Source organism: Pithys albifrons, chromosome 3 (genome assembly GCF_047495875.1).
Source record: "Pithys albifrons albifrons isolate INPA30051 chromosome 3, PitAlb_v1, whole genome shotgun sequence".
Taxonomy (NCBI): Eukaryota; Metazoa; Chordata; class Aves; order Passeriformes; family Thamnophilidae; genus Pithys; species Pithys albifrons.
Window position 1 is genome coordinate 39,352,528 of NC_092460.1, and position 288,358 is coordinate 39,640,885.

General features: G+C 39.9%; 1 protein-coding gene across 4 annotated transcripts; it reads left to right on the forward strand.

Annotated features, from left to right (window-relative positions):
- The first annotated feature begins 5,284 nt into the window (after positions 1-5,284).
- Positions 5,285-139,345, forward strand: CCDC91 (coiled-coil domain containing 91). Of its 4 annotated transcripts, none has more exons than XM_071551454.1 (13): positions 5,285-5,447; positions 35,542-35,584; positions 35,692-35,770; positions 41,624-41,781; positions 45,312-45,500; positions 47,868-47,972; positions 74,642-74,719; positions 84,476-84,583; positions 97,633-97,725; positions 97,908-97,976; positions 99,665-99,841; positions 110,999-111,112; positions 125,122-126,043. In XM_071551454.1, exons 2-13 carry the CDS (start codon positions 35,555-35,557, stop codon positions 125,239-125,241), a joined length of 1,320 nt encoding a protein of 439 aa, XP_071407555.1. In that variant the 5' UTR covers positions 5,285-5,447; positions 35,542-35,554; the 3' UTR covers positions 125,242-126,043. The 4 variants fall into 4 exon arrangements, with proteins under 4 accessions (XP_071407555.1, XP_071407552.1, XP_071407553.1 ...); XM_071551451.1 differs by lacking the exon at positions 125,122-126,043 and adding an exon at positions 135,675-139,345 and having other exon boundaries at positions 5,289-5,447; XM_071551452.1 differs by lacking the exons at positions 5,285-5,447; positions 125,122-126,043 and adding exons at positions 17,801-17,855; positions 135,675-139,345.
- The last annotated feature ends 149,013 nt before the right edge of the window (positions 139,346-288,358 follow it).

The following is a 288,358-nucleotide window of genomic DNA, read 5'->3' on the forward strand; positions in this document are numbered from 1 at the left end:
GCAACAAATATGTATTTTGTTTTATTGCCAATTGTGGGGATATCAGTGAGGACTGAAGTAGGTGGCAATGGGAGTAGTGACCTCAACATGGCAGAAATCAGAGATTTAAGTTGATGAAACAGACTAAATTATTCTAAACATGATGGCTACTTTCAGTGCTGACACAGTATTTTCTTCTGCCCATTCAAACTGTTTCACTGTTTGGGTCTGGCTCTTATTGATCATGTTTGGTAAGAAGCTGAACTTGCTCCATTTTTTCCTTCTGATCACCAAACAACAGATCATAAAGACTTTAGATGCTATAAGCCTTGCCTCTTTCTGGAAAAAATAATGGTAATCTTTCACATAAAGAATCTTACTGTCCTACCTCCCATTGTCTCAATCTGCTTCAGCATAAGAAAAGTGAATACTTCATTTTGTTGTGTTATATCACCAATTTCCCTCAGCAAGGAAGTCAGCTCTTCAGGTTACTCATGGCATTTAATAATGGTAAATAAATCTATATGTACCTAAAAAAATCATGCTTGTTCAGCAGTATTTGTTATTTCTCTACTACGCTCTTAAAAAAGCCTCCAGTCCAACAGCATCAAAGCCATTGTTTCCTTTAGAAGACCCACAAATATGACTGGCCTCATACCACACAAACTGCTTGACTGAAGGGGGGTATTACCCACCTATTTATAACCACCCAACGTTGCCATGTAAGGCTGAATGAATTTTAAAAAAAAATCCAGAACTGACAGGAATCTCTATAAACTTTCCTCTCTAGGAGACATAACAATAACATTCAGCCCAAATTAAGAAGATTTTGGTCTTAGATTCGTTCAAACTATTTTGGGTGCAATTACACTGGCCCTTCTGTTTTTCAGTAATCTAAGTATTATGAAAGGTCTTTTTCATATTTCATAAAGCTCTAGAGGGGAACATACTTTAGAGCTGAGTATAGCTACCAAACATAAACAATCAATCTTTAGCTAATTGCTATATTCAAGCTTAAGTCAAAATACAAGCCTCCCATCCAACTTCTTCTTCCCAATTCCTTTTAAAAGCTGTAATCAGTCTGCAATGTGTTTCCTCCCCTGGCTTTTTCTTTACTTGCTGAATTTATACTTAGTAAATTGTCAAACTCGGGCTTCAAGGAATTAGTTTGAGAGTGAGAGAGACAAATGGATTTTTTTTGTTTATTTCTTCACCTTTCAGTTTTTCAAAATATGGTGGCTGTCAAGAACCAGTTCTGCTTTGGAAAAATGCCAATTCATAGCAATGGTCTGTGCAAACTGGGGAATTCAATGACCTGCAATGTTAGAAAGAAAACTCTCGAGTTAGCAAGAGAATTTTAGCTCTATTTACTTGGGGTGCACTACAGTAGGAAATACTCCCAAAATATAATGGGCATTATTCAGGGAGATTTTCAGAAAGAACTGAAGTGGGTCTTGAGACAGTTCAGCTGAAGTAAAAGTGAAGTAGATTCACCACCAGCAGCTTATTTCAAAGGCTACAGTGTGGCAACTCAGCAGGGAAAATGATTATCAAAACAAAACCACATCAGACCCCAAGGAAACCAAAAATACAGATATTTAGAAAATTATAGACTTAAAAAAAAGCAAAACCAAACCCCCAAAAAAACTCCAAACAAAAAAACCAACCAGAGATGGAGGCCTGTGTTACAAAAATATCAGTTTAGCAGAAGAGATGTTGAAATTGATTTTTGGACAAGCATTTTTCATATATGGAAATCCTTAATATCTGGATTCGTTTTGGAAGTGTTTTAGTATAGTAGGGACACGTTCACCCTATGCTGCTGATACAGGAATCAAGGGTAGAGTGACTCTGCATCATCTTTCACTGATACTTTTTACCTGTCATTAAAACAGCATTGGAAAGTGCTGAGATATAAAACTAATGCAATAGTTTTAGCAGAAAATCAAAACAGAAGAGTTTTCATTTTTTTCTCATTTACCAAATTCTGACACAGAAAAAAGTAAGAGAAGTCTGATAATGGTCATTATGAAACATGAAACCCAGGAAAAAAAATATAATACATAATTAAGGAATGCATTTACTTACTAATTTTCAAAATGGAGAAAATGAGCTAATTAGACAAGTCTGCATTTTGAGGGGGCATTTTCCTTTACATATGAAGAAAAGTGTAAAGTTAGGTGTATTATATACTAATTCTCACAACCCAAAAGACACAGCTGCGCTTGAAAGACACAGTGAAAATGCAATTACCTAATTTAGCTTGGTAAGAGCTACTTTTTCTTGGCTTTTTTCCCAGAAAACATTTATTCCTTCTGCAAAAACAGTATACCAAACTCTAAAATAGAAAAGGAACATGTTACAGAGTTGAAATCTGGAATACACTGATTATCAATGTAACATACTTTAGGATTACTTTCTTCAGTAAGTGAAACTTGCATTAATCTGTACAAAGAGAACAATATCTTGATAGTCAGAACAAGTGAAATCCTCAGTAATTGACAAAACAGCAACAGGCACTCCAGGCTTCAGAATGTGTTTGAAAACCATCCTGGAAAGAATCTCCTGAAGTTCTGAGAATCAGAATGTTCACTTTCAGCATTACAGAAACCAACCAGGTAACTACTGACTAAAACTTTATGGAACTTCTTGAATGTACTGATATTAATATAGAATATTGAAAAGGTTTTCTTAGAGAGATTTTTTTTCCTCTTTTACATCCAAGAAGAAATTTTACCATCTGGCTGACCTATATAATGGTCTCTAGATGGAATAATATTTTGGTAGATTAATTAATGCAAAAGACAAGCTCTTAATTGCTGGTTTTGATCACTGATGATCAATGTTTCAGAAACTTCCATCAAAGTGTCAAATTTTGCAGTGTTCAGGCATAAGGTTTTGTGCTTTCTTTCTTTCTTTTCTTTCTTTCTTTCTTTCTTTCTTTCTTTCTTTCTTTCTTTCTTTCTTTCTTTCTTTCTTTCTTTCTTTCTTTCTTTCTTTCTTTCTTCTTTTCTTTCTTTTCTTTCTTTTCTTTCTCTTTTTTCCCATGGCATAGCTTGGGAAAAGACAGATAAAGGTATATCTTATTTAAAAAAAAAAAAGGAGAATCATGTTCTATAGCAACCTTTGAGAACTCTGCTTTAAAAAGGACTACTTAGATATTTTTCTCCCAGCTTAACCATACTCCCAGAATTGAGCAATTTTTTGTGATTAACTGAGTGATTTCTTTGTGCAATATTGTTTACTCTAAAATTTCTATGAACTCAAATATTTATTAAATTTAAAATGTGATGGGACACTGAGCCTACACTACCGTATTTTTTATTTTTTAATAATATTTTGTTGAGGCCCTGGCTCAGGTTGCCCAGTGAAGCTGTGGGTGCCCCATCCCTGGAATTGTCCAAGGCCAGGTTGGTTGGGGCTCTGAGCAACCTGGGCTAGTGGAAAGTGTCCCTGCCCATGGCAGGGGGTGGAATTGGATGATCTTTAAGGTCCCTTCCAGCCCAAAAGCATTCTTTTGATTCTGTGATCTTAAGTTTCTTCATGAAGTATGGAATATGAAAATTGCTGCAATACCGTAATGCTAAATCTTTTTCATTCTATGCCTTTGAATGTACTATTCATTAAGTAAATATCTATTCTATTAGATACTGACACTGTTTTGTTTACAAAATAGGTTCAGTGGTGAAATTAACCAGTTGTTTCCCCAGTTCATCCCATTCACGACTTGGTTTCTTCCCCTTGTTTTGGCAACTTTATGTCATGACCTCTCAGCACTTTGCAGCAATGGCTCAGAGAAGGCCACAAAGGCTTATTTCCTCCTCCCCAGCCTGAGGCTGGTGTGATCTGCACTGTCTGGCATTTTCCTGATTAATTTCTGTATTTCTCAGTACAAGAAAGATGTGGAGGTACTGGGGATGGTCCAGCAGAGGCCACAAAGATGTTAACAGGTCTGGAGCATCTCTCTGATGAGGAGACACTGTGGGAGCTGGGCCTGAGAAGAGTGAGAGGGGATCTCAGTCTTATACATCTTATATGTCTTCTATATAGTCTCAGATATATGAATATCTCAAAGGCAGGTGCCAGGAGGATGGTGCCAGGCTCTTCTCAGGGGTGCCCAGCGACAGGTTGAGGAGCAATGGCCACAAACGAAAACACCGAAGTTTCACCTCAATGTGAGGTAGAACTTCACACTGAGTGTGGCAGAGCACTGGAACAGCTGCCCAGTGTAAGAAACAAAGTCTCAACCTTGTAGGTTTTCAATTAAAGTTTATTATATGATAAAAGCAATTTCTGCATGCTGGGTGCAATGGATGCAAGCATTGCTCGCCATCGCACACTGAACACAGTGTAATTCTAACATTCATTTAGTCTCACATACATATTCATTAAATCATGCATAAACATTCTAAGTACACTGTTAAGCAGTTTAACATATACTACTATAGCTAAGTTACTTTTACAATCCTAGTAATAACCCCACCATAAATTCTGTTCCTCTTAGAAGTGGGAAAGTTTAACTATTGTGTTACAATTCATGTGGTCTTTGACAAAGTTACAGGAGATAAAGTGATTTCACACTATCCTGTTTATCTCTCCATGTGGGTGTAAGTTGGATTTTTTGTTTAATTGGCTGGCCATTGTTTCTTCTCATGTCACTATAGGAGCTCCAATAACTCATTCATTTTACTGACACGAATCACATTCATACTTCTCACACCAGGGAGGGCGTGGAGTCTCTCTCTCTGGAGACATTCAAACCCACCTGGATGTGTTCCTGTGTCACCTGCTCCAGCAGGCACGGGGGTTGGTCTAGTTAATATCCAGAGATCCCTTCCCACCCGAGGACTCTGTGATCCTGTTTTCCAGGATGACGCGCAGGGGAGGCAGCAGGTGCTGCCCGCCGTGTGCGGGGCACCGAGCCCAGGGCCGGGCCGGGACAGGATCCAGCTCGGAGCCGAAGGGCAGGGGGCGAAGGCTCCATCCCATCCAGGGCCAGCCTGGCATTCCAGCCTGGCATTCCAGCGGCGGCGGCTCCGGGAAGAACAATGGGCGGCCACTCCCGTGCCGGGTGCGGAGCCACCGCCGATTTTAGGAGCTCTCGAAACACAGAGAGTACCTTAGCGAAGAGACATTATTTATTGTGCGCAAATCACGAGCAGAAAACTCGCACAGATTAGGCACACCGAGGGGTAAAAAGCCGCATCTTTTATATAGTGAAAGTCACCCAAGCCCGCCTACCTGGTACATATTCCCCGCCTACCTAATGCATATTTATTTCGGTGATGTAATCTTACGCAACCCTTGAAACACAAGGTTCTTTCCTTCATTAAGCAACTCGTGTTGTAGAAGTTCTCTGACGACATCGCTGACGTGTGCCAGAGGTGGGGACGCTCCGCCGGGCACGGACACTCCCCCGGCGGCACCGACTGACCCGGGCCGGGCCGGCCGCGCCGATGCACATCCGGGTGAGGCCGCGGGGCGGGAGCGGCCCCCGGGGCGGGAGGCGGGGGCGGGCTGGGGCTGTTCCCTGCGGGGTCTGCCCCGGGTGCGGGAGCGGAGCGGGCGGGCACCGGGCGGTACAGCCCGGCCGCAGCCTGGGGAGGACGATGGTCCCGGTCCGGTGCGACTCCACCTGCCCCCATGTGCCTTCTGCCTCCACCTGCCTTCCCTTGTCTTCTGCCCTCACCCGCCTCCACCTGCCACCCCCTGCTTCCACATGCTGCCCCCTGCCTTCTTCTGCCTTCACCTGCCATCATCACCCATCTCCACCTGCTCCCCGCTGCCTTCTACCTCCACCTGCCGCTCCCTGCCTCCACCCGCCTTCACCTGCCGCCTTCTGCCTCCACCTGCTTTCACCTGCAGCCTTCTGCCGCCTTCGCCTACTTCCACCTGCTTTCATCTGCCGCCTTCTGCTTTCACCTACCTCCACCTGCTTTCACCTTCCTTCTGCTGCCTCCACCTGCCATCACCTGCCACCTCCCATCTTTACCTGCTTCCACCCACCTAACTCCTGGAAGCCTTCTCTGCACCACTGCTCACCTGCCTCCACCTGCCATCTCCTGCCTTCTGCTCCTACCCACTTACACCTCCCATCACCTGCCTTCTCCTGCCTTCACCTGCCTGACTCTTCCTCCAAACCCTCCCTGTGCAGCAGCTCACCCCCCTTCACCTGCCTCCACCTGCCTTCCCCTGCTTTCTTCTGCTTTCTCCTGCCTTCCCCTGGTTTCACTTGCCATCACCTCCCATCCCCTGCCTGCACCTGCCTGACTCCTCCTCCAGGCCCTCCCTGTGCCACAGCAGGGATCCCCATGTGCAGTGATGGCTGTTCATAGCGATGTGGTGTAAGGGTTGCTACAAAGGAGCAGCAGGGACCCTCCTTCCTTCCCTGCACCAGAAAACTGATATCCCCGTCATGAGGAAGGAGAACCCTGTGATTAGTTCTCTAGCTCAGAGGTTTGGAAATCCTGGCTTTGAGTTCTCTGCTCCTTCGCTTTCCGAGACCAAACTACGTGGCCAAGTTTTCAAACATCATCCAGAATCATTAATTGTGGTGAAATACCCAGTCTGATTTTTCAGAGGTGCCTGGGTGTCTAATACCTGTTACTGTAAATGGAGTTAGGTGTTGAAGTGTTCCCGAAAACCTCTCTGAATCTTCAGGCATCTTTGTATAAATCTGGTCTTTAAACATTCTAAGTTTTTGAGGCTTCTGCTATGTATGACAGGGTTGACTGTGTCCTGATAGCACCTGGAGAGAGCCTTCTGTGGGATACTCTTGAACTCTCTCTGCAGTTTTGGTTCTTCTCAGGAAACTATATAAGCAATTTTCCTTTCCTATCATAACAATTTCTCTTACCTAAGAACTGCACATTGTGAATACATCTTTTGCCACCTCACTGCAATATTTTAGCAGAACTTAGTGTATTTTTTGTCACAGTGCTTGAACACCTCTTTTCAGTAGACTCACCTAATTATTTGTGTCCCTGGTGATTTCTGGCTGGTTTTCTGTCTGCTCGTTGGATTTTGCTCTTCCATAAATATTTTGTAAATATATGACTTAGTTCTGAGTGCCTTCACATCCATGGCTTGAATGTCTAAAGTAAATGTTGGTGCTAGTGTTGTAAATGCTTCACTGTGAGGGTCTCAGTCCCTAACACTGGAAGCAGAGTGCTGACCATTCTCAAACACAGTTTGCAGGGCAGACAGTGTCTGTTAAGTGCAATAGTGATCTTGTTTGGTAGGATTTGAAAGAAGAAAATCACAGTATTGTTCAAACAGGTGATGCCTGGATGCTCAGTGGATAGTAGATAATCCCAAAGGCTTTTTCAGAACCTCTTAAAGAGATTCTTGAGAGTCTGGTGCTAGTTTGAAAGGGAGACAGTTAAATACAGGAGAGTAGGAGACAATGTACTCTGTGCCTCAACATGTCTTGGTGAATGACTGCATCAATAATTCCTTCTGCTCTTAGCCTGGGACATTTCCTCTGCCTTAAAGCTGAGATGGTGTCTTACTGTAGCTCACCGGAGGAGGTAGATCGATTGTGTGCACACCAGACTGAGACAGGGAGCATTAAAATAGGGTCTGTCACCTTTGGATATGTTTTCATCCAAATCGTATTCTGATCATTGGTATAATTAAGGTTTCCTTCAAGTTTAATTCTACCCAGTATTAGTGAAAACTGAGCATTTCTGGTGACATATTTGCTTCTGTCATGTTCATACATAAAATTCCACAAGGACCTTGAGGGGAATCCGCGTGAGGAGTGGCTGAGGGCACTTGGTCTGTTCAACTGGAGAACAGGAGACTGAGGGGAGTCCTCACTGAAGTCTACAGCTTCCTCTTGAGAGGAAGAGGAAGAGCAGACACTGATTTTTGCTCTGTGGTGACCAGTGACAAGATGTGAGGGAATGGCCTTGAGATGGTGTCAGGGGAGGTTTAGGTTGGATATTAGGAAAAGGTTCTTCCCCCAGTGGGTGGTTGAGCACTGAACAGGCTCCCCAGGGCAGTGGGCACAGCATCAAGGCTGACAGAGATCAGGGAGCATTTGGACAATGTTCTCAGCCACTCCTGGGGATGGTCCTGTGCAGTGCCAGGAGATGGACTCCATGATCCTTGTGGGTCCCTTCCAACTCAGCATATTCTGTGATATGAAGATGTGTTGATCAGTCCATTTTTCAGTAGAACTCTCAATTCAGTTTCATTCCTTTTGTACCTAATTACAGCCTCCTTGGTTGTTTTCTGCATGTCTTTGAACATCAGGGACTGTTAGGCCAACTCCATGTGTCTTTCCAAGTGACACAACTACTGCCAGTTTGGTAAGAATATTGCTGCCTAGACACCGTTGGCTGTGTCTGTGGTGCCAGGATGATGATAGCTACATAGATTTGGAGGTGCCAAAATACAGTTATTCTGGAGAGCATATTTCTGGTCCAGAGGAACAATCGAATTGCAATCTCAAGGGCAATAACTGGCCCTCTCCATATGTTTACAGAACTGCTGAGACATCTAAGTATGGTGTCTATCTGAGCAGTTGGCTGGGTTCCTCCTGGCTTACCGAAAACCCAACTTCCAGGAATGCTTGCAACACCAAATGGAAAAAAGTTTGTGGTGTGATGGAGGCAAGATTTGTGTGAATTTTTCAATGTAAAGTTCACAACACACTCTTGTCCATGTTCTTTTGAGTCTGTTCAGGTGCACAGGGTGGTAGTTTGTGTCTCATATGCTTGTGTGTGTTTTATAATCTGCTGTTGTGCAGTATTTGATGCTTGAATATCCTTACAAGAAAATTCTTTCTGCTTATGTAGAACTAATTTGATCATAATAGTGAGGGAAAAAAATCTTCTTAAACCAATCTTGATACTTTCTCATCTATGTTTTTTCTTCTGTGTTGGGCTTTTCCCCCAGCACTCTTGAGGTTTCAAGCTGCAGATAAATTTTAAGTCATGCAGACTATATCCACATTTCAGTGCAGTGGAAGGGGCAGATTAGCCAAGTGTTGCAGGGTGACTTTCAGACATTGTATTATCCTGTTACCCTTCATTACTTTGCTACTTTGATATTTCTAATCATAAGAATGCACCAAAAATTCAAAATGCAGGCATTGTTTTTCTGTTTCGTCTCTCTTCTAAAGACTTAAGATTTACGTGGAAATGATCCTTTCTTTTGTTAGTAAAAATAAATACCATAAATCTGAGGTTTGGATTTAGCTTTTCTGATAAGGCCTATTGCAACCCCAGTCTTCTCTTATCCCTTTGCATCCCTTGAACAAAGGTACCCTCTCTCCAGACCTCAGTGTCCAAAAGTGGTGTTACTTTTACAATAGGAATTAGATAAATTCTAGGGATTCTGTCCAGTCTTTCAATGAAACCAGTAAACCATTAAAAATGTAAATTCCATTATGGGACATGCTTGGAGAAGGAGAATTACATACCCTTAAATTTCTCTCTAAGAAATCATAGAGGACTTTTCAAATTGAGAAAAAAGTGAATTGAGTTCTTTACTTAACATGTACAAGTGATGATGGATATTCCTGAAGAGTATTTTAGGGATGTAATTTTTAGAGAACTCTTCTACAGTTTTCCAGCATCTCTGTCTTCCTTAGGTTTGTTTGCGTACATGAAGCTAATATTTCCTGTGATCCCATTGTTACAGACACTACTGTCTAATAAACTTTCCAATTCTTTGAATAAGAGCTAGATAAATGGGCATAATATTTATAAAGCCACTCTCTCAGAACGAGAAATATTTATCATATCTATATAATGCCTATAAAAGAAAAGCATGTTTTGCTATTTCTCAGTGAAGTTATAAAAATTCAGGTTTTGTGTCTTTAAGAATCGGAAATGGCTTTAGTTTAAGTTGTTGATTTCAGTCAGTATAAAATGTCTCTTCTGTTATATTTGTGTGAAGTTCTAAGTTTTAGCTTTGAGAAAATTGCTTAGTTGGTTAAAACTTGGTTGTAATAATGCCAAGGTCGTGGGTTCAATCCCCTATGTGGGCCATTGACTTAAGAATTGGACTCGATGATCCTTGTGGGTCCCTTCCAACTCAGAATAGTCTGTGATTCTGTGATTAAATCAAGCATGTCTAAACTGGAGTGCTAACTTAGTACAAAAATATGTTCTAAAGTCTCAGGCAGTTTGTGGAACTCTAGAGGTCTTTACAAACTTCTACTTAGTGAAAAGGATATAGGTCTAAATTCTGAGTTTTAGGGTTCCCACTAGCAACTCTGGTAATAGTTTTAGAATGTAGAGTTTTCACCTATTTAGCACTTTTCTTGGCCAAAAAACCAAATTTCAATGTTATCTAATTTTTTGTAAATGTCCTTATTTGAAAACAATTGGCAACATAATACTCAAATATTAAGTAGTCAGGCAAGTTTTCAGTTGCAGTGAAACGTCAGTCAGGTCTTGACCAATTCTTCCACCTTTAGATAGACTCCAGAAATATTGCCTCTCATTTTAGTGCAGTCCTTCTGGAAAAGACGGCAAATGCATATATATAAACTGATTTTAGGTGACTCTGCAACAGTAATGGTTGGGGCTTTTTGTTTGTTTGTTTTAGGAAAAAAGTAATTATGTTAGGGGTGGTTCCACATTGTGACCTTTTGCTTCTATTCATCTTTCCTTTGGATTATAAGGCAGTATCAGATGTGTACAGAACAAAGCAATATGTAAAGGGTAGATTGCTTATAATCCATAGAATACAGTTGGAATCTGGCACTAAGGGCTGACAATATTTAAAACTATTTCTTTGGAAATGAAGTATATACGGTGTACAAAAAAACCAAACTCAAATTATTCCATTATCAATTTCAAGACTGTAGCCTTGAATCTGTTACTAGAGCTGTTGATTTTACTTCAACAAAGGACTTAAAAAGGGTTTCATGTGCTGTGTTATTTCTAGAAAAGCAGTTCACGGTGGCATTACTATCCATGTTTGAATATACTGACTGGTTGTGCTTCAGCTTTTGTACACACAGAAGAGTTGTACTCTGATTATGAAGTATTGCATTCTTGAGAGCTCTTGTGTGGCAGCACAGCCATACCAGGGCACTGTAGTCTTTTGATCTGAATAGAAGCAGAAAAACACACAATTTGCAGTCATCTCTTTTAAGTAGCAATCTCTTTTAAGTGTGTGAAAATGGAGTGGAAATTTCATATTGATTTCCGTATGAATATTATGAACTGAAAGGCATGTCCCATGAGGGGCAACCAAGGACTTTGAGTTTGTCCAGTTTGGGGAAAGGAAGGCTGAGGGGGGCCCTCTACTTCCTGAAGTAGAAAAATGGGAAAGTGATGCTGGTCTCTTCTCCAAGAAGTGACAGGGTGCGTGGGAATGGCTCAAAGCAGCATCAGGAGAGTTTTAGGTTGAGCATTTTGAAGCATTTCTTTACAGAGAGGGTAGTCAGGCACTGGAACAGGCTCTCAGAGAGGTGGTCAATGCCCCAGGCCTGTCAGTGTTTCAGAGGCATTTGAACAATGCCCTTCATGTGCTCTTAACTTTTGGTGAGCCCTGAAGGGCTGAGGCAGTTGGACCAGGTGATTGTTTTGGGTCCCATCTCACTGGACCTGTTCTGTTCTGTGAACCCTCTGGGAAAGAGATGCAGCTGTGGGTGAGGATACTGAATAAGTATGAGCTGAAAGGGATGACAAATACTTGCTATAAGCTATTTTCAAGAACGTAACTGCTGTAGATGTACTTGCTGTTGCACTTGTTCTTTGGACATGCTGACTGAAGGCAGAAAAAATCTGTAAGAAGGTGGGCAGGTTTAGAGATGCTTCATCTGTTGTTATGTACCCAGAATAGTTACCTGCTTTCTGGGGAAGCCTCATTAATCTCTGCTTAGGTTGGGGATCTCTGTTTCTCTGGTACCATGTGGGGATTTTTGTTATGTACAAGAGGTCTCTCTGTCAGGAACAGCTACTTTTAAAGTTATGGAAATTGCTCAGAGATTGCCTGATGCCTACACTGGGCAAAACATATTCTTCAAGATTATGGCATGTAGGTGTCTCCACATATGACAAATTGGGCTCCTGAATTCTCTATGCACATACTCACATGAGACAGGTCTTCTGCAGTGCTGATGAAAGCTTTGGAAATTTCAGTGGATAACTGAGTTTCTTTTGGCTTTAGGTCAGCACTTGATGGAATGGTAACATGAGATCAACACGATTCTGCAGTATTGGATTATATAAACTAATCCCAGTTTGATTCAGGCTATAGGGTAAACCATTAGGAAAAATGTAAAGGAGGCAAATCCATTGTGAGATAAGCTGACTATTTTAGAAATGGGTTGTGGAGTCCCACAGAGTCAGTAGTTGTTCCCTGAGGCTCTGGTGGAGTTCAGTTTTCAGGTTGTTGTAGAATATGCACTTTCTGTCTGTGTTCTGAGTATGCTTTGCTAATGTGTTTATGTATCATTAATGCTACTAATAATGAAGTAATGAAATGTTAAACAAAAAAAAAGATTTTATTAATTTTTATTAAATATGTTTTTAACTAAACATAAAAGAAAACCTTATAAATGTTTTGATAATTGACTATCCCATTATGGGACCACTCATGTTAAAGAAAAGCAGGATACAGACTGTAATTTGCATTTAACTGCCTGTGGAGATACAAGAAAGCATTAGTAGGATCATGTCATCATTGTGCTGGCACAAATTCTATTCTGAAGAATAATTAAAAGACTCAAGAAGAGGCCCATGGGAATCTCATGGGGTTTTTACAAGACCGAGTGCTGGGCTGCACCTGGGTTTGGACAACTCCTTGTGCCAATCCAGGCTGGGGATGAACAGAGGGAGCAGCCCTGGAGAGAAGGACTTGGGGGTGCTGGTGGGTGAGAGGCTGGACATGACCCATCCCAGAACCCGCCCTGTGCTGGGCTGCATCCAGAGCAGCGTGGGCAGCAGGGGAGGGGGGGATTCTGCCCCTCTGCCCTGCTCTGGGGAGACCCTCCTGCAGAGCTTCCTCCAGCCCTGGGGGCCCAGAACTGCAAGGACATGGAGCTGTGGCAGCGAGGCCAGGGGAGGGACACCAAGATGATCAGAGGGATGGAGCAGCTCTGCCCGGAGGAAAGGCTGGGAGAGTTGGGATTGTTCAGCCTGGAGAAGAGAAACTTTGGGGTGACCTCATTGTGGCCTTGCAGTGCCTGAAGGGAGCCCACAAGGAAGATGGAGAGAGACTATTTCCAAGGGCCTGGAGTGACAGGACAGGGGGAATGGCTTCAAACTGACAGAGAGCAGGTTTAGATTGGATATCAGGAAGAAATTCTCCCCTATGAGGGTCGGGAGGCCCTGGCACACATTGTCCAGAGAAGCTGAGGCTGCCCCATCCCTGGAAGTGTCCAAGGCCAGGTTGGATGGGGCTCTGAGCAACCTGGGATAGGGGAAGGTGTCCCTGCCCTGAATGATCTTTAAGGTCCCTTCCAACCCAATCCATTGTATGGTTCCACGATTTAAGTTGTTCCAAGAGACTGTGGGTTTCAAGGGGTTTTTTTCTATTTTTGATGCTCATCTAAAATATTGTTGTGATGAAAATGTTTACAATATTAAAAACCAGATAAATGTTGCTACAGGAGGAATAAATATCTCTCAATCAAATAGAAATATTTTTTATGGAATAGAATTAATAATTTGGTATTAGTTAAATATAAAGAAATGGTTAAATAGAATTAAATTACTTTAATATAAATAAAAATGATAAATAAATATTTTATGCATACGCTGAATTTCTAACTAGATTCCCAGATTGGGTTGTGTCTGTTGTTGAGATAGTTCTTTATTTTCTTGTAGGGATATACCTTTTGCCGTGTTTGGTTAACAGCACTTGTTTGGAACACTTGGATTTCAGAAAGGCAGTGTTTTTACCTCACATCTTTGAAAGTCAGTTTTCCACATTATGTTTCTAATTACTGTGTGAGCAGTAGTAAGAAAATGGAAAAGGTTTGATCTCTGGTGTGGTAGGAATTTGTGGCCAATGACAGTCCTGTTATAAATACCCCCAGACTTCTGTGTGGCAAGGGAAACTCTCAGTGCTTCATTTCTAGAAGTATTAGAGACTTACATTAGAGAAGTGTTTGCTAAGGTGAATTTAGAGACTATCTTCATAGTGATAACTCTTTTTTAATAATTTGTTCAATAGGATAAAGATCCTGTGTCCTCAAACATGGTTAATTAAGAGGTAAGGAAGAAGAAATTTTCTTTGGTGAAAGAAAACGATGAGGACAATTGGTACCCCTTTGAAATGTGTTTTATGCCCTTCTACTCTCCAAGCAGCAGCTACTCTTAAGTCAACTGCAAAAAGTGAATACAATTCCCTACAGCGGAATAGGCTGCTTAACCTCTCCCTGAAAGTAGTTTCACATTTGAAAAACAAACTGAACAAACCCCATTCATATGAGAAGCAAAAACTAACCATCATTGCAACAACTCATAAAGAATTTGTACTCAATAGACAAGATTATGAAAGGATTCTCTGTGACAATGTTACAAGCCTTCAAATTAGACTTTCGTAAGTAATGTTTTTTGGTCTCCTCCCTTGGGGATTTTATTCAAGTGAAATAATTCTACATAAAATCTGAAGATTCAAAATACAAAACTTTCAAAGGTTCAGAAATGGGTTTGTAATGCCAGGTTGTTTACATAGCTGAGGGACCAAACTCATTTGAACTTCAAATAGGGAACATAAAAATAGTACTTATTCATTGCTAGTCAATTATTTTCTCTTTCAGGCCAGCAAAAAGGTAGCTTTTCATACAACAGAAAATAGCACTGACAGTGCTTTTCTGTTAATATTTGTGAAAATCCTCCAAGATAATTTGCACCCAGAGGTTATTTAGTGGTTATTCATGTGACAGTGAGTCCTTAGCTCAGCTTGCAGTGGAAAACTCAGATTAAGGTACAGAACTGCTAAACCAAAGCTGAAGTGCTTTGAACATTGATTTAGAAGCCCAGAATGACAATATACTTTTGTAATAGCCTTGATGTCTGTGTAAATATCTATAGATGTCCCTGATAAGTGAAAATAAAAGCTAAATTCACTCTTAAGCCACTGCTCTTCTACTTTCTGTTGGAGGTCCTATGGAATTTTTTAATGTTTTAGAGCCAAAGGAGACAGTAAACCATTTGTATGCTGTTCTTGTTCTTGATTGTATTTACTTTTTAATTTGGTGCAGTGTGATGTCTTGCACAGAATTGCCTATTTTGGTAATTAAGAAGGTGCTGTTGAACCATGATTCCAATGTGGGAGCCTTTTATTTACAAGAATTATTTGGCTGTAAATTAGTTTCAAAGACAACAAATTGTGAGAAGAAGAATAATAAAGAACTGTCGTTATTTTAATTACAGTTCAAGTCTTAATATAATGTGGGGAATGCTAATAAACATATGTAAAAAAGTAATTAGAAAAATTTGATACCTATCATTTAATACCATGAAAACATTTTGTTGCTGATAAAGCTTTCTGTACATGCTCTAGATTCTGAATTTCTGTTAGCTTGTAAATAAAGAAAACTAAGTGCCTTCTGTGTCTCCCTAAGGTTTCTAAATAAGGTGAGCAGAGGTAAAAGCTATCCAGTGTTTTGTGTATTGTTGCCAAAACTTGGTCTTGTAGTTCTTTATGGCTGAATTTTTCCTCATTAATATTTTGCCAGAACACACTGCTAGGATTGATTTATTTTGTCTTGAGGTGGGCTTGAGAGAAAGATTGGAATTGCATTACTTTGGATTACTTTAGAATCCATTTATATTAAATACCTACATTTTTCACTGAAATATCTTCTATTTATTGCAGAACACAGGACAGGGATATTTGGGATTTTTTAAAATTTCTGAGGAAAAGCAACCTACAGTCAACTTCTTTGTGCTAGGCTTGCTTTTCTCAAAACTGTAACAACACTTTACTATGTTGCCGTTCTTGAGCTTAGTGTGTGTGTATAGAGAGAAATAAACTGGAAATCCTGTCTCTGAGGATTGGAATTTAGTGTAGTTTTAGATGGAAAACAAAATATTTTAGCATACATTTGCCAGTTAAGCTTTTAAAAGAACTTTCCACTGGGTGCAGCTTCTGAAATAGTAAAGTAATGAGCTTCCAAAGAGGTTTCCATGTAATATACATGCCACAGTGGGCCTGCGTTTAGTTTATATGCTGCCAGAGTGAAAAATCAGTATCTTGGACTGATTAACCATGGATTGAAAAAAAGTCGTACTTAGTTTGAAATCATGGAATTGTTAAGGGTTGGAAAAGACCTCTATGATTGTTGAGTCCAGCTGTTAACCCAGCCCTGCCATGTTCACCACTAAACCATGTCCCTAAGTGCCACACCTACACATCTTTTAACTCCCTCCAGGACTGATCACTCAACCACTGCCCTGGGCAGCTTGTTCTAGTGCTTAACAACTCTTTTGTCAAAGAATTTTTTTCCCCAATATCCAATATAAACCTCTCCTGGGGCAACTTGAGGCCATTTCCTCTTGACCTCTAATTTACTCCCTGGGACAAGAGCCTGACCCCCACCTGGCTACAAGCTTCTTTCAGGGAGTTGTAGAGATTGAGAAGGTCTCCCCTGAGCCTCCTTTTCTCCAGGCTGAGCCCCCCCAGCTCCCTCAGCCACTCTATTCACCCCCACTCTCTGAGCTCAGCCACCCAGGTAGTTGTTTTACCCAGCAAAGAATGCTCCTGTCCAAGCCATGAGCAGCCAGTTTCTCCTGGAGACTGCTGTAGGAAATGGTGGGAATGGTTTTACTGCAATCCAGGTAAACAGCACTCAAAGCCTTTCCTTCATCTGCTAAGCAGGTCACCTTGTCACAGAAGGAGATCAAGTCAGACCCTCCTTCCATCGCTACTTGTGGGTGGGAGGTACATTTGCTCATGTCCAGTCAACAGGATAAAACTTTGTTACTTAATTACCCAGTACTGCTATTAATTGATTAAAAGTAGCTCCATGAGCTCTCTCACCAGCTTCCTAAATACCCTTGTGTGGATCCTGACCAGCCTTGTAGACCTGTGTGTGTGTCAGTGGCATAACAGGTCTCTAATAATTTTCTTCTGGATTGTGGGGCTTTCATCTGCTTCCTCTCCCTGTCCTCCAGGTGAGGGGGTTGGGTATCCTGAGGACAACTGGTCTTGGTGAAGACTGAGGCAGAGAAGGCATTAAGTACCTCAGCCTTTTCCTCCTCCCTTGTCACTATATTTCTTCTTGCATTTGATAAAAGGTGGAGATTTAGCCCTCCTTTTGTTGCTGATGTATTTTTAAAGTAATTTGTGTATTGTCTTTTATGGAAGTAGCCAGATTAAGTTCTAATTGGGCTTTGGCCCTCCTAAATTTCTCTCTGCATAACGTCATAACATCCTTGTAGTCCTCCTCAGTGGCCTCTCCCTTCTTCCAAAGTTGATAAACTCTTTTTTACCCCCTGAGTTCCTTTTAATGAACTCTGTTCAACCAGGCTGCCCTTCCCCATCAGCTAATCTTTTGACATATGGGGCTGGTCTGTCCTTGCACCTTTACGTCTTTGTTCATGAAGAATGCCCAGCTTTCTTGGTCTCCTTGCCCTTCAGGACTGCCTCCCAAGGCACTCTGTCAACCAGGCTCCTCAACAGGCCCGAGCTGACCTCAGGAAGTCCAGGGTGGCGGTTCTGCTGGCACCTTTCCTTGCTTCTCCAAGAATCGAGAACCCTGGCATTTCGTCGTCACTGTGCCTCCAACCATCACATCTTCCACCAGTCCTTCTCTGTTCATGAACAGCAGGTCATGAACAGCAGGTCCAGCAAAGTGTCTTCCCTCACCAGCTGTGTCAGGAAGTTCTCTCCCACATGCTCCAGGAGCCTCCTGGATTGTTTCCCCTCTGCTGCATTGTATTTCCAGCAGACACCTGGTAAGTTGAAGTCCCTTATGAGAACATTGGCCACCCATTGTGAGACTTCTTCTTTAGTCTTTTATAGAACATCTCATCTGCCTCTTCATCCTGGTTGAGGGCTATAACAGACTCTACTCCTACCAGGATATCTGCTTCGTTGGCCTTCCCCCTGGTTCTTGCCCAAAACACTCAACCCTGTCACAGAATCATGGAGCTCCAGACAATCCAAACACCCCCTGACACACAGACTTGCCCCAACACCTCTCCTTCTGTGCCTGTCCCTTCTGAAGGGTTTGCAGCCATCCATTGCACACTTCCACATATGTTCTGCTTGTGGGTTCTCAAGATTTTCTCCTGGGAAACTTTAAACACTTTGGTTTACTTCTCAGAGGTTTTTTTTTTTTTCCATTTTTCTCTGTTTTCTTCCTGGACATTCGATTAGCACTGATGTACATCAGCATTGTAAATCGACTGTGGAAAAGGTCTTAGAAACTGAGTTTAAAACCACTTTTGTTTAATCCACTTAGAAATGATTCATAATGAAATTTAGTATTAATTACAGTGTTATGAATGATAAAATGAGATATTGCTCCTCCAGGATCAGTTTAATTTTATCATTAGAAAATAAAAAATATTTTCTGCTTTAGGATTTTTGGAAATGTATTTTTTCTACTTATTGAGTTTTAAAAAGTGTGTACTACAGCCATGTAACTTTATCAATACTGAAGGTACCTGAGATTTGATGAAAATATCCTTATAATGCATTTGTAAACTGCCTCTAATGTTTATATAAAGGCCTGACTTGCCCTTTGTTGGGGTTGAAAGAGCAATATTGGTTTAAGAATCATATTTTCCTTAAAAGGAGAAGAGACAGAAATTAATGTGCTTGAAAATTTCAAAAATGTAGGCAAATTATATTTATTCTTTTAGAAACTATTAAATTTAAATTGACTGTGTGCCCTGAAGACTTTGCTATGCATAGATCCTTTTTATTTTAATATCTGAAAATATGCGCATGCTCTCTCTCTTTCTTTATATATGTGTGTTGCCCCAGTCATATGTACATAGTTGAGCAAAGTTAAAAGTTGATTTTTTGGATTTTATTTTGTGGTTTGTTTTTTTTTTTTATTTATAACAAGCAGAAATTATGTATTATAAATCCTTAGTATTTTCAGTGCACACTTTTAGAAGTAAACCACTTTTTCATGCATTCGAAAGGGAACAAGGTAATACTGTTAAAAAATGAACTTATCAATAAAAGATTTCAAAGTGTTTTTACAAGGGTAAAGACACTGACCTGGTACATTGCTTTAATGTATTCCAGAGTGTGTTTAGGAAGGATTTAGGAGGTTAATTTATCAAGTTCTTGGGATGTGAACTGGGTTAAAGACATGTTTTTAGTAAATTCATAAATACTGAGAAGCAAGAATGCTCAAGAATAGTTATAAAATACTTAAGTCACTTTTTATTACTGCTGATCTACATGGTATAGGTAAAACACACTCAGAAATGAAGTGATTCTCTTTCTAACATATTGAATTTTTGTTCTTTAAAAAAAGAAAAAAGTTAACAAAGTTGTTGAAAAAGCAGAGCACATTTTGATTTTAAATGGTCATCTTCTGGTAACAGCTGTGCTTAAACTGTTCACATTTCCTCATAGTGTAAAATACACAGTGATCTGATTACAGTGTCCAGCTTAGAAGTCTAGATAATAAATATTTCTGTTTTTAAAAAAGAATTTTTTAATTTTAATTTTTGTGCCAGCATTGAATCCCATGGAAAACTGTATTTAACCTGGTTTAACCACATGAGTATGGAACATGTGGAGTTAGTAACTGATAAGGACAGAACACTGGCAGTGTCTTTATTACAGCAAGGACCACTGATCAGTTTTTGCTTATTAATCCAATCTTGGTTTCTCCATTTGGTGTGGACTGTAGAACCACACAGTAAATAAAGAAGTGAGGGAAGGGTGAAAGAAGACCAGCAGATTAGAGAGTTGATTTTAGTTCTGGTCCTCAGGCACACTACACCTCCCCTTCAGGATCCTGGTGCCACCAGCCAGGCTCTTTCTGAGCAGCTGCTGTCATGAGATAGGCTTGGATTGCTTAAAATTTTCACATTTTGGATTAAAAAAATGGTTTTTCTTTGTTCCTATTTAGTGAAATGCTTTATGATTATAATTTTCTCTATAAATGGTGCAGTCAGCAATGTTTGCCCTGGGGGAAAGTAGTCATTTGATTATGGGAGTGATCTAACATACTAGTCATTGAGAGTTAGGGAAGATAGTTGTGATTTTTTCTGTTAATTTTTTTTGTTTACAATCCTATATTTTAGAAGATGACTGGATCAGCTGAAGTTGTCCATTCACATAGATTTTTTTTTTACTCAAAATCTCTACTGAAAATTATGGGTATCACCTGCAACTTTTCATTGCTAAATGCGTTTTTTTAATTACTATTGTGTGTAAGTGTAGGGCATTAATGGCTATTGTTCAAATATTCAAGTTTTTTCTTGCTGACTTCAGTCAAGAAAAAGCTGTTTTCGTTGGGAATTTTGCTGACTGAAGATTCTGTAATTGAGCAGTAATTAATGTAGTTAAAAGATATCACTCTACATGTAGTTTACACTGTGGAACCTGAATGTTCTGCTGGTTTTCTCAGCGTTGCCAGAAGGGAAACTTTTACATAGTAATTTCTGGATAAATTTCAGTAGTTCTTTTTAAACAGTGCTGATTTCAAAAGCCATTAAGTTCTGTGAATATAAAAGGTCCTTGTTACCTTAAATAATTCCAAGAATTCTCAAGTCTATTATATCCAATTTCACTATATGCATTTATAGTAAGTAAATGTCTGCTCCAGTTTGTTGTTATTTTGTTCTTGTAAAAGTATTCTACATGCACGGCAGTTTTATACTTTAGGATGAATATCTGTTAGACATGCATTTATTTCCAGTTTAACAAAGGAGGATGTACAAAATTGTGATTTAAAATAAATTGCATGGGAGAAGGAACAATTATTTTCTCTTAGACTGGGAAGATGTGGAACATTTTGAATTAGGCTCACTCTGTGATCCCATACAGTGCCCCCCTCCATAAACTTTGTGCATCCAATTTGTTCTGCATCTTAGCTGTGAGGCACTGTATGCTTTATGGATTATTTGAGGATTTCTCTGTGCGTGCATGGTAGTCTAATATAGGGATGGATATCCTTACTCATCTAAAAACCACTTTGCCGTCACTGCCATTGTTGCTGGTCAGAGCAGGTACTCCAGAAGGTGGTGATCAATGTCTGCTTAATGGCATAGCAGAACTTGGGGTTTTTTTCATATTTCTGGATGGATCTGCTTGGTAAGCCTTGATATATGATGATACTGTAACTGATAATAGAATTGAAGTTGTGCAGAGCTTGGAAAAAAAATCTGGCTGTTATTTTGTCTGTTTATTTAAAGGTGGGAGGAATAACTCTTCTTGAATGAGAAATAATTTTTGCCTAATTGTTAACTGATGTGTAATATTCTTGTTATCAATGCCCTCTTCACATATTTGGTACTTGAATTACTGAAATTTCCTGGGAACTTGCTGAGTATGGGACTTCTTAGAAAGTGTCTTCCTCTTTCTAAAAAGGACATGGTAGTGCTTACACATTTTTGTGAAAAGCATTAGGACTAGAGAAGAAGAGTATTCTAGAAATGCACAGTAGGTGTAAAGAATCAACCTGGAGAAAGAAATTGTTTTAAAACATTGTGTTCTGAGTAAAAGAAAAGGATTTAGGTGTTCAGCCCTAATCCCATTACCATTGTGGGCTGATCTGCTCCCAGCTTCCTCAGCACAGGACAAAGGCATTGATGGCAATCAGCCTGTTCTGTGAGACGTAAATGTTTGGGGTTTTTTGATTGCATCAGAGAACACAGAATTATGATAATATCCATTTGGTCAAAGATCATGTGACCAAAGTGTTGTGCTGCATGCCCAAGAGTAGACCAAAAATGAAGAAGGAAAAAGGAAAGGTAATGTGCACAGACATTCTGTCAAATGGAATTTAAAAATTAGTTCTGTCAGAAAATAGTAATGAAATATTAGACCCTGAGATTAGCTCACTTGGTTAAAACTTGGTTGTAATAATGCCAAGGTCATGGGTTCAATCCCCTGTGTGGGAGTTGGACTCGATCCTTGTGGGTCCCTTCCAACTCAGAATAGTCTGTGATTCTGTGATGTTTTCTGTTGCAAAGCATATTAGCGTTTTCATTTTGCTTGTTTATGAGTTGGGAGTTGGACAATGTGAAATCTTTCCAAGTTGCTTCATAAGAGGCATATGAAAATGAATTTCAAATCACACCTTGAGTTGCTTCATCTCATTAGGAGTGTATGAAAAAATCAAATTAATCTACTTAATATGAGAACCAAAAGTCATCAAGTCTTCTCTTTAAGTATTAGTAAAGGGGAAAAAAGGTGTAGTGATGGTGCATTCTTCTGTCTGCATGGGATGGAGTAATGCCTGGTCTTTTGTGCTTCTAACAGTATATCCAGAGCTTGCAAAAGAAAGGATTCAAAGGCTTTTTTAAATGGCCACTCATGTTTTATTTCACTTTTTTGGATTAAATTGTCACAGAATCTGATTTTCTAGTAGGCATTTGGTGGGAAACAAATATTACCACAGTTATTTAAATTGTTCTATTTCAAGATTAGCAACTGAATCATAAAATCACTAAGGCCTGTAAATCTGAGATGTAATTCTTATTCATTTTGATAATATCATCTCATGTCAGAGAAATAGGTTAATGTCTTTTTTCTTACTTCAAAGTAGTACCATATTCCTGTGAGAAGTACTGTACTTCCAGGGTTTGGAGGAAGCTGAAAGGAGGAGTTTTATTATTTGGAAAAGTGATTTTTCCTGTCCATTTGGAGTCATACAGTAATGATAAAGGAATGCTATGTATCTTTACATATCCTGTTTTGCATAGTAGAGGTACCGTGTGCTACTGCTTTTGGGGGGGTTTTTTGGTGTTTTGGGGTTGTTTTCCAAGTATCCATGGTCACCTGTCAGCTTTTCTAACACAAAATTAGAGTAATATGCTGCAAACTGCCATTTTGCAGTTTTTTTACAAACTTTTTATACACAAGTTAGAGGAAAAAAAAGTATTTTTCATAATATTTACCTATCAGATCTACTGAGCATCTTATGTTTGGAACTTTACTATTTTATTTTTAATTAAGGGAAAGATTCTTTTTCTGGTGAAGTGGTGTTGGTTTTTAGAATCAGTGATTCACTCAGCGCCAGATTTTCCTAGGTAGTGCATCGTGCCAAAACTCTGGGATTATCCTGTGTTTTGTTAGTTGGGGTTTTTTGATTTTTCTTTCCCTGTAAAGGATATATTCCTTCTTAATATGAAAGGTCTTCAGCACTCTTTTAATAACATTAATGACATTTATTAGTACAAGTTACCACACATCCATATGAACATGTATTCAAAGACCTAAGTTTTTGTTTGACATGTTGTTATATTAAATTGTGTTGCTATGATGTTCCTACTGTTACTAAGAGTCTGTCAAACCTTGTATTTTCACATACTTGTTCTGTGACAAAGTTCCCTTGAGGCAGAACTTGGTGGCTTTTACTCTTGCAAAGCTTTTACCTTGCACAGACACCTCTTTTTATGTTCTATTAAAACACATTACAGTGATTTGCAGGAAAAAAGAATTGATTGCATTTAGTAACATTTGCTATTAACAGAAAAAAATGGACTAACAAGATTTCAGTTGTTAGTCTGACTTCTTGAAGCTTAGTACTATTTCAAGTGGGAATGCATTTCAAATACCTGTGATCCTCCTGTTTTGCTTTTAAACCCTATATTTCTTAAGTTTATCTAGAAAAAAAAGTCAGCTCTTTGTCCTAGCATTCCCAAATCCTTAACAGTAGGTGTTTCTGTGCCATTTATTTGTTTCAAAGCAAAAAGATTGTGTTCCTGAATAAATACTGTACAAAAATTAAGCATATGGTTAGAGGGCTCACTTGCATGAGCTGCCTGGAACTGATATCCAGCTTTTCTGAGAGGGAAGCACTAAATAGCAAAGTACTGTCAAGGCCAAGAGGAAGACACACCTGAGACTACTGAAACTGGCTCAAAAAGCCATTCATTCATTATGAAATTTTAGTCTTTTTTTTATGAAAAAAAAATTGTTATTTGTAGATGCCTTAGCATATTGACAGTCAAATTGTGAGATTTAGTAATTGTTAGGAAGGGTTTTGAATAAATTAATGAAGTATTTTATTACTTCTGTAGACGAAGCATCCCCATGCAGTTTTTCTTTTTTGTTAAGGTTTTTTATTCATAATGCTGGAAGTTCACCTCAGCGTTCTGTGGAGTACTGATGCTTATGTAAGGCGTTTTCTCTTTCAACACGTGGTGAAAATATGTCATAGACTTACAGAATCACAGAATGGGGAGTTGAGCGGATTGTAAATGACCACCGATACGGTAGAGAGGTTTCTGCTTCCAGGAGCCAGGCTAGGAAAGCGACAAGCAGGGCTCCCTAGGATCAGGCCCCTTAGAAGCGAGGTCGGCTCCTCCCGCCCCCGGCCCGGCGACCGTCCCGAACGGAACAAGCCCGCACTTGCCAGGAGTCCACGAGGAAAAGCCAAGTTTATTGCTGCGCGCTAGCGTTTGAGGAGAGCATGGGAATTCCCCGGATGTAGGCGGGGAAGAGGGGCGGAGACGGGGCGGACTAACACAGTTCATTGGGTACATGCAAACGAAGCGAAGGAGGGAGGGGAGGAGCGGCAAAAGGACCAATGGGAGAATGAGATGGGCGGGGAAAGTCTACCGAAGGGTTTCCGGCACTCCGAGGCAGGGACAGGCCCCGCCCGGGCTCCAGCGGCGCGTCGTGGGTGGCCGCGCCGGCAACCACCCCCATGGCAGGGTCGGGACAGGACAGGGGGCTGCGACCCGGAGAGTTTTGTGGGAAGAAGAAACTTGGATAAGGAACGACCAAGGGAAGAATAACCAGGGTGGCCACATTAAGGGTATAACATTTAGACTGGGGAAACATCAATATCGGGTGTGAGCTTATTAGAGTCCTTATAAATCTCTCGCAGAGCTTCCATATTCGGGGAGCCGGGTTCCTGGACTTCGGCGTCCTCGTCTATCCATCTCTTGTAGTATTTTTGCCACTGTATAAACCCTGGGTCTCCTCCGACAAGTAGTGATGTCAAAGATCATCTCAAGCCCCTGCCATGGGCAGGGACACCTTCCACTACCCAGGTTGCTCAGAGCCCCATCCAACCTGGCCTTGGACACTTCCAGGGATGGGGCAGCCACAGCTTCTCTGGGAAACCTGTGCCAGGGCCTCCCCACCCTCACAGGCAAGAATTTCTCCCTAAAATCCAATCTAACCCTACTCTGTCAGTTTGAAGCCATTCCCCCTTGTCCTGTCACTCCAGGCCCTTGGAAATAATCTCTCTCCATCTTGCTTGTGGGCTCCCTTCAGCTGTATTTCATTAGGCTTTTGCTTCTTTTGTCCCTCCTACAACAGTGAAGATTCTAGAGCTATTCTTTTCCTCTCATGCTTCTCTGTTGAATTTGGTTCCTTTGTCTTTAGCAAACCCAATCATGGATCATCTTGAACAGATTATGGTAGTTCTTAGTACAGCTCAGCCGAAGAACAATCTCAGAGATGGATTTGCTTTTTTTTTAATCATACCATTCTGGATAAAACTTAATTAATTGAAACACAGACCATTTATGGAAGGGACATTTGGAGGGACCTTTGCTTAAGGCAGGTCTATTTAGAGCAGGTTGCTCAGGGCCCTGTCCAGTTGAATTTGTTCTGATTATCTTCAGGAGTGAAGAGTCTTCCCTGTCTCTGGGCAGCCTTTTCCAATATCTGGTCAGAATTTTCACTATTCCAACTTCTGTCCTATGGATTTTGTCCTAATCCCTGTGCAGGTATGAGAACAGCCTAGTTCTGTCTTTTAGAGGAGAGGACTGTGTCCAATTTAGGGGTATTAGTACCATGAGTGTACTTTAAATATGAGAGTTTTCATTCTGCTGTGGTCACTTTGGCTCAGGCCTTTGGTGTCTGATCTCTGTGACCAAGTTTGCAAATGGCAAGTCATGCTTTTCTTACCTCTTTTTTGCAGAGTATAAACTAATTTCTTGGGCTTTTGATTGTAATTAATCTGAATCAGGGTTTTAGGCATTGTTAATCTGGAGTTGATGTTGATTAATTATAGGTATTGCCTGGCTATGCATAACAAAAATGTTTAATTCCATTTAATTCAAGCTACTTTCTGAGGGTTTTTTGCAGGTGGGTGGAGAGAAGGCTTTGTGAGAGGAGGAGGTTTTCCTCCACAGCACGTGTTTGAATTGTATCAGCCTTCATCAGAGTTCCCACAGCAGTTTGTGTACGTTTTGAAAAAAATGTGCAACTTTTGAAGAAAAAGGGTATTTGTGATATAGAAAGTTTATACAGGCCATTAGAGAGTTTTAAAAATGAGTTATTTTTATAATGAAGCAAAAACTAGTCTTTCCTTGTTCTGGCCACAAGAAACCAATTATGGTGAAGACTGAAGACCTAGGAAGTTCTCTATATAAAATTTTGAGTTGCTCAAGTTGTTAGAATTAAGTCTTGAGAAAGTGTCTATAGATTGTTCAGATAACAAAATATGCTTAATAATATCATATTTTAATACTTCTACTGGGGTTGATATTTGAACTCATCTAGAAAAAAAGAAGTTATATTTTCTAAGTAGATGATTATTAAAGTTGGGAAAAGCTGACAAAGAATCATCGGCAAAAGTTTTAAAAAGATCAAGAAGTACATTCGTTACTCTAATTACTTGTGTCAATAGGTAACCCTCTGGAATTAAATCTATATTTTACTTGTTAGAGATTTTATTTTGTTTCTTTCGCCTGGCCATGGATAGATCTCAGTGACCAAGACATTGGGAGCCAAAGTATACAAACCTTTCCTCTATTCAGCCTTTAAATTGAAAATATGTGCTAAAAGTACCACTGTGATACTTGCAAAGTCTTTCCTGTTGAACGGCGCTGATGGTTACACAGGGAAGCCCCATGTGGTCCTTGGGTTGTGGTCTGGTGTAGAGACAAAAATGGTACATGCATGTGGTGGATTTCTACCTCAGGAAATACTCTGAAGTCACCCTCAGCAATTAGTGCTGAATCACAAGCAGAGCAGTATTTGAGACATTGGCCTTGAGTTCACACCTGTGTTTTGATCCAGGAGAAAGTGTCTCTCTCTCAATTTATGTTCATTCTTTCCTATACATAATTGTACACCATGTATGGTATAATTTGACATGCATACAGATTTCACAGAATGTGGTTTTTCTAATTTCTATGTGAGTTTCTTCTAGGATATATCTGAATGCGTTTTCCACACAAGGCTGTGGGGGAGGGTTTTTGGGTTTTTTGTTCTCTCCTGTGCCTGAAGTGAATTTGAAAACAGGTACCTGCCTTCTCTGTAGAAGCTCTAAGAGCCCATTTTCCTCTTGTGGGTAGAAGGGGAACTCTTGCTTTCTTTTTTAAATAGCTGTGTTTGAACTACGGAAGTGAAAAGGACTTGGAATTTGCACTTTATTGTTTTTTCCCTGGTTTAACCACTGTTTAAAAAAGCCAAAAGTGCATGCTGAAGAAGAGTGCCTTCAAATTCTAAACCACAAATTTTTGTGGAATTGGTTTTGCAGATTATTTTACTACCAGTTTCTGTGGAATTTCTGAGATTTTTTGTCATGTTAGTTCAGGACTTTTCAGACAAGAATGTTTTGTGTAAAATTATTTTTTCTGATTTCTTTAGTAAAGGCTACATAGAGCTAAGTAAAAAGGTGTGTTTATTAGGGTTTAATCATATGCTATGGTTCTCTGTCCTTCTAAAAATGCTTTTTCAAGTAACAGTGGAAAGGCAATTATACAAGTCTTATAGATTGAATCAGATGGTCTTGTTGCATGAAATTGATACAAATATTACAGCTTTTGCAGCTACTGTTTTGTTACGTGCAGCACTGGTATGGAAAGTAGAGATATTTCACAATTACTGGTAATGTTAGATCTGGAATATCACCTCACAGGATATAGAATCCTGTGTGCTTCTTCCAGCATCTAGATCTTTTGATCCAAGGGGTGTCTCTTGAGAAAAGGACTAAATGATAAAGACATTTTTCTTACTGGTTTGTTTGTTTTTTGGTTTGGATTTGTTTGGGGTTTTTTTTCTTACATTCACTGTAGGAATTGATAGAAGAGTTTTTAGCTATTGAGATTTATTTTACATACTCTATTTTGTGTAAATCAATCCTTGACTTCTATTGTCATGTTCCTTAATCTGTGGTTCTTATCTCTAAATGTTGAAACCTTCTGGAGATGCTTCAGAATAAATGGAATTATGAACAGATGAGAAAGAAAAACAATTCTCTGGGTGTTTGCTCCAGTGTTTGATTGCTGTTGCTTGTTAGACTGGAATCTAAGACTGTTCAAATATTCTAAACTTGACTGTAAGTGGCTTTAAACAGTGTCTGAGGTGGCCTTGCTTTCAGGTTGGGTTGTGTAAGGGGTCCTGAGGTGCCTTCCAAGTTGAATTTATTCTGTGATTCCTTGAATGTTGTATTGGCTTATTTGGGCTGTGGAATTAGGTACAAAGGGCTGGACTTTCATTGTTCTTAAAAGTACCTTAGGTCCCAGTTGAATCAATTATAATATAAACAAGTACTGCTGTAAATAGTTGGGTTTGCATCTGCTTTCTTTTATTTTATAAGAAAGGTTTTAGTGTTATTAGAATTTAGTAAGTGTTTATTAGGTCAATACTGGCATTGAAATCACAGAATAATTTAGTTTGGAAAAGACCTTTAAGATCACGGAGTCCAACCCTTAACCTCACACTGCCAAGTCCACCTCTGAACCCTGTCCCCAAGTGCCATATCTGCACATCTTTTAAATATCTCCAGGGGTGGTAATTTAACGACCTCCCTGGGCAGCCTGTTTCAAGGCTTGGCAACCCTTTCTGTAAAGAAATTCTTCGTAATATCCAATCTAAACCTCCCCTGGCACACCTTGAGGCTGTTTGTCCTCTTGTCCCTGTCCCTTGTTCCCTGGGAGCAGAGCCTGATCTCCACCTGGCTCCAACCTCCTGTCAGGGAGTTGGAGAGAGTGAGAAGGTACCCCCTGAGCCTCCTTTTCTCCAGGATAAATGAACCAGCCTTGCTTCCGAGGAAAAAATTGCTGTGACACGTTCTGTGTTGTCTTCCTTTTCCCCATAACCTTGAATTACCTTTTAGTATGGGATTGGGAATGCTTCTGTCATGTGTTCAAATAAAGGTGTTACCTGCCATATCATTGTGCCTTTCACTATGAGGGTTGATTTCTTGTAGCCACGTTGATGCTGTGCTGAAGGAAATCTGCAACGGTATGGAACTTCTCCTGGTCCTGGATTATCAGTCCATTAACCTAGGAGAAGTGTGTGCTCTCTTGCTAACCCTGACCATGTGGTCACTGAGAGCCCCCAGAAAGGGCACACAGGGACCACTGGTCAGAACAGGAACAAAGAGGAAGTTTATTCAGGGGAACAGGTTTATGTGGACTTTGGAGGGACACAAACTCACCAACAAGGGACAAGGGGGCAGTCTGGCTTTGGGCCAATAGGAGTAAGGGGATTTATATTCAATGGGAAAGGGTTTCAGGAAACATAAGGTCACAATCTTCCTCCAGCCCCCTGGCCTGGCAGGGTATTCTGGGAAGAAGAAGCAATGACAATGCAGTTTTTACATTTAGTACATTCCACATTAAAACCATCAGTTGTTAAAGCATTCTCAGTAACTGGTGGATTTTCTTCATCAGCCCATTTTTGACACGACATCCTCCATGCCATATATTGAGAATGCATTGCCACATTTCACTATGGGCACTGACTAGTCCTAAATTTATTTTAATTCCTTTATATTTTGCATTCATAGTCTGGTCTTCCTTGGCCTGTGTAACCTTTGGGATATGTGTATTCTGTAATGAAAATTTTCTAATTGATGACTTAGCAGCTATTACGAGTTTTTAAGATGCATAATGCTTACCTTGCAGCTGTAATTGATATAGAACATGAGAAAGGTCTGTCAGCTGGGTAAAAAGAAAAGATTTTGTATCTGTCTTAAAATTTTTAAGAGGTGCTTGAAGTTTTGGTAAGAGGGCCATGAGGAAAGCGCATGTGAGCTGATTGCAACTTTGTGATACAGAAATTTATCATCTGTTCTGCTCTTTATCACATAGGTATTACCACTATATGTGCTTTCTAAATCACTACTATTTTTTAAAATTTACTTTCATTTCTTTAATTTTTGGAGGGTTTTTTTGTCTCGTATTTATCTTGGGTAGACTTTTTGGAGCCTGCAGTTTTGGCCAAAGATTTGTTCTTCAAATGCTGTGGTCTATGTCATGTCCAGTGAAGAAACAGCTAATAAGCCTGTCCTGCATTGAACACTTTGAATGAAGTATTTAATAAGCCTGAACGTGGAAGTAAAACTGCTAAGCTGTCCTAGGTAGGGGTTACCCCCCCATGGGTGTGCCAGAAATACCAATACAGCAGCCCCACCCTGAGCCAGCTCCACACACACTGTTCTGACAGCACGGACAGCAATTTGCTCTGACAGTTATTCCTTTAAAATGTACAAAATTCTGCCTCAAACTTAAAGGCCAGGAAATACTGCATTCAGTTGATTGTACCTGGAAAAATCAGTTCTTTAGCACTGAGACAAATTTAGATTTGATTATCAAGTAATAGATCAGGACTTGATTAATTTGAATTCTCACTAACCAGAGGCAGACATGAATGAGGAATTCTGCTCAGTTCACCATTTGATCTACACCACGTTTACCTTTTGGATATGGAGAATACTGGGATTTTTGGTGGGAGTGCAACATTTCTTCTCCCCCTAACATCTGGATGGGGGAAGAGGGTCTTCTTTTTTCCCAGCTTACATTTTTCTGCCTTATCCCTTGTGAAGGGCTCGTGATCTTCTTGCATATGATCATGGTGTGCCAGTTAGGTCTGATCACCTGTGTTAAGATGCCGGTCAGGCTTTAGTTGACTGCATTTTGCACAGAAAAGCTTGCAGACTCCTCAGGTATGCCCAGCCATCAGAATCCCCATTTATCACACACCCTTACCAGCCATGCAGAGGAAGGTCTTGAGGAACCTCATTTGAATGTGGTGTTGACCCTGCTTTGAGCAGGAGCTTGGGTTGGATGAGCTGCTGCTGTGGCATAAATTATTGTTGCATTGTATGAATACAAACTGGTTGATAAAATCTACTCAAAATGCAGTGGCTTGCCTCTTTGTTATCCATGGAAAATTTCCTCCTTTTCACAGTGTGACAGGAGATCTCAAGTCTTTTTGGACATGACTGTTTGAGAACTGTAATGTTTTGGAAATGACCTGGGCTGGGTGACCTACTGTGCCTTTTCCAACCATAATTTCTGAGCCTGTAATTTTGAGGTTGACTTCTTGTTGCCCAATTTTACAGTTACTTAATTCCAGTATCAGGCATATTTCAAGAGACCACATTTAGTCATGGTAAGACTGTGTGGGTTGTTTTGTCTTTTTCTGTTATTTTTTAAATCCTGAAGATTGTGAGCACTTAATGTATTCTTTCCTATTCCAGTGCCACAAATAATGTTCCTAGTTTGTGAGGAAGGAAAAGTCTGATTACCCATCTTGGAATAGATGATGGATTAAAAGAACTTGCTCCCAAAGTCGTTGCAGTTCTAATGTGTGGTGTTAGGCTAGTTCTGTTATTTATTTATTTCAGAAATGTATCTTCATCATAAGAATAAGGGCTAGAATTGAAAAATTATGTATTTGATCATATTATCAGCATTGTTATCAGTTAAATTTGTAATGAATTATTCAAACATTTTTTAGAGCTAAATGCACATGTACTTTTGAGGGTTTTGAAAGCATCTAATCTAAAAAGAGGCTTGATTAATTTTTTTTTCTAGACAGTTCTTGGTGTGGCCCTTTTCCCTTCTTCTTGCAGAAGGCACCTTTTTTATGCAAGGAAAATATATTTTTGCAGAGTCATCTTCTAGTAAGAACTTTTGTATTAACACTCTATGAAGAGAACACCTCAGCCTTTGAGTTTTTTAAGTGCTTTATATCACGATCCCTCAGGATTTAATCCATGCATTCTATCCTAGTCTGCTACCTGCATATTTGTGATATATCCTAAATTTGCCAGTTTCCGGTATTTTCAGATTTTTTTTTCTTTGCCCAAAAGCATGTAAACAAATCAGGGTTTCATTTTGGTAGACTCGAAACTGTGCTCTGTCTTTGAAAACAGAGGTGTGTGTACATGAATATATATTATAAATATCCAAATCGCAAACAGACCTAACTGGTTGAGAATCCCTTAACCTGGAATTCCAGTGGAATCACTGAAGAACTAGAAATTGGAGGATTAGGTGTGAAAACATCAGCAATGCTACAGAGACTTGCTTGGAGTCTGTTTCTCTTTTATTTCATTTAAGTGATGTGTGGAATAATTCTTAAATTAATCATGTTGTTACAGCCATGAAATGCCTGTGTTTAAAATTTGTGGAGTAAGGTACCCTTAGGTCCAAACAATCTTGGGATTATTACCAGACTTGTAAAAACTGGATAGGAAATGCAATACAAAAGATGGTCGATTCAATAACAGATTGTTTTCCAGTTTTATTTCTGCCCTACACCCTTTTCCTCTATCAAAAGTTCTGTTTTATTTATACATATGTTCTTCTTAATTTTCTTGTAGAGGAAATGGAAATCCTCACTAGTATTTAAGATATGTTATGCTTACAGGGCTTTCTGCCCTTAATTACCCTATGTCAGTGTTGTATTTGAAGTGAAATCACAGCAGTTAATCACTCCTTAGAACATGATGTTTCATTTTTTATATTTTTGTTTGCCTTCAAAAAATTTTTAAAGCCTTTCTATTTTAGCATGCCTTTCCCAAATCGCTTTGATTCCTGTTGTACTCCTCTGAACTTGTTCCAGTTTGTGTTTTTAAAACTCATTGCTGGATGTACTTTCTCTGGTTGAGGCATAAACAGTGCTGAGACAATGGGAATGGTGTGTCTTGCACTTTATGGAGAAAATGTGCTTTGAAGAACCCTTGTGTAGAACCCATAAGACCTGTTGATGTGATACATAGTGTATAGATAAAGTACCTTTTTGCCTTTCTAAAAGCTCACTTTCTCCAGCTGACTGCTCTGATTGCTCTTTGAATACTGTGCTTTGCAGTAATTTCATAAATCACCAGTCTGGTTTGGGTGGTGTTTAGGAATAGGTGGCATGAATGCATTGGCAATCTCCGTTCGTGCATTCCTGTCTGCTGCAGGAGGCATGTTCTGTCTGTGCAACTTTCATTGCTGTCATTTGTGTACCCAAGTGCTATTTTTATGAATTATATATTAGTATGTTCTAAATGTTAATGAAGTGCATGAATGTTTGACAAATTCACCTTAACATTGATGGGAAAAATACCCAACTACCTTCTTTCTCTATTGAAAAATAAACCAGCACAAAACTCAAATAACAAAAAGCCAACAAAATGCCTTGTAGTCCTTAAAAATATTTATTTTTTATACCACATGTGAGTATTAAAAAATACTTTTTCTTTAATTTGATCAAATCTGTCTGCTAACACTGTGATAGTGATGACTTTTCATAGATTCATAGAATAGTTTGTGTTGGAAGGTATCTCAAAGATCTCATTCCAAACCCCTGCCATGGGCAGGGACACCCTCCACCAGCCCAGGTTGCTCAGGGCCCCATCCAGCCTGACCTTGGACACTTCCAGGGATGGGGCAGCCACAGCTTCTCTGGGCAACGTGTGGCAGGGCCTTCCCACCCTCACAGGGAAGAATTTCTTCCTGGTATCCAATCTAAACCTGCTCTCTGTCAGTGTGAAGGCATTCCCCCTTGTCCTGTCACTCCAGGCCCTTGGAAATAGTCTCTCTCCATCTTTCTTGTGGGCTCTCTTCAGGAACTGGAAGGCCACAATTAGGTCACCCCAGAGGCTTCTGAGTTCACCAGTAAGAACTTGGAAATTAATTTGTTAAGCTTTGGAAGATGATTGAATTGAAGTCAGTCTTAGTAATGACTTCCAGCAGTGGGTACAAGCTGAAAGTGTCCCCTTCTGGCATTCTAATATATCCACTTGGAGATTTCTTCCAGATCCTTTGAATTCTTCTGAGCATGTGCTTACTCAGTAATAAAAGTTTATCCAGCCTATAGTCTATTGTAACTGAAGTCAATTAGCTTTATAAACATTTTAACATACTATAAAGACCATAAAGGTTTTTTGGCTCATTCTTCACTCATGTATGTGAATTTAGCAGTATATGTATATGTGTGTATATATATATATATATATATATATATATATATACATTTAAATATATAATACCTTTGAACAGCTTTGTATATCTTGAGTTACTTTGACTAGCTGAGTAACTTAGCCTGCATTTTTGTAAAAGGAAGTGCAATTTAACTATAAATATATCAAAATGCCACAGAATTCAGGGCTACAAGTCAAAAATGCTGATCAGTTTGTAAAATCTAAATCAGACCCTCCATGAAACCTAGGGAAGGACCTCTGTGGTAGCAGAAGAATTTCCAGAAATTCACCACAGTCTTTTTCCAAGTTGCAGTTTGTTCTGATGTTGCCAGACAGCTAAGAAGAGATGGGAAAAGCAGGAAATCTTTTTTGATTTAATCACAGTGCTTATTTGGAAAGGCAACTTAACAATGGAAAGTATTTTTATATTTTAAAATATAAACACAGAACTATACAATGTACATGGTAGATCATATTTGCATTAAATTGGATTGTCTTCATCACGAATGAAGATTACCCTTTTTGGAATGTGGTGATCGAAATCCTACTTCCTGGGCTTTTTAAATTTTTTTAAAAAATATATATATCCAGACTAGATTATTTGCTGGTTGAGGTACTGGGGGCTTGACTGCTGTATTTGAGGTCAGAAGATACAGCTTTTAAAGGACCATCTTTCTACTTTCCTATATGAGAAAGCTATTCTTACATTTTTGGTTTCAAAAGATGTTTGGCGATGTCGGTGGTCAGTGCTTATGTTTTCCCTTGAAGATAGTTCTAAATTTTATCATAAAATACCCATTTTTTGCATGTAACTAGATCAACAAAAAAGAGCTTCTTAAGTGAGATCTTGCAGTTCTAGCTTTTGCATCCGCTGTGTGAAAAAGTTCTTATTTAGGTCACTTGGCATGTTGTAGTACTTGTAAATTATGAAGACTTCAAGGTGTGAAGAGGAGGACTTGGGCAAAGGACTTTCTGAATGAGCAGGGGATGAGTTTATGAAAAGCACAGAGATGACAAAGTGGAGTTGGATCCAGGTGGAGGTCTTTTTTCATCTGTCATTCATATGAAGTTCAAATACATAAGTAATTTTGTTTTTTGACTCCTGGTTGGTCATAAAACCAGCACATTACTCTTACAAGACTGGCCTATGCAATATACCCACTTTCCTACTGGGCTTTTAGGGTTTGAACACAGTGATTTGTTTTTCCCAAATCTGTCCTTCAAAACTAACGCTGTACCTTTGGTTTTTATTGCTCTTTTATAAATAAAGGGAATATAACAACATTCTGGGGGTTTTGTTCTGTTTTTAAATCAAGATTTCTTCTGTATTCTAGTACCAGTTGAAAGATGGATGATGACGACTTTGGAGGATTTGAGGTATGTTATTTGAATTACTTTATTTTGAAGTAAAACTATTTTCAACTGTTTTTGTGGAATTTTGCAGCATTGTGTAAAATTTTGTAACAATTTCTTACTGTTCTTAGGCAGCAGAGAGTTACGAGTTTGGAAATGGTGGAAAGCAGACCACATCTCCTGCTATTGCTTGGGCAGCATTTCCTACAGGTATTGATAAAATCACTATCAAAAAATCTTAATATTGTAGTGCTGTTCTTATGTATTCACTGTAAAAATTAGTGCCCAGGAACAAAATAGTCAGAAGTGAAAGAGCATAAGAATATTCCTGAATAATTGTTTTGGGCAGCTGCAGTACTCAAAGTTAAATTTTCTTGAGGAATGAAAGAGAAGTACAGTTTATCCAGATGAAAAGAAACAGATCTTCATTCAAAGGATATTCCTTGCTTTGGAGTATGGGAGATCTGTTGCAAATCTGGAGAAAAACAAAAAAGTAAACTTGAAAATAGGACTATGATAAAGTCTTTTACTTCCTTCAGAGAAGAGGGGATGGGTGGGAATAGTCTCTTTTGCTTAAGCAGTTTATAAAGCTAGAAAATTTATTGCATATCCTTTATCTCAAGCAGAAGCAGAAACATTACGGAGCTACTTTTATAGTTTATACAAATGTCTGGACCATCTGGTTTTTAATAAATTAATAAAAGTCCATTGATGTACAGTATCAGTAGAGCTAAAAGATTGGGGAGGTGTTCTTGATTGGCAGTTGATTTTGTTGTGCTCTAGATTTTACTGTTTTCACAAAAAGAAACATAACTTTAGCAGCATTAGGGAAAAACCAACACATTTTATTATTTGGTCAGGATTTCTACCTGCTATTGTATTATGCAGAGTAAATGATGCAAAGTAAGGCAAGGAATTTCTCAATATAAACTGTTCATAAATTATGTTCTTGGAATATTTTTATTAATTTATTTCTGGCTCTACTGGCTTTCATCCATTACAGAGTAATTAGCTTTATCTGTTATTGAAATAAAGAAAAACAAATAATAAGGGAACTATATTTTGCCAAATGGCTTTATTATTCATCTTGTCATTTTGACTATTGTTGAAAATTACTGCTTAAGTTCAGTAGCATATTTGAATGTGTTTAATAAATTTAATCCAATATAGCTGTGCAGTGTCTGTCTCATGAAGTCTAATTTAAATCTTACAAGGTGTGTAGACTTTAAATTATTTGTAACACAGAAATTTTATGTATGATTGTGACAGAGAAGTCTCAGGGTAGTTTATATCAAGGTATTTTTAAGTATTTCAAAATTAAAACTCCCATATTCAGAGAATTTTATCACTGTAAAATCTTTTGTGACTTTTTCATGCTGTGAATGAATTAATTTATTGCAACAGGCAAGATTCTAATAGTTTTGGTCAAAATGCTTCTTAGGTATTGGCTTGTAAACTAATATTCTTAGTAACAGTAATAACTGAATTGTCTACCCAATGTTATTTTTATGTAAGATGTTCTTCTCTTAACCTACAAATTTCTCACTAAGGTTTGCTAAAAAATTCAAATGTATTTGGGTGCTGTTGAGATGATTTTGCTAAATTTGAGGTGTGATACCATTCTATTCACCCAAGATTTGGTGAACATTCTGGGAGAGGAGTATGTTACTCATCTCATGAATTTCCTACATGTCTGATGTTTATAAGCTATAAAACAAAGCACTGAAGCCTGTGGCAGTATTTCTAAGTGTGCAGGCAGAAATCACAAATTATTTGTAAGGTCCCAGTGATGATTACAGTGCGCAATTTTGCCCTTTAAATTGATCTTGGGCTTCTTTTTGATAGAATGGGCCATGTAGCCTTAGATTTAAGATGCCGGAATAGTATATGTAATTAATGTCTTCTGAAATACTTTGGCTTTGCTAGAGTGAAATGGAGGAAAAAAAAAAAAAGAAGAGATTTCTGCTGTGAGCTGTCAGAATTCATCTTGGAAGTACATAAGTGTTTTCTGTTCTGGGAGAACTTTTATATTCACTGGAGTCAACAAAGAAATTGCTGTCAGCTTCAGTGCTCTGTAGACATTTACCTGTTGATCTGATTCTAATTCCCCAGCAGGTGTTGGGAGAATGCTCCTCATTCTGGTGAACCTGTGATCTGCAAGTGCAGTGATTACAGGGGAAAATTGGGGGAAAATGGGAAAATTGCCAAGAAAACTACTGAAATGCCTCCAGCTTTGCAAAATGCTGAGTGTGCCATCTGAGACAACATTTATTATGGGCATATTGAATGGAGTGATACATTCATAGCTATCAATTGACACATTTTTTTAACCCTTTCTAGTTATCCATTTACATTGAGCTAAAAGCAGTGTCAGTACAGGAAATACTTTGTTATTTTGAATTACATTTATTCATTGTTGCTTTTTGTTTCATGGGAAAAAGGGTAGTTTTTAATAGATCCTGTTTTTCTTTTCTAAATTAAGGTGTTTTTTTCTTCACTAGCAAGGATAAGTTCATTTCATTGTTTGTTACTTATGTATTTTAGAATGCATTTGACATATTCTGTTGGGTTCTAATTTGCTGTGTATTGGCAAAAATGAACTGGTTGATGTTTGTAAGTACAATAATTTTCAGTTTATTTTTCCCTAGACTGCTTATTCAGCATTATGTTGGAGGCTGTGGATCCCAATGTTTTAGCTCTGAATTTACAGTGCATTCCACAGTTCCTGCCTTGTGGAATGCAGTTTTCTGTCTCTTACAGTTGTACTTGAGCAACCGTATGTGGGGCTGGGATTCAACCAGATCACTGAAATTTGGACCCACAAAACTAGCCTTAAACTTCAACTTTCCAGCTGAATGTTACTTTGAATTGAGAATGTTCAGTGATACAGTTTACAGTTAATAAAGTATAATTTAAAGAGCCACTGAATTGTAATATCAAAGACAAGGGTAATTGAAGATGGGAATTTAGTTTTGTTTCTTGGAGTTTTTATTTTTAACTGCTGAAACCCACATGTAGGGGAGCTGAGCTGCAAGTAGTTTGCAACATGCTACAAAAATATGTCAAGTTATGAACTTTTGCTGAGAGCCCTGCTGACATATTCCTTCTTAATTGCTGGATATAAGTAACATCCAGTTAGTAAATATTCCTCCTGTTTATTTTTTCAGTGGTGTATTTCATACCTAATTTCTTCATATGAATAATAAGACTCAATGGAACATTGATTTAACTATTCATGTTCATCCACTTGGTATTGTTTTCAGCATTTGTAATTACCCAATGATTTTAGAAATTGAACTTAATTACTTGGGTAAAGACATAGACTTTTATTCGCACTAGCAAGATTACAGGCTGTTACTGACCTTTGCTTCTGTTAACAACCTGCATGGTTTTGTCAGTTCTTATATACAAATATATGACAGAAAATTCTTAATATGGGAAAGACAGTACCAGAAATTACCAGACATTTTTTTAAGTACAGCTTTGATCAATGAACAGTACGTTTATTTGGTATTTCATTGGGAATATCAGATTTTGCCTTGCTTACCGAAGAAGTTAGAGACGATACATTACATCAGGGCAGGGTGCTGTGGAGGAATATTTTGTCATTATGATCAGAATGACTGTGTATCATAGCAGGTGGAAAAGCAGTGAAGAGCACAGGATCTTTTAAGTGGTTTGCAAAGGCAATATCCATGTTAGATGTGCTTCAGGAATTTTATTTATTTTATTTAGCCTGGTCCTGTGGACTTGAAATTCCAATCACTGTTGGAGTCAAGTCAGGTAGTTTTACCAGAGGCAAGTTTTTGCTTCAGAGGCTGTGAAACTCTTCCATTGTGGTAACTAAGACATGGTGAGCAGGAATGGTTCAGGAGTCGTCTTTATAAGCAAATTTTAAGCTGTACTAAAATGCTAATGCAATTTCACCAGTGTATACACAAGAGGAATGAATTAAGAGAGCTTGAATTACAGACATAGCATGTGTAATTCTAGGAATGTCTAATTTATGAATATTTAACATTGCTGAAAAATGAAAAGGGTTTGTAAAAAAGATGTTTGATTGATATTATGGAGAGTTGCCACCTTTTCTTGTCTTCTGCAAGTTTAGAAATTTTAAACCACAATGTTCAGAGGTGGTTACCAGTTGTTGCTCCTCATTTCCTAGGCTTCGTGTTGACAGCTTAAGAGGTGGGGATTTTGTTTCTTTTCCCCCTCTAGTTGTTAAACATTTGTTTCTATAACTGGAATCCCTGAAAGCTTGACTTAATTGTAGAAGATTCCATGAAAAACTCTTAACTGAAAAATAGAGTCTTATGTCTTGTATTGGATACACCAAAACACCTGAATAACAAAAGTTTGAATTGCAGTGAGTCCCCATTACTCATATGTACCAGTCTGTTTCTGGTTTTACTTTTGTGATAAAGTATTTATATGTGATCAGTGCCTGAGCTATGGTGTTCCTCACCAAAGGAGGAACACCAACATCACAAGGAACAGTGTCATGCCAGGTTCACCCATGTGACTTGACAGTTTTAGAAAGAGAACCACTTGCCTGCTCAGTCAGAAATTGCCTGGTACATTATTTTAGGCTTTTTTCCATCAGATGGAGATTGATTTAAAACTGTGATTCAGGGAATTAAATGATAGCATAAAAGAGAGACTTTACGGTTTGTTTAGAAACAAAAAGGTCATCTTCTATGTCACTTCATTGCCACTTGAAGTAACAAAGTAGGTAATTGTTATAAGAAACTGCCTTTAAAAGCAGACATTTGGAATGGGAGGAAAGTTTTATGATATAGTACCTAAAGGAAGCTGAAAAAGTCCATTTGCCAGTTGTGAAGAAGATTGTACTGTTAAAGATGCAGTTGTGTCCCAGACCATGATTTTGGTCCTGGTTTCCTAAATTGGTTCTTGTTCTGTTTGCTGTACTGTCCTCTAGGCCTTTCAGCCAAGCTTCCATTTTCTACTGAGCTGTGATCTTTTGTTTGGGTAGTTTGGTTTTTTTTGCCCCACGCCCAATCCATTATCACTGCAGTTAGCATACTGATATTTTTCTGCCTCGTGGTCTATTTTCTTTGGTTTTGTTAGATGAGGTTGAGTGTTCCTCTATGTTATACCTGAACCCTAGAGCTGGGAGGTAAAGAAGACAGGACTGGATTCACAGATGAGTGTGCCCTTTTGAATGCCTTTAGGCCAATTTAAAAACTTAGTTGTGCTTTGTACTTGTGCAGCATTAAACAGTGATATTGAGAGACTTAGCCTTACTCCAGGCTGGTGGCATCTTTTACATTTTACCACCATTGTATGATAATGTGAGCTGCTTTTTCTAAAACAATTGCATGTACTTTTTTGCCTTCTGCAAAGGCACACCTGTAGTTGACCGTGTCAAAATCTGCAGCTCTTTGCTGTTAAATTAAAATGTATGTAAAGCTGTCTCTTCTCCTTTCTATTTATTCTGTTTAGTTTATGTCTTTGGTAAGAACTCAGTTTTCTGTTGTGCTGGTTTGATAATGATGATCCACTGCTCAGGATTTTTATGGCATAATTGGAATTTGTTATGGAAGAGCTCTCAGTCCAGTATTAATTCCACTTAAGTTTTATTAGTAAGAGAGTTATTTACTTTGTTAACTTTTCATCTCCTATTAAATATAAAACTGCTTTATCATGTGTCTCAGTAAGCTGATTGTAGAGGTTTTTTTTAACTTAGAGCACTGTAAGTATGGTTTCACACTTGCCTTAGACGGATTAAAGATTCTGTGAAAGCTTGTATGAATTGAAAGAAACTAAGTTAAAACTGATGCTTTGGATAGCAGTTGTCTTGTAAAACCTCTGTGTAAATTACAAGCCTCAATACAATTTTGAATGTCCTCAAGTTGATAATACTCAAACCCACAGGCACTTTGTGTGGAACTATTCTTCAGTGCAAGTAGATACGAGGCACACATCCTTACATTAGAATGACTACAGTTGTTGCCAGGGCAATGGGTTTTGCCAGGGATAGACTCCAGAACCAGAATTAATTTTTGAGTGCTTCTTCATGTAGTGTGTGTTTTCTGTTTCTAGTACCTGAAGTCCATAGATCTCCTGATGTTCTTCTGGAGCACTCTGTGCCTTCCTCCTGCCTGGCTCCTTCTGACTCTTTCATTTTATCAAGTGACAATGTGGCAACAGCTGTTCAAACAGCCAAAAGTGTGATAAATCCAGCTGTTCTGGAAGAACAGGTAAACTCACAATTTCTGAGCTTTGATGTGGGAACTCAGATGTTGAATATCTTAGTGTTGTGCACACTGTTTTGGTTTGAGGGGAAAAAACCCAAAGTGTTTACCCACAAGCGGGGGAGGGGGCCTTCTCCACAATAATCACGCCGCTCTTTATAAAATTTAAGGAAAAAGGAATTTAATACAAGAAGGATAACTGTTCTTAACTGCTATATATAAACAGACTAGTGCAAACCGCTTCCCCAACACCACAAGAGAAAGAAAAAAAAAACAAAAACAAACAACAACAAAACCCAGCAGGTTTTCCTCCAGGAGGAAAGTTATACTTAAGCAGTGCCAAATGTCACAGTCCGGCTGGCTGCGGAGTGAGTTCCCAGCAGTTCCCAGTCCCTCTCCAGCGAGACAGATGAGTGGTTAGCTCCCAGATGAACTCTGTGTCTCTTGTCCCAGATGAAGGAGAAAGAAAGCTGAAAGTGGGGAACCACCACGTGTCCTGCAAAAGCAGCTGCACACCTTTCTCTCCCGGGTCATGGCCCCAGCCGGTGCAGGCGGTGGTGAGGCTGGAACAGAGGCCCGGAATCCCAGATGCAGGAACTAGGAGAAACAGCCGCAGTGAGGAGAAAGAACAGTGTCTCAGCCAGAAGCCCTAGCTGTAGCCAGCAGAGCAGCTTCCCTCCTCGGCAGCCACCGCTCCCCCAGTTCCGCGGAGCTAAGAAGGGAAAGATGTCCCCCAAAACAAAAGAGACAAACCTGCCCCCATCCAAGTGATCAGCAGTTAACTACTTCTTTTGTTAACTGCTGGCATGGGCAGTTAGTGGCAGGGGAGAGAATTTACATAATAATCCCAAACTACAACACACACTTAGGTTGAAATGCCTTCTAAGGGCAAAAGCCCCTTAGATTTCTGTGATGCAGACTTTGAAGTAAAAGAATTTTAAAACTTTTTGTAAGACCTACAAATGGGAGCACTTCAATAGAGAGAAACGTGTTAGAATTATTAAAATTTAAAGGCATGCTGATGGTGTTAGACAGGCATGTAGGGAACAACAGCAGAAAATTTGTTACTGTTAAAGCGGTAAAGATTGCAGGTCTACATGTATGCCATACTTGCATGTTTTCTCAGAGCTTTAGCATTAGAGAGTTAGCATTTAATCGTCACTTAATTATAATTATTTTTACTTTTATTTTATTATAATCTGTTTCCCCTCCATTACTTTTAAATTTGATTTTTTTACGTGATCTGGCATTGTCCTCCTTGTGTGATCTTAATCTCTCCTTGTGTCTGCAGTACTGCTGGAAACTGAGCTTTGTTTCTTTTTTAAAAGTATTTGTTTTTTTACTAAATTGTTAGATGAGATGAAAGGGGAAAAAATTTGCTTGGAGATTAGCACAGGAATGCTGGATTGCTGCAGATGAGAATTAAACAGATTTATCCTCCCAAGGGAATATTTTATTGCCATTGATTTTAGTGACACCTATTTGAACAAGTTTCTTGATTATAAACTGTCTTGTTTCAGGATTTATAGTAGTAAATGCTTGAATTGGAAAGTGATTTTGCCTCATTGTGAACTAATCGATATTTTAGACTAGTTTGCATAATTTCCTTGGTTTCTTGTTCTTCAAGTAGTCTCACCAAATCTAGGGTTGCTCCTTGTGAAAACTGAATTTCACCATTAAGTCAGATTTCCAATGTCTGGCCATTTATAAGCATTTCTTTAGAACTATATACACAACTTGTACAAAATACTTGTTTTGCTTAAGTGGAGGCTTATTTTTCTTTCCTTGGAGGAGCATCTGTATGTTTACATTTCCACAAAGACCAGCTCCAATTGTCCAGTCTTAAGAAGGAATTAGTTAAATTTTGTGTTTGTTCCCAGCTTTATCTTTGGGGGAAAGCCTGTTGTGCCCAGATGTAAATGATATTGAAGAAATTTTCTCAGAAATCTAAAAGTTGTGAAGTTTTTTCTTGAGAGGAAGGAGTGTTTATTTTATTTTTTGACTCATGCCAGCCAGGGTCATTTTCTGTGTTGAAGGCTGTTCTTCTGCCTCTCTGACAGAGCTTGGATAAGTAAATTTCTGTTACTGGCAGAATGACCAAGATATGCTTTCCTTTAGCCACCATAGATCCTGCCCTTTTTGATTTTGGCTGCCAGTGAGTAACCTGCATCCTCTCTTCTTTGAGCTTGGCCAGCAATTTTAGCTTTTTTATTCTCTGGAAAGATCACTTGGGATATTCCAGAATGCAAAGACTTAGGTGTATTTTTGAAAACTAAAAATTCATGTAATTAGGTAATCTTAGGAAAAATAAAAAATACACTTTGTTACTTTTGACTACTGGTGTTTTAGTTTTCCTCATCTTGTTCTGTTCAACTGCTGACACAGCATGGTTCCATAAACTCCTTTTAATGCAGGAAATAGTGCAAACTAAAAAATATATTAACAAGTTGTACTAAAGGGAGGCAAGGAGTTGAGAGCAAGTCCTTTAACATTATTCTGGAGATCAGACTTTTCACTTTGGATTAAACTAAAGGAAAATGGTGGACATAAAACTTTAATAAAATAATCTTACATCTGTTTGAGGAGAGTGTTAGGGAAATTGTATCCTTTTATAGTTGTATCTCCAGAGCCTCTTGAGATTTAATGTAAAAAAAAATCCTTCACCATTTTAAGTTCCACACTCACAATTTTTGGTGATGCCAAACTCTAATCTTGAGCAATAGTTAGAGATGGAATTAGCATGTCTGACTTCTCTTTGCTGCTTACAGAAGGAGAATTCACAGCACAAATTGCAGTTTCTTATGTATTGATGTACAGTCAAGATCTCAGCTGGTTTTGTTTGTTATTTTCTTTGAAACCTTTGAGAGATGCTTATTTATTAAAAAGTCAATGCATTATCTGAGTGTATGTTTGGGATAAAAGATTTTAAGTGGAGTGGATTAAATCGGATAAGTCAAACCGTGCTTTAACAAACACGTAGGGATGTTCCTCTCACCACCCTTACCCAAATCTCAAGTGTGTTTGACTTTCACATGGTTGAAAAACTGGCAGGTGAATTAATTTACCAGCTCTCTCCTTTAAAGTTCCGTGGCTGCAAAATAATCAGGTTTTGCCTCTTCCTTTTTTTTTAGAGGGGGAAAAAAAACATTGTTTTTTGTTAGTTATGCCACAAAATGTTTTAAACCTCACCTAATTTTTTTTTGTGCTTTCTAAAAATGTGGGCTTATTGTCAGTGTTTCATCTGTTTTATGTCGTGGATTCTAGAAACCTCTGTTTCAGTTCTTGTACAGTTTACTGAAATAGCATTAACTAAATGTAAGCATGTTCCAAATACTCTCATTTTGATAATCTGTCCTCAAGATGGGATATTTATTTTAGCACAAACACTTTGGGTTCCCTTTCTATGACTACTGTTTGCAGTCCACATTGGGTGAACATACGGACTGATTAATCCAAGGAGAGTTTGTTCCCTGTAGACCTAATGTATTGAGATTATTCAGTTTCTCCTATGATTATTCTTTTCTCCTATGAATTAGATTCAAGCAGATATTCCAGTTGCCTCCTCAAATGTAGTTGAAGACAAGACTTTAGTGACATCAACCACTTCTTTGATTGATGCTGAGACAAAGAGGACAAATGAAGCAAAGAGCTGCCTTCAACAAGCTGTTGCAAATCTAGAAACCAAGCTCTGCACTGCTGAGGAAGAAAAGTTAAAAATGAAAAAGGTATGAATAGTTTTTTTTAATTAAAACATTTGACATTTGTGGGAGGGAATTAAATATAGTTGGAGCTGGCAGAGATTTGAAATTCATTTTTTTGTAGAAATTAGCCAAGTTCCAGAGAAATTGGCCAAATTTGGAATCATATAGTCACAGAATTATTAAGGTTGGAAAAGACCTCCAAGATCATTGAGTCCAACCTTTAACCAGACACCACCTGGTCAATTAGACCAGAACATTGACTGCCATGTCCAGTCATTTCTTTACCAACTCCAGGGATGGTGGCTCCACCACCTCCCTGGGCAGCACGTTCCAATGTCTAATCACCCTTTCAGAGGAGAAATTCCTCCTAATGTCCAATCTAATCATCCTCTGGCACAGTTTAATACCATTCCCTCTTGTCCTGTGGCTTGTTCCCTGGAAGCAGAGCTCGACTCACACCTGGCTGCAATCTCCTGTCAGGAAGTTGGAGAGAGTGAAAAGGTCCCTCCTGAGCCTCCTTGTCTCCAGGCTGAGCCCCGCCAGCTCCCTCAGCTGCCCCTCACAGGACTTGTGCTCCAGACCCTTCCCCAGCTCCATTCCCTTCCCTGGGCACACACCAGAGACTGAATAGAACTAGGACTTGATTTAGCCAAAATACTTTTTTTTCATGTCTGGTTTTTATTTTAGGCTAAATTTTTCTGAAGTTGAGGATTTTTTTTCTCTTGAGGGGTAAAAAAAAAAAAAAAAGAAGGCTAGTTTTCCTAGCATGGAGCCATGTGGTTTTGTTTTGTTTTGTTTTTCTGAGACCTCTGGTAGCTAAATTCTTTATATTCCTTCCAATCTCTATATGATAAGAGCACCAAGCAGGGTTCTGCCTGACACATCTGAGTTAGCAAAATGTCACTGAGGCATGGGAGGGTGAGTTTAATTTCTGCCCTCCTTAATACTGTTTCTTGATTGCTCTCAGGGTGTGCTGGGGAAGGAGGAAACAGTTTGTTGGAAATGAAAATGAGGCTGAGTAGCTCAAGCCAAAGATGAGGAGCTGCAATGGGCTGGTTTTGCTAGGAATGAAGTGTCCAGAGGAAAGCTGGAAGGGAAGCATGAGCACAGAGTGTAAGAGGAGATGGGTTGAGATCTAGACTCTGAATTGAAGAGTTGCTTCATGATCTGTTTCTATCTCTGCAGTGGAATCAAAGGCTCATAATCTCATGAACTATTTTTACTGTTTAGCCCAAAAGCAGGGTTTGAACTCAGCAGACCTGCTCCTTTTGTCCTCCTCATGACCCTCTCAGTTGTGCCTTTGTTTGAATAGCTGTGCAGTGATCTGGCAGGTCGTTTGTTTCTATACTGGCTTCCTGCATGGCTTGGAGAAATAATTGTTCTTGAGCACCTGAAAGGATGCCAACAGCTTATAGATAATAGGAATGAGTTTAGTAGGAACAAGGGCTGCATTAAGGAAAAGTGAAAATCTTTAGCTCTTTGTATAGCAAACAAATTTGAAGCTTATTGACAGTAGTGTTATTCTGCTTCCTCTCTATTGGTTCATGTTGGGCAGGCTTCCAGACTGGCTCTCTTCAAGATCCCAGAATATTTTAAGATTTTAACTTTGGAGATGTAGATAGAGAACACTGTATGTATTTATGTCATAGGATTTCTGCCTTTCTAGTAAAAAACGTTTGCTAACAGTACATTTAATATGCTGTTTCTCAAGTGGAGAAAGACAGAGCAAGATATTAAAAATGTGGAAATAATTGGGATAGAATAGAATAGTTGGAAGGGATCTGTAACAACAGGTCCAGCTGCTTGAACCCTTCAGGGCTCACTAAAAGTTAATAGCACATGAAGAGCATTGTCCAAATGCCTCTGAAACACTGACAGGCCTGAGGCATTGACCACCTCTCTGAGAGCCTGTTCCAGTGCTTGGCCACCTTCTTGGTAAAGAAATGCTTTTAAAAATGTTCAGTCTAAAACTCCCCTGGTGCAGCTTTGAGCCATTCCCACGCATCCTGTCACTGGATACCAGGGAGAAGAGACCAGCACCTCCCTTTCCACTTCCTCTCCTCAGGAAGCTTGTGGAGAGGAGGGAGAACACCCCTTAATCCCCTTCGCTCCAAAACAGTCAAACCCTGTGACCTTGTCTGCTTCACATAGGACATTCCTCATACACAGGACATGCCCTGGATTTTAAATACCTTCTACTTCTTTAAAATATTGTCTCAATCTAAAGGCTGCAATCAGAGTTTTCTTGCACTACCCTTTATCTCTGTGTAAATTATGGTAGCAAATGTCAGTGTTTGGAAATTAAATGAATTGGAATGATTATCTGAATCTTTATTTTTACAATCCGTAAATGTTTGTAATTTTATGTATTTTATTTTGTAAACTTTATAGGAATTAGAATATTTGCTGGAAAAACATAATGTTCTAGAAATGGATTTCCTGAAGGAAAAAAAAGAAAAAGTACTTCCACATCAAGATCATTACAAGACACTCCAGGTAATGTGTCATACTTTTTTTTTTCAGGCAGGTTCTGTACAGAGTATGTTTGTGTCCAACAAACAACTCTTTTAAGTGTCTATAGGCCTGCTCCAAAGCCCTTTGAATTTAAAGAATTTCTAAGATTTTTATATCAGATTCTGATATTTGATATTAGTGGGAATACAGGTTTAATACCCCACCTGCCTAAGTACATTATTGTGACTCGGATCACTCATCCGTGTTATGATATATTTCATAAAAACAGAGGAAAAGAAAAACACTTTGCACAGTGAATGTATTTAACAGCATGACTTAGCACGTTCTGAAGTAGCTATGGCCAATTGTTTGTGATGTGTCATCTAACTTGTATATGGACTGGTTTGTGTTGCATAATGAAAACCTGTAAAGTGTAATTAGATGCTAGACAATGTAATTAGAATTGTTTGTGTTGTAAAAATTGTCATTCATTAAATATGTAAATGTAATTCATTTAAATTCATGAAATATGTAAAGCTTCACATGCAAGACAAATTGAAGTTTTCAGTCAATGTTTTAGCAGGGCAAACTAGTGTTTGACATTTCAGAAATTTGTGTTGGTAATTCAGCTTCACTTAATTTTTTTTCTGCTGTAGATGGTTTTTAATAGCTACTAGATTGTTTGCTATTTGTATTAAGGGTTGCTCTAGTGATTTGTATTAAATTCCTGGTGGCAGTACATCTTAGGATTTACAATAGTAAAATCATCTAATACTGTTTTTTCATTTTATATGTGTAGCTTCTTACTCACTGAAATAAATGTTTGCTTAGCTATGATATAAAAGTAAGTTGTGCTTAAAAACCTCCTGATTTATGCGGTATCATACTAAAGTTTTTGATCATCATGAACAATAGAATTAGTGGATTTTACATTCTAATACTTTTACAATGCTCTTCAAGCAGAAGTACTTAAACAGTGGAAATGTTACTGAGGTTTACAAGTATCAGTCTGTCATAACTCTTGAGTTAGGTACTACAGTTTTCAAAAATGGCAATAAAAGAGTCATAAACTTTAACTTACTCTGTAGAAACGCTCATGTGCTTCCTCTTGTAGCCTTCTGGATACAGACAGAATCAAATCAGAGCAGAAGAGCAAGTCGTGCTTCTAAGAGCTGACTGTTAAAATTACCTTCATGAGACTTGAATATTGGATGCCTTCTTTTAGTACAGCTTGAAGTTTCTTTTGTCTTACTCCTTTGGCTCCTGCAACACGAGGGTCAACACCTGTGGCCACACACTGAGCAGAGCTGGCAGCTCCCTAGTACAGATGTCTGTCTCACTGGCTTTTCCTTTTCCAGTAGAAACACCTGGTTATTAGTGCTGTTGACTTGAAAAGCTTAAAAGCAGACTACAGTGGTGACTCTGGCATAGCTTTGGGAACTTTGGATGAGGTTTCCAACAGAACTCATTCAAAAGCTGTAGGTGTGCTTTGACTTAATTCCTTTTAAATGAAATTGCTATGTTAATGTCTGAGTATAATGTATAAAACAAATGCCTCAGGAGATGGTTCTAACTGGCTTTTACATGAACATACATTATTTCATTCACATATTTATTAATTAACTCACTTCTGGCACTTTTGACATGGGGACGTCTCAAAAGCTGCTTTGGAGGTAATAGAGCCAGTCAGTTAATGGGTTTTTTAACAAGGTGATATTTAGAAGAAACTCTTTTCTGTTTTTGAGAAGTTATTGTGCTTAGTTCTAAGGGTTTCCATTAATCTTTGTCAACTAAGCCAGTAATTTCTTTTTTCATCTTTTCTTACTGATTTCTGCCTCAGTCAAGGGTTCCAATTATATTTTCAGAGTTTTCTTGTCACAGAATTGCATCAATAAAGTATACTTTCAGATTTCTTTTGATATAGAATCATAGAATCAGAGAATGGCTTGATTTGGAAGAATTGGAGTGATAATTACTAATCCTAATCATGGGAGACAGAATTACAAGTCTTGGCATTTAACCAATGGATGACAGTGGAGAATTGCCACATTTTTGTAGTTGTGTGAAACTGAAATGCGAAAAGTTCTGTGCTTCATCTAAATAAAATAGCCTTTAAAAATCAAGATTGAACGGACCATGTAGTATTTTCACATTCCTAAGGTTTTTCCCATATGTTACTTCAACAACCACAGACAGTAAAGGGCAGCAGTGGGTTCATAAATAAAATAAACAAATCGCTATTAACCAGTATTATAGAGTTGTTTGGATATTTAATGCAATGGTCTCTTTGAGATCTTGAATTCATAAAAGCTAGTAAAATTGGAGTTATGATTCCCACATTCCTGCTTCGGTGTTTGTAGCATTTATGAGGCAGAATAACATACTGTATTTCTAACTTCATTGCTTACAAATTGAAGCTGAGTTAAAATTGCTGTGGGAAGTGTAATTTTAAGGGGTTTGACTTGTGTGCAGTGTTGCAACCATAAAGCTGCAATGTTAACCTTATAATTCCTTCATTTTTTTAGGCAGGAAAGAAACAGGTGCAAATATATGTCTGGCTTTTATATTTTCTTAATTGATATGTCAGTCCATTTTTTGATTACGTAGTCATGTATGTTCATCCCAGCTTTTAACACATGCTCCTCTCTAGATCTGGGGTGCTGCATATTTCCAAGACATTTAGTGCTAATAGTAAGTACATGGTTTTGACTATAATGCAGAATTAGTGGTCATTTTAATCATGTAAGTCTAAAATTTTGCAGTAGCCACATTACAATACGTTGTGGAAATTAAAAAAAGCTGCATTTTAAAACTACTAAACCCCAATTTGCAATACAGTGAAAACCCATCAATAGTGAATGGAACATTCCTGTTTAGGAGGTGATGTTCTCTTATTTGCCAATCAGTGAGGGAACACTTAATTTGAGAAGGGAAAATAGTGCCTGGGTTCTGATTCTTTGGACAGATTGTTCTGCTGATAAGACTTCTGATGTTTGGTCTATCTGCAGACAACTGGTTTTGATGATTCACTAAGAACTGGATCATACTTTTCCTCTGCTAATTCTCTGATTTACCGCACAGTCCCATTTGAAGAAATACTGTTTTGCTGCTGGAAAATTCTACTTGTGGCTGTACACATTTTTTCCCATCATCATCCCTTTCTGGAACTTAGGCAGGCTGTTTTCCTAAAGAACAATATAGTTGATGTGATGTGATCCTTCTTTTTGAATTTTTTTTTCCTTTGGCAACAGACTTCTTCTAACTTAACAAATATATAGTTGTTTTGAAAACATGAAAAATGTTTTCATTTTGACAACTTTGTTTCTGTTCTGCCTTTCTTTAAGGGAAAAACTTTTAAATTTTTATTGAAAAAGTGACTTTAATGTGCTTATTTTATTTAGCACTATTACTGTTTTTGCAAAGAGTCATGATAGGAAATGAATCAGGATAGTACTGTAATTTTGCTTTAAATAACATTTTTGTGTGTAAAAAGGCAGGTCAGATAGGCTCCTTGTTTAAGTGGTGTTTTAGAAAGGTAAGAGAGGAAGCTTATACTGAAGAAAACATTGACAGATCAGCACATAATGATCCAAAGAAACCTCACTAGGTCATGCAGTAACACCCAGCTGGAATTAAAGGGAATGATAATTTAAGTAAAATCATTGCTGGTGATAGGTGTTTTTACATTTATTTGTTTCTGTATCTGTTGATGTTTGGGGAACTTTTCATTTGAGTCACATTTAAATTACACAGCTTCAAATTATGAGGAAAAAACTTCCAAGAGCAGTTACATAAAGACAAGAAAGGTAAACTTGAGATTTGGGACTTGTTTATTCCCTCTTAATTCTGAAGGATGACTTCATTGCAATTAATATTGCCTGTTACTTTTTGGGGTTTTTCAACATGTTAGACCAATATATCACACAAATTCACATAAAGCAGGATGTACTTGGTTGTGTCTGCCTCCTTGTTTTTGAAGATGGTGCTTCCACATCCTTTTTATGTCAGGGTTTAGTGGGGAGGTTCATTCAGGCCTCCAGCTGCCTTTGTTTGACTTTCTGCTTGTCACAGTGAACATTCATGAATTTGGAGGACTTAATCCTTGGGTAGAAACCAGCTGTTTTGGAGACTTTTTTCTAGGGTTGTGTCCCACATCCCAATCAGTCCCCCAAAGGGAACAAAGCCTTCTTTCCTGAAGTCCAGCATTGTGATCCTGCTTTTTGGCCCTCTCCTGAACTCCACCATCTCATGGTCACTGCAGCCAAAGCAGGTTGCCATCTATCTGCACATTCCCACACAGTCCTTCCATGTTTTAAGGATCAGGTCCAATGGAGTGCCTCAGAGATTGCTCCTCAGTCACCTGTATTAGGAAGTTTTCAGTGTGCCTCAGGAATCTCCTGGATCTCCATGATGTCCCTTCAGCAAATACTGGGGTTAATATTCCTCATGGAGACCAGGACCGGGCTCATTCCTGACTCCTGAGCTTCTCTCTGATCCCTTACCCCAATCCAGAGCTCCAGGCACTCCAATTCCCCACTCATATAAGAGGCTACATCCTGTCTTTGCCTTCCTGGTCTTTCCTTCCAAAGAGTGCATTTATGATCCTGGAAAAGGTGTCCTGCAGGAGATTGGAAACAGGTCTTGGAGGTAGGTGGTTTTTATGGCTGGAGTACTAGAAAATGTATGTTTTCTTGCAAAACTAATATATGACTTACATCCTGTTAAACACCATCTTCTGAGAAAATATTTAGGTTGGTTTTAGGTGCAGACATAGAGGAGACAGAATGCTAATAACAAAAAATAGGTGTGAAAAAAAAGTTTATGTACTGTACCTGCAAACAAATTTATAAACGAGATTCCAGGAAATTTCACAGGTCACAGCAGGGTTTAAAATCATGGAACACAGAAAAAGGGGAATTTCAGAAAAGGCACTTTAACAGATAGCAGTGCATCTTTTTGCTGAACTGTGGAAGGTATTTATGGATATGGCAACAATCCCTTGCCCACCTCTTTTGCAAGTGAGTGCCAGATACCTCACGTTTATTTATTCACCTTTAATTTTTTTTAATATTACTCTATGTACTCTTCTTTCAGACACTCATTTTTATTCAAAGTCTTTATTTATTAAGAATTTCAGAGCTGTTTGTCTTTTGGCCTGTTTCCCCCCCCCCCCAGTTCTGAAGTCTTCTTTCCTCGAAATTATTTTTCCAAATATGAGGAAAAATAACTTTTTATTTCTCTTCGGAAAAGATTCTGTTCTCTCGTTTTTGTTTTCCCCTTAAACTTCAAATCTTCTTTTATTAATTATTTTGTTGATTTGTTTCAGAATTATTAATTAGGAGATTGGTTATAAGACTAAGCATATTGATTTTGTTTTGAAAATATTAAATTTAAAAATTCTAAAAAATGGCATCAAATATATATTTTTATGCTGTTGTTCTGTTACTTAACAGGTTTTACATGCCTGACTTGCCTTATAACTTGATATTTGGTTACAGTTGTGTAGCATTCCTGACATTTTGCTTTTGCACTTGTGGGCCTCCTTTGGTTCCCTGATTTTAAAGATATTCAAGAAATTGTTTTTGAACAACTTTCATTTTGTAGTGTGCAAGTGGGTGTAAGTAAAACATTTTTTTTGGAACCGGATTTTGTGTCCTGGCTGCTTTCTGCCTGTCCTGACCTGCTTTATGCCAGTGTATCCCAGATCTATTTGTAGGCATTTGCTAATTTATGTTCAGTGTGTCACAACTCTGTAACAGCTACTGCCCATCTCCATTTGCACATTCACAGCAAGTGTGTTCAGGATGATTAATCTTTTTCTTTCTTTTTCTGTTGAATATGGAAATTCCAGTTAAGATGGTTTTGATATGATCAGATACACCTAACACTGATCAGTTGAAGTTCTTTACCACCAAGCTCATCTCAGCAAGATTTTCACTGGATTGGCTTTTATAGGATTAATCTTGTTGGATTTTTGAGGGGATAGTGAAAACATGCAAAATGTTCTCAGAATTAAGAGACCTGTATAGAGCAGAGTTTGAATGATGGTACTATGAAGACGATGCTTGTAGGCCAAACACCTGTTACTTGGTAGAAACTTCATTTAAAAATGTAGAGAACAGTTCCAAAGCATCTCCATGTCCCTGGATCCACTCAAGTCCTGTTTGTGTTCAATGTAAGGCATCTCCTGCGACAGTGTAAGTATTGTGCTCATGTACCTCTGCTCATGTAAAACAGTAAATCTTAGCCAATGTTAATCAAAATTAGTCAATACTTTTAACAGCATTTTTGTATACTTGGGAGAAGTAAGATGCACAGCAAATACTAGGTTGATATTCTGGGAAGAGTTTTGAAGAATTGTCCCTTCATTGCCCTTTAACTGTTTAATCATCTAATGTGATCATAGTTCATTAATAAACTATGAATGCCTGCAGAGTGCAGCTAACTAGGTTGGTGAATGTTTTGCTGCCTAATTAATCTGTTACACCTTTGAATTTACCTCTTCAGTTTGTATTAAATTTTATTTCTATTTAGTACACACTTGGTGTTGAAACAGAGATCCATTGAAATGTGTAATTTGCTAAGTATTAAGCAAATTTGTTGGTATAAATGCATTCTAATCTATCTTATTGACACGCTGGACGTTAATACACAACCAAGAAACTCTTGGGACTTACATATCCAAATTAAATTTATTCATGTGCTCTCGGTTACCTTGGAAACTTCCTTATTAATTATGTTGTTAAGTTTTAGGCTCTTTTTATTGAGCCTACTTTTGAAATGTTAATATGTAGGAAAATTATCAACAAATAACTAGTATTTTAAACTACTGCAAACGTGTCTAACAGCTCATTTCTCTACAGCTCCTGATATTGAACAAACAGTTCCAGTAGTGAATTATTAGTTACTGCAGTGGTCATAAGAGAATCTAAATATATCAATCCAGGTTTTAAAAATACCATCTGATTATGAGAAGCTTTAAAAGAACAATAAAATAGTGTTTGGGAAATGATAGAGATGAGGGAAGGTATAAGTCAGCTCTAATTATGTAGCAACATAACTAAACTGCTGTTCCTTGTTTTTTTCCTTCAAATAAAAATGCATGTTTCTAAGGTCATAGAAGTTTTCTAGTGGATATTCTTATACTGATTATTTTTGGGTTTGTTTATACGTAGCCATAGGGACACAAACTACTTTTAGTTACTTTGCTGTGACTGTTCTTAAATTAATAAATAACAAGTGTTTGCTGTTTTATCAGGTTTTTTTCCTCATTAAAGGCTTCAAGGGTCCAGAACAGCTTGTGACATTTAAAATAATCAAGTACTTTAATTAATGAGAACTTTTTTACTATTCTTGGCTAAAGTTTTATCACTGAAAGAAAACTGATATTAATGAAAACTAGAACATCTGTTCTTAAACCTGAAGGATACTGAGATAAAAGAGACTTTCCTATTCTATTAAAAATAAATCTATTACTTAAATGTATTGCTAAACAGGTACAATATTTTGTGTTTGGATATGCATTAGAAATTTAAGCATTCTCAGACAAATAATTGTTTTGGATTATCCATGTTAATTTACAGAAATAAATATCATACTGAAATGATGAAAATGAAAGTCTATGTAATGCTTAAAAATAATATAAGATACTGTGATAAAGGACTAAGAGAAATTTTGAATTTTTTCGTGTTTTATAATTTTTTCATATTTTAAGAATAGTTTCAGCTATTAAATCTGCATTTAATGTAATTCCTTTTTATGTAGGGAGAACAATCCAAGATTATGTGCCAGGTTTCCAAGGGCCTGAGTTTTTTGAGATAATTAAGAAGTGAGTGTGTCAGTGAAAACCAAATTTCCATCGATCTGATAGGTAGAAAATTTGAAATAAGAGTCGGGTTGCTTCAGGGAAACTCAGAAGGAAAACATAGTTTGAATTCATAAACAACATACGATGGAAAGCATTCTGAACCTCTCTTTTATTCTAACAGAATAATGGAAAAAGTACTGTTTATTATTAAAGAGGCTTCTTGTCAGTGATAAGAAAATGAGGTTCCCATTTGCTTCTTTCTGGGCTAAACCATAATCTCAGACAGCGTGTGATGCCTGTTTGTGACACTTTTTTGTGAAACATTTTGTTTAGAAAAATAAATAAAGCACAACCCTGAAAAGAGATCACTAGAGAGAACAATTCCTGGGTTTCACATGGAGTGTGATCATATCTCTGCTCCTTGGAGTTCCATTACCTGCACAGAATCCCCTGGTGACCAGTCAGAAAGCAGCTGCTGGAGTGGTGGGAAGTTCCTCAAGTGAATAGCCCTTGGACTCATTGCTTATAAAGATGCATTTTACCTCTGTGCCACTTTAACACATTCAGTGTTACTGTTTTAAGATAGATTAAACTGGTCCTACATATCCCATACTGTTGTTATTCACTCTAAATATAGTGGCAGTGGTTAACTGAGGAAAGTTACTCAGGGCTTTGTGGTATTTAGCCAAAAATGCAGTGGACATCTCACATGGAGGGAAAAAGAGGATAGTGTATCTAACAAAGACTACAGGAATAGTCTGAAGAAATCTCTTATTTCCCATAATATTTTCATTACAGAGTTCTCACATGGGTAAGGGTCTAGTGGCACTTGCCCTCCTTCTAACAGCAGGTTTGTCTCTTTACTTGCACATTCTTTTGAGAACTGATTATTTATGAAAAAAAAATAGCAGCTCTTTGAGGCATATTGCAATTCCTGTGACAGTATTTTATCAACTTTCAACACAGCCCTATTCTGTCACCACCAATTAAATTATCATTACACCAGTCACTGCCATAGCTGACAAATCTTCCATTGCACATCAGAAACCCAGTAGTGTGTTTTAAGGCAGAATCAAATTTTTGTTTGTTTGTTTATATTTTTCCATTTTTAATTGCTGCCGCACTACTTTACATTTTAAATGTGGCCTCTAGTCCCTTAAATACCTTTACATAGCTTAATAAATCTACATATATCCAGCTGAGGAACGTTATATTCCAACAGGATTTGCTTTCCCTTTTTGAAAAGACTTTTAGCCAAGAGCCTTACTGTAAGCAGTATTTGTGCCCCTCTGAAGAGGGGGAGCTGCTCAGAACAAGAACATGTCTTAATCGTGATTTTTCTCATCTGGATTAGCCAATTTGTGGGAGGTCTGATGTAGTGTAAAATATCAAAAAGTTTCAAACTGAGTTAAAATACAGCTAAAGCTTTCCATCAAATTCAGTCTTAATGCTGCAGTCTCTAAAACACTATTTACATTTTAGTTTCTCACATACAACAAAGAAAGACTGAGCTTGTTTCTGCATTCTTGCCAGCTGGGTTGGATGGAAAGGAACCAAGGGAACCTTGAAAGGATTTGTATGGTCTTGGTTTGTAGAGTTAGAGGAAATAATACTGGTGTCCAGATTAGAATCCCACTGCTTCTCCCTCACACTCTTGCACTAACAGGAGGGTTCTTACTGTGGGAAGGTTTTTTCTCCTGTGGGATTTTTTGGTTTGGGGGTTTTTTGTGTTTTTTATTGGTTTGGGTTTTGTTTTGCCTTTTTTTTTTAACTGCAGCACATTGAATAGATTAAAGAGGAAACTATGGAATTACTGTTGATCAAAATAAGAAAATCATAGATGAGAAATGTGGTTTTACCAATGTTGGAGGAAAGGACAGAGTGAGGGGTGAAGGCCTGTGTTTGGCAAAGATGTAGTGAGAATATGAAAAAATATCTAGGAAGTGAATAAATGCTTGGTACAGCAATTGAAAAGTCAGTCTCTGTCTCAAGTTTATGCATTTATCAAGGAATCTTTCTTGCAAGTTCTTTTTTTAAGTGTTAATATCATCAAAATCAAGAAGCAAATGGAGTGTATAAAACAAACAGCCACATCACTGTCAAGAATCTTGAGTTGCATTCCTTGTATTTTTTGAAAAAGCACAGGTATATGTCTATTTTTATTGTTTTCACTATGAGTTTAGAATTTTGAATCCATTTGCCTTTTGTGTTCAATAGTAATACTTTTTTAAAATAGATGACATAGCTTAATGGTCTGGAATTTTAAAAATCTTACAAGTCTGTTTTCAAATTGACATTTAATTAAAACAAAACAAAACAAAAAAAACCCCTGAACACCAAAACCAGAACAAACACCAAAACACAGTTAAAACCTGATATAACTTTTAGTTAACTCTAAGTAACTTTAGCTCTTATCTATCATTGCTGACTCTTTTGTAATTTTAATCTGATGTTTTCTGGCTTAAATAATTATTTTTAAAAAATGGTTATTTTGACTTCAGGATTTTGGTAAGACTGCTTTGTGTTTAGGAGGAGAATAGGGTAACTATATTATCCTTTTAAGAGATTGGTCAGATTTTTCATCTACCCCAGAAATACAGCTTTTCTCCTCTGGAGTAAATGATTTTCCTTTCAGTTCAATAGCATTCATGTTTCACAGAAAGTAAAGTAGAGAAATAAATGACTACATGTTAGAGTTTTTACATGGGAATGCTCATTAGGTGTCCAAATTCATATCCAGGCTCCAAAGTATGAGGGGGATTTGGTGGGGAGCTTTCAGTGTGGTGGGGTTTTGTTGCAAATACTGTGGAATTGCAACTTTATTGATGACAGGCAATTGGATGTTGTCACCATCTTTGCTAATCCAGCCAAAGTTCTTAAACACACACTTAAGAATTAATTACTGTCGTCTTGTTTGGTCCATGTTATGTGTTGCTTGAAAAGGAACACCTCTCTCACCTGTGAGTTAAAAATCATTTATTTGTAAGAAGTGTGAGTTTGATCACCTCGGAGGTGAGAGGTGGTAAAAGAAATAGGGTAAAAGAAAGCCCAAACCAGACTCTCATGCATCAACCAACACAACTGAATTCATTTCAGTGGCCCATTTCAACTGTACATATACAAATACATGGAGTCTGGGAAGCAAGGAGCAGGAGCTGGAGCTTCATGTGCAGAGGCTGAACTATGGCATTGTTGAATTAAGTGGGATGTGGTGGGGTGTGGCTGGATCTCTAGTGTAGATCAGATCATTAAAAAGCCATGGAAGAAAAGTGTTTGCAAAAATGAGCCGCTTCAGACCACAGAGTTCAGGAGTTGGCTGTCACTACGAGAGAGCACTGTTTCAACTCAAACACTGAGCGAAGTCTCTGATTGTTGGAAAAAGAGAAGGATGATGGATGGATCCAGGCAAGCCAACCTTTTGGTCTTTGGCACAGGTGCTCTTGGCAGTCATTTCTGGGCACATGAACAAGGTGATTGGGAATAGCCAACAGGGATTTACCAAAAGATAAATTATACCTGACCAACCTGATTGCCTTCTGTGATGAAACACCTAGAGAGTAGTTGAGAGGAATGCAGTGTGCATTGTATAACTTGACCTCAGTCTGGAGGAGAGAAGGGTTGAAGGGAACCAAACAGCAGATGTCCAATGCCTACAAGGTTATCAGAGAAATGGAGCTAGGCAGGCTCTGCAGAGATGGGTAGCAGGAAATTTTGATAAATTCAAACATGGGAAATTGCAACTTGGTATAAAGAAAAAAGTATTTTATGATGAAGATAAGCACTGGGGTGGCTTAGCCAGTGAGGTTGTGAAATCTCCATCCTCAGAGATTTTCAAGGTCTGACTAGGCAAGAATCTAAACAATCTGGTTTGAATTCAGTGTTGATCTTGCTTTCAGAAGAAGGTTAAACTAGATGTGCTGGTTTGAAGGTGAACCAGCAAGGGAAAATGAACTCACCACGAGAGAGATTATAAGTCAGAGCTAAAATTTAATAATAATATTACAATAACAACACTGATACACAAGGGAAATTGCTTTCAACTCACAATACCCCAGCAGTATAACCCAGTGTCCTGGGGCACAAACCCAAGGGGGGTTTGTTTGCCCTTGTGCTGAGACCCCTGTGGCTCCCCCAAGTCCAGAGCAAAAGGAAAAGAAAAACCTGTTGGTGCAGGCGAGGGCTGTGGTCTGGGCGAGAGCGGTGATCTCCTGCTGTCGAGGTCCTGCTGCTGCTCTGGATCCGACGAGAAGGTTCCCGAGGTCTTCTTACCCACCACTTATGTACCCTCAGGGAGCACTCAGTCCCTCCCCCTGGGCGGGGACTCACACAATGGGTGATTAACTCTGGGAGCCAGGGGTTGTTGAGCTGTTGATGGCCCATTGGCAGCTCCGCCCCCCTCAGGCTGGGTGTGAAGTGATAATGGCTCCCTGGGCAGCTGCTGCTAATGGCCCATTGTCCTTGGGGAATGAATAGAGGGGGTGGAATACACAGGTTTGATCACCACCACACAGGGTTAGCTGGTCCCTCCAGCTGAACTAGGACATTATCCACCCCTTATTCCACTCCATCTGGTCATTCCCAAATTAACCCCCTTTTTACCTATACATATATATACACATATATACAATGAAACATTACAAACTCTTCTCGCTCAAAATTAGGTCCCCTTGTGGTACACAACGTGTTTCTCCATCTTTTTGCATTACCCACCAAGTGCAACCAGGTCCTTGAGCAAAGACAATCCCTCGGATGGGTTTGCCTTTGTTTGAGGTGGGACTAACCCAAACAGTCTTTCCTAACATACCTCTCATATGGACCACAGGGACTTTATCTCCATCTACAGTATTCAAGAGTTCTGATTGGGCAGGGCCAGCTCGATTGATGGAGCCCCGGGTGTTGACCAACCAGGTGGCCTTTGCCAAATGCAGCTCCCAGTGTTTGAAAGTTCCCCCACCCAACGCCTTCAAGGTTGTTTTCAGCAGTCCATTACATCGCTCAACTTTCCCGGCAGCTGGAGCATGGTAGGGGATATGATACACCCACTCAATGCCGTGCTCTCTGGCCCAGGTGTCTATGAGGCTGTTCTTGAAGTGGGTGCCGTTGTCAGACTCTATTCTCTCTGGGGTGCCGTGTCTCCACAGGACTTGTTTCTCAAGGCCCAGGATGGTATTCCGGGCAGTGGCGTGAGATACGGGGTATGTCTCCAGCCATCCAGTGGTTGCCTCTACCATGGTCAGCACGTAGCGCTTGCCTTGGCGTGTTTGGGGAAGTGTGATGTAGTCAACTTGCCAGGCTTCCCCATACCTGTATTTCGACCACCGTCCACCATACCATAGAGGCTTCACCCGCTTGGCCTGCTTGATGGCAGCACATGTGTCACAGTCATGGATAACCTGTGAGACACTGTCCATGGTTAGATCTACCCCTCGGTCACGAGCCCATCTGTATGTTGCATCTCTGCCTTGATGACCAGAGGCATCATGGGCCCATCGGGCTAGAAACAATTCACCTTTATGCTGCCAATCCAGATCTACCTGAGAGACTTCAATCCTGGCAGCTCGATCCACCTGCTCGTTGTTACGATGCTCCTCATTAGCCCGGCTCTTGGGTACATGAGCATCTACGTGACGGACCTTCACACTCAGCTTCTCTACCCGGGCAGCGATGTCCTGCCACATCTCAGCCGCCCAGATGGGTTTCCCTTTGCGCTGCCAGCCGGCCTTTCTCCAACGCTCCAGCCATCCCCACAGAGCATTGGCCACCATCCATGAGTCAGTGTAAAGGTAGAGTCTTGGCCACTTCTCTCGTTCGGCGATATCCAAAGCCAGCTGAACAGCTTTCAGCTCTGCAACCTGACTTGATCCACCTTGTCCTTCAGTCGCTTCTGCAACTCGACGTGTAGGACTCCATACAGCTGCTTTCCATTTCCGGCTTGTCCCTACAATGCGGCAGGAGCCATCTGTGAAGAGAGCATATCGCTTCTCCTCTTCTGGTAGCTGGTTATATGGTGGGGCCTCCTCAGCTCGTGTCACCTGCTCCTCTTCTTCTTCAGAGGACAATCCAAAACTCTCACCTTCCGGCCAGTTGGTGATGATTTCCAAAATCCCAGGGCGATTAGGATTCCCTATCCGGGTTCGCTGCGTGATCAGAGCAATCCACTTACTCCATGTGGCATCAGTGGCGTGATGGGTAGAAGGAGCTTTTCCTTTGAACATCCAGCCCAACACTGGTAGTCGGGGTGCCAGGATGAGCTGTGCCTCAGTGCCAATCACTTCTGAGGCGGCTCGAACTCCTTCATAAGCTGCCAGGATCTCTTTCTCAGTTGGGGTGTAGCTGGCCTCAGATCCTTTGTATCCCCGGCTCCAGAATCCCAGCGGTCGTCCTCGAGTCTCCCCAGGTACTTTCTGCCAGAGGCTCCAGGATGGGCCATTCTCCCCGGCTGCAGTGTAGAGCACATTCTTCACATCCTGTCCTGTCCTGACTGGCCCAAGGGCTACTGCATGGGTAATCTCCTGTTTAATCTGCTCAAAGGCTTGTTGTTGTTCAGGGCCCCACTGGAAATCATTTTTCTTCCGTGTCACAAGGTAGAGAGGGCTTACAATCTGACTGTACTCAGGGATATGCATCCTCCAAAAGCCCACGGCACCTAGGAAAGCCTGAGTTTCCTTCTTGCTGGTCGGTGGGGACATAGCTGCTATTTTGTTGATCACCTCTGTTGGAATCTGACGACGCCCGTCTTGCCACTTCACTCCTAGGAACTGAATTTCCTGAGCAGGTCCCTTGACCTTACTTCGTTTAATGGCAAAACCAGCTCTTAGGAGAATCTGGATTATCTTCTTTCCTTTCTCAAAAACCTCCCCTGCTGTGTTCCCCCATACAATGATGTCATCGATGTACTGTAGATGTTCTGGAGCCTCACCCTTTTCCAATGCAGTCTGGATCAGTCCATGGCAAATGGTGGGACTGTGTTTCCACCCCTGGGGCAGTCGATTCCAGGTGTACTGCACCCCCTTCCAGGTGAAAGCAAACTGCGGCCTGCACTCTGCTGCCAACGGAATGGAGAAAAAGGCATTGGCAATGTCGATGGTGGCATACCACTTGGCTGCCTTGGACTCCAGCTCATACTGAAGCTCCAGCATGTCCGGCACAGCGGCACTCAGGGGGGGTGTGACCTCATTGAGACCACGGTAATCCACCGTCAGCCTCCACTCTCCACTGGACTTTCGTACTGGCCATATGGGGCTATTAAAGGGTGAGTGAGTCTTGCTGACCACCCCTTGGCTCTCCAGCTCACGAATCATCTTGTGTATGGGTGTCACAGAGTCTCGGTCAGTGCGGTATTGCCGACGGTGCACTGTGGCTGTGGCCAGCGGTACCAATTGTTCTTCAACTTTCAGCAGTCCTACAGCAGAAGGGTCCTCTGAGAGGCCAGGCAAGGTGCTCAGCTGTCTGATTTCCTCTGTCTCCACAGCAGCTATGCCAAAGGCCCAACGCAGTCCCTTTGGGTCTTTGAAATATCCATTCCTCAGGTAGTCTATGCCAAGGATACACGGGGCTTCTGGACCAGTCACAATGGGGTGTCTATGCCATTCCTTGCCAGTCAAGCTGACTTCAGCTTCCAGTACAGTCAGCTGTTGGGATCCCCCTGTTACCCCAGAAATAGAGATGGATTCTGCCCCGACGTATCCTGATGGCATCAACGTGCATTGTGCGCCAGTGTCCACTAAAGCTTTGTATTTCTGTGGGTCTGATGAGCCAGGCCACCGAATCCACACAGTCCAATAAACCCGATTGTCCCTCTCCTCTACCTGGCTAGAGGCAGGGCCCCCCTAGTTCTGGTCATGGTATTCACTGCGCTCTCCCTGTGAATATGACCGGGAGGTTCCTTCAAGAGGATCGGGCATAACATCATCATTCCTATACTGTCTGGAGCCTTGCCCACGAGAGACCGGAGCAGCCTTCAACCTTGAAGAATTCCCTGTGTTAGTTGTGCCTCTTTGCAATTCACGTACCCGAGCTGCTAAGGAAGAGGTGGGTTTCCCATCCCACTTCCTCATATCCTCTCCATGCTCATGGAGGTAAAACCACAGATTGCCGCGTGGAGTGTACCCTTTCTCCTTAGCTGGAAGACGCCTGCTTCTGATGGCGGAGACTCTTGTTTGTTCTGGAGAGATATGGAAGAGTCCTTCCTTAATCTTCTCTTCCAGTTCAGCCAGTTTTGTTTCCACAGCTGAGACATGGGCTCGTAATGGAGCAGTGACAGTGTCTTCATAAATCCTGAGTTTGCTGACCAGTGCACCCACCTTGTCTTCTCCCTCTCTCCACTGCAATGTGGCAAGGTAGCGAGAATACATTTCTGGCCCAAGTCGTGCAAATTTTAACCACATCTGGGATGTGCACTGGACACCATCTGGACTTTTAGGGAATCTCTCATCCTCTGAAAAGATTATCTCCAGTACGGCTAATTCCCTTAAGGACCGGATACCTTGTTCCATCGTGTTCCACTGTCCTTGCTGTACGTGGAGGTCCTCCTTACAAAGATATCTCTCCCTCACGCTTGACAACAGTCGCCGCCAGAGGCTGAGAGTTTCCTGTCTCTTTCCAATGCCCTGATCAATGACAACATCTCGAGACAGGGATCCCAGCTGCCTCGCCTCACTCCCATCTAGAATTGTATCATTGGCTGCAGCATCCCAGATTCGAAGTAGCCAGGTCAAGATGGACTCATTTGCCTGTCGTGTGAACTCTCTCCGGAGCTCACGCAACTCTCCCAGGGATAGGGACCGGGTGATTATTTCTGGCTCCATTTCTTCTGCTTGAGATGAAGGTCCTGACTCTTCCTCGTCATGCACTATACGAACTGATTTGGTCTTTGATTTTCTTTTCTGGACAGGGGCAACTGCTATCGGTTTCTGTTGTCCTTCTGGCTCCTCCATGGTTTGTGTGGACATGGTGCTGGTTGATGTATCTCTCTTCCTCTCTGGCTCAGTCATGGTCTGGGTGGACATGGCGCTAGTTGATGTATCTCTCTTCCTCTCTGGCTCAGTCATGGTCTGGGTGGACATGGTGCTGGTTGATGTATCTCTCTTCCTCTCTGGCTCAGTCATGGCCTGGGTGGACATGGCGCTAGTTGATGTATCTCTCTTCCTCTCTGGCTCAGTCATGGTTTGGGTGGACATGGTGCCTGTGGATTTGCTCCTTTTCTCCTCCTCCTGATGATGCTGTACCACACCAAGCAGTGTGCGGTAGGCAGTGGCCAGGGCCCAGCAGGTTGCTGTGAGCTGCACATCTCTGGGACTACCAGAGCATCTTCCTTTCACATAGCTTAGCATTTTGGCAGGGTCCTGCAGTTGTTCCGGGGTGAATTTCCAGATCATTTGAGGAGAGAAGGTCTCCAAATACTGGCCCATATCTTCCCACTTCCCGTGCCACTCAACATCATCCGCTCCCAGGGCAGGTCTCCAGCAAGTCTCCTTAGAGAGCCCAGTTCTGACCCTAAACATGGTGTATACAGTACAGAGGAGACAAAGCAACACTAACAGCAGGATTATGCTGTCCCTAACATCAAAAGGAAGCTCAATATTTTCAATGATTGTTGTAGCAGAGGTGAAAAGGTGGAAGTAACCATCTCCGCCTGTTTTCCCCACAGTCTGGGTGCTATTTTTAATGAGACCCCAGAGGTAACAACCCAAACCAGGACAGGCAGACCAGACTGAATATACATTCACAATGAAATTCATTGCTTCTGATGTTATGACAACATAAACATAGTATATTAATAAAGCAATTTTGATCCTTCTCCCTGGTATTAAAGAGAGCATCAAAACAGGCACATGGTTCCCCATGTGTCGAAATATGAACAGGCCCAGATACACCATCCACATGAATACATCAAGCAACATGGTAGTCAGGGAGTTTCTGTACCCAAATACACAAAATGAAATTGTAGTTCTGACTTCTCTCTCGTGCCCCACGTTGGGCGCCAAAAGATGTGCTGGTTTGAAGGTGAACCAGCAAGGGAAAATGAACTCACCACGAGAGAGATTATAAGTCAGAGCTAAAATTTAATAATAATATTACAATAACAACACTGATACACAAGGGAAATTGCTTTCAACTCACAATACCCCAGCAGTATAACCCAGTGTCCTGGGGCACAAACCCAAGGGGGGTTTGTTTGCCCTTGTGCTGAGACCCCTGTGGCTCCCCCAAGTCCAGAGCAAAAGGAAAAGAAAAACCTGTTGGTGCAGGCGAGGGCTGTGGTCTGGGCGAGAGTGGTGATCTCCTGCTGTCGAGGTCCTGCTGCTGCTCTGGATCCGACGAGAAGGTTCCCGAGGTCTTCTTACCCACCACTTATGTACCCTCAGGGAGCACTCAGTCCCTCCCCCTGGGCGGGGACTCACACAATGGGTGATTAACTCTGGGAGCCAGGGGTTGTTGAGCTGTTGATGGCCCATTGGCAGCTCCGCCCCCCTCAGGCTGGGTGTGAAGTGATAATGGCTCCCTGGGCAGCTGCTGCTAATGGCCCATTGTCCTTGGGGAATGAATAGAGGGGGTGGAATACACAGGTTTGATCACCACCACACAGGGTTAGCTGGTCCCTCCAGCTGAACTAGGACACTAGATGACCTCAAGAGATCACTTCCAACTTGAATCATTGTGTGATTTTGTGATTTAATATTTTGGTCATAAACTGAGAAAAATAAATAGCCCACTCCTAGTCACTAAAGTCGTTACTCCAGTCAAGGGGATATTCCCCAGGCTAAATTATTTGGAATATTTTACTCCGAACTGGACTACCTCATTGCCAATTAAGGGCAGGGTCAGGAATGCCTGAACCAAAAATCTGATTCATGCAGTATTTGAAATGTTAAACTAGTCAGATAGTCAGTTACTGTAAACCCAAATCACTGTTGTATGGAATACAACATTTTGATGGTTTTAAATGTATCTACCATGTTTGAATAGGAGCTGGTACTATGAAACCTATCGGTGGTCCTTGATTTGATACTCAGTTTCCCAAACTGTCAATTATTTTGTCTTCTGAGCCAAATTTTTGTCATCTTTCTAATGAAGCAAGTACAGAAAGTTGATGAAAAGATGATTACTTGTGTCTCTGGTTGTCCTGCAAGTTCTGTCAGTTTTATTCAACTTGCACATCATTCATTGTCTTCAGGAAATAAACAAGAAAAGCATTTGTAGCTGTGAATAAAGTTGGCAACCACTTTGTATTGAAGATGCTTTGCCTGTATTTTGATGGGAAAATAGCTGTTGATAAGCAACTTTACTGATAGCTTGTCTGCTTTGGAATGTTTTAGTGTTCCAAAGTGTATTTACAAACCTTGAAAAAGAGTAAAGATTGAAAGTAGAGGTAAGTATATCACCACTGTTTGCTTCTGGAGTTTTGTATCAAGAGGCAGCCAAGGAAGATAGTTCAGATACTGAAAATGAAAAGGAGATTCAAATGTAAAGATGTATCTTCTCTTTCTGTTGATTTGGTGCTAAACAGGATTATTCATTTTATAATTCAACAGATTTTCTATATTGCAAAAGGAAGGAAGGAAGAAAACATTTTGTTCTTTTATTGAAAAAATTTCAAAGATATGTTAATCTTGCAGTCTTTACATAGAATGATTAGTATATTTGCATAAAATGAGTCTATGAATTCTTGTTTTATATCTTCTGGAATTAAATCTTGGAAAGCCTTTATTCATGCTTAAGTGAGATTTCTGCTTGCATACATTTGAAGATCAAGTTTCTCTATAGATAGAAGTTTTTAAACATACTTTGAAGACTGAAGGTGTCCTCTGGCAATGTTCTGTGAACATCATTATGTGTTACAAATAGCACAGCTCTATGAAAATTCAATATGTATTATTTCAATTAGTTCTATTTCTAAAGCATATACTCATTACTTCTCAAAGGTTAACAAAGCTGCAGATGGAAATGTTATCAATTTTTGGCACAGAAGGTGTCTCTAGTTCAATTATAGTTTTGTTGATATAAATTGTGGGTTTGGTTTCTTTTCATTTTAAGGTTTGAAGTTTCATGTGTTTGAAAGCAGTAATAAAAGATTGTATCCAGAATAAGTATTGGAAAACAACATCTGTGCTGTGGTGAACTGTAGTCAGTGGGTCCTTTGGAAGGGCTCACCTGTGATACCTCCATAAATATGCAGCACTCCACTGATGTTTGCTTTATCATACAGTAGAAAGATCTTTGTAGTACTTTCCATGGAAAAATTTGGAGGAAAAACAAGTAGCCGGAAGGCTTGTCTTGCTAGTAAAGTCATTCAGAACCTTAGGCTTTTGCATGTCCTCTGTGATCAGGTTCACTATCTCCTTCAGCAGTACGTCCACATTTTTTCTCTTTTGTCATTTCTGCCTGTCTTCTTGTCATTGACATCCCTTGCTTCCACCTGAGATTTGGCTTTTCTTATGTTCTTCCTTCATGCTGAGGCAGTGTCTCTGTATTCCTCCCAGATGACATGTCCTTGGTTCCAACTGATGTACGCTTTCTGTTTGGTTTTGAGTTTTGCCAGGAGCATCTTGTTGATCCATGCAGTCTTTCTAGCAAATTTTCTTGACTTCCTACTCATTGCATTGACTCTACTCTTCTGCAATCCCTCCCCTCCCCCCTCCCCCCTCCCCCCTCCCCCCTCCCCCCTCCCCCCTCCCCCCTCCCCCCTCCCCCTCCCCCTCCCCCCTCCCCCTCCCCCTCCCCCTCCCCCTCCCCTTCCCTTTCCCTTTCCCTTTCCCTTTCCCTTTCCCTTTCCCTTTCCCTTTCCCTTTCCCTTTCCCTTTCCCTTTCCCTTTCCCTTTCCCTTTCCCTTTCCCTTTCCCTCCCCTTCCCCTCCCCTCCCCTCCCCTCCCCTCCCCTCCCCTTTCCTCCCCTTTCCTCCCCTTTCTCTTCCCTTTCCAGTGTGCAGGCCAGTCTCCTGTCTATAGAAAGAAGAAATACTCTCCTAGTTTTTTCACAGATATATATATATAGTAATAAAATATACAGTAGTAGAGAACTACATAAATACTAATGTATTTTTAAGTATATGCAGTCTATAAAATTGTGTTGGGTAATAAAACTGGCTTCAGTATCAGTAGCCATGGATGACAGCTGGCAACCCTTTCCAAATTAATATTTTGTTCTGTATGAGCAGTGATGGAATTTAAATTGATCTGAAGTCTGATACTCTTCAGGTAAGAGACATGAGAATATGCTAAGGAGGGCACAAAATCCTTTTGTGCTTACTGTATTGCTTAAGGGAAGCATTCTCTTGTCAGCTTCCCTAGGATTGTTCTGTTCACTCCTTCTTCCTTTCTCTTGCCATCCTATCCCATCATTTAGATTATGTAGGGAAGTAGGAAAGCATCTAGGTCCTAAGTTGCCCTGGCATAGTTATATCTTTATCCCAAGGAAGTAACTCTGTGTAGTATTTCAGAAACATGAAGGCTGTCAGAGAAGGCTTCCTGAGCCAAGTGCTCTATGCTATTTACCATATCATACAGTTTTGCTAGCAAAATGTATATTAGTATTAAGAACACTGAGTATTAGTTAACAGATTGTTCTGCATGAGCTTTAGCTCTTGCTTTTCTTATTTAATGTCCTCTTCAGTGGAGAGTCTCTGTTCATGTCCTGTAGAAAAAAATTAGAATTATTCATCACATAATGTTAGTGTCTTAAATATGACAGGGTAGAGATCCCTGTTATACACTCCAAATACTTGAAGAGTGGTATGGGAACGATAATTGTGTTTCAGTTTGAGGCATGTACAGGCCCTTCCATACTATTTCCTTTGTATAGTTTTTCACATTTAATCAGTCATAATATCTCCCAGCAGACTGCTGTGTTCACACTCACTCACCTCTGGCTCAGCTCAGTTCTAACTCAGCAGGAAATGTCCTCACCACTATGTGAGAAAGTTGCTTGTGAAAATTAGTTTGCTACCTCACTTCATTATTCACTTCAAAGTCTTCTATTGTTATAGTTCAGGCAGAAAGGATATTTACTTGTATAAAATATCTCCTTCATTCTTGTGGTGAGTTTAAGGTTTACATACTGTGTGACTTTTGGTTATACAGGGAAATCTGAAATCTTCCTACATTTTTTTCTTATCATTAGGTCTTTAGCTGTATCTTTCATTAGGATTTTGATGTTATGACCAAAGTGAAAATATTTGCTTTGCTATAGACCTGGAGACACTCCTGTGGTTTAGTTCCGGAGAGCTCACGTTCTTGTTTCACATGAATAGAAATAGAGACCAATCTGTATTTTATATACAATAGCACACTCTAGTGTGTATATTAATTAGCCATTATGGACTGATTGTAAGAATTTTTAGCTCAATTTTTCATTGATTTATTTCTGTGGCATTCAGTATTATTTTTTCTCTGTACTTGTGTGAATTGAATGGAATATATATATACACATAGATATGTATATCTTTAATTGAGAACTTACCAGTTTCTTACCAGGCTCATTATAATGATAAATGTTACTCAATTTTGTTTAATGATGCTTTCAAAGAAAGAAGAGATGTTTTTGTGCAGATGAAAATCTCATTGTAATGAGAGTCCAATATAAAGAGTCCTAATCATGTAATTGTATACAGCAAAACTGTGTAAGGATTTGAAACTTATCTTCTACTTCAGTTGCCTGCAGGGAACTCATTTGCCTTTTTACATGAGTACAGAGATAAGGAGGGAAGAGAGTACATTGCCTTCTAAGATGTTGGCTCAGACTTTCAGCTACCTGTGAAGATGGTACAGTGTTATAGAAGGCAGGCAGACAGCATCAACTCAGATAACTGGCTTGCATCTTTTATATAGGAATACAGGACTCTTCTCAGGTGTTACAGAACAGCTGTGCAGTTAAATTTTGGGTGCTTTGTGTAACTCACTATTTGATTGGCATGTTTTTACTAACTGTCTTTTAAACAAAGATTATGAATAAGTAATAAAAAATATGAAAATCACATAATATCAGTTGACCCCAAAATACAGCATTTTCTTTTAGGGAGTATATTTGATTATTTCCGAAAGTGGGGCAAAAAATTTGCAATTTCTTCCTGAATTGGTTTTATTTCTTCTATCATTTTTCCCCACATAGAAATGTCATCTCACAGTGCAGAATTGGCTTTTGCTTTTGCTGTATATTACTGCTGTGATCTTTCAAAATGTTTTAAATGGTGATTATTGATAACCTAACAACAAAAGAAATAAAATTAAACTAGATTTCTTTTGCTCTGATCACAAAAGGACAATCAGTGAAGGGAAAAAAATACCCAGGGAGAAATGTAATAAATTCAATAGGCGTGATATGAATTGATTTCTTTGGTTGCTTTAGAAATTTTGATTTGGTTGGCATTTGTCTGTTTGTTGGTTGGTTGGTTTTTGATATTGTTATTTGACTTAAATTTTTGGGGGAGGGGGTGCTTTACTTATGCCAGCTATAGAATTGCGATTGCAAAATTATTATGGTGTTTACTGTTGTGTGCTGATTATTATCAAAAGCTACTTTGATATGCAGCCACCTGCTTTCTTTTCAGGTAGCTGTGATTGTTTGCCCTAATTTGCAGTCTCAAGTCTCTTTTTTAGGTGCTGTTTTTCACCTGTGTTAGGACACTGACACAAAATAATTTTTCTTAGCACCCACTTTTGATAGTGCAGTTGCTTTGAGTTAGCTGAGGAGAAGGTGAGAGAGTGGGTACCTTTTTTTCCTTGTATATGGCTTAATTTATTATTATGTTACATGTGACCTGCAGACATGCCAGAGCAGAAAGGTTGGTAGGGAATCTGTGCTGAGTCTGTGCATGGAGAGGCTTTTTGCCCGAACAATTCAAGGCAGTCTGCTGCTTAAAAAGTTGCAGAAAAAAGTATCAGCTTAAGGGTAAGTAAATACAATAAAATAGGCTTAACTTTGAGGTCTTTACTCTCTTCTCCCCCAGCCAGAGCTCACAAGTCCTCTTACTGCAGATCCTGCATCGGACTCTGTTGAGAGATTGTTGCCCCTGCGCTTCCCAGTACGTGCAGGCTCATGCCTGGCATTTCTGTTGAAGTGTTAGATGTTAATTAAGAACCCTGTTTAAAATATCTGTGCTAACAATGGCTCACTTGGATCAAAATGATTCAAATAAAAGATCTGGAAGTGCTAAGCCTGTTGTCAGGCAGTGATGGGCATCTGGAGCGAGGGTGGTCTGTAACCTTTCCACTGTCAGAGCTGCTTCTCCAGGTTTCTGTGCCCAGTGGTGTTCTTGGGAACTGACCTTCTCCCAGACTCACCAGGCACTTGGATTCGTCTGCCTCTAGAGTGGTTTGGATCACAGAGGCCTAACAGAAGCCAAGTTAAGTCTGGAGTCACTTGGATTTTAGATTGTAAGAAAACTTTGAAAGTTCAATATCATCTTCTCATCCTTCTAATGTAAGGTTTATTTGATACATTTCTGAAGGTACACGCATTTGGTGGCATTAGGGCATGTATGTTTATGAATAAATTGTTTGCAATGATGTTTTCTCATATAAGATTCATTAAATAAATAAAAAAATTGAAACATTGATGACCATCAAGCAATGGTCACCTGTTACTTTCTCTCTGTATGCATACAGAATGCCTCATGCTGTGTGGAATGATTGTCAAGATTGTGATTACAGAATAAAACAAGCTACTCTGTCTTCCAAGCTTGTGGTAAATTACTGTCAGTGTTGTGATGTGATAGTCTGTTCATCACAAGACACAGGTGGAGGCAGTGAAAGTCCTCTAAAGATGTTTTTACTTAAATATCAAACTTCTCAACTTATGTTTGTTTCATTTCTTAAAAGCATTTATTAAATAAAGGAAAGAAGCAACAACATTCTTTAAAATCTCTGCAAAGTCTTGCAAGCTGTACAGGATTCTACGAGAGTCAGAAAACACAGAATGCTTTTTTTCTTTGATAGGAAATCTTAATATTACATTTTAAGTTCTAGTTTACACCATTCAGAACTTTTCATAGAGCATCCCTTTTCTTTCTTACAATCAGAGTAATAATTCTAAGAGTAGTTATGTCAATTCATCAAACTAATTTTCCTGTAGAAAGTAAACATTTTGTCAAGAATTTGTGAAGAACTGACATGACCATTGTTCATGAGTAAGCTGATATTCTTGAAATGTTTCTGTTGTTGTGTTCATATCCAAATCATGTAACTCAGAAACTTTGAGGCATCTTCCTTGTTAGACAGTACATCAGTGCATACACTTCCAAATACGTTCTTCTTCCTCTATGATAGAAAATTATTCCTAGACCTAACCAGAGCAAAGCTGATTCCTTACTATTAGTTCTTTATTAGTGACTGTTTAATTTAGGAAATATTTTAAGAAAGTATTCCAGAATGTGTTGGGTGGAATCTTCATGTTGGCAGAATACTTTGGTCTTGATGCTTCAAACTGTTACCAGTTCATGTTTAGGACATGACTATGAACAGCTCACTAATTCGGAAAAAAATGAGAAATTTATTGTAAGAGGAAAAGCTGCATTTTTTGCTTCGTGAGGGGGACTGCTTTCTACCAGAATGAGATCTCTTCCTTCCTCAGTCACCTCAACACTTGATCCACTGTGTCTCATTGTTGTGTTCAAGATGGTTCTGACAGATCTTAAATGGAAATCTTACTGGTTTAACTCTTTTTGTTCAAAGGCTTTTCTTAACATGGGATTCTTGCTCTTCGGTTTCAGCAATGTTGGTTTGGGTTTTTTCCAGCTAGAAGAATAAATGACCAATAACTTCCTCTTTCTGTGTAATTCTCTTTTTATATATATTTGTGAATACATCTTGTACTATTGTAGTAGTTGTATTTTTTTCTCATTTTTCCTCCATATTCACTTTTCACAGGAAATGTGTTTGTTATTGATTTGTGACATTTTTTGAGTTAAGCACTGAATGACATTTTTCCTTCTTGTACTAATTCTGTATTTGTGTACTGTACAAATATTTCTGGCAGGGCTTTAAAAACAAACCTCAGTTCTGTTCAAAAGAATCTGAATATCTCTTTATATTTGGGTCAATGATAAAGAGTTTGTATAGCTGTAATTTCCCACTTTTTGCTAAGATGGCCCTTTCAGGACAAAGGAATTGAATGATAGAGCAGAAACCTCTAATCAAATATAGACTTACAGTCCTACTGTTCAAGCCGGTTTAAGAACAGATCCCTGAATCAAAGTGTGAGGGAGGAGGGAATGCTTTTCATCTTTTTGCTAACTGGTGATTGGAAAAATGATGCCACTTACTGATAAGCATGAAATGGTGATGAGAATCTAATGAGGTGTTCACATTGCAGACTCCAATAGGCAACTACAGGAAAGCATTTTTATGTAAGACAAATATATTAGAATGTTCCTCTCCATGTTATTTTGCTTAATAATGTGAATAAAATAAAAATTGAACAATAGAGCTTTACATGAAAAACATATTCAGGATGTTTTATGCAAGAACACTTTCCTGGGAACCTTAAGAATAAAACAGAGGATAAAACAGGAGCTACGTAATGAGTAGAAGAGTGTGCACTTCTGAGGAGGTCAATCTCAACATTTTTATTAGTATGAGCAGTAAATGGCATTTACTAAGAGGGTGATTCAGAAGCCCCACCATCCACAGGTATACCAAGATACTTAAGAAAATTGTGAAACAAAAAAAAAATGGAGAATGATTTAGAATCATCTGGGATGTATAAAATAAAATTAATAAATGAAAATAAGTTTAGTGCTGGGGTATACTTGAATTTGGCATACATATATATAGTATCTGAAGAGTTAAGCTGTGTGCATTTCTTTATAAAAGATACCAAAAATGTGGAATATAATTGGTATTTACTCCTCTAATTAAAATTGTTATGTCGTGTGCTTCTTGCATAAAATCTTCTCCATGTTTTTGTACAGGAAAAGCATAAGCAGGAACTAGAAGAGATGAGAAAAGCTGGACATGAAGCCTTGAGCATTATTGTTGAAGAATTCAAGGTAAATGAGTTGCCAAGCTAACACAGTTTCCTACCAATGTTATTGTAATAATATATATGACTGCCTGCAGTCCATACTTACTAGTATAATCTGCTTGTTGTGGTTGCTCAGCCTCTTTCACTTTAAGTCTGTCTTTTCTGTTGCTTTCAATTCAGACTGTCTGGTCAGAAATTTTGCATGACATGTTTTCTCAGTCTGCACTTTGGGAAACTTCAGCTAAAGCTGGCTAGCCATTTTCAGTAAGGAAACTTAAAACCAGAACAAACAAAAAATGCTGTCACTTGTGATAAACATTGTTTTGGATTGTTTATCACAAAACCGAGTGTTGGAGCTCTTCGGTCTCAAGAGCTGCACTTGCAGGAAAGCAGCATCACAGAGCAGTTCAGCAGGTTTTTATCTATGCAGCACTAAGAGAAGGAGTTATGGATGAAATTAGGCTGAATCTGGAATTCTTCTGTGTTGTTTCTAGTTCCGGTCAGCCAGTGAATTGAAAGAACTGAGTGTTACCATGGAGGATAAATCTGTGTCTGTTGTTCTTTTATGAAAACTATCTAGTAAGGATTGCACAAATACATCTGTCTCCATCAATGCAACTTATACTAATTCCATCTAAAGGTAATCTATCCAGAAAAAGGCTTTGAAAGTTTCCATTCCTGAGAAAACTTAAGCATGGATGCTGGTGATGTACCACTTCTCCATATCTCTGCCATTTCACTTCTGGAGAAGAATTACTGTGGTTCTTTTCCCTTACTTCTTTGAGGACCATTTTGCAATAGAAGCACCCAAAGGGGAATTTTCTTTGGACTGTGCTGCTTTGTATGGGCCACTGAATGTCTTCATTTTTTATGTCTGTTTTGTGCTAGATGTGTATAAAATATCTGGTTGTTGCTCTGTGAACTTGTGTTTTATTGGTAATTACTGTAGTTACGTTTCCTCCTTTTTATTTCTGAAAATGTAAACAAGTTGTGAAATGCAACTATTTTATGGTATTGAATGAAAGTTTTGAATGTTTTCTAAGTGTAATTTTTCACCATTTTAAAGTGTTTGTGTGAGCTAAAGAACAGTTTTGCATGGATGGTATTGGCCCTTTTAAGGAATAATCTCTTCATGTGTAGTTGGGTAAGGGAATATATTTATGTGCCATATTTTCCCAGTGAGCAGCAGCTGAGAAGATCTGATGTGCCATCTGGAAAATAAGATTTATGTTTATCAGTTTCAGTGATTCAGCATAAAGAATTAGGGAGTTAATTAATTCTTTGTCTCTCAACAATGTATCTATTTAGTGTGTTATTTCTCATAGAATGTTTATATTCAAGTTATGTAAAAACGTTCTTTAATACCAGGGAATGATGACGTGAATATACTTCATACAAGTCTTCCCTTTATCTCCTGTGGTTAGTTGCCATATTTTGAACACTGATGAGAAATAATATCAGATATATACCAGCCCCAAGTAAATTACTATAATCATTCTTCTCTGCAAACATGCAGCGACTTATTCTTCAGGGTAACAAGAAAAGTAAGAAAAGATTGCTGTGCTTAAAAAAAACTCCAAGCTTTTTTGGTTGGTTGTTTATACTTTAATACCTTTTTACTACCTCTTTATTGTGTACTTAAAAAAAAAAAGAAAAAGAAAAAAAGAACAGCAGTGAATCATCAGAGAATTCACTGAAGGCAAAAAGTATTCTGTAGTTTTGTTTGAGAAAATAATCTCATGAATATTGTTAAAATGTTAATTCATGGTTAATATTTCAATATGAAACAGGGTTAAGGTTTTTTTTTCCTCAAGTAGATGAGTCAAAGATCTTTTTGTAATTATAAAAATTATATTTTGCATTTGAAGGACAATACAGAATTGTGAGATTCATTGGCTCTCTTAATTTACTCATGATTAGCCATACTTAATTTTGTGCCAAAATATGTCTTTAGGATTTAAGTCTGTGTTACACTAATGCATATCATTTAGAAGCAGAAGTGATTTCCATTTACAATAGATTTTGTAAGTACTATCTAATTAATCCCAAAATTACCTTGAGTGTGGAAATTCACCTAAGTAAGTCTACTGAATTGTTTAAAAGGCATGGGAAGGAAAATCTTTCCAATGATGAACACAGTCTTATTTTGCATTCCTTGGGCTTTAGTAAAATGAAGTGATGTAGATTATTCCAGTCAAGATTTGCTCAGGCCTAAATTAGGTTCTTTTGCAGTTGTGACTGTTGGAATTCTGATTAATCCTCTCTGATACCAGTCAGTTATAATTTTGTGATGCTGCTCCAAGCAGAGTTGACTGAATATAATGCCCAACATGGGTTGTTTAAGGATAGCTTTGTAAAGACATGAACTAACTGTTCATCATTAGTCCTAGGAAATAATCCCCAGAATCCCTAAAACTCTAAATTCTCTAACTTAGGAATCAAAACCTTTACTCGAACAACAGTGGAAAAAGTTGACTGCCTTGCCTTTTCTGTGTTCCTGGCATAGACAAGTGGTACTGTCGGTAGACCTGTGCAAGTGCCTTTGCTTTGCTTAAGGTTTGTATAAGGTTGGTTTGTATAAGGTTGCAAGGTTAGTAACCAGAAACTCAGTTTTCATCCATTTAGAGCTAATTACATTCTTACAGAAGTGCTGCAGCAGACTTCTGATGTTGGTATTTCTTTCCATGCTTGCAGATAGGTTACACTTTCTGATAGTCTCATTCCTGTATTGTGGGCAGGGTTTTATTGTAAGAGGAGAAGTATTTCTCCACACAGATCCTTCACTACCAGGGTATCCCCCTAGGCAGAGTAGGCACTCAAGTTTGAGGGACCTGGATATACCAAAGCCCTTAGAATTAGTGCAGTTGTCTTTGGAATATTCACTTGCTCAGTGCATTAGGAAATCCATTAACGGAGACCATGAGATGCTTTGTGACACAAACCCTCAAAATCCTTGGCCATTGTTGAACATCTCACATTCTTACCTTCCTTTCAACAAATAAACCATTTACAACACAGTCACAAATGTTATTAAGAAACACAGAAAAGCAATTAAAATTAGCTCAGTGTTCTGTGTAAGCCAAGTTTCCCCTTTTCATGTTTACCTAATTTTGTTTAATTTCTCTCTTTCATGTAATTATTTTTTTAAACTTTTATCCCTGGTAATTAACCACAGTAAAGAAAAATAAATGTAGATCTTGGAGATTATGCCTGTGGGATCACGTCACATTTTAAGATATTTACCACAAGCAACATAAGAATTTCTTCTGTGCTTGTTTAATCAAGCTTTTGTTCCGAAGTTGCCATAGTTCTGTAAATAGATGAGTAAAGAGTTTTAATCTGTTTTGTTTATATTGTTCACCATGTATAATATCCTTGAATGTAAGCTTCAAAGAGTATGAGGTTACAGGCAGGTGCATTTATTTGATGATTTTTATTTCCTTAGAATATTTTATGCAATTATTAGTCTTCTAAAAGACAGCTGGCATGAATCAGGTAAGTACTTCCTTTTATAGAAATTAACTTCAAGATGCAAAGTTCCTTCCAGCCCTTGCTACAGTAAGAGTTTTGTCTATCACTTTTCAGTGTTAGGTGGTGGGGTTTTTTCAAATTTCCATATTTGCAAATACGGAATCTGTGGAGGCAATCAGGTTGTCTTTCAAAAATATTTGTGTCCATGACAGACCTCTGAACTGAAAGGTTACCCTCTAATAAACAAAGGAAATTTAAAAAGATTTCATTACAGAAGAAGTTAATCTAGAATCAGGATATCTTTTTTTAGACATAGTTTATCCCTGGTTGAGGGAATGCTCTGAAATGTGGCCAGTTCTCAGCTCTTTAAAACATCAGCTTAGCTTATTAAGTTTCCAAGTTGACATCCTGGCTCAGAAAGTACTGACACATGAATAAAAGGATAAATTCAAAAGTTGTTGCAAGGGCTTGTGTTTCACTTCCAACTTCTAAGCTTGTTCATGTGCAAGTCACACTAGAATTCAAGTGAGCCTTGAATATAAAACAACACTGTTTTTTGTCATGAAGAGCTGATGGCTGGAAAAGGAGACATGCCTTGTGATTTTTACAGAATGGGAGTAATCATGTGCAGAGGTGATGCTGCCATGAAAGTCTCTCTACAGAATTCCAATAAAAGCAAGGTGCAATCAAGCCTCAATCTTCCAAAGATCTGGCTATCAAAAATATTAATTATTGAAACATCTTTATATTTTAAAAGTAGTTATAAAAATTGCAAGGAATTTAGTAAGGTTGACTTTTATATATGTTTTTTACTATATAATAATAAATAAACACAATGTTAAATAGTATAATAATAGAAAGGTTTGATTAAGAGTGAGTTTGCAGTTTGTTGCTGGCAGGAGTCTGTGAGAACAGTTGTGGAAAATACAACTTTTATACTCACATGCCAGTAAAACTGAGCTATGTAGATAAACCCATCATAGTATTCAAACTGTGAGTTGTTGATCCTGACTACTACACTACGAGGAGTTGTAAATGAAGCTGAGACTTTTACACCACTTTGCCAAAACCACTTTGCCCTTTTCTTCTATGTTATCCCCTTTTATTCCATAGCATAAAATGGACATGTTTCATTTTTATTTAATGGGAGGCTCACCTGGAAACAGCCCAGTGGTGAAAATATGCAGTCTTGTGCTGAAGGGGATAAGCTGAATTCTATCTAAAAAGACATTTTCAAAAATCTTTTAAATATTTTTAATTAATATAGTATGTGTCCTGGCTCATAGCTGAATTATAACACAACTAGTTACATAGTATCTTTTATTGAGTTAATGTATCTTTTCTGTGGGGCAGGAAAGATTTTCATTTGTGTCCTCTCTCTGTTTTTTCATTAAACAACTGGTTAACTGCATTTCACCCTTAAATAAAGTAGTGGAAAATAATTACTGGTGGAGACAGGTCTCTGAATTAGATGAATCATTGTCTAATGCTATGAAGCATAAAAATTCTTATGTACTATTGCTTAAATTAATGCTGGCATTTAAAATATGTTTGCATCAGTATGGTAACCTCACTTCCAATTAGTGACTTTATTTTTAAAGGCAACTTGTTTTGGTCATCCTGACTCAGCAATTTTGAGGTAAAGAAGGTGTTTGATGTACTGGCTTGTATTTAGTTACTTAAGCAAAGTAATGATGCTTGAGCAGGATATACTTTTAGATTGACTAAGGGGTTTGATGCAGTGTTTTTAAGTAGCATTCTATAACATAATCCAGCAGCATGTACATCATGATGCATGTTTCGTACTGCTGTTACATGTTAGCTGGATTAACATTTTCAAACAATGCTGGGAAGCTTGTGTTTTGCATGGGTTGGAGTTGCTTTTATATTGTTTTTCAGAAGAGATAAGAGGGGATAATAAAATCTGTCTCTTTTTTTTCCTTCTTGGCTTATTTTTTTCCTGACTGGCTTTTTCCTGTATTAAAAAGAGGGAGTTGAAATGAAGAGATTTGGTAATTTGTTACTCTTAGGGAATTTGGGAAAAGTTTGGGGCAACAGTCTGAATTTTGGCTGTTTAATTCAAGAAGGATTCTCATAAATTGTAGCTTCTGGCCATATAATAAGCTCTGGCCAAGTAGCTGTGGTTTCAGTTGCCAGCAGAATGAAGACAATATGAACTAGGGCTGTGCAAATAGGTCTGTGTCAAAAATGAGCTGGAGTGTCAGTGCTGTGGTTTTGGCCAAACCATAGTCATTGCACTTTTGCCTTTTCAAGTATGAGGACAAATGTTATGTAATCAGTATATAACACAGACTGTAGAAATATGGGATAAATTTTTTATGGTTAGTTGTGTTTTCTGATATTTAAACTTTTCTTCTCATACTGGGTACAGTGCAATGTTTTAGTCTCTATTTTGTGTGCAGGGATGCAGTTCTCCAGTATTCCCACCATACAAGTGGTGTGCTGTCAGGGACATTCCAGGGCTACTTAATTCTCTGACCACTGCTGAAGCATGTAATTAAAAGATGTGTATTCCCTTAAGGTCAGCCCAAGGTGATTATGAACCTTATTTTAATGTCTGGTTCTAGTTTCAATTCAGAGTCTTCTAAAGTTATTCTAATGTATGAAACTTAAAGACAAGATTAGTTCTTCGACTGAGCTCAAATGGGTTCAAACTAATTTCCTTAGTTTACTTGATTTAATTTAAAAATGTCTTGTAATATTATTTCAATGTAGGGAAATTTTTATAATGGTGTGAGGAAATAACAGCTTCAGTGATTTTTATAACCCATCATAAATCAAAGAAAAATGAATATGAAGACTACATAGAGGACTTTTTCTTAAGTTGTTTCAGTCTCTTTGTTCTGTGAGAAGCCACCAGGCATTTTTGGTTATTGAAGGAAAAGCAGGATCCGTTCTCTGTCAGATTTTTTGGGTTAGGAGAGAGACCAGAAAGTGGGGAAGAAGCAGGATTTCTTGAGTGGTTAAAAATGTTTCTGATAGTTTAAGCTTCAGAAGACTTGATTTGCTGTCATTGTTTTCCTACAAGTCCCGTTATTTGGGCCATGCTACTGAGCAGCTGCACTGCTGATAGTTCCTGCTAAATGTGAGCATGTATGTGTCGCTCCTTAGCTCTCCTATTCACAATGTGAATTTGTTCTTTAAAATCTCTCCAAAGTTGATCATAAATGTATATCAAGAAACTAAGAACAGAAAATATAAGACAGTTTGGTGATGGACTATATTGTGCATTGAGAATATGAATTATTTCATGTAAGAGCAAGTAGAACATAGAACTTCTCCCAAATAAATTCTAGTATTTGAGTTACTTTATCATACAACTAAACCATATAGTTTATAGACACAAGACCATGTCCTCCTCCCTCTCCTGCAAGGATCTACAAGGTTCTAATACACTGTACAATTCTAGTATTGTCATTCATTGTGATATAAGGGCTGCATTACTCAACAAAAACTAAGGAATAGAGATGTTAGAATATGAACTATAATCAACAAAACTCTGAATTTTTAGTTTGACTTCATTTGTAGTGGTTCAAAAGCTATTGCCATATTCTTTGCGAAAGGAAAATCAGGACTGAGGCAGTATGAAGACTCCTAATTTTTCTTTTTGCTTAAATTCAACTGGGTTCAGTCCTGGTAAGATAAGAGTAGCATATTATGACTTTTCCATCCCTGGAAGTGTCCAAGGCCAGGTTGGATGGGGCTCTGAGCAACCTGGGATAGTGGATGGTGTCCCTGCCCACAGCAGGGGGGTTGGAATGAGATGGTCTTTAAGGTCCCTTCCAACTCCTTAACATTCTGTGATTCTATGATGACCTTTGCCAGCCAGTGTCAAGGAAGTTTAGTGCCCAATATTTAAAAGGAGAAATTAATTAACAAGAGCACCCACATCAAAATCCTAACTTTTGACTTCATGCAACAGATGCCATGGGCAACTTTCTGCTGTACCCTTACTGAAATGATTCAATGAGCCATTAACAGGAGACTCCTTCAAGAATGACAGCTTGATATCTAGTCACTGGCCATGGATTTATGGAACATCAGTCCACCAGGATAATCATGTAATTAATTAAGGAAGAAGTGGTATTTCAGCACTAATAAGAATTGTTGCCCACAGTAGCAATTAATCAAATTACTTTTAGTGCCATTGTACTGAAGGAAGTTGTAACTATAAGATTAGAGGTTCCTGTCATCAAGTAGCCAAATGTATGTTTTACTTCAGTAAATAACTTAATTAGTAAATTTTTTTAATTAGAAATTTAAGTAGTTGATTATCTTGACATTTTCAAAAGCTTTGGATGCATGTCACACCCCTCTGCTGTATTTCCCATCAAGAAATCTGATTCTCTGTAGTACTGTGCTACTTAAGGGGACCTTTCTCTCTTTCTCCTTACTTGACCAAGTAGTGGAATAGTCAAACACAGGATCAGTCCTGTGGTACAATTGAAACCACGTCACTGGTGTGTATGGTAGAAAAGGAAAGCTTTTGTTCATAAAAAGGAAAATAGTAATAATAAATTCAATTCAAAAATCTAACAGCCTCTACATGCCATCCAGTGACTCATAATTATTTCCTTGAAAACTGAAAGTTCTTTATTACATTTAATAGGATTTTAAGAGTTGCCAGTAAAGTTTGCATAGCAAAGTGCATAAAGTGACTCAACCCTTGGCATGAGCAAGAAGCTGTCTAAAAATTGCCATTGCAGCTTAATGACCATTCTGTTATGTTTCCCTAAGATCAGAATTATTTTATTTTCTTTTGTGCCACTTACATGAAAACATTTCTTGCCACAATAGTTTCAGGAAAAAAAGAACCCATACCCCAAAGTACAGGCTTAATTTTTGCCAGGGATATGTACCAATCCTACTTCATACAGAGTAAGATAAAGTTTCATGTATAGAAATTATACTTCTTTGAGAAGTAAACTTTTTCCAATTGCTTGAATGTCTATCAATAAAACCCCTAAATTTATTTGGAAATAAATTTGCTTTTTTGAAAGTAAACTTATGGTTAGTGAAACCCCTTGCAAACACCAGGAAATGTATTCTTACACTTTGATTAAAGTATGTGTTCATCACAATTTTTAACCTTTTAAATCATTGAACTTGTGCTGAAAACTGCTATCATACTACAGCCTTAGTGAAGAAGAGTGATTTTAGCATAAGAGGATAGTTAGTGGAAAATTTGAAGAGTTCAGAAATTGTCAGCAGATTTTAATTTTTTATACATTTCTGGGTTTTTTAAAAAGCATTCCAAATTTTATTTAATGTGTTGTGTCATGTTTAGTGAATGAAATATATCTCTAAAATAAAGATTGTTTGAAAGATGAGATTTTTTTTTCTTTGTCTGCATTTGGGCCAAAGGTCTGTTTTCTGTAAAACTCATATCTATTTTGACTTACACAGTTATTTTGACTATTTCACTGTATTGATTACTAGTTCAGAATATTTTGCTAGGTTGTGTATAAATAGCCTGATGAATATTTGGAAAGTGGCATAAGTATTTTATAATGCAGGGAAAAAGACTTGCATAGCATGAGTTGAGTAAATCCTGGGTTAAAACAGCACCATGAGCGTATTTCCTCAAACAGTCATTCCGGACTTTTTGTATCCTAAAGCTTTGTATTTCTCTTTTTGCATTCAGATGCTGGAAGCTGTGCAGAGCTCAGCCAGGCATGTGTGAATACACATGTGTGCACACACACGTGCTCACACACAGAGTTCCCCATCGTAGCATCTCTTTGTTACTGTCTTAGTGCTTTGACTTTCCACACTTTGACTTCCACTGCCTCACATTTGAGTGTGAACATCCTGGGGGGGCGTTCTTTTATGTTTCGAGTTACTCAGAATTTCCATCTGCTTTTACTTGCCTTGTGGTTGTGAAGATCATGCTTGGCCCATGGGATCTTACACAGTGCCGAGAGGATGTGGAGTTTTGTCAGCCAGGGAAATATGTCTGGCTTTTTTTTTTTCTTCAGCAGCTTTCATATGCTTCTCTTCTTGTGTGGTCCCACTAAACTGAGTATATTTAACAGAAATACTCTCCCTCTCTATCTCCTGTATGCTGCTGTCTTTTAGGCAGACTGTATAAGAAATCTGAGATCCAAAAAATGTTGGTCCTGACTGAAAACAAGGTACTGTTACATAGAAAGGTACTTTAGTAGTGGCACATTCCAAATTTACAACAGCATTCCACATTCTGCTTATAGACAAGTCTTAGTGGATCTGCAGTTACCAATAAAGATCCCAGTTATATCTTCATTGAATATTCTGTGCTTTCTTTTTGCAGGCACTGCTACAATCTACAGTTCAGCAGCAAGAAGCAACTATTGAAAAACAGTATATACTATCAATTGAAAAACATTCTCACAAATGTGAAGAGCTTCTTAACGCTCAGGTATGAATGTGCACATGCAAAAAACTTCATGATTTTCTCTTAGTTTCAACTCTTTTCTGTTTGAAAAATGTATTAACATATATGGTCCCAAAGAAAATAATCAATGTTTCGCCTCGAGTCCTCAGCTTACCAGTAAACACAATTATTTAAAAATGGAAAATAAATACGGACTCTTCGTGTGTTGGGATCAAAGGTGTTCTGCATCATTGAGACCTGCCTAGAGCAGGTTCAAGAATTTGTAGCCCTAAAAAATAGTCTCAGAACAACTTAATACTTATTCCTTTAACAGCTGCCATTTTCTGTGGTCTTGAAGAAAACATGCAGTCATTTTTAATTTGTGTAGTTTAGTGCAGGATTTGATTGTATGGGATTTGCAAGAATTTTTGGTCTAATATTTTTTAATGGTTCTTAGCTAATAGACACAAACACCTCTTGTCCACCTCTATTTTTATTTCATAGAAATCCTACCAAAAGATAAAAGGTAGCTATGAGGAATTATATCATATCCAGAAATATATATATCTTAATAGGCATAAATTGGTTCATTTAGCATAACTTGAGTAAAAACACAGTGCATAGCAAGTATTTGAAATCACATCAATTACTGTTGAGTGTCTGAACAGTTCAGCTAAAAATATAAAGCATAATTATTTTTTACTTTTCTTGAGATATATTAGACATAAGTGCATCAAAAGTCCCTTTGAAGTACTTCACCATTTCCAGAAGTGTTTTATGACCATTTGACTGTTCTGTCCATATCAATTAACACTTAATGCAAACACGTATTAAATATAAAAGCATCTGTATAAACAGTATGAAGTAAAGATGCAATAATCTTGAGCAATCAATTCCATCACAAATGAGGAGTTTATTGCACAGAATTACAGTTATTTACTGCTCTGCCTTAAAAGCAAGGTAAATTAATTTTAAAAAAATGTTTTGTGTTTTTCAAATGCACCTATCATTTACTGGCTTGATACCACGGACTTAAACGGTGGGGCCAGTTCTGCGCACGCTGTGCCTCACCTAAAATCCACTGCACAGGCTGGAAGGGCACACCCACGTGGGGACAGCCCTTCCCAAATCTTCGTTCGTGAAGCCGAGCCACACACACACCACTTTCTGAATGTTCCTTTCTGAAAGGAGTGAATCTCGTGAAACCTGAAAGTGTCATTGGAAGATTTTTTGAGAGTGTACTTACAGATTGAGCAAAGATTTGCACCCCTCATCAGTTACATTTGCATCAGAACCCAAAATATGGGACAGAAATGTGAAAACATGTTAAAGAGGCTCAGATTTACCTCGGAAGAACCTGACAATATAAAGGAACTGTTCTTGGTCATAGGACGGGAGAGGAGTTATGACATGTCCAGTTCACATAATTTCTACCTTTAACACCCCTTTGAATTCCAGAAAACATTTTTGTTCATATTTCCAAGTAATTTCTCATTCAACACCTTTAAGGTTTTTCACCTTTACTGGTAGTATGAAACTGGGATTTTGAAGTCTAGTCAAAGAGACAAGTGTTGGTGCTTGTGGTAGAACTATCAGGTTTAAATACATAGGATTTACACTGGAAAATTTAGTTCACTTGTAAATCTTTGATGGGAGAGATCTGAGAAATGGGTAATGTGTTTTCATTCTTTTTGAATGCATCTATTCTTAAATGTATGTTTTGGTGTTTGTTTAACATTTCTTTGTATTCAAATGACTTTGTTTGGTGCTAATTGAAGAAATTACTGCAGCTGTTTATACACCAAGTAGATTATTGTTCTGTTGTGGGATTGTACATGCATAACCACCTATATATGGGGAGTTGAGAGTATTTATATCACTGAAAATAAGGGGGTTTTGGTGCAGCAGTAATCACATGGTGCAAGCATCTTCTCTAAAGAAACATTACCTTTTTTGTTCACTTCTAATGTTACTGCCAAACAAGCAGTAATTTGTCTTCAAAGTTTCAAGCCCATGTAAAACTCTGTCAACCCACACAGTTTTTGTCATCATTTCCCATTCCTTTTAAACTTTCTGCTGTTTTATTTCCAGTTCCACACAATCAGTATTATCCCATGATAACTCCTTTATCCTGCTTTCTTCTTAATCTCATTTTCCCCTAAATTTCCATACCCCTCCCTCCCAAGAGTGTCTTTGAGAATGAAGAAAGGTGGTTTTTCTCCACTTGTCTTTAAGCTCTTGTTGGAGTTTATTGAAGTTTCTGTTTTTGAAGCTTTATTTTATCAGGGTGTTGTGCTGTGGTGGAGATGCAGCTTAAAACCCTGTCTAGAGAGGTACCATTCTGCGAACATATTCAGAGTACAAGGCTGTGTCTTCCAGGACAGGGGAAGCTGTGAAAGGCCTAGTTTTGTGGTTCCATCCCAGTTTCCTGCAGGACAAATACCTGCAATTCATACTGGATTGTTCTGTGTGAGGCTCAGCAACATCCTGGCTAATTACAGGGGAACATCATGGATTGTGACCACTGGAGGGGATGCTTCCCAGGGGACAATCCCCAGGGCTGGTTTTTTTTCAAGGAAATACACTCTTGTATCCAAAGCAGTGTGGGCAGCAGGGGAGGGGGGAATTCTGCTCCTCTGCCCCGCTCTGGGGAGTTGGGATTCTTCAGCCTGGAGAAGAAAAGGCTTTGGGGTGACCTGATTGTGGCCTTGCAGTGCCTGAAGGGAGCCCACAGGGAAGATGGAGAGAGACTATTTCCAAGGCCCTGGAGTGAAAGAACAGGGGGAATTTTTTCACAATGACAGAGAGAAGAGTTAGACTGGGTATTAGGAAGAAATTCTTCCCTGTGAGGGTGGGCAGGCCCTGGCACAGGTTTCCCAGAGTGGCTGCCCCATCCCTGGGAGTGTCCAAGGCCAGGTTGGATGGGACTCTGAGCAACCTGGGCTAGTGAAAGGTGTCCCTGTCCATGGCAGGGCTTTGGAATGAGATGATCTTTAGAGTCCCTTCTAACGCTTAACATTCTGTGATTCTATTATGTCAACATTTCAAAAAGAAAACTGGTCATTCCTATGGCATGTTCAGGGGCATGTGTCGTGATGTCCTTCATCAATGAACAGTACAAGGATGATTCTTCTCACCTGTTCAGAAATTAGTCATGTCTTACGCTGAATATTTAGGAAAGCTATGCATGTCACTTTTACTTTTCTAGATTTTGAGGATATCGTAAAATATCATTGGAAAACCTATATGAGTTTATTACAAGTTGAAAAATCACAGATTTCATTCTTATCTTTTTTCTGAGGCAAAAACATGGGATGTTGCCTTCTGAAAATGAGCACCAACTTTGATCTTGTGGTTTAATTTATGTGCTGTGTGAAAAATACATGCTAAAAAACATGAGCAAGAAAATTTTGAACAGTTTTCTAATTCTCTCACTATTCAGTCGAAGTGCATAATGTTAAAAATGGAACTATACAAAGGTAGATTTGAAGATAGATTTTTTTATTCTTCTTCTTAAAACTATCAATGATTTGTGTATTAAGGTAAAATAGAACCTTAAATACCTGCAATAAATCACTTCACATTTATGATAAATCATTTTTCCTTTATTTATCTTGCACTTTTCTTTCCTTACCTTGATGGTCTCCTTCCTTACTCTCTTCTAAGCAGTGTGGAACAGGAATTCTTGGGTGGGGAGGGATTAAAGTATATGTGAAGTGAGGCTCAGAGCACACATTTTCATCTTAAATTATGACTTTGCAAAATTCCTGATTTTCACTATGTCTTCCCATTGAAATAATATTAATCAGAGATACAACTGGACATGCCATGTAGAATTTTCATTCTTGAATGGAGTTAAGGGGGATGGATGTATTTTACTGTGGTCCTTAATTATGTTATTCTCATATTTTTCATTTTTATTCATATATAGAAGAATGAAGAAAGACAAGGACTAGAAGTATTTCATTCTCTAGTTCATTTGCATCCTTTCCTGGGCTGAGCTTCTTTTCTACTTCTTAGTTAACCCTTAGGCATGTGTGGCCTGCAGTTTTCGTTTGTAAGGAATATAAAGCATGTGTATGTATTATGTGCTGAATTTTTTTCCCATGGTTTAAGAAGCCAAAGGGGTGTAGTTGCTGAGACAGAACGGTGCTGGGAGTGTCATACAAAAAGGAAAGAACTCAAAAACTCAGTTAAATACTTCCTCTGCACTTTTGCACATTGGTATTTTTTGTGATGATTTTATGTTATGCTGTGAAACAAATTTCACACTTGCAGATGCAGCATTTAAGATAAGCAGAGTCACCTCCAGGTCTTTACTTCATTTTCCACTCCATCATGAAGCTGGCCGTCACTTGTATGATAAATAGTAGTTCAAAATCTGTTTGATGGTGCGTGAAATCTTTTGCCCTTTTTTTGAGGCACAGTTGGAGAAGTACTGGTTTATCTTAAGTTGGAAAATAATTTTCTGAAAGGTCATTCATGTTAAAAATTCCATCTGCTTGGACTCAGTTTTTTAAAGTTTATGATGCTTTCAAGAACAGCTTGTGGACAAGCAGAAAGCTGGTGTAACAATAGTCATGACCTGCTGGAATGCGATAGGTATCTTCGCTTCTCTAGTATCTGAATGATGCTTTTTGATGTGCTTTGCATAACCTTTTGTGAAAACTACCAGTGTGTTCCCCCAAAATTCCTAAAATGTCAAATGTTAAAAGTACTCTTCTCATATAGCAAGTTATTGTTTGTATGCCAGGGAAAATGTTTATTTCAGTTAGCAACTTAGTTCCCTAGTCAGGAAGTATAATTTTCTATGATTTCAAATATTGTTTTCATATCTAGTCAGAATTCGCAGCATGTTTCTGTAATAATGCTTATTTTATGAACCTTGATTTTCTTTTTAGGTCTCTTGTAAACAAAAGAGGTTCTATGTTTTCCCCAAGTAATGGTAGTCATTGTGGAATCTATTTACTGCCTGATCTTGAAGGGAGCATATGCAAACAAGATTCTTAGAGAATTGTGAATATTTGCACTTTTAAGAGACATTAGCCAAGTTTTGCAGCGAGAGTAGCAATCCAGACTTGCAAACTGAAAAAACAAAGACTGTGGTGGGCATAACCTTTGTGGTTCATTAATTCCAACTATGATAGGTTTGGAACTTCTTGAGAGTACTTAACCATGTTCCCCTCTTTGGGCATTTCCTCTCAGTTCTCAGAAGTCTCATGGTTTGCTGCTGTGGAAATATTTGTTTATTCATTCCCCTTCAAAACCAGGTACTTCCTATCAGTCATTCCTGTTACATTTTCATCTCAGTCACTTGTCACATAATTTATCAAGATGTGACTTTTCAGGTCTTCTGCCAAGAGTGAAGTTACACTTTCTCAGAACTTCTCTGGTAGTTCCTGATTATGTATTATTTATTAGAATCCTGTTCCAAATTTGAGTAATTTATTCCTAAATTCCTAATATCTTGATGTACCTGCTTATATAGAGTGAATTAAATTTAAAAAGTTTACTGTATCTTCACTATATGTTTTCATTTTGAATGTGTTGACTTTGTATCCAGTATTGCTCAGTATTCACCTCCCAAAGTAAAAGTTACATTTTTAAGGTCCAAAAAGGCATATATATATATATGTAATTTTTTAATGTAAACCCTTACCAGAGTCTTTTAACTTCATTTCAATATGCCCACTATCGCCTGCTAGTTGGAGGATGATTTTGCAGTCCCTTTGCACTGTTCACTTAGCCAAGGATACTTTCAGAGTCTCGACCAAAAATCTTATTTGGAAATTACATTTGCTTGCTTGGATTTGTCAAGTTGCACTTGAGAACAGCTCTTTAGAGTGATTTTTTTTTCCGCCCTCTGTCTTTTGCTTATATAACTAGTTACCTTCAAACCTTCATTATTTTTATGAATTCATGCCATCACCTCTTGTCAATAGTGAACATCTAAGTAATATGGTATGTTTTTTCTCCTCAACTATTTTTCTGTCAACTGTTGTTGAAAAAAAAATTGGTTTTCCTCTGTTTTGCTCCCTTTTGTTACTGAACATTTTACTCTTGCCTATATTTTAGGAGTTCATTTTCTTTAATTTTTCACGATGGATGGAACAATTTGGTAAGAACTCCTAGAGGCTGTGAAATTAATTAGATCACAAAATAGAAGGAGTAATTAATACTTTCTTATTCTTCTTCATATTTTTATGAAGTTCCTTATCTCTGTATCCTCAGCACCTCAAAGTTTGTGAGTTTTTAAATAGTCTCTATTACTATGTACACTTTCCAAGAAAAGTATTTTCATTATTAGATGCCTTTATATACCTTCTTACTTTATTTATAGAAATAATGAAGCACTTACGCAGCAAAATGTTTTAAGCTTAATTTCAACCTCTGCTATGTCTCAAGTTGTAGTTTGGACACTCTCTTTATGCTGCTGAGTGGAACCCTGAGCACAAGTATATCCTTAGCTGTTTTATTACCACTATTATAATTTTTCTTTATATTTACTATAGGTTTAGCTTTTCTGGTTTAATAATGTTTTGCTGATTCCTGAGCTTTCTCTTAGAAAAGTTTTGCTGCTTTGTTAGCCCCTTGGACCTCAAACTGGCAAAAAGATACAGTTCAACCATGCAGTAATAAGTTATAATTTGAGGAAGTGGAAATATGTAACAGATGTTGGAATTCTTCAGGCAGATTTTCCACCTTTCGCTGCCAAACACTCAGATGCCACAGATAGTGAGGACAGTGTAAGAAACCAGTTACAATTACCAGATCTTGTCATTTGACTTAGGTAGAGTTTAGCAGTGCTGGAGAAAAGGTGCAGTGTAAAAGAATATGCTATTAAATGTAGGCAGCCTTTCCAGAGCAGCACAAAGCTATTATTAGTATTTTAATAAGGTTACCTTTTTCCTCAGGGTAATGTTTTGAGGAGGATGTAAAAATGGGCATATTTTGATAACATTACAAAATCGTGATGCTCTAACGGTGCTTTTTTGTTGCGTCACCTTCCTCTCACACAGATAATAATGTTTCCTGTGACTTGCGTTATTTCTTCCTGCTGTTACTTTCCTTCATGAGAGACAGAATAAAAGTATGACTTTGTGGGTTAAGAAGGTTTCTTATTAAAATAGGTGAACAGATTTGAATTGGTGAGTTCTTTAAAAGCCCCATCCAGTGATTTATTATTCCTTCTGATGAGTGAAATGATGAAACATTTGCTAAACTTTTCCAAAGATAATTTTTTTCCCTAGACTTGAGGGATAGGGATAGTTCTATGATCATGTGTAAAGAAGATACAAAAAACCCCAAGTCACTGGAGGTGATATTATGCTTGTTTTTTCGATTAAACTACTACAACGTGGTTTCATTAGATTAAAAATTTCAGTGGATATTTATTACAAAAAAACTGGTCATTCACTGAGGGTGAATTAGACATATCAATGTATCAATATACAGTTTTTCGTAATGTCATTAAAAGAAGAGTCCAAGTGTCACTTCACTTGTGTGTAAAAATTGTTTCCTTGGATGAAACATCTGTAAAACAGGGAAATATCATTAATTTCTTGCAGTGATAGTGCAAATACTGCAAGCTATTTTTGTCCTTTTTAGTACTAGGATATTCATATTAACTTTGGATTTTCTGTGATATTCTTTGCTGCTTTGTTTTTGAATTATTACTTTTATGTAAGCTATGAATAGCAGCTAAGAAAATTATTTTATTCATGAAGAATTTCATGATCCTTGCATGATTATTTGCTCAATATTAAGAAAGGAGCAATCTGTAGAAAGATAAATTGGATGCCTATTATTATAGCAAAAAAATTATATCCTTATTTGTGGATGAAATCCTGTACACATTTCCTTTTAAATGAAACAGTAAAGGACCCAGGAACTATCATTTTTAAAAGCATTACAGTTCATGCAAGACACCCTGTTTTCTGTTGGACTTTGAATTTGCAGTTTAGGGTTAACAGGAATATTCAAGGAATTGTAATTCCTGCATTACTTCATTCACTCCATCAGTTTTTATAATACATACTGTGTAATCCTTCAAATTACACTTACCTGAGAGAAAAATGTCATGATTCCTCGGAAATAAATTTCATATATAAAAATAACAAAAAAGACTGACTAGTTGCTATTGTGATTAAATCTGTTTACAATGTCTTCTGTGACTCACATTCCAGGAAAAAAAGAAAGATTTTTTTGATTTCTTTTTTACAGGAATCAAGAAAAACCACAGGACCTCTGTATTTATATTTGAATCTACATCAAACAGTTTTCATTTGGAACCATTGCCTAGAGAACTTCTTGCAGGGACGAAAACATTATAACCTATTTTTGAATGCCTTTTGTGTTAAGATAATTTTCACAAAACTTTTCTTGACCCTCTCATGCTGCTTTCCAGAGAGGAGGGGAGGAATATGAGTATTTATCTCCACTTTGGCGTACCACTTTTTAGAAAAGTTTGGGATTTTTCATCTTTTTTTTTGGAAATCTGTTTCTTATGTCTCCTGGGTCATCATGTCCTGCTATAATTTGATCTTCATAACTCTTTACAACTCTGAATTTTGGTCTCTTAGCCCTATACTCCCTGTCCAAGGAATAAAAGGGGGTAAATTAAGAATTTAAGAGTGCTAGGCTATGGAAATGGGTAAAGTGATACATTAACGAGCTATACTATTTGTTGTACCTAAACTAAAGGTGTTTTAGGTCTCTCTGATTATCTCTACATAGTGCCCTACTGTCTACGGGCCTTACAGACAACAGTGGCAATGTGCAGCCTAGAAAAATTACACTGAGTGAGAACTTTCTTGTTGCTCTGGAGTTTTCAGTGAGAGTTATTTTGATCTCACACTGATTCATGCATCGTATTTCAAGAACATGATTTATTTCTTATTTGTAGCCATAACTTTTAATAATTTTCCATTTTTAGAATATTTTTACCTGTTTTCTGGTTCTTGGATTGTTGGTTAATAAATGAAAACCACACTTCAACTTCCATTTAAAAAACTTCATGAACACTGTCTTACAGTCTACATGGGTTAGGTCCTTTTTTTCCAAATGGAAGGCTCCATAAATAGGTCTCCATCAAAACTCTTCACAAGAAACCTGGGAGAGACTTGGATATTTTTCATGGGACTGATAGGTCTGATGAACTCATTATCCTACTTATAGGAAATACATCACTCTTTCTCAAAAGCTTTTATTAGGTTTACTTTTGAAGCATGGGCAGTATCCTCTTGACAGGTACAATTACCAGGAGACCTCCATCAAGGACACCCAGATGAGCTTAAGAGAAAGTGGCCTCCCCAATGCTTGGGAATCAAAATTCAGTGTAAATGTAGTTCAAAGTGGTACCTGAAGTCTCAAAGCTCTTCCTTTATTCCTTTAATACTGTCTAACAGAGAGAGGAACATGTTTGTAATTGTTACATGTGAAAGCTGGAAATAGTGAATGCAATTGCTCCATCTGACATCCTTTCTATGGCTCTAATTCCTGGTGAGAAGGGGAGTGGCCTTATAGGAGATAAGTGCGCTCAGCTATAGGCATTTAACTCAGTGTATATGATCCTTAATTCAGCAATGGTCTGTACTGCTAAGAGGCCTTTACTGTGCTTTCCAAATTTCCTGCTCAGGTGATATAACTGAGATCCCTGAACAAGCCTTTGAAAGAGCTGTGCTTCTGTAGTGAGTTCAAATGCCTTGAGTTGCATCCTTCTATAGAACATGGATTAACAACACCACCAAACTTGCATTGCATCATTTTAATAAGCACAGCTATCGTGGAGATTCTGTGGCCTTGTAGAAAGGCTGGTACTCCTGTGGGGCCTATTACATTGGAAAAAAATAAAAAGTCTTGATAAGTAATTAAATTGCATATTAATTACATGCAGAATGGAATCTTGCATGTCATATCCATGCTACCTATGCCATATGGGCTTTCTGGACTCAGGAGCTGTTTCAGGGAGAAGCAGTTCACACAATATTTTGTTGTGTTTTCTCTATTTCTGGTTACTTATTTTTTCGTGTAATTTATGTCATTTAATAGCTTAAGGTATGTTTCTCTCTGAAAAATAAAAACTGACCAACTATAGATTCTGAAGCCAAATGAACAGTTCTCCAAGGTATTTCTCTAGCTCAAATACAAGATTTTGCTTTATGAGGTTGTATGGACAGCTGTTGCAACTTTTGGGATGATATATGAACTTTGGAAGTTCAGATATGAAGGAATCATCTATGGGAGGATTATTCCACCTGAATAGGCACTTATATTATAATAGGGAAGGACATTCCAAGTTATTCACTAGAGACTTACAGGCTTGAAATTGTAAATTTTATATTTCCATGAGAAGTAGGGGCACTATTTAATGTAAAATAAGTTGCATTGAATTATGAAGAAATCATAAACTTTTAATTTTAATGAATTCTAAATATGCTTACAAATACTTGCCTCCATCTTGAAAAATATAAACTAATGTGTTTTTATAAACAGATACAATTCTTAATGAAGTTCTTACAGAAAGTCAGTGAATTCCATATAACTCCAAGTGTAATACCGTATAGATCTGATAATCTACCAAGGAAATAGGAGAGCCTTGCTCAGTCAAAAGAATTACTCTGCAGGCACAGCAGCCTTCCTTTTTATGGTAATTGTTTACTTACTAGAAAACTTTTTTATAGTTAAAATCTCAAGCAAAAACAGTATATTGTACTTTAAATATTTTGTTCCCTTTCTGCTGTCTGTTCTTTTTTAATGGTATTCTCTGTCTCTATGGAACTGATATATTCAGATGTTGTAAAATGACTAATTACTGTAACAACTATGTGAAGTAACCTTTTCTCAAGTTGATCTCTAGAAACAGAAGGTGGTTTAGATTCAGAGGTTTAGATTAGATTCTAGGAGGAAAAATTAATTACTGTGAGGGTGGTGAGGCCCTGGCACAGGTTACCCAGGAAAGCTGTGGCTGCCCCATCCCTGGAAGTGTCCAAGGCCAGGCTGGATGGGTCTCTGAGCAACCTGGGCTAGTGGAAGGTGTCACTGCCCATGGCAGGGGATTGTAACAGGTCTAGCGTTCCTTCCAGTCCAAACCATTCTGTTGTTTACCTGTGCACTCTCTTTGCAGTGAGGGAAATCAGAACTTTGCAGGTGTCTGTAGGATAAAAAGTTTTGGCCCCAATATCTGCACTTTTCAGGACTGCAAGTCTTGCTGTGCAGTGAAGTTGAGGCCATGGGGAGTCACAAAACTATTTCATCACTGGGGAGGACTGACATTGGTTTTCTCCATTGGCCATGTATAAATGTTATATATTCTATTAATGCAAATGTCTGCATGGTTTCAGGACTTCTAGGATGGGCTTAGATATCTTCCTATACTTACATGTAAAGTAAAACTTTAAAACTGCCCCAAAGTTTAAAAGCTGGAAATCGTGGTCCCATTGAGAATGCTGTGAAATACATCTGGTACCTGGGCTGCTGTGGCAGCTTGAAATGTGGCTACAGTATTCATATCAAACCTAGAAATCTGGTGGTCACGGGAATTAACTGCCTGCCAGGCTTAAACTAGAAATTCTCATCCTGCTGAACAAGCTGACTGCTATTCTACTGCGGGGGCTTTAAAGATAGAGGTGATTTTCTCTGACAAGCTCTCCTTGGGAACTCCCTTGCTGGTTTTGACAAGCAAACGATTCAGTCTTTTACTTGACATTAGTAAGCTTTTATTTGTGGATGTGTCTGAGAAAATATCTGTATATGTTTGGTTTATATTGTGTCATTGTGAAATAACACATTTGTGCAGTTAGTCAAGTGAAGAGTCGTGAAGATCATTTAACTAACAAAATCCACTTATTGTTCCACCTTTTAGTTACTGGGAAAAAGCAATTTCTCTAATGCCCTGATGGTTAAAGGTAATGTCTGAAAACACTGTGTCCACAAGAAAAGTTAGTTCCACAACATTAAGTATAACCATGATGTGAATTTCACTACTCCTTCCACAGGTGTTTTCCATTAGAATATGTCTGCCACATTCAGGCCTATTTTAAGTAAATTCACAAGGAAATGCCTCTTTACATATTTATCCTGGAAGGGCAAATAGGTATTTTATTTTATTTTATTTTATAAAGCAGCCTAGAAGTTTTCTATTCTTCAAAGGAAAAAATGTTTTTCAGAACATAGTTTGGTAATGTATTTCTAACTGCCATTAGAGACACTTAAAATTAAAACATAATAAAATTCATGAAACAGAAATGACCGTTTCTTAGAAATGCTGGTGAAAGTGGTATTTGCCTGCATAAGTGTTTGTGTAAAAAATTTATGTTCATTATATACCTTTATTTTAATATAAAACTCTACGGTCAGAGTTTCCTTTTCGTAATCCTGTAATAAAACGCTATTGTGTAATGATACTGCACTTTAAGGTTATGATATCATCCCTTAAATAACATGTAAAAAAATACACTGACTTGCTAGAAATTCTCTCATGACAAATACATAGCATCAATAATTTCCAGTAATAATTTTTATTTTTGAAAAATTAGCTCTTACTGACATAACCCGTATTTTTGAAATGCTTTGCTTTCTACAGTGAAAAACAGACTAATATAGACTACATGGTCACTTTACTTCAGTGTCCATTTTCTCCCTGAGGAAAGCAGCATTCTTTTCCTCACATTTCCTGTCTTTCAAAGTTCATGATATCACAAATGATTGCAAATAATACATTTGTATCTGCTCTCTATATAACTGAGATATAGTAAAAGCATAATTTAACTACTGCAGATGTTTAAATGAAATATTTAAAGTGTAGTGTTGCTTAGACCATCTTTATCATTGGGTAAGTGTTGGGGTATTTTTGACTTCCTTCCTAATACTCTTCAGACTCAGAGGAACTATTAGATGTTCAGGAAGCTAAACACTTTTAATATTGTCATTTTTTCATTTCATGAAATCATTTGAAAGAGTGCTGTATGTGTAATTTAACTGAATCTACACTGAAAGTCATTTTGTAAGCAACTGGCAAACCTTGAATGAGTTCTTTTCATCTGTTTTATTAGCAGATTGTGGTTTACAATAATACAAATGTTTTCTCCCAACAGCATCAGCGACTTCTTGACATTTTGGAAGCAGAGAAGGAAGTGTTATCAGAAAAGATAGAAGAAGCTTTGATGCAGCAGTCACAAAAGCACAAGGTATTGCTTTTGTTTACAGCAAAAAGAAGGGGCCTGATCAGCACCACGGAGATCATTGGGAATGACCCTGTCACAATTATTGACAGGATGAGGAAGCTTTTTTAAGCACTTTGACTGTTTGAAATTATTTTTAGCAAGTCTTGTGTTGTGAATTGCAGTTTAATTTCTGATAACATTTACAGGAAGTGCTGGACAAATGTTTGGATGAAGAAAGACAAAGAAGTAAGGAGGCTGTGGCAGCTGCTGCCGAGGTACCTCGTGTTAATTTAGCAGATACACAGTGTGCGTTCCCTGTGTGACACTGGAAATGCCAAGTTCAGAAACTCATTTTTATTTCATAACTACATTTATCAAATTCCATTTTCTCATCTGTGTTTAAAAGCTAATTCCATTAATCATGATCATATCAACTATATTTTATGCCTTAATACAGAGTCAGTGTAACTTCCATGGGGGACAGCCTCTGAATTGTTTATGACAAGAGGTCACAATATTGCAGTTCAGTTGTTGCTGTTACCTAAATATCTGGGTTTGAGGTCTTTCAACATCATTGCATCTTGATTTGAAGAGCTGGGTACAGGGTCAACTGTTCATCTTAGTAAGACAATTAGCATATCGTGTCTTGCTTAACTGTTGTTAAATATGGCCATTCTCAATGGGGAGAGAACTATTTTGTAAATCATATAAACACAGGGAAATTTTAACAAGGTTTCAATTGTTTTATTTAAGTTGATGTTTGAATAAAAGTGAGTATTCAGTTTTTAAAATATGATTTCTTCTGTCTGTTTCATTATTAAGTGAATGGTGTTAGGACAGTAATTTTGTAAATGTTAAGCTACCTTTCATCTCTAATGCTGATGGAGAATCCAGTTGCTTGTAATGATCTGGGAAAACTGGTTAAGTATATTGCCTAGTGCGATTCATAAGGTTATATTATAATTTTCTGTATATCTTTATGTGTAGTATTTGAACACTAGCTGAGCATCTCTCTGAATAACATTCAGTAACAAAAGAAACATTTGTTACGTGGTTGGTATCTACAGGAAAATGTATGTATAATAAAATACCTTAATCAAATAGGATTTTTAAAAATACACTGACTTGCTAGAAAGTAATTTGGTTTGGTAAGTAATTTTATAATAAAATAATATTATTATAATATGAAAAGTGAACAATTTAGTCCAAGTGAATTGCAAGAAACAGGTTTATTTAGAAGTGTAGGTATCTTATGAATACTGTATTTTTGCCACTTATGACTTCACTTGTCCAGCTCAATAATCTCCTCCAAAGGTCATTGGAATGGCCTATAAACTTAATAAAACTAAAGGGTTTGTGAATGTGGTTTTCCAGCCCATTTTGAACTTCAGTTACTTATTTGTAGATGTTATGCAATGGTTTTCTTGCTGATAAATAGACCTGTGTGGCTCAGCATATGTAGAGCTCTCAGCTTCAAATTCATTGTGAGTCTCCTGAGGATTTCAGATAATGGTTGTATTACTGGTAGGGGGAAATGGCACAGTACTTCTTGTAGGATGCATAGCTAAGGACTTGCTGGAGGGAAAAAATTTGTTTCAGATGTTTGTAGATAAGAGCAGGAATTTCTAATATATAGGAATATTGTGGGAGGTCCATAATGTGCCTGCTTTTATGTGGGTTTTCCTGCATGATTTTTGTGTTAAGCAAACTAGTTATGAGGTACTGTGTTTTCTGTAGGTGGGAATTTAAGAGCCTTACTTGTAATTTCCTTTTCCTTTCTGTAACTGCACAAGTCAATGTCCAAAGGTAATACCTACTTGGCAGCAGCTTCAGATACATTCAAGTTCATAGTTTAGAAGGGAAAATACTCATGTCCAATATCTCGGCAGCTCGTAGATCTCATGAAATGAGGCCACTTTAGTGGGTATGTTGGTCATCTAATTGTGCCTGATTTGTTTGAAAGGCTGAGAAAGAAATAGTGCAGCAAGCTGTTCTGAAAGCAGTAGAGGAGGAGAGGAGGAATATGGAGAAGATTCACGCAGAAGAAAGAAAAATGTGGGAAGCAGAACGTGATAGTCACAAAGAGAAGATTGCCCAGGCTGTTTCAGAAGCCATGCAAGAGCAAAGAAAGCAGAATCAGGTTAGTGTATTCTACCCTTCCATGAACCTGCTTTGTGTATTTTATTTTTGCTTTTCAGTGCCTTCCTAATGTTGTGGTAGCTTCTTATGGCATCTGTCATTCATCAGTGCATGTAGTTGATATTGGCAGTTCACAGTTCAGTTTGTCTTCGTCTAAGCTGTGTCTATGGAGAGAGGCTGACATGTACAGAACAAAATCCCTGTGACAGTTACAGCTACACAGATTGAAATGAGGTAATCATCTAAGAGCCTGGTTTGGTCCCCTGACTTCAAGTGGAGCCCAAGACAACCAACTCAGAGAGTGTCATTTGTGCTGTAAACAGTTTAGGTGATTTTCATATCTGTGGAAGAGTAAAGATATTGCATGTGTTCCTTATAGAACAGATACAAATTAAAGAGAGGGTTAAAAAAAAAGGAAGCCTAAGTCAGTAATGAACTATAATTTCTAGAGTTACTCATTAGAGAGACACTTCTATAAGGATGATTGTATATATATCACAACACAAAATGAGGGGAACATTCCCGACATTGCTTTTAGCAATTTTAGGAATCACATATTAAATATGTTATAATAGCAGTTAAATTGCTATTCCAAATTCAAGTTTTGTAGCCTCTGATGCTGGAAATATTTGAAGGAACAGCCTGTTAATTCAGTGATCTCTTGGTGGCATATTTGACTGTTATACTCTTCAGAATTTTAAAGAATATGTATGTTTCATTCAGGTGTTGAAATATGACATGGTTGTATTTTTTAGGTCCTGAACAAGAAAAAAACCAAAATGAAAGTGTAGAATTTAAAGTAAAATAGAAATAAAATAGCATATCACACAAGTTTAACAATAAAGTCTTTGGAAAATGACCCCACTTTCCTCTCCTGTGTTAAGCAGAATTAGCTTTCTACCTAATCAACTACACAAAAAAAGTTGGGGTTTGATGCTGTACCATCATTATACTCTGTATTGCTACATTTCTAATGTAAATAGCCTGATTTTGCTTTTTTTATAGCTTCATGACTTCTTTTGAATGCAAAGGTATCAGGTGGTAAGATGTCAGTTTTCAAGATATTCCATAAGCCTCCAGGCACTCAAACTCTTCTTTAGGAATAAAAGAGCAGCAGCTGACTTCAAAAGTAAATTCAAGCTAACAACTGCTTGGGGTTTAGTTAGATACAAATCACTCAGAGTGTCCAGAATGGGAATTGGTATCAGTTGCTGCAACAGAGAATCTGTTGGTAGAAGGGAGAATGATAAAGCAGCTTTTTACTACAGTAGATAAAAAGTCAGCAATGTTATGGAAAATGAAGAGATTAACAGGAGGATGACTATGGTAATGAAGCTTGAGAAGGGTTTTGAGGAATCCTGAAGATTTTTGGAGAACAAGTCCCATAAGTGGATGCAGGAGCTCAGCGTGGGGTCTGTATTTATGGATTGGAGGAGCATTTTAAGTGTCTGGGCATGGGAGAAACACGAACTGAGTTGATGTAGCAACTTGGAGGTCTTGAAGGGTATTGGGATTCATTCTCTTGTAAAGAGCTTGTGCTTTTTGTAGTCTTGTGTCATTAATACCCTCATTTTTTTAATACTGAATTGCTTAGACAACTTTGTAGCAGAAATGCTTTCTCTTATTCAGTTATAATAATTATTGTTTCTCCTTTGAGTTAGGTTCATTTTTCAAATACCTCAACTATTTTTAATTAAGGAAAAATGCAGTTTTTTCTTGAAATTTCCAAAATTCTCTCACATAAATGTGTAATAGATATGGAGTTACATTCTTTTTTTCTCTAATTAATGAGTACAAATTCTTTGAGGAGGATGGACTTTCACATAAAAATTAGTTTCTTGCAGAAATTTTCACTTGTTTCCTATGCTGAGAGCTTGCTTGTCTCCCTTAGGACATTGTTATAAACATGCACCAACTACTAAAGTTCTCTGTCAACAAAGGAAGTCCTGCAGAGCTGATGTGCCAGTTGATAGCTTGTATCTGGTGACAGATTCGACTCTGGTTTAGCGTGTGAACATTAATTTTTCTGAGTAAAGACTTCCACACAGAGTTGTTTCTTATTTATATTTTCTTTTCTATAGGATTTTTCTTTCTAGAGCTATAACGGCACTTTTGACTCTCTTGCAGTTGTTGATAGACAATATAATCTGTCAATTCAGCTCTATAGTGGCCAAAAGTAAAACATGCAGTCTAACATTTTAGACAATTAAAACAATGGCCATGTAGCACTTGCCTCACTTAATTCTTTATACTTCCTGCTCCAACATTGACTCTTCATACTGTCATTATGTTTAGTACCAAGTAATGCAACAACTTAGTGTAGTTGAATGTAAGTGAATATGCAAAATAATCTCTTGGTATCCGACATATAAAAAGGGGTTTAACAGCAATATTTTTATTTCAAGAGAACTTTCTGACTAACCTGTGATTCTGGAACTTTACACTAGAAAAGGGAAACCTTACTTGTTTTTAACAAAATGTCTCTTAGTTTATCTTCAATCTGTCACCAGAGGAAACACTCTCTGTGTGAGAAAGAAAAGGTATTTTTACATTGACTTATCTGTTTTGTATCACATGACTAATTGTTATAGGAACCTAGATTAAAATTTTATTCTGCTGTAAATTACTTAGAAGATATTTGCTTTACTGATTTGAACTAAAACAAAGAAATTAAGCATATCGTTAAAGAATTTTCCTTTACTAATCCTGTAAGTCTGCGATGTTGAAAGGTCACGGGTCAACGCAGTCCTCTGCAAATAGGTGAGGCAGAATGATTTACAGTCAGAGTGCCCATAATTAATTCTTGGAATAATTAATGGAAAAATTTGAGAACGCTCAAAATCTTATTTTCTTTGAGAGGCAAACCCATTAAAGAAAAAGGCACTTTCATATGCGTGGAGCAAGAGTGGATGAAAGAGACAGTTTAAAACTACAGCACCATTGTGTATCTACAAAATACTTAAATGATCAAAATGAGGAAATATGACTTTCTCTGCCAATGGAATCAATTTGTTGAATTCTCCTTCACCTTCTAGACCAGAAAAACCTGATTGGGAGTTTTGATTCTTTGTTTTAAAGAAGTAATTTACTATCCACTGATTTTCTTTATAAAATAAAATATTTTGGTTTTTTCACCAGTTTTTAAGCAGAATCACTGGAACTTACATGGTTATATATGAGAAAGCAAATGGAAAAAATACCCATCAAAGTATGATAGGTTTCATTTCTTAGATCAAGCAGTTTTAGCATAAGAGCAATAAAGCTTCAAAGATCACACTTTTCCTGAATCAGGTAGGGAAATTTCCCTTCATCTTCTAAATAATTTGTTTAAAAGAAGAAAAGATGAATGTTTACTCTACAAGGATGGTACAGGTGTTTTTTAGACTTCTTTTGTGTCGTTTTTGCAGAGTAGCCCAGGAAGGAGAGCAGCAGTGGGTGCAAATCTGGAAGTTTATGCAGATTGCTTCTACCTGTTAAATATTCATACTTGACAAAACTTTGTCCTAAAAAATCTATTTGTCCTCAGTCAGACAGATGTCAAGCCTGCAGATAGGGAGATGCTACTTCCATGTAAGATTTGTTCTGTTAGTTGAACATTGCCAGAGAAAAATCTGGGGACTTAACAACAGTTTAAGAAATAAATCATGATGAATATCAAGTATTTTTTTTACCAAATATCAAACAGCAAAGACAAACTTACAGTGAAAGTAGGAACTAAGATATACTGAGTTAATATTTCAACCTGATGTAGCAATCTTGACATAACCCACTTTTTTTTTTCCTTTTGGAAATTAAAGGATTAAAGTAACATGAATATTGCATTTGTTCCCCTGAAAGCTTTGATTGTTCCAGTGACGTGGGGTCTTTACTTAGAGACATGGGATTTTTAATTAAGTTCAAGGTATTATTTTTGAAGCCTTATACCTCTGAATGGATAAATGAGATATTTTACATCACCAAGAAAATGGTAACATTTTTTAGAGCACTCTCATGAGGCTCAAATGTATTAGAAGTCCAGATGACTTTTCCTTCTGAGACTGACAGCATCTTCTCTTTTATACACATGTTATTCAGGTGCCTCGTGCTTTTATTGTCATCCTCTTTATGTTTACTTTTACTCTTTGTAGAAGCTAAAAATCCCAAAATTCTTTGGGGATATAGAATTATGAGATCCATACAATTTTTAATAAAGAAGAAGGATGCTACATTGTATTTTTAATTAGTGGGCAGTGGAGAGAAGCTGTAGCTCCCATAGCTATAAAGCACAGAGCTCAGCATGGCAGTTGTTGTCATTTTACAAAGCTAAATACTCAGTGAAATAGATGGTGGTGGAGGAGGGAATTAACAAAAGAAGCTAAAGAGAATTTATGCACCACTATATTTGCTTTAAAATAAATTTATTAATAGCAAAATAGCAGCTGTGGGGTGACCCCTGGAAATTTAAGTCCATCTCATAGCTTGAAATTAATAATTCTGCTAAGGCATTTGAAGCAAAGAATCACCTTTGTCATTTCCTAAAGGCTTAAATTTAAAATACTGTATATAATCTAGTGTAGTTTACCCTAATTCTCAAGGGGAAAAGAGTCTGAGTTCATCATTGCCATAATCCACACAGCGGATCCATTAGAGACTCAAGTGTCCTGAAGGCTGCAAATATTTAGGGGAGAAAAAAAGCCTTTAGTTTATTAAAAGAACTAATATAAACTCTGCTTCCTCTTGGACATGAGCAAAAGCACTACAGCAAAATGATCTTACCAATGGGAAAGTACTTCAAGAAAACTGAGGCTGTCGTGTTCCATTCAGCGAAGCCACAACTGAGATATACTGAGATATACAAATTAAAATCTTTCTGCAAGAAAAGTTAACTAAAAGGCTTATGGGGGCAGGGCGTGGGGGGGCGGGTGGGTAACTGAACTGCCCAAAGTCTTTGCTGAGTAAATCTCTAAACATTAAAGACAAATGAATGTGTTCATGCTTGTGAAGGTTTATGTGGTTTTGCCCAACAATGAATTTGGAATTTAGGATCTTGGAATGGATTAATACAGCTTAACTGGCAATTATGTAGGGAGTTGAGAAAAAAACCTTATTCTTTAAAGGATGCTTAATGCTTTTCCATGAATTAGGAATACCAGTCTATGCCATTGCTTAGAAGGTAAAAGCAAAATATCTAGAACACCTGATGCTTAATCTTAAAGAATGAGTGGCTCCTTATCTGCTAGTTTATTAAAATCTTTTTGGTTCTAATGCTCATCTGCTTGAGGGATTGCTTCTGCTGATAGTTTTGGCAAGCCTGAATCCATTTCCACACCCAATCATATGTAAGGAAATAAAAGATATGTAAGGGAAAACATGAAACCATTGGCTTTATACCTAAAGAAGTGGCTTTTGTTTCTTTTCTAATAGTGCTAAAATTAACTGTCAAATTTTTGTTGAAAATTATTATTTGTCTAAATATTTTCCCTCATTGAGAAAGGTTGAGAAGGTTGTAAGAACTAATCAGTAAAAAAGTTTTTCTAAAAAGTTATTTCCCACTCAAGCTTTCAGTCAGATTTATTAGCTGTAGAATGGCCCTTTCTTAGCCCTACAATGTGCAAAAAACACTTTTTCTTGTACATCAAGTCAGTAGCTATATATGGAATATTTTGGTGGATATTATGAGGGGAAAAAATTAAATATATGGGAAATGTACATTTGTCTTCACTTTTTATTGTCCCATAAAATTGCTTTTGCAGATAGATTCCCTGACATACCAATTTTTAGGTGTCAAAACTATGAGATTTTGTTTATTGCCCCCACAGATTCATTACCTTAAAAATGTAGAGAGCGTGGACTGCAAGTGGATGCCTCTTTCCTGATTTTGAAATCTGTTAATTAATTTCATTTTGTGTATATACTTATTTGTCTTTATTTTCTTCATTTGTTGAACACAGTAGTTTTGTTTCAGATCTGATTGTAAAATATAATTGTTTATAGGGTGCTGGGCATGTAGGCATCAAATGTGTAGGAGATGGCATATCTACGAGCATAGGTATAGTCTTCATCCAAGCTCTCCCTTTTCTTATATTTTTATTAATGCATCTTTTTTCTGTCATAAATATAGGGATTTTTTGTTTTTAAATACTGCCATAATTATAGCTATAACTTTCCATCCCTTTACTCCATCACTCCTTCTTTGTTAAATAGATTATAAACTGTTTTTTGTCTCTGCTTGAGGGTTTGCTGTTGTCATTCTTATCATTAGTCACAATATTTATAGTATTTATAACCAGGAAACCAACTTTTACCTATAAAACATTGATGATGTTGGCATTGCTTTCCCTTCTTCTATGATGCTTTTTGACTTGGGAGGATTTCCATGTGACATACAATATTTATTTAATTTTCTTCACATCTATGATATACCGAGTTTTGAGGGCATTACCAGTTAAGGGAATAGAAAATAGTTTATCAGTGTCTCTGTTTGGTTTTGTTTCATTTCTTACAAGGGTTACAGAATCCAAGGAGGAGCCAGAGTTTGAAAAACTCCCATTTATTTTCTTTCTGAAATATTCTGAAAAAAATGGTGCATTTGAGAATGTAATTCCAGGAATCACTTTTTTAGACTTTGTAGTATTTTGGTTGGATGGGAGAGTGTTAAGTTTTGTAAGAAGAAAAGGTATTTTTTCAGCAACAGGCTTGGGCTATGGTAACATTGCTCTTCATGTCCAGTGTCTCGCAGATTCATACAGATTGCTGAGTTTTTTCTCTATATCCTTATTCCTACCCGAATAGTCTATGGATAATGCAATAGCACATAATGTGCTGCAGAACTTGCTCTTCAAAGGAGATCTCGATTTCTATTGCCTTTACATATTGTTCAACTTGCAGTGGGAGTGTTTGCTTACATTTCTCTCGAGAAGATAGCCAACCATTATTTTCACTTTCATTTTCTTCTTGTTTTTCCACCTTCTTTCAGAAACATTAGTGTGGCCAGTGTTTATGGAGACACATTAAAAGAAAGTACTGTGTAATCTTGAGTGTGTGAGGAATGACACAACTTAGCACCACTGAGTGGAAAGAGATCCCTACCATTAAATGAGTATACTTTTAATATGCTTGCAAAGTCTGGAGAAGGAATAGTTCACTGCATGCAGACTTTAACCATGTCTGACTTCAGAAGTAGGTTGTAGTATTTTATAACCACAGACGTTATAATTTGAGGGTTACTATTTTCTGAAAAACCACTAACATTGCAATCTGTGGTTGCATTTCCTAGATAAAATTTAGTGCTGCCACCTGATCCTTGTGTGGAAACAAAAGAATTTTCCTTTAAAATTACAAACCAATATATGGCTTGCTTTATTTTTTAAATACTGACTGGAGTTCTCTGGAATATACAGTACAATGTATTTTTTCTTTCTGTCTTTCTGCAGATTTATATAATGTGGTTGTGTGGTTGTCGTGCTTAATATATGATTGAATATGATTTGTCAATTGAGTACTTGAATAACTGTATTTTATATTTTTTTTAGGTATTTTAATCTTCTAATTGGTGTCACATCAAGCACATGTATAGAGTCATGTAAAGCAGTTAACATTTTGACTATAATTTTGTACTCCAGCCTCTGATCAAATACTAAGGAAAAAAATGGTGGGGAGGGTGGAAATTGCATCTCAAGTGCAATTTGTGGAGTGGTCTTCCCCAGTTTCTTATGGAAACTGGGTTTTCCCATTTTCTTCACACTAACAGCCTCAAATAATGCTGTCCCCTGTACAGTTAAAGATGAAATAAGGGGCATTTTTACCTTAGCAACCAAAATCTTTTAAGATAAAATCTAAAGGTAAATATAACATATTAGGAAAGAGCAAAGCAAGAGATGAAGTAAAAGTAAGCACATGCTGACAGGGTGTGAATGCAGCTAAGACTTTGTTGAACAGTAGGTAATGATGGGTAATACCCACATTTAAGTATCTTTATATTGGTTGATAATTTAGTCTAAATGACAGAGCAAAGACAGAGTTTGAATTTCAGCCTGTTCTTTATCCACCCTTCATATCCATGTTTCTCCAGTTTGCAGATAAGGATGTCATGTAGGACAGAAGTCTAGTTAGATGACATCATTTGGTCTTCCCTTGGTTGCTGTAGTCGCTCCATCATAGAAGGCCACCAGACTGGTCAGGCACAACTTGCCCTTGGTGAAGCTGTGCTGGCTGTCTTGGATCACTTCCTTGTGTTCCATGTGCCTCAGCATTCCTCCCATGAGGATCTGTTCTATGATGTTCCCAGGCAAAAAGGTGGTGCTCACTTGTCTGTAGTTCCCCAAGTCTTTCTTTCTGCCCTTTTTGAAAATGGGAGTGATGTTTCCCGATTTCCAGTCACTGGAACATCTGGAACATCATCTGAGCACCATGAATTTCCAAACAGGATGGATTATTCAAACTTTTCTGAACTACTGGATGATGGGAATATACAGAAAAATCTAACATTTCTAGAGTGAAGCACTGAAAAACAATTAGGGACTTGGCTGAATTCTTAAACCTTCAATTTTTTGGAATTTCTAGGGAAGCTAAGAGGACCTTTCAATCTTATTATTATAAAATTCTATTATAAGAATTTATAAGTATTCTCAATTTGCCGAAGGGGGCGGGGGCGGGGGGGGGGGAGGGGGGAGCAGAAAGTAAAAAGTTAAGGCAACTTCTTCATTTAGTAATATAGAAGTAATCAATAATGTTTTGTTTCTTGCGGTAAAACCAGTATATGACATTAGAAAATACCTTTTTTTTGTCAACTTGTTGCTCTAGAAATAAATAATGATAGCAAAGAGTAAGAATTAGCATAGTTCTGGTATGCTTTGCTCGTTACCTCCACAGGAGGTTATACAGCTTCGTTTTCACTGTTATCCATATTTATATGTTCTTCAGAAAATTAATACTGGTCATAAGTTTAGGAACTTGCCATTGTAAATGGAAAAGAATTCTTTCCAATTTTATTTTTTCTTGTTGTAATAAACTGGTCCTCCATAAAGGTGGTGTTAGTGGTTTTTGTTTTCTGGCTTTTTATTAATAGACGTGTGAATTTAGTTGTGTTTTTATTTGAACTTTATAGTCCAAATATCTATTTGGACTACATAGTGTTTCAAGTATCTTATCAAGGATACTTAACATACTTGAATTGATTGTAAGTATTTTAGTGATGTAAAATTTTCTACATATTAAGATACAGCATTTTGTCCATTCTGAAATTTGCTTTGAAGAGTTTAATGGGTTTTTTTTCCCATTCTAATACAAGACAGTGTTTTTGGATATTTTGACAAATTAAACTGGCAAGAGAATATAATTACAAGAACAGCATATTTCTGCAATATGTAGCTTTCTGTACTTTTTTTGTTAGTCTTGCCAGAGTTCTGTAATGAAAGCAGCCTTTTTCTGAGGATTTTTATTTGCTAAACTAAATTAAAATAGAAAAAAAATAATGCTGCATTCCAGAACAGTGGGGACTATGTAGTTTCACATTTTAAATTTGTGATTTTAGACTTCAGAAATAGCAAAAGTGTAGTTTTGTAGAAACTACTCAGTTTTGGCTGGAAAAGAGCAAATAGCTAGAGGTAAGAAAAAGAGCTTTTTTTTCAGTTGGAAAATTTCCACTGAAGAGACTTTTTTTAAAAAATGGAGATTTATCCAACACAGTGGTGACACTATTCATTTTGTATACTAGCAATAGCATGTCGTGAAATGCTGATCTTAAGTGTGCAGGTGAATTATGTAACTTCCTAAATATCTTCTACTTCCAGAACCTTAGAACTCCACCTGTCCTCCTGCCAACCTTCCCACAAATCCAAGTTGTGAAGATATATCATAAAATGTCTATATTACTCTGCAGTCAAGCAAACCTAAAAACAAATCTGTGGGCAACACAGTGAGATGTCTAATCAGTAATAAGCAATAAGGAATCCATCTATATTTACCTTTCATTTTCTAAAAGTTCTGATTTTTAAAAAACTTATGTATGCAAATAAATACAAGTCTTGTCGTGCTCCTTTTTGAACCATTGGGGGTTTTCCATTATTTCCTCCTTAATTCCGCAGGTGCACTTTTAGTGTTTCTGCTGCTTCCAAGTCTGAATATATGCACAAAAGCATAGGAATAGCCACAGCCACTGCCTGATTTCTGAGACACTCCCCATCTCCCTCTGGATCTCCCCAACAAATCATTTAATCCTGTGTGGTTATTTTTACTGGATGTTAGATTCTCAGGATTTATAGGAATCTCAGGTTTGTCACTTCCTTCTCCTGAGTCTTGGAAACAGAACACTTTGGCTCAATAATGTCATTACTTATTTCATAAGTGGCTTTGGGAACCTGGGACTTCAGCTTTGGGGCAGTGACTTTAGACCAGGAATTTGTTTCCTGAGCTGATAACTTAACCACATATGTTGTACTGCAGGTGATAAGAAGTGGCTCCTGGTTTTCTCTACCATAATACATTTGATGTAGAGTAATGCTAATTTAAAGGTGAGAGTGGGTGGGAATGCTTTGTTGTTTCTTACTGCTGTGTACAGAATGTCCCTGGCAATTCCCAAAGTCTGGAAATTAACTCTCTAGTTATAGTTTGGAAACAAACTTTGGTGGTGTGGGAATGGCTCAAAGCTGCATCAGGACATGCTCAGACTGGACATTATGAAGCATTTCTTTGTGAGTGTCAGACACTGGAACAGGCTCCCAGAGAGGTGGCCAATGCCCCAGGCCTGTCAGAGGCATTTGGAAAATCCATTAACAAGAAACTTTAACTTCTGGTCAACCCTGAAGGGCTCAGACAGTTGGGCCACATGATCTTGTAGGTCTCTCCCAACTGAAATAGTCTGGTCTGGTAATAGCAACTCATACATCCCTGCCATCCCTGCTTTGGTTGGAAAGTAATACCTGTATTGCTTTATTTTTTTCTGCTCTCAGAGAACATTATAAATCTATTAAAGTGATTATTTCTCTCTTTTTGTCTCACTTATTTTGCCCTTTAGAGTATTGAATTTATAAATTTTTTAAAGATCCTGCATATATTTAGGGTATTATTGAGAAAGGAGTGTGGAGGTGGTAATCATTTTAGTAGGAAGAAAAGAGATGACCTTTATTACATCTGTGAAATCCTGTTTATATTTACAGTCAAATGTTTTTCTTTTAAAAAGGAAATTGTCAAGGAAGCATTAATGGAGGAGCAGAAACGAAGTGAAATGGCAGTTGAAGAAGCAGTGAAAAGGACAAGAGAGGAACTGATGGAATATATTAAGGAGCAGAAAAGGGTGAGTTACCAGTGGCTAATGGGTTTCACTTCATGCAGTGAGAAATTCACAAAGTTTATTAATCCTGAATCCTGTCTTAAAATGCACGAGAAAACACAGTCTGGAGTTAGATCTTCAGCTCTTTCACTCATTATTTCCAACACTTTGTTATCATGATTTATTTCTTCACATATGTATATTTATAGACCTTTAAGTTTATCCCAGCCAAAAAGCAGAAGTTATTAGTTTGGTTAAAATTTACATTTTTTTTATGGTGACATAAAGATGAGGCATAAATGCAGTCTGTCCAATTCAAATTGTAATTCGACTTCAGGTCATTGAAAACATTTCAATATGAATAACACATGCTATTTTATGTTCACAAATGAACTTTATTGTACAGTTTGCATGCACACAGAAGTCATTAACTTTTCCTCTCAACCCACATTATATGGGTATATACAGCCTGAAAACGTACTGGTATTCTATTGAGAATGATTTATAACCAGTGCATTGGTCTTGTTGTGAAATGTTGTCATGTTCTGAAAGTTGGTTTCCATTGTTCTGTTAATGCTATATAGTGGCAGTTTAATGCTTGTGTGTAAACAGCAAAATGGAACTCAAACAGCTTTGTTTTGCATTCAGTAGGAGAAGAAAAATATAACACATTTCTCCCCTTTGAAGGTCTTTATGAAAACTTAAACAGAAAATAATTTTTATAAACCTCTTTGATATGACAATAGCAGCCTGAGATACAATTTCAGGATTCTCAATAAGCAAAATCACTGAGCTTTAATTTAATTGGTAATGTTGTCCTGAGAAGGAAGTAGCATGTGGCCTCTGCCTCTGTATTCCCTGCTTTTATGGACTGAACAGTGTTATGGTAAATAGGATTTACCTGCAGAAGTTTCACTCTGCTCTGAGTTAGCTTTGCTGTTGGGTGAGCTCCTTCCATTATGCTGTGTGTGGAGACATTTTCTTTTAAGAAGATTTGTTTTATTTTCAAAAACAATTAAACTAAATCTGGTGCAAAACATGATCCATAAGGGTGTTTGAGCGTGTCTGAAGTCAGCTATTCACAAAGGATAAGCTGTGGGGAAGGTGAAAGTAGGCCTGCTTTTAAGGAAACTTGTGTCATAAATAAATTGGTCAGTAGGACCTCTAGTGTAGGTCATCCAGGCCATCTAGTGCAGGCTCTTCACTGGTGACAAACAGATGTTGAACTGACAGTAATTTCCTGCAGGTACTTCAATAGCAGCTCATCTGTCTGTAATCTCTTGGATTTCCATTTTTGTCAGGAATGGAGACTTTCTTTTGTTTGCTTTCCACCTACACACAGAGTTGGAGCTCACTGCCATTATGTCTTTGCCTGGTTGCTGTCTTGTCCCTGTGAAGTTTACACAAACCAGTGAAAAAATGAAAATATGATCTTCAAAAAACTAAAATGCTCTTTGGTTTATCTACTAGAAGCATAAATTCCTTTCCTTTTATAGAGTTCCTGAATAACAAGGTATTTCAGTCAGATTTCTTCTCCTAATGACCAATTAACACATAATCCATTCATTTTTTTTTAAGTACAGCTAGATTTTTGTGTCTTTAGAAAGGCTGTCTGTATTCAAGCTGGGATTGAAAGTGTTGATCTCCAAGTCATTTGGCATAGTAGCTTTTACATGATTACATAAGGGGCAGAGGAAATGGGCCTTGGTCAAAGCCCATGTACCTGTAAGAGTAACAAATATACTTTATGGGCTATGCTAAAAAGTAGCAGCTTATGGAAGAAATTCCTCGAAAGAACTCAGGGAAAATGCCTCATTTTGTTGTCTGAGAATAGGTGACCCTTTGAGTGATGGGGTCATCCCAGTTATAAACTGAAAAGGTAACATACACTGTGTATTTTCATCGTTGTTTTGAAAATCAGTTTGTAGAATCTTTCAAACCACAGGACACAGGCACAGCAATATTTGTACCTGGTTAAGTCCTTCAGGAAAGGCATTATAAATGAGTTCTCATCCACCTTATTTTCTGATAGTGCAAATTACCTTTCATCACTCACAGTAAATGTAGTATATATCAATTTTCAAAGTAGCTTGTAATTGCAATTTATTTGATTAAAGCTTTTCTTTAGTAAATTTTATGTAATGAATGCAAAACATTTATACCAAAATACTATTATAGAATAGTTGTGATATCAGTTTAAGAAAACCAGTTATGGTTTGGGCAGTTAAAGATTTGCTACAAATATTTTAAAGTATTAATGAGTATTTATAGCTCTATTTGTGTTGGACTCTTGGAATAATTTCCATGACAGTTTATAAATGTTGGATCTGGCAATCCCACAAGTTTTGCAGTGCATTATAAATGTAGTTCAACATTATACTGTAAATAATAGTAAATAAATTAGTATTTACTCTGAGTTAGAAAGAATTGATTGTGAATGGATCTTTTTCAAAACAAATTGATTTGGTAATTGTTTGTTTAAATCATTTGTGTCAACATAACATATAAATTGAAAGTAAACTATAAAAAGCTACTGTTGCAGTTCCAAAAGTGTTTAGACCTACCAACCATGAAAACAGTGTACCAGTGACCTATATGCATCTTTACTGTCACTTAGTGAAGAAAACAGACATATGCAGGGGATTATTTGAATTACTAGAAAGTTACTTAACCAAAACCAACAGTATCATCATGCTAAAATGATGACAAGGACAAACCTAACTTCCTCTGTGTTGAAGCCCACAAAGTCACTAACGCTAGCAGAGAATTTGCTGGCATTTGTTTTCACCTTCAAATAAAGGACACTGCAAGCTTAAAAAAAAAAAGAAAACTGTGATATAAACAGATATTTTTACAATAAATGAAATATGGGCCATGCATTCTAATTATGCCATTTCATAGTTCAAATATAATCAGAAGGTTTTACAGATACATAGCATTGTATTGGCAACAATTTCAGTTATGTACTGCAGTCTTAGTTTTATTTTCTCCATTCTCTATTATATGAAGAATTTTTTAATAGAAAAATGGGTTTTTATGTTGCCAAAGGTAACATCTTAAGAATCTGGGTATCTAAGGTGCAAAGGAAATTTCAAACAGGAATTTAACTCTTTATTATTTCATTATTATTTCATAATAACCCGTTTCTGAAGCATCAAAACATTAATAGTATGAGACTGTCCTGTCTGTTCAAAGACATCTTCTATAGCTATCAGACTTGTAGAGGTTTATATAAATATTCATCACACCCTGAAGAATTCTTCTGAGTCGAATTTGGATACACTTGCTACAGCAAGACTTGCTTTCTCCAGCAAAGATACACCATCATTATGTCTAGAAAGTTATCTTTATTAACTGCCAGAAGATGTATTTGTTCATGTAGAATTGCTATGCCTATGTTTGCATATAAGCTTCAGGAAGGCAAAACAATGCATTACCTTGCTGGTGGTGGGGTGGGAAATGAAGGGACAGGTGAAGAGTGGCACACAGGTAAAGAGGAGGTGGGCACTGACTAAATGGCAAGCCATTGCTTCCACTTCTGTCAGAGAAATAAATGTTATTCTTGGTTTGTATCCAGTGCACATTTACAGTGGACATTGTGTGCCACCTGTATCTGAGACATGAATGGACGGGGGAGCAAAATCTTCCAGTGTGGTTAGAGGGAGCTGAGTAAAGAGTAAGAAAGCCTTTGTCCTTGACTATCCAAAGCCCATTCATTTTGGTGTGAGCTCAAGATTCACTAACTCATTTGTCAGGATCATCTTTCGTTGCCTGATGTTCATAATCCTGTCACTGCTGGCCCTGCATTGTGGTCTCTGATCATCTGAGTGCTCTGAAAACAGTCAGTACTGTGACAAGGACATTAAGTGACCCAAGATGCACCCAGACCCCTGAGGCTCCCTGTGCCTGTGTTAGCGAGTGCTGGGAAGCATTTCCCAGCTTTTTGAATTCATTATTTACAAATTCTAGTGTTTGGTTTTATACTGAACGCTTGTGAAGGTGTTTCCTGTTATTAGGTGTAACAGCTCTGTGGTTTTTAAAGGGTTGATAGTTTTGTTTTCTTAAAACATCATGCTGATGTGGTGGCATACATGTTCATGTACATGTCTGGGAATCAGGGCAAGAAGTAAAACCTAATGTCCTGCAAACTGTGGCCTAGGGTTAGAGCTCCAAAACCTTGATCCGTGGGTTGTGAGACAGGCATAGCAGTGTCCTGTCACTGACCTATACAACTTTATAGTTCTTGTAATATTTTTGGTTAAACCTGATTAATGGATACTTTTAGACAGGCTGGGTCTATCCCGGCCCCACTTAGTGTGAACTTCATGTAGGACTGGGCCCAACTTGGTGTGAACGTCATGTAGGACCTCGACCCATTCACTGAACACACTTTGCTTTAGTTTGCCAGTACTGAATAAAGTGAATGTAAACACAGCTTTGTCCTAAAGTGAAATTTTTAAGCAGTTCAGAGGAACTGTACCATGTTTGTTGTTTGCTTCCGTGTGTGATGTAATTACAAGGTTGACTGAAATTCTGGAGGTATGTTAAAAGCATTCCAAATATGTGAGTGGAAGAACAAGAGAAGTATGAAAGTTTCCTCTATTTTATATGACTGGCAGGGATGATTTTTTTTAAATTAATTTACAGATAGAAAGCAAAAAAAGGAAGCCCCAGCTAAATAAAAGTAGTTTTGAATAATTCAGAATATCTGAAAATATTGAAAGCTGTGTAATACTGGCTTAAGCCAGTATATGTGTGTTTGTCAGACTAGAATGCCACCAGAGTTCTGGCTGAGTTTTATATTTTCAGGTGTCTTATAAAAATTCCAGTTATTAAAGTAATTAATTGGTCACTAGTGTACTTCAAACTAAGATCTGTTTCCAGTTATTGGCTGTTAGAAAGATGAGGAAACTCTTTCCTCTGCTTCATATTTTTTTCATACTTGAACAGAGTTCAGGCTTCTTGTACATAATCTGCAAATGTTTGCCTTTTGTTAAAAACTAAGCTCTGTTAATTCTTAAAATCACACAAATGTTAGGAAGATTTCTGGAACGGAGGTCTACAAAAGTATTCTGTTGTCCAATTCCAGTATTTTATTGTTTGTACTACAGATGGAATTAAATCTCATAGTTTAGTAATTTACTCTCTATTCACCGCTATTCAATGCTTAAAAAAATAGTCATTCAGTATGTTTAGTTTGAATATTTACAGCAGACAAAAATATGGTGCTCTAATGTTATTTTGCCTATCGTTTGTCTACTTTTTTATTTTTTACTTAATTAGCTGTGCAGAGAAGAAAATTAGTTCTTGAAGGTGATATACGTAGAACAAAGTAAGTCACAAGAGAGAAAGTTTTCTACCAAGTGAGTGTTCTCTAAATAGGTTATTTAAAGAAATTTTCTAAACTACAAGGATTCACTTCATGAGTTAAGTACTTAGAGTAAGCATTTTTTGTAGTTGTAGCTTCTGAACCCAGCAAGAAAACGTTACTTTTTTCTGTTTACATTGACATTCATCGTCCCTCAGGAAAATTTACTGCTTGTTTTCTGACAGCAAAACTGAGTATGTTAAGCAGTCACGTTTTGTGTGCTCATTGTCCACAGCTCTCATTGGCTTTAAAGGGCAGATTTTGACCTGCCAGGGGAAAGCTCATATGTTAGGACTTGAGTAATCATTTGAATGTTTTTATGCAGCCCCTATTTCCCTGAAAGTCAGACACTTGTCATAAATGCACTCCCATCCTGATTTAAGGGACAGAAACTGGGAGCAAAGATGTCACCATTACTATGAAACTCACTGTACTACTGTGTGTTCCCATATGGTTTGTGCAGCTGTGCCTCATAACCTTTAGAAGAAAACATAACTAAACATTGCATTTCTCTGACTAATGTTTACCAAAATGTAAGTGCACACTTCAGAATTGCAAATAGCCAAAGAAATATTTTTGAGGATTTAGTATGTAATGCATCATTTCTTTCTGATATTCTGGAAACTAAGGACCTTTTTCAACAACAGTATTTATTTTTTAAAGTCACTGGCAGGCTGGTATAAGCCATGTCTTACAGTAAAGTAAAGAAAAAGCCAAATTTCTCTTCTGGGTGTGCATAGAGAAATTACTTCCTTAGTTCAGTAATAATACAGGTACTTTTGACAACTGGAATTGCAGGCCCATTTCCTGCTTCCCTGACCACGTGCTTTCTGCGCAGCTTTGTCCAGCCTGCGGCACGTGTGGGAGGTTCCCTCTGTGGAAAAGGAAAAAGTCTTCTGAACAAGTCTTGGAATATTTGGAAAATACCAGTTTACCTCGATAAAACACCTTTATAAAAGTTCAGCTCATCTTGAGCAACAGCAAGTCATACATTTTCCCAATTTCAGAGATTGTTCTGGAAAGAAATGAGTATTTATCATTTGGAGAGGAAATTGTGCATTTCATTCTGTGGTCAGATGGATTGTAGTCACAATGCTTTTTAAGGGAAGAAAAGTAGTGATCAATTGATCAAATGATCAAGACAGCAGGGAATTGATCAAGTCAGATTAACACTGCTGGTTTTCTCTATGGCTATCCTTGTTTACTGGGGTTATTCTTAATAATGTACTGGATTTATGGAGTGTATTTGTGTATTTTGTAAGTTTACTTAGTCTGAAGGAAACAACTAGACCTTTATTTTCTCTTTTAAGTAGGTTTCTAACTGATACAGTGGCTTTTGGGTTTGGTTATGGTAAAAATCCCATTTCAAGTTTGTTTTTTTTAAGTGCCATGTATTACATTTCCTAATTAAAGTAAGTCCTACAGACTTGATCTATCATGAAGGCAGTTTTACAACTTTTTTTTTTTGTTTATCTTCTGTTTTGTAGAGCAGCTACAAAGCCTATAAATCTATCTCAGAAGAACCTTTACCAATATAGATTGTGGAAGGTGATCTGTGTTACAGTTGCTATAACCCTTGTTACCTCTGTTGTTGGGGTTTTTTCCTAATAAGTGAAGCCTTTTCTTTGTAGGTTCCTCATTCTTTATTATTTTAAGAGAGGATGTTGTGATGAAAACTAGTATCTTATATGCAGTTGTTTAAGGTAAAGACTGCCAAAGAATGTGGGAAGTTCAATTTTAATTGGATTTTTCCACCTTTTTAAGAGGCAGCAAATTCCTTTGGGCTGTTCAAATTGTCTGAGGAACTGTCTGTAATTCACTTGTAAAGGCTGAGCGTATGAAAAGATATGTGAACCTCTACATAGTTCTCTGTTACTCATCCCTCAAAATCATGACAGAAAATGGTCAATGAAGTTTTTTGTGAAAAGTCAGACTAAAAGTTCTCCCTTTACATAGCTTAGCGCTGCAGTTGAAAGAATGTTTTCGTTTTTACAATATGGGCATAAACACCTTAGCATATAGGTCATATTGTCTTCATAAGGAACTTGTAGTTTATAGCCCTTTTTAAATTAAGAACTAGATCAAATTAATAGGGAAGATCAGTACAGTAGAAGAGAAATAAGATGTCTGTCTAGTGGCTGAAACTGGCTATGATTGTGAAAAGATTTTGAAAACAATTGCAACCAGAAAACACCTTCAAACATCAGTTTAATAGGAAATAATAATGGCTTATTGTTTTTCCTTACTATTGATTTTTACTTTTCTACTTTCAAAGGTGACATTATCATTGTAGAAAAATCTTACCCATACACCAATTTTCATGCTTATTGTTGTAATTGTGGTATATTGCAATTAAACCAATTTTTTATAGCAATTTTGGCATCCTGGCCAACCAAGAGTTGACACAGAATTCAATTATTGCTTATCTATATTTTATGTTTCCTGAAATTATTAAATTGGTTGCTTTCTAGATTTTATTATGTAGGTAACATCTCTATTTAGCTGAGAATTCCTTGACCTTCTGTCATTGACTACACGTTTGCTTTACTCTCTGTGCTTCTATACGTGCATGACAGTAACTACTTTTTTGATATATCTACTGCCAGGAACCTTTGCAACTCAACAAATTCTCCTCTTGAAAATTGAATCCTAATGTAGCTTTGAATCTGAGGGCTCAGATCCTTGAGGTGATGATCACATTTAGATTATAAATTAATTCTTTTACTTTATGTATGTAAAGTATACCTCACTTGTTCAACTGTGCACATCCAGTATTTATTTTCTTTTATGTATATTTCCACAATTGTTCACTATTTCTATTGAAGTATATGTTTGTACAACTGACTGGCATGATGATGAATGGAAATAAAAGTAGAAAACTCTTTACTTGCCATTCAGAGAAGTATTGCATGTGAATGTAAAAGGAATGTGCTTTGAAAGGCTTCTAAAATACCTACTAATGTCTTGAATTGAACAGAAAAGAACTGTTCCCATTACCTGCTACACTAACTTCAGTAACTAAACTGTTAATCTGGCTATTTCCTGGTTATTCCATAATACTCAGGTTTTCAAAGTATGTGGTTGACTCTTTGGTTCTAGGAGGAGTGCTGGTGTGATTCATGCTGAGCACCGATGCGCTTGCATGGCTAGGAGGTGTTGCTGCCAACCATGCCCAGCTGTAGGTTAGAACAGGAATAAGGATCCAGCACTTGGCATTCTTTCCAATTACTTACTCCGGGGAAGGCACAACAGATACACAGCATCTGCTTTCAGTCTGAAATCACAGAATGGTTTGGGTCGGAAGGGACCTTGAAGATCATGTAGTCCCAACCCCCCCATCATGGTCAGGGACACCTTCCTTTAGATGAAAGGCACCATCCAAGCTGACCTTGACCACTTCCAGGGATGGAGCATCCACAAATTCTCTGTACAGCCTGCTCCAGTGTCTCACCATGCTCCAATTAAAGGCATGAACTCTGCAAATAAAAGTGGAGGATTTCTGCACAGTGACATAGGTTAGGCCATGAACTGACATGGTTACATTTTCTCATTCACATTGAGGAGCTGGTTTTAATGATGTAACTTGGAATTCATTTGGTTTGTTGAGTAGCAGATTTAGGGTATGTTATATCTCATATGCTTCAAGTTAACACTGTGCGTTAGTAGTGAAACAAGTCCTGTTAGGATTCCTGGCACACCCTTTCCTGTCTCCTTGGTGAATTGATAGCTTCCTTTTCTCCTGTGACAGGTAAGGTATGATTATTCTCTGGTTTGAGTCACAGTTACATTCTACTCTTAGAGTCAGATCGATTTGCAACCCAGATTCCCATCAGGGATAAATGTATTAGAGCAGTGATTATATAAGATACTCAATACACCCCGTGTAGATCCAGACTGCAATTTTTCCTATGTAGGGGATAGTACCTGTGCATCATGAGACACTAGAGAACCTGGGGTTACAATGGATAGGACTGACCATTCCCTTCCTGGGCAAGAGATCCCAGTTCCTTACCTGAGATAGAGGCTGTACCTTCCATTTCATCTGGTACTCTCAATCCATATACAAGGTGAGATTACCAAAGGATTCTGGTAGGACTCAGAAGAGAGAGGGAAAAACAAATAGCTGGAGCAGCCCACTCTTGCCTTCAATGCAGTGTATTTAGGAAGAAAGATGGGAATAAGACAATAAACTTAAATGGATTCTAGTAGAAAATGTTCCAATAACAGAGTTCTGAGGATAGGAAGGATCCTGCTGGAAAAAAACTTGTGTTACCACTTAGTGACTTTCATGTATTGGTCTATTTGTGTTAAAACACTTGCAAAGTCATGTATCAACACCAGAGAATTTAGTTTTGAACACTTGTAGGTAAAGCTTATGCCCTTCAGTGCAGGCCAGTTATCGGAATTTTGATGTGTCTCATTGTTTTGCAAGTGTGTTTCATTTCAGGCATCAAACACAGCTTTCTTCTGAAGGTTTATTATTTGAAGACAAGTGCAAGTGGGAGAGGTTATGAAAATCAGTTTCTTTTAAGTTATTAATCTCAAATGAGTAATTTTTCACATTTTTTATAATGCTTGCTGTATTTTAATATGCCTTAGAACAGAATAGGGTGTCATTACCATTCTTGTTCCTGAATGTTTGGCTTGGCATTTGATGCAAGGCCTCAATTGCAGGCTGACGTGCCAGCAGCTGATGCTGAAAACAAGACTGCGGTGGGCAAACTCAAGATTTTATTTCAGAAAGAGTGTTTATATTTTCCCTGGGGCCACATTAATGAGAGTCCAAACCCTAAATGTTACCACCAACACATTTTAACAGACCAGTTTCCCAGTTTTTTAAAAGTGTGGTGTCACCTTGAGTATTTTTCTTTCAACATTTCCCTCTTCTTCTGACTTTAAAAGAAAAGCAAGAAAACTGTATCATTTTTGGCTGAATTCAATGCCTTGTTTGGGGAACATAAAGATCTGTGTAATGCAACAAAGTCATGTTTAAAAACACTTAATCCTATCTTCTCTTTCTGTATCAGCCTTTTTAATAATTCAGCTTTAAGTTACCAATGCAAACCTTCATGTTACTACAGAACACACCAGCATCCAGTATGTGATACAGGGATCCCTGTGTTGGTGTCCTGAATGTGGCTGATGTCAGGACATCTGTGCCATGCCCAGGATGAACTTGTGACTAACAGGTCAATGCCAAGAGAGACAGTAGCAATGGGGTCACTGAGAGTTCCTTAGCTCAGTTTCCTGCTCCTTCAGCTGGGCCTGTTTTGTGGCTTTCATAGGATTAAAGAAACATTTACATTGAGGCTTTAGGAGCATTTTCACACTACTCCTTTACCCAACTCAAAGAGCAGCATAAATCCAAAGGATTAAGTAAGGGATTTATGGGAAATTGTAGTGTAAGATGAGTTGGTGCACCTGGCTCTCCTTTTTTCCTCTGTGGATAAGGAATACTGAAGCAGTACTACATGGAATATGGAAGTGAGCCTGGCATTTTTTTCCTGAACTTTTAAGTCACTATAAGCTTTGCAACTATTGTTTCTAAATATTGAAATGAAATGGGAGTTTCTGATGGAGGAATATAGTATTTCAATCGATCGATCCTATTAGGCATTTTTCTTCAGAGAGTATTATGGCATTTTTCTGCTACTTTTCTGTAGTGAAACATCGTGCATTTAAGAGAATTTTTAATTTCCTGGAAATTATAGTACTCTGTTTTTGAAAAGATAAAGGGGGAAAAGTACAATTCTCTGCCACTTAGGTTCGTTGAAATCCAAAGGAAATTGTTAAATAACCAAAATTACAATTTTCAAACTCTTGGAGTGATCACTTATGCTGATGAAAGCGATTTACTTGAAACTACATACATAACCTATTTTGTGTTTTTTGCAATTACTTTAGAGTAAAATTGCCAGAGTTTGAAATTCTTTACTTAAGTTAAAACTGTTTCATATATCCTTTTGTGCCTCAGTGTATAAATCTACAAAGGCTGAGATTATGCCTGTACCCTTTAGTCAGGCAAGATTCCAGTTGAAACTGAAATCAAGTGGTGTTATTACTGAGAAAATACTGTGCTATCAAAGCCAAAAAGGGAAAAAATAACAAGATAAATTATAGTGTTCAGCAGCGAGATGACTGGATACTACACTATTTCAAAGCTACTCTTGTGATTGTGATTGAGATTGAGATTGTGTTTTAATCCAGTGTGTATCATTACAATTACTGCAAGAGTAACTTTGGATTTGGTCTCAATCACATAATTATTCAGCTCACTCTGTGGATATAGACTGTTCACAAGAAGAAAGGTTTGCAGTGTACACTGTACAATGTCACCCAGATGGATCTCTTCATGGATAGTGGTGTGGTTTTTAACATCATTATGTGATTAAGCAACACCTGAGGTCCAGGAAAATGCAAGATCTATCATCCAGGGTCCCTCTATTCTGCAAGTATTTGATAAGAAAGGAGAAGAGGCTTCCATATTTCTCTGTTGCCCATTAGAAAGGCTGTGTGTGACAGGAGGAAGTGAGCCATCCTTACACACCTCTGGTCCCCTGTAAGTGAGACTCTCCTGTATTATTCCTGATTCTCCCTTCAGTGTTAGGGTTTTACACTGTACTTCTGGAAATGTGAGTATTGCAACCACATCATTTGTTTGAAGATTTGTTATTTTGCATTCTGTGCGATTTTCTGAAAATAGGTTTTGGTGCTGAGAAGTTAAAAATTCTTAATCAGATGTGTGGAATTACTTATTTTTGCAATGCAACTAGTGACTCTTGTCCATAGGCATTTTCAAGAGACCTTTAGATTACTAAAAGTAGGTAATTTAATTAAAAAAAAACAAAAACAAAAACATTAAAACCAGAAAAATCTGTGCATCCATGTATGTAAATGAACACGAATACCCTTATTTTGCCATCCTAATGAGAAAATTAGACAGGTCAGCTGAATTTTGAAGGTTAAACATTCAGTCTTGTAGTAGATTGAGTAAGTGAATGTTTTGAGGAGGAGGACTTTGTGAAGTTTTTGTCATTCCTATAAAACCTTTATTCATCATTCAAATGAAACTATATTCTTGCAACCAGATTTGTATTTCACTGTCATTTCTTAATTTAGAGTTTTGGAGTATGTGTAACTAGGTATTTTGCTAACATAGCAGCAGTTATAAATTTGCTCTTTAAGTTAGTGTAACCCACATTTCTTTGTACTAGCTGGAAAGTTTAATCAGTTCAATATGATCAACTTGGAGTAATTAAAGCTAAGAATATCATCTGCAATTTTATTTTCTTAGTCATAGGTCAACTTCTTGGCTTTTTCTAAGTCCCTGATGTACCATTCTCTTGGCACCAAGGGGATCTTAGAAAGTTAATGATGGACGTGCTCAGCAAAGGCATTTTGGCATCCACCTGCAGACTGTCAGATTGCAAAAGAGAACTGGCAATTGTTCTGCTCTGATTGACTTTATTGTGAGTTCCCAGGATAAAGATCAGAAGTTGGGTCACAGTGCCATTCATCCCTAGATTTCTGTGATACTATTTGAATTACATTGGAATTGAGCCCCAGAGAGACAAGGAGAGAATACAGAAGGCCCTTTTCTCCATTGTGTTTCCATGACATGCAGGGACAGTTTTGTGGTCTCTGGATTTGTGTTGTGAAGATCCAGAAATCACATTCATGTTAGTAAGATGTTCTGGAGAATTTCTCTGTCCATGTACCAGGATAGGATTAGCTCAGAGGAATTGCAGAGCCTTGCCTTTGAAGATTCTCTTGGCTGTCCAGTTTTGAGGGGGATTTTTTATTTCCTTTGTATTTCACTACACAAATAAAATTAGGAGATAACTGTTCATAAGGATAGGTTATTCTGTTCCTAAATGGATTTTGCTACAGCTGAGGAATATTCAGGGTTTGGTGTTTGGGTTTTTTTGTACTGCTTCTCGTTTACACCCCAGTCCGTTTATGTGGAGGTGTTTGAACCTCAGTAGTTTTATCTGCTTAGGATTTTTTTAGCTGGAGCATTATTGTAGACTTTTCATAGCTGGTTATATGCAGAAATTTTCAAGTTATTTTTCCCAAGTCTTGCAGCTTCTTTGCTCTAGTTTTCAGGTATGTCTTTTGCTGTTTTTACCCTTCTGATGAACTTTGATTTGAAAAAGTAAATGGGAAAGTTGGCCTTACCATATGTGTTTTGATGAATCTTTCCTATGATTATTTCCTGCAATTGAATTCCTGCAGTAAAGCCAGTGGGATCAAAATTTGAGACCTAATCAAGTTGTCTGTGACGCTTGAGAAACATGTGAAGAAGTACATTTTCTTACCTACAGCAATAATTAGATAGATGAGGCAAAACTATGTGGTTTCCTGTTTACTTTTGGTATTCAAGTGTATACCCATGTGTTAGAAATTTAGCAAGATGCTTCAATGACTTATAGATGTAGTTGATATGTATACATGTTATTTTTCTGCTTTGGCTCCAGGCTACTGAGTCATATTATTGTTGTGGTCAAGTGTATTTTTCCTGCCCTGCTCATTCCCCCCACCCCACCCTGCTTAGCAACAGTTGCTTGTCTTTCCTTTAATAATCTAAAATAAGGTATCATCGAGGTAAAAAACTGCCATTCTATTTGTGGTTCTATGTCCTTGATGTTATTATTTCACTCCAAAGCCTTCATGGAGATCAGCATCTGGAAAGGCAGCAGAACAGGCAGCCAAGGAACCAAAGGAAACTGCTTTGGGGACCTGCAGATTGTTGTGTTTTGCTGGTGATTTTCTCTTCCTCCTTTAGAATCTTCTGCTTGTGGTGTTGTAAGTGATGACCTGCTGAGAGCCATGGGTACTCAGTCTGGGTCTGTTTTGAAACAAGGAGGTCTTGTCTTTGATGACATTGTTGCAGCTGCAGCTCTATAAAGTGCTTCTCCAGCAGCTGTCCTGAATTTTGCTGCAGTAGTTGGGCTTCAAATTCCAAACTGAGTTTTCCAGTAAAATGTGACTGTGAGTGTTGTAGTTTGGGATTATTATGTAAATTCTCTCCCCTGCCACTAACTGCCCATGCCAGCAGTTAACAAAAGAAGTAGTTAACTGCTGATCACTTGGATGGGGGCAGGTTTGTCTCTTTTGTTTTGGGGGACATCTTTCCCTTCTTAGCTCGGCGGAACTGGGGGAGCGGTGGCTGCCAAGGAGGGAAGCTGCTCTGCTGGCTATGGCTAGGGCTTCTGGCTGAGACACTGTATTTTCTCCTCACCGCGGCTGTTTCTCCTGGTTCCTGCATCTGGGATTCCGGCCTCTGTTGCAGTCACCACCACCTGCACCGTCACGGCCTGCCCGCCCCGGCCGGGGCAGTGACCCGGGAGAGAGAGGTGTGCTGCTGCTTTTGCAGGACACGTGGTGGTTCCCCACTTTCAGCTTTCTTTTTCATTCATCTGGGACAAGAGACACAGAGTTCATCTGAGAGCTCGTCACTCGTCTGTCTCGCTGGAGAGGGACTGGGAACTAGTGGGAACTCACTCCACAGCCAGCCGGACTGTGACATTTGGCACTGCTTAAGTATAACTTTCCTCCTGGAGGAAAAACCTGCTGGGTTTTGTTGTTGTTTGGTTTTTTTGTTTTTTTCTTCCTCTCTCTTGTGGTGTTGGGGAAGCGGTTTGCACTAGTCTGTTTACATATATATATATGTCAGTTAAGAACAGTTATCCTTCTTCTATTAAAATTCCTTTTTTTTCTTAAATTTGATAAAGAGTGGCGTGATTATTGTGGAGGAGGCCCCCTCCCCCGCTTGTGGGTAAACATTTTGGTTTTTTCCCCTTAAACCAAAACAGTGAGTAAAAAAATTATCAAAAGCTTCAATCTTCTCTATACTAAAGAAGTCCAGTACTAAGTGTGGCCTCAAAACTTTCTGTCTGAATAGTAGAATATTAATGTTGTATTCCCTGAACCTTAATGCTTAATTACTTATCCTAATTCATATATATGCTTGCCACTGACTTAATGTTATATTTATCACAGGTTCACTGCAGGCTGATTTTCATTGTTTAATTTCTTCATGTGAATCCGTCAACTTTAATCTGCAATGCTCATTTTGGAAAGATACCTGTATTTCATGTGATATCTTCTTTGCCCACGCCTTCAAGAGCATACACTTTCATACTGTCACATCTTAAGAATTAAATTTTCATTAAAATGAAAATCTGGCTGTTAAATCAAGTGATCCTCAAAACCAAGAGGTGGAGTTTTTCTCGTGCTGCTTCAGCATTTACAATATTCTGGTGTGTTGTTAGGGTACACTTTGCTTTAGATACACCCACTGACATGTCATGTCACAGTTGCACAGGAACCTTCAAATAATCATGATACAACTCCAGTCTCTTTGAAATGTAATTAGATTAAATATAGTCTGACTCGTTATATTGTTTGTAGTTTCAGCTTTCTATATAGCATTGGTTTTTCACCAACCACCCTAAAGCAGAGATTGTCTGTGATATGTATTATTAATCACCTGTTATGGTTCTTACAGGCAAGGAAGTTGCGCTCCTGGTGAATCTCCTTTTAATGACGGATCAGAAAGCACTCTTGGCAATGGAATAGCAGTTATACAAGTCTGGAAAGGTTCACTCTGTGGTTTCACAGTAGTGCACATTATTAGGGTAGTTTTTTTCACTTTGTATACACTGCAAACACTTTTCATGCAATGATTTTTTCTCTTTTATGTATTTATCCCCAGAGAATACAAAATACATTCTCACAGTAATACAAAAAATTGTTCTTATTAATGCCTGTACTTGCTGTTGGCTTTTCAGTTAGGCTTAATTAATCCAGTTCTGTAGATATCAACTTAGTATTGCAAGGCAATCTGTGAGCATCACTCAACATAAGACCATCAGATACCATTTTTTTATTGGGTTTGATAACAGCAATCTTTACATGTAGGAAGATTTTTGTTGGGTTTAACCCAGCATGGTTACTCTGGATTAGTTTGGAACATGTATGCATACTTAGAAATGTAGCAAATCTTTGTCACCAGATCTATCACCCAGCCCTGCACTCAAGGCTTTTCAGGAAGCATAGTCTGATAGTCTTCAGGCTTTTTCCTGGAGAGGTAGTAATTTGTGGTTATGAAGCTCCACAGAAGCCCTGTGTAATCTCTGCCAAGTCATTTGTAGCCATATTAAAATATGTGAGGGTGCCAAGACTGACTTGAGTACCAGTTGGAGATGAACAAAAAACTCTTGAGGATTTCTCTGTTCTGTGAGCAGTCAGGGTCGGATGAGCCTGGAAAGGAGTCTGGCACTGATAAATCCCTTATTTAGGTGCTGGTGTATATTTCTAACTCTTTCTTCCCTATCAGAACGGATGGTCTGTTGAATTTGGCCACATTGTGATTGGTCTTCTGCTTGTGCCTGCCTTGTGGAGCCTGTAATCTGGTGTGTCTCAGAAGCTGTGCAGACACTTGCCAGCACCAAATGCTAACCATTTGTCATTCAGAGATTTTAAGGATGCTGTATTTATATATGTTTATCAAGAATCTTGAAGTCTGTGTCTTCAAACCAGGACAATCAGATTGCTAGACCAATATAGTAGCAATTATGGTAGCTCCATATATTTAGTGTATGGTAATAATCTATAAATAACTGGGTGGAGGAACCCCGTGTTCATAACCTGCTAAGTGGGTAGGTCACTCCAGAGGTTGCTCATGTGTTCATGCACATAAATATTTCCATTATTATTTTTGTGAGTTTAGAAAGTGCCTATTTTACACCTTCTCCAGTAGTCTGAGTGGGTTCTGCAACCATTTTTAGTTCTTCATGCACTCAATCTAATTTCCTTGATTGAAAGCAAATTTCCTTCGCTTACGTATATGAAGGAAAGTTAGTATTTCTAACACTTCTGTGTCCAACTGGGAGACTGGACATTCTAAGTGGGTTGACAGGTGTTTTCCCACACCTTCAGAAACTAGAGAAATATGTTTTAAAGATGTGTCCAACATATGGTATTATTTTAATGATCAAGTTCAGAGCATAAAATCCTTAAGGTTTAGAAGTTGCAGCATTATTTATTTAAAGAGAAAAAAACATTTTCACATGGCAATATTATTTATTAAACATCACTATTTCCTAGAGGTTGTCTTGAACACTGATGACTTTCTAATGTGTAGCAGATACTGTATAAATTACAGCCATGAAGAACCCTGTTTTTATATACTTAGTAAGTGTTATCAATAGCAGAAATTCACAGGTGGACAGACAAAAATGTTCTGTCTTGGGATTAACTCTAAAATAAGCTCTGCTCCACATATGTACCATATGGATCTGTTTTCCTTCTCATCCATTATAGAAATGAGAGGAAGTAGTTCATTGTTTCTTCATCCAGCTCTCAGATTTGCAGGTTCCTCAAGATAATAATTTTTTATATGGTCTATTTAATGTGCTAGGGAATTTTTTAAAGCCTTCCGTTGAGTCTGTGGAGAGAAGTTCATGTTAGCACACAGGGAAAGAGTTCTGAGACATAGTTTTACTAGAAAATATAGTCATGTAGCCAAACTTCTGCCACTACAGAACATTTCAGGATCATGTCAGGATCATTCAGTAGTGTGGGTTAGTTTCTGGGGGAAAAAAACTCAACAAAACCTATCTATATATCCTTAAAATTGTACCAAACAAACACCATTGTCTTTCAATTTTCCTCAAAGAGGAACATGAACCAATGAAAGTGTGAGAAGGCATTTATGAGGGTGTAATTACACTGTGATGTTCTTCTGAACACTGGGTTTGTTGGGCAACAGCCAGTACAGTACATGGAAAGAATCCTAACACTGAATCGCGATAGTCCATTGCAAGGATTGCTTTGCACCATGAACTGGGGCAGAAGGAGCCTGCTAAGGTTTTAATCACTGAGGAAAAGCCCTGATTTTTCCAAAATGTTTTATCTCTAAAAATGTTTAAAAGATGTCACAGGTTTAAAATGCAGTCATTTATTCACTTTGCCCTGAAGTTCAAACCATTGTTTAGATGGACCATAACTGTATTTTCTAATGCAGACTGATGCTAAAATGATTTTTTAATTGTTTTTTTAAATATTGTTATGATAACATGTAATTAGGCTGAACAGAAATACTTAAAGACAAGTTCAGTTGCAACATCAATGGTCCACTCCAAATAAGCAGTTGTGTTACATCCATTGACTTAAGAGTTGAACTCGATGATCCTTGTGGGTCCCTTCCAGCTCAGAATAGTCTGTGTGTGATCTGGATTAATTGCTCCATGAGCGACCCAATACATTTTCAATATCATATTGAATCTGTCAAATGAGTCCTTACACAGAGGGAAAAGTGCCACTGACAGAATATTTTTAGTAAATTATTTACGTGCATGAACAAATCAATCATCAAAATAATTTCTTCCTTAACTAACATATATTCCTGATTCCACTTATTTCAAAGAGACTTGAATTTATTCCTCTAGTCCTTAATAATTACACACTTAAGTATCTAGGAAAGCACTCTGTCATCATCAATGCTTTTTCCTAGTCTTCTGTTCTCCATGGGCACATCCATCTCTCTGTTAATCAAACAGTGCTGAGTTAGAACTATAAAATAAAATGAAAAATTTTTCCAGAGGCTTTTCAGGCAAAAATGTTCACGTTATTGTTAGTTTAGGCTTATGTTAATTTTTTGCAAAGATGTTTAATGACATTATTTTAAAAAATCATCATCTATGGTATGTTTACAGCCATTCTTCAGATTATATTTATTTTTTTAGTAAATTTTTTTTAGTTAGTAACTTCATCTACTACAAAACTATATAAAAATAAGAAATAGAAATTAGTTAGTTTGCAAACAAAGCCTTGGTATATTTGTCAGTAATTAAAATACATAGAGAAATTAAAACTAAATAAATAAACTTTAACAAATATTACAATGAAGTCTTGATTGCTTCTACCTGCTGTGTTGAAATGTCCCCTTTCTACTGAACATTTCTTAGAAGGGAGACAGGAAATATGTGGATTTGTTTATACTAGGAGTCCTTTGGGAAAAAAAAAGAAATTATGCCAGAATAATGTCTTTAAATAATTGCCTGTGACAAATCAATATTCAAAGAATTGCCTATTCAACAGCCAAGAAGTAGCAACTTGTAAGCAGTAAATAAAGGGAAAGCCATTATATCAGCCTCGCTAACCTGGACCTGCTCCACTCCATCTTCAAAAACCATTCTCTTTACACATCAATCTCTGTGTTTTCAGTTCCCTAAAACATTAATTTTACATCTGAAATTTCCTATCTTTGCATGATTTTCTTTGAGTGACGACGATACTTTCAGGATTTTAAGTGTTCTCTCACTGGCTTTTCCCAGTTTGTGGTGAATATAAACATATATATCACTGCTAGAATGTTTCCTTGATGTACTTCTTTATGTATTTCCTAAGAAATCAGCAGGACTCCAAAACTTATTTCTGGCTGCGTGATCTTAGGGAAACTGCTCTGCTCCATTAAATTATAGTGGCATAATTATTTTTTATTTATTTTACAGTCTACATATGTGTAATCAGCTATGAAAATACAGTAATAAAAGTAAAATTAAAAGCTTTTTTCCTCAACATCTTTGCTCTTTTTTAATCTCTGGTCATTTCATGTGTTGAATTTCATGATAACAAGGAAGATTGCAATTCTTGACTCCTGTTATTATCATACAGCCAGATTAGCCAGAGAGCCAGATCTCAACTGCATTTAATCCTCAGAAAATCAATTGAAGTACAGGTAATTTTTTCAATATATGTATTTGAATAAATGTAGCTACTACTTCTACAGCTGCAAATACATTTGCTATTGGAATACACTTTTAAATGTGTTTATACAAAAGGGAAAATTGAAGAACCGTATGTAATGTTAATTTTGCTTTCTTCACTTTTCTGGGTGAACTTCAGGTCACAGTGAGATTAATAAGGAAATATATCTTTACAATGGCGAGATCAGGATTTCATCCTTAAACCTTCAATGGGAAACCTAAAATTATATTTTCCATATGACATTTTATTACTTCCTAGAAATGGATAATATAATTCTGACATCATTTATAGAGTTCTGACTGGGTTTCTCTTCTGGAAATTTGAAATATTTCCTGGATTGGCAAATATTAAAGAGACGAAGATAAGCATGGATGCCATGAAAACATACCTATTTGCAGGTAGGTATTGAAAGGGGAAGATATGCAGGATGTACATGTGCAGTTATTTGTGTCAGAAACTGATTTCTACTTTAGGCATCAGACACAGAGACTTTCTTTCCATTTCACAGAAAATTTGAACTGTATGATAAAGCTAAGAAAATCCAGAGCTAAGAAAAATTATTAATTTTGGTTTGGTTTGAGCTGTGGGTGGATGGAGTGATATGGGGGAAGATGAGCTGACAAAGTAAAACAGAGCAGCCTGGGATGGAGGCATTTGCCTGGTGTCAATGTTGTGCACAGTCAGGTGTGAGCCTTTCCTTTTAGTTCCCAAGCTGAATTCTTGCATCCACTGACAGGAGTTCTGCTGAGGTCTGTGCCTCCCTTCAGGTCATACCTTGCATGGCTCAAAGGCACCTCATTCTGGGTGGTCTACGGATGTGCTGAGGTGGGGCCCCACAGGGTGTCTTGTCCAGTCATCTTGGGCCAGAAGGATTGTGGAACCACACTTAAACCTCAAAAGTGGACTCAGGGTTTAAGCAGAAGGGGAAAAAACCCCAGCAGTGAATGTGTTTTAGAATGTCCTGCAAGACTGAGCTCATTTTGGGAAATGAAATATCTGAACGATTGTGGGAATTTGGGAATATCAGGAAGTGCTTTTCCAAATCTTATATAGCCAATTTCTCAATAGGATCCATAGAAGTGCTTAGAGAGGCTGTCTCTGGTTTTTAAGGAAAAAAAAATCTGTACAGAGTTTAAAAGATAGTGTTGAGTAACTTAAAATAATGAAGTTCAGGACTACTAAAACTTTGAGCTAATTAAAGCTGTGCCAATAGGACACAGTCTAATGAATTGGGAACTTTGAACTAATAGATTTCATACAGTGGCAAAGAAACATGTTTTAGTAATAACAGCAGGGATGGTGTGATGCAGAAAAATGCCCTCTCTTGGTGGATCTGCAGCAACATGGTGTATTTTTTCAGTATCTGTAGAATTAGAACAGTTGGGTTGGTTCTGTGAATGCTCCATCCCAAATACATTACTCGGACTGATTACATTTGCATATGAGTCACATTCAGCTTGAATTTGCCAGATGTCCGTTTATGTTTGTTTAAATAATGAGATCATTCCATAAAGTGAACAGAACCTAAAAATATAGAGGGGAGACTTTGGAAAAAGGAGATTTAAAATGCCTTACTTACATGTTTTCACTTCTTAGGGTATATTATGCAAGCAAGGGTACAGCAGTGTTGAGGAACTGCTCAAAAAAACTGTCTGTTGCTAACAGTTCATTAAACAATATATTATATAACAAAGCTTCATTGGATTTGTTTCTAATTTCCAGCCAAGCCAATTTCTTCATTAATGAGAACATTCTCCTTTTGAATACATTCAAATGAACCATTTTCAAAGCAAGCATAATTTTGTTGTTTCTCATTTTATGTTATGTGGAGATCCCAAGTCTTTTTTGATTGTTTTTTCATTTACTGTAGCATGGAAGATTTTTAAAATGTCCTCCTCAAGGTAAAGCTTATTCACATACTGAGCAAACATGGGGGAACTGAATTCTGCAGTTTTATGTTATTGAATTTACATAAACTTTTAACAAGCAATAAATTTTTCTTATGCACAAATGGAGACTACCAACTAACCACTTGAGTTCAACAAAGACTCCCCAAATGTGTACTTAATTCACTTGAGACTTTTAAAACCGCACTCAAGCCTAAAGAAATTCTGTTTTGTTCGTCCTGCAGCCAATCACTCCACACATTAAACATTTACATTAGCACTTGGTGAAATAAATTTAATCATATACAATTTGAGATTGCTGCCTTGGTAAAGAAAGTTAAAAGCAGCAAATCAGAACACACATCTGTTGAGTTGCTTTGATCTCTTGAAAGCAGAATTTGCAAGGAAGGGCTGCAAGAAAGGAAAATTGAGAGTTTAACCAAAGCTCTTGGTCTAAGCAAAATAAAGAACTTTTTCTAGGAGTGTAGATGATATAATATGCAATAGAAGGAAACCAGTGAAATTCAGTTTCATGCTAAGCTCCTCCACCTGATATACCTACCAGAAGTAATGGAATCTGTTAACATAATATATGTAGAGAAAGATATTTCTCATGTTTTAAGAGAATCATCATAATGTAACAGATTATGTGCATTATGTGAACAGATTATGTGAATTGCACTATATATGCCTGTTCCTCAAAGAAATACGGATCACAAGCACAAAAACATCTGCAAGCTTCCCCAAGCAAAACGTTCTGTGTGTTTTGGATGAGAAAATAGGAAGGAGACAAGATAATTTTCAAATCAGATGAAATGCACCATCACAACAATATGTTTACCTTGTTCCTTTTTTCCAGACTGTTCTAGATACAGCTTCTTTAGAGCTGTTTGCTGTTTCTTTCATTTTCTTGTCACTAGCAGCTGTTACTTGAATATATCAAGAGCAGACCTTTCTGACATTTATTTGAACTAGATCTGCTTTAAAATCTGTTGTAAATTAATGGTCTAGGGTCACATCAGGCTGTGTATGGAGCACTAATGCTGCTTTTGCTGAGATGCAAAAGTTGGAACAACAGCTGGAAATTTGCAGAAGTAGAAGCCCAAGCAGACCAGGCTGGATGGGGCTCTGAGCAGCCTGGTCTAGTGGAAGGTGCCTCTGCCCATGGCATGGAGGTTGGAACTGGATGATCTTTAAGGTCCCTTCCAACCCAAACCATTCTATGACTGTATTACTGAAGGAGAGTTTTATGATTGTGTGGCTTCTAGAAAATATGTGTGTATTCTGCTGGTGAGTAGATTTGACACATTCATCTCTTTGAAACAAGTTGCCAAAATATTCTAACTTCCAGAGCCTGTTTTTGCGTTTTAGAGCAACTTATGGAGCAGCAAACCACAGGGTCCTATAAATATTTCCCTTTGTGTATTAAATCACAGCACTGCAGCTTTATCCTGAGTGCATTTTCAAAGTGAGGCCTTGCAAAGTATGATATGTGAAAAAATAGTCTATCTGTTATAAAACTAAAATCCATTCAGGTGATTGCTAGAGCAACTAACTGGACAACTGATTGAAAAGCATTTATGAGCAGAATGATACCAGGGGATCAGTTTTTGTTGAAAGCTGCAGTTAAAGCTGTGAGTGGGAGGAGCAAGAGGCGGGACATTGCATATGGACTTGTGTGCAACAGTCTGACAGAGATGCTGGGCTTCTTCAAAATTCTATTACTTCCTTTCTCTCCAGTGGCATAACTTTTATGTCACACTACTTTCAGTCTCGCCCTGTGTCATTGCTATATATTTATTTAGATGCGTTTGTGGCTGATTAAAGATAGTCAAATTGAGAACATGGCTCAGTTATGATACTGTTTCTGTGACATTTGAACTTCAAAATTCAAATGGAAGGAATTCTGCAGTATGTTTTATTAATGCTACAATATTAAGAAAATTCAGATAGCTTTCAGTAAACCCTATTTTTATGTCATTTCTATTAAATAACCTACCAAGTCTTGTTACGGTGTTCTTCTCTTTTTTGGTGGGGAAGAAAGGGCCATTGTCTTTACTGCAAGTAAGTATGAAGTTCACAATGTTTGACAGTAGGGGACTCTCATAAAAAGTAGGAATAAACAAAGGAGGCAGAAAATATTACGACTTTTCCTCTGGGAACTATTTAAACACTGACATTTGAATTAACAGTTGGCTTTGATGCTTTGAATATGCAGTTATAAATAGTTCATTTTAAAGTAGAGGCAGTATCTTTTATAAAAGCAACAGCTGTAATTTTAAAAGATACTGGGGGGATTTTGCTAGTGTGGTAGCTTGGCTGTTTAGAATTTTCAAATACCTCATGTTGAATTTGACAGCTTTAAAGATACTTTTAGCCCTGTGTACCTTTTGTTTGAAGGATCTCAAATACTTCGTTGAAAGTTGTTACTAAATTACACACGTTGAAATTACTCTGGTTCTTTTGCTGTTGTAACATATCAGTTTTGAATTTTTTGTTGTCAAATATGGTTGAAATTTTACCATTTCTTTTTTTTTCATTTTTTTTATTTCAACAGCTTGATCAAGTTGTCCGTCAGAGAAATCTGCACAGTTTGGAACTTTTCCTTTCATGTGCCCAGAAACAGTTAAGCGTTTTGTTAAAGGAAGAGCCAACCACAGAGGAAAACAGAGACTGACTTTCAGCACCACTGATACAATGTGATTTGTGAAGCTCCAAATTTCAATTCAGCAAGTGATGAATATATTCTAATCTTTTGGGATTGTATCACTGATTGAAGATTGATCTGAAACTATGCTTGATAAAAATATTTATGGATTATATTCATTTATTTATTTTCTTGCTATTAGCAGATTGCAAATATGGAAGAGAAAAAAATCCCTTAGGAAAAAAATAGTTGATTGATTTTATTTATGATTTTACTTTCATTATATTTTCTAGTAGCCCATGGTTGAAGTTCTGTATAGCTGTAGAAATGATTAAAATGTTTTCCTATTATATGTCTTTTATATTTGGCATCATGTGTTGATATGATTCATCATTATTTTTGATATTTTAAACAACTGAGACAAACTTAACTGAATATTCATACAAGTCCACCTCTGTTTCCAAAGTATATACTCAAGTTCATTGCCTCAGGTGAGCCTGAGTAGCTTACTATTTCTTACTACTTTTGATGTATAACAGAAGAATGGGTACTGAAACATAAAAGTGTTGTCAGGCATTTCTTGTCATTTATAAAAAAAACTCCAGCTCCAGCAATAGAAAAATTTAAAAGCTAAACAGTGCATCTTTTTAGAGTAGTGCAAAACACTGCCATAACCAATGTATAGTATGTGTTTTATTTCTGTTTTACAGAGCTAGTTCAATTCCAAAAGTCATTTTCTCATGAAATTACGATTAATGTGACTGACCTCAGTTTCAGGAAGAAGATGTATGTAATTATGTGGAGACTGATACTGCACTGCCTCAGTGGAATTTCTGACAGAATAAGGAGTGCAGCTTGCTGACCTCAGATGCCCTTCCTAAGCACTATGAAGGAAGTAGAAAAACTCCCCATAGACATTACTGGACTTTGGATCAAGTCAGAGGTCTTTCTAGTCCTGCTAACAGCAGATGAAGTGGAATTTCTGTGCCTACACTCTATTGATTGTAGACTTAGAACCTTAGTTATAAAGGAGTTCTGAATAAAATAAAGGAAAATGCGTGTTCATGCTTAGGTATGTAAATAAACTAAGAATGATCTCTCTTATGGTGAGCTTGTGATTCACTGGGGGACATTTCTTTAGTGTCATTCTTGTTATTCAGTGGTGGTTTGGTGTTGTTTGGCTATTTTTTTGCACCAGGAGTCACTTTACATAAATTGTTTTCTTAGAGCAATAAGGAGACACCAAATGGCTGCATTGTATTTGGCAGCATGAAATATGTATTGCACAAAGTGTAGGTTTTTATTTAAATCTTTTTCTGTGCTTCATTTTTGTAATCCAAACCAAAGTTTTTGTCTTCTGTAGACACAAAGGTTCACTGAATAAGTAAATAATGCTGGTTTTACTAGATTATGACCTCACCCTGAAAATAGATAAAAATCCAGTCTTATTTTTGATACTTCTTGATTGACTGATCAGTTTCTATTTTCTCTGGCAGACAAAAGAAAAGGTGTTAAAATCACCTACTTATTTGTCATTCCTAAGCCAGTGAAAAATGCTTGTCTTTGTCAGCTACACCAAATATGACAAAGAAGGATTCGTGGATGTTTTTGCAGTGCAGAGGCAGTGTCAAATGAAATAGGTTGTCTAGTGCTGTCTCATAATATATTGTGGAAATGTGGTATGAGCAGATTCCTAGATGAACTTCTCGGGTTTACTTCTAGGCCTGGACATGAGGCAGTATTCCATGTAAGAGAAAATAACATATTCAAGGTCTAAAGGGTAGAACTTTATCTGCCTCTGAGGTCTGGCTGGTAGTGTTACTGTTTTGGCAAGACTGTAGTGGGAAGAACAAGAAACTCTCAAACTAATCTTTGGAATCAAAATGCAAGAACTAGATCACCAAAGCTCAAATAATCTGATGATGTACTTTATATTAGAAATAAACTCTAAATCTAGTTATGTAAAGACATAGTTTAAGCAATCGGGTTTATGTGTTAGAAGTGGCCTAAAAGGCAAGGTAGATCCTGTGTATAAAATGGTGTCTTTCATTGGTTTCAGTTGGACCTATTCTATTTTAACACTTCTACTTGATGCTCAAGAACAGAACAGTGTGATTTGTAGCTAATAGTTTACACTAAGTTAATACTGAATATTGTGATATCATGCAGTCCTACATATTTCTGTTATATTTCTGTAGGTTTCTGTTGGTTCCCTATCTGCTTCCATTACAGGATTCTAGATTGGCTCTGAGACTGTGTACAAGTCCTTCACAAAGAGGGAATCATTTGCCAAAAGTTTTTTGTATACTGCCTGTGTTTGAAATACGGGAATATTTGATTTTTTTGCTTTGCTGTAAGAATCTCATGGAGAAACTACACCTGAAGCATTAAATTCCTTCACTCCATCATTAGTGGGCAGAACAAAGGAAAAGCAGCAGTTGTCATTCCAAAGGCTGAGATCACATTGGTATTTTCAGATTTTTGTGCATCGTTACATTGGCTTCTGATCAAAACTTCGTCATGTACTGCCAGCTCAGTAAATGGCAATGTTAATTCTTAACTGTCTGACATTATCCATGCAGGCATGACCTTAGAGTGCCTAATTCCTTTTCACACTAAAACGCCCATATAGCACTCTACACTCTGCTCTTCCCCTGTGTATTTGCTATATCCACATATTGGAGTTTACAGGTTTATCCCCACCCCTCAGGTGATGGGACTATGTGATAGGCTTTTGTTTGGTTTCCTAGCAGGAAATAGCCACCCATCACCCATAACAATTGTTCATCAATGGGACAGGTATAATTTATGCTCAGTTTCTGATCACATACAGTGTCAGTGCAGTTATCAAATGCACTTAGTGCAAATATGAAATGAGCTGGGTTGGGGCATGTCCAATTCAGGTTTCATCTGTTGGCTTTCCTGGTGCCAGGTGGGGACGTGTTAAAGCACCAAGCACAGCATGGTCTTAACTGGCCATGTGCATCTTTCTGCTTTTCCTTCTCATTGCAGTCCACACTGGTCTACCTGAAATCCATTGTTTCCTTTACCTACAATGTCAGAATGGGTTGTGTTGCAAGGGACTTTAAAGATCATCTTGTTCCAGCTCCTCTGCCATGGGCAGGGACACCTTCCACCAGACCAGGTTGCTCAGAGCCCCATCCAACCTGGCCTTGGACACTTCCAGGGATGGGGCAGCCACAGCTTCTCTGGGAAACCTGTGCCAGGGCCTGCCTACCCTCACAGGGAAGAATTTCTTCCTAATATTCAATCTAACCCTGCTCTCTGTCAGTGTGAAGCCATTCCCCCTTGTCCTGTCACTCCAGACCCTTGGAAATAGTCTCTCTCCATCTTCCTTGTGGGCTCCCTTCAGGCACTGCAAGGTCACAATTATGTCACCCCAAAGCCCTCTCTTGTCCAGGCTGAACAATCCCAACTCTCCCAGCCTTTCCTCCTAGCAGAGCTGCTCCATCCCTCTGATCATCTTGGTGTCCCTCCTCTGGCCTCACTGCCACAGCTCCATGTCCTTGCTGTGCTGGGACCCCAGGGCTGGAGGCAGCTCTGCAGGGGGGTCTCCCCAGAGTGGGGCGGAGGGGCAGAATCCCCCCCTCCCCTGCTGCCCACACTGCTCTGGATGCAGCCCAGCACGGGGGGGGGGGGGGGGGGTCTTGTGCCAACTCATACTTCAAACTCTGTTGCAGAAATTACTGACTTGTTGAGATTGTCTTAAAATTTTTTACATGGCACTTCTGAACAATGTATAGAAAGATTTTATGACATCTCTGGCAGTTATTTTTCATCAGTGGATTATAAACATGTCAAAGAAACATTGGTCTAGAAAATGCTTTTTACATGGGTACAGTTCTAGATTTCAATTCAATGTGCTTGCAGGAATAGACAAAATAAATGTTTCCTTTTCTGTAATCTGTTCAAGAATATTGTTCTGAGGCTTCAAGAAGGCTCATCTGTGGGCATTGTTTAAGATGTCATTAATTTTTAAGTGTACATAAAACTGATACTGCTGCTGAATTAGGGTCATATTTGAGTAGTTGAACAGTCAAACAGTCATGGGAAAACCACCCAAGTTGCACTCTCAAGTTTTGTGTTTGGAATACGTTTCAGTGATAGGATGTTCTTGTGATAATAATTATTATCCTATTGTAATGTAAATAACAATAACAATAATTTTCTGTGATAGATTTGGTATCAGTATTTTATCCTTGTCTTACGTGCTGTGTAATTATAACAATTTTAATATGCGTCAGAGATTTGCATTTGTTTATATTGCCTGTAATTCCTCACATTTCAGGCTTACAAAACCAGCATTTTTCAGATGATTTCCATTGTCCAGCATGGATAATACAATGCACAAAGAAAGTATTACTGAGTAAACACTCAAACTATTCTACTTCTTTTCAGATGACATTTTTAAACAGTTTGATAGTAAACACTAAGAGAAAAATAAGATGTTTATTAATACACATAGCATAAAAACATGATTATCAACAAAATGCTACAAATTCATCTCTTTTTTTTCAGGATTTGATAGTGAGTCTGTATGGAAAGGTATAGATCCCTATCAGATGTCAAATCGTTGGCATTCATTCTTTTTCTTCAAGTTAAAATATTTTGTCTTCTCTCAAAAGCCAAAGAGATTCACACCTCTCTGCATTTAAAAAGAAGCTCCTCATAACTGATCCCCTCTACAGAATACTGTAGGAGGCTGTTAAGCTAAGGGAGAAACAGAACAATTTTTGCTGAATGAACTTTGAAAGGTGTTTCAGTTCTTGTGCTGCTACCAAATTAGGGTATTGGTTAAATCTTCACGTCAATCCTGCTGCATAAATTTACCAGAAGATGACTGATGTTGGTAATATGTGGTCAGTCTCTATTTTTGTGGCAATAATTTTAAAAAATCCTTTACCTAAATATTCCACTCTTTCACTGTGAAGATAGATTACATATTTAGAGTGTGATTGTGAAATGCTGACTCCCAGGAAGTCAACAGGAATTCTACTGTTGGTTATTTGCAGTGAAAATTTTGCCCTTCCTCACATTTCTTGCAATTGTGACCACAATGAATATCATGCACACAATTCTGTCTTTGTATGGCTCTGGAAATGTACTGGGAAGTTTTATCAAGAGCAGATTTCATGATCAGTTCTGTGAAGAATATGTCAGCACTTGTTCTGTTCCTGGTATAGTGGGCAATGGAGATGAGCTGTTGGTTGAGACCTTGGTGATGGATAATGTGTGTCTCATTACTCAACTGCTGCTAAGAAGAACGTCTCATCTCAGAAAACAGTATTACATGAGAATCTGTACTTCAAAATTACATCCAAAACCCAAAAATAAAAAAAGTAATTAAAAAAAAAGTATAAAATGAAAGTTTAAGCTTTGTAAAGCTTGAAAGCATTGCAAGGGCGATATGTTGCAACCCAAAAACATTAGTCTGACAAGTGTCAATAGAGATTCCTGAGCATCCTGGACAGAATGTCTTGGGAGCTTCTCTGGAAGAATGGTGTTCAATGGGGATACTACTGTATCAGGATGATGAACATTATCTTGCTTGATTGCTACACTAATATTAAAAACAAAGCTGTATACACAATGGAGAAGCCTTTACATGTCTGCCAAATAAAATGGAAAGGGATCCAGATGTTGTGTCTTTCTGGAAATAAAAAATGTGTTTGGGTCTCAGATGAAATAAGTTTTCATTTGCAGAGATTGGAATAAAAAGTCCTGTAAGCTCCATAGAGCAATGAAGAAGGTCTGCAAAAGACTGATGGTTACACAGCTCATGAATGACGAGACTACACTCAGAAGAATGTCATTCTGGTGCATAAACAACCAGAAGTTCACACTGGTTTTCAAAGAACAATCATATAGCCCAGTGGTCTGTAGCAATTATATGCTTTGCTCCTATTTTTCCTCTTGGTTAAGCCACTAAGTGGATTAAAATCTTTTATATGCCTGGTGTACTGTTGGTGTCATAACAAATATCATTAGAGCCATCTCCAGGACAAAACTCCGAAATGCCAGCTAACAACTTTTTAAAGTTTTTCTACACTATAGCAAGAGTTGATACACTCTTTAAAGACTCTCTGTAGTTAAGTTCAATACAATGAATATGTTTTTCCTTTCAAGGAATAAAAACTGGGGTGTCAACTGGTTTGGTTTAACTAATTAAGAAACCCTGTTAATCAGTAACTTTTTTCACAGTGCTCTGAAAAAATACTACACTGTTACGAAAGACTCCAGAATAATCAGCCAGAACCCATGTGTTCGCTGACTTGCAAGTCAAAGTTTACTAGTGGATTTTACTCCTGTTGTTAAACAAGATCAGAATTTTTCTCATTGTTTTTAGCCAGTGTCTTGCCTTCTTGACAGTGGAGATTTGAGGGAAAATCAGCTATACCACCCTCAAAAAGGACTGCATGACAAGGAAAGAGAGAAACTCTGAAAAGTACTCCAGCCTGAAATCCAGCAGGGAACATGTCTTTCCATCTCCAGAGATGTCATCCTGTCTATTCCTCTGGCCAGATCTACCATTCTACTCCAAATTTGCTTGGACAACCCAGCTTCCATAGATTATAGTGTATTCTGAGTCTTGAAGGGAAATGTTTCAACACACTTGCACAGTGCCAGTACATCTGCTGGACAGCAGTGGCTCTGGACATGCTGTGCTACTGCACTGGCCTTTTAATGTTGAATTTTACATGTCAGACTGTTGTGCCTCGTGTTAAACTCACTTCAGATACTCCACTGAAAGGAAACTGGATGTATGGAAAGATCTCAAATGTTACGTTTGGGTTCATCAGTGAAAACTGCTGATGTCTTTCCATGGAGGAGGAAGTCACCAGTACTGCGAAACTCTTGGCATTCTTCTAGAGACAGGCATGGTGTGGATCTTACTGTGTGTCTTCAAGCACCACTCCCATGCCCTCAGCAGTTAAAATCAGCTGATGGGGCAGAATTCCTCAGAAGATTGGTTTTCATCCTCCTCCTCAATTTGGAGATTTGGGTTTTTTTGAGAAATGGTATCATATATCATTCCGCTTAAGTTTCAGCTTTGGTAGAGAGGTGATGTAGGCAGTTCCTTTGACATGTTTGAGGAATTCAGTACTTTCTTCCTTTGTGTTTGCCTCTCATTAAATGATCTGTAAACTAGTGCCCCAATGTATACATGCTTGACAATACTATAAAATCCTATTCAAATATTATCATCAAATATTCCAAGATTTTCCTTTATATTTGAAAGTCTTAGTGTTTTTTAGTCATTTTACTAATAATCATGCTCTTTTAGTGTGCTTCATGGTTTTTAACTCCTTGACATTCAAGTTTTCACTGGAAATGCAAGTGCTAGAAAGCCTTTTTCCTCCTTTATGAGATCTAAGATCTACAGTATCTCAAGAGGAAAGGTGCTAAAAAACATCAGCTATTGTGATAAAATCACCAGGGGAGCAGCCATGGCTGGAATGGAGTGGCTCCCCTGAAGGATTGTGTCACACTTCTGCCCTTCTCTTGTCCTGCTGTTAACATGAGTTATGTGGTCATAACTCCTCTCCTCCCGCCAGGCTGAAGGTTTGGGGCTGCTTCTCAGGTTGGCTTAACACTAATGCATCTTCATTTGTGATCTTACAATCTGCTGTTACTCATGAGAAAACATAAGCATCATACCATTCTGCTGAGTTGTCCTACATCATATAACCTCAAAACTCTTGGCAAGAAATTCTAAATTAGAATATGCAGAAGGAAAGGAATCACTTTGCTTCCTTGAACAAATGTCACTGGTGTGTGATACTCAAGAAAACAGAGGGACTTGCCTTTGTTTAAAACTGCTTCTAGTGCAGTTACTGGAGCAGTAGCCCCTGTGTTCAGAGTATGGAATCCTCACTGATTCCTGTTGACAGTCTGCCACAAATTTGAATAAAATCATGCAGACCCTGAATCAATCATTCCCACGTTATTTGGCTTATTACATGCCAAGCTAACAGGCTGCCAGGCAGCCTGGATAAAGATAAGGCAAAAATGTGGAAACCAACACAGACTCCATGTGTCAAATTTCTGTCAATCCTGTTTACAGGAAAGTTTCTTCATGTTACAGAGTCCAAGTCTTACCTCATTCCAATACACAATGAAACATGATTAAATGTGCAGAGTTGATATGGTAAAAATGTATATCTGCAGGATCTGTGACTTAAATCTCAGGAACTGTATTGTAATTATGATTGTCAATGAATAACAGAGGTTGGTACTACCAAGGAAAAGTAGTAATTCTTTTCCCTGTTGGTTACCCTGTGGATATATGTAAACAAAGGTTAAAAATAAAGAACATAAACAAAAGTGGCTGATCACAAGTTCTCAGCAGAGACAGAAATTTTTGACGCTTATTGTGTCCTCACAGAAGTTCATTAAAGCAAAGACAATGCAATGGATTGACCCATCAGAACACACAGTATCCTTCCCTCAATTAACTGGAAAACTAGTAGAACATGGCTGGTTCTCATTGTACAAATCAAGATCAAAAGGCAACTTGTGTCTCTGAATGGAAAAAAGGGGAGTTCTCTGGAAGAATAATGATCCATCCTCATTGTAAGAAGTTCTCATTTAGTACTGTAAATAAATAATGATTTTATACTGGGCTAGACCAAGTTAATAATGTGAAGTATGAATATTCTTTTTCCCAACACTATAATATTTGACATGTAAGATAATGTATGATGTGAAGAAAAGGGCCATACTGGGGAGTAATTTTTATTGTCCTGTCTAGATCTGCTGCTACACATTGCTTAAAAAGAGGAGCACTGCAGAGGGTGGAATAAAGGTGGAGTAAATGGCTCATCATCAATAGCTTAGAGGAACATTAAAAAACATCTAGGTAAACTTGCTCAGAATGATCAGGCTTTCAGTGTTCCCTGGGAAGAGCCTGTCTCCTCCATTTCCAGATCAGTCCACTTCCATGGAGTGCTGTGGTAATTCTGAGCCATGTGGATTTTACTCATGTATGAAGTCTGCTCATTTCAGCGTGATTTCAGTGCCTGAGGGATACCTGGTAAGCAAGGTAAAAAAAGCAGTGGTTGCAAAGTGGCCTTGAATTATCAACATACAGGGTGCACCTTCTGGGCTAGTGAATATTATGTTTATTTCCCACAGGAAAGTAGCATCAAACACTAAAGAGAAATGAAAAGCATCCAAGAAAAATCTGTGTAGACATAAAGACAATCCAAGGCCAAAAAAGGGCACAGGCCAAAGCTGCAATAAATGACATAAAAATAGGAAGGCTGTGCAATTGTAACCACGATAAGAAACATGCTGGTAGGCTTCAAAAAGGAACGAGTATCATGTACCTAATAATTTCCAATTCTGCATATTCTCCTTAATTTTTTGGAATAGGTCCAGCGAAGCCACCTGCGGAAGATATAGCTGGTGATTAAGTAAAAAAGGTGAAGTTTCAGATGCTGGAACTTTGGGCTTTATAAAAATGGAAATAATAGTAAATATACACTTTAGTGGTGGGTGGTGGCAAGGTTTTGGTGAAGGGGATCTGCAGGGTCTGCCTCATGCCAGGCACAGGCAGTGTGTCCCCACAGGGGAAGCTGAGCCTGAGATAAAAACACAGGGACATGGGGAGAAGTTTTCATTTTTGTCTTTCTTTCTCACCATCCAACTCAATTTTAATTTGCATTAAATCAAATTTAATTCCCCAAGTCGAGTCTGTTTTGCCTGTTGAGAGAAAGATGATCACTGTGTATTTACCTCGACCAATCATCTTATTTTTCTCCCTCTGTTCTGTTGAGGAAGAACAGTGAGCCAGCAGCTGGGTGGTCATCCCACAGCCAGCCGAGGTCATTCCACCAGATATGCACTGACACTGGAGTCTTGATGGCAACTTGTTTGAGTGGATACCTGCTCCAGTCACATGAACAGGGCTGGAAAACAATGTGAGTCACCCATAGGTCCTTCCTCATCTCACACATTGTCATCAAAAACTGGGAGCATAAGAATGGGGAGGAAGAAAGAGCATAGTCTACAGTAAGAGTTTGGCATGCAGTGCCAGTGCCAGTGCCAGTGCCAGTGCCAGTGCCAGTGCCAGTGGAGGGACTGCTCTCAGGACAGAAAAGTCCTTCCTAAGTGACCATTTCCTGATGAAAGTCCCAGCAGTGCAAGCAAATGGCAAGTGGTAAGCTGGGTGAGCTCAACCAACGCTGAGATATTCCATCCTGAAGGTTAGAAGACTGAGTGAGAGAAGACAAAATAAGGAACCAGCAAAGCAGCTGATAAGAGAGGAGCAAGCAGCATCAGGAACTGGCACCAGAAAAATCAGCAAAGCAGGGAGTGGACTAAACACAGAAGTGCAAGGGTACAATAATGGAGATCACAGAAATAGTGGAGTGAGCAATTCTGAAAAGAATTAAAATGGTGGTTTAGTGAGAAATTCTTGACAAGACTAATCAGAAAGGAAAAACAAACAGTGACCACTGAGATGCAGAGCTGGGGTTGGGGTGGGGTCAGGGAGGCAGGGAACCAGGAGAGGAGGATGAACTTCTATGTAATATTTGCTTCCACACACACACTATTAAAGCTGGAGAGTGGTGCTGAAAGAGATTTAAATAGATTTGATTTCCTGAGCTTGTAATGAGTCCATGCACTTTGGGTTTGGCTGAATTTTTTTCCATTTTTATTCTTTTTTTTTTTTCCACAGGAAGGAGTAATAATATTTTCAAACCAACTGTAGTTCTGGTCCAAATCAGTTTTAAGATTCTAGTTTGGGAATGACAGGATCAAATTCTCACAAGTCCTCTCAGGAGATTATGGCCCAGCAAAGATTAAGATATTTCTGCTGTCTTGATCTGGATCCAGAAATTCTTTCCACTTCTGAGTCTGCTTTCCAATGAGTGCTGCTAAGGTGTATTTGAATCAGAAAAGTAGACTCCAAGCAGTTGTTTTTCTCACTCCTTTGTCCTCTTCTCCCCTCCCATGTCCTAATCCCCTCCACTCACCAAAGTTTCACTGCCTCCTTTCTCTACCTTTCTGCCAAAAAAAAAGGAAAACAAAAACATCACAGCTCTTCTGTTTTCTTAACAAGATCAGATTTTGAGGCTTTGGTTTTGTCTCATGTCTATACGAGGTAAAAAACACTGAGCTTTTTTTTTTCCCAGCCTTAAAACCTGATGTTGTTTCAGGTTTGTGGTAAAAAGATTGATGTCCTCGTATATTCCTAACAACAAACGTTCTCTTTTCTTTTGCATTCAGTTTTTTGCACTGATTCTGCAGAATCACACGATCTACTGGTTTGGATTGATAGCCAGTCTTAAGCCAGGATGGTTGGTTGTTTTTTTCCCTATGCTCTTAAATGTTCCTGCTGACTTCGTTTTTTTGATGTGTTTTTGGATTGCCATGGTGTCAAGCAGAAATAAAATTGTCAGTTTGATTTCTTTTTCATCTACTGTCAAAATATTTCACAAGGTGCCCCTCAGCTTTCAAAGCAGGAAACACCAATATGCACACACACATATGGAGATCCACACTTATCCATCACACATCACACTAAGCTAATCATGCAGTCTATTTGGGAAGCTGTAGCTGAAAGCAGAGGAGGAGTTTTGCAAATCAAACCTTGCCTGCAGAGTTTCTTGAGCAGTGACTCACTGAGTAGTCACTGTAAACAAAATAATTTGTGCCTCAGTTTACTGCCCTGTAAAAATAAAGTGTCATTCAAGTGTTTAAAAGCTGAAATGCTATTCTGGGAACATACTGAAGTGCTTTATATTTCAGGTGACCATTGATAGGGGTCATCTTGTCTGTATCTTCCTCAAGAAATAAACAAATTGGCATTTGGAAAGCTGCCATTCCCAGCAGCCATGCACTCAGAACATTCCTCCTTCTCCATCATCTCACTTGGTTTGTACGAGACCTTTCAGTTGTTTTCTTTACACTGGAAAATGTGAAACAAAATAAGCATGAAGCAAAAACAATTGCAGATGAGTGCTAAGAAAGGTAAAACTGTTGGGTTTGTTTTTTAGGAAACGTTTCTTCCATCAAAAAAACTGCTTTCTTTTTATAGGAGGAGGTAGAAAGCAAGGAGATGGGAGTGGGGGGTAGGTTGCATGTAGCTGTAATGATTAAATGTTAGTTTTGTGTCTTTTTGGCCTGCTAGGAGCTATGTACCATGGTGATGCATAAACAAGAAGTGACCAATTATTCATGTGAAAAGAGGCTTCATGAATCACAGGGAAACAGTAAATTATGTGGAAAAGCACATTTCACACTCTTTTCAGGATCTAATTATGACAACATGGAATCAGTATAAAAACTATGCACATTCCTCTTAATAAGATTTGTGGGTAGGTGGGAAAAAGGGTTCTTACAGTACTGCAATGATTTGCAACAATCTCTTTCTTCTCTTGGAGGAGCTAAAAAGCCTGTGTTAGCAGCCTGCTCCAGTGTGGCTCCTTGAAGTGTGTGCCAGGTGCGTAAACAAAACCCTGGCAGAACTGGCCAGTCTGGAGAAGGTCAAGCCCTGAGGTGCGTGTGTTTGTTAGCAGAAGCTCCAGCAGAACACCAGGGGGATGGTGGGTGCAGTGCCACCAGTTTGTTGGAGGTGAAATAACTGTTCAAGCAATGCAGCATCTCCGTCCACCAGAGTGCATTTTTGCTTCTTTGGTGGTACATTGTAAGGGAGGAGTTTTTCCAAGTACAGAGGAGGAATATACTCCTGGTCAACAGTTTGCATTGCATGGGTTGTTCCTTGCTTGAGGGACTGAGATTCCAACCTCCTGCCCAGAATGTCCCTCGGCATAAACACCCTCCCTCACTTTTGCCCTGATCTTGCAACCAGCTCTACCTGAGGGCACAGCTGTGCAGAAGTTGAATCCCTTTGACTACATTCAGTCTCTCTGGAATGCCCTATATATCCACTGGCTGCAGAGAAGGCCATGTGGCAGGAGAGGTAATGCTGGCAAATAGTTTTCAGGTAGCAAGTAACTGTTTGTCCTGCTTTTAATGATATCGTGCTGATAAAAACTCCATCCTTGCCTGCACTGCCCAGGGCTGCTTGGCTTCACGGCCTGCTACAGGGATCCATCACCTGTGTCACTCCATTTGTACACTGAGCTGGTAACAAGAGGTCGCCTCACCAAACTGTGCAGCACCTCTAGCAGTATTGGAGCTGTCTGATTTCTTGGGTGTTTTGCTGATGTAGATTGTGTCAGAGATTGCTGTTCCCACACAAAACACTTTGTTACACAATGCAGCATCTGAGGGCAATCTGCTGTATGGAAAGCCAGGCAGCAAATCTGACACAACAGAGGTCATGATTCTGAAAGAGTCACTCCACTGACTCGATGAAAATAAAACAGGTATCCATTAGCAAGGGCTTTAATAATACTTTTTCATTAGGACCTAGAATCCATAAGAATGAGGTTAGATCAGATGTGGAATACGTAGCACTGGAAAGAGAAAAGTAATTATTCTTGTCTTAAATCAGAATGCCAAGAGTTAGGAACACACAGTTTCCGGATATAGGAGCCCATCATAGTGAAAAACTGTGCAGAGAAGAAGGCAGAGACAACTACATGTAGACAGAATAATCACAAAGTGGCCAAAGTCCTGCTTTCAGTTTGTCTTCAGAGGCTTCTCTTCTCACTCATTCTCTGATCACTGGATGGCCAGCCATGTTTGAACAGTAGCGACAAAGTGCCTTCTATTATAAGAAATTTACTGAGAGTTTGCATTGATTTTGGTTTATAGAGGCTTTGCCCAGGATGAAATAATTATCCAGGGGGCCAGTGACTGGAGGATCAGTCCCATGATGTGACCTCCTCTGAGCTTAGAGTGGTGATCAGAAGTGACAGAAGGGGCTGGTTTATGCTGAAGGGAAGGAGTCCTGCTGCTGAAAACACTCCTCACATCAGTGATGCTGGCTATTATGTTGTGCCACAAAGAGGGTAAAAAAGAGCCAAGGTGCTCACCGTGCCTACTTTACTTTTTGTTCTTTATCGCCATTCATCAGGTGCCATGTCACATTTAATATTTTCCATTTGCTTTTGGCCAATATGGTCTGGTACTGCTCAACAGCAGAAACCTGTTGATTCTGGACTGCTAACTACTACTGGCTGGCACACCAAACTGTAGGGTGACTGAACTGTGGTGGAAGACAGACAGAATTGTTTCCAATGTACACCTAAGGAGGCCCTCAGTAAAGCAAACATTGACTTTGGAGAAGGGTTTTTTTTCATTTTTTTTTTTACCTATCTGCTGCCAGCAGGCTGTAAATAGGATCCCTATATTTTTCCCTGTTGATACTAACCCACATTGGAGCTCATCAGCAGCCTGTAAGCCAGTGGAAGTTGCTGAGCATTGCTAGAAGCCACACACACCTCAGAGCAGATGAGGCCCATCCCAGTTGTCACGGACTGGGTACAGGAGTGAAGGTTCTGTGGGCAGCCCATGGGTGGCCTGGGACTGCTGGTTCACTGGGTTCATCTTGCCTTCATGGCCTAGCTCCTGCTATTATAAATCATATAGGTATGAGTTTGTTCCTGGAGCAACTTGTTTGCTTTATTTATTTGGAAAATTTCAGTAACTGTGCTCACCACAGCCTCTTTTTCTGCTGCTGAATTTGCCATAACTGGGGCTCACTCAAGAATGCTTCATCTTAACAGTGTGTGATTTCCCCTCATGATTTCTGAACCACACACTGAATAGCTGTGCTGGTAAAGAGTGGTAAATACATTTCCAGATAAACTAATGGTATCTCAGAAATGACCCACTTCTCTAGAGACAGAATGCCACAGATTTGAGGCACGCTTAGACTAAAAAAGAGTTGGACATCCTGTCTCTTTCCCCTCCTCCCCAATTTTAAGATCGGTGAAACATTTAGAACAGAAAACAATCTATTTTTAGTACAATCACACAGGCACTCCTGGTTTTATTTATATTTAAATTAAAACCAGCTTTTAGCCCTTCAGCTAACCCAGAATGGTAATGTTATTTAAGAAAGGGGAAAAAGAAAAAAAATAGAAAACAAAAAAGTTTTAAAATAGCTAAATAATTAGTTTGAACCTGGCATCCCACACTGAGAGGAAGCAACAGCACCCTGTGATGGCTACGGGCTTTAGAAAGTTGGTAGAAAAACTAGTCAGATGTGCTATGAATCTAGAGAGCAGTGGCTAGCAGGGTCTGGGTTGCAGGAGGCACATGTTCACTTTGTGGCAAAGAAATAGTTAAAACGTTGTTTGGGCTGAGTCAAATACCCAGTGGTGCCTGTTTGGAACATTTTTCTTTGAGTCATTTTGTTTGAAATGTAATAGATGGCTGGTCAATCTGTTGTTAGAGCCTCTGTAGTTGTTGCCTGGAATATTATTCCAAAATGTTTACTCCACAGAGGTGTCTCATGAGTGGTACCTCTTACTCACATCTGTCACTTTTTCTAGGAGGGGTAATTTGAACTTGCTCTGTTTTTTTGCTCACATCTTGCAGATGTTCAGACCAGCAGGGCTGTTTCCTTCAGTTACCCTGTCATTGCACATGCTTCCAAGGTGAATTCAGAGAGAGATTTAAACATGACTGAAGCAAGCAGAAATAGAACTGTAAGACAAGTATATTTACAATAAAGAAGTATTTCCAGTACAACTGAAGGGCCTGTGAAAAAGTAAAAGGACCGTTTCTGTTGTAGGGAGATTTCAGGGAGACATCATGATCTACTGCAGAAGATGTTGTGGAAGTCAATGAGTGAAGAGCCTTAACAAAACAATCCCTGATATTCCCAAAATCTCAGGTTCATGATGTGTGAATATCTTTTAGTGGAGTTTTGGAAAAGCCTGGTGTGTATGTGAGACAAGGGAGGCCCTATGTGATTTATCTTTACACAGCCATCCACTGTGGTCCTAAACAGCTGATGTACTCCTGCCACAAACTACACACAGCCTGAAACCAAAAGGGAGCCAAAAGGAACATGGGATTGGCATGTTCGACCTAAAACCTCAGTGTGAGTGCTGCCAAATCCTTTTGGCACCTGCTGGGGAACTGGGCCTTGTGCTGGTGCACAGTGCTGGTCTGCTCTGAGAAGAGCCCCAGCAGCATGGGAGGCATTGAGACCTGGGATGTTCTTTGACATGCACAGAGACAGGTATTATAGTGAGTTCATAGGGTCATGAGGTTGAGAGCTATGCTGGAGGTGGTTTGTGCCGCCGGTAGGGTCTCCCATGCCAGACAGGTCTCAGCTGAAGGGTCAGACAAAGTGTGTCCACGGGCAGGATGGGCTCGCTAGCCATCTGGCAACCATCCTAGGAGAAGGACAACTCCAACCCCAAACCCGGGCAGATGGAGCTCGTTTAGCCCTGTAAGGCCATCCATCTAAGAGAAGGATACTCTAACCAAACCTACGTCCTGAGGTATTCGCTGTCACCGTCCAAGCTCGCTAGGCCGTGGCAGATGAACCTTAGGAGTAAAGGGTGGGGCCAGTTCTGCGCACGCTGTGCCTCACCTAAAAAATCCATTGCGCAGGCTTGAAGGGTTCACCCACATTGCAAAGCCCTATAGCGACAGGTGAGGGTCGAAAACGGCAGGTGATAGGAAGCAGCTGGAAGCCGCAGACCCAACCCTGCATGCAGGCGGTTCAGGATATGGGTCATTAGAGACTTGACCCCAGAGATGACAGTCTCTTGCGGCAGCATCCTGAATGACCAAGCAGCCTTTTCTAGGGACAGCACTGCTTGCTCCACACGGAGAGGGGCCTGGCAAAGGTGGCCTAAACAAAGCTCATCTCCACACCCGGTTGGATAACCGTGGCCAACCGGCATCTTCCATGCGGTCAAACAAAAACAAAGAGATTTCAAAGGCATACACCTGCCTGCAAAGGTGTGCTCAAACTAACACTCGCAATGTTGGAACATCAGATCCATGCTTGATACTAGGGATAGTGGACGTCCTGAGTGTCGTTCTGCTCTAATTGCCCACGAACTGTCACGGCTCAACATTGACATTGCTGCTGTCAGTGAAGTTCGTCTTCATGAGGAAGGCAGCCTTAAAGAACATGGTGCTGGCTACACACTCTACTGGTCAGGCAAACCCAAAACCGAAAGACACCTTTCAGGAGTTGGCTTCATGATTAAAAACTCCATTGCCTCCAAACTTGAAAATCTGCCGACAGGTCATTCCGATCGCATTATGTCCTTACGCCTCCCTCTACACAACAAGCAACATGTTGTTCTTTTTAGCGTATATGCCCCAACTCTCCAAGCTGACCCAGCGGAAGAAGACAAATTCTACACAGACCTGCGCCGCCTCACTCAAAATGTTCCTGCAGATGATAAGATCATAATCCTTGGTGACTTCAACGCCAGAGTAGGTAAGAATCCTGAAGCCTGGAAAGGAGTCCTGGGCAAGCATGGCGTTGGAAACTGCAACGACAACGGATGCCTCCTGCTAGAGTTTTGCACAGAACGGCAGCTCACCCTCACCAACACTATCTTTCAACAGAAAGACAGCCTGAAGACAACCTGGATGCATCCTCAATCCAAGCACTGGCACCTCATTTACTATATCTTAGTACAACAGAGAAATGTCAGTGATGTCCGTCATACTCGAGTGATGCCTAGTGCAGAATGTCAAACAGACCACCGCCATGTGCGCTGCAAACTTAACCTCCACTTCAAGCCCAAACCTAAGAGAGGCGGCATTCCAAGGAGGAGGCTCCAAGTCAGCAATCTTCAAACAGCCACAGTGAGAGACAGCTTTCAGGGAAACCTTCAAACTAGACTTAAAGATAATCCCATAGATCCCTCTCCTGAAGCGCTTTGGCAACATATTAAAAGTTGCATCCTGCAGTCCTCTGAAGAGTCCCTAGGGTTCTCCTCCAAGAAAAACAAAGACTGGTTTGATGAAAACAATCAAGAGATCCAGGAATTGCTGAAGAAGAAGAGAACTGCTCACCAAGCACACCTTGCTCAGCCATCTTGCCATATAAATAAAGCCGCCTTTCGTCTTGCATGCAGCAAGCTCCAACAGAAACTTCGAGACATCCAGAACAAATGGTGGCTCGACCTAGCAGAAAAGACACAACTATGCGCAGATTTGGGTGACCAAAGAGGATTCTATGAGGCCCTGAAAGCAGTGTACAGACCCACACACCAGGTTCAAAGCCCCCTACTCAGTGCAGATGGTCAACTGCTTCTAACAGATAAAACCTCCATCCTGAACCAATGGTCTGAGCACTTTCAGACTCTCTTCAGTGCCAACCGTGTAGTCCAAGGCTCAGCAATTCAACACATTACACAACAACCGGTGAAACATGAATTGGATGCAGCCCCTACTATGGGAGAGACACTTAAGGCCATACAACAGGTGAAACCTGGCAAGGCAGCTGGGGTTGATGGAATTCCACCTGAAATCTGGAAGCATGGAGGTCAAGCACTCCATGCCAAATTCCACGAGCTTGTTGTGCGTTGCTGGGAACAAGGGGAACTACAACCAGATCTCCATGATGCAGTCACCATCACCCTGTACAAGAAGAAAGGAGAAAAATCAGACTGCTCAAATTACCGAGGTATTACTTTACTCTCCATTGCTGGTAAAATTAGTGCCCACTATTGCAGTAGATCTTCTACCTGAAAGCCAGTGTGGTTTCAGAGCCAATAGGAGCACCACAGACATGGTGTTTGTTCTCAGACAACTGCAAGAGAAGTGTAGGGAACAGAACAAAGGTCTCTATGTAACCTTCATTGACCTCAGCAAAGCTTTCAACACTGTGAGCAGAAAAGGCCTGTGGCAGACCTTGGAACGTTTAGGATGTCCCCCCAAGTTCCTCAAAATGATCATCCTGCTACATGAGGATCAGTGTGGACAAGTCAGATATGGCGATGCACTCTCTGAGCCCTTTGCAATAACCAATGGTGTGAAACAAGGTTGCGTTCTTGCACCAACTCTATTCACAATCTTCTTCAGCATGATGCTCCAAAGAGCCACAGAGACCTCGATGAAGAAAACGGCATCGACATCTGATATCGTACCGATGGAAGCCTATTCAACCTATGGCGACTGAAGGCCCACACCAAGACCCTGAATCACCTTGTCCACGAGCTGCTTTTTGCTGATGATGCCGCCCTCGTTGCTCACACAGAAGCAGCTCTGCAGTGCTTAACATCCTGCTTTGCAGAGGCTGCTGAGGTTTTTGGGCTGGAAGTCAGCCTGAAGAAGACGGAAGTTCTCTACCAACCTGCACCTCAAGAAGTCTTCCATAATCCTCACATCACCATAGGCAATTCAGAGCTTAAGTCAGTTCAGCAGTTCACCTATCTGGGAAGTATCATTTCCTCAGACGGTAAGATCAACAAAGAGATAGACAACAGGCTAGCAAAGGCATACAGAACCTTCGGAAAACTCCATAAAAGAGTCTGGTCCAATAAACACCTGAAGAAAAGTACAAAGATTAGTGTCTACAGAGCCATTGTACTGTCCACTCTTTTATATGGGTCTGAATCCTGGGTCATCTACCGCCACCACCTGCGGCTTCTCGAACGCTTCCATCAGCGCTGCCTCTGTTCAATCCTAAACATCCACTGGTCTGATTACGTGACCAATGTGTCTGTTCTTGAACAGGCAGGGGTCAGCAGTATTGAGGCCATGCTGATGAGAACGCAGCTACGCTGGGCAGGGCACATCTCCAGGATGGAGGATCACCGCCTTCCGAAGATTGTGCTCTATGGTGAACTCGCCACCGGCTGCCGCAAGAGAGGAGCCCCGAAGAAGAGATACAAGGACTCCCTGAAAAAACACCTCAGCCTTGGCCATATTGACTGCCACCAGTGGTCCACTCTGGCCTCCAATCGGGATTCATGGAGACACACCATTCACGACGCTGCTGCTTCCTTTGAGAATGCACGGAGAGTCAGTCTTGAGGAGAAAAGACAACACAGAAAGAACCGTTCCTTGCCAATGTCACCTAGGGAGATGTTCCACTGTGCCTTTTGTGACCGGACCTGCCTATCCAGTATCGGTCTTTTGAGCCACCAGCACACTTGCAGCAAGCGTGGGTAGTGCCCTTCTCAAATCTTCATTTGCGAAGCCTAGCCATGATGATGATGATGATGATGATGAGGGTCATTGAATTATAGAATAGCCTGGATTGAAAGGGACCCACAAGGATCATTGAGTCCAACTCCTAACCCTGCACAGGACAGCCCCTGAACCCCACCATGTCCCTGAGGGCATTGTCCAAACAGTTGAACTCTGTCAGGCTTGGGGCCACTATCCTGAGGAGCCTGTTCCAGTGCACAAGCACCTTCTGGGTGAAGAACCTTTTCCCAGTATCCAACCTAAATCTCCCCTGACGCAACTCCAGGTGTTCCCTCAGGCCCTGTCACTGGTCACCAGAGAGCAGAGATCAGTGCCTGCCCCTCCTCTGCCCCTCCTGAGGATGCTGTGAGGTCTCCCCTCAGTCTGCTCTTTTCCAGGCTGAACAGGCCAAATGACCTCAGGTGTTCCTTGTATGGCTTCCCCTCCAGACTCTTCACCATCTTCGTAGCCTCCTTTGGATGCTGGAATTAGCAGCTTCTGAGGCTCCAAATCCACCTGTAAGGACTAACATACACTTCTCACTGCCTGCTGAACAGGCTTTAGAACTGAAGAGCTGACTGCTGTAGTCCCTCCAGATCTCTCTCATTCTGCCTTCAGAGTGAGATTGGATTCATGATCTCTTCAGTGTCTGGATTTGGGGCTGAGAGCTGTTTCAGGAGCAAGATTAATTATCTACAAAGGTGTGCAGGGAAAGTAGTTAGTGCCTTGTTATCCCTCATGGCGTGAATAGCACTTTAATTCTTCTGATTTCTTAGATAGCTCCTCAGCTTCATTCTTGTAAAGACAACTGTTATGGAAGCAGTGAAGGAGAAAGTGGTCTAATCTGTCCTGCCCAAAGACAGATGCTGAGCAATGATACTGCAAAAGTTTTTTCTAGATTATATACTATACTTCCAAAGAGACCAGATACAAAACCCTCTGTCTCCACAATAGCACCCCACAAAATGTCATCTGGTTGAGTTGATTGGGATCAGATGGTCACCAAACTAGTTTGCGCTGTTTCCATTCACTTGCTCTTTTAAGCTGTTTTCATTGAGAGATTATTTTGTGTATAGAATCAATCTGGTAATCTTTGCTTTCAGAAAAACTTGGATTTGTGCTTTATATCAGGAATTTTGTTGGATTAACTCTCTTTTCCATATAGTAAAGTATTCAGGGGGAGAAATGTTCCCTTTCCCAGCGAAATGATGTAAATTGCTCTGAGGAATTAATTTTTCTTGTAGGTTTTTAAAAAAACACTATTTTTTATGTTATTGATGAGGATCTCATCTTGATGTCTGAGATAATTTAAAGCCCTGTTTCAACCTTTGCAGGTGTATCAGATGCCAATATCACACTTAACCTGGTCTGTCAGAGTTATAGTGTGGGCTCGAAGGGGGATATCAGCTGGATATGACCGTTTGCTCCAAGGCCTCTTAGAGTTATGAGGTGCCTGTGTTACAGGGGATCATGGGTTAGTGTCAGTTTACACAGGGACTCTGGAGAATAAACAGAAGGTCCTCACATGAAAAGACCATGGAAAGTATCAGTGAGAGAATCCTGGGATGTCTCCTACCCACCTTGAGAGTGATGGGGTGCTGCAGGGATGAGATGATACGAGCCCCCTGGCAGTATCCCAGGGTCACATCCTGAGGCTGTGCTGGCAGCACAGGAATACCAACCTTTCTCTGTGCTTTGCCTCTGGACAAAAGTTGAGATTTATAGAAAAGTTTTATACTGGGCAAAGAACTTAGATGAAACCTTTGCTGTGGTAAGAGTTGTCACTGGTGACAAAGGACCCTGACATCCTGAAAAATCCACACTTGAAATGAAACAGTTGTCTGCTTGGAGGATGGAGTGGCTTAAATTGCTGAAAGGACTGCTTCGAGGATGGCTTTCCCTCTCCTCATACACTTCCTTCTTTTTATGTTAAACAGTCAAGGAAATGGTAGAAAGCATGTCTGCTGTCAATTCTGAGCTTTAGTAGAATGTCAAGCAATTGACAGGAAGCAGTTGTGACCTCATCTGGCAACACATAAAAGCCAGTTATAAAAATGGTGTTTGAAACGGTGACATTTAATTGCTATCTGCCAGAGAAGGACATACACCAACTCTGTTTAAGTATAACCTGATTTTCAGCATGAAGGAATCTGGATATGTTTTGACATATTTACATTTTGTAATGGAATTGTTGAATAGGAAGTCAGAAGACATTTTTTTCTGAAAAACAACCTGTCTTTGCCTACATACGCAGATGAAATTTGACACTACAGTAATGCTCTTACTCCTCTTTTCCCTTCCATAATTTTGTCCCATGTCTCTGTTTACATTCCAGTTAATTTGAGCAAGCTGATGGTTGAAGCCAATTACCTCATTGTCCTTTTTAGTGCAAAAAGGAGCAGTACAATAGTCAATTAGAGATTTATTAATGAAACATCTGAAGTTCCAAGAGCCATTAGCAGGCGGAATGGAAAGACGTATCCTGTGCATGCCAAGGTTTACTTACCACTTTGTATATACCTAGGGAAAAACATCAGAAAACATGGGCACCATCATTTAAAGCATAAATATGACCAGTGGTGTTGGATCAAAGGTTGGACTTGATGATCTCGGGGGTCTCTTCCAACCTAGTTGATTCTATGATTCCATGATTCTATGAATATGCAATGGACATAACAGCTCAGTGCTGAGCTTGGGTTGTTGGAGTGGGAAGAAGATGGTTCTCTTTCATCATTATGTACCCCCAGGTTTAACTGGTGTGTGGGGTGATGGCCCTTGATGAGTTGAGGGAAATGCCTCAGCCCCCCCGGAGGGATGCTGATAAGTGACGGATGTTACCAAAGAATGGAATGTTATTAAATCAGCATAGCCTTTCTTTGCCAGACTCTGTGGCATCCTGCAGGCTCAAGGAGCCCACCCCCCTCAGGCATCTGTATCACCCCTGGAAAATTAACTATAGACACATGAAACCACCTGAAGAAAAAAAAGATATAAAAAGAAACAGAGTAAAAGCAAAAACTGGGAGAAAAACTTTCACCTCTGAGAGGGCAAGCCATGAGCTACCCTGTCTCCACCATTCCATCGAACATTGCAGGGGTAAGCAACCAAATTCTTACTTTATTTTCCTATACCTTACTAATTATAATTTGTTATAGCTCACTGGGTGTATACGTGTTAATAGGAAGTGGCTATATTTTTGTTCCTGTTGCTTTTCTTTTTGGTTACTGAGTGTGTTTACATGTGGTGTTGAACTGTTGTGTTTCTGTTTACTGCTGGGGTGGCCTGTAGAATGTGTGTTGTGCTGGTGTCTTTTGGGGTATTATGTACAATCCTGCAGCTAAATGTTATCACCGACCAAGTAACCCATATAGTCACTGTCACGTACCTGTATTAATAAATGTTATTTCAGGGGCCATCGTGAGGAAAGCTCTTCTCTTGCTATTAAGTGTTGCCTCACAGCAGAGGTTAGAAATCCTTCCAATCTGTGTGCTAACTGTATTGTTAGGCAGTGTTGGGTTCATAAGGCTCTAATTTTCTGGAGTCACTTATTTAGCTGATGAGTTCTTCCTGGCTTAAGTGAGGTCCTCGTAGGGAGGAAAAAATCTTTCAGCCTGTGTTCTATGTCGTTTCAGTAGGCAGTGCTGGGCTCATAAAGTTTTGATTATCCCAAGGGCACTTATAGCTATTAACTTTATATTAATACAGTTAAGACTAGAAATTTTTGCATTTCTGTCTCTCCTCCCTTTCACATGACACTGGTGCTTTCTTGGAGGTAGGAATGAGTTTGAGTGACATTTACAGCAGCTTAAGTCCATGGTTGGCTAAATTATTCTGCCCAAATTCTCTTTTGAACTGTAATGTTTGCTGAGGATAATGAGAGGGCAAAGTGTTTTAGCACTCTTCTGTTTCTAGTCTCATCCATATCTGTCTTCATCCATTCATAATGCTGTCTCCACATGACTCCGGTTTGATGGCAGGTTCTACAGGAATTCTTAATGGATCTGCATTTGGGAAGGTCTTCGTTTTCCTTAGAGCAACCACTGTCCATCTCATCCCACAACTGGGAAAAGTGAAAAGGAACTGTTCTTGCATGTCATGTAGGGAATGGTTCAGGGTCTGATATGCTGAGTTTGAAGGGTAAAAGCAATAGTGAAAACTTACTTAATTTTCTTATTCAGCTGTATCTCACAATATCTCCATAACTCATTTATGACATTTGTATTGCTCTCACTTGATTTTAAGATAGGAATCTAAACACTGATTTCACATCTCTGCACTGGTCAAACCCAGCTCTGTCAACCTCTCCTTGTATGCCACATGCTCCAGCCCTTTTCCATTCTTGTGGGCCCCTCACTGAACTCTAGCTCATATGTCATTGTACTGGGGATCCCAAACTAGACACAGTAGTGCAGACATGGTCTTACAAGGGTTAAATAGAGCAAAGGATTTCTCTGAACCTGCTAGCTAAATTTCTCCTAGTAAAGCCCAGGGTGCTGCTGGCTTTCTTTGGCTCAAGGGCACAAAGCTCCTTCATGTTCCAGCTGCTGTCTGCGACAACCTTCAGATGCTTTCCAGCAGAGCTGTTTTGTGTCTGTCAGTCACCACCCCACATCTCTGAATAAAGCTATTCTATCCAAGATGCAAGACCTCGTGCTTTTTCTTTCTGAACCTCATCAATTTCTTGTTAGCCCATTTCTTCAGCCTGCTACTGCTGTTCCAGTACCTTTGAAGGGCAGTCCTGCCTTCCAAGATACAGACTCCTCCTCACAATCTGGTGTCATCTGCAAGCTTGCTGAGAGTACACTTCATCCCATCATCCAGGTCATTAATGAAGAAACTAAACACTGTGGTTCCAGTGCTGATCCCTGGCCCTATTTACTAACTGACAGCTGGATCACTGATCACAACTCTTTGAGCCTGACAATTCAATTTTTCACCCCACTTATCCAGCCTGTCTGAATTTCTCACCAATGGTGATGACTGAGAGACTACAAGAGCCTGTGTCAAGAGCCTGTTGAAAATCAAGGTATTAAGTATCCCTCTTCCTGCCTTGTCCACAGTGTCAGGCACCTCATCATAGAAAGCCAGGAAGGTTTGCAGTCATCACCTTCCCTTGGTAAATCCATGATGGTTCTCCCTAGTTACCTTCTCATCCTTCATGCATTTAGAAGTGGCTTCTAGGAGCCTTTGCTCCACAATCTTGCCAAGGACTGAAGTCAGCTGCAAATTCCCTAGATCTTTCTTACCCTTTTTGGGGTTGGTGCACTATCTGCCTTCTTCCAAGCACTAGGAGTTTTCTCTAATTGCCATAACCTTTCAAAGGTGATAGAAATTAGCCCTTCAGTGGCATCAGCCAGATCCTTTAGCAGCCTCAGATGCCCCTTATGTGATCTCATTGACCTGTGCACACCCAGATGGGTGAAGGGATCCCCAAGTCTTTTTCCTGCCCGTACTGACAGACTGTATTAGTAGGCTCAGAAACTTGGGAGGCCTAAGCACAAGGCTTTTTATGTGAAATATGAGCTGCAAAATGCATCTTCCTCGCTATGGCTTGTTGCAAGGTCCCTAAAGCCACTAAGCAATGGATCCACACTGTCTTTGCCCTTTCTTCCACTAATGTACATGCAGAAACTGCTGATTCTTACCTCCCTTGATAGTTCCAACTCCAGCTGAGCTTTGGTTTTGTCCTGAGTGCATTCCTACCCATGCAGCTGATGCAGACACGGCACACCTAATCTTACCATTTTGCCAATTGCCTTTCACAGCTTTTGCTGTTTGAATTACTGGTACTATCAAGTGGCAGCAAGTTTACAGAAGTAGAAGAAAAATCCTGTTGTGATTCAGTTAATTCAGAGATAATTAAAGCCTGAAGCACTTGTGGCCTGCAGTCCATAATCCAGTGTCCTTTGCAATCGGCTTCTAGGCAGTTACAAAAGGAGGTTTTCCCTGTTGTGGTGGAAGTCCTGCTTTGAAACAGCTCAGGAAGGTCTTAGAAGGGGAGAGGGATTGACATGGTCTCTCTCAGAGGCTGTGAGGTGCTTAACAGAACTAGCAACTAGCTTGGAACAGCACATGAAAGGATATTATGATGTGACAGTAAGGCAAAGGAGACCCCAAGCAGCTCTGATTTAGACTCAGCTGTTAATCAAAAATTCTGGGGAAAGTCCAAGCCTCCAGAGCTTGAACAGAAATAGAAAAGGCTGTTTCCTATTATACAAGCACATAAAGCTGTGCTAAAGGGGAAATCCAACCGGAAGAGGGCTTTTCTCCCTATCCAACTTGTAGCTTGTGCTGGAGCAGTAAGCAGCACAGAGTGCTGGGCACTTTTCTGGAATAGATTGGGTATTAACCCATGGTGTGAGAATGGACAGAAATACTCCGTGGATATCTGCTTGGAGATCCCTTTCCACAATTGTCACTCTCTAACAACTTTCTATCAGTTCTGCTCAGACCAACTGCCACTTAAGACCCCGTCATAAAGAGGATAAAGATCCCCTTTGACTTTAATCGTCTTTGAATCGAGCCTATAAAACAACTTGACATCTGCAGTATATACTCAGGTCTTAATGACCCTTTTTCCCTAGGGCTACGGAACACCATTCCAACATCTGGGAACCTTGCCTTTCCTGGTGTTTCCCATTTGATATATGTTTTTTCAACAGATTAAAAAGCATAAGCTGCAGGCCAATTGGTTCCTCAATTTCTGGTTCAGATGCATCAGGTTCAGATGCAAATCAGAATGTCAAATAATCCTTTCCAGATCTTGCTCTTGTGCTGAGAACCTTGGACAGAGTGTGTAGCAAGAGACAGGTCTTCTATGGTCTATGGAAGCTGTATTAAATATTCCAGGGAATACAGAAGGAAAAGGAGACAACATTGTTACCTGTCAAATGGTAATTGCAGTTTATCTCTTCAATCAAATATGAAGAAATGGTCACGTCTGAGTCAAAGCAGCTGCCACCAACAAAAGGTGGTTTGGATGACATGAATACTGCATGTCCATTTTGGGTTTCATCCTTTTTATTCTACTCTCTAGCAACCCTGGGAACAGTGAACCACCACTTTTGTCCACAAAAGCCTGACCACACATGTTCACAGCAGAAATTTTGCCAGGTTTGTCTTTCACTGCCTCTTTACGTAACAGCAGTGGTGAAAGGGAAAAGGAAATAGTCTAAACCACTTGGCCAAGCCTGGATGGAATCTCACAGACTGAAAGTGAGCACTGAAACGCAAAATGTCCACTTGGGGAAAAAGATGGGGAGACTGAGGGCATTGTCAGTAGCAGCAGGGAGGGGAGAAAGGGAGGGAGATGCAAAGAGAAAGAGAGCTTCCCCAGCCCAAAACCTGGAGTGGCAAAGGCTGGGAAGAATTGAAAGAGAATGACAAGAATAGTTTAAAGCTTGCGGAGAGGAGAATACCTGCATAGCCCTTTCTTTTACTAATACTGTGGTCTGTGTGCTACGAGCCAGTGAAACTGGCCTGGGAATTTGTGATCCAATTTTGCTCACAAGATTTAAGAGGGAAATGGCTTACAGGTTGGAAAACAGGATCACTGTCATGAAATCATGACCAGCCCCAAAATATTTGGTCCTTAAGTTTCCATTCATGGTCTCTAAGACAGAACTCAAGCTAAAGCAAGGAAAGATCTGAAGTGTGGCTTACCATAAACACTCCTTGAAATCCCAGCTAGCAGTCTGGCAGCTTCTGTAACTCACTTCTCACGTCTCCAAGCCACTCATCTATCTGCTGATCATGTTAGGCACGAACAGCAGCCAGAACTCTCTCCATCTGGATTTTTGCATATGATTTTTAGAAAGGCTCCAACAGAGACTCTGTTTCTTTTCTTTGTTTTTGTTTCTGCTTTGTTATTTTTCCCATGTCCACATTCAGAGCTCGGGTGTTACTGTGGTTGCCTTTCTCACAATTACACTCTCCTAATTAATCCCTACACTTCATAGGCATCAGTGCCTGGTTTAGGACACATGAAGATCTTGGGTTTAGAATATGTATATGCAAAAAACTGTGCTTGCAGTTAAGGAGGCGGCATAGAAATCCCTGGCCTAAACTTCTCTTTATGCAGGGTTTTGCACAGAGTGCCAAACCAGAATCAAATTAGTTTCTTTAAGACTTAGATTTTCCCATGTTTTCTGTTACTGAAAGGTCATGATGTTTTTTAAATGTCTCTGCTGTTCCTGGGTTAGTTTCCTCTTCTGCAGCAACCTGTAGGGAAGTCATAATACAGTGTTTATGATGACATCCCTTTCGTGCTGTGGAAAGAATTTTAATGTCATGAATTCCACTTTATGACTGGAGAGATGGGCTTGAACTGGAATCTCACAATCACACAATCCCAAACTCAGTGGAATTTGAATCCCCAGCTGACCTTACATTTTAGGAGCCAAAACTCTGTTTTCATCCCTCATCTTCCAGTCTTTGAAGCAGTTTAGATCTGGGATTCTCTGGCTCAAATGCCTGTCTAATGGTAACTTCATTGCCAGAACAAATGGAAAAGAGAAGGCAGGAAACATGGAGAAAAATAGAACCCATAACTGGAGAAAAACTAATTAGAAACTCTATGAAATAACAATCAACAATTAAGAACTTAGTTTTCTATCTGTCCAACTTGTCCAAGCACCTCCCTCTTCTAAGTTCATCAGTAAAGAATTTGCTTTCTCTATAGACTGTCATTTCACCAACCCACTTATGTCATTCTCAGTGGCATAGCTTTTAGCACTTCACCATACCATCTTTTACGCTCTAAAAAATTCCTGGGATACTTATGAATGGGAAAATTATGGTGTGGAGAAATTAAACAGCAGACCTAAATTTGTACTCGAAGACTGTAACAGGGAAGGGACTCACTCTACCAGTCTCCTGTACAAATACCTGAACCATGACACCAATATTTATTGCTGAATGCTTTTAACATGATGGGTCCAGAATCTGTTTTTTGGGGGATTTTTTTAGAAAAATATACTTAGCAAGACCCAAATCATTGAATATTGTACCTACAGTCACATTCACTCTTCTGGGCACTTCTCCATCTCTTGTCATTTGAAGTCCATTGTCAACTTCTTTACTCAGTCATTACTCCAGAAAAATCAGTTCTGCAATTGTTTAGATTTTAGCACTGTTTTATAAAAGGTACCTAGTTCCTCATGGGGAAAGTTGATCTTGCTTCTCAGTATATAAGTACCACCAAGCAAGTGAGGTGGCCTGAAGAGATATTCCAGCTGATTCCCCTTGCTGGGTGTAACGTCACTGGGTGATGGGGCTGACCATCCCCTGTGGCAGTCCTTGAAGGGGCCAGGGTGAGGGTTCACTTCTCTGACTGGGTTTTTGGGCTGCCCCCACCTTCTGTTGTGCCTGTCAGCTCCTTCATGTGTGTGGGAATGAGCCACTGATGTCTCCTGGGATAGAAACCACGTCAGGATATTAGGTGGGCTCCTGTGCCTGCCTTCGCCTCTTTGTGCCTCCCTGTGTGGAGACAAGCTTGACTCACATAAGCCAGCAACAGCAATAAAACACTGCTTGTGTTACCACTCACTTTAAATGGCTTTGATGTGTGAAATATTTCCCTGAGTTCACATTCTACTCTGTCTCTGGAGCTACTTTGTCTCTTTTCTGATGTTACGGAGGCATTTGCACTGTACGTCTCTGATAACGTGCTGGGGGAAGGCCATCACAGAGAGACATTGCACTGTCTCTGCTCTGATCTTTCTTTCCTAAACCCAAACGATGACTCTACAGCCGAAATTATCAGCAGTGTTATTCCATGTCCCTGAATTCATTAATCCCAACATGGCTATAGCTGGAAGAGGGTGAAGTGCATAAGTGTCTGCACTTCACTCATTTCTGAAGTGTATGTGCTGCTACAAGTTCAAAGACATCCCTCCAGGTTCTTGTTCTAACCATACTGCACATCTCTCTTGTAAAGAAAACCTGCTTTAATGTACATTTTTCTTTTATTCCACATATCTGGAATAGGGCACTGGACTCCTGTTCTTTACCTCAAATTTTGTTCCCCAAAGTGCCTGCACTGCAGTGTAGTTTTCTTATTCCTGGATATTAAAGATGGTTAAAGGAGGGGTTAATTTTCCATCATGCTCACACTGCAATGACTTTCATGCTGCTTTAACTTTAAAATTTTCCCTTCCCTGTTATGTTTTTCTAAAAGATGTAATTCATGTAGGACTCAAGTGACCCTTTTTTTAATTGGGGGTTTTTTTTCAGTAAAATATCACACACATTTCTGGTTTATTCAACTGTTTTTAGAAAAGTGATATATTCTGGTGTCCCTGGCATGTTACATAAGTTTCAGATCTGAGCACAAAGACTCCATTTTGCAAAAATAAATGCATTCTCTTTCAACTCACGTCCGTAAGATACCCCAAACATACAGTACAGTGTTTACTGTGCACTAATATAATATGTAGCTGTGCAACTCATGAACATGTTAGTAGAGCATTAATGCTTAACACACGTCCTTGGTGCATCAATTAACTTCATTAGAGTTGGCCCCTCGAATGATTGTGAGTGCTTCCTTGTACAGAATGTTCCTTGCCTGCCTTTGGCGAGGGAGACCAGCCAGAGGAACTTGCTGTTTATTTTTGAACCAATGTAAAAGTAGACCAGGGGCAGACACCTCCTGCTGCAGGCTAGACCTGACAAAGAGGTCATCTTTGTTGCACATGGCTAAGGAATCACATCCCCTGCTGAAGATCAGGGCTATTTTTAGAAACAGGATAGAACTCCTCATTCTTGACATCGCTTTAAGTTCCATCTGAAGAGTCAGACTGCATGGCTAGGAAAAAGAAGGAAAAAAAAGTCTAGTAGGCTGCAGGGCCAGTGTGAGCTGCAAGGCTGTGTAAAAAAGAAACCTGATGAAATTGCTTCTTGTGGTGCTGACAGCATTTTGTCCTGGCAGCACCAACGTGCTAATCACTATAGGCTGACAAAGGGCCATTGCCCAAGAGCAGCCCATAATGGTCATGTAAATTTTACTTAAGTACATGTGATTACAAGAAATTACCCAGAATTTTAACAAACATTGTGCTGCCCTGTTTATAGAACAGTATAGATTTACTGGCTCCATTTTTCTACTGTAAATGAAAAGCCTTAGGGCTTGGGAGGGGAGAAAGGGACAGGAAAGGAAATGTTTTGGCTTCACAGTATGTAACTGCCTACGGAATCATTTTAATGTGTATTAAAACCTCATTCAGGTCTGCCACAGGTGTAGTGAGTTTAAACAATCCAGTTGGGCACCTTCCTCATACAACTCTTCCACATCTCTTTTTCTGCAGATTCCACTTCAGTGGATGGTCACGTCTCTCCTGGAGACACAAGAATTCCAGTCCTGTTTTCCAGAAGTGTACTGAGTTTTTCAATGGTTTCAAAAGCTGCACAGGAAAATTATGAACTATACTGACTCTTACATAGCACAGGCTACAGTGCCTCACCCAGAAATTTCTGCTTCAAGCCCAGAGCTCCAGCTGACTGATCCCATGTGTCCAGGTCTGGACTGGATTTCGAGCTCTCAGCTGAGAGACAAAGCACCCTAATCCCAGTGTTTGATTTGTCACCCCGTGAAAAAAACAAAAGCCTAGTCTGGATTATGTCTAACTGCAGCAGTCACTGAATACTGTTTACTTTGTCTTCTGCTGGATTAGAAAGCTATCTATTATCTGAAATTACTTCACGCTGTGATATTTCTAAACCAGTATTTGTAATCTCAGGTCATTCTCATAGCTTTTTCTAAACACTGCCAATTTTTCTACATTCTTTTGGCAGGGTAGACATCAGACTGGACAGACGACTCCCAAAGAGCTCTCCCTGGTGCCAGACAGAGGGGTAGTATTTCTTTTATTTTTTTACTCTGTTGTCTCCTCCTTTTGTAACCAGCAATTATGCCTACAAAGGTATTTTAACACTTCGTTAGAACTCACAAATGATCATTTGTTAGAATCTCCATGTTTTTCAGAGCTTCTAATATGCAATGTTCATTTGGCTATTTCAAAGGTATGTTCTCCATTCATCCATCCCTAGGTTTAAAATACACCTGTTTTAGTAACCTCACTTTACCCTGTGTTCTGTGGTAATTTGTATCCAGGTTAATATGATCTCTTTCTGGTACCACTTGCAGTTCCAATGCCTGTTAATGTACATATTTTTTATTTTGCTGATAATCTTTGATGTCTCTGATAAAGACACTAAGTGGCAGTCGGCCAGGAAAACGAACCTGTGGGATACCAGTATAAACAGTACTAGATGGTGATCCTATTTTTTACAGAAACTGCTATAATTCTGTTAATCTTTGATATATTTACACGAGCTGCATTGATGTTCACTTTTGATAGCATGGCTTATTCATTTTTAAGATGTAAAAACAAGTCACACAGGACTACATCAAATGCCTTATAGAGTGCTAAAAGCATTATGTCTACACAACTATCTCTAACCATCAATGCTGTAGTCTTGAAAAGAAAGGAAATAATCAGAAAACAAACACAAGCTTTTTATGACAGCATATCTTTCATCTTGATGTTACAATTTCTCCATTGCTCTGGGGCAGTGTCACACAGCAGCCTCTCTATGATTTTACTTAACACCATAGTCAGGCTCATCTTATCCTGGTACCCCAATTACATTTTCAACTGTTTTCAGTGGTTGTTTCTTATCAAACTTCTAGAATTTCTTGGTGTTCCAGTCTCTCTTAACAATCAATGTTATTAATACTTCTGAGATCTCCTCAGACAACTGTTTAAATATTTTTAGGCGTAAATTATCTGTTCCTGCAAGTAAAAACTATGGTTTGCTTTAGTTGCCACACTTTAATATCTGTTGTCTAAATAAACAAAACCTACTGTATTTTCATTGGAAAAGAACGTAAGTGTGTTGCTTTCCTAATGAAGAAAAACCCAGGTGCACTCTATGTATTGTATGCATGTGTTTTTTCTTCACCAGGCTTGACAATTTACCAAACCCCTTCAGCATTAGCTTGAGTTTCCTCTCCAAGTGGCCCACGGTGCTGCAGACCAAATAACTGGGAGTTATTTACTCCAAATGACCCTGCAATGGAATAGCAAGTGCCTTTATATATTTGTGTGAGAGTTGCTCAGTTAGCAGGAGGTAGAAGATGGGTTTTGGGAGACAGTGCCCAGACAGGGTCAGCAGACAGAAAAGATGAGCTGGGAGTGAGGGACATGGCAAAGGCAACAGCAGATATGGTCAAAGTAACCTGTGGAGAATAATTAAGATGAAGAATGGAAGGCCAGGGTTGGAATTAGCTCTGCAGTGGGTTACCCTGCCACAGTCCAAAGGTAGATGGTCCCCACCAGCAAGGCCAAACCACATTATGACTTTAAATGGACATCTCAGCCATCACTTTCACCGGCACAAGGTTGACCTAGTTAAAAATAAAATCCAGACAATTTATATGTCATCATCTACTATTTTAAGCTGGGTTCCTGTTTTGTCTTTGCCCAATGATGTGAGCTCAGCTCTTGCACTGCCAGGAGGGAATCCTGAGGCTGGAGGCTGTTTTGGAGTCAACAGCTGGAATCGTGAGTTCATCACTCAACGTGGGTAGCCCAGTGGCTCTCAGTGCTGCTCAGGTGCAAGAGCCTACACCAGCCCAGTAGAACAGTTAAGAAAGGAAGCACAAAAATTAATGTAAAAAAAATAGGCAGAAAGAGCTTTGTAGGAAAATAGGCTTATTAAACAACTAGTAGCAAAGAACTATGTGATTATTCTGCAGTTACACACTCATTATGGAAAAAGAGGAGGTTTTTTTCTGAAATTTAAAGTGAAAGAATCACATTTTTTCTAAGTGTATTTCTGCAGAAGTTTCCTCAAAGTTTGATTTAATATCAAAATCCTTGCAAAAAAATGCAAGCTTTCAAATCAGGAATGAGACTCCAAATCCCACAGCATAAAAATTGGGGTTTGGTGTTGCAACAATAGGCTTTTGCATCGTTAGTACTGTTATCACTTAGGTTTGTCATTTGCTTTATGTTTGTAGACTTTGCTTCTTCTTTAGCTATATGTGCTACATACGTGAATCTACTGGTGTGTGAACTTTATATTTCAACTTCATAGCCTGGTTCTCCTGCATCATATGTGCACCAGTGTAATACTGGTCATTTGTTGGTCAAGTTTTCCAAATTAAGGAGAAAGTCTTAAAAGAGAAGTAGATCTATTAACTTCCTGGGATTTATCTTAATAAAATTATAATCATTAAAATGTCAATATTAATATGGAGAAATACTAATAAAATTAATATCTATCTGTTACTATATTAATATTAATTAATTTTTAATATATAGCTAGCACTCAGAAGTATCTGGGTGGTGTAGTGCTGGACATTAGGCAATATAATGGTAAAATATTTCTCTCATCAGACAGCTGAAGAAAGAATCTTAAGTGGTAAATGTCCTAAATGGATACTTTAAAAAGATGATGTTGGGTGAAAGCCAATCTGAAAATTGAAAGGAAATTAGAGGCAACTACTTCTTTTCATTTGCACATAAGAACTTATTTACATTAGGCAGCAAAAGCAGTGGGCCACTGATGTCCTGGTAAAAGGATTCAACACCTCATCTATTTAGGAGTTTTGATGTTTTTTCTCTGTATTGACAAGTGGCAAACAGGATTTTCTGGAGAAATAAAAGGTTCTGCAAGTATTTTCAATGAAGATTCTGATTTTACTTCAAGTTTATCAGTTTCCTACATTAACAACTAAGTGATTTAACAGACTCTGATCTCATGAGGAATTTTAACTGTACAATAAAGTCAAGAACTGATATTTATATATAGGAAAATATCTCCTTCATACTTTAAAGCTTTTGAACACTTCTTCACTCTTTTTTTTTTTTAAGTCTTAGGCAATGTATACAAATGAACGTATGCCTGGAGAAAATAGGAAGATGCCTTAACCACTTTATCTACAACTTAGGAAGAGTTTTGCAACTGGAAACAACACAAGAGAAATAATGTTTGGCTTTTCTCTCATGCCAAAGTCACGACTGTAAGGTCCTCTACAGTAAGTGAAGGGAGACAAGAGTCGCTACAAAATTACTCATCACACTTATTTTGGAAACCTGTCTCAGGCGGACTAAACCAGCATCTGGAAGGGTTCAGTTCTCCCTTTTGATTAGAGAGATCGTAGAGACAAAATGACTCATTTACATATACCCAACAGATGATGACTTGCCAAAAGTGAGTTATTTGTAGTGATTAAACCCATTTGCTTTGGTTTTTCTGTCTTTCCTTTTCATTAATTTTATACCAACTCCTCTTTCCTTGCATTGGCTAAGATCATTACAGGCACACAAGACACTGACTGTTGCAGTTGGCTTCTTATATGTTGTTTTGGAAGGTGCAACAATTATATTCCTAAAATAAAAAAGACGGGATTTATAAGCCAGAACACACAAGGGAAATCCACTTTCCTTGAAAGGCTTGGCTGCTGTCTGATTTGCCTCTTGACACAGTTACATAAAAGACCTACTTTATTTTTCCACTTTCTGAGTCAGAATAGCTTTGGAGAAAATTCACCGTGACCCTACTAAATGTATGGAGCTGGACTCCCAGTGAGACTCAAGGCACACCCAGAAATTTAAATTCTAATGTAAGATTTGCTTTGCAAAGGGAAAAAAAAGTGGCTAAGATAGTAGCCAAGGATTCAGGAGACGTGGATTCATTTCCTTGCTCTGCCACAGACTTCCTATATGTCTTTGAGAAAGTCATTTAATCTCTGCATATCACTTTTCTGTGGTAAAACTTTCTGGATGTCTCTGAAGATAAACATATTAAGACGGATGATCTGAAACCAGAGCCCCTATGTCTGCTGAAGAGAAGTAGACAGTTTCTAATGAAATGCTATTTCCATGTACAAATATTTGATTTATAGCAAAATAGTTTAAAAGGATGCCTCTCCCAAACTGTCAATGTCATGTCAAAGATTAAAATCTTGCTTAGACAGCACTTCCCATGCATCAATAGTTCCAGCTGCCATGGGGCTCAAGACCTAAAACAAAGTGTACAGAAACCCTCCCTCTACCACACCTTCTCCCTGACAGACAAGACCCACTTATCTCACCTGTATCCTGTGAGCAATATCCCATCACCCTGAAAATCTTTCTTAAAAGATGGTTGTTGCAATAGATCCAGCAGACAGACAAACACTAAGTAGTTTGAATCAAAAGGACTAAGGATTTCCCAAGGAAAATTGTCGTTGCATAACTGTACCACCACTTCCCTTTCTTCTGGGCCAATGAAGTTCACAGTCAGGAGCTTATGCTGATTTTAACAGCTTGGGAATGTCTCTCACGTGGGGAAGGACAGGGCTGAACAGGATCTCATTAGCTCATTATACTGAGCAGAAACCCTTGGATACAGCCCAAAATCTGGTCTACTGAAATGCTCCTTTAGTTGTCACTCTCAAGTCATATATGAGGTGGACTCATTATATTTTAACCATTTTTATGATGTGTGACTATTTCACATAAGTTAGCTCTCCCTAACATAATACACATTATTCTTTTTTCAGAAGAGAAAAATACCAACTCTATCACTTACTCGGTTGGCTTTTTCCTTTTCCAAATACTAATGAAGCATTACCCTCTACAGAATGAAATTGATGATCATGTTTGAAGGTGAAATCAATTGTTCTTTGCTGGACTTTCAGATGACATACTTATGGCAGTAAATGTGAATCTGAAGTGGATCTATGCTTTCCCAAACCTAAAATCCACTTCTCTAAAATTAACTTTCTATTATTAAACAGTTACCTTTCTTCTTCAGGTGATCGATTTTATTGAACCATGCCATGGGGTCAGAGGTGATCAACAGACTTAATCCGTTCTGATAAGACCTCCTACCTCAGATGGAAAGCTCAAGCTTGCCAAATGACCTGACCGAAGCTTTCACACTTTTTTCAAATTTCCTTTAAACTTGAAGTTCGAACTACCTCAGTTTCTCTCTTTCTAGCATAAGGTTGTTTTCCTTCTCAATAAAAGGCAGAGGTGTGGATCATAAAGGGAAGATCAAAATGACCTGAGCCCTGAGAAGCTGCTCTGTGGCAATCTTTGAATAAACCAAGAGAATCAGCACTGAGGATAAAGTGAATTTCCTGTCAGGAAAACAAGTAGAATTTAAGGGTGCACTCTCAAGGGAATATCAGCAGGTTAGAGGATGGTGAGAGTGGGGCAGGCTGATGGAGCACCAGCAGCTGGGTATCTTCACACAGGGAGGCCAGGCCCTGAAGGGGCAGCACAGGGGGAAGAACTGCTCCTGGACTGAGGATGCATTGGGGCTGCCACAGGATACCTCATTTCTGAGCCACTGATTTCCAAATTGGAAACGGTTTGAAGAACTGTTTGGAGCCAGTTGGATAGCTCTACTCCCAACAGCACAGGGATAAACTCTGAGTTAAAATATTTGTCCAAAAACTTGGCATCTGGTTTCTGTTGACCAATTTGTCTCAGATCCTCTGTGTAGTCCATGGCATGTCATATATTCATTTTATGCCATTTATGCATTAGACATATTCTCCATACTTTAGAGAGATGTAGCAGGCTAAGGAGTTCAGAGGAGTAACTAGATTAAACAAAAATGAAATTAATTAATATTGCTAAATAGCAGGGGGGGAAAGCATAGAGTCGCTACAAGCTTTTAATTATGACAGTTTCCCAAGAGAAGAAATAAGGATTCTATTAAGTAGGGAGTTAATAATTTGTCTCAGCTGATTTAGAGGCTACAGAGTGGACAAAAAGTCTTCAGCTGGCAAAGCAAAAGACCTGAGACATTCTAGTGTCTCTTTATACATCAAACTGTGTTGACCTAATCCTGTAATTTATTAGGCATGGGAGATTGGATCTGGATACAATAAGGACTGACCTTCCCCTAATTTCCAGTGAATCCAAAGCCTGTTCACAGAATTCTGGTTAACTGTTTCCCCTCCTATTTTAATTTCCCACGCCTCTTGACTTCCAGGCTGTGCTTGTGACCGGAAGCCAAAATGCCATGAGAAAAAGCTCTTCCTGCGGTAATTTTAACACTGCCAAGCATAAGGCCTACAAACCACATGGGAAAACTTGTTCACATACAATCCACTGCCCAAAAATATCCAAAACGTTTGGGATAAGAATTCAACCTTTAAACATTAATACAAACCAAACTTCTCAAATATTTCAGAGTCAGCCCTTTTTATCCAGAAGTAAAAAGCATTTCCATTGACCATTTTAACTTTTTCTTTCAGACACCAAATCCATTAATCAAGTAATTTATTGAATGCATTCATCTGCTTAGTGTAGTTCAGAACATTAAGTGTTTACTCAGCATATTTTTATCTAGTTTGCAGAGTGGTGTAGTAAACTAGTCGAAGCTCCTTGATGCCAGTGAGATTCTGCGTTTGAGGACTGTTCCTGCATGAACTCCGTTCAGTCTCAAGCCAAATCCCATGTCCTTGAGCATTGTCTACACAATAAGGTTACATCTTCCTCTCCAGAGAATCCAAGTTGCCTTTTAACTTCATCTGACTGCTTAAGAAGAATGGCTGTCCCAGAGGTCATCTGAGACAGCCTAGCAAAGCACTAGTCTCCAACAGAGTCCAGAAACAGAGACTTAAGTAGCCAAGCCAAGATCAGATTGTACTATAAATTCTCCAAATGCTCCTAACTCCTAAGTCTGATGTACTTTGTCCAGTTAGTTGCAGAGTTCTCCTCAGTAGGTTTATCCACTCCTCTTTTTCTGCACCCATGAACCCCCAGCTAATTAGAGCTCTTTGAATTAGGGATTCTCACACCTCTATCAGTCCCAGAATGAGGACTTAGCACAAAGGCCAGTACTGATTCTACACAGTCACTGGAGACACATCTATGCCTTTATGTATTTACAGTATATGTCATTGTAAATGACCTATTTACAGTCATATTCAAAGATGTGAGCATCAAAGGGACCAGCTAAACAACACTGGCTTCAAAGAATGCCATGGGTGTAGTTGCACATGAATTACCTGCAGTGACCATGCTGTTAACAGGATACGTGCAATGACCAGGATTGTAGCACACGCTGGAGAAAAAAAAAATGAAAATAAAATAGAAAAACCATTTCATTTAAATACTCTCTTTATAGTTAATCAGGTGCTCTGCTGTTCTCAAGCTAACTAGTTACAGCTAATTTACAGCTAAATCAAAAGTAATTCTAGTAGCACCTGCTCAGCTGTTCTGCTCTGAGACAGCTGGTTTAAGCAAATGTTAGGGTTTTCCTGGAACCTATCCCAAGTCGGTGAATTATTCATCAGATGAACCAAGGAAAATTAACTTCATTGTATCCTACTCCCAGTTCAAAGTCCTCTGCTTTCACATTTTTCTCTAACAGCATTTCTGTATTGAAAATAAAAACATAAAAAGTCCATAAGTTATTTCAGCTTTGCCTGATCCTTGCTGGAGAAGCACTGATGAATGCTTGCACAGAATGAACAGGCAGCCCAGGGAGGTGGTGGAGTCACCACCCTGGAAGTATTCAAGAAATGACTGAGCCATGGTTGGTTTGGCAAGACTGTCAAAGGTTGGACACAATGATCTTGGAGGCCTTAACGATTCTATGGTTCTATGATGTGAACCCTTATGAGATTTATTTATTTTTTTTAGAAACCTAAGAAATATACCATGAGTCTCAGGCATCCCTAATCCTCAACTCCTCCTTCAGTTATATGAATATAAAAGATTTCTATTTCACACACATTTACCTGAATTTCTGTGAAGATGATATGCTTTGTCCTGTCATAGTTTCAGGCAGTGTAAAGCTGTTCCAAAGCGCTGACTACTTTGCGAAAGCTGCTCAAACTTTGCTGCAGTACTCCCCTTCTTCTGCTGGATGTGCCATGCCCTTTCCCCCCTCTCCCTTGTTTCCCTTTATGTTCTTTTACCAGAAGGATTCCAACTTTAGGATCATGAAGCTCCTATTCCAATTGCAGCTATAAGGATTTAGATTTTATTTCCTAGCTCTCTGTAATCATGCTTCTCATCCTATGCCAAAGTCACTTCTTGGGAACATCCAGTACATGGACTGCCACTCTATTTCTTAAACAATGCTTTTTTTCTGGTTCAAGCTTTTCAAGCTTTTCACATTAATTTAAAAGTCATATATCACATTCACCATTCATATTGCTGGACTCTTAATTTCCAGTCTTCTGCGAGCTTTCCACATGGAAAAGACATGAAATATTTCATCTCTACAATTCCAAAAACTTTCACCGTACTTTTTCCTTTCTCTCCACTACCACCTTGTGTCAGGTTTTGGTGTGTGTGTGGCAGTAGTAAGTGATCACCCCTAGAAAAGGAAGAATGTGTGTAAAAAACCAATGGATACCTTATTTTACTGAAATCAGTGGTTTTTCATGAAGAGCCTACCCAATTGCAGTCAATGTGAATGCAACATCTAGAAGCATATAGCAAAGAACATGTTATCCAGTTAAAGGCATCCTTGTATCTCAGGATAAGAACACCTAACCACAACCTTGAAAGATGAGTAGCCATAGACTAAGACAGGTGTCTCTAGATAAGAAGAGCAAGCTACATTCGCCAAAGGCAACAGCAATAAAAATTCTGCTTTTCTAAAAAGTGTGCTCTCAACATGTTTGTATGGGCAGTTTGAAAATCAAAGAAATAAAAAAAAACTTTGGCATAATGAAAGAATAAAAGGCCTAGGTTGGCTTTTGTTGCTTCAGTAGTTACTGGAATAGCAGGCAATATTCCTGAGAGACTATGGCAGTGAAGAGCCTCTTTGGTCAGTTTCTTTGTGTTCTCAAATGAGAGGAGCAATCTGATCAGGTATTGCAACTTTGTCTATGAGTGAGATTATAAAGGAAAGCAAACCCCAACTTGCTAATACTCATGATCCCTGTGTGCCTTTAAAACATCTGACCACACCATGCCTGCAAGTGCCATGCTGACATGGTGATTGAGGATGGAGTGAAGAGGGGAACAGTGTCACTGCTGAAAGGCTAACCCTAAGCCTTGCCTCATCCTGACTCATCTGTGTCATGGGGTGAGCTGCCAGACTAGTCCAGCTATGCTGCAGAGCTATTTAAGAGATCCCTGGGCCACAAGGAGTGCTTAAAACATGATTTCCAACAACTCCACTCCTCAGGGGACAGGGAAGGGGGACAGGCCACCAGTAGATACCAGCAATCTGTCCCTTCTGGTCAAATGGAGCAATCAAAGTTTCCTTTCTGTCCCTGGTTTTTCTGTAGCTGTCATTACTGGTGGCCTGGGAGCACTGGTCAGTTTGGAGTGACTTTCTGGTTATAACACCCTTTGCAATAATGAAAGCTTGTGTTCCTGTTTGAGAACAGGATCTGAGGCTCTCAAGACATGGCCTGAAGTGCAAGCTGCTGTCTCGCTCTACCAACACCTCCATGTCAAGTGCAGCTTTCTCCAGGAAAGTTGCCAGCTCAACATGTAATGTCTGTGCCAAAAGTTAAACCTAAGCCTGCCTGGCCCTGCTCCTCAATACATCTCTCTCTCTATATATATATTATTTAATTTTCTTACTTCTTGGACTTATAGTCTTCAGGGACTTAGGAGTGAAGGATAAGGTAGAAAGGTTAATTGCTGCAGCACTGACAGGTCTTTCCTGGGGGTTTTGTTTTGCTTTGGTTTAGCTTTTTTCTTTAACACTGCTCAGGGCTTTCTTTTTTAATCTTTCTAAAATGTCTAGTGCTGAGAGATGTATTTATCCATAATGATGAACACATGGTTTATGCTGCTTAGGTATTATATATCCATGCATTTCACAGGGGTATATTGTTTTAGGTAAGTGATGCAGCCTTTATTTTCTTTTCCACATTTGGGGTTGTTTCCTGAATTAAATACTCCTGTCCCCAAGGGTTCCTGTTCATGGCCACATGTACTAAAAGAAGACCACATACCTAAAAGCATTCCTGGCTGTATGCCCTCTAATTGGATCATTGTGAGGGCTCCATTTGAAGTTACATGTTTTATTAATATTTATTGATAGTGAGCCACCCTCTGTGACACTCTTAATTCTGAGCACATGCCAGATTTTTGCTGCTTTACCCATGGACCACGTCTCAGGGTTGCAAAAGGAGTCAGCCAGCATCCCACCTTGTTTTCTAGTTGATTACTCTGGATTGATGCCAGGGAAATGATTCCTAAAATGGGGGATAACCCAAGTAGGAAGGTGAATTAAACTAATCAGGTGATTTTGAATTTGCCACACTGTAAATGTAAAAGTGATGCAATCAGACCTTTGAAAGCAAGACTGTCATTTGACCAGTTCAGCAACTTGCACATCTCTTGCAGAACCCGTTAAGTGTTTCAACGGGTCATACTCTGAAAGCAATTATATCCTTGAAAACATTCCAGGTTCTGTTCAGTTCTTATCAGCCAAAGTGTGGATTTTCATGGTGACAAGTGGAGGAAAATTACAGGTAAATAGCAATGTGCATTCTAGCCCAGAGAAACATGAAGCCCATTCACCCAACCAAGAAATAAAAAACCTGTGCTTCAATGAAACTGATAGCCTTGGTAAATGCAGCATGTGCAGAATGGTTAGATGTGGAGAGAACTTTACTCTTCTGAGTTGTCAGACCTGTTTTGAGAACGTGTTAAGAAGGTATCATTCTAAATTACTTGGCAGCTGTCAAAGGTATTCTTGAATAATTTGGACTGGAGTCTAAAAGGGAGTGTTTCATTCTGTGTAGGTAAGAGTGGAAAAATAAATTAAAAACTTAACAGTGATACCGCAGAGTGTATCTCCAAGCCCACATCAGAGGAGAGAAAGAACTGCTAAGGTGGGAAAAAAATCCACTATGGATGTTGCTGACTGTGATTTTTGTCATGTGTTCGAATGGCTTAGAGCTGTAGAACAAGGCTGCAGTTGTCAGGGTATGAGGTCCTGCTGCTTCAGAGGTGTCAAATTATTACTCCTCAGCTGGAGGAAGCAGGGCCACAGTGCCAGAAGCCTGTAGACTTTGGCTCATGTCTTATCCACTGTTGGCACGTGTTCTTTGTTGCTCTTAAAATAAAATAAAAACAAAAATAAAGGTTCTAATCCTGATTTAAAGGGTAGAGATTGTTGTTGATGTTGCTAATATCAGAGGGGTGAAAACTGAGAGGTATCACACAAGTCGTGAGAGTGACCATGAGGTAAGGAACTTGTCACCACTAATCTGGTTTAGGTGAGAAAGTTGATTCCACCTGATGGATGGGATTGGCCAACCACCTTTGAAACATCTGCATCCAGGTCATCAGCAAAATGTACTGAAACAAGAGAGGATTTGCACAAGTCAGTGCTTTGTCAACTTTGACAACTGCTTTGTCAGTTCTGTAGGTAAGGGGAAGACTTGGATGTGCAGCTCAAATATGTGTTCAAACTAAAAGAACTTTTCTGAACTCAGCATTGGAAATGTCACTGCTTCAAATTTACAGTGAAAGGAAAAATTCTGCACTGAGAATTGTCGTTCATGAGTCAGCTCCTGAGGTCATCTAGATGCACAGCAATAGCAGCATTAATGACATCCATGGAAATCATTCCTTAACATCCTCAAAAATCCAGAGACAGGTGAATTCTGGTGCAGGTGAACTGTTGATGAAATTACTCCAGGTGTTCATAAAGCACTTCTTATCTTCTAGTCTGAAATGTAGCTCATTGCTTAACCTTACCTTAAATCAATAAAAACTCAGATAAAGTTCTATGCACCCAATTCATTCAGTATCATTAAAAGAAGCTTTTATAAACTTTGCATTTTGGGGTGGGTTGATCCCCACTGGCAGTCTCTCTCACTCCTCCAAAGCAGGATGGGGGAGAGAATCAGAAGGAGGAAAGTGCCAACCCCCCCCCCCACACACACACACACCTGGTGGGTCGAGAGAAAAGCAGTTTATTAAATAATTGAAGGAAGGGGGAAAGTGGAAAGGGAAACAAGTGGTGCAAAAGCAGACACACACCACCAGCAGAGTCATGCCCAGACAGCCTTGAAAAAATAGCTACTTTGGAAAAACTCCTCCTCCCCACAGTTTTACTCTTGAGCACAATGTCACATGGCAGTGACTGTCCTTTCTGCTCGTTTGAGTCAGTTGTTCTGTCTGTGTCCCTCTCAGCCTCCTCACTGGAGATGGGGAATGAGGCTCTGGAGGCTATACAAGGGCTGTTCAGCAACATTAAAACACTGGTGTGTTATCAAACACTGTTTGAGTCCCCAGGCTAAAGCACAGCATCATACAGGCTGCTAGAAAGAAAATTAACTCCATGTTTTAACCAAATCCAAGGGCAATCAGGCAGCTGTGTCTCCCTGTAACCTCTGCCATCCAGGCCCTGTGGCACATACCCCATTTTTAAAATTAGTTTTGTCACAGCAGCTGCAGGAAGGGCAGGGAATTCTCTGCTGCAATCCATTGGTTTTACCACAGAGAAGGCAAATTAATTTCAAATTCCTTTGAGGTAGGTCTGCTAAAGTCATGAAACTAATAACCTTTTATTACAGTGACATTTTTGAGGCTTTTGCCTAAGATTTACTCAGCGTGCCCTGTTCCAGCTCTTACAGTCCTAGAATTGTCCAAGTGGGGCAATATTCCAGGAGTGAAGGTAAGGGGATTTTTACTATTTGACCTCATCTGAGCCAAAGTTTTACTTAGATAGTTTTCCCATCCTGGACTTGTCTTTGAAAGTGTTGCAATGAATGGGAATTTCTGCACATTTATTGCATCGCTTTCCTCCAGCTTCCATTCTTAATGAGATTTGGGCTTGAAAACAGGTGTTTAGGTCATATTTCCAATTTCCAAATTTAGAGTCCCTGTTTCTGACAGCTATGAATTCATTCCTTCTCACTCAGGAAATTCTTTGCTGCTTCCATTCATCTGTCCCTGCCTGAAGACTGGCCAGAGGGACCCCAATTGTTCTCATTGTTAGCATTCCACAGCAAGAAGACAGACAAGTCCATTTCTAATGAGAGTGAGATTTTTCACATCCTGTCCTTCTCTTACAGGCTGCCTGTGCCAGCACCATTTCATGCTCAAAATAAGCCATAAATCAAGAGTGGAAACCTTTTTTAGATGATAACCAACTCTGTTTTGTATTTTCTCAGAAATACTTTATTATTTTTTAAAAAAACCTGAGTTAAGAAGTGTTGCTAGTGGAGGCAGTGTTTCACTTGAATTTACAGACAGCACAGCTTCTACAGCTCCACAGATAGAATTATGGCTACTACAGTGACACTAATAAATAAAAAACACAGACGGTGTAAGGCTTGTTAAAAATTACATCTTCCACTGTCTAAACATGAGTTTAATATGAGTCAACGGTGTTTTCACAGCTTGGTTCACAGCTTGGACATGGTGGTGGTCCATTAAGGAAAGATATAAATAATTAACATGTCCCTCTAGTTTGCAAAAAGAAGGTCTGCTTTGTGTCATTCCATGGCTCTGTGGCCAAGGAAAGAGATCCGTTCTATGAGCAGGAACATGTAGCTATACAGCCCTGAATGTCTGCAAGACTCTTTTGTCTATAAAAGTATGATTAGGTTAGCAAAACCTCCAAAGAAATTATTCATTGGGTTCAAAACCAAGATTTTTATTTTTTTTTAAATATGCACAACTAAAAAATCACCTCTGAAACAAAACACTTCTGAGTTTATTATTCACATTTGGACAATTCCAACTTGAAGAATGTATCCTGCTGCCAGACTGCACTGGCTTTTTGTTGAGCAAAGGTTTGGGTCATTTAAAAAATGGTTCTGTTTCTCAGGAGCAATTATACCAAAAGTGGGATTAGGAGAGGTTGAGAAAGAGGGTTCCAGGAATAATCTGCATGGTTTCAAATGCATACGTAAAATTTGGAGGTTACATGCCAATGGTTGTAGAATGAGAGTCAGTTTCCAAGGAGGTTGTGTAAGATATCCCAAAATGAACACTTAAAGAGTTGACTTCAGTTCTCTAAGCATCCCCTTCAAAATAAAAAGTTACCTGGATGGAATAGGTGCCACTCCCACCAGGGTTGTCCCAAACTTTAATCTTATATAGAGTGAGAGAGAAAGTGAGAGAAAAGAAGTAATCCATTCATTTGGCTGCATAGTCTGAGTACCTTTATTTACTGAAGTACAGAGAGCAAATATCCAACAGCAATCTATACAGGGATTAAAAGGCTTGGTGCACTGACAATTTGGCCACAGTGTCTGTGTCAAAAGTCTTGCCAGCTAATACAGATATGCTTTCATCTCTTTGCTTATTTGTTGTTCTCCTACACCAGACACTGTTTCATTTTAATAGAGAAGTAATTATTGCACAGTTGTTAGCTGGAATAAGGAAACATTTTGGCTGGGAACTCATAGCCCCTCTAAAAAGGATATCATTCCTTTACTGAAAATCCCAGTGACCTCATGCAATTGTGACTTGTGACTCATGGTACTTGAAGTCTGCTGGGAGTGCTCCATAGCTGTGCAAACGCCATAGACAGCTATTTAAGTCACAGTTGAGATGATTTCACAGGATATATGTGCTGGAACATTATTGCCTGGAGAGGATGCTGTTTTGTATGAAGAGCCGTAGGCAAGGGGCTATTAGCAGTGAAATATGGAAGCTTGTTTTGATAAAGTACTATCCCTTGTTTGCAACGCAAATGAGTAAGAGGCATGGAGCTTAGATTGAAGAGAACACAGATGGAGCAAGGTCCATGTGTCGCGGTGGCTCAACCCATAACTACTTTCATGTTCAATGCCATTCAGGAAAACCAAAAAGTGCCTCTGTTTATCACAGTAACTACTGAAATCAGCCAATATGATCATCTAAAAGGCTGTTTATTTTTTTTTTATCTGAGAATTTTCTTCTTTTTTTTTTTGTTTTGCATAGTGTTAAAAAATCAACATAATTAGTTTTGTAGTAGATTGAGATGATTTCATTCAGATTTCTCAAAGTTCTGTATTTCAGACCTTGAGAAGCATTTTATTTTTTTTAAGCAATTGTTGACATAAAATTAAAATCATATAAATACTCTGTCAGCTTTTTGGAAAAAAAAAATCTTATTTTAAAAACCTTCTAATTTTGCTCATGTTTGGAGCCTGACAGCCTTCAGGTTTTCCAGGTGGTCACTGTGCAGTCATTTGTCAGTCCACAATGCAACTTGAATGCATGGACATTGAATTGGTAGGAACAAATTTGATAATTTACTGAATAGTTGGATCGATAGTTCTTGATATGTTATCAGTCCCCAAAAAGATTTTAAGATGATGTTGGATCCCAAACATTCCTAGTGATACATGAAGCTGTACCAGAAATACTCTGTTTTCTTTCAAAAGAAGCTGCTGCAGTAACCATGACTTGCCAGACCGTCAGACTAACCCAGAGAGCCATATCAGATGCCCAGACTTGAACACAGACCCAGTTCTTGAAGGCCCAGCATGCTAGCAATGTGGCTCCCCAAACAAAAACCTGCATAGCTGAAAGAAGCAGAAATCAAACAGCTCATCAGAGGTATTTGTCAAGCCTTCTGTCCTCTATAACTCAGTCGGAGACAGCACCCAAGTCCGGAGTCACATGGGATCAGACTCTTCACAAAACACCTGAAGGAATCACCCAGGTGGACACTGAGTCCAGTCTCCCATAGTTACAGAATCACAGAATATGCTGAGTTGGAAAGGACATACAGGAAAGGACATACAGGAAAGGACATACAGTCCAATTCCTGGCCCCACACAGGACCATCCCCAAGAGTCACACCATGTGCCTGAGACCTTTGTTCAAACACTCCTTGATCTCTGTCAGCCTTGGTGCTGTGACCACTTCTCTGTTCAGTGACTGACCACCTTCTGGCAGAATAACTTCTTTCTAATATCCAACCTAAACCTCCACAGACACAATTTCAGGCCGTTCCTCTGGCTCTTGTCACTGTTCATCCCACAGAGAAGATCAGTCCCTGCCTATCCTCTTTCTCTCATGAGGAAGTTGTAGACTTGCAAACCACTGAATAACAGCAAAAAAACCTTCATCTCTTTCCAGATTACAAAGTTGTCTTTTTACATTCACTTAGTCAAATGACCCAGTTACTTCTACTGCTCCTCCAGACACATTCTTAAGAGAAATTGGATGCCCAATGGATTTCACTTTCATAGTCTATGCACCTACTTGGTTCAGCATGCACCATTATAATTACATGCACATACACGTTTGTTTGGTTTCTTATAATTAGCTATCTCCAGGCATTGATTAAGAAGTGCAGATTCCCTTCAGGCATCTGTGACATTTTAGCAGCGTAAGTTCCAGCCTGCAGAAAGATGCAGTGTCCCATCCCAACATGTTATTCCATATGGCAGCATACAGACACTGTTTCTTATTCTTGGTATGGCTAAATCTAAAGGCCTGAAAAATTAGAAGTCCATCCTACCAGAATCCCAAAATAGAGTCATGAATCATGAGATTAAAAAAATATTTTAGCTTTTTTTTACTTGTCTTTGGCTCTTTGACCTTTAGTATTGCTACCTGCAAGTAACAGGGGAGGGGAGCAGGACTGGGAGTGCTGTAATCACAAAAAATATCCCATGGCTGCAGGACCTAAAATGCATCATAAAATCAGGCCCCACATGTGTTCGTTGGTTTCACACACAAGTCAAAAGTAGGAACACTAACAACCTATTTATTCCCACCTATGATGCAAAATTAACATTCAAAACCTAGCAAGGTGATCATTTTTATGCCTAAAATCTATTTTAATGCTCTGTCAACACATTATACTGAGAAAACATGTAGGATCTGGACTCATAATTTATTGGGCTTAGAATTCTACTGCCTTGGAAATCTGTGCCTCAGTTTAAAGAGCCAGCACACATCAGCCACTTGCGTTCAGCAGCATGTTTACAGAAGAAAGCAAAGCACTGAAATAATTTTTGTTGGGCAGCGTAAGTACATGAGACCATGAGGCCATGAAGGGCCTGTACAGGCAGGTCCTTCCCTGCCTGTACAGAATGTTGCAGAATGTATTGCCATACTGGGTAGCCCCTTTTTAGACCACATCATCAAAACATTACCACTACTTACACTATTTTTACCACTAATAAACACAGTGAAGAGTTATATTGTGAATTGCATCTCCTGGCTTTTTAGTATTAATGTTAGTACTTTAGGTTTATATTGTAATTTTGGTTTGTCTGTTTGTTTAAAGAGACTGAAGCTTTAGTTCATAATTGGTTGGACTCCAGCACTAAACTGTAAATTTTCAATGAACTTTGTCTTTCAATCCTTTTTGTTTTAATTCTCTATCCTTTTAAATGGAGGGATAGAAGTGATGGAAACCACAAATCAAATCCATGAGATTTTGAATAAATAACAGCAGTGATCCAGTCTCTCAGGCATTGGTAGCAGAGGTATTAGAGACTTGTTGCATTTGAGGAACAGAGCTGTGGATTTTATAAGGAAGTGTATGGAACAGTTTTTCTGCCTTGTAGTTTGCTTGTTTGTCTATCACCCTTCTGTTAAAATTGTTAAAGAGCAAAGCAAACTCAAACAGTTGTAGTGTTTGCAACTTCTTTGCATCTGATATTACATTTACCACTAGCTCCCTTTTTTGAGAAAATGTCCAGTATTTCCTTACTTTTCTCATATTTTCTGCTTTATTCAAAGATGCCTAAATGATAGTCACATGATTCAGAGGAAGAGTTAAAAACCAGCTTTACAGTAAATCCTATAATGTTGTTAACAATCAGAATGTTTATGTTTAAATCAGGAACATGAGTAGAAAATTACCCAAGACTGAAATTATTCTTAAATTATTTACCCCTCAGAAAGAAAGTGTGTCTGTTTCCTTTGGGCTTCTTCTCATTAAATTGACCTGTTTAATTATACATTTAGTAATTAATGAACAAAACATATTCAGTTTACTCAACTCAACCAACAGAGTAGTTCTTTACAGCAATGAGGGGATATTAAGTTTTTCTAAGAGCTGTAGGATTTAAATCATCAAGAATCAAGAGAATACAATGAAAATTAGAAAAAAAAACGAAAATTACATTTATATTTAGGAAAAGAGACCAAGAGAGGATAAAATAGTCAGTATCTGATAATTCACTTCAGTACATCCTATATGAATAAAGCTAGCAAATTCAAAAAATATGGTTAAATAATTCAAACTTGAGCTCTGTAGAAAACTTTGAAAGAACTCAGGCAGAACATATCACGAAAATGTAAATCAGCCTGGAAACTAAGTGTCCATTTAATGCTCACTTTCCTGTCCTCATTGACTGCAAATTCATGCTTGCCATCACTTTTGTTGGGATCTATCCAAGCTTCATAGAGTCCAGTGGTATAAGTTTTTTTGCAGGGAATTGCTCTCCAATGCAATGAAAATACTTGCTCAGTTTTCACCTTTAAAGTCATAAAATGGATGCTGAATATCACAGAATCACAGAACCACAAAATACTCTTCAATGTAGTATAGAATTTTATCTTCTTTTTTTCCTAGCAAATGATCTGCCATTCTGAAAAAGCTGAGCAAAATTAGGGTGACTTGGGAAGAAAGAGTACACTGTAGAAGAGAAAGGAATTACCTTGTGACTAAAGTCATGTACTGTGCAGATACACTGAATATTCTGCTGCTGTCCAGCAGACAGGTTTGAAAGGCACAATTTTTATCAGTATTCTGAAAAAAAGTATTATTTAGTATTCTATACTAAATAATAAAGTCTTCAGCAAGTTTGTGCCCCTTTGGTAAAAAATCTGTATTGAAAGGAAGCTTGTCTGTATAGTCCAAGCTGCAACATTCCTTGCGTTTTAGCATCTCGAGTATTCCAGTCTCCTTAGCATCTCTTCTCAAGGCTCTTACTTCTTACAGTGCAGCAAGGTACACATTAACCTGCCTGTCTCATTAACTATAGCAGTGCAATCAATGACGCAGATAATCAGATATTAATCAGATATTTCCTTCTGGCACCATGTATAAACACAGAGTAACCATCTAATTCTAGTCATCCACCACTGACTTCTCCACAGCAACAATCTCTTTATTTATTTCATATGGATACTGGAACTTTTTTGCATGGAAAGTGGAAAGTATGTAAAGAACCTGGAATTCCTGAGTGCCCTCAAATGAGAACTATACTTTATATGTTCAGATATTTGAGATATCAGGAATTGCTTCAAAGCAGGGCTTGAAATCCTGTGTCAGAGGTGTCTCACAATACTTACTGCAATACTGAGCAAAGTATTTTAAGCAGAATATTTGAAGATAGGAAGGGTTAATGGGCTTTCCTAATCTTACACTCAATTATTTGTGGTTTTACTTCATTCTGGTAAGCATCTCCATACTCAGATTTCTTGAGTTTAAAGTGGAAGAGAAAATACTCTTTCCTAATTCTGCTGTATTGCATACACTGATATCACAGGGACTCTCATAATAATCATAAATAAATCAGCTTCTATCTCTTCCATTTTTGACCAGTGTTACCTTGACATTGCAGCTTTCCAACTCTTTCTGGAAAATGGCTGGGAAAAAATTTTACACAAAAAGTGAAAGAGGGAAGATGGTTCAACTTTTCTGCTGCAGATTGATAAAAGCTTGGGAGGGACCAGAAGAGTCTCTGTAAACTGAAAGAGTCATCCTGAAAACGTAAAAAAAATCAGGTAAAATGGTTTACAGTTCATAGTGCGCTGTTAACATTCCTCTGAAGGGAGGAGGCCTGTATTTCATACAGCAGAGGTGACTAAAACATGGTTTTCTTCACTAGGGACTACATAAACTGTAATGAAACCTATCTATTCCTGAATGCAGCATATGAGGCTGAAGAGCTGTTCCAATGTGGATTTTTGGGTATGCTTACCTGTCCAACTGATAGGATGGCTCTTTCTGATGCCCCATTATCTGATGCGAAAACCCCAAAATGCTCCCATATTTATCTATTTGGCAATAATAGCAATACAAAGCATTCCCTATAGTCTCTAAGGAGCTGAAGGACTGGGGGAGATCAAGGAATGTATTTCCTTAGCCCAGTCAACAAGACAGCAAAAATGGAAAAGAGCCCTCAATTCCAGCTGAGTTGAACTTCCCCTCTCCTTGAGGCCACTTGTCTTGTGGATACAAAATTGTCAGCATCTTCATGTGAGTCTCTCTCTTTTCAATCAGGTTCCCATTTTTTTTCTTATATGTGTTACAGTCCAGTTCCAACACCACTGTGCTCTTTAAAAGCAAATACAAACACAAATTTAAACCTTAGATAAATATATTTTTTTCATGAAGAACAAGAATCTCATTGTCTAGGTTAAGAAATTTACCCAAAGCTGGTTCTTTGATCCTTAATTGAAAAACTGAGCCTCCAGTGGCCAAAACATACACTGAAATGCTAAAGACATTGGGGCACTGGCATCTTTGGGAACCAGGTAGTGGTTATTCCAGCCATAGGGTTTTTGCTGAAAGCCTGCTTTTGATTTATTTCCATAATAAAGAGCAAATAGCTGTAGCATCATAATGATCTGAGATTTGTTTCCAGCTAGCAGGCCTCCGGTGGCCTTATAAATTTGTTATGGAAGGACATATTAAAGAAGATGGAACCTGTCCAACAGGATACTTGGCATGACTCTGGTAGATGGCTACTAACCCCCACCATCAGCAACAGTGCTCCAGCCCTCTGCTCCCTCTCTGGAGCTGTAATCTTGCAACCATTCCATCATGCCTGCTCTTCTCTACACTTACAGGAAAGGATGTGGAAGAATTCTGTGAGCTTTCCTCTATTGACACCCAGGCAGAGCATCCTGGCTGGCTGGAGACAGCTCCATGGGAGGCTGAGAGGAAGAAAGGCAATACAGAGGCGAGGGAGGGATTGACTGCCCTCCCAAGAAGCAACCAACCTAGTGAATAACTATGAAAGGCTCTCCTGCTTGGAACATTAATGCTTAGAAATACCCAACAGAAAATCAACACTGTCTCTCCCAAGAGCAGTAATATCTCATTCTCAGGCTTGTGGTGATGCCAGCTAAGAGTTCAGATCCATAAATCTGTTTGAAATACACATTTTTCTTTATGCCTTACCTCAGCTCTTTCTTATAATGAGTTGTCCTTAAAAAGAAATTTAACTAACATATGGAGAGTTTGTGGATGACTGTATGTCAGCACAAATGAGAACTGTGTCAAGGAAATCATGGAATTACAGTCAGAGAATCCCCTGAGTTGGAAGGGACCCATCAGGACCACTAAGTCCAACTCCTGGCCCTGCACAGGACACCCCAAGAATCCCACCATGTCCCTGAGAGCAGCTGAAGTCTGCCTGGGCCCTAAGCATCCCCAGGAGAGATGTCATCAAAACCATATCTCTCCTATGCTGTGCTCTGTTCAGTGATGCAGCCAAGTTCACCTTAGAAAATGTGTATTTTCATCCAGCAGTTGCCCAGAGAAGCTTTGGCTGCCCCAAACCTGGAAGTGTCCAAGGCCAGGTTGGATGGGGCTCTGAGCAGCCTGGTCAAGTAGAAGGTGTCCCTGCCCATGGCAGGGGGTTGGAATAAGATAATTTTTAAGGTCTCTTCCAAACCAGCCCATTCTGTGATTCTATGATTCTGTATTTTCCAGGGCCCTTTTTATTCAGATAAGAAATCATGAGCTGAGCATAGCCATGGAGCTGCTTAGCCATAGGAATTTTGCATCACGTTTCCTGTCAATGATTAGAAAAAACCTTTCTGAGGAAAGGGGTGTGTTGTGAGTCCTTCCCTATTTAACCACCAAGGAATTCAACCATGAGACACAGGGCTGCTGGCAGCCTATTCTACCTTTTCCTCAGCCTTAAATTCTCCTATTTGACTGAATCAACACCTTACTGTAAAGTATTGTATTATTCCTTTGTGGTCACTATTAGCCTAAGTTCCTCTTTCTTAGTATTTGTGGCATATTCACGAGAAATTCTGAATGCTGTTCAATTCATTTGTTGCTTGTTGGAATGTAAAGCCACATCTATAATTGGCTTAGATAGCCATTCCCTGAAAAAATTAAAATTTAATCTTTGTTGTCCAGTTTTAGTTGGATGTATATGTCACATGGCATTGTTTGGTCTCAAGTAAGTCTGTGATGAATGAGCATTCTGAATTCATTCTGAATTCATTCAATCTGTTAGAATTAGGAGGTTGCTTCTTATGAATACTCTCTTAGCAGTCCTCAAAGTTTATTGACAATGTTCTTGACAACAGATTGTGTTCTTATGGATATTCATGTGAAAGAAACAAGAATGGGCAGTGTTGTACCCAGCACAAGTCATTTTATCTGCATAACTACTACTTCCTTCAGGATTCAATTGTCACACTATTTTATGACATTCCAAAAGCTGCTATTCCCCACTACTCTACAATGTTAGACAACAACAAATTTCTTGTCCCGAAGGTGCTACTCTGACTTGTATTAAAAGCAATTTCTGAGCAATTTCTGGGCTTTTCTTTCAAGTAATGATTCCATCATAAAGGTTTATCATTTATTCTGTGGTGTATGTGCCTTTCATTGCAGAGTGACATTTACTTCAAGATATTCTGGTATTAAGGGATCATTTATAACACAAGCTGAGCCAACTGTGTTTATGTCAGAACTTAGCCTTAGAGTTTAAAATATTCAGTTTTTCCTCTTTCTGTAAATAGTATGAAATTGTACATCATCACTGAAAACATACCTTGAAAAGCTGTTTTGTGGATTAGAGTATTGGGAATTTGAGGAATGAGGAAAGAGAAGACCTAAATAAGGGTCAAATTCTACAGCCAGTTCTTCATACTCCAAGTCCATTTGTTTCTGTGGAAGAAATATGTGGAGTAAAAGACTTGGTCCTAGTGACCAAAATGATAATGATTTTTCCTCCAATGAGGCACTTGACAGAACCACAAAGTGGTTGGCAACAACACTGTGTGTTACCTTCCCATGAAAGGATCAGAGGTCAAAATGAAAACAGTATGAGTTTTGCAGTAGTGTAGTTTCTTGAATGCATTTCATGGGATCAGAGAATCAGAGAATAGTTGGAGTTGGAAGTGACCTCTGGAGATCATCCAGTGCAACCTCCCTGCCAAGGAGAGGGCTCCTGGAGCAGGTGACACAGGGAGGTGCCCAGGTGGGTTTGGAATGTCTCCTGAGAGGGAGACTCCACACTCTCCTTGTGCAGCTGATCTAGTGCTCTGCCACCTCCATGAAAAGAAGTGCTTCTTCATGTTGAGGTGGAACTTCTTCTGTTTTCATTTATGGCCACTACTACACATCTGGTTGCTGGCTGTGTTGTTGGGTTTTTTTCACTGTTATTTAACATTTACCTTAGAATGTTGCCTAGTTTGGAAAATAGTATCACAGCCAACATTGAAGATAATTTCACTGTGAGCAGAAGGAAAGGCAAGTCATAGCCAATATTTATCCCAGAACACAGTTGCAAATATGTTTTATTTTCAACATGTTCATCTAAACAGCAGTCAGCTGCCAGCTCTGTTCATTTTGATGCCAATAGTGAGTGGCAGATAACTTTTCTGCTCTAGACAAGGTTTTTACTAGAATCTTTTAAATTCTCTTCCCATATTCTGCTTTGATTTCAGGACTTGAAACCTTTAATTAGGGGTTACCATAATGTCATAAAACCAATAGCATACTAATAATTAATAATGCAGCTTTTAAAAGAAAGTCCTGAGTTAATCCATTTCTGAGACTTACCATATTGTTTACAAATTCATAAGAACTGAGGAATGTGCTGAAATACATGAAAAGATTGATACAAATTCTAAGACAAGGCTGATACTCCTCTCATTACAATTGAAGTTGTAGATTAGTTTTGGTATTTCAGGGACTTGAGTGTTACCATTGACAGTTGTATTATGGCCATGAGAAGGAATGAGTTATCTTGGTGCCCAGCAGGAATGGCTCAGGGACTGCTTATTTCACAGGAAAAGACAAAAAGTTTTAATAAGGGTCCTCAGGCGGAGAGGTGAGTGTGACCTGAGGGTAATAACCTCAGGTCAAATTACAGAATGCAGCACAAAGTGCAACCTCAGTCACTGCTCAGAACTCTTTAGAAAACAGAGGAAAACATAAACAGAGACCCAACACCTAAAATACCCCACTAACATCAGTAGGGGCTCCATCTTTTGTCTAAACCCAGTACCAGGAATGTGACCTGAATCCCAAACTTTCTTTTTATTACTGCATCCCACCCATCACAACAAAATGAAAGAAATTAGGTACTAAAAATGCAGTTTTAACTTTATTCTCCAAAACCTCCTTATTTCACATAAAAGTTGTGTTTCAAATCTGCACAAGCCATAAAAATTTGGGGTTTAGACTGGCATGCCAGCCTTTGAAATGGAGTGTTATGCAAAGGAGGAAAAGAGTAAAAGGAAAGAATTTGATGTTCAGAATGGCAGTAGGAAAGCTGTTGGTCTTAGCTGGGAGCTGTGTGACTTTTGTTGTTCCTGTGTCACTATCCCACTATTCTTTAAATGTGAAATTTATTTTTTTCATATTGAAGTAAAAAAAAAAGGGGGGTTCATTACCAGGCTTTTCATGTTGGTATTTAGAACTTGGAAAACTTGTTTTCCTCCTCTTTCTGCCAGGCTACTAAAGAAGAAGAATTAGGTGATGCCTAGCGTACATTTGTTGGCAAAATATCTCAAGAATAATAAATGAAACTATCACCTTTTTTTTTTGTTTTTTTTTCCCTGTATAATTTACCTCAACATGTAGCGCTCAGTGGGTTCTGATGCACGGTTGTCAGAAGGTGGATTGTTAGACTAAGCATGTCAGCTAAAATGCTATCAGACTATCAAATTTCTGTGTCAAGTCTACCCGTGAAATATGGTTAACTATCAAACCGCACAGCCCAAAGCGAGCCCAATTGTCAATCTCACGCACTGCAAGCATCATAGGTAACCAAATATTTTGGGTAACAGTGCATCAGAGTAATTTAGGTTAATTATCTGAAACTACAGAGGTCTGCTATTGGCACAACAATCTGCTTCCATGACAACCCGAAATTCATTTGATCTTTCTGTGTTTTCAAAGTGTAGGTAATTTAGATTTTCTCATGCCCAGAGCCAGTGGAATAAAAACTTTTACAGTTTTTAATTAAATAAAAACTGTGAATACCTAGTGGACTTACATCAGAAATCCTGCCTTTGGATGGCTGCAGGTCAGAAAACTTCCGCAGATGGTAAAATTATTATGATTTCTTATTGTAAGAAATTCTGTGGGTTTCCTGTTATTCTGCAAAACTAGTAATTAACTCTATTCCACTCAGGGGAGGGATAACAGTGGGTATTTGGACTCTAGGCCAGGCATTCAGTATAAGTACAAAATTCAACCAGCTGTAGGAACTGGCAATGAAAGAGGGCAAAGCAGTCCTGGTCATCATGTCTGGCAAGCCCATGTCAATGCCTTAAGTAAAACAAGCCAGTTTCCAAATAAGATGGGAAAGAAGGGAACTGAAAGGGGAAAATGTAAAGCTGGGTAGGAAGTGGTTTTCCCATACTGGCAAAAGGCTTGAAATTTCCAAAGCATTCCTAAGAGACAAATACAAATTGTTTTCATTAGATGTGGCTGCTGAAAAACATAGTAATCGAGGGAATTAAAGAAAAGCACCAGGAGGTAGGAATATTCAGCTCAAATGTCAATTCCTTCTGCATGGAAGGCATCTTGACTGCCCTAGTCTCAAGATACCATAAGTGTAGAGGGACATAGTGTGATTATAATATTTCAAATAGTTGCATTCTGGTCCTGTCAAAGGGATGAATACATCCATGTACAAGCAGAAGGAATCACACACATAACTGGCTGAAGTGCTAACCTGCTGTAACCTATGAATCACAAATACTGCTATGGGGTTTTGGCTGTGATTTGCTATAAGATAATATAAAACCCAATAGTGTTATGGTTTTTATTCTTTTCTCAGAAATTGTTGGTATATGTGGCTTTTTTTATTCAATCAAGGTGAAATTTGTTTGGCCAGATCTATTCCAAAGGGAAGGGGAAATTTTCAGATGTTGTTTGTTTGAAAGAATTACACTTATTCTCACCTTAAGAGAAACAGAATGGTTAAAGTCATCATTTGCTTAGAAATTGCTTAGAAATAGCACAAAAACTCAGGGTTTCTTTTGGAAACAACCACAACTGGTCTTGTGAGTACTCCTAGAGACACACAAGTGCTGGATAGACTACAAGACAGGAGATATCTCCTTGGTGTCCTGCACAGAACAGTTTCTACAACCTGATTTACTCTGTCTCCAAAATAAAAAACATCTATCAATATTATATAGCAATAATGGCTGAGAGATTATTCCTCCCCCTCTCCTTGCTCCTTTGATTTTGATGTCTTTGTTTCAAAATCCTGCAATCACCTGCCAGCATAGCATATGTGACAATACCCATTTGCTTGAAATATGTCATATTTTTGTCTCTAACCATTTTTTAAGGCTATTCTAAACTATCAATCTCTCATCAAACTTAAGAGCAGAACATCTTGTCCTCTTTGAAGAAACAGATAAATTTTTAGAAGTATATTTTTGCTGGCTTGCTTTAGGTTCGTAGCACAGTATCACAGAAAGATTTGTCTGCTGTTGTAAGCCAGGCATCCATGCCCTGAGGGCACCAAAAGGGTCCACCTACCTTCTTGCTGCCCACTGTTACAGTAACTCCACTTAAACTTCTGGACCCACTGTGTCCAGTCCTGGCTGCGCTTGTTTACTCATGGGACTTGGTTGAAGGTCTCCAGATGAATGCTGTAGTAATCTTCCTCTCCACTCCTGCTTCCAGCCTTACTGCTAATTTTGATGGGTTTGTATCACAGAATCATAGAAAAGTTTCAGTTGGAAAGGATCTTACAGATCATATGACTCCAACCCCCCTGCCCTGAGCAGGGACACCTTCCACTAGCCTGGGTTGCTCAGAGCCCCATCCAACCTGGTCTTCAACACTTCCAGTGATGGGGCATCCATAACTTCTCTGGGCAACCTGTGCCAGGTCCTCACCACCATCACAGGGAAGAATTTCTTCCTAATATTCAATCTGACCCTGCTCTCTGTCAATGTGAAGCCATTCCCCCTCATTCTGTCCCTCTAGGCCCTTGGAAATAAGTCTCTCTCCATCTTTCTTGTGGGCTCCCTTCAGGTACTGGAAGGCCACAATCAGGTCATCCCAAAGCCTTCTCTTCTCCAGATGAACAATCCCACCTCTCTTAGCCTTTCCTCCCGGCAGAGCTGCTCCATCCCTCTGATCATCTTGGTGTCCCTCCTCTGGACTTGCACCCACAGCTCTATGTCCTTGCTGTGCTGGGACCCCAGGGCTGGAGGTGGGTTCTTCCCAGAGTGGTTCCAGGTGCAGGACTCATCACCTTGTCATGCCTTGCCTTAGGCTGTTGATGGATCCTGTTATCAGCACCTTGGTCTGACAAGGTGATTCAGACCTCTGGAACCGTGTCCTAGTGGGTGAGGGCACCATCACTGCCTGTACTGGGGTTTTCCCTAGTTCTGGGCTTGTTCTGACTCACAGAGCCACCCTAGTCTTGCTGATCCCTGAGACCAAGAGCTCTGACTCTGCTAACAATGTTTGGTGGTAGAGGCAGATGAGCACAGAGCTAGATGATGGAGGTCTGTCCATTTTTGTGGGGGCTATGTGTTTACTAGCTCTATTTTACATAGAGGGTTCTATTATGTGTTGCAACATGCATTGTAACATGTCAGTTTGTCTTTTAGATCATTTACATTCTTGGACTATGCCAACATATGATCTCACCTTGTTCGTGGGAGAGGTTTTTTAATGTGTTCCTTAAAAACCCACTTGTGGTCCTGCACACCTGGTAGCTCCATCAGACATTTTGAGGCTGTGCTAACCTGTGCCACTCGAGGACAAGACCCAGTATAAGGACAAATTCCTTTTATGCTTGCTCCTTCTGTGAAGGATACTTATCAAGAGATCCACAGCAGATCCTGAAGACCAAACTAGAAGGTTACTAAATTATTGTCAGGAGATACCCTCAGACTCCAAGTCTCCTTGTCCCATAGTGCTTGCAATAATTTCTACTCAATGCAGGACAAGTGTAAAACAATAAACAAGAGAATGTTTGATTTTAAACTACCCTTTCCAACATGAGAAAAGATTGTGTCGGAGAGCAACAGAAGTTAATTAAAATCAGTGCCGGCATGATGCAAAAGGTTAGAGTAGGCAAGGAACAAGCAGGCTCTGCTTTCGCAAATGGCTAGTCTGTTTGTTAAACTTGAGTGATATAGGTCAGGAAATTGTTTGTGAGCAGCTAAAGCTCCCACCCTTTTCTGAACAGACTCTGTGTGCTGCAGGTTGAGGCAAACCCCCCTCACTGGCTTCTGTCTTTTCAATAGCTACAATAAGGACTGAGTCCAGCTATTCTTCTCAAGATTAACTGTTCTTGGAACTTTCTCTGAGGGATTCCTATGTTGCAGATGCAAGTTTCTTCTGTTCCACAGTACACTCCAAACCCTCTTGTATAATGCTTGGAATAAATAAGGTCTGTCTGCCAGCATGAGTCAGCACTAAACACCATCCCTGTACAATTACACGAGCAGCTGAGTGGAGGGTGGCATGCCACAAGCCCTGTCTATCTGTGCTTAGGGTCCCAGAAACTGCCCTGTTCTTGGCAGTTCAGTCAATTCCTAACAGTATCTGGAGCTTGTTATTGCCAGTTTTCATTTGCTGTGTGCTTCTGGGCTGAGAAACTGCCAAAATACCGTAAGCGGCAATCCTCGTAGCTCTTGTCCCAGAAGGTTTCCTTTCTTCTTCCTTTATCTCATGCAATTCCCCACCCAGCTTCTCCATGTCCAAATGATCCACAACACTGGACAAGAACTCATCGTTCTGAATGCTTATTCAGAATCACAAGATAGTGTTTCTCATATTTATCCATTATTATAATATTAGGGATGTTTATAGAGTTGAATGAATAAAATGAAAAATGATCTGTCATATAACCATTCATTTAAATTCAAAAGTGTATTTCAGTCCTCTCATTGTACACTTTTCCTGAATGTTTGAGCTTTCCTAGCAGAATTCTCATGGAAAACACATTCATTTTACTGGAGTTTGAATTTTGAGCTGTCCGCTAGAATCTTTGACTGCATAGCCAAAAGCAATGTGACTTTTCAATTTTCCATTCAACCATGCAGTTTGTAGTGTCTAATGATGAAAGTGTACATGGAAATTATGTATATTGCATACATTATTCCACAGGAGTACCAATCTGCTGATGATATTCACAAATGTTTTGAATTAAAGCAGAGATGAGAATTTCGTAAGCTGTTCTCAGGCATCTTTTGATGATCTTTGTGAGGCCCTTCCAACTCAGCATTTTCTATGATATTCTTTCGTGAAAAATGGAAAGAGGGAAAGTGACTGTTTAAATGGTTTATTGCAATTTGCATAGCGAGCTCAAATATATACTTCTGTGGCAAATTGCTAACATTTCTGACCCCCTTAAGGAAAAAAAACCTTGTAGCTTTATCTTGGAAACTGTGCCTGAAGTTGCAAGACTTGAACAAGTCAATGTCAACTGTCATGTTACAGTTCCATGGGCATTTCTCTCACTGACAAAATCAGTTTAAGACATTCCTTGCCCTTCCTTCCATTTCCATTTCCTGGCTGCCCTGTTAATTGTGGACTTTCTCGACGTATCCTTTTTAGCCAACTCTTTTTACCCCAATGGATTATTTTCAGTCCTCAGCTTTCCCCTAATTCAGTTCTTCTGTTTCATTATGATCCTGAAGTAGTGGGAGGGTGGGTTTGAGGTAGCAGCATGAGGGCAGAAAAGCGAAAGCCTGGCTTTGCTGCTGAGAGCAAGTCTGATGTGACAGTGGTTTGAGACACTAAAACGAGAATTTGGTTAGCTCTAGACCCTTTGTGGAAAGGGTAGCTGCAATTTTAATATTCATCTATCTAAAATCACTGCAAAACTTATATGCTGGGTTTGGACACCAATTCTTAAGAGGGCAACAAAAAGCAGTGCTTTGGTAGAAGAACAAAACATTCATCATGAGTGCTTTGGATGTAACTCACGCACAGTTTGCTCCTGCCATATTGTAAGTCTAACTCTTGCCTTCCTCAAATGGCTCCTGATACTCAACCATATCCAATCCTGCAGCTTGTGTCAAAATGTTGAATGACTACTCTGAAATACAGGCAGGGATAAACTAAGAACTGCTGATGAGAACATGCTTCTACATTCAACATTTCTTGGTCAAGTCTATAGTAAGATTCCTTTTGGCTTTGATATTAAAGGGAACAGAATTAGTGTTTTTTGTTGTTCTCTGTTGGGGTTTGGTGGGGGGGGGTGGGGGGTGGTTTACAGCTTTTTCCTTCTGACTAAGCTCTTTCAGCTTTCCCTTATCCAACGCAGCCTTTAGAATCCTGAACTATCTGCCCAGCACAAAAGACTCTTCTTCAGGGCTCCAGAGGACAAGTGAAATATTTCATATTTACCTTGTGGAGGAATGTGGTGGGTAGGAATAATTCCTTTAGGATGAAAATGTCTTTCTAATGCATCTGCCTTGTAGTTTGCTGCGTTGTGTATCTTTCCTGATGACAGGTTAGAATTCCTATTGCATCAGTAATATTCATTTATTAAAGGTCACGGATCCCATACACTCTCATAGCAGTATTTTCTAACCACAGTGTTCAAAGGATGAAGTGATGTAAGGCATCATGGAGCAGTAAAGACAGGCTGCTCTTTAAGGAGCCGGGACTCACAGAAAGGTAGGCAGGGACACAGACTTCACCAACAAGGGAGATGCCCCACCCTACCCAAACCCAGTGGCAGTAACCGCGGCCAGCCAAAAAGTCCATAATGATGAGTTAAATGTGAGAACAAGTTAGAAAGTCAAATCATTGGGCTGGGAAAAGAGCCAAAATTAGAAAGGTGTTAAACTGGGCACAGATGTATCTGTGTATAACTCGGGTGAGTGGCAAAGGGAGCATAGAAGTGGCCTCTAAGCAAAGGTCAGAGCCCCACATGGTCTGACAGCTTTTTCTCCAAAGCTGCTCTTTCACAGCCATCTGAACCAGTTGGTCATTTGGCTGTGCCATATCTGATCTGAATATGGGCCCAGGCAGCAAAACTTTTCAGGATGGGGAGATGCACTCACAGATCTGGTGCATGGTTTGCTGGGAGGTGTGGCCTTCTTTTACAAAACCAAGTGATGACAGAAAAACAAGAAGTGTGTAGGCTTTCAGGTTCATCAGATTCCTGATCCAGATACTGCATCTCATGTCTCCTCATCTCACTTCTTCTTACATGTATGATTGAGGATACCAAAGTGAAATGTTTCTCACTGTAACAGAAGTGAGAGCTAGCAGAGCTTGAACTTAAAAAACCCCAGTATTGTTATTATGTTGATTATTGAATAGTATTTCAGCTCCTTAGTGATGGGTGAGATTATTTCAGTATAAAAATTTTATGGTATTGTTAACGTAATATTAAAATATTACAAAATCCTTTGTGTCAAAGCCTGTGTTTTGATCAAGAACCAAGTGATTGCTAATCCTGTAGAAGCTTTTCCATGTGAAAAGAATACAGAAAATCATTCATCTCTCCTTTTCTCAATTAAAGGGTGTAATGAACAGGGAACATGCCAGTTGCCTAGTTGACAGATGTAACATTCACATTTATGGTGCCAGCAGAGACATAAAAATCTTCACAGTCCTTGGCATGCCTTCCATGTGGATCTTGGAACCTGGGGCAATGCCATTTCACCCAGAAAACTGCTGTGTTTCAGTGTGGTAACCATGCATGATAGTCAGGGGTAATTTGGGAATAAATCCTTACTTCTTTCTCTTAAAAAAAAAACCAACAACAAACCTTTGAAAATAGAGATTTTTGTAGTGGCCAAATTAAAAAAAAAAAAAAAGAAGAAGAAGAAGAAGGATACATAGTTACTCACAGTGTGAAATCTTTGACAAGCACAGAGATCTAATTGTTGAAGTGGAAAAATCAACTATTTAAGAAATGTAAAAACCCACTTTTTCTTTCAGGTTTGAAACATAGTGATTCTCTGAGCCAGGACACACAAATTTTAACTTTACCTTCTAGGGTTTGGCTTCTCATGGCCAGGACCAGCCCACAGTGGCAGTGAAGTAGGTATGCTCTAAAGCTAAGCTGTTCCATAAAACAGAAGAACCAGGCAGCTCATAACTCTTTACATTGATAGAAGTCATCACTCTTCTTTCACAATTTGCTAAGCCCAATTCTAAATTCCTGAAATTTTAATTTCACCTCTTTTTAAGTACACTTGCCAATTCCAGTGGAAAATACCAGATCTAGTGGTATATTTATTAATATGATGCTATTGACATGATGGATGAATCATGGTTTTACATAGGAAGCAAAAGATCAATCTTTTTAATCTCAAAAAAAAACCCAACAAAACCCCTGGGAATTAAAAACGCTGTTACCTACACAGGGCCAGATCCTGCAGCCCTTACTAGCACTAATATGACTTAGTATAAAAGAAGACTACTAGTCTTATAAGTATTTGGATCTTTTCAAACTTTGATAGCTGTTTACAGTGAATGTTGCTTTCCAGCTCTTTTTAATCCTCTACCAGCCTGGCAACTGAGCTGATCACTTAAACAGCAGACAGGTTGAACTGAGTTGTACCTTATGAAATTGGCTTCCTTTATGAAAACTCCCCAGCACTCCCAGTGGGGCACTCTGCACTCTGCACGTCCTCAAATCAGCACAGCTGTGCAGAGCATTGTCAGTGTGACCAAATCTAGGCACTTGGAAAGTCATGTCACCTGGAATCATTGCTATTGCCACCTAGTAGTTTTCTTCTCCAGTTGGAGGGACCTTTGTTACATCCAAGGTGAGAAAGTCCTCCTCAGGCACTGCTGACTGACTAATTAACTTTGGTGACTGTTATACTGTGCTCGGTGCAGCTGGTGCTCCTACCCTCTGGTCAGAGGTCTCTGGCAGAAGGCAGAACTGTTCTTGATAATGCCCTGCTGGCAAGATAAGATCCACCTGGGAAGAAATGCTGGTTGTGTAAAAAATGCCACAGCCTCTTCCACCAGGATGAGATATAATATATAATACACTAAACCCACCACACATTAAAGGCATGGTTTATATGACCTAACTTGACAGTTTTATGACAATGATTTTTCTAGAATAGTTATCTCAAGTCTTTCTATGCTCATTGAAGAGAAATGGTCACTTTCAATAAATTCTTAGAACACGTCTGGGCTAAGAGGGCTGTGGGATATACATGTCTGCTGACACGAAAGCAAGGTGTTTCAGCTGAGCACCTTGCTTTTAAATTTTTATGAGAAGAATCCCACCCTTCCTATGAAAGGTGGTATGCAGTCAGAGGTATCAGAAAATATCCCTATGACAATCTGTAGGATTTAACCACGTAGTGGTTTTTTTGCTGTTTCTCCAGGAAACACACAGAAAGGAAGTGTGGTATCTGTGTGGCATTAAAGAGGGGGTCACATATGTCTGTGAGGATCCTCTACCATCTAACACACAGAACATTTTAGACACATGGACATCTGCCACCTAACATGCAGAAGGTTCTTTTCCATAGCATAAGGGCGAAAAATGTCTCAGGGCTATTCATGAGGTTTTACAAACTCACCTATACCCAAAGCTTGTCTGCCAGAACTTCTTGCCTTCTTCAGGCACATCTTTTTAGGCTTTGAAGGATGGTTCTCACAATACTAGAGAGAAGTCCCTAGTTACTTCTATCCTTGTCCTGCAACCACTTGCAAGAAGAGAAGGAGGTTATGTTGCTCCAAGGGGTACTTATATCTCTCTGTACTTGTCAACAAGACAAAACTTTCTAGAAACAGATGGAGTTCAGAACTTTTTAGTAAGGACTTCTTGGATGTGACTCAGTCCTGATCTTGTGTTTCTAACTCTCCAGTGACCACTACCAAAGAAAAGCAAGGGAAAAGATTTTTGTCTGTCAGATAGAAGAGCTGACAAAGCCAGGACAGGCAGAATGAATGGAGTGTGTCAGAAATATGGGACATTTACAGTCTAGAAGACAGACTTGCTAAGAAGCCCTATCCACAGCTCATTACTGGGCTGTCCAATAGCACCTCAAGGGGAACAATATAGCCCTTGTACATTGCAAAAATGGTTAGGGAGAGTCCCAGAGAAGGATCATTCCAGAGCATCAGGAAGTCATAATGCACATCAAGGGGAAAATGGCTAAGTCTTGCTGTAAATCTTCTCTTGAATACAATGGGGTGCCAATATCCCTTCCCACACTCTGACATGGCTCCTAGCATCCCACTAGGAATGTTGCAAACACAGACAAAATGGCTGTAGTGGATTGACCCTGTCTGGATGCCAGGTATCTACCAAAGTTCCTCTTCGGCGGTGAAGAGGAGAGAAAACACAATGAAGGGCTTATGGACAGGGAGAGATCACTCACAAATTAACATCACATATTGACTTGGAGAAAAAAAAACTAGTTTAATTTACTACCAATTTTCTCTACCTCCTTTCCCACAGTGGTGTAGAGGGGTGGGAAAAGTGGTTGGTGGTCAGTTCATCACAAATTGTCTTAGTCACTCCTTCCTTCTCAGTGGAAGGTCTCCTCATGCTCTTCCCCTGCTCCAGCACAGGGTGCCTCCCAAGGGAGATGATCTTCCAAAAACTTCCCCAGTGTGAGTCTTTCCCATGGGTGGCAGTTCTACACAAGCTGTTCCAGCATGGGTCCCTCCCACAAGGTGCAATCTCTCAAGAAGAGGCTACTCCAAGTGTGGGTTCCCTACAGGGTCAGAAGTCCTACAAGTCAGCAAACTTGCTCCAGTGTGGCCCCCTTTGTCCACAGGTCCTGTGCTAAGCCCCTGCTTCAGAGAGGGTTTCCCACAGGGTCACAGGCTCCTTTCAGCATCCACTGGTTTCAATGTGGTGTCCTTCAGGGGCTACAGGTGGATCTCTGCACTCCCATGGTCCTCCCTGGGCTTCAGGGGCACAGGTGCCTCACCATGGTCTGTACCCTGGGCTGCAGGGGAACCTCAGCTCTGTCCCCTGGAGCACCTCCTGCCCCTCCTTCCTCACTGACCTGAGTGCCTGCAGGGCTGTTCCTCTCACATATTCTCTCTCCTCTCTCCAGCTGCAAAATGTGCAGCATTTTTACTCCTCCGTCTTAAATACATCATCCCAGAGGAGTTATGATCATTTCTGATGGGCTCGGCCTTGGCCAGTGGTGGGTCCATCCTGGAGTCACCCGGCATTGGACAGCACAGAAGTCACCCCTCTAAGTGCCCCCACTACCAAAACAGTGCCACACAAACCCAATGTATGACCAAATTTCTCGAACGAAGACTTGGGAAAAGCTCTCCCACCACGTGGGTGTGCCCTTCCAGTCTGCACAGTGGATTTTTAGGTGAGGCACAGCATGCACAGAATTGACCCTACCATTTAAGTCCTAAGGTCTATCTGACATGGCTGAGCAAGCTTGGACAGTGACAATGAAGTCCTCAGGACTGTCTACAGCACCCGGTACTAACTGGGGCTGACCCTGCTGAGCATCCGAGACCTGACGGGATCGAATGGCAGGGTGGCATTGAACTGCCAGGGGATGGTCCCCACTGACACTCGAACTCAAGACCTTGGGATTCGGAGTCCGGAGTGCTCTCCATTACACCATGGGACTGCCCTAACACAAACCCAATACAATGGTTCAGATGAGAAAACCACTTCTTTATGGATGAAACTGATGAAACTCATAATCAGACTCATCATCATTTTGGCTCACACCTAATTCATCCCACTGCTGGCTGTGAAGACATGCTGGGACAAAACTGTGCTTGGCAGTGCAGTTAAAAGCATGCCATTCTCTCCAGAAGACACCTATTCGGCACAGTCCATTGAGCCCAGCCTGCAATACATAAGGTTTCATTATTTTCCCTTTCCTGTTTCTATGACTTTTGTATTGCTTTGACAAATATCCACAAGTATTTTCTTCAACTTTAGACATGGTTTTCTAAAGAAGCAAATATTATTCTAATTATATAGCACTTTTCAGTGAGTATTCTTGTAATTTCCTTCTTTGTATAGCCCCGGCTGTAATGACTCTGTAATGGCACAGATAAAGGGATGTAGTGCACCCTTAGCAAATCTGCAGATGACACCAAGACTAGTGCTGCTGTCATGAGTAATTGAAAACTGGTTTATATTTTAAATATCAACTATTTACAACTGAAAGTGTTTTAGGTAGCACAAAATTCATTTCAAAAGTGTGTACTCTGACAAATAATGTATCTTCCTTGCTTTTTTGCTGTACTTCTTGATGGATTGAAAGGGTTTTGCTCTCTGAAGGAGTGTCAGACACTCAGAAAGTAGTTCCAATTTTAGAGGAATTAGGCAAGAACGCTGCTTCTAGCATCATCTGCTCTTCTATTGGTTTTTTGTTGTTACATGTAACTACATGTATGAGTATGTATTCAATGTCCTCCATCAAAAAAAAAATAGCTTGACAAAATTATTTCGAAAAGCTCAGTCAGAAAAATCAGCAATGTAGAGACCCAAATACAACACTAAAAAACTTTTAGGAGTTCATTGTTTTTCAGTCAGGCTCAGGACTTAGGAATCTGGTTTAATATTGTTAAACTTTGGTATCAGCAACAGTGGCATGGCACCCAACATATTTATACGTTCATTTTCATGACAGCACGCATACTGGAGTGTTTTCTCATCTCTGGATAAGTGTGCTGGATTAGTGGTGGTTTCTTTCCTTCTTCTTTCCCAGTTTGCATTAAGGGTTGCTAAGAGTGCAGCTCTTCATGGCAGAGTTAAAAATAAGAACTAAGGCTACAGGACATACTCAAAAAGTGGGGCAGGGTGCAGGTAAAAAGCAGAGTCTTAAGCAAGTTTCATGTGAAGTCTTTTCTCTCATCTTTCAGGAGCTCTAGGTATGGTACACAAACAATAGACAGGATCAAATCCCTGCAGAATGTGTGTGACTTGAGAACTCTCCTAAGATCCCAAAAAGCACTGAGGTCTTGGTAAATAACATTTTTCTGGTACATATCTTTCCCCAGTCCACTTTACATAAACACTTGTGAAGGGCAAATACCCAAAGAAGGGGAACCCAATTACTCAAATTTCATGGTTTAGCACTTCAGCCACACCTTCACAGAGTTTCAGTTCTCACCTCTTCATCTTTGCAAGGGCCTCAGGAACTGATGGCAATTCAGGCCCTCCTGGTCTCCTCACCACATTCAGATTGATCCCTTGGGAACGGAAACTGTACAGCTCAAGTGCCTGGGCTTAGTATGAGGGGATTTGGGTGACAATAAGAAAAACGATGCAGGAGAAGATTCAGTCATCTCTTGTGGCTTTTAAATTTTCTAAACATGTGAAAAACTAATCAGGTTTATACTTCTCTCCAATCCCCAAAGTTATACCAATACCCCTTACATCAATACTGTTGTTATTCATATTGTTATTCATAAACTTATATACATAAAGCTTGATTGCATCTTGCTAAATTCTTTGTTTCAAATACATTGCTACATGTTCTGCTAAGTGTTTATTTTCAACATATTTGACTTCCCTTTTAACTTCCCTGATTCTGGCTGTTCTCTCCTTACAGAGCATCTGTGATATTGTATACTCTTCTCTTGTGCCTTGATATTTACTACTCTAAATGAAGAAATCCTTTCTTTTTCACTGATTTTCCAAACCTGGAAACTACCTGATGGCTTTTATGAGGCAGAGCTGATTATAGATAAGACCATGTGTGATGTCAGTGGCTTTATACCAATTTCTGCATTATTTGTTCCATGTGTCCTTAGGTTGCCCATCTCTGTTGTTCAACAGCTAAACAATACCCTCTCATGCCCTGAGGGGAAAGAAGAAGCCACAAAAAAACCCAAGTATTTCTCATGTACTCATTTAAAAACAGAGCAAAGCAGATGGAACATTTGAACAGCCCTAACCATTATGCTTCAGTGTCAGAAATTTTGGGCTGTCTTTCATGGGGTGTACCCATGGTTTTACTGTCTTAAACCATGAGCCTGCAGGCTCACACCAACCCAGAAAGCAAGTGAAATATTGGTTTTAAATTTAAGTTATGTTTCTTTGTTTGTAGGAAGACTTTTGTTCCTCAGCTTCAAGCAGAGTTTGAAGCTGCTTCCCCATCCGTACAGCGTGCTGGTACTCCTGCTGAAGATAGCATCATAGAAAAAAACATTTTCCAATAATGTTAATCTAGGGGTTTTTGGAGACTTAGAATCTGACTTTCATTAGACCAAAGTGACTTTTAAATAGTGGGAGGGGTTGAGGAGACAAAAAGAGATTTTGTTTTCTCCAAGGCCTCTCTACTTTGCCTTATTCAAGAACTCTCTAATTAGGGTGATTTAAAGTGTCCTTGGCATACTGCTGAGTCTAAACCATATGTAACACAGGACTGGAAAGCCGACAAGTAAAATTAAAATCTTTCTATATTTAATCTCCTTTTCCTATATGTTTGGGTTTGTCTTACCGCTTTCAGTTAACTACTTAATAGGTCATTAAAGGATGGAGGATGGAAGAGGATGGAACTAGGGCATTAATCTGGTAGCTGGAACTACATCCAGCTACTTTCTTTTCTGTGAATTTCTCCTTAGTCCTTGGTTGAGGGCTGTGATGCTAATTTCTCAAATAAGTAATTAAATGCTCCTGAAAGCCAAAGAAAATTGGTTACTTTATTAGGACCCTGATCTTCGAAAGGCTTCAGCTCTTCAAGTGACAAACAGAAATCAAACTATTTTCTTACCTTACAGAGTAGAAAATATGGTTTGTAGAAAACATAAAAGGTGGTGAAGAGCTTGGGACTTACAATTATGCAGAAATATGAACTCATGTGCACCTACATAAAGCACATGTGTGTACACATTATTCTATTTTCAGGTGGGGAACCTGAAGGAATCCAATCCCTTCTTCACTGGTTACCCTGATAGCCATCTCAGAAGACTCAGAGAAACTTTAATGAGGCTTACACAGGTGAGTAATTTAGTTATGCGAATATTAGATGGAAACAAAGCACACTGTATCTGCAGAGTTGACTTAGTGCATTTTTTGATAACTCGATAGGTTCATTTAATACTGGTCTTAAAGGCTTCTGTGATAGGGCTACTTTTAGGTTGGTTTACTATGAAAATAGTATTTCTATAGGCATACAGTGTGTTCATCCGTCCTATCTGATAACTTTTGAACTCACTACTCTGTTTCAGCTCAATTCAGCAGCAGGGTGGAAGTGAAGACCAAGTGCATGTGAATTTTCATGGAGAGGGCTACCTGGGTAGAGAAAGAAGAGCTTACTGAGGAAAACCAGGCATCTGTTCTGCTTACTTTATTTTTTGGTGTTTTTTTCTCTTGTGCTGGTGCAATCAAAACCTCTTTCAGCAAGGAGAAGGAGAAAGAAAAGCATAACAGGTGCTAACTGAAAACTTATAAAACAGGGAAGCAGGGCCAAGACCTGTGCCTGTGACAATGAAGGTCCTGGAGAGAAAGCAAGCAGCTGTCCTGCAAGGATGTGAGTTAGAGGCCTGGTTGTGTGGGAGTGGCAGGGAGGGTATGGTGGCAAGCCTCCTAATTAGTTTGTGGGACTTAATAGCTTTCCTATGTGTTTAGGGCACATTGAAAAGCAGGAAATATTATCTATACTCTCCTCTTTTCCACAGGGGTGAAGTAAGGACAAGGTTTCAGTCAGACCTTACCATTTTTCCCAGCTTTTGTGGGTTTGGGTCAGTCCCTTATAGTTTAGTGGAGGAGATTTTTTTTTCGGTTTTGTGAGTTTTTTTCCTGTGGTTTGAATATTTCAGAAATATATTCTAACATACCATTGTCATTTCAATTGATTTGTGTGTTAGCCTGATTATATAACCCCCTTGTTTTTGCCTTCCAAATGCAAGGAAGTCCACTACACAGCATGTAAGATTCACCCTGCCAGTCTCACTTGTAGCCGTAGGGAGGGTGGGGAAAAAAGCTATTGTGTGAAGAAATAAGAGATTCTCAGTGAAATGGAGTGATGCATGTCACAATTTTGGAGGCGAGCAGTGGGAGCCCTGCTCTGAAGCATATGAAAATCCTTGATACACTGGCAAGACCCTTCCACGCCCTTTGTTCACGCAGTGCCAGCCTCTGCACCAGAGGCTCCTGGTTTCGAGGGCCATCTCAGCTGGGATGTTTTGGAATACCCAGGGCATCACTCCAGCTGTTTATCTGACTCTGTGACCAGTATCAGTCAGTTCCCCAGCAGGGCTCACTACTCTGGTGTCAGCACACTGCTGCAGCTTCCCAGCGTGATTATGCCTGTACTTGCATTTGGTATGAGTGGAGCCATGACAGTGTGGGTCACCCACTGGCCTGATGGGGCAAATATTCTGAGGGCTGGTTTTGGCTAGGATAAAGTCAATTTTCTTCATGGTAGTTGGTATGGGACTATGTTCTGGGTTTGTGCTGGAGACAGTGTTGGGATATTTTAGTTATTGCTGAGCAGAGATTACAAGTACCAAGGCTTTTCCTATTCTTCACCCCACACCACCAGTGAGGCTGAGGCTGCACAAGGAGCTTGGAGGGGGCACAGCCAGGGCAGCTGACCCCAACTGCTCAGACATATATTCCAGACTATAAAGCATCATGCTCAGTATATAAAGTGGGGGAAGAAGAAGGAAGGGGGGAACATGTGGAGTGGTGGCATTTGTCTTCCCAAGTCACCACTACACATGATGGACCCCCGCTTTCCTGGGGATGGCTGAATACCTGCCTGCCACAGGAAGTGGGGAATGAATCCTTTGCTTTTCTTTATTTATTAAATTATCTTTATCTCAAGCCCTAAGTTTTCTCAGTGTTGCTCTCCTAACTCTCTCTCCCATCCCACTGGAGTAGGAGGGAGCGAGTGGCTGCGTGGGGCTGAGCTGCCAGCTGGAATTCAGCCACATCCTTGCAGCACTGGGATTCCCAAGCAAGGCTGTATGGCTCTGGCTGCTTCCATGGTTTTGTGCAGGTATACACCAGCTGAGTATCTAACTCAGAAACACCACCTTTCCTACACCTTTCCCTACCTGTACCTTTGGATTTTTCCAATTTTAGGAGGAAACACTTCTCAGAATCCTCTTCCTTAACAAAAAAAAAAAAAGTAATTTTTCTGGTTTTCTGACATGTTTCTCTGTGGAAACTTCAAGGGAAAGAGCTCTGTCAAATAGATCCGGCTTTTTCTTCTTTTTTAAACCTTTGTTATCTTGAATCGGTGAGAAGTCCCCTATGCCCAAACATGATTAAAACACATATAAGTTAAGTCTTTTTGAGCTGAGTGCATGTTATAAAAGCTGCTGTGAGTCAACAGCAATTTTACAGTCTTAGTATGTGTGGTCCTTGTTTGGAGAGTATTAGGCATGAAGTTGTCATACTGGAGCTCTAATGGGTGCACTCAGTAGGTGTGATTTATGGGACTTGTTGCCTTGTGAGAATGAAGTCATGTTGTTTATCAGGGTTGTCCTGCAAATGAAGCAATGCAAAACTGGGCGGGGGGGGGAGGAGGTTGATATGTAAAACTAGGGGGGTAGGGTAGGAGAGAGAGGTGATTAGGTTCCATCTGTTGATGAACACTTAGAGCACCTTTTCTAAAGTCTTCAGTTGAATTTCATTTGCTGAAGTCTAGTGCCACATCTGGAGGCAAACAGCAGATCTTTTACTTGCCACTTCTATTTATATGCCTGTGAAGCAGATCATTGTAATGAATATAGATGGGCAATAACTACAAAGTTATTGCATAATTTTTCAAAATTTTATGATTGCCTTTCCTACTTCCTCTTAAAATAATGGCTCCACTGTACAGCCCGCAGACCATTCAATATATCTTTTGTACCTTTTTCCCACTTCAGCAGAATTTAATTTATTGGAGACACACTAGAAGTGGTAGGTAAACAATCTACAGAAAGAATCTGATTTATAAGACAAGGAAGACTTGAACCAGTATTAGGTTGCTTTGGAGATCATTTGGTGAATGTAAGTATATATGACTTTTTGTCTTTCTGACTTGGCACCAAAGGCCAGTGAGTGGGTGTGGGGAGGAAGTCAACTGAAAGCCACCCACCGCCAGCTTTACAGAATATAGAACAGGTTTGTAATAGGATGTCTTGTTGGATGGAAAATGTTTCTGCACAATTTGCAGGTTTAGACATGCCCATGGGAAAGTTTCAGACCTGCTACAAGAAATCCAATTCTCTTTCGCAGGGATGAAGCAGGCTTAGTTTTGCCACCCTGGTGCTGACTGGATTAGTCTTGACCTGTGACTGTCATTCTGCTTTTTTCCTCCTCCAGTCTAACCCTTTCTACTTACACTTCTGAAATAATGGAGTGGAGCAGTTTTTTCTGAGCTGTGATTATGAGTTAACTAGCTTCTGCAAGTACAATCCATCTCCCATTTAAGTCAATGGAAATCTTTCAGTAGATAAAATGAGTATTGGATGTCTCCCTAAAATAACTGGGTTTGAATCCTGGCCACACTGAAGCTGATGGCAATGAGGAACTGGAGTTTCACCTCAATATCTATGCATCATCTGCTGTTTTGGCAAAGACTATCACAAAGTCTGCCTCCCCTTGAATGCAGTTAAGTGTGTTTGAACCACATGGAGCTTTTCTTAGTCTTGCTTCTGAAACCACTCCCAGCTCAAGACTGCAACCCTCAGGACCACCAATAATGAACTGATCTGGTCTTTGAACCCTGTTTTGGGACTGGTTTATGATTACAAAATTGATCCTCAAAACCAAAGTCCTTAGACCTCAATATTCAAAAATGCTTTGCCTTTTGGGTGCCCAGCTAGAAATACATCAGAGGCACTTGATTTTCAGAAGTGTTTCTCCTAAAAATCTTGACTTCTCAAATTGCTTCATGGTATATAATAAAAAGTTTGGACACCTCAGTCACTCTTGGTAACTGAAACATCTATTCATTTATCAAATTTCTACAGCTCGCAACACCAATGAATGCTTACATCGTAGAACTATGCTTTGGGTTTAAATTGCCTTTCATCTTTGGTTGGTCTTTCTACATAAAACTACCAGGACTGGGAGGCTATTATGGTGGCAAAAGGGGTTCTGAAGCTGGTCTTGCCAGGACACAGAGCACTATATTCCCACCCAGCAATAAGGGACTTTTTAACTGTTGTCTGCTTTTTATTTAGACCTGGGCTAAAAAAAAAAAAAAATAAAAAAGACAATTTCTCATTGGTTTGGGGTGGGTTTTTTCCCCATAGTTTTGTGGTATTTCATCTATTATCCACTATTATAATAAATTTGACCCTTGTTACCCACTCAATAGAGGGCATCTGTTGTACTTTGTTCTACTTTCCCTGAAGCAGAAGGACTCTGACTTTGCTAGAATTGTCTCAAGAAACCACAAGCACGTACTTAATACCATACCAACAACTTCATAATACTTTTGTGAACAGAGCTAAAATTTTTGATTTTTTTTTTCATTCTGATCAACAATTTAAAATTGGAAGAAGAACTGAAACTGCCATTTCATGGTCTTGTAGTGACCTCCCATCCTCTGACTGGAATTTTTCAGCCCTTGACCGGAATTATGCATAGAGCAGAGGAAGATAAATCTGTTTAAGCTTCACCTCTGCTCCAAACACTGAAACCTACATTACCAGCATTTCAAAACAGAATTTTCCCTTTCAGATGCACACAACTGTTTTCTTCATCTGAAGTCACAAGCATTTTAGATTCCTGATCTCCTCAACAGATTATACTCTTGGTTTACCCTCTTCCTATATTTTTTTAATACTTTGGCATAGTCAGTTCTTTCACCATATGGAACCACTTCTACCTCCTTATCCCCTGTACACACTTTCCCACTCAACATGATGACATGTGACCACTCAACTCATAAACAGGAGTTAGGGAAACAGAGGTTAAACCACGGGCACCAAAAGTGGTTTTGAGCATGCAAATGTGGAAAAAGTGGGATAATCCACAAACATGTGGTTTGTTACCATCTGCCTCACGCTCTGAATGTATAAGCACATTCACCCAGAGTTTACAATTGAAGGCATACAATGTTTTTTTTGCCTGGTAGAATACTGTGCATTTTGGCTTGGAAAGCACGCTTCCTTCCCTTCCCGTGGTGAGAGCACAGGTGCTGCACACTGCTATTATGGTGTATCCTTTCCAATAAAGATCCCACACAGGCCAGGATACTAAACACGCAACTTGGCTTGATCCTGATGGATTGCTTGTGATCCCACATCTGTCTCCTTCCTCCTGTAGCCCCATCTAGTGGCTCCCGCAGCTGTGCGTCTGCCATATCACCCGTCCGCGTACACATATAAAGGAGAAATCATAGAATAATAGAATATACTTAGTGGGAAGGGGTCCAGAACAATCACGGAAGTCCAGATGCTGTCCCTGCACAGAAATGTGTAAAAATCGATACATAGGTGTAGAAATACACTCACACAAATTCAGATCTTCACCCACACATATGAAAAGCATCACTTGAGCATTATTTAGGTGACCTGCAGCTGCTATGCACAGACAAGAAATTTGTCCCGCAGTGGAACAGGGGATTAGAGACAAGATAACATTGTCTATAAGGTCCATGGAAAATGCCATCCTTTGGGCACAGCTCAGGGCTGTTGACAGCTGGGGCTGACTGCCCTGCTGCTATATGGACTTGCATCAAAAAGGAGCTGACTTTTCAGAAAGCTCATGCCCAGTAGATCATGACTGGCAACAAGGGTCCACAGGGATTATATGTCTTTTAATAGAGTCTCTTAAAAGGAGTGACTGTAAATTTGTACCCAAACAGTATAATACCAAATGAATCCAAATATTCATATATCCTTATAATCCAAAATGGTATAAACCAAGAGGGGTAAAGAAGGATGGTGGAATACAGAAGTAGCTCCCTAGCATATGCATTTTCACTTGACTTTGCTGTAAAAGTCCATTCAACAGATGAACTCAAATACGAATGCTTCATTTAACTTTTCCTGTTCAGTTTTTCTTTCATTAATTTAGAGTTTCCATTGAGAACAGACTTCAGATGATTAAACACAGGAAGAAGGCTGGATAAGGTGGCAGTAGAATATAGGAACTAATGGAGCATCTGATGGGAGATGCAGTGTCCAAGGAAGGACTCAAAGCAGATAATGAAACACAGATCTTTTGGAAACTGGTGAAACAGCCTCACTACCCAAGTCCTGCTTTTGGGAAGCAAGGCTTAGCACATCTTGCTGAAGTCTTCAGGTTTGGGTCTCACCTCCTTCGGCTGGAACTCACTTGCCACAGAGTGTCCTGGGAACATCTCTCAGCATCAGCACTCACTGCCTTGTTTTCTGGAACTCAGCAATTATTTCAGCTGAGACAATTCACCACGGCCACTGCTTCAGAACAGGTTAACTGGGAGCAGGAGGAGAAAGGTTGAGTGAGGCACCCAAAAGAGGCAGAGACCCCCAAATTTTTCAGAAGCACAGAGCTGCCTTAAATGCCTATTTGTGAAACCTGGCACCAGAGGTGTATCTGGACAGACCAGAATTAGGTATGTAATGAACCACAGAGGCTGCAAACAGTCAAGAACTAATCCAGGGTTATGGACACACACAGCACAAGGCCATGTAAGTAACACAATCCCAGGAATCTTCTGCCAGACATGCTTCTATCATGTGGGTGGCATGCCACATGGTTTCTGGATCTGCTGGTCAAACTTTTATATGCTTTCAAATTTTCACATATTTTCATCATTGTCTGTGAGGTAAGGACATCTTTTCTCAATACAAAGGACTAATGGGACAGAGAGCTGCTGAGCTGAAGCTGGTAGGTTCAGGGCTCAGGTCTGCTGCTGACAGACTTCATCCAGGTCATTTCACCCCATGTCATAGCTTCCCACCTGCAGAAAAGAGTGTCAATAATATTTACCTACCTCATGGTACTAAATTGCAGCTTAATTAATGGTTTGCAAAGCACATTGAAATGCTCACTTGAAACAGGCAAAGGATAATTAGCATCATGTATTTATTTAGTGAGCTTTGCCTGTCAGGCACAATCTTCCTAAAATTCTCCTTGCAATAACTGTTTGCACTGCTCTAGAAAAACAAAGCAGTTCAGCCAGTGTGTTTTCTGTGGGGAGACTTTTTGCTGCATGAATGGGGTGGTTGAAACTTGAAAAGTGTGGCTGACAAGAAGAGGGGCAGACAATTTTCTGAATGGGGAGGAGGGGAGGACATGAACAGATGCACAAGTGTTCATGCTCCCTCAGAGGTGTGTGCATTGTATCATGCAACTTTAATGACACAGCTACAAGGTTGTTGTTCACTTCAGTGCTTGGCCAAAACAGGCCATCCAGGTTCTTCTGGAGGACTGCTGCTTGTGTCTGACTTCTGTAGGACTTCTGTCTTCTAGGTGAATGCAGGCATTAGTTACAGAGCAAGGTCTTCAGAGTTGACCTGTTTCAAAGAGAGATTTCATACCTCTCCCTCACTGTGCCTTCCAAAGTTTTCTAAATATGGAATGATGGCTTCAAGACCAGGACAGGAAAAACCTTAAACCTGAATCATCATTGCCATAGTGAAGCTTGTACCTCTGCCCAGGAAATGTCACAAACTTAGAGTTGCCACACAAGTTGTGCTCTCTGTTTATGTGGTACAGGTGATGCAAGATGCGAAGCAGCCCCAAAAACAAATGAAGCGGGCACACAAGAAAGCACATCCTACTGGGAATCTGTGCAGGGTCCTGATTTGAGCAACTTTGTACATGAGTTTGTGGTAATAGGACAAGGAAAATGATTTTAAGCTAAAAAAGGAAAGGTTTAGTTTAGATGTTAGGAAGAAATTGTTCCCTGTGAGGGTGGGAAAGCCCTGGCACAAGTTGTCCAGAGAAGCTGTGGCTCCCCATCTCTGGAAATGTCCAAGGCCAGGTTGGATGGGGCTTTGAGCAACCTGGGCTAGTTGAGGGTGTCCCTGCCCATGGCAGGGGTTTGGAACTGGATGGTCTCTAAGGTCCCTTCCCTGTAATATCTGATTTCAAGATATTTCTAGCTGCAGTGGTAGAGAGAAGGCTAAGTGTCAATAATAGCTGCGTATCAAGAACTGTCATGAAGAATTTCTGGTAAGAAACTGCTTTTTCTTGGATAGAACTGTGCAAACTACATTTTAGGCCAAGATTTTGAGGTGACTGTGAAGAGGTCATGGTCACTCACTCCAGAAACGAATGACTGACATTTTCACAAAGGCCCATTGGTGCTTTGTCTTTTTCACCTCTTCACTTAGTTCACCTGTGAGGTGAGACTAGGAGAAAATACTCAAATAGTTCTACAACTTTTCCCTGGCATTACGAGTGAGAAATGGGAGGTTCAAAGCAAATGGTAATTTGATGCCTAAACCAAGCAGGCTTTGCTTAGTTAGTCTGTACAACAATAAACACTGAAGATTGCTCTAGAGGCATATTGTGAAATCCTGCCTCCTAATGGGGGCAGAGGCTTAGAGCAAACTGCAATGACATTTCTCCAGCAGTTTGAGTTCAGGAACTCAGTTCCATAGGTCAGGTCTTGAAGAAAAGGAAATAGCAAAATAACGTAGGGAGCCCTCTCTGCGTGTGCTGATAATTTTGTGTGACTATTTGGAAGAGATCACACCTGAAGAAAAGTATATATTGAAAAGACTTCTTAGAGGGGTTTGGATAAACCAGAGCCATTTAATTACATGGATAAATTTTGCTTGCTTACGTCAGCATTGCTAAGCTAAAACTTTTGTTAAAACATGAGTCAGCACCCTCAAAAAGAGGAAATTAGTGTAAAATCATTTCTAAAATAATTACATAAACATAGCTCGAGTTTTCCCTCCCAATGAGCTTCTGATCTGTAAGCTTTTAGGTCTCCTTTTCAAGCTTTCCTCTATAATCACCTGGGCTGGAAATCGGGTTTTGGTGGGTTTTTTATCAGTGAAAGCAGTGATTATAACTTAATCATCTGCCTCTGTCAAATGAAGCTGCAAAAGCACCAAATGCTGAGAGACTTGAAATCAGTGAAGCCCTGGGTGGGAGCTTACAAGGGCAGAGCCACTTCAGTGCAGGGGCATAGGAATGCAAGGCAGGACTTGAGCCCAAGTCACAGCCTCACCTCTCTGACCACTGACCTACTTGTAAAGCATCTGCTCCCACCTTCCCTCACAGCAGGTCATGCCTTACTCCAGGATCAGCTTTGTTGAGATCAAAGAGGCTGCCTGCAGAATAAGTTATTAATCTGGGTAAGGCTGGGACAGAACTCAGACTGCCTCTGAATTCAAGCACATTTCAGCCAGTAAGGTCAGACTTGTCCTTTTCTTTGGGAAACCTACCACAATGCAGAAGTGCCCTCTAATGTTGTTCATGAAATAGAAGGTCTGCAGGCTCAAGCAAAGCTTCTGATAGCTGCAGGTGTATTTTTCTTGGGAAGCTAAATTGCTAGAGAAACAAAAGTTTTGGTTAGTTTAATTTGGCAAGACAAAAATGCTGTCCTAGGGGAAGACTTTATTTAGAAACTTTATTTTTCCCCTGTTAACTTAGATATTTTATTGAAAAAAAAAGTTCAAAGGTTCAAAAGTTCACAAAAGATTTTTTTCTCTTGTATTAAAATAATAATTGTGATTTCCCCACTGGGCAGGACTGTCCACAGATTAATTTTTTGTTACAGAATATGCTGAACCCAAAAGTGACATTTCATTAGTTTTTGTGCTGTAGTTTTAATTTTTTTCTGTAAAACTCATTTGCCTAATAGAAGATTCTGTAGTCCCAGAGCTAAAGGAAAAGGGAACTGTTTGCTTCTAACAAAAAACCTGGCTTTGCTAGCACGAGATATGCAACACGCAATTCTACCAGTCAAATATTTTCCTTAGTGAAATGGGGTCTAATTATCTTAATTGCTAACATTTCCTTAGTTTAATTAAGAAATACTCTTCACCATTGGAAGCATGATCATGACATGAATGATTCCTCTCCAGACAAAGCCAAGAATGTTCAGCCAGCCTCAAGGTAAGCTACTAGATTACAGCTGGCACTTGAAACCAGGAGATAAAAATAGTACACAGACTTCATGTGTGCCCAATGGGCAACATGTCTGCAGTCTGGTTTTGATGGGGGAAATATTTCACTGTGGATTTTTTTTCTGCACAGACTGAGTTCTCAGAAGCAAAACAATGGTTCCATGCAGAGACTTTTAATATTATACTAAAAATCAGATTCCCCTACCAAATACAGTATATCATGCTCTGAGGACTTTGGCTTTAGGAATAGTGCAACACAGGCTTTGATAATGGAGAGAAGGCCCAGAAAACACAAAAATAAGGTTCACTACAGTCTTACAAAACTCCACAGAGGAGCCATTATCATCCAACTGCACAGGACAGACCTGAAAACATAAAAAGAGTGAGAGCCCAAAGGAAAGGTGCAAGACCTAACACAGGGTAATTAACAAAGTGCACCCCTTGGGATTTTGTAAATATTGCCCTTTGTGCTGCATGTGCCTGCTGGGATGAGTGAAAAGACTTGCTGCTTCTGGCCTCCAGATGGTCAGCAAGAAGATTCATTAAAAAATACATCTATGTATAAAAAAATCAATGGGTACTTTGAAGAGCAGTTTGGGGGGTGCAGGACAAATCATTGCATGAATGGCAGGACATGTTTGCACCTCCCTCTCTGACTCAACCAGACAAACCTTGGCAGATGGGGTGGTTGTCATTGGGTGCATGGGAAGCTGCTTACTTGGGACTTGAGGGAGCCTGGAGCAACCTCACAGGGAGCCTTGACCTTCAGAGGGCAGCTGGGAAGTATTACTGTGGGTGGTTTCTTGGTTTATGTTTCCTCAGAGAATCCTCAGACACTTCCAGCAGCTACAGACAGTTTAGATGACCGGTCAGCCTTTTCAATTCCCACTGTATAGCAGGTGAAACAATAAAAAAAAGTATCAAGTAAGGAACATTAATCTGTATTCAGGCCCTTCTAATGTATGATAAATAAATATATCTGCTTCATTCCTTTGAATCCTACCCGCTCGTGTTTAGCCCTGTGTTTTTAGTGGCAACCCAGTCTCACTGAGCTGTAGGCCCAACGAAATCATACGCTATTTAAAAAAAAAAATAAAAATAATCTGAACAGGGATTTAAAATAGGGTGTGGTGGAACAGCGAGGGTGAAAAGTTTGATGGCGTTTCAATAGGCTGTTGGGACCTCCTGGCAATTCCCCTCATTTCCCCTTCAGTGAACACATGATTTTTGCAGAGATGCATTTTTGCTGCCACGTTTTTGCAGCTTCCCATTTCAGCCTGAGTTTATGCATTCCCCAGCAAGAAATCCAAAGCTATCTCACGCTACCCTCTGATTCTCTGAACAAACCTTTTCATTCAGGAACTTTGGCTGAAGGGACGAGAATGCCACAGAATTTAAAATTTAAAATTGTAGTGTTCCCTTTAGCATTGTGTTTAACTCCTTGTTGAGAAAATATTTCCAAAGCAGTTTCTGGCCTGCTTGAAGCACAGGCTGTAGGACACTCATGACATCAAGAAAGCAGGAAGGGGAGAATGGCAGAGGAGACGGAAAAGGAAGTTGTTATAGAAATTTACTGAAGATAAAGTTACAGGCAGGGAGATGGCATAGTTCAGGGAACAGAGGATAGAGTATCCAGGCAAACTGTCCATACATTGAGGAGGAGAGAATAATAATCACCAACTGAAGCTTAAAAAAAATAATCTCCAAGCACAGGTGCCATCCAGCTCAGCGTGTTCTCTGAGTCTGTGATTGATGGTCCCTTTCATTCCCTGTTTGCTCTGAACTCTATTGGATAAAGGGAAGAATGGATGCTGCAAGAGCTGTAGAGGTCAATATGGGTTTGGCAAACCAGAGTCACCATTCAGTGCTCCACCTGTGGTGATTTACAAACAGGTTTCACGACCAACATTCCTCCATTGTCTCCTTCAATACTATGTTGCTGTGGAAAACTTTTTGAAAATAAGTATGTTCAGTAAAATGTAGGGTTTGGTACTTTATTTTCTTGCAGTCTGTTTCCCCTCTCCTCTCCCTTACCCCTTTTTATTCCAGCTTTTTCTTGAGCAACATCTGTGAGGATGTGGCCTCGTATCTAAGTATGTTAAAGTAGAAAACAGAGGCAGGAAGAGCAATTCATAGAAAGACAGCATTTTATGAGTGCAAAAGATAGAATTAAATGTTCATTTCCATTCCATTATTGCTGTGGGGTTGCACCTTATTTTTATTTATGAAGGATTCCTAATAAGTACACTATTTTTGTGTAGGCTGTTGTTGGTTTAAGTGAAATCCACTGCTGTTGATCAAAATATTTTCGTTCCTTTTTGGTGAATTGGGCATCATTATAGTTTTAGGAAAAAAACTATAGTGGTTCCAGGCAGCTATTTTTCCTGAATTCCCTGTAGCAGATTCTTTTTCTCTAGGCAGGAAACTCTAACAACTCTAGGTGAATGGGCCAAAGGAAAGCAGTGGTTTTGTACACTTCCCTAACATTCATGTGGCTTGGGCCGTTACAGAGGCTTGGAAGTCTTGCTTGGGGACTCTGAAACTTGCATTTTCAGAGTACTCAACCGACACTTTGGATAGATGACAACTGTTTCTTTTCCCTGAAGTCCTTCATTCTAAATTTTCCATTAATATTTACTTTTTCCAGTCACCACATCTCACAGAAGGGTTGGAGATTTTCATTCACTGCTAAAGCTGTCAGTCAAAATATCTGGTTTCCTGGGTTTTCTTTTTAGATTGTCTCTAAATTCCATCTTTCACCTCCATACACATAATTAAAGTTGTTGACAAAGCTCATGTTATTCAAACACTGTGTCTTTCATCTGTGCAATGTCTCTGGTACTAACACTCGGTCGGTCTCCTTTAGCTCAACTTCAGCTTTTTTCATAATTTCTTGCCTTCCACATCTAATTAGAGAACATTGCCTTCTTTTTCAGATAAGTGCTAACATACTTAAATCTGGGGTGAAGCAGTGAACACCAACAGCATGTTCCCACCTTGGAAAGGAAGGTCCTGCACTAGTAGGGCAGATGGAAATGAATGTCTTGGATACTCTTACTGAATTCATCTGAATGCTCTTTCAGCTCTCTCTCTCCTAATGTCAAAAGCAATATGCTTTCTCCCAGGTTCTTGCCTCATTCCTGCTGTCCTGCAAGCAACATTTCTTTCTTAAAAAACTGATGAATTAAAGAAAATATGTTTTGAGAACTAATTTTTTCAAGGTTGTGAGCCAATTAAGGATGCCTTCAGGTTTTGTATTTTTTTTATTAAGCTGTGGTGGCCTGAAGAGAACTGCCCTCAATTCAATTTAATATTGTAATGAGAAAACAAAACACTTAGCCCTGGGCCTTTGAGTAAACCATAACTGCTTCTTTCTGTTCCAAAACTAAGAACAACATAGTGGTCTCAATGCATGAAGCATTATAGAAAATGTGACTAGCACACCAAAATGATGTCTTAGTTCTGTCACGTTGCTTCACTCAACTACACTTGTGTATGTCAACTGGCACAGTGTAACCTGTCTGGCTTGTGATTAGAAATCATTTGGGCACAACAGTCAAATCTGTCTAGGAGATGACCCCACCTTTGTTGAATGTGCTAATCCCTGAAAGGCCAGAGTATTGTGTAAAAGAGTGGAAAATCAAGGATCATCTTAAGACCAGCTCATAAAAGTTACATTTATATTGTCCAAGAAAGGACTTATCTTCTCTCTGAACATTATTCTACTGCAGATGTGTGGGAATACTTAAGCCACATGAAGCATCTGGTGAAAATAAAGATTTATTTTGGCTGAACTGGCTGTATTTGCAGATAGAGATCCAGCTTTGAACTAGATCTTAGTTCATAGCCTGCTGCCACCTTGGGATTAATTTCAGAAATTTTGTTTGATTTTATTATGGAGAAATTACTTGCAGCTGACTTTTTAATATCTTTGCATTCTTCAAACAGGCAAGCTACTCAAAAGAGATGGGAAAGTCAGAAAAAACTGAAAGTGACAGTAACTAGATGTTGACTTATCACATAGAGACCAGTGATGAGTCCCTCAGGGCGTCCCTCAGGGTCTGGGACTAGGGCTAATCCTGTTCAACATCTTTGTCGGCAACATGGACAGCAGGATCGAGGGCACCGTCAGCAAGTTCACTGAGGACATGAAAATGTGTGATGCAGTCAACACTCTAGGGAGAAGGGATGGATCCACAGGGACCTGGACAGGCTGGAGAGGTGGTCTGATGCTGGTGGAGTACTGGCACAAGTTGCCCAGAGAAGCTGTTGCTGCCCCATCCCTAGGAGTGTTCAAGGCCAGGTTGGATGAGGCTTGGAGCAACCTGGTCTAGTGGAAGGTGTCCCTGCCCATGGCAGTGGGGTCAGAACTAGATGATCTTTAAGGTCCCTTTCAACCCTTAACATTCTTTGACTCTATGACATCAACTGCAACATTTTGTTTTCATTTTAAAGAAGGGTGATCCTAATCTTGCAGAAATCAGTAGCTGTCTTGACAAGAGCTGGAGTTCTGTGCATTCATTCTTGCCATGCTGTGCCTTCACTAGACAATGCTTTTTTGCTTTGTGGACATTTTTGGACTGCACCACTGCCTTCTCAGAAATGTCACTGTGACAATGCACAAACACATTATCAGTCCATGTCCCGCTGTCTTTTACTGTGACTCTCCTTTCCCAGGGCATTCTTCAGGCTATTGGACCATTTTTGCCCAACTTTATCTAGGATGCAAAGTGAATGCTTGCAGAGGCAGAGAGATGGGCAGTGAGATATCCAGTGTTGCCATTGATTCCTGTTGTTTTATTTCTGTTTTGAGCATGTCTTACTTCCAATGAAGAAATAGAAAACACAGTGGGTGGTGGTGAAGGTTAGCAGGGGGAATTTGCACACTAGAGGAGAGGAGCAAGCAGAGCTCCTTTGCTGGCACAGTTCACACCAGACAAGTTTCAGTGATGGAGACTGAGATTAAAAAAACTTTTAGATTCTGGCTCTCATGCAAATAGTCTTATACTTGCCCAAGTATCTTTGTAGCACCTAGAATCATAGGATATTCTGAGTTGGAAGGGACCCACAAGGATTATCATAGTCCAACTCCTCATCCTGCACAGGACAGCCACAAGAATCTCACCCATCTCTCACTTTATGATATACTTTCCTGCATTGCTGTCAGTTTCCAAATGCAACCCAGAAGTGTTGCCTGTCCCCATGTGAAGTCTTCTGTCTGCCCCTCCTTCCAAACCTCCAAATAACCCAATGGACATCACTGGATTAAAAAGAAACCCTAAGCTGAAATGCCTTGTGAATGTCTTTACTCCTTGGAACCCATCCATTCTCACACCCAGTCTGACTTTCTGCTCCTGAAGACTATTGTCTTGCTAGAACATCTGCTGTCATGCAAGCAGGACAAGATAAATTACTGGCATAGAAAAAAAGAAACCTCTTTGCCTTCCCTCCACTAGAAGGACAGGATTGTGGGTGGGCAGATGAGGTGGGAAAAGAAAGTTATTTCAATGTCTTCACTCCATGTACAATACTCAAACTGAAGCTGGGAGGTTTTTTCTGTGATTCAAGTCTAAGATTTCGAAGAAGTTTACTATGCATCCACTTCACTGCAGAATCTCTTCAGATCCAGTAAGCTAACCAAGTGCATGTCATCCTTTGGCCTTTTAAGCAAACCACAGTATACTGTAGAGAGGGCTTTGAGTGGGTGGTACTAACCACTAACATTAATGCCCAGGGTTGTTATTAAGACAATAAAGCTTCCTGTGGCTTCATTCTTTTGACTACAACATAATATTTCAAGTACTAACCACAATTTATAATATCCCTCAATCAAAGAGTCCAGGATGCCACCATTGTAATTGTAAGTTTTCTACCTAATGCTCATTCACAGTTTTAATTGAATTTGTTTTGGTTTGAATTTTCAGGTATGGTTTTCTGTAGTGAATGAGTTCAATTCTCTACTGAAAAAAAAAATAGAATTTTTTAAGAATTACTCAGATTTATCTGCATTTATGCCATAAAAAATAGCAAAAAGGTAAAATTTTACCTATACAGAAACAGCTTGCTGCTCCAGTCCACCTCAGACACTGGACCAAGTGATTACACCTGAAGGTATTTATCATGGAGTGCTCTAGGACCCCTCAGAAGGAAAGGCAACATGGGAAAGAGAGTGTAATCTAGGATAGGGTTTTTATCACCATTTTGCATAGTCCTTCTTGTTCCCCAGCCAAAGATAAGTGAAACTGCAGAGACAACAGTCAATTATAAATTTCAAGAAATGGACTTCTACCCTTCTAAAGAAAATATAACTATCACCTATTAGACCCCAACAGACTCTTCTCTCTTCTTACACTCTTCTAGTTTATGAGGATTTATGAACTGTATTTCTACTCTTTATTAGCTTCAAATAATGGAGATAAATCAGTGTCTTGCCCCAGGTGAACTCTTAGTCCTGTGACTTTACCAGTCCACACAATCCCAGCCACCCTGTAGCATACTTAAATCTGGGCTAGTCAGCAGAGAGACATCCACATTGGTGTAGAGCTTTTCACCCTTACTCCTTACTTAGATTTAATGAGTGGTCTCTCTGTGCCTCCCTAGTCTATGTGAAGTTAATTAGTGACCTCAAATTCAGTTCCATCTGACCAAATGCATTTTCCTTCATGCCACTGTCATGGATGGTGTCGCAGGTTTGGCCTAGCTGTTGCCAACCCTGGACTGGCCCCCCTTCCCCCTCCCAGAACTTTCCCAGCAAAGAAAAGGGAAAAAAACTGAAAAGAAACGCACTCTAAAGAAACTGAACTGAGTAAAAAGAATAAATTACATTTACTAACATTTACAAATCACACTGTATACACAATACATAGGATCCCACCCCCCAGGGGAGAGGGGAAGGGAGAAAAGGGGATTGATTAGCTGGAAAATAGGGAAGACACCAACCCAACCCAAAGAAACCGAATGAATCAAAACAAACACAATTAAAAACTTCAAGGAAAGGGAACAAGAATGAAACAATCTCACCCAGGACAGGAGAAACACCAGAGACCGGAGGGACCAGACCTCCACCACCTCCCTCCAGCTCCTCAGCCAAGGAAGGGAAGAAAGAACCAAAACCACTCCCCCACTGCTACGTGGAAGACACGTGTGGAATACTTGTAACTTCCTTAGATACAATGGTTACTGAGGAAGCCATGGGTCAAACCATTACAGATGGTTTTTATTGAAGAAACCAGAGGAATTACCCAACTTCTTCCTGAAAGAGGTGGTTACACATAAAAACCTACCTTCTGGGATGTGTGCAGCACAACTGGAATTTGAGGGCTGGACACAGCTGAGGCAAGGTTGACTGACTCTTTACAGAGCACATTAGCTGAGGAGACAGAAAGACAAAAACGATTTATGTAGAGAAGTCTGATATACTCAGGCTATCATTCCAGACAATCTTGAAATGTAAAAACTAGAGTTGGTCTTGCTAGAGAATTGGCTTGCTGGGCCATCACTCCTGATTTGACAGCTTTCATCAGTAATATATTCTTATTAAAATTAAAAAGGCATCAGACAAGGAAACTGGACACTAATGAAAAACAGGACTTTCTTCTTTAACGTAGCAGTTACATGGCACTGTAGAGACAGTCAAAGTGGAGAACTTCGGGCAAGGCTGGGCTTCAGAAGATGTGGGAAGAATGGATTATGATTACGCTTTCTACTTTAGATTGTTGGCTGTTTGCTGCCCAAGAGTTACATCTAGATGGCAAGTACCTTGGAGTTCAGAATGGCAGAAAGGTGTCTGCTTTTAATTAAACCTAAGGACATAAAGTAAGACATTTACCATGGTCTTTTTCCCACTGAAAAGAAATCGCTCTGGCAGTTATTCAAAGTGATCAAACAGACAAAACAGTCTCTTCTTAGACTGAAAATCACAGTAGTTCATAATTTTTAAAACCAGGTAAAAAAACAGCTAGAGGATTTAATTTACTTTTTTATTCTCACTCCTAAAATGTTGAATCCATTTCAATCACAGCTGGGGACAAGGACAGCCAACAACAACACATCACTCCTAGCGTGATACCTTTTTATGTCCTCTTCTGGGATGCATCAAATGTTGATGACCAAATTATGACCCTTTCCACCTCCCTTTCTGAAAGCATAGAATTTTTGCCAATAGTCAGCAGCCGAGGTTGTAAAAAATGTGAGGTGTAGGATCATGACTAAGGTACTAAAGCAGCTTCCATACTATCAAACAAGTGGATTCTTAAGCAGCTGCTGGTGACATCAAAACTGTCAAGGTCTTGTCATCCTAAAGATGTCACTCAGGTATGGGAACAGGTTGAGCACCTCAGTGTCATGTTCCTTTTCTCAGAAAACTTCAGGCTGGTGGCTGCAGCCCTGACATCCTTGACTTTCCTTACAGAGAGGCAGGAGCTTTTTAAAATAAGTAAGCCCTGTTTTCAACAGCATTTAATCTGTACAGGAGGTGCAGTGTCAAATTTTAATGTTGTTATGGCACAGAGAAAATGTGGAGCACTCCCATTTACTTTCCAAAATCATGGGATACTCGTGGCTTATCCAGAGATACATTCAATATTCCCTGAAGGAAAATGAGACAGAATGTCTCATTAAGGCTCACATAATTTTGTCTGAGCCATTTGAATCTGTTCTCATAAGTGGGAAAGCAGTGATAATGAATGATCTGACGAAGATTTAGAGGTAGAGCTTAAAGAACCACTGAAACATTTGTTTCAACAACTTTACAGTTTATTCAAGGCTTTCAGCCCTTTTGGTTGTGCAGAATTGAGTGAGATAGTTTATGAGAAGAAACTTCCTTGTGAGGTTAGGATCAAATTCTGCAGTAGCTATTCCAGGAAAATCTTCAAACTTTCTTCCCTCTACTTTCAAAACTAGGCTGGACTAAGGAGCAAGGCAGTGGTGGAAGGACATAACACAAACCTTCCTGAAAGGGAGAGCACATTTGTGAGTTTTTTTTCAATGATCTTTATTCTCCCACTAGTTTTGCTCCAGTTAATTATGAGAGCATTTGTAAATCTAACTTCATCTTCTCAAAAAGTAGATCTAAGAAGTTGTATTGGAAACCCAAAGTGTGATCACTGAGATAAAAAGTCGTTGAAGCACTTCAGAGGAGTATGATTTAGGTCACAGGGCAAAACTTGGAGTCCAGTAAGGTCAACAGCCTCTTGACCTTTACCTTCAACTCAGTTTCATACTTCTGACACCCCTTGATACATTTCTCCTGTACTTCAGAATTTCTCAAAACAAAAAACAGGAGAAAAAGACCCCCCCACCTTTACAGCTCCCCAGAAGAGGGGGAAGAAACAAAAGAGTGTTTAGTGTCTGGATAGTGCAAGATCTATTTTAAAATTAGAAGTTAATGTAGGTTGGTCTTTACACTTTTGACCACTTCTGCATCTGAACAAAACCAGTAATGATGATGGCAAAATTTGATCAGCCATGAGCCTCATGAAGTGAATTTTTATGAATGCCAGTGATGTTTTGGCTATTAAAAAAATACTTATTAAAATTGCTCATTAATGATGGATAGGATCATTCAAAGGGGGTTTTTTGATTTATTCTTGATGAAATGGTTAATAATTTTTTTCACCCTCTTGGAAATCCTGAAACTGAAAAATCTGTGACTTTATAAATATCTTTTCATTTCAATGGGGCATACAAGTCAGTCTGTCATTGAAGTGCTGTTCCAGAAGCAGTGAGTCATTCCCCATTGATGTGCCATTCAAGGGCTGTTTTAACACTGTTCATGTGTGCTAAAATGTGAAGATCACTTTACTTTAGAGACTGGTTACATGTGCTGAGATACATGACACATTGGTTGGCACTGGTTTTGATTTTAAAATCATAACAGAGAAACCACTAACAACCTTTAAGCAATGCCTCAACTATTTAGAGTGCATAATAAGAAATTACAGAAAATTTGTAAACTACACAAAACCCCATTAAAACACCAAAATTTATTACAGCTGTGGGACTAGGAGTCAACTAGTTGAACTGAAGGGACTTAAATTAACATGTTTTAATTAAGTTCAGATAAACTAATGACTCAAAAGCAGCAATCTATGATGACGGTACAGTAAAGCATCTGAAATAAAAGTTGGCAAAAACCACCTTAAAGACAGGCTTGTTTTTCTTAGTGTTACTATCGTTAGCACAACGGATTGCACTGTCATAAGAAATAATCTGAAGAGAAAGTGCAGTAAATAGATGACATCTTAGCTACAGTCTTTCCACTGGAGGAAGACGAGTTGCTCACAGAGGAGGCAAATTGGCCAGTGTCATCCCCTCATGACATAGTTTAAAAATTAATGCCTGATACCTTGCCCTGTTGATCAGATGTCCATCACTGGGCTATCAATCCATCTTCTTTATCAGGCACTAAACTACTTCCTTCAAACACATGTATTTAAAATAATTGATGCTTTCCATGCCTTTCATGTGTCCTCCTTTGACTTTGGTGTGTAGTTCTTCACTTTGCTTGGTGAGACATAATTTGTTATTTAATAGACCCAGGGACTGCAGACTGAGATTGGTCTTGTGTTACTTCAGTACACTGGAAAGGTTTAAAAAGAGCAATAAAACTGGACTGAGGCATCATCATCCTCAGTTCTGCTGCAGAGAAACATAATATCAAATTCATTTATGGGAGTATATATCAGATTCAAGAAACTCAGCACGAGGCAGTGGTCTTCAAGTAATGCAGTCTACTGTAGCCAGAGGACAAACACAGCACAGAGCAGTGGATCAATCATCTCTTTGGAGCATTTTATGGAAAACTGTGGCACATTCCATTCCTTTCTGTAGGAGCTCACACAGGCATAAGAAGTGAATGTCTTTAGGAAAAAATTTGGACAGTTGGTCTATTTGACTCATTAGCTAAAAATTTTTGTAGTTTCTCTAACTCCCACCTCACTCTCCTCTCTTCTACTCCCCTCCCCCATTTTCAAAATGGAATACTGAACCACCTTATAAAATGAAAACCACCTCTTCTTTGAAATACAGCAAAAGTGGGAAAGATCCCTGCAGAACCCGAAGTACAGTAAAGTATTCCAGGCTGCTGATGCCCAATTCATTTTGTTTGCTTAGAAGGCGGTGCAAACACTTGTAAGCTTTTCCTCAGGTGCAAACAGAGGGAAAATAAGTATTCACTCAAAATCTGATTAAGGATATAAAGTCATCCAGTCATCCCACGCTAGACTGACTCAGGCTAGTCTGTAAAATCCAGGCATGAGCTTAGGGAAGCCACAGACTTACTAACACCCCAGTCTAACAGCTTTATCTAAAGAGAATGTTGTTTGGTTATTTCAAAGTAGTTTCATCTTTTTTTCCTATTCCCTGTGAAGTATGAATTTCAGGGGATATGAAAGCATTTCAGGGTAAGTGCTTGATCTAAAGACCAGATCTAAAAGGCATTTAGTCCCCTAACATGCTTTTGAATAGTCTGCTTCCACTGGGAAATTACTATTCTACATGCTGTGAGTGGCATGCCACTGAGAATACCAGTAGGAGAATTTCAAGTGGCTTTTTCATGCACAGTTAGAACCTTATATTGTTGTTTGTGGAGTTTGGTATTTTTTGTTTTTGCTAAGCAAATCTTCAGTAGTCAGCTTCCTTTTCTCCTAATCTGCAGCTGCTTCACTGGCTATCCATCATCTTTATTACAGTGTCATTTCTGTACGTCATTCTTTTACACTAATCAGAAGCAGACCAAGTGGGAAAGAAATGGCTCCACAGGGATGAGGTCTGGTACTGTAAATGATATGTTGAATAAGAGTGGAATTCAATGCAAGAGACACTGTGCTTGTTTACACATGTTGAACTGGTGTCTTTTATCTGTAGGACATATCCCAGCTCTTTGTTGCGGTGATTTGGGGCCCTAATCCAACACAGCTCTGCAGAACGCCTGTAAGCAGAGAACAGTCCCACTGCTGCCACTATTGTCATTAAGTTGCATAAAGCTAATCACCTACCATAGTGTGGTGATGAACTGGGCCCCTGTAGCTTGGAAACAGAAGCTGGTCCATGAGTACTAGGGCTGATGAAGCCTAGATTAACACATACTCTGCATGTCCTATATCCTCACACTACAGTAAACCCAGCTTTCTCCACTCACCTAAAGAACTTTCCCCAAAGTGACAGCAACTTGTTCCACCTTGCCCAAACCACCACTCCCATGACATCTTCAGCCCTTTTCCCCTTCTCCATAATTTTTGGAGCCTCATTATCTCAGCTGGAGATGGGCAGTATTGTGAGAGTGTCATACTAAGGCTTTCCTGGTCACTGGACTGACTGCTACTTCTCATTTGTTACATGCAGCAAAGGCAGTGAGTGTAGGTTGAGTCCTTCCTTCAGGGCTCTGCCAGGGTGTCTTCCTTCTTCCTACTCCCAAAATATCAACTTTCCCAAGTAATTGTAGCTTACTGTCCATTATGTCCATAATGAGACCATCATCCCTCTGGCAGGTTTACTTGCCCGGTTCAGCTCAGAAAGATGCAGATGGTCAAACAGGTACGATGGGCAAAAAAGTCCATTTCCTTAGAAAACTAGGCTAGTTTGTATTCTTGAGGTAAGACAGCCTTCAGTTGTTCCATCACTTTTGCCTTTGGAGCAAATCTCATCATCTTATCAATTATCTATTTTGCAAGACAAGTACTATTAATAAAGTGTTTGAAATGGGTAGCCACTCTGAACAGCCATACTTGGAATCAGGAGGATTTTAAGAACACCATTTCTTCACTTTTAAGCCATGGTATGAGTAAAATCAAGGATCAGCATGACCACATAGGATACTGCTGGGAAACTGGAAAGAAAAATCAATAAGGTTAAAGAAATCAAATAAAAATAATCTAAAATGAACATAAACAGAAAGACAATCTTGAAAAAAAAAGAATTCTTTAGACTGTGGTTTGCACTTGGGGCCCATTATCTGCCACCAATGAAGTTTTAGAATATTTTAGAATGTTGTCCACTGCACACTAAATGCAATGGTAATGTTTTCAGCAGGTCCCTCAGATGCCTAAACAAAAGGTATTCTGTATAAACTTCCAGATGGTATTGAAACTTTTATGTCCTTATCAACTACTGTGTGACTTCAAAAGTGTGGCAGTAGTTATGGGAAACTCCCAGTCACACCTGTAAACAAAGTATGTAATTACACAAAATTACACAAGTCTAATTTATATAGTTATAAACACACATAAACACAGACAAAATACATAATCAAACATAATATTCAATGCTGCTGAAAGGCATGCTGTGATCTATGAATTAATTATGTGTGTTTTGCCACCCACTACTGATGTCAAACCTCTGAAGTCTTTTTCTCCCATACTAAGGCTTTAATGTTTCTGTAACTACCCAGCTGTTAAATGCTGATCTTACATTAAATTAAATCCACTGGAAATCTGGATTGTTGGTGCAGCTCAGAAGTTTAGTCCTGAAAAACCAGATGCATTGGCAGTGATATCACCCAGATATTCTCACTTATTTGCAAGGCTATGATTTTGTCAGTCAGTTGCCTAGGATAGCTCCAGGCAAATAGGAAGACTTTGGAAGGGGGAAAGAACTCAGAAACAAAAAATGCACTGCTTTTTTGGTTGTCTGAAGTCATAGCTTTTTCCTTTGGTAGGAAAGTCCAAAGCCATAAGGAAAGACACAGTTTTCCATTCTTTTCCAGGAGAAAAAGTAAGGAAACAGAGTATGAGCAAAGAGAAACTAAAAACAGATCTGCTGAGGAAAGGAGGTTCTTCCTTAAGCCTGAGAAGTCCCGTGCCCTGAAGCCTGGGAGGCAGAACATTTGGCTTCTCCCAGTGAAGAGAAAGGGAAATTACAGGTGTGAGGCTCAGTGAAGCAAACCAAGAGGAAACTAAGGGAGGATTTCCTTTCCTCCTCTTCAGGGGATTCTCTGTTCTTTGTATTAAAATCTAAGGGCATTTCTAGACATCCCCAAAGTAATTCCTACACTTTGCCACCTTAGAATATAATTTTTCCAATTGATCCCAATATATATTGTTCTGACATATCTAAAATATACTAAGCTCAACTTGTCTTTCATAAGGAAGCTGAACCAAATCCCCAGAAAGCCAGAAGCTCAATTTGTATAGTGCTGTTTTACACTTTTCTTTCTAGCATAAGAGTGCTCACTTCGAGTTCCACAAATCCACAACACACTCTCCTAAGGACCAGCCCAACTCCATGGCTCCCATTTCCCTGGCAGAAGCCAGGCTGCTCTGTGTGAAGACCACGTCTTTTACTAATGGTGATTGAGCAGCAGCACAACAAACTTGCCCTCTTCTCCTCCCCAATTCCATTCCAGAATTCTCATCGAGTAACTCGCCTGACCTGGTGAGTGTGCATCAGTCCTTCCTTGTGCTGCAGCTGCCAAGCAGCCTGTGAATGGTGCTTGTGGTTTCTGCAACATGGACACCTGCCCCGTAAAGTCTGGCCTAAGACCACCAGCTAACTCTGTGCTGGCCACCTGACAGTCACAGGCAGACTTTCACCTTCTTTCCAAAGCCTGTGCATGTGTGTGTCTGTGTGTGCGTGTGAAAACCCATGTTTCTTCTCTTTTACAGGTCTTTTTTTCACCTGCTGCCAGATAAACAGCATGGGATAAGAGTCTGCTTCATGCCTGATGTAACTGGAAATTTATTAACTTGCCATTCTTTTTACTCTTGATAGAACCTGACAGTCAAGCAGACAAGTACTTAAATTAACTTAGCTCCCAACCAGCACCTACACAGGCCAAGAATAACACAGCGAAAAATTGGAGGAGTTGAGGGTGGCAATGGAGTCAAAAGAGAAGGGGGAGAGCATGAGAGAAGGGAAAATAGTGAACTTTGGACTAGAGAAGTTTTAAAAAAATAGTTATTCAATCATAACAACATGACAGAAGGCTGCCAGAAAAACCTCATCTGTGCAAGGAGGGCAGAGTACACACAGCGGGAAAAACTCAGACACACTTTTGCCTCTGGGACAACATGGATTTAAATGCAAGACGACTTCGTAAATGGAAATGAATGCAGTGACCTCAGCTCAGGTCGCAAGAGAGTAGAAGCCCACCAGGTTATGAAACTACTGAAGAATTAGGCATGTTTGGCAGCATGAGGTTTTGGGAGAGGTCCAAGGATGAGCAAGTTCTGAGGATTTGATTTCAGTTTCGAAGAAGGGTGGTCTTTCCATTCCAGGGTCAGCAGCAGGACAGTGCAGTGGGTGTAGAGGTGGAAAGGGAAGCACACAATTTGGCTGCCTGTCATGACCTCTGGATAATTGGAGATTTAACTTTCCACGTCTCAACACTCCCTAAATCTTCCTACACAGTCCAAGTCACCAAAAAATTGATGGAGGAAAATCTTTCTAGTTGGAGGAAGGTATCTAATAGACATGTTATGACAGTCTTCCTTGTCAGATATCCTGTCACAACATACAGCAGTTATTAAAGTCTTTAATACAAGAGGGGGAATTGCTATTCACAACTGAAGCTGTAAAAAGATAACATGTCAAACTGGAAGTACTTGGCATGTGTGGGAGGAGAGAGCAGTGACATTTGGTAAGATTTGTAAAGAATAGTGAGTTATGTCTGGAGCAAAGGGGTGTGTGCACATACACACGTACTTGGAGCCTCAAGTTGTGTTTTAAATGCATCACAACTCCTTTGTAGCGATCACTACAACTTCATCCCATGCCCCTTCATGATAGGGCAAGGAAAAAGCAGTGAGGCAAGGCAAAATCAGCTGCACAGCAATAATTACAGGGTGCATGTGCCTACATCTAAAGTAAAGAGAATGAAAGCTTGTCATGAGAATCAGAAGCAAAACACCCCAAAGCTCACAGAGGTTTGTCAAACAGGTTCAAGCCTGGGATGAAAGGAGGGCTTCAGAACTGTTCTCCTTGCTATACAAAAACTGTAATTTGGTAAGGTGGCTAGTGAGAAGCAATAAACTTTAAAAATGCAGATATATGTGAAATAAGAGGTGGAACTTTACTTTTATGAAGAATGAGAGAAAAATGTCCCGGCCAAGCTTGTGAGTTTGCATTTGCAGGAATCGTATAAAGTACTGCCACTTTAAATGTTTTCTCAGGAGAAGTAAATATTTAATGTTATACTTAAATATCCTAAGTAATTACCCATGTTCCTCTAAAAAAGTGCCCCACAGGGTGTCTCAAGACTGTCTCTTTCTGATAGACAGTAGCTCTGCAGAGAGGCAACTCATGCTGACATCCTGTTTCAGGATCTGCCAGTGAGCAGAAGGGTGGAGCACGATTACTACAGCAACAGCACGTTCAGCTGCAAATGTACGTGCTACCATGAGTTTAAGCAGAGGACACATAGGTAAGCAAAAATACCTGTGGTGATAAATTACGCATGAAAAAATAAGTGGCCTCCTTCCTGCGGATGCTATCGAACTTGCCCTGCCTGTGCCAGGGGCATATCAGGTATTTTAACATGCACAGAAGCAAAAAAAAGGTACCAGTTGGATGCATGGTACTTGGCCTTTGCTCCCTGCTGAAGTGTGGAACCAGGCTTTAAAGACTTCCTTGTGCTGTGTCAGTGTTTCTTGTCCCCTGAACTGAGAAAGTGGTATCACCATAAAGACAGAACTTGTAAGTCAGGCATTTTCCAAAAGTAGCAATCCATTTTGCACTGACTGCATTTTTAGGCTGTTTTGTCCCCTCATCTTCTTGCTCCTTTTTTCTCTACCAAAGAAATGAAAAAGGAAATACAGCTCTAACTTTACAGAACCCTTTGCAAACAGGTTCAGAGCACTATTAATATCTATGTTAAATGGTACCATAGCTGGAAAGACAGAATGAAATCCATATTAGAATATTTTCTTTCTTGCCTTCTCTCTCCCCATTCCCACTATGTGCCTGTGCCTCAGAAATGCCAAATTGCCAATTGGTACCACATGGTTATTTCTTACTCTAAGCACAATGCTCACAATATATTCCCTAAATGTGATTTTGAAAGAGACAAAAAAATGGTTGCCCCTCAAGAGAATTCCTCTTTTCTGCTCATTAAGTTCAAAGCATGCTTGGGCAGGTCTTTGAGAATTTAATTGGTGTAATGTAAGAAATAATGCAGTGCAGACAGAGTCATTTAATGCTTATAATGTATATCTGAATTTTGATTTAAAGAATTCTGAATAATCTAGGATGTGCATAATGCAGGAGGTTTGGGGAATTTCACTTTATTCTTTAATAGAAAAATTGTTTCCTTATTCATCTGGATATGAGGGAGGCACCAATAAATTGTCTGCGCTTCATCAGGTCCATCATCATATATAGAAGATTAGAAACAATAGGTTTGTCTATTATATGGAAGCCATTTTATTGTCTTTATCTGGATAAATAATTTTATGGAAAGAAAACACATTACATAGTAGTGGTAAGTCCATCTCCTAAAACAAGAGGACTGAATAGATAATAAATGCAGCTTTAGGTCTTAACTTCTTGTCTAGACAACAGATAAGGAAATGCCACTTATTCTTTGTGATGCTTCCTGATTGCTTAGCTTTTGATCAGAGAAGGAATTAAAGAAAACAACATGTTTTAGGGGGTCATTCTTGTTGGGGGTGATTTAGATATTGCTATTTATGTCTGTGAATTTAAAGACCATGAAAAGATACTTGCAGTGATGATTGACTGCTTCTGAGCCTGGCTTGAATAAGATACAGAGTCCAACTAGTCAACCAGATGGTCCCAGAAGGGTTGGTCATTCAGGCAATGTCATCCTAAGGTGTTATATCAAGGAGCCATGCAGGAAAAGTTTGTGTATATCCAGGTTCCCACAACAGCTTGTTGGGAAACTTAAAATCCTGTTAGGTGTTATTTTACTGGCTGGGCAGTAGGACCCAAAGTGTTCTTGGGATAGTAGGAATAAGAACACATCCCCCTACCCCTACTGAAACCTACCATCTGGATCTATTCATACTTGATGCAAAGTTCCTATGGCAGGAGATTGAATGTGTCCTCCCAAAGAAGCCAATGGAGACAGAAAGAAATTACAAGGTTTGACTGTTTCTTTTTCTTATTTCTGCAACTGACATAATAAAAGTTGTGGGTACAGTTAAAATCTGTATTAAATCTGACTCTGCATACTAGACTGAAGTGTCATCTTTCCTACTGGTCACCTCAATAAAATTTTTGCCCTACACTTGTCTGCCACCTCAGCCAGGCCCTGAAAACCACTCACACTCAGGTCAGGACAGACCTATCTCAGTCTTGACTTGATCTCAAGGATTCTCAGTTTCAAGCTGAGGCATTTTTTTCCCCATCAGGCATATCTGTAGGAGTGTATCTAGTTCTCCTCCTCGACAATACTTATCTTCACAGTTTATTAAAACTATTAAGGGGTTCTCTAAAACATTTAATACTGTCTTCTCTGCTTTTTCTAGCCATGGCAGTCTGAATTCATGAGTTTACTGACATGACAACTAGTTGAGTCCCATGGATCTGTGTTAGAAGGATACTAGCATCGGTTCTAGGGTATTTGTAGATATTTCCATTAATTTACAGAGTTTTACTCCAGATGATGATTTTTCTGCTTCAATATACACATGTAACAAGTGTAGCTTGGGACACAAAACACCTTTCTCCAACTACCTGGTGGCTTAGAGCTACAGTTTAGTCCTGGATCATTTAGGCAGCCTGGGTATCACCTAGATTTGAAATTTTCCATGACTGTTCCATCTGGAGACAAGAGTCTATAACTGAAGGAGACAAACCTATGAGAGGTTGCACATTGTAATTTCACTGAGTGGCCCTTCACTTTTCTTTGGTCTAGTTTTCATGCAGATACCTTGTGTTGTTTGAAAAGACAAGAGAAATTTCTTACTGTTCTGTGACATTGTGAAATGAAGGGGAAAACATGATGCAGATAAAGCACTCTTTAGGCAGGAAGAATGAAGTGTAATCTTTATATGTTTAAAATATGCATGTGAGTACACTTGCTTTTGTGCATGATGGTGCAGGAAACATAGCATAAAATCCAGAATGGTTAAAGAAAGAATCAATTACTGTATGTGCGAACATGCTACAAATGTTTAACACCTCATGGTAGAACTAAGCAATGCAAATAGGCTCAACCATTTCTCACATTTCCCAACCCCCTTCATCTACCTCCCCAAATTCTATTTATTTTGCATGCTGTAGGGAGAGATATCTGTTTTCTCTTCCTTACTTCACTCACTGCTCACTTTCATTAGAGTGTCTGGGGAGCTGTGTTGCATCACTGTCACTTCTGCTGGCTGTGTCTGCATGACAAGCCATGAGCTCCTGCATTCCCCACTGCCTCTGGCTCAAGAAATCTCCACACCACAAATTGCTGGAGACAATATACTCTTCCTTCAGCATCCAGTTTGATTTCTGTTTGAGGCAAGATACTGGGCCAGCTGGCTGAGCTACCATGCCTGCCCTTTTGTTCATCAAACTTCACTAGAAACCCTTGGTTTATTTGATATTGCATAGAGTAATGAACAAAAGGGTGGACCACCATGGTCATCAAGATATTCAGTGGTATATGTTCATGAAACAGGACAAACATGCTTCCAGCTTGCCCCCTGAGACCATCACTGTAGAAGGACTAAGAAAGAGCAGCCACAGGAATGCAGCTGCCCAGCTGCAAAGGGCCTGTGGCACAGACAGATGGGTTACAAAATCCTAGGGCAAGCAGAAGAGCAATCCTGCAGGGCACTTACTCTATGTCTCATGCATGTTTGAAAACATTTAGACCACAGAGACTTTTTTGTGCGAGGTAAGAGATGGATACTAGCCAGTGTTTTTCCATAGATGGATTGACAGGCAAATATGCCATGTGTAAAAGCTGGATGATGAAGCAAAGCTGGATGATGTAGCAATTGCACAACTGCAAGACAGTAGTCTGACTGTGAGAAAGAAAGAGGCCTTGAATCTCTCCGTTTCAATGTGGGTCTCCATAATTATAATAAAGACTGTAGAAGAAAATCAGGCAATCTATTTAAACTGGCTTCATACTGTACATTTAGTAATACTTTTTGTCCAGAGCAGTTTGTAAATGTCACTTTAGTGACAGGAATACTTTCCTTATTTCTCATCAGTTTTCCCAGCTGAATTTAATTCTATTATTCCACAGTGCAAATCCTCTAAGTAATTTTTTTCCCTTCTAGTGTTTATATTTTTCAAGCTCCTGTAGGGTCTTACATTTTCCCCCCTGGTTCCCTTCCTTTCTCTGACTTAGTTATTACTAAGCCAGGTTGCAGACAAATGGTTGGTTGAATCCCTAAAGCAAGTTATGACAGACACGCATAAAACAAACACAGTATACACACCCTCAACCGCCCAGAGCACAGACAGGATGCAGTCAAAGCTCAGCAATTACTGCTCCTCGTGGTTTCAGACTTTGACACTCCTAGATGGGAGTGTCCCACTAATCCTAAACATTTTTTTAGTCTTTAAATTGCACAAATGCAAGAAGCTGACACATCTCCAGGCTATATTAAAATACGGTGGAAACAAACAAACTTTACAACAAAGCCTTAAAACTATTCTAAGTTATATGCTTTTAAACTTCATTGGGTCTGGTTATTTCTTTGTGCAACCGCTGTCCAACCTATAAAGTATGGTAGAGATGTATTTGATTTCTTGATTTCTTTGATTTACTTTCTAAACAGGATTTTATTAGTCTATATTTTTGAAACAGAAAAATACAGGCAGATAAATACAAATGCACAGAAGTTTTTGAATGTCCTGCTGCTTTGACAGATGCAATGTCAGGAAAGTCCAGGTTATGGACTTTGGACACTCCCTGTTTTCTGTGCCTTATCCTGCTAAAGATTTTCTGCACAATGGTAGTCAGTTCATTTTAAGCCAAGTCTTCTTTTGTGATATACAGTCACGTAAATATTTACAGATTGCCCAGAAACATTTTCAAATGTGCCCATTTATCTTAACTTTCAAAGCTGAGCACTTCTTAAAGATCCTACCCAAAATCTGGTCTGAATCTCCCTTGGGGGCATTCTCCTTTCTCCCAGCTAGAAAACAGGAATCATAAATTCTTTCTTTAGAGCATGTGGAGGATGATGCAAAAATTAAATGAGAAAGCTTACTGAGCCTTGAATAAAAAAGCACAGCTTCTAATAATTGACTGGCATGGAGAGATCTTGTATCAAAAGTGTTCTGTGTCATACTGGGAAATCATAGAGTGTCTTTAATTTTTTTTTAAGTTATTCTCCATACGACTATGGCAATGTGTTCGTCTTCTTAGCTAAAATGTCTCTCACTCCTTCATTTGCAAGAATAATTCCTGTGACAGCAAAGTCCACTGGTGAAAGCTAACAGTGATGTGGTACCTGATCCGATGCTTTGCTAAGAATACAAAGTGCACAGGGAATTGGTTCTGGGGAAGTATTTGTTAAATGAGAAAGCATTTCCCCCCATGGCTATCCTTCTGTTTGAACCTGAAACCATAGAATCACAGAATTGTCTAGATTGGAAGTGTCCTTAAAGATCATCTCATCCCAAACCCCTGCCATGGGCAGGGACACCTTCCACCAGCCCAGGTTGCTCAGAGCCCCATCCAATCTGGCCTTGGACAATTCCAGGGATGGGGCAGCCACAGCTTCTCTGGGCAACCTGTGCCAGAGTCTCCCCACCCTCACAGGGAAGAATTTCTTCCTAATATCTAATGCAAACCTACCTTGTAAGTTTTAAGCCACTTCCCCTTGTCCTGTCTCTGTATTGAACCACTCCCTGCTTGATCTTTAGTCTATTCCTGAGACTATTCCCTTTCCTCTTTTCTGAGTCCCATCTGTCTAGAGATGGGAAATTAGCTGTCCCTGCTAAATACAAAACTGGGTTCACCCCAGACCTTTGAACCCCTGTTACAAAGGGGCCCTGCACAAACTAAAGCATTTTAAAATTCCTAGATTGCTAAAGGGCCCTGTTTGGCTGGTGTTGCTGACTACTGTCCTCAGGACTACCACTAATATTAACTATGAACATTGAGTTTTTACAGCTGCAAGGCCTTTTAATAGGTAGTATTGAGCTACAATGTTTAAAACAGGTTCTGGATTTCAAGCAAGCTCTCATATCACAGATAAAGCATAGAAACAACTGGAATAAAAACTGTTGTTGAATTAGTCCCTCCATGGAAAACTAGAAAAGCCTTTACAGAAGAACTGCCTACTAAGACAAAAAAGTTTTATGTTGTGTGCTACCTGTTGGATTTTCCCTTCCCTGCACACCTGTTTCACAGCATCTGGGCACACTCTTTTCAGCAATGCAAGCAGGAACCCCAGTAAAAAAAAGAAAGAAAAAGTCAGAATCAGTGTACTTCAAAAAAGTCTAGGTGAGAAAGAAGTCTCTGTCCACTGTAATGACGGGCTTGTGGGTATCCTGGAGAAAGTTTCTGAGGTAAACATGGCACTGATAAGGTTTATCAGCTGAAGTGCCAGTTTACTCACAGAGACTGTAGGAACTGTAATCCTTGCTCTGCAGCACTCCCCAAATGCGCTGTGCATTCCTGGGCCCTCTGATGGGAATGTGTGTCTTGTTCAAGGCTAAATCTGCCCGTGCCTGCCCCCAAATATATGTATTGGGGATACACGTCACTGTAGTTGCACGTATGCCCAATGAGCCTCTTGCTGGAGATGACTCTCCTCCTGAGAAAAGTGCACGTAAAAGAGAAATTTTTTTGTTGGTTTTTTTTTCTGAAAATTTTAAGATATTTTCTGCAAATATTTCAGAAGCTTTCATTTCACACAGTTATAATTTTTTAAAAAATGTATTAAAAATATTATTTTGACTTTATGCTGACCACTTTCATTTACTTGACATAAAGTTTTCCTTAAAAGCCTAAAGTGAACTGGAAAATATGTGTTTATTCCACTCACTGGAGGTAAAATCCTGTGAAAACACTGACTGATCATCAGCTGTCTCCATTGCCAGTAGAAAAAAAATGCTATGATCAGAATTCTCTATCTTTATTCCCTCTGTGCATTTTTCTGACATTGTAGAAAGACCTAGAAAAAAAAGCTGAAAATATAACTTTTATTTAGACCTTGTAGCAAGTAGATTTTTGGGGTTTTTTTTAAAAAAGAAGAAAGAGAGATCAATCTTTGCTCCTCTGGAACTAGAAAACTATGACATACAACCATGAAATTGGCTTTCAAAATTACCAAAGCAAACTGAGTAAAAGTTTTGTTGAAAATTTGAGATCTGAGTGTAGCTGTTGACTAGAAAGAGTGAAGTCAGATCAGCATCAACGTTAGTGGGAATTCTGCCCCTGATGTCCCAAAGTTCGAACTCAAGCTTTTTATCCAACAGCACTATGTTTTTTATGAACTACATGGTCCCTTTTTTACTGACACCCACAATGCTGCTCCTCTGTACTTCCCTTTTACTCCTACATTCCAAGTCTGCAAAGACATGGAATAATCTCTAAAGTGAAGCACAGGTAAACGCAGTATTTTAAAGTGAATCCTGTTTTGTTAAATATAACAGGTGAAGGGAACATCTGCTCTAGTCCAGCTCCAAAGCCCACTCTATTATTATTTTTCAGACGCTGATACATTTGTTTTCTGATACTGAAATTTTCAAAACTTCCACTCATGCCACAAATAAATGGGGTATGATCCCCTCATTCTTGAATTCTTACACACAGACACACACACACACAAAAAGGATAAAAGAGAGATTAGTCTGATTATTCTTTCTCTGTGATAAAAGTTTCAGAATGGCTGAAGCAAAAATCTTCAAGGCATGTTATTTCTCAAAGTCAAATTTTGTAAATAAGGCCAAGTTTGAGATAATGGGTCAGTTATTATCAAATTAAGAGAGTTAACTACCTGCATGCATACAGTAAGACATTTCTGTTCTTTATCCTTGATGCACTTTCTGAGGATGCTAATTAAGGGATAAGGCTTTGAAGGTTTGTTGACTTTCTTTTCTCACATAACTGTGTAGTAATTGAGACTACTCTTTCCTGACAATTTGATTTTAAAATCTCACTAACACTGATGAGCCAGATGGGTCTTTAAGTTGTTAATTTCAGGGTTTTTTTTAATTTTACCGTCCTAACTGAGCCCATAAGAGCTACAGCAAAGAAACCCACCATAAGGATACGCAGATACCTGCAAAGTGAACACAGAGTGGGAGTCTCATTCAGTGTTGGAGCTGGAGCTGTTCTAGTGTGCTGTAGCCTCCCATAGCTGCTTCCAAAAATTTCACACTGTTGCTTTGTGATGGTGAAGTGTCCTCACATGCCCCTTTCCAGGATAAATGTCACAAAAGCAGTAATTAACAATCAGATTGAACATTATATAATTCTCCAGTCTAGTCAGCAGCCAACAAGCACTGTTTAGTAAGGCTTCTGCAGTATTTTGCATTGTTGTGTGTGTCTTCAGATCTCCCTAAAGCATCAGCATCACCTTTGTCCAACAGAAATAATTATGAAATCTACTAATTCCATTTGTGCTTCTCAGCTCTGGAAATATTGCCAGACAGTTCTGCTTTTGTGCCCCAGTGGTGCTGCCCAAAAGTGGAGCTTCCAGTGCACACACATGTGGATGCTCTGTTTTCCAAAGAACACTCACAAACAAAGGCACAGAAGACACAAAGATATTTGGCCCCCGGTTCTTCTCCAAACACATATGGAGGGCTGCATTCTTAGGCTGTTTGTACCTGTACATAAATTAAGGTTTCTGTTCTTCTCTACCAGGTTCTGTATCCATTATGTAGATTCTTCCATTACTTCTCTGATTCCCAGAAAATTCCCTTACATGCATCAGTGTTTTCCTTATATCTCCTTTACAGTCACAAAGGGCATGTTGTGGGACAGTTGAGTTCTTTTTGTCTACATTTTTCAAACAAAACCTTCCCTGGTCTTCTCCAGTAAATTCACCATCCACTCAAAAAAAAAAAAAAAAAAAAAAAAAAAAAAAAAAAGCCTTGTCATTTCTTTTTTTTTGTAACTTATTCTTTTTTTTCTCCAAGTGATATCAGAAGTTGTTCTTTTTCCATGAAGTTACTTAATTTTAGTTGATATAATACTTCAGTGTGAGTCAGTCTATAATTTCATTCATTTAACTTCTATTACCTTGTAGCATTATTGCAAAGATAGAACATCTTTCTGTCTGAACAATTCAAAAGAAATTTATTTCATTTGCAGGCTCATGGTCAATTCTGGCTATGAACGATTTGTCTCACGAACGTGAATTTTTGAGAGTCCAATCTCTGAGTTCTCTTTTCTTTCTCTAAATACTAATCATTGTCTTGAGTATTTTGTGTGTCACAGATCTGTTTACTGATTTTTGTGACCTTTGACAACCTCTTCAAGGCATTCTGCCATAAATCCCTGTTTCAACATTCCCCTGGGTCCTTTTTTTACAGCTTTAGAGCTTTCCTTAGAGGCATCAAACAATAAGTTTTATAGCTTTGTTTTTAAACCCTGTTTATTGTCCTTCCCTTTCTCATGTTTTTAATACTGTTTTGTAATGAAATAGCCAGAAACCATTGAAAGCAGCAAGTACATGAAAATAATCACTGTAAAAAATCAGATTATCATCTGAGGGTCTCTCTATGGTTGGTGTCTTTTGTCACATATGTAGACTAAGGGGCTGTTCAATATATTGTTCTGTACACAACTAGGAGAGCCTTACTTGACCAGAGTTGCTCTGGTTTTTTCCATTACTCAGTTAATTTTGCTGCTGATGTTATGCATATTCTCCAACACTGAAATCTGTTTCAAATGCCAGGTTACTGAGAGCACAAAACATAACTAAAAAATTCACTAAAACTAAATTTGAATAAAACTTAAAAGTAGACTCTCTGAAAAGTGTGGATCCCTGTGGCTGTTTGGTTGAAGGTGAATGTTGAAAAGCAGTAAGAAGTGAAAACTCTTTAAAACAGTAGAATTGCATCCCAAAGTGTCTGAAATGACTGTAGCATAGTTAAAACTGAGTAGGTTTCCAAAGGGCTTGGGTAGATTTTCTCAAAAGACATGGGCTTGACATGACTGAAGTAGGGGAGTAGGAGATTTTAGGGTTTGCATCCTCCATTCTGTGTCATCCTCCATTACTTCAGCTTTCAGGAAAAGGCATGGATAGGGATGAGTCACTGTCACTCTCCAAGAGAGCACTTGCCATACCAAGTCTGACTTTCCAGAGCTTTGCTCACAGGCCAGAGGAACTGACAGGTTTCAGCCTGATGTCCTGCCTGTGCCCTCCTCTCACTTCAGACAAACCACTGTGAAATCACTAAATGACAATAGCTGAGACCATACTAAACTGGCTTTGGAGAAGAAAGAGTTCTCTTATGCCTCCACAGCAGCTTGTAGTGGTTTAAAATATTATTGCTCTTGGGTGCTTTCACCCCCTTGGGTGTATGTACCATAGCATGAGAAGCTCACATATTCTATAAAGAAAAGAATAAAGCAAGTCTTAATGTCACTGACTTGCTCTGTGCAAGACAGAGGTAAAGGCTTCTTGCAAGCTTCAAAAATGCTGCAGGAATAATTTCTTTTACAGTTTGGGGGGAGAGGGAGGTGAGGAAAGATGAGTTTAAATATATAATTTAAACAGCTCCCAAGAAGAAATGGAGCCTTTCAGTGATGTTTGAGATGGCAACTGCTTTTTTAATGCCATACTGGCATAGCAGTAATGGAAAATATGCCTCAGTGGAAAAAAAAAAAAGGAGGAGGTTCCATCATTAAAGGTGTGGCAAAAGGTTTTGTAAATTAAATCATAAATCAGTCAACTTTTACTTCAATTAGCCCAGCCAAAAATACTCCTATTAAAAAAAGTCACTTCAGAGTTTAAGGAAAGCCATAAATCACTGCCTAATCACAGTTTTTAGTACCTTAGAATAAAGTGCCCTCCCAGTACTGCCCACCATGCTGGCATGTGAGTGGAGTTAATAGGGAGCTTGCCAAAAATTTTGAAGTGAAAACCATAGGGGTTTTACTCTTTCATTCAAAAAACACATTAGAGACCTTGGTTATAAATCTTAGCATGGCCTGTGGCACTGTTTAATCAATTTACTTCATGGCCTCAAGGGAGATACTGTATATGTTAGCCTGTGGTCCCTTTCTGAACATACACAGCAGACCCTACCACCTTCCTGACAAATCCAACGGCTAATTATAGACCAAACTCACTGTAGTGTTTTAATTAAAGCAGTATTTCTTATTTTAATTTGTGATTCAGGTTACTCAGGACTCTGTTTATAGTGTAGGGAACATGTGGAACAAGACAAGATGTTATGGCAGACAGCAAGCTCTAAGAAATAAAAATTGGTTTCCTTTCCAATGTGCAGTAATGTTGTGTATTATGGACATCAGCCTTTTGCATCTGATTCAGGATAAAACTTACATCCCATTTTTCAGAGAAAATCATTCACATTTGAGATGGACTTTTGGAAGTGAACAATGGATGTATGCCAGATAACATAAAACATTCTTTCTCTGCATGCAGCTGGTCCAGAGAGCAGAAAGTCATAGAAACACTGCAGAAAAGTGACTCTGCTGTGCACTGTACCTTTGATTACAGACAGAGATGGGAGCATTTGAGACTCTTACTGGTGATGAGTGCCAGCTCCTCCATCAAGGAAGGAATCCTGCCACAGTTCCAGCTTCTCCTCACCCTCCACAGCACCCAACAATTACCTGCTGCTCATTATAACCCAGCATGTGAAACCTGCTGCTCTGCAAATCACTGCACAGCTTAACTGTGCCCATGTCCATCTACTGCTCAGTACAACCAGCCCCACAAAGCCCACATCTCTCTCAGCACAAAGCAGGAACAAGAAAGGGGGAATATCTGGCTCCAAGTCACATTATGGTGTCTACATTGCTGAGATTTCCCTCAGCATTTCATATAGGACTTATGCTGGCCCTCCTCAGGGGAATAGGTTTCGATGAAGCCGAGAAAGCTGAGTTTTGTGGACTGTTTCTGTCCTTTCTCAGATTTATGGTGAGTAAGCTCTGCTTCTCTCCCAAGCCCTTGGGAGCTGAAAGCATGTTTGTAATTCCATCACCTTGTTCTAAAGTTAGAGGGTGTTCCTGATAGCAACATAAAACAGCAATGCAAAGATCCACTGCTCCCTATTCCTTCCACAGCAAAGATCCACTATTCCTCACTCATTTCACAGCAGACATGAATTATTAGCTACCTCTAGACTATCAAGAGATTTAGCTGATATTCATCTGAGCTCAGCAATTAGTGAGGTGAATCTATTTAGGGGAAAAGAAGCTCTTCAAAAAACTGTCTCAAATCTGGCCTTAAAATTTTATGACTGTCTGCAACTTTGATTTTCTTCTGAAAGCCAAATATTTCTGACCCCAAATAAAACCCAAACCAAAACACAAAAACATCTTTTCCATTTGCAATTGGGGAAAAAAAGACTAAGGACAGTCTAATGGATTCAGGATTAGTCATTATGATTCACTTCATAAATAGCAGTTCTGGTTATTGTAAATTTCCTATATCTAGCTATCTAGTTTCCGTCAGGAAACCAGTAGTTTGTTGAAAACAGAAAAAATCTAAGGCCTCAGTCTTTATATTTTAGGCTTGATATTGAGTGACATTTTGTGGCCTCTTGCTGGCTGAGGATCCATGACTTATTTTCTGTGGAAAGTCCAACAAGTCCCTTCTGACCATTAATCTTCAAAGCCCTCCATTGTTCTGCATTCCCACCAGGCACAGAGCATTGTGGTCAGGACAAGCTCTGTGCTAGTAGAGAAGACTGCAAAGTTATTGTTTGATTTTGTTTTAATTCCTTTTCTAACATGTACAGTTTTCAGCATGCAGCCTCCTTTTATTTCAGCTCTAGGATTGGGTTTTCTTTCAGTCATTAATAACTTAATTTAGTTTTCTCCATTTTTCTTATACTTTGCCCTCTTTATGATACTATTGCCGACTTCCAAGGGAATTGGATTACTTTCATGGCATGTTTCTAAGGTTGGCTTTCTTTCACAGTATATTCTAAAAGTTTATCAACTTTGACTTTTAATTCTTTGTAGTGGTTTGAAAAACATATTTGCTGCTCCTGAAAGGTACCAGACCATGACAATACCAGAGACAGAAATCTTCTCTGTCTGCTACCCTTAGATACCTATTTGAATTCTACAGCATGAAGCACTTCTAAAAGTTTACCATCCCCACAACTACCTCAAATACCTTATAATCCTCCACATGCTAAGAAAAGGATAGTGTATTTTATATTTATGAAGAGCATATGTGGAGGTTATGATTAATTACAAAGAAACATCCAAAGCCTGTGTATGATCTTTAAAGGGTTGCTAATACCCTCTCACGGGAAGCAATGAAGCAGGAAAGAAGGAACTTAATAGGAAAACAGAGGCCCTACTCAAGCAATTTGCTGGCAGCAAAGGGGGAACCAGTGCTGTAGCCACAAGATGCAGTCAGAAGGATCTGCCTTGTCTTCTCTGGAAGGCACAGAGGACAGGACTAGGTGTCCTTTGCCCAGTAAACAGCTCTTCCCATTATTCTATGAATAGCTTGGAAGAACTTGCTCCAGCAAGTCCTTACAACCTCAATTACAGATCTCTGAGAACAAGCTGAGAGAATTCAAGGAGGAGAAAACAGAACAAAGGGCCATGATCAGTGGAACACAGCATCTGTTTGGAGATCTTGTATCATTACACTGGCCAACATGTGCTCCATGTACCTCATGTGTCACTTCTCAGTAAAGTCTTCCTGTTGAGGGAACTGAGACCACCCAGGTGTATGGGAAAGTACCTTGGGATGTATGGTCACCTGGAACAGGCCAGCTCAACAGGAGTTCCCTCACCACTGCTGAGAACTGAGTTTATATCCATGCTGTCTCCAGAAAGCAGACCTGGACACCCAAGCTGGAGACATGACCTTTCCAGGAGTTTCTTTGGACTCTCTTGTATAATTCAAGTTTCTGCTTACATACCACTGTGAGAGTAAAGAGAAGCTGTTACATTTTTTCCGGCTGTGTTTCATGAGTAAAAAAACCTCCTGGTTTGCCCTGAAGCCCCTCTAATCAACTCCCTAACACTCTCAGTGTATCCCAGATAAGTGTGCACTCTGCCTGCTTGTACTACAGCAGCAGCTTCAAGCACTGCAGGGCTTTCCAAGTCTGTGTGGTCACCCCATTCATTACTCATGAAAGAGACAGCGAAAGACCCAAATCTCTGGGGACACTCTCATCTTTACTTTACTCTGTTTGTTTGTTTGTTTGCTTTGCCACAACACAAGCAGTAGCCCAGGCAGTCTCAGAGGAGACCACTTCTCTTAAGACCAAATTTTCTAGAAAGAGTATTTTGGGTTGCCATGAGCCTCATTTTTAAACTTAAGGGAAGATTTTTCTCCCCTTCATCACACCTTCTTTCTTAGGGTGAAATCTAGTAGAAGCAAAGCAAAAGTGTCTCCATTTATTTGTTCAATACATAAAAATAACAATAATTCTGTACATAAATGAAAAGGAAAGGTACTTCCTGCAAGTTTCTGAAAGCTCCCAAAAATAGTCTCAGGACTCACACAAAATTAATTCTGTTATGTAGCCAGAGTTTCCATGAAAGCATCTGTACCTGGGTGTCTGTAGAAGTAAAATTGTGCAAATAACTGCAGCCTCTTTTCTGGCCAAAATCCTGTTACATCTCAACAAATGTGAACTCCTTTTTTTTTCCTTACTGGAACTACAGTAATAACCTTTTCTATTTTTCCCTAAGAGGCCTTCAAAACAGTGCTGACATAAAGAAAAGCGTGTTGTTTCATTAACATTTTATGACTGTCATGGTATGTTCAGTGCAGCAACCAGCTGCCACTGCATGGTTATCCAAGGCACAGACTCACATACACCATGGCTTTTTCATGCCATGGCCATCTGACAGGTTTGCTGCCAAGTAGAGCGAGTAGTGGGATAGGACACATGTCTCTGTCTCAGACTACTCATTTCAGGGTCCAGCATATTAAAGGAAGCTTTGCTTCTCCTGAGTACAACAGATTATCAGTGAAGATGATGCAAGGAAACTTATAGCTCATCCTTTTGCCTCTGCCACAGAGCAGCAATGCCCTGTGTTGGGATGGGTCATCCATGGGAGAAACAGCATCTCAAATTGCCAGAGCTTATGCCCAGAGGAATTGTCTGTCCGTGTCCAGAGACAGAAGGGATATTAAAACATTACAGCGTGATGTGAACTGCTCAAAGTCACACACAGAGCCTGTGGCTCCCAGAATGTTGAAAAAGGGATAACACAACATGGTAGGTGATGTTGTGCTGCCCTAGAAAGAGTTTTGCATTGAAAAGCACTGCCAGACATTTGCTCTGCAGCCACTGAAACTCCCCTCCATCTTCTGAACTGCCATGGTCCCTCTGCATCAAATGACATCAGGCACATCAGCTTTCCTTTGGTTTCCTCTGCCTGGAGAGATACTGCATGCCCCTGCCTCCAGTCTTCCCCAGTATCCTGTTCATAAGCATCCTAGAAGCCTGACAAAGCTTAGCTTGTGTCTTGGGGAAAAGATGGCCTCAGGAAAGGAAGAGGGCAGAAGGAGAAAGTGCAGTTTGTAAAGGTAACTCACTAGAAACAAAGTGGTGGTTTATGTTTTGCTGTGAGCTCTTGGTGGTGTTGCTACTGTTTCTACACACTGGTCTTTGAAAGATTATTTTCATAACTTCTGTTTCCAGAGGAGTGATTTTTTCACATCATTTTCTATAGATATGAGCAAATACCTAAATAAATATAACTACAGTCAAATCAAAGCTCTTCCTCCCAACTGCTTTGCACAAAAAGTTCAGTAACCAGATGAGCTTTCTGGTGTGTCTGAAGTGGATCCACGTATCATATTGCCGGCAATGGCTCTCTCTATCATCCAGTTGGGATTCACATCTTTGATGTACGGAAGGCAGCACTTAGGCTAAATCTCTGGGTAGCCCTGAAATCACACACAGTTGGCTCAAAAATAGAAGCTGGGCTAACTACTTCCTCTCACACTGTACTGGCTGGTTTACATTCAGGAGCCCCTTCCCAGTTTCCCTATGCATCGTCCTGGTCAAGCACATCTGGCAACATTCACTCTCCAGGAATTTGGAGCTCCAGCCATGGTGTTCAAAGACAATTACTGCTTCTTTCCAGCTGAGAGATCAACAGATCCTGGTGCATAGCTACCTTTCCCCTCACCACACAAGAAGAAATAAACTCGAATACCATAAAAATACATTTAAAAATCTTTCAAGACCAGACCTCCTGCGATTCACCCTTGAAAGTGTATCAGGCAGGTTTCAGGGCCTGGGTGCAGGAAAGCAGGAACCAGAGCCTGTCATTGCAATTTTTCATCTGACAATGGGCAGAAGGACACAGGCACTGGTGCAATTTTCTCACTTGAAGAACTTTCCAATATATGACACATTGCCAGAGATTTATCTTGCAAAGATCTGAATACTTAGAGCAGGATACATTGGTATGAAGGAAATGGGTGGGACACCTAGCTAGGTTCTATATAGAGCATACTATTTCAAAAGAAAAAATAAGCATTTTTTTCTATCTTGTTTCAGGAGCTTTCTGGTTTTGTTTGTTGGCAACTTACTATTTCCAAATAGAAGACAATCTTCCTTGGTGCATATCTTTTAGATGGAGTGGTTGGGCTAGAGAAAGGAGAACCATCTCTTCTCCCTGCCTTGACTGCTGGACAAGAGGGAAAATGGGAAGATTGCTTCTTCCCTGGAGAATCTGAACACACACCTCATAGGAAAGGGGACAGCAAACATCAGCTCCAAGTCATGGAGAAAATCATAGACTGCTCAGGAGATCAGGGAGCAGGCACACAGCCAGGCCTCCCAGGTGATGGAAAGAAATGTGCTGTTCCCAGGGACCCAGAGAAGTCTGTGCAGAGAAGCTGCATCCCAGAAAGGAGACAGCACATCAAAATGATGCTGTGCCATGAGCAAACCTGAGGGAAATGGATACCTCCTACAATGGGAAGAGAGAATTATTGTCAAACTCCTTTATTTTCACTCAAGTTAACCTGAAGATTTTAATGCTCTACATTGTAAAAAGATCCCTACTTTAGTTTAGGTTCTCATAAATCTCAGCTCCAGAGTTTTGGAATTCCTTCTGGTGTTCTGGGGGAATTCTTGCTTTAAGAAAAATATACAAGCAAGTCTCCCTCAAAATTCTAGCTGATCCAGGGTCCTGTAATAATCATTTTAATAATTTTAACTTTGGCCAGGTCTAAGTCTAAAGTAAAAGTTTGGGGGATATTTTACTAACACAATGGTAAGAAACTGTGATCCTCCAAAAATATGGCAGTGAAAACAACACTGTATATAACTCTATCTTAATTTCAATTCCTTCTCCTTTTATGAGAACTGTCCTGGAAATTCACTTCTCTACTTCAAGTGTTCAAATAGAAACCTCCAGTGTGGGCTGCTTCTGAAGGTGATAAAAAGTGCTCCACGAAGATATGACAGAAGCCAAAAAAGGAGTTACTGCTTTTATTTTTAATGCAAATTTGCAAAATTTGAAAGTTATGTGAATGAAATACATGTTTAATAAAAAAAATGCAACTGACAGAAAAGTTTTCTGCTGATGACTAAAAAAAATCCCCAACCTACACCCCACCTGAAACCCCTCCCAAAAAAGTAAAACGAAAACAAACAAAAGATGAAACAATAAGCACCAAGACATACACACACACACACCCACACACACACACACACACGCACCCCAATGGTTTCATAGTTTTAGCAATAAGAAAATGAGCCCGGCCAAAAGTACCTGACTCAGTATCTTGTCTCTGGCAGATTATAGTATTGTCTACTTACAAAAAAAGTCTAAGAAACAGTTGCAGGTTTCTTCCAGGTGTAATCTTTCCCTCTGTGTGGTGTGGTGCCTCATCCTCTGGAAGCCAATATTTGGAGATTTCCTGATCACAGGATGACATGCTACTAAATATCAAATTCATAACTCTTCTGTCCACCTTTTATTCACCATGATGTCACAATTTCTACATAAATGCTAACAAGCACTGCTGCCTGTTCAGCTGTTCAGATACTGAATTAATTTAGAGAAAAATTACTGTCTTAAAATAACCAACCAAACAACAAAGTGAAAAAGCTGTCATGCAAATTTAACCTTCAAAAATGATGTTACCTTCCACGTGTGATTGCAACCTCATTTCCTATTGGATTGGTTATAGTTCTTATCTCAGGTTCTAAATAGGATCCTGAAATGCATCAACTTGGACAGCCAGTGAAAGATTACTACTGCTGGGAGGAAATATTTCTCTGGCAGGTAAGCCTGTGACAACTCGAAAATATTTCTGTAGTATAATAGATTTGTTCCCCAAACTCCTTGGGAATTTGTAAATATGCTTTGAACACAGGAACTGTAGCTATTGGGCAAGAGTATTTCACTTAACAGCAATCAGTGGTTGTGCTTCAGAGAATACAGAATATTCCCATAATGAATCTGTGGAGTGGGAAAGAAAAGAAAAAGGCCAACTTCTTATGTAGTTTCCTTCTTTTACCACACATGGCCTGAGTTTGCTCTGGGAGGGAAAATGGAGCCCTCTGGGTATTTAGTTTAAAAAATAAATAAAGCCAGTTCTACTAGCATTTGTCTTTAGAATTATTAAACACATAATTAAACTACTTTTTCCTTTACTATATCATTGAACCAGACTAGCCCAAATTTTGTAGGAATAGCAGAAAAAAAGATCCCAAAACAGATTGCATCTTTCAAACCCTTTCTATGTCTCATGCTAAAAAGAGGGATAGAGGTTTTGTTAAGTATATGGTTTTTAATTATCTTCTTGATGCTATTCTTGAGACAAGGAGGATGAGGAGAAACTGGGACATGAGCCAGATGGATTTAAGCAAAGAAATACTGAGTGAAGAGGTGGACACCCACAGCTACAAGCCAGAGATCCTTTTTTTTCTGTTTCTCTGAATTTCAGTACTAGTGTGAGGTCCTGGAATGACAAGCCCAGAGACTTGAGTCTTCTGTGTAGCCACAGAAACATTAGACTGTGGGTTAACTTCGTATTTTTCAAAAAACAAAACAAAACAAAAAAAACCAACCCAGCCACAACACTAGAAATAGTTCATAAGAGCAGGGTGGAGAAAAGAGGGGAAGGAGGAGTTGTACTGAAAGTTTACCTAGATGGTACAAAGCACCGGGAACCGAGGCAGGCAAGAGCAATCCCGTGCAATATTCCCAGCGGCAGGCTGGGAAACGGGAGCAGCTGGAGCGCGTTCTCCAAAGCATCCATGCAGACAGGAGGGCACCCCGGGCTGCAGGGAGGGAGTGTGGGCTGTGGGACAGGGGATCCTGCCAGCCCTCCCGGGGACAGAGGTAGGAAGGAGGCAGGGGGGCTTTGCAGGAGAGTTATTTCACCTGGGGGTGTGTGGGAGAGGGAGGGAAAGCTGGATTTCTCCTTGCGCCCCCAGGCTCTTTCTCAGCCTTCTGGACAGAAAAGAGCAGTTACACAGGAGACAGGCTGGTCTTTGGGGCAGAGCTACAAATGATTAATTGTATCAAGAAAAAGAAACAGTGTCTCCTTGCTGAGCTTTGTAATGGGCTTCATATAAATTTGCGTGAAATATTATGTGGGATTACTGCAGCCAGCCAGGAGCTTGGCTGAAGCAGCCAAGAGGAGGATGGGAGCTCAGCCAACAGGAGAAGCAGGAGAAGTGAATCGTGTTTGCCAAGGCCAGGAGGAAAGCCAAACCATAGCTACAGTAGCATAGTAATGAGAAAAGGGAATTGCATGCAACATTGGTTCTTCTTCTTATCATGATCATTATTGCTCTGTCTCTAATTGTCCAGCCCTCCTCCTCACCCTTGTCACGAGTCCCAGCAGAATGCAGGATAACATAAGGTAAGGAAAATAACCTACAGGTGCTTAGCCATAATCCTGCTGGAGCCCACAGCTGGAGTTGTATGAAACCATTTACCCACCCACCAGCGCAGACCAGGCTGCTGGAACAGATGCTCTCTTCTGACCCAGGAGGGATGTAGAGATGAGAGTGGGAGGAGGAGGAGCAGGGAGAGAGGTGATGGCACAAAATGCCATTTTCCAAGTATCTTACAGCAGCATAGTAAAGACAACTAAAGAGAACTGGGACTTTCAGGATGACATTTGTTGGATCCTGCTGCTTTCTCCCACTCCTGCAAAGTTTGTTCTCACTTGGTTCCCATCTTTCTCCCATCTGGGTTCTCATTCATCTCCAAAGTAGATCCTGTCCTTCAAAGCTGGAGAGGGCTGCAAGTCCGGGTAGACCACTGGCTCTTGTCCTGTGTCTGCATCTGGGTAGTTTCTGGTTGATTTAAGCAGAGATGTCTCACCTGGAGCTTCACATCTATGAACACATAAGGTGTGGCAAAATCTGTACTGCATATCTCACCCTTAATTCCTTCAGGGAAGAAACTGCACTCTCACACCTGAGTTTTTCCCAAGGAAGCTATGTCTGGATCCAGACTTGGCATCATCATCTGTAATGGCCTGAACTCAGCCTCTTCCCCCCCGAATAGTTCAGATCTTGAACAACTTTGTACTTCAGGACTCTTTCTAGGATTTCTGACTCTGTGCAAAAAATGCCTTGGTCTTCATGAAGCTAATAACTGGTGATGAAAGACCTGAGGAGACTTTGCAAATATGTGTATTATCACAGCCCAGCTACACACTGTAGGTGCTCTTTAGGCAACAGCCCCTTCTGGCAAGCCAGAGGGGAACTTTGCCCTTACATGTGCCAAATGTGGCACTAAGCCTGTCTCAGCCAGACCTCATGCTTTGCCCACCTCTGAGGCCTTCACACCCTGGGATGTGCTGCTTTCCCCTGGGACTGAGGCTTTCTCAGCAGGGGTGGGAAGTGGGGCACACTCAAAGCTTTGTGGAATAACCTACAGTGCCAGTCTGTGTGTGCAGACAACCCCTAGCCCAGCTAAGGACAGGGTGTGTTTTTCTCTCTCTTTTTCTCCTCCAGCTGGAATCAAATGTGAAATCTTCTCATAAACACAAACTGAGAGATTCTTGTTTTCTCGAAGGACTCAGGGAAAAGACTTGAATTTCTTCTCCCAGCCAACACTGAGGGAGTTTCCCTCCTGGAGGGAGGGTGCTTGCCAGCCTCACAGGGCGTCCGAGTGCCCAGAAAAGGGCAGCGCTAACCAAGAGCACCATGTGCTCCTGGCTGAGGATTCATCCCTTTGCTCTCCAGCTAAAACATCTCTACAACATCACCCCTGTCTCCCATCCCATCACCTGGTCAGAGTGGCTTCTCACCTGTCCTCGTTTGTCAGGAGAGATACACCTGGTGTACTGTGACAATGCTGGTGCTAAGTCTAGGCTTTACTTGAGATTGCCACTGTCCAGAGAAGGTTTGGAAAAGATCATACACTGCTTTCATAAAATGTTTCAACAACTACTATTTTTCCATGTTCATAGAAATGCATATTCACAATGTCACACATGTAATCTCACTGGGAGATATAAACTGCACATTGAATGATTAGATGAAAAATCCACCACTAAAGTAGTGCCTCTTCAAAGAAGAAGATTTGAAAATAAACTGTTTTGAGGTTAAGGAAAAGATTCCCTGTAGAAGGAGACATCCTGAAAGAGTAGAATATACACCAATGGGATATCTCTCTTGTTTTGTTTTCATTTCCTTTGCAGCCTTTTTGCATTTTAACAAGTTAGTTTGGGCACTGCAAACCAATGTTGGCTGTGGAGCTACGTTCACTAGACTGCCTGGGGCTCTCCCCTTGCCGAAGTCAGAGCAATACCAAGCATGTGTAGAACCACCCACACTCCGGTAGTGGGAGTTTTGCTTTGTTTTGTTCCTCAAGCTCTGTATCTCTCAGAGGAAAGGATTTCTTAACTTGGTCTGAACTAAGAGTGAAAAGTAAATTGTTTGCTCTTTCCCTTGAGGCTGAGCCCAGGGTTCTGTTTTCTTAAAGTGTTCCAATCAGCTTCAAGTTTTGTGATGTGACCAAGTACCATGATCTTCTTTTTTTTTTCAGAAAAGCAAATTTTCTTTCACTTCTCATACCTCTTACCTCTGCTCAAGTAAACAGATGTGTTTCTGTCCATCAGCTGGTAAACTTTGTTTCCATTTCCCTGAGCACCTTGTGAGCAGCCATTTAGCCTTACTCTCTTTCATCTTCCTATCTGACAACCATGTATATAGGGTTTCAGGCATAAGTCAACACTTCTAGGCTACTCAGGTTCTTTATTTAACATCATGCTGAAATACAAATAGCAAAGATCAACTCCCTCTACATAATATCCCCTCACCTATTTAGCTTTTTCCAAGAAGCAAAACCTTTCCAGTGCACCCACAAGGATACCTTTGTCTTTGCCTATGAAAAAAAACAACCCAAAGGTTTTGATCAAATGATCTTGTATGGTTGGTTTTGCTGCTTTTCTTCACTCTGCATAGAGTGGCCTAATAAATAAACAGATGTGTACAAACTACACACCCTAGTAAAGAGGAGTGTCTTTACTCCTGGCAGGCAACAGCCTGATACAAGGTCAGATTAAGCAGCAGTAGGTACACAGCAGAGCTGTGATCTGAGCTGTAGAGAATTGGGGCTGAAAGCTGAGAAATAAGCCAGTTTATCTGGGCTCCTCCATGAAAGAGCTGCTGCTGTGACAGATATGCAGCCTAATGGCTCTTGAAGGGGTTAATACACCTGGAAAGTGAGTTTTCAAATGAACTCCTTTTCCTCTTGGCCTCAATATAAGGCAGTGCTCTATTAGACTTGACCTTTCTTAATGTGAATTAGCAGCTCAGTGGAACAGGATCCAGAATTCAAGAGTCCCTTCCCTCTTCACATCCATGCATTAATGTAACAAAAGCAAAAAGGTGTCAGGAAAGCTAAGAATAACTGAACAGATCTTGTGCCAATTTGGAATAAAATATAGGACCCTCCAGAAGTGGAAGTAACTTGGTTACTTCTGAACTCTAGGTGAGGCAGGCATTTTAACTCACCCCCTCCAAACCGCAAAAGAAAATGAAACATGGGCAAATTCAGGTACTGAATTTGAAATAAAAAATAAATAAAATAAAATGAAATTAGTCAGTTCATAATTTTGGTAGGACAAGCAAGTGGAAATGCCAAATGATCTCTCTAGAATGTAAATAACCTTTTCTCTCCTGAAACAGATTTGCTCAATGCCTTTAAATAAAGGTGCTCCCTTTCCCCCATTTCCACTGATTTCCTGGGAGGGTTTCCTCACCCATTCCCATTGCACAAAATGTTTCATCAGTCTTGTCGCCTTGGTTCTACCCTGTCTCATGAGGTAATGGATGGAGCCCAGCGAGACATGAAGATGTGCCATCCAGGAAACCAGACCAAAACTGGTATGTTTAAAACGTGTTTGAAGAGAGCACAGGATGACAGGGAGGGGGGAAAGGGAGCAGGGGATGTTTTGCAGCCAATACTTCCTCCCTTCTCACAGACACTTGCTCTTGTCCAGGAATCCAGAGAAAGAAATATGTGTATATATATATATATATATATATATATATATATATATATATATCTTTTCTTGGTGGGAGTGGGAAGGAGGAATGATAACCAGATCCTCATGTCACATCTGTCTTTGGGTCCTCATGGAAGCCACAGCTGTGCAAAGAGGAGAGAGTGAGGGGAAAAGGGTGGAAGGGGGTAGTGTCCAACTTCAACTTTCTAGAGATGGAGCTATTTTAAGCAATATCTTTGAAACAAAACCCCATGTGTTCTCCATTTTGCAACGCGCTGGGCAAGGCTCAAACACCGGGCTGGGTTGCCCGGGGTCGCGGGCCCTGCCAAAGAAAACAGAGCTCTGAGGTGGGTCTGAGGCAAAGCTGGTCACCAGTGAGAAGTGACGAGGCCAAGCCGAGGGAGCGTGCCCTGGTTGGTAAACAGGGCCCGCAGTGTTGACGGCCCCACTGGCGTTCCCCTGCCCGGCACGCGCTGCTACGAGCAAATGTTCCGTGATGCGTGGATGAAGGATGGCGGCTTGCAGCCCGGACACGAGCTCTGCATGTGTGCCTTTGGGGCCACAGTTTACTTTGAGTTGTTTTTCAGGTTTTGATCCACCCGGGCTTGGCTGGATGCTGTGCCAGTGAGGGGAGGGGGACACCCTGAACCCCGCTGTGGTGGCACGGCGCCCTCCTGGCCCCTCCAGAACTCTGTGTGGCCAAGGCCAGTCTCACACTGCTCCCCCCGGCAGCAGTTCACACCATTGCACCTTGGTGCCTCTTCGGCACCTATAAAAATGCTCAAAGGAAGCATTTAACCACCAAGCACAGTCCTGGGTGTCACCTTTCTCAAAGGCAACGTGTTTTCAGACAGGGAAGCGCTGGTTCAATCCCATCCCCAAAAGCCAGGTGTTACTGTTAACTGAGTTTTAAAAGCTGTTGCAGACCAGAAAGGAATGAAGCTCCATTTTCAAGCAGAAAAAACCATCTGCTTTTCTGAGAAAGGACCATGTAACTCCCCCAGTCAAAGCTGTCATATTGGTTTTGACTGGGTGGAAAATAATGCTTTTCACTCTGCAATTTATGAGGGAAAATGAGTGCAAGGGAGAAGGATTTCCATCTGCCAGTAGATTTTGGGGTGTGCTTACATGCTGTTGACTCCAGGATGTGCATGAGAGAGAAAGGGAGGCCCAAGAGCACCCTAGAGACTGGAGAATGTAATGGCAAAATCCTCGCCCTATTTTCTTTCCTGGCTGCCTTCTTGGGAGCCACACAAGGACGTTTTCTTGCATTGGGGGAACAATCAGAGAGGGGTTTTGGTGTCTTTGGGCATTTGGGTGTTTTAAGCTATGGATCTCCAAGTTTTGCACCTACAACAGTTGAGATTGGTGGAACTTCATATGGTAGGGGTATTTGCATTTGTGAAAACGTGCAGGTTGAGGAATAAGTCTTTGTTCAAATGCTCATTGTTGACTAAATGATTACTTTACATCTGAATTTTCTGAGTGCCCACAACTCAGTCAGTGGGGAGCAGAAGGTACTTAGCATTCCTGAGAATAAGCCCCAGGATGTGTAAGTATTGCATTAAATCTCCGTAACATTTTACAGATTTGGCTGATTTTCAAGATCTTTAAAGCATGACACCGTACATTTGTCCTACTTTTCTTTTCCTTTGGTGTGGGTGTGTGCCCATGGTGGGAGTACCGGTATAGGAATTTATCTCAAAAGCAACCTTTAAATCCAGCCTCTTGTTTTCCCAGGGGTATTTGTTTACATAAAGGGTTTTGTTATGGCAGCAAGCACTAATGTGTTTGAAAATCTGTCGTGGAGTAATTAATTTATCCTCACTGCACCAAGCTGTGAGATTGGTTAGCATTATCCCAATATTGCAGGAAGAGAGGCAAGGAACAGAAATTAACCCATGAGGGAATTAAGGAGGCTATAGGAGAGCCAGAAAAGGAACACAAATCCCCAGAATTAACAGGCTAATGCCTTAACCACATGAATATCCTTTCAAAGGTTTAATTTGTTGCCATATCCTTTTTCTGTTTGATCATTTAGGGCAAAATGACCTGTCCCTAGATAACATTTTATATGCTGGAACTAAAAATAGGAAATCTCTTCTCCTACTCTTAAATTGTACCATTGTAATTGTACTACACAAGAACTTGTGGGAAAAGAAAACTTCTAGGGTTCAAGAGAAAAAACAGATAAAGACCAAGTGTGGGAGAAGAAGGCAGCTATGGAGGGAAAGAACCTTTTGTAGTGTCTGCAGAGGGTCCAACTCCAAATACTTCTCACCATTCAAGACGTTTTTGTGCTGTTTCCTTCCATGCCGTTTGGAGAAATAAGCATGGGATTGAAGAGCATTTGTTTTAATCCTCACATGTGATGCATGTACATGCAAAGATTTGCCATGCTATTTCTTTAATCTGAATTCAGCCACCTAGTGGGAGAGGCATAGACCAAAAACTGCAGGAAAACAATCAAACATTCTTCTTTCACTTCATTATGTTTTTCCCATTACCTCAAAACACAGTTTTGCAGGAATTTTTGTGTGACCCTAGAGCTGAAGAAAGTCTGAGGCTAGTGGTTTCCCTGTTATCTTTCTAAGCAGGAGGAATAAAAGATGGTTTATACATCCCTTTGTCACCTCAGGCTAGTTTTGCAACAGCTTTGCTGTGCCAGTGCTAGACCTGCCAAGTCTCACAGTCTCTGGTTACAGATCCACTCAGATGACTCCTTTCTCACAGCACCTCATTGCAAGGCTGGCATTTCACTTAGCATCACACAACTTCCTTCTGGCTCTGGGACCATCTTGTGCTGGATGGAACCAACTGGTCTGCCAACCATGCAGTCTGGGACCTGGGGATCCAAATCAGAGGTGACTCATCTACTGAGACTGTGTCCCCCTGATTCTACTATCTCAGGTTCTTCTGAGGAATCTGCATAGAGAAAAACCACTTTAGTGAAGGATGCCTTCAGCCATGACAAGAAAAGTCTTTCTTACACCTCCATTTCTGTTCTGTGCTCACTTTGTGGGAACCTGGGCAGTGTTTGGGTGTTTTATGAAGCATTACCTACTGCCAGTGCCTGCTTTGGTGAAATCAAGACTGCACAGAAGAGTTATTCAAGCTGAAGTAATATTCCTTAGAAAAAATGGGATACCAAATTACCTTTGGGTCTTGAGGGAAAAGCTGTAATACGGCATAGAGTGAGGGTTCCCAAAAGTGCCTAGTTTTGATACCAGAACAGACAGCAGCTGGCACACACATGCATGAGCAGGAGGAGGTACTGAGCTGCTCAGAGTAAGAACAACCCTGTCTCCAGAGCAAGTTCATTGCCCTGTACTGCACATATCTTCCTCTCCCATTAGTGTGACTCTCATGTGAGGGCTTTGCACAGGAGCCACAAAACAACTAGTGGCATTTTCAGGTGGTGTAAGGGGGGTAGAAATTTCTTACTAGTCACTAGTGCATTGCCTCTTGTCCTGTCACTTGTCACCTGGGAGAAGAGCCTGATCCCCATCTGGTCCTTCAGGGAGTTGTATGGAAAGATAAGGACTCCCCTCATCCTCCTCTTCTCCAAGTTAAACATCCCCAGCATTCTCAGCCACTCCTCATAGGACTTACTCTTCTCAAACTCCCTTCCCTGGACATGCTCCAGCCCCTCAATGTCCTTCTTGCAGGGAGGGGCCCAGAACTGGACACAGGGTTTGAGGTGTGGCCACCCCAGTGCCCAGCACAGGGAACAGTCCCTGCCTTGGTCCTGCTGCCACACTATTGCTGGTCCAGGCCAGGTGCCATTGGCCTCTTGCCCACCTGGGCACCCCTGGGCTCATGTTCAGCCGCTGTCACAGCACCTCCAGGGCCTTTTCCTATCAGGATCTTTCCAGTCACTCTATCCCAGCCCAGAGCTGCAGGGTTGTGTTGTAACCAGTCCTTTGGGTTGTGTGATGGACTTGGTGTCTTCAGATGGCAGGACCCTGGTTTCAACCTTTAAGGAAACTGGCAGGGAACACACCTGGAGTGGCACCTGCACCCTGCTAATTCACTGCTGAAGTTTATCTTAGTGTCTGACCCCCAGATACAACAGTTGCCTTTGCTCAGGGAAAAGCACTAACTGTGGTGCTTTAGAGGTTATTGCTGTGCTAACAGCTGTGATGTCATGGCTAAGGGTTCGTACAACACATTTCCTTTTGAAGCCAGAGTGCTAATAAAAGTATGTGTAGAACCAAAATAAATCTAATTATAGGGTTCAACTATACCTTTTAATAGGGATGTTTACACTCATCATTAAATTCCAGATAGAGCTTTCTCTACCATGCAGGAGGCAAATTTGTACAAAATTGCCTAAATGGATTATGGAAGACATTAAGTATCCTTTGATAGACAGCACAGGATTTGTTATGCAAATAAAAATATGGAAAAATGCTTCGCTTGGGTTACTGGATTCTGGTTGAACTTTTATGGCTACAGGCAACAAGTCACTTGATTGTTGTGTGTGAATGTCCCAATAAATGGCAAAGATGAGCAGGTCTTGGGATCATGTTTGTAGCAGAACACTTTAAAGAGGAACCAGAAATCCACACATATAGGTTCATGGTCATTTGAGAGAAGTCCAGACAAGAACCTTCTGTCTAATTAAAAACAAACCCTCATGAGCTGCTGTGATGGCAAGCAACCTGAAGGAAGCAGGTAATACTGTCCTTCAGCAGGAACAGTTCATGCATAGTTAGCAAGATTGGAAAAATAGAACATAACGAGTGTTTTGTGTCTGAGCGGATAATGAATGCTTTTTTAATGTCTACAGGGCTTTTACAGGTGAAATTTGAGCCAGCAAATTGGCATTATGCCAAACTTAGCTCAGCTCCCCTCTCAAATTGGCTGCAAGGCACAATCCTATTCTCTGTTCCTTCTCTCCCCTTTATCTCTTAAAAGGATAATTCCTGAAAATTCCCATTAACAGGCAAACTAGGGTAGGGGAACTTGCTTGCTTACTTTTTGGAAAGTGCTTAAGGTGAGGTCTTCTGTCTCCTCTCAGGTGCCATTTTAGAGCTCATTTACTTGCACAAAGGGGAGTAGGAAACAAAAGATCATAATATTCCTTACTCTTTAACCTTCCTAAACAGGCTCAATACAGAGCATCTCACTCCCTCCTCAGCCTCTGCTGTGAGAGGTAGAGCTCTGGTCTGCAGAGTTCCCCTGACTGGCTTCAGAGCAGGTGATACCGTGGTCAGAGCTGGGGTAGAAGTTGTGATGTGGAGCAAGAGGGATTGTGCTTTCCAGTGTCACTGTTTCCAACCAGTCAGGGACATTGTTGGTGCTCCTAGGTGGGGGTCACACTGTGCTGTTTGGAGCCCAGGAGAAGTTTCCTCCTGGGATGGAGTCTCAGAAGAGGCTGCAGACACACATTCTCAATGGGAGGACTGCTTATCCATGCATAGATATTGTAAGCTGGGATATTTATGGTGTTCAAGGCATGCTCCAGATGCTCCCAGGGACTTGCAAGCCCTTTAAATGACAGACCTGGTAAGTGCATGTCTGGAGAAGGCACTGTTCTGTTCTTTGTTGCTTTGGTAGAGCATGCATAGGGGTGTGAAGGAAGTATTTTGTCTTTGCCAACGAGCAGAGAAGCCTCCTAGAAAACCACCCACTGCCAGTGTTTCACAGTGAATGTTACCCACATTATACCTGGCAGAGAAACACGGCCAGCTTGGAAACAGACATTATGAAAGAAAAATAATGGCTCAGCATTTCAGCCCCGGTGGTACAATGGGTTTATTTTCACCGCGCCATGGAATGAGCAGGAGAGCTGGGGCTGCTGAGCTGTGCTGCTGGACCTGATCTAGTATCACAGGAAGGCTTTGTGCCATGGGGATGTGCCAGCTTAATAGGAGCGACTTGGCACCTTCTGCCCTTTGGTGCCTTGCCTGCTGCTGACATCCACACTCAGTTTTACTCAGAGTGTCTTCAATAATTCTGCCTTTTGACTGCTTCATCAGAGTGGTAGCCACTCCTAGCACAGCAAGAGATAAAAAAGAGGTGCATTGCTCTGGTTTCTTTCTTTTCTACCAGCATTTTTGACATTTGGAAGCCCCTGTCCCCAAATTCAACCTTGATTCCTCTTTCTCTTTTTTACCAGAGGGCTTAAGCACCTCAAAGTCACATTTTATGAGATGGGTGGATTCTTTTGCCTTTTTTGTGTGTGTGTGTGTGTGTGTATTCTTAGAATATCACTATAAATGGGACACAGAAGATGGCTGCTTTGAGACTTTTTCAATGCCAGGAACATGAGCTGAACTTCTACCTCAGGTCAAAAAGTGACTATAACTAAGTCACATTCTTCTTAGCTCCTAGTAGGCTTGTGTTTGTCAAAGAAATTATACCAGTTGGTAATCTCTGTGTAGGAAAGCTTCTGGCTTCAAAAACCAGAAGAAATCTTGTCATGCATTGGCAGTTTTGTGTATCCCTACACACAAACTATCCCAGGACTTTGACTGTTACTCCAACTGCTAATCCTTCACTTTCCTGTCCTAACTAATAAAAATCAGGCAATCCTCCTACATGTCCAGCTACGGACAGGATGTTTTGTGATCTGAAAGACAGTCAGACTGCTGTCTTGATATGGAAGGCATTCAACATGGATGAAAACTCTGTTTCTGAATCATGAGTCTCGTCCAGGATGAAGATTTTGGAACCAGATCCCCCAGACAACCTGAAGAGCAGCTCAGAAGTAATTACCTTCTGAAGCACGTTATAAGTGATGCCGAAAGGGTTTTTGTTCTGATTTTCACATTTTGTAGATTTTAGGAACACAGTAGTTGTAGATTTTTAGAGGGTTAATATTTCTAACAGTTTAATGCCTTTCTATCACTACCCCTGTCCCAGAACAGGGAGCTCAAATTCCTTTAGTTAATTAATCTTGTTTAGACTCCTTTCCAAGGTAAAGAGCTGAAGGATATCAGAAGGCCTACAAAACGAAACATAAACATAGGTCAGAGTAACCCAAAAGCCAGAACTTGATGAACTCCAAGAGACCTTTGTGTGCCTGGAGAAGAAGAGCTGATGAAGACAGAGGGTCCTGACGACCCCAGACCCAATTCCAGGGGGTTGGACCAGGGGTGGGACTGGGGCTGGACTGAGAAATGTGTAAAGCAATGATTGGAGGGATCTTATTATAAAAGCCATGGAAACAAGAACTGACACACATGCATGTCATCCTGTATTCCTGTGGGCTGTAGGCCCTGTGTTATTAAAGGACCTTTACTTTTTATCTTACCCTACACTAACGTGGCTCGAAGTCCTTTTTTTGGGGGAAGGGTCATTCACAGCATCATAAGAAAGCTTTATTTAGCGTCATTTGGCTTTGACCTCTGTGCCTCTTTACTTGCATCATGTGTTTTGGGGTTTTCTTTAATTCCCAGGGTAGCCAAGAGATATAGAGTAAATAAAGAAGCCAGCAAAATAGACAAATGGAAGTATCTGCTATTCAGTATTGCCTGAAACCAGTGTGGAATTTAGAAGCCAGAGACTGAAAAGTCCTATTAATATTCTCATCTACCCCAGTGCCAAAGCAGGTTCAAGTATGGGATATTATTAGCCAAGCTACTTTTTAGTTTCCACTTCTGTCTTTTAAGTGATACCTTCATCAGATAGCACTAGAGCAGAGCAATCTCGTGATCCAAAAGCTAAAGCTTTGTTTGGTTCTTCAGAGCCTTGTTTACTATGTTCAGATGAGGAGATGGCTGTGAATGATGAGCACTGCTCTTGTAAATAAATGTCACCCTGAGCAGTGATCACAGAACCATAGAACAGTTTGAGTTGGAAAGAACATTTAAAGGTCACCTAGTCCTCCCTTCCCTGCAATGAGCAGGGACATCTTCAACTGCATCACGTTGCTCAGACCTCCGTCCAACCTGACTGAATTTTTCCAGGGGCGAAGCATCCACCACCTTTCTAGGTAACCTGTTCCACTGGTTTACCACACTCATTGTAAAAAATTTCTTCCTCAAATGTAATCTAAACTGACCCTCCTTCAGTTTAAAATGCTTACCCCTTGTCCTGTCTCAAGAGGCCCTGATAAAATGTTTGCCTCCATCTTTGCAATAGGTCCCCTTTAAGTACTTAATAGGCCCCTGAAGCCTTCTCTTCTCCAGGCTGGACAGCCACAACTCTCTCAGCTTTTCCTCCCAGCAGAGCTGCTCCATCCCTCTGATCATCTTGGTGTCCCTCCTCTGGCCTCGCTGCTGCAGCTCCATGTCCTTGCTGTGCTGGGGCCCCAGGGCTGGAGGCAGCTCTGCAGGGGGGTCTCCCCAGAGCAGGGCAGAGGGGCAGAATCCTCCCCTCCCCTGCTGCCCACGCTGCTCTGGATGCCGCCCAGCACAGGGTTCTGGGATGGGCCATGTCCTGCCTCTCACCCACCAGCACCCCCAAGTCCTTCTCCCCAAGGATGCTCCATCTTTCCATCCCCAGCCTGGATTGGTACTGGGGTACTGGGGGGTTCCCCCATCCAGGTGCAGCATCTTGCACTTGCTCTTCCTAAACCTCATGAGAATCCCATGGGCCACTTCTTGAGCTTGTTCAGGTCCCTCAGGATGGCACCGTCCTTCAAGTGTGTCAATAGCTCCCCTCAGCACAGTGTCATCTGCAAATCTGCTAAGGGTGCACTCTGTCCCTTCATCTGTCACTGATAAAGATATTAAACAGTGCTTGTACCAGTGTGACAGTTACTGCTGGTGAGTTTTACAGATAACTGACTATGAAAGGTAAAACCACAAACAAAAAAACTAAAGACAATGAAACTGGAAATATTTTGAGAGGAGAGGCAAATAAGACACAAACACAATTTGATGACTGGGCAGAAGCCAAATATGATGCTATTAGTATGTGTTTATTTCACACCAGTTAACCTTTGGGTTAAACCTGTCAGCAACAGCATTGCTAGAAGCTTCACAGCAAGGAGGATCACACTAGGAAAACAATTCTTGCTCCAAGGTCTGGGGATGTTCAACTTAGTAGCTTGTCCACATAGTTCTCATAGGTTTTGTTCCATTGCTGGTGTTTGCCAACAGGGTCCAGGCTTTTCTACTTGACATGATTTTATTTCATGTGAGTTTAGAGCTGTTGAAAGGCTCTGGGCTGTTCTGTCTTAGCTGCTGACTTCCCTGTATACCTATGAGTCAGGCAACAGCTCAGCAAGCTTTCCCTGGCTATCCTGGCAGGACATCCTAGTTCTGAGAACAGAACTCACTGCCCATTTCATTCATACACAAGGCTCTGAGTCGAAGCCACCATTTCACAGATCCTTAGATCTAAAGGCCTAAAATTATAATTCTGAACATTCATTCTTGTCACCTGCAATGTAGTATGTGAAATTATCAATGGGATATGACAAATATCAACTTCTACACAGATAAGTAGGCAGGATTTTTCTACCCCTTTCTCCTCTCTCCAGCCAAGGCAGCAACAACAACAATTATGATACAGTGTAGTACTGCAATATAAACACTGCTGAGAAACTGAATATAAACTTCATTGGTCATTAAAACAGATCACCACCAACTGCAGCTGAATTTCATTTTATAAGCAATAATAAGGTGATCATCAATGACACCAGAGATGGAGACCTTACCAGGTTTTTCCTCACAGAACACCTCCAGGAGAAGGAGAGCCTGTTGACCTTTCCTCAACACCAAATATACAGAGAATGTCACAGAAATTTTTAAGAGTTGGTTCCTTTGCAATCCAGAGGCATCTCAGGGACATATGTCTCTTCTGCACTGGCATTCAGAGGAGGATGGACAGATCCAAAAGGAAACCTTAAAGAGTAAACTGATTCCAGTAGATCCTAGTAAGGTAAAGCAATTGAGAAATAGGTGCCCTCTAAATGCCAGAGATCATTCATAAATGGAATGTCTTAAGCCTACTTAGGTTTTCTAAGCACCCATGGGACAGAATGTAGAAAGCTCTGGATGACCTTTTAAGCTCACACAGAGGAGGAAATTAGTAGTCCTTTGGTAAAAGTAAAATCTTTACACACATGAGAACACCAGAATGGGTGCTGTATAATTAGGTGCTCACCTGCTTATGCAAAGATGGCATGTTTCTTTCAAGACCTGTAGGATTCGCCACTCTAGCAGTTCTTACAGGCTACACATCAGTTTAAGTTTCCTGACTTCAACAAGAAAAGTTGAAACCTTTCAAAGCAAAGATTAAAGTAGCCTAAGTCAGAGGTAGGCCTAGTTCTGATGGACATCCAGATTAGGCTGTCGGACATATAGCTTAGACCTCTTTGAAATAAAAAAAAAAAAAAAAGTGGTCTTAGTTCTAAGCGGCAAGGGGAAACCCAGAACATTATGAATTGACTGTAATTCCCAAAGACTTGTTTTCTTTTTATGGTGAGTAAAAATTAGATCACCTACATTATTCCTTTGCTGTTCATTTCAGTTTTTAATCCCTTAGCCAGATACAACTGAAATTCTTTTTCTTCCTCCTTCTCCTATTTAAATTTGTGTTAGAAATAGCAGTCTCCTGAAAATATAGCAGTACTTAAAGTATATACGCACTTTTAAGGTACAAACCACTTAAATGTGCTATGAATCCAAATATCTCACTAACTTTTGTCCTAATCCAGGAATAAGAAGGTATCTGGGACTTAACTGGCTGTCATACACCATTTCCAATTTAGCACCAAAGTGAGAACACCCCCTCTGTATGGCCCAGACTTTTGTGTGATACACTGTACTCTTTGATGATGGCAAATTGCAGAGAACTTCACGCCCCCAATATAATCAGGTATATTAAGCCTTGATAAAGGATCTCCCAGGGAGCAAAGCATTTCCAGCATAGAATTACAGACTGATTCACTGCTGAGTGGATTTTATTATTAAAAATACATGGTAAATTTTAGGCCACATATGCTCCTGGTTTTGCTGATTTTAAAAATAGAAAGTGAAAGCTCCCAGCTGGGGGCACAGCTGCTTCTGAACACTGGTAGAAATCATAGCCAGGAGTGTCAGTTGTGAGAGCAGCAGCAACTAAAGCAGTGGGAGAATTTTGTTTCTCCTTAGTCTGCAGCTGGATCCTGGGGGGAGCTTTCACAATGCCTGAAGGGTCAACTGTCTCCTCTCTGAGGCAGATGCAGGCATGTTTAGCTGTAAGATTGTCAAATATTGACAGTGCTTAGCCAACACTGTACTTCCAGGAACTCGATGTTGTTGTTGCTATCTTCTTTTAGAATCATTTGAGTTTGAGCACTTAAAGAAGTGCTTCCATACAGATTGTCATGATGGGCTACAGGCTTCATGACACCAGGGACTGGGGTGAAGAGGAAGGACAGCTACAGAGGACAGTTCATAGCAACTTTCATCCTCTACAGAAACTGTGAAGGGAAGAATGGAAGTGAAGAGAGGAATGGAAAGTGGCTGTGCTGTGTCTTTGCACAAGTGTCAGCACCTCCCTCAAGTAATGTCCTTTTAGATGGAAGGTTCTGTGGGAAGAAGGATATCATTGTTGCCAATATGACAGTAGAGCCTATTCTATGCTTGATTGTGCTTTGTTTTTATTGCTTAAAAAGCACCTAGTTGTAAAGTCTTGTGTTAGATTCAGCTTCTTTCCAACCTTCTATACAAAGTAAAAGGCTTTTGTATAAATGGACTTTAAAATGCAAAGGTAAACAGTTCTTCGGCTTCTTCCTTTTTAAAAGAGAGAAAGAACGAAACTGTGAAAAGTGGTTTTAGCCTGCTGGTGAGGCTCTGTGCAGGGTCTGTGTAATGAGAGACTTCAAGAACAGTTTCTACACAGCTGCTGCCTCTTGATCTTCAATGTCTGCTGTGCTCCTGACTTGTACAGCAGAGAAAATAAGTAATGCTATCTTGTTTAATCACGCTGTCTTCTACCTTGCTTAGCATTTAGTAACTGGACTGGACCACCTAACTAGAAGACATGCTTTAAAGGCAACTCTGATGGTAGAAACCCTGGGTTGGGGAATTTTTGAAACAAGGGCACCCTCTGATGGAAACGAGAATGACAGAGCAACCACAAGGAGTTACAGTAGGGAACATACATTTTCTCTTCTCTGAGTATTTATGCTAAGCTTGTGCAAGAATCAATTCCTCTCCTACTCTCAAAGGAATGGTTATTCTGCCTTTTAAATGTAAAATGAAGATTTTTTTTTCATTACAGAGCAAAGCTTACAGAAAATAAACACCTTCTGCTGAGAACCCAAAACCATTTCACCAACCTGAAGACTAAATAGCCTTTTGGCAACTTCTGGTCCTAGCTGTAAGTCAGCACAGGAGTTCTGTCCACTGAGGAGGCCTGAGACCACCTTGTTTACGTTGCTTCTGTTTAGGTGAACTATTTTGCCTGCTGCAAACTGCATCAGCAGCAAATTAATTTCTCCTGAGCTCCTGCTGGTGCCATAAGGGAGCAGTAATTGTCCCACAGCATGGAAAGACACAGTAATTGCTATTCTATGGGCACTCGCTCATGCACCATGAGGCTAAGGAGTTCTTTCATTCAAAGCAGCGTAGGTGCTCAGTGTGAGCTGCAGTCCAATTGCTAAGGCAATGTTAGAAAGCCCTGTCTTGCCTATCAACAGAAGTTTTTCACAGATGATAAAAAGCAGAATGGAAAGGCTACATCACACATTGAGGATGACTCCTAATGATTTTGCTGCTTGCCCCCACAAGCAAGATCTCCTGATTATCATACAGAAAAAGGAATGATGGTGTCCCTACAGAGAAATAAAATCTGGGCATGCTAATGAAGTTGCTTGCCTTGGACTTGCTCCTTATCCTCTGTGCCATCATGTGGCTACAGGGGGTTAACTGGGAGAAATGAGTTTGTCACCTGGACCCTGATTTGCATGTTCGTACAGTGTCAGAGGGCTTTTGAAGGGTGCCACCGCATCTGCTTGCCATTGAATCACCAGCCAACTTTATTTTGCCCTGAGCACCCACAGGCCTGTGTGATATAAGGGACGTTAAATCTCCACAAAACCACATCAAACAGGAGAGGTGTGCTGTGTCCAGGCACGCCGGCTGCACCTACTGAATGGAACACGCTCAAGCATTTCCTGAGAAAGCCTGGTGAGTCAAATCAGGCCAGCAGCACAACACAACCCAGCTGTGTGCATCTTCTGTTTTCCTTGTGTTACTGGGCCATAAAATAACTAACACTGATTGCCTCAGCTTCAAACACTGTGTGTGTAAATCAGTGCTATGTCTGTACCATGGCATCCACATGGATGCTGACGTAGTATTGTAGTCAAGGCTGCAAAACAATTTTTGCTCCAAGTCCAGTGTTTTCCCTTGCTCCTGAGTTTCTGAAAGGTTCTACTTTCTAGGCTGAAATTTTCCATCACTGAGCTCAGCCAATGACTTCTGGGAGAAAGTCTGAGGAAAATCGATTCAACCATTCTGTGAAACTGGAAAACAAAACAAAACTTCTCTGGAAGATTATTTAAGAATATATTAACATGCACATCCAGTGAGGAAAACAGGAGCAGACAACACAGGTGGGCATTGATGAGGAAGCTGATTAGAATTTTTCAAGGATGTTTTCACCCATAGTAGATTTACTCTGATGTCTGTCTCCTGATTGCACTCTTCACTTGTGCTGAGGTAGGTGACAATGCAGTGAGATACTGTTTTACCACAGCATTAGAGTTAACTCTTGGCACATGCTGTGAGTGGGAATGCTTTGTTACTTAGAGGAATGTGGGTACCATCACTGTGTAAGCAACTCATACCATCCCTGCCCTATGGCCTGTGCCCCACATGGAGATTCCACAGATCTGCTGCACAAACTGTCCTGTTGCAACTGCCACTTAAAACCTGGAAATCCAGACAAGACATGAGGAAAAAAAATAATTAATCTTGGATGAATTATGTCTAATGCAGAACTCTCACCTGCAAATACCACTGAACATTCTTTTGCACATGCTTGTGTTGTTGCCAGGTAATGAGGGACTCAAAAGGCAAGGAAATATTCCTAAAGGATAACACTATTTTGGTCACATTTCTACAATACCAGACATACATATCCCCTTCTTTTCTATCTGTATCTGGCTCTAAGCAAACATTTAATATTCAGTTGACCCTAAATATAAGGGATGCCTTTCCCACACCTTTGTTTTGGACATGGCGCTTCTCTGGTTGCCCACAAAACAAGGCCTGCAAGTGGCCATGGATCAGGTCCTCAGTGAAACTTGACAGGGTAATGCTGATGAATTGCATCAGCTGGAAGTCTGGCTTGCTGGTATATTTGGGAACTGTGGTGAGGGAGGTGACTAATGTGTTGCAGTCTTTCTCAAGCTTTGAGGCTGAACATCCTTAGGAAACTCTGATCTCAGAGCAAACCTTAAGGAAGTGCCTTGTGTATGTTGTGGGAGAGGGAGATTAGGAGGATGGATGAGAAGGGAAGGATTTTTAGGGGATTTCTAATGCTCAAGACTTGGCAAAACCAGGTTTTGGGACAAGTTCATGTTAATAAACTCTTGCTGAGTCCGGAGAAAAACTAATTTATTGAAAAAGAAATTAAAAAGGTCTTGTGTTAGAAGTTTTAAGATGTGCTAGAAATTTTCATACTGAAGAAGAGAAAAAACCAAGCAAAAGTTCACATTTCTACTCTTCTTTTTCCCACTCTTTGTCTTCTAGTCTTTTCCAAAGGAGGTATTTAATGTTTACATCTTTGGGCAGGAGACTGTTATATGATATCACTCTGTGGAGCTAAACCTTACCATGAGGATCCTGGGCCAGAGCTTTTGGTGTGGCCAAGCTCTCTTATCCTATGGACAGACTGAACAGACCTGTGGTTTGTGGAATTTCTGGAACTCCTTCCTTATTCATTCAGCTGCTTCAGAGTGATCAGCATGGTTGCTTCCGCATGATGAGGAGATTAGGAGGATAAAACAATAGCGTTTGATTTTTCTGGGGCAGAGAAATTGCTTGGGCCAGTGAAAGTGAATTAGGCAAACTCATTTCACAGGCCTCCATCATGCACTTCTTTAAGAATATCATCCAGCTGAACCACCCACAGAGTTCAAGCTTGGGAATATCAGGAAACATAGGGCAGGAGAACAATGTTATGATGGGAAAGACAGGGAGGGTGAGCTTCAGTATGACCCAACAAATTGCCTGCTCCTCACAGCCATTGTGAGTGGCTAAAAGCCACTGTTTGTTCCCTGCCACATGAGCCAGACCTCCCCAATACTAAAGGGAAGAGTGGGAGAAATAAAGCCCTTTCCATGTATTACCAATGTTGTTTGTATCTGGAAAACTTAAACATGGGAGCCCTCCTGTGGCAGTTCTTCAAAAGTATGTTTTTCACCAAGATAAAACAGTCTCCAGAAATGTGTTGAAGTCCAAGCAGGGAGAAACATAGTCATAAAAGAAACCTGTATCTGTGCATGGTGGGTGTGACTGTGGGTGTAGACATGGCTACTGAATGTTAGTGGGTGAGCCAACCACAGGCTGCTTGTGTTGGGCAGATGACAAAATTGAACCTGACCAGTCCAATGACAACTCAGCAAATTAGGCTTAACCTTGAAGATTGAAGCCCTTTTGCACCTGTGCGAGCCTGAGTGCTGAGTGCAAGCACAGTCACTGCTGCTGTTTATTTGGAAGGTTGGAGGGGAAGGTATTCTTGGTGCACCATGAACCAGCCAGGCTGAATGCTACACATGAAATCACCCCCACACAGCAGCCTGGCCTGAGGGTGATGCATGACTTACAGGACTTGTTTGAAGCCTCTAAGAGATCCAGACGGCCTGGCTGGGCCTGAAGCCATCCCACAGTGCTGGTGGTGAATTTGCAGATGAGGCCAAGCAATTACCAGAGAGCACTCAGGGCAAGAGCCAGCAGCAGCAGTCTTGCTGTCCAGCAGCTCCCTCCCTCTGGGTGTCCATGCAGACTGCCCAGGGAGGTCCATGTGGTCACACATGGCAAAGGACTACAGGCACAGCCACAGCAAAACTCTCTCTGGGACTCAGGGATTGCCATCCACCCACTCAGTTCACTCAGCACCCGCTGGATTTACAGCTGGGATAATTATCCCTCAAACTGTGCAGAGGGATGGATCTCACTGGTGCTGGAGGGACTTTCATTCCCTGCTGAATTACCACTGGCTGTTTCTGTCACACGCTCTGGTGTTATGAGCTGTCCCTGGGCTTTGCAGTGGACACTTACAGGCCACTCCACACAGATCATATTTGTCCTCTGAGGGTAAGGAAAGAAATCCCACAATAAGGACTGTTTTCTTGGTATTTTTGAGCGAAGAGAGGGCAGGACTAACCCTTCTGGGAGCATTACACTCTTAAAACCACGTAAGCTTGTCATGAATCCACTCACAAAGGGCAGTGGCTTCATGCCTGCATTGGTATGCACTAATTACTGTAGTGGCTGTACCCTGTTAACTGTGATGCTTTACTTGAAACAGATATTTATTAATTATTGATATTTCATTAAGAGTGACACTTCAAAAGCATTTCTCTAAAGTCAGAAAATACAGGAATTTTGGATTATTTTGTGTAAAGGTACAAAATTGTTACACTTTAATGGACAAACAGAAGGCCTTTTTTGAATAGAAGTAACACATATTGCCAATGTACTCCTTGGTTCACCAGCACCCACTTTTATGCAGGTTCCAGACTATGTTCTGAATCTCACTTGGTTAAGCTAGAACTTAAATAAACTTGAGTTTGCTTATTCAGAGTAGCATCACCCAAAGACTAAACCTCAGTGTAATTATTGTGTAAGAGGTGGTGTCCAGGAATTTTAATGCAAAGGGCCTGCTTTTATCTTATGTGCTCCAAATGTAACTCTGGTGTGCAGCACTAAGTGATAATTAAATTGAACACGTTCCCTAATCATAGGTTCTACATTACAGGACATAAATTTAATTCAGCGATAGAGAAATGTTTTGCAATATATTTTAATTTCTCTGAGTTAGTGAATTTGCATATTTGCTAAAGCTAGTTGGGAAAGTCAGTGAAGTTAAGGCAAGGTAAGCCTGTTGTACATAAACACATGCACAAATATATATGTACAGATACATAAATAAAGATCCCTTTCATGCTGTTTTATTTTAATTATATTTTCATTTTCTTCCTCTATGTCTTCCTTTGTTGCTATACCAACATATCTGGAAGAGAAATTCATGCTCAAGGAGGACACATGGAAAAGGCATAGGGATCACTAGTGTTTCCCTTTCAGAGGCTTCAGTGAAACTTAACTACCACTTAAATGTCCACTGCTGAGGAATGAATCTGACCCATAGTGAACTAATATGGTACGTCTTGGTATTTTGAGACTGGCAATAGCTGGCAAGTTAACAGTCACCTACTGTGCAAGCCCAGGACATTTTTTTCCCAAGCAAAGTTTCACAGGGCTTCCTATTCTGAATTCACACATGCTAATAATGCAATTACACATCTTGTTTGTTGCCACTGCCTAATTATAAAATATAATTTTTCCTCTCCTAACAGAGAAGAGGAAGTATAAATATTATTATAAACATAAATCTTGATCATGGAGATGGATGAAACTAAAGCTCATGCTGCTGTTGTGAGAGAACAATTTATCATCACAAAAAAACGGAGTAAACTAAAGTGGAAGAATGGGATGTGTTATAACACTATGAAAATAAAGAAAATCCTTTGAGGAGGTCAGTGATTCTGAAGGGATAAGTCTGATCAGGACTGGTCCTGATTCCCTGATCCAGCCAAAATTCTTTCTGAAAAGAATTTTTCCATATACACTGCTTTAAAAAGTCTTCTAAAACTGGTTGGGGGACTATGGAGGGGCTTGTTTGTTCTTTTGCTTTTGGTGGGTTTTTTGGTCAAGTTTTTATGATTTCAAAATGAAAATTAAATTAAATTTAAAAATGAAAATATCAAGGCCAAGTCTTAAAAAAGTATGTCAGTTTTCCCTTCCCCACAATATGTTGTAGTGAATGACGTTTGACAAATGCTCTTTCTGATTTATACAATATCACCTCCTTCATTCTATTCATCGATAATTGCAAAATTAATCCTTGGCTTTTACTTTTTTATACCTGTGATCAGACATCATCTTGTTAACTGCAGAATAAAACCAGAGAAAGTCATCTGGCTTTCCAGAGAAGAAGCTGTGTTGCTAATGCAAGTATCTTTAATAATATTTACTCAGAAATGTACATACTGGCAAAGAAGAATGTAAAATATTTTCATTTCTGCATGTTTGTCCCAGCATGAAAGTCCCTCTTTAATTACTTGCTAGAGTCAGCTCCCTGCCAAAAAATGGTGGGGAGGGCAGGGGAGTGGGCACACAGGGGAGAGCTATTTTAAGAAGTAAGAAAATGTTTTCAAGGCTATCTTCCTATTGTTATTTTGCTATGAGTTAGCTCCTTGTGAGATTCCAAGGTAGGGTGGGCTCTTTGCCATCCTTTGGGATTTGGGTGTTGGCTCTGTATGTGCTGCAAGAAAGTCTCACCCCATCTACAGCCTTGTGCTTCCTTCTCTTTCCTTGCACCTGGAGACTCCAGAAACCTTCCTAGGTCTTGTCAGCTCTTTCTCCTACAGCCTGTGCTATATCACCAAGGCTGGACAGATGCTGCAAAGCTCCTCAGTGCCACCAAAACTGCAAGATCATGGAGCTCGTTGGATCTTTCGGAGCTCCAGTAATGGTCTGTTCATTTTAACGTGGTTTTGACAGGCTGCATATTGCTCCTTTCTGTACAACCTGTACTTTTAGAGGGAGTAAGGTATTTGTGGGTGTCTGGCGAAGGGATCTCAAAATCCCAGCCAGAATGTAAACAAAATACAGCTCTTCAATAAAATTCAATAAATATTGGCCAATATAAACCTGCAAAAAATATCAGACTGTGCCACGCAACATTAAACCTTGGGAACAGCTGAAATCCCTCACCACCAGCCTTTTTAAAAAGCACCAGAAAAAGTACAGTCTAATGTACACAAATACACAGGGACTGTGCTAGGATGGTGTGGAGAGGCCAATCAGGGTATTTGCTCCATATATTAGGGAGCAACTTTTGGATCTCTCTGTGCTTTTAGAAGATCCACTCTCTAAACTCCTATTCTATTGTCAACAGTGTTTTGTTTGGAAAATAAACTGCCTTGGCTGAATTTGGAACTTCTCCCAAATTCAGCTCACTTCCTGATAAATGGCGGTAGAAAATTTAGAGCAGCTAACATAAACATTAGCATCTGTGTCCAGAGAGAGAAGGTACATACAATAATACTGGGTGGCTGGACATCACTCAGAGAATTCTGTAGGCACTTAAATATTAGAATCCACTGTTCTCTATTTATACAGCTCTGAAAGATGGCTCCTCTGAAAAATCCAGCTGGGCTATAGGGCAGCACTGCTCCAGTGCCACTTGCCTAATTCCAGACCAAAAGTATACTTTTCTCAGACCCCATGGAGGCCTTATAAATGGGATATATCCAAAATTCCTGTGGGAGGGCTTGCACGTCTGGTGATACTCCTATTTTTTGACGGAGCAGCTTGTGGTGCACAGGTAGGTTCCCACTTGAGGAGTATGAAGTGCCAGGCAGAGCCAGAGATGGCACTGCCTTCCCTTTAGAGAAAGCTTTCTCAGCAACTACTGGATTATCTATCAGGTAGTGCTACAATCTCACCACTGCTCTGGTGCTGAGGACTCTGCTAAAGTGAAAGGTGGGCAGCCCTGTGGAGGAAAATCAGGGCTGAAGTTCATGTCCCCAAAACCAACACAGACAGTTAATTCACACTGATGTCAAAATGAAATAATTAGATGACTAAGTCCCACACAGAGCCATATCTGAGCTCTCATGTTGATCATTTGCATTTCCTTTACCATATTTATTCTTTTATACAATTGAAGAGTAAAGAAAAGAAAGATAGAAGCAATTTCTTCTCTCTCACTTTTTTTTCTCATTTTCCATTTATTACCAAGCAAATATTTTGTGTTTTTTAAGGAAGAGTCCACACATAAAAATTATTTGGGCAGATGTTCTTTTATATTTCTCTGCAGCCAGATTCTTTTCCCTTCCCCACAATTTCGTCATTCAGTTAACGCAGCAGAGATGACACAATGCAAGACTGACAAGTAAAGGTGAAAATAAACTATACTGGTGTCTCTGCTCACTGTTTTCATTCACCTAATTGTATTTTAATATGCAAATCAAAGATGGGTTCAAGCAAGTGTCCTGGAAATGTTTTTGTTCCCTTCAAGTTTTACCATGGCTGAAAGGAATTTGAGAATTTCTGACATTTCCACACAGTCTGGAGGCCAGTCAAAATTATTCTAGATAAACTAATGGACATCTGGCATGACCCATGTGTCCAGCAGAGCACATGAACACAGACTAGGGACCACCCTCACCAAAACCTGCTGTGATGCACCTCATAATTTTCAAGGCAGAAATTCCTTGACTATCTTTCAATGCCTTCAGAATGTAATAAAGGAGAAGGGACCAGAGGAATGAGTGGTCCTGGGGGGACCCACAGGAGGGACCAGTTGGCTCCAGGCTGAAGCAGTAAGTGAAAGCAGGAGTCACCCACACATTGTCCCCAGTCAGACAAATTTCTCCACACTGTTGTGACTCCCTGAGCCTGCTAGCTATTGTTGTCAGTGTTTCAGTTTCTGTGGGAGGGAGCTCTCTGTTCATACTCTGGTTTATGTCCTTCCTTAGGACATAAACCCATTCCAAACTAACCTTTCATGCAGTGCACAAACCACTACTACATGTTCTAAAATGTCTTTCAAGAGATAAGAAGCAAGTGTCAGATGCCAGCACTTACCTCTTTCTTCTTTACAGTCCAAAGAGTCCATGGATTTTACAAGTGAACAATAATCAATGTAATCTGGAAAAGGATCTAATGTGCTAAAGAATATTTCAGAGAGGAATGAAACTGCTATACTGAAGGTACTTCCTACACCTTTCTACAACATAAACCAGCTTTCAGAAGTTATAATTGTGGATCAAAAGCTGTGGGCTGGGTCCCCAGCTATGTTGAATCTGAGCACTTGGATTGAATCAATGGAGATAGAACCCTGAAAACCATGTGTCTGCCCCACCATTTACTGCATCAGGGAAATCAACTGAAGTGACAAATTAAGTTATAGAGACAACTCACTAAACAACATCTCAGTGATGAGAATTTCCAATAACAGAGCTCATCCCTCATCACTGCAAATGGCTGTTCTGTATTTTCCCTTTAAGCTGCTCTGCACTGACATGAACCTGAGATGACTTAAGCTTTTTCTTCTACACAGAATCAATAAAGTCCTTGGACTAATACTGCTCATGAAATTACTGTGGATCTTTGTTTTATGATATATTGTATTTCCAAAATTAATTAACCTCAAATTAAGGTTGAGATAGTTACATAGTTTGGGCAAACCTACCAGGCCTAAATGTATTATTTTTGAGAAATCATCTTCATAAAAGCAGCAGCAAGAGCAGTCACTGAAGAAAATGGGAAAATTGTGTAACCATCCAGCCTGTTAAGGTCCCTCTGAACATTTGTACAATCACTTGGTGTATCAATCACTCCTCCCAGCTTTGCACCATCTGCAAACATGCTGAGGATCATCCTGCTCCATCATCCAGCTCTGGAAGACTATGGAATCAGTATCAAGCCCCGGGGTACACCACTCTTGACTGGCCTCCATGTAGACTTTGTGCCCTTGACCAAAACACTTCAAGCTCAGTAGTTAGTTTTTATTTCATTTCACTGTCCACTGACCTAGTCTGTTTGTTGAGGAAATTCCACCACCTTTCATGAATTATGTCACCATCAACAGGACTCAGTCCTATGCTTCTCTTACAGAAGGTGAGTTGCCAATCTGCTGAGTATCCAACACATGGAGCAGCTCAAGCTGGGCACTTCTGAAGGGAGACCCCAAACAGAAACATCCCCAGGCAATTACACCCTTACAAACTTAACTTCCCCACCCCTCCCACAGTTCTGACCAGGAGTTATATTAGGGCCTGGGGGTCTTCCGGTTCTTCACTGGGTCCCTTCATTGTCTCTAGTCAGGCTGTTTCTTCTCTTACCTGTTCTTCTCTGTTGCAGCATCAACAGATGATTGCACCAAACTTCTTTGATTCCTTATCTTCCAGCTCAAACTGGCTCTGGGGCTTTTTTTCCCTTAACTAGGTAATAGTTCAGCATATCTGGGTGAAAGTTAACAGCTTTAGTTAAGCTGTAGTTAATAGCCTCAGTTAAGAGCCTAACATTTCTGCAAATTTAGCTACTAAAGCTAAGCATGTTATGCTAAGCAAGTTCTACATAAGTAGTACAACCAAATTGCACAACACTGTTCCTGAGGATATTATGGGACACAGTGTGGACATTATCTGGATGAACGTCTTCATGTAGGAAAATTTTATGGTATTAAAAAGACTGAAGTTCATTGCAGCATTCAAGATGTCTCTTTCTCTTTTTTCCATGAAACGTTATTTTTGTGGATTTGAGTTTTTTGTGGTGAATTGTTTGGTGTGGTTAGGTGTGTTCACATGTTTTATGACCTGTGGAATGTGGGTATTTGTGATGCAATAATTCTGTGATTGCAGCCTTCACAGAATGTATCTGCATCCAGTTCAAGGAGCTGGCACTACTAGATGTGTATTAACCTCTTCAAGGAACAGTATTCCTTGGATAACAGTTCTGGGAAATTTAGAGGGTATGTTGATATGCCATAGCTTGTGTGTACTCTGTTACTACAATAAGATGGGCAAATGTCTTCCATAAAACAGATTTACAATATTTTTCCAACAAAACCCAACATAAGAAATTAAGGGTTAAGAAATTTTTTTCCTGAAGAAAATATTACAGAAGCTAAAATGAAAGTATTGTCCCAGTCATAATGATCAGAAAAGTCACCATGTGCCAGCAGCCATCTCCTAATAACTTCTTAGTATTTACCATGAGGTATTTATTTGCAATGCCACATAGGTATTACAAAGAATAGAAAACCAAATTTCACAATGAAAAGAAAAAACAAACCAAAACAAAAAAAAACCCAACATAATTAACAAGCACCTACTCCTGCTGCAACATTAGAATTAGGTATGTGTCTCAGGATAAACAGCTTAGTGATTGTGTTACTGCCCTGGATTTTACTTCACTGCCTTTTGGGGAGAGGGATGAAAATAGTCAGCCAGATATTATCTATTTATATGGAGGAGCTACTCAACAGAAATGAAAATGGAACAATTGTGTCTATATAGCTTCATCACAGAAAAATCTCGTGTGTTCTGCTAGGCTTTCTAAAGCAATAAAACCTTAAAGCAAAATGCCATTTGCTATAAAAATAGTATGAGCAATTCCTCTTTTTTCCCCAGCTTTGGACAGGAAAAATACATTTCTTGTTGTAACCTTGTTTTTTAGATCCCTGACTTGCCTTCTTGCCTCCCTGTCCCAAAAAGAATGCTGCCATATGCTGAATTTACAGCCTCTCTGCACAAAAGCACTCTGTAACTATTACTCTGCCCATAAAAACCAAGTCACTCTAAAAAAGTACAGCAAGGGTGGAGATTTAAAAACAAATGAAAATAACCAGGATAATCAGGTGATCACACTGTCTGTGTAAACCAAATCTGGCAAAGGAGCAAGAGCCTAAAATCTGTGGGAATAAACGGCTGGAATGGACAAGGACAGCCTCTCAGGAACCCACTGAAAGAACAGCTGTGAGTTCCCATGAGATTTTAAGAGAACCAATTCTTCAGTGCAGACACAACTGTAAAAGAAGCCTCAAATTTTGCACTTCATTAACACCAGAGAACCCCACTCTGAAACTAAAGGTACAGGAAATTACATTTTGCTAGTTCTGTTTTTCATGAAGGAACAGGAGTTGTTTTTTGGTTTATTTATCAGAGATATTAAAGTTGCAGGTCAGCAGGAAAGAGGTGGATTTGATATGCAAGGGAAAAGGCTCTACAAAAAGGGGTTCAGAGGAGTCCTGAAGGGTGGAGCAACTGAAACAAATCACCAGATTGTGACAGCCTGTAGGCAGAAGGAATGCTCCTGCCTCCAAAAATGGAAAAGTGCAGTGAGGAAAAGAACACAAGTTTGTGAATTGTGCTGATTTTTCTGGAAGACAGCAGTTAAAATGAGGTTTGATGGAGAAGCTGTAACAAAGAGAAACTATTGCAAGCTTCCCACTAAGCATAATTCTGTTTTATACAAAAGGAATTGTTGTATGCAAGGGAAAATATAGTGTCCCACTGTTTGGACTATGTGGGAACCAAATGTAGAAGCAGTTTCTGGTTTCCATATTCTTGGGTAACCTTAACAAAGCTGGCTGCATCTTAAAAGTTAAAGGATCTATCATCAAAGTACTTTCCCCAGTTTAGCCATTCAGAAAATTATGTGTGTGTCTGACGAGAAAAATGTGCTTTCTTCACCATTTTCATCTTTTATCAAACTATTGTGTCCACATTCCTTTAGTACCCAAACTCTGACAGTAGTTTCAACAAAATCCCCTTGTCATAAAATCACAGAATGGTTGGGATGAAAGGGACCTTTGAAGATCATGCAGTCCAACACCCCTGCCACGGCCAGGGACATATTTCACTTGAAGTTGCTCAAAGCCCTATATCATGAGCAAAGCAGGTGCAGACCTCCCAGGGAAGAGGCACAACATGGAATGAGAGAAAGTTTTGACTTTATTGCAAGAGTATTCCCACAGTGGCAGCCCTAGGACACCCATGCTAGTTCAAATGGTGTGCCAACTCAGTGGGGCCCTTCTTGGGGGTGAAAAAAGTTTTATTGCACACAAGGATGGATAATAAAACTTGTGCTGAATTAACATATCACACACATGGAACGCCTTGGTTTGTTCATTAGCAGACTTGCTGATGCAATGCAGATGCTGTTGTCTGAATTCCAAGATCTGCAGCTGGCTGTCACTCTGGCACCCAAGCACATCCTTGATGAAATGAACTACTCAGGGAAACGGACTGTCCTGACTCATTGTGACAAGATAAGATGCATGTGGGTTTCCAAATTACCCTGGGTTACTACACCAAAATCTTCTCGTTCCCTATAGCTTGTTCAGCCTGGCTTTGAACACTTTCAGGGATGGGACACCACAACTCCTCTGGGCATCCTGTGCCAGTATCTGACAAATTTCATAGTAAAATGTTTCTTCCTTATGTTCACTCTAAATCTACCCTCTTTCACTTTAAAACCATTGCCCCTTGTTCTGTCATTACAGGCCTTGGTGAAGAGTCTCTCTCCATTTTCCTTGTGGGCTCCCTTCAGGTACGGAGGGCCAAAATTAGATCACCCCAAAGCCTTCTCTTCTCCAGGCTGAACAATCGCAACTCTCCCAGCCTTTCCTCCCAGCAGAGCTGCTCCATCCCTCGACCATCTTGGTGTCCCTCCTCTGGCCTTGCTGCCGCAGCTCCATGTCCTTGCTGTGCTGGGGCCCAGGGCTGAAGGCAGCTCTGCAGGGGTTCTCCCCAGAGCAGAGGGGCAGAGGGGCAGAATGCTCCCCTCCCCTGCTGCCCACTCTGCTCTGGATGCAGCCCAGCACAGGGGGGGTTCTGGAATGGGTCATGTCCTGCCTCTCACCCACCAGCACCCCCAAGTCCTTCTCCCCAGGGCTGCTCTCAATACTTTCAACCCTCACTCTATCCTGATACTGGGAATTACTTTGATCCAGATGCAGGATCTTGCATGTGAGAAAGTACCTTGTTCTTGGCCTTGTTGAACTTCAACGAGGTTTCCCTGGGCCAACTCCTCATGCCCATCCAAGTCCCTATGGATGCCACGCATTTCCTCTAGTGAATGAGCTGCACTACTCAGCCTTGCTAACTTGCTGTGGATACATTCAATCCCACTTTCTGTGTGACTGATGAAGATATTTAATAGGTCCCAGTACAGACCCTTAGAAGGCACCACTCATTACTGGTTTTCACTGGGACACTGAGCCATTGGTGGTAACTCTTTGGACATGGCCATCCAGCCAGTTCTTCATTCATCCAACAGTCCATTCTCAAACCCACCTCTCTTCAGTTTAGAGATAAGAATGTTGGGGCCTTATAGAAGTCCAGGCATATGACATTCATAGCTCTTCCCTTGTCCACTGATGCAGTCACTGCTGTAGAAGGCCACTAGGTTAGTCAGGCACAATCTGCCCTCGGTGAGGCCATGTTAAGCTGTCTGCAATCAACTCTCTCTCTTGAGTATGTTTCAACATATCTTCTAGGAGCATCTGTCCCATGATCTTACAGGTACAGAGGTGAGGCTGATTGGGTTGAAACCAGTTTCCTTATTTTGTGTATGTATTAACAGATTCCCACATTGGGCATCTGTAATGTCTTTACCTGAGCTTCCTTAGCTGCCAGGATCAGCCAAAGCCCATGTGGTCCCTGTGGTTCCACACAGGTTACCACCTGGTCTGTCAGGGCAAAGCAGAAATTCCACGTCTGTCACAGACAAAAAAGCAAAGCAGCTGCATTGGCTACCAGGTACAGCTGGGGAAATGAGATGCTTTGGGCTTGAGACAGCAGAGCAGGAACTTGTATCAGCTGGACAACATGAATAAAGTTGGCAAAGTAGCCCTAAAGGTAAGTAACCCCTTTCCCCTGTGCTGTGGAAGAAGGTATTAACAAAGCACTTCTCCTGCTGCTGACCTGGCATATGGGCTGTGGATAGGAAGTGAAAACCAATGATGTTTGCAATCATTCTTTATAATACCTGGAAGCAAGCCAACATTTAACACAGTTTTTTTCATAAAGTTTGGCAAATGAGTCTGTGGTATTCCTGATGTAAAAGAGGTTTGAGCTCCAAAGCTGAGTGCTTCTTTGCTTGAAGTCCTTTGTATCCTAAAGAAGATAGCAGAACTGTGCAAGTTAAGAGTTCATCTGTCCCTCGTAGAGCTCTTTGGTGTCATACTTCAAAGCTTAATTTGAAACTTCAGGGACTTGGTGGTCTCAAAGAATATTCACTTCGCTACCCATAGTGCTGGTAAAAAATCAACAGACAAATCTTGATGAGGTGTCACATGCTGGATCCTAATTCTGAGCTGAGAAGTTTCATTAGTAAAAGACAGGATAATGTGGTTTTTTGTAAGTACTATGAAAAATGTAATTGAAAAAACCCACACCAAACTCATTAGGAGTCTCATCACTAGTAGTTTGCAGGTAATAATAACAGGAGCCACATCACATGAAGCACTGCCTCCTGCATTGTGTATTATCTGCCCTCGCCCCTGTGGCTGAGCCCTGAGCTGGGGCTGTGGCAGACTCAGACCCTTGGTGTGGTATTGCAAACCACATCCGTATGGAGTTTTAGGTGGGAGACATGGGACATAACAGTTTTTGCTCATAAGTTAATTCCTTCTGCTTAGGTGTTTGGAGACTAGTGGGCATGCCATGTATAGCTGAGCAGTCTCTAATTTGTGTTGCTAGAAAGCAATTCCCTGCCTTTTTCCTGTGATGCTCCATGTGCCATACTTAGGTGGCCCTGGGAAAGGTCTGACCACCTTCACTTTATCTGACTAAGTAAAGACACATAAGCCAGTCAGTCTCTGGGCTCTCACCTCTCTCTGGACAACTATTATCTCTTTTTGTAAAGGCTGTGGGAGAGATCTGCTGTCTGGTGTGCATTTGTGACAATACTCTTATGTCCGTAGTGGGTTCACTCTGGCTGGATGTCAGGTGCCCACCAAAGCTGCTGTATTAGCTGGAGAAGAGAGAGAACATAGGACTTGTGGGTCAAGAAAAGGGCAGGAGAGAAACCATTCAACAATTGCTGTCATGGGCAAAACAGAGTCAACCCCAGGGAATTAGTTTAATTTATTCCCAATCAGATCAGATTAGCATAATGACTGATAAAATCAAATCTTATAAACACCTTCCTCCCACTCCTTCCTGTTTGTTTCTAGGCTCGCTTCACTCCCAATCTTCTCTAGATCCTTGCCTCCAGCAGTTCAGGAAGGGCATTGTGGTCAGTTCATCAATTCACATCCTTCTTCTGCTCCAGTGTAGGGATCCCTCCCAAGGGAGATGGTCCTCCAGAAACATCTCCAATGTGAGTCCTTGCTGTACGTGGAGGTCCTCCTTACAAAGATATCTCTCCCTCACGCTTTACAACAGTCGCCGCCAGAGGCTGAGAGTTTCCTGTCTCTTTCCAATGCCCTGATCAATGACAACATCTCGAGACAGGGATCCCAGCTGCCTTGCCTCACTCCCATCTAGAATTGTATCATTGGCTGCAGCATCCCAGATTCGAAGTAGCCAGGTCAAGATGGACTCATTTGCCTGTCGTGTGAACTCTCTCCGGAGCTCACGCAGCTCTCCCAGGGATAGGGACCGGGTGATTATTTCTGGCTCCATTTCTTCTGCTTGAGATGAAGGTCCTGACTCTTCCTCGTCATGCACTATACGAACTGATTTGGTCTTTGATTTTCTTTTCTGGACAGGGGCAACTGCTATCGGTTTCTGTTGTCCTTCTGGCTCCTCCATGGTTTGCGTGGACATGGTGCTGGTTGATGTATCTCTCTTCCTCTCTGGCTCAGTCATGGTCTGGGTGGACATGGCGCTATTTGATGTATCTCTCTTCCTCTCTGGCTCAGTCATGGTCTGGGTGGACATGGCGCTAGTTGATGTATCTCTCTTCCTCTCTGGCTCAGTCATGGTCTGGGTGGACATGGCGCTAGTTGATGTATCTCTCTTCCTCTCTGGCTCAGTCATGGTCTGGGTGGACATGGCGCTAGTTGATGTATCTCTCTTCCTCTCTGGCTCAGTCATGGTCTGGGTGGACATGGCGCTAGTTGATGTATCTCTCTTCCTCTCTGGCTCAGTCATGGTCTGGGTGGACATGGCGCTAGTTGATGTATCTCTCTTCCTCTCTGGCTCAGTCATGGTCTGGGTGGACATGGCGCTAGTTGATGTATCTCTCTTCCTCTCTGGCTCAGTCATGGTCTGGGTGGACATGGCGCTAGTTGATGTATCTCTCTTCCTCTCTGGCTCAGTCATGGTCTGGGTGGACATGGTGCTGGTGGGTTTGCTCCTTTTCTCCTCCTCCTGATGATGCTGTACCACACCAAGCAGTGTGCGGTAGGCAGTGGCCAGGGCCCAGCAGGTTGCTGTGAGCTGCACATCTCTGGGACTACCAGAGCATCTTCCTTTCACATAGCTTAGCATTTTGGCAGGGTCCTGCAGTTGTTCCGGGGTGAATTTCCAGATCATTTGAGGAGAGAAGGTCTCCAAATACTGGCCCATATCTTCCCACTTCCCGTGCCACTCAACATCATCCGCTCCCAGGGCAGGCCTCCAGCAAGTCTCCTTAGAGAGCCCAGTTCTGACCCTAAACATGGTGTATACAGTACAGAGGAGACAAAGCAACACTAACAGCAGGATTATGCTGTCCCTAACATCAAAAGGAAGCTCAATATTTTCAATGATTGTTGTAGCAGAGGTGAAAAGGTGGAAGTAACCATCTCCGCCTGTTTTCCCCACAGTCTGGGTGCTATTTTTAATGAGACCCCAGAGGTAACAACCCAAACCAGGACAGGCAGACCAGACTGAATATACATTCACAATGAAATTCATTGCTTCTGATGTTATGACAACATAAACATAGTATATTAATAAAGCAATTTTGATCCTTCTCCCTGGTATTAAAGAGAGCATCAAAACAGGCACATGGTTCCCCATGTGTCGAAATATGAACAGGCCCAGATACACCATCCACATGAATACATCAAGCAACATGGTAGTCAGGGAGTTTCTGTACCCAAATACACAAAATGAAATTGTAGTTCTGACTTCTCTCTCGTGCCCCACGTTGGGCGCCAAAAGATGTGCTGGTTTGAAGGTGAACCAGCAGGGGAAATGAACTCACCACGAGAGAGATTATAAGTCAGAGCTAAAATTTAATAATAATATTACAATAACAACACTGATACACAAAGGAAATTGCTTTCAACTCACAATACCCCAGCAGTATAACCCAGTGTCCTGGGGCACAAACCCAAGGGGGTTTGTTTGCCCTTCTGCTGAGACCCCTGTGGCTCCCCCAAGTCCAGAGCAAAAGGAAAAGGAAAACCTGTTGGTGCAGGCGAGGGCTGTGGTCTGGGCGAGAGCGGTGATCTCCTGCTGTCGAGGTCCTGCTGCTGCTCTGGATCCGACGAGAAGGTCCTGAGGTCTTCCTACCCACCACTTATGTACCCTCAGGGAGCACTCAGTCCCTCCCCCTGGGCGGGGACTCACACAATGGGTGATTAACTCTGGGAGCCAGGGGTTGTTGAGCTGTTGATGGCCCATTAGCAGCTCCGCCCCCCTCAGGCTGGGTGTGAAGTGATAATGGCTCCCTGGGCAGCTGCTGCTAATGGCCCATTGTCCTTGGGGAATGAATAGAGGGGGTGGAATACACAGGTTTGATCACCACCACACAGGGTTAGCTGGTCCCTCCAGCTGAACTAGGACATTATCCACCCCTTATTCCACTCCATCTAGTCATTCCCAAATTAACCCCGTTTTTACCTATACATATATATACACATGTATACAATGAAACATTACAAACTCTTCTCGCTCAAAATTAGGTCCCCTTGTGGTACACAACGTGTTTCTCCATCTTTTTGCATTACCCACCAAGTGCAACCAGGTCCTTGAGCAAAGACAATCCCTCGGGTGGGTTTGCCTTTGTTTGAGGTGGGACTAACCCAAACAGTCTTTCCTAACATACCTCTCATATGGACCACAGGGACTTTATCTCCATCTACAGTATTCAAGAGTTCTGATTGGGCAGGGCCAGCTCGATTGATGGAGCCCCGGGTGTTGACCAACCAGGTGGCCTTTGCCAAATGCAGCTCCCAGTGTTTGAAAGTTCCCCCACCCAACGCCTTCAAGGTTGTTTTCAGCAGTCCATTACATCGCTCAACTTTCCCGGCAGCTGGAGCATGGTAGGGGATATGATACACCCACTCAATGCCGTGCTCTCTGGCCCAGGTGTCTATGAGGCTGTTCTTGAAGTGGGTGCCGTTGTCAGACTCTATTCTCTCTGGGGTGCCGTGTCTCCACAGGACTTGTTTCTCAAGGCCCAGGATGGTATTCCGGGCAGTGGCGTGAGATACGGGGTATGTCTCCAGCCATCCAGTGGTTGCCTCTACCATGGTCAGCACGTAGCGCTTGCCTTGGCGTGTTTGGGGAAGTGTGATGTAGTCAACTTGCCAGGCTTCCCCATACCTGTATTTCGACCACCGTCCACCATACCATAGAGGCTTCACCCGCTTGGCCTGCTTGATGGCAGCACATGTGTCACAGTCATGGATAACCTGTGAGACACTGTCCATGGTTAGATCCACCCCTCGGTCACGAGCCCATCTGTATGTTGCATCTCTGCCTTGATGACCAGAAGCATCATGGGCCCATCGGGCTAGAAACAATTCACCTTTATGCTGCCAATCCAGATCTACCTGAGAGACTTCAATCCTGGCAGCTCGATCCACCTGCTCGTTGTTACGATGCTCCTCATTAGCCCGGCTCTTGGGTACATGAGCATCTACGTGACGGACCTTCACACTCAGCTTCTCTACCCGGGCAGCGATGTCCTGCCACATCTCAGCCGCCCAGATGGGTTTCCCTTTGCGCTGCCAGCCGGCCTTTCTCCAGCGCTCCAGCCATCCCCACAGAGCATTGGCCACCATCCACGAGTCAGTGTAAAGGTAGAGTCTTGGCCACTTCTCTCGTTCGGCGATATCCAAAGCCAGCTGAACAGCTTTCAGCTCTGCGACCTGACTTGATCCACCTTGTCCTTCAGTCGCTTCTGCAACTCGACGTGTAGGACTCCATACAGCTGCTTTCCATTTCCGGCTTGTCCCTACAATGCGGCAAGAGCCATCTGTGAAGAGAGCATATCGCTTCTCCTCTTCTGGTAGCTGGTTATATGGTGGGGCCTCCTCAGCTCGTGTCACCTGCTCCTCTTCTTCTTCAGAGGACAATCCGAAACTCTCACCTTCCGGCCAGTTGGTGATGATTTCCAAAATCCCAGGGCGATTAGGATTCCCTATCCGGGTTCGCTGCGTGATCAGAGCGATCCACTTACTCCATGTGGCATCAGTGGCGTGATGGGTAGAAGGAGCCTTTCCTTT

Bases quoted from the DNA above. Each gene is read 5' to 3' on its own strand.
- CCDC91 (XM_071551454.1), top strand. From the start codon at position 35,555: ATGGATGATGACGACTTTGGAGGATTTGAG. The intron at 35,585-35,691 runs GTATGTTATTTG...TACTGTTCTTAG, and splicing joins ACGACTTTGGAGGATTTGAG to GCAGCAGAGAGTTACGAGTT. The intron at 74,720-84,475 runs GTAAATGAGTTG...TTCTTTTTGCAG, and splicing joins TTATTGTTGAAGAATTCAAG to GCACTGCTACAATCTACAGT.